The sequence below is a fragment of the Aphelocoma coerulescens genome, chromosome 17, assembly GCF_041296385.1.
Source record: "Aphelocoma coerulescens isolate FSJ_1873_10779 chromosome 17, UR_Acoe_1.0, whole genome shotgun sequence".
In the NCBI taxonomy this organism is placed as follows: domain Eukaryota; kingdom Metazoa; phylum Chordata; class Aves; order Passeriformes; family Corvidae; genus Aphelocoma; species Aphelocoma coerulescens.
Window position 1 is genome coordinate 7406472 of NC_091030.1, and position 282176 is coordinate 7688647.

At 51.1% G+C, this 282176-nt stretch overlaps 6 protein-coding genes and 1 non-coding gene across 13 annotated transcripts; 3 read left to right on the forward strand and 4 right to left on the reverse strand.

The window, feature by feature from the left end:
- Positions 1-9948: 9948 nt before the first annotated feature.
- DBH (dopamine beta-hydroxylase) lies at positions 9949-24716 on the forward strand. 2 transcript variants are annotated; one of them, XM_069031478.1, is made up of 12 exons: positions 9949-10380; positions 12463-12609; positions 13898-14155; positions 15533-15709; positions 16489-16591; positions 17793-17959; positions 18662-18805; positions 18898-18936; positions 19768-19827; positions 20484-20611; positions 21069-21228; positions 23610-24716. In XM_069031478.1, the coding sequence occupies exons 1-12, from the start codon at positions 9949-9951 to the stop codon at positions 23742-23744; spliced, it is 1950 nt and encodes a 649-aa protein (XP_068887579.1). In that variant the 3' UTR covers positions 23745-24716. The 2 variants fall into 2 exon arrangements, with proteins under 2 accessions (XP_068887579.1, XP_068887580.1); XM_069031479.1 differs by lacking the exon at positions 23610-24716 and adding an exon at positions 22720-23058 and having other exon boundaries at positions 10047-10380.
- Positions 24717-24804: 88 nt separating this feature from the next.
- Positions 24805-48835, reverse strand: SARDH (sarcosine dehydrogenase). 2 transcript variants are annotated; one of them, XM_069031477.1, is made up of 22 exons: positions 48561-48835; positions 48373-48485; positions 47385-47706; positions 46649-46827; positions 45982-46161; positions 45515-45638; positions 45227-45327; positions 44005-44109; positions 43497-43626; positions 41382-41468; positions 41176-41266; positions 39304-39445; positions 37015-37098; positions 36336-36449; positions 35695-35833; positions 35036-35149; positions 33021-33168; positions 32406-32499; positions 28072-28234; positions 27631-27799; positions 27070-27205; positions 24805-26205 (listed from the first exon to the last, which is right to left on the reverse strand). In XM_069031477.1, the coding sequence occupies exons 3-22, from the start codon at positions 47698-47700 to the stop codon at positions 26080-26082; spliced, it is 2742 nt and encodes a 913-aa protein (XP_068887578.1). In that variant the 5' UTR covers positions 47701-47706; positions 48373-48485; positions 48561-48835; the 3' UTR covers positions 24805-26079. The 2 variants fall into 2 exon arrangements, with proteins under 2 accessions (XP_068887578.1, XP_068887576.1); XM_069031475.1 differs by having other exon boundaries at positions 48373-48488.
- Positions 48836-51692: 2857 nt separating this feature from the next.
- Positions 51693-176009, reverse strand: VAV2 (vav guanine nucleotide exchange factor 2). Of its 2 annotated transcripts, XM_069031897.1 has the most exons (28): positions 175353-176009; positions 147511-147627; positions 98287-98345; positions 86764-86832; positions 78105-78207; positions 75809-75907; positions 74313-74381; positions 73639-73739; positions 70448-70547; positions 69129-69224; positions 68481-68549; positions 66257-66343; positions 65296-65381; positions 64917-65049; positions 63720-63829; positions 62848-62949; positions 62650-62738; positions 61880-61896; positions 61518-61539; positions 60220-60347; positions 59946-60020; positions 59316-59368; positions 58525-58641; positions 58322-58409; positions 58104-58227; positions 57145-57231; positions 54996-55150; positions 51693-54291 (listed from the first exon to the last, which is right to left on the reverse strand). In XM_069031897.1, the coding sequence occupies exons 1-28, from the start codon at positions 175554-175556 to the stop codon at positions 54244-54246; spliced, it is 2607 nt and encodes an 868-aa protein (XP_068887998.1). In that variant the 5' UTR covers positions 175557-176009; the 3' UTR covers positions 51693-54243. The 2 variants fall into 2 exon arrangements, with proteins under 2 accessions (XP_068887998.1, XP_068887997.1); XM_069031896.1 differs by lacking the exon at positions 57145-57231 and having other exon boundaries at positions 175353-176007.
- A 5040-nt stretch (positions 176010-181049) lies between these two features.
- BRD3OS (BRD3 opposite strand) lies at positions 181050-184696 on the forward strand. Of its 2 annotated transcripts, none has more exons than XM_069031915.1 (2): positions 181050-181118; positions 181366-184696. In XM_069031915.1, the coding sequence occupies exon 2, from the start codon at positions 181942-181944 to the stop codon at positions 182209-182211; it is 270 nt and encodes an 89-aa protein (XP_068888016.1). In that variant the 5' UTR covers positions 181050-181118; positions 181366-181941; the 3' UTR covers positions 182212-184696. The 2 variants fall into 2 exon arrangements, with proteins under 2 accessions (XP_068888016.1, XP_068888018.1); XM_069031917.1 differs by having other exon boundaries at positions 181066-181118; positions 181558-184696.
- Positions 184697-186392: 1696 nt separating this feature from the next.
- Positions 186393-225261, reverse strand: BRD3 (bromodomain containing 3). 3 transcript variants are annotated; one of them, XM_069031608.1, is made up of 14 exons: positions 225063-225261; positions 224852-224892; positions 224559-224649; positions 205744-206070; positions 204973-205110; positions 203907-204054; positions 202188-202402; positions 200304-200675; positions 195817-195945; positions 195249-195440; positions 194678-194913; positions 193875-194167; positions 191965-192093; positions 186393-191398 (listed from the first exon to the last, which is right to left on the reverse strand). In XM_069031608.1, the coding sequence occupies exons 4-14, from the start codon at positions 205942-205944 to the stop codon at positions 191283-191285; spliced, it is 2169 nt and encodes a 722-aa protein (XP_068887709.1). In that variant the 5' UTR covers positions 205945-206070; positions 224559-224649; positions 224852-224892; positions 225063-225261; the 3' UTR covers positions 186393-191282. The 3 variants fall into 3 exon arrangements, with proteins under 3 accessions (XP_068887709.1, XP_068887707.1, XP_068887708.1); XM_069031606.1 differs by lacking the exon at positions 224559-224649; XM_069031607.1 differs by lacking the exons at positions 224559-224649; positions 224852-224892; positions 225063-225261 and adding an exon at positions 222071-222176.
- Positions 225262-230602: 5341 nt separating this feature from the next.
- Positions 230603-242013, forward strand: WDR5 (WD repeat domain 5). The gene is made up of 14 exons (XM_069031872.1): positions 230603-230679; positions 232260-232450; positions 233285-233393; positions 234673-234746; positions 235669-235758; positions 236332-236421; positions 237100-237183; positions 237984-238039; positions 238189-238235; positions 238390-238465; positions 238802-238835; positions 239553-239627; positions 239907-239994; positions 240903-242013. Exons 2-14 carry the CDS (start codon positions 232370-232372, stop codon positions 241001-241003), a joined length of 1005 nt encoding a protein of 334 aa, XP_068887973.1. The 5' UTR covers positions 230603-230679; positions 232260-232369; the 3' UTR covers positions 241004-242013.
- Positions 242014-243384: 1371 nt separating this feature from the next.
- On the reverse strand, positions 243385-243512 carry LOC138119909 (U6atac minor spliceosomal RNA). Its single transcript, XR_011155663.1, has one exon. It is a non-coding gene; the product is annotated as a U6atac minor spliceosomal RNA (small nuclear RNA).
- Between the last annotated feature and the right edge of the window lie 38664 nt (positions 243513-282176).

Below are 282176 nucleotides of genomic sequence, written 5' to 3' on the forward strand. Positions count from 1 at the left end.
CGGGTCACCCCATCTATAGCCCCACCATCTCCCTACAGAGCCGGGTCACCCCTTCTATAGCCCAACCACCGCCCTACAGATCCGGGTCACCCCTTCTATAGCCCAACCACCGCCCTACAGAGCCGGGTCATCCCCGTCTATAGCCCAACCACTGCCCTACAGAGCCGGGTCACCCCTTCTATAGCCCAACCACCGCCCTACAGAGCCGGGTCATCCCCGTCTATAGCCCAACCACCGCCCTACAGAGCCGGGTCACCGCCTCTATACCCAGATCACCCCCCAACAGAGTGGGGTCACCCCCTGTATTGCCACATCACCCCCTTACAGAGCCGTGGCACCCACCACGGAGCCAGGGAATGCTGGTTTGGACAAGAGAGCTTCACCCTCAGTGCTGGTGCAGGAAGAGAACCCCCATCCCCAGTGCAGGGAGAAAGCCAAGGCAAACCCCAGAGCACCCCCTGTTTGATCCCACACGGCCCCCAGGGCATTTTGCAGGTGCCATGAGTTTGTTCCCTGCTCTGTTTTTCAGGAGCCATGCTGGGGTTTCAGCTGGCTGTAGTTTTGCTAACAGAAGAGGGAATGCCTCTCCTCTTCCCAAATCCATTCCTGTTCCAGCACAACCTCAGCTCAGAGCCCTCGTGCACAGCTTTTCCCAAGTGGTGATTTTCACCTGCGCTGATTTACAAGATTTCCTTAATGCTGGGGTAGTGGTGACCCCTCAGAGATGGAAAAAGCAAACCTTGGGACAAACCCTGAATCCTGGAGGAGCATTACCCCTCTGGCAGGTGGGCTACCTGCAGAAGCACCACCACAGGACACGTGGGGGTTGTCCCCCAGCCCCAAGCTGCTGTGACAGGGGAGCGCAGACTGCCCCAGCTCTCCCTGAGCTCTGCAGTCCCTGGTCCCCGGGCTCCCTGCAGAGTTTCCCTGGGCACAGAGGATGCTCAGTGTGCCTCAGGAGGCTCTGCCAGCTCTGCCTCATCCCCTGCCACCATCCTTGGCTCTTGTCACCCAAGCTGTCAGACTCCTCGGGCAGCAGGGACTCTTCTGCAGGCCCCTGTCCATCTGGAAGTGTGACTTTGGTCCTGCAGCGTTCATTTCCCTGGCAGTGAAACTCATTCCCAAGAACTAACTTAATTTTTCTCATCAGCAGTTCCAGCCTACCGATACTTTCCTGTCCCTCTCAACTGATGAGAATAATCAGTGTTTTTATAGCACATCTGCTCTTTTTAAGATGGTATCGCTCGTAGCACTCCTTTAATCTATACAGAGGGAAACAGTTGCATTTAATTAATTGCTCCCCAAATAAACTGATCACCGCCAGCAATTCCAGCACACTTTACACGCAGTTCAAAAGCCTGTGCAGAGATCTGAAAGGAAAAGCACTCACTGTGATGACAAGGAATGAAGGTGAGAGGGAAAAACCATAGTTTATCTTTAGAGAGTCTACTTAAGACTATTATTATTTAATTATTATATCAAATGACTTAATATGGAGCTGTCTGTGTTGTGGTCGCTGTTGAGTTTTTCTTCAAGGTTGCCTGAACCACGTGCAGAAGATATTGAAGGGCTGTGCTTTAAAAAATCCTGACCAATTTTAGCTTTTTATTGCTTGTCCAGGTCAAACATCATCGTCTGGCAATTTGTCACCGTATCCTTGCTCAGAAATATGAACGATGGAGGTTCTCTGCTTGGCCCATTCATTTTGGTTTCAATGCCTGGCCTCTGGTACTGCAACAAACATCCTCCTTGCTGCCCAGGGAGATGTCAAAGCAATTCTCACGGAGCCGAGCCCAGGATAAGATGCAAGGAAAAACAATGTTATAACAAGGACTTAGCAAAGCTTGGGCTGCCTTGTGCAGGTGCAGAGCTTGTTTTTTGGACTTCAACATGAGGTTTGCTTACTCTGAGAGCAATTCTGGGGAGATCAGGATTCTGTGAAGGAGAAAAATGCTTTTATGATGTATTTCTGTATTGCAGTGGTGTGCAAGACCTCCGTGGTGAAAGCGGTCTGGCTGTGCCGGGGGCTGTACAAACACAGATTCCCCAGACTTCGCAACAGCAATTTTTACAGAAGGGAAGTGCTAATTAGCATCCACAGTTTGGGAGCCAGTTGATAGCCTCGAGACCTGGCAGCTGGCCAGCCACAACTTTCATCAACCCCAACATTTGGGAAGTGTCCTGTGCCTGCCAAGTCTGTGGGATAAACAGACCCAGCAGCAGCCAGGAGCCGGATCATCTGTAGGTTTTAAGTGCAGTGCTCAGGTTGTGCTCACCTGCTTCCCTCCTCCACCACCCCTGGGTTATTCCCAGCGTAAACCCTTCGGTGAGTTTGTGCACTCACAGTCCTGCAACCCCAAATTCCTGGTTTCCTCCTTTCACTCAGAACTTGGGATCAAACTGCCCAGGAATGTTCTATGACATTCCCACCACTCAGCATCAGGCCCACTCTAGCAGGTTTTTTTGCCCCACCTTCAGCTTGCTCCATCCTCAAGGTTTCCCTTTGGTTTTCCTGATCCTGGCGGCGTCTTCCATGTGAGGCTGATCCATGAGCACAACCCACAGCCAAACCTGGGCACTGCTGGGAGCAATGGGCTGCTGGAGCAGTGCCCAGCTCCCTGTGTGCATTCCCAGTGGAATACACTGGCCTGGGGGACACTGGTGATGTTTTCATCCTGAAAACTCCTCTGGCAGCTGCAGTTTGGTGGATGTGACACACGCCAAGTGTGTGGCGCCCCAGGGATGCAATAAAATACACACACACCTGGAATAGGGCAGCAAAAGGGCTCTTCTGTTGCTGAAGGATCCCACTGCAGGGCTTTGCTCCAAGAGGGAGTTAGGGCTCTCTAAACCAACTCCTGCACGTGGCAGACCCTGGGAGTGGGTTCAGTGACAACACAACCTTGGCATTGCCTGCCAGATACCCTCTTTTCCCATTCCTAAGGACAGAGCCTTTTCCTCTGCTTCTCTCTGGCATTTGTTTTTACCTTGAGCTCCCTGGCAGTGACAGGGCCCCGTGTGTGCAGCTTTGCAGGAGGGGGCTGCAGCAGGCTCAGCTCACAGTGCCAGCCACCCTCTGGTCCTGAAGGAAGGACCAGGTGCTTTTCTCTGCCTCTTCCCCATGATTATGGAGGTTCCTTCTCTTGGGTGGTCTCCAAGCTGATCCCAAATATTCTCTGCAGCAGCCTGAGAAGTCCCCACTGCCACCTCCTCCTGTCTCTGCAGCACTTCAGTCACCTTCACTGGATTTAAATGCAGAATTTTATATTGCTGAGAACAGCAGCGATTCCCAGATGAGCACAGAGGTTTGTGCTCATCCACAGCTGCCTTTCTCCACCTGCTTCAGCCACCCACGATGGCAGAACCACCTGGCTTTTAACACAGCCCCGACAGCTGCCCCAAACTGGGACCCTGCTTGGTGTCCCCCTTCACCCACTGCCGTGGCTCTAGGCAGGAGCTGGAGGTGCCCTGGGGACACATCTGCCACTTGTTACTCTGAGAGGTTTCTGCCCTTGAATGTGACAACCTCAGGGTGCCAAAGGATGAGTCTGCTTAAGAGTTAACAAAGAAACAGCAGAGAGGAGCTGCTCTTTAAATCAGTGTTTTTAACCCAAACAGGTGAATTACCCAGTGCCCCACCCTGGCCCTGTTAAACATCCCCAGTCTGTGACAGCTCCATATGCCAAGGCTCCTGGGGTGACATCAGCCTCAGAGGTGTTCTGAGGGAACACATACTCCAGGCTGATCCACAGCAGGCCCTGCCTGGCACATCCCATCACATCTCCCCCGTCAGCTCCTGCCTCTGCACTTGGCAGGACGTGCCAGACGTGCTGGAATGTCACCCCGTGCAGCCACTGCTCGTGGAAGGGCTTGGTGAGGTTAAGGGTGCTCACCATGGATTCTCTCACATCCCTTTGAGCAGAGATGTGGATTTCGAGGGGCTGCTGGCACATGGGGGTGCAGGAGGCGCTGGGGGAATAATCCTTCCGTGAGTATCTGGGCAAGGTTGGGAAGAGGGCAGAGCCTTTTGTCACAGCCTTGGAAATTGGAAGGACCCTGGAAACACCTTCCCCTTCAAGCTTCCTGAACTTGTGAAGAGGTTTGTAGGGCAAACCCTCCCTGTGCAGAAGCCATGCTGAGTTTTCTGAAGGAAATCTCATTTATCCACGATTTCTACTCTTAATTAGTCCTTCTCCCAAGCTGTCCATCACAAACCTCAAGCAGCAGGGCCTGCAGCCTTTGCCATCCAATGCTCCAGCCCTTTTGCTAAGGTGATGAAGCTGCATCCACAAACTCCTCAGGCTCTCCCGGCCCTGTGTCCTCTCCTGGATCTCCTCCCACGCTGATCCAGCTTGCTGTGGGTTCCTTGGGAAGCAGCTCAGTGCCAGCAAGCAAGGGTTAGATGAAGAGTGAGAAGAAAGGCTGGCACCACAGAACAGAGCCCCACACAGGAGGGCTCAGCACCAACCCACCCCCCTGGAAATTCATGTGCCAGGCAGCCCTGGAGCGATTCCACAGCAGATTCCAGCTCTTTTTGCTGTTATTTCCAACCAAAGAATTCTCCCCTGCCATTCCAGAGGTGGGAGAGATCACTTCAGGAAAATTAAGATGGGTCCTGCGAAATCAGGGATGGCAGGTAATGCAGGAAGGCAGTGCAGGGTGTCTGGTATCTGAAGAGGGAAAAACTGGATTTGGTGTGTTTCTAAGTGATAAAACAGATCTTTCCTTGTGGAATTTGGGATTCTCCATCACATGTCAGGTGATGAAGCATGGAAAGGTTTCAGCTTGGATTTGCAGGGAGATAGAGGGGAGAGAAAATAAGAGGAGGGATGGATGGATGGATGGATGGATGGATGGATGGATGGATGGATGGATGGATGGATGGATGGATGGAGGGATGGATGCTCATCCCATGGTGGAAGGCATCCGGAAGGCCAGGAGTGAGTTGAAACAGCCATGGGCTTGGAATGTCACCCACAGGCGAGCACGGAGGGTGGGAAAAGGAAGGCGCCGGTGGATACTGGGAGCTTGGGGCTGGTTGAAGAGTCATCTTCACGGGAGGACTGGAGCAAGCTCCCCATGCATCTCCTGCAGAGCAAGGCTGGAGCAGAGTTGATCCTGCCTGGAGCATCTTTTGCGGGGACACGTGAATCTGTGTTCCAAAGCGTGGAGATGGTTATTGCAAAGCCACTTTATTTCTGGTGTTGTTATTGGCAGGGGAGTGGGAGTGCAATACAATTTTAGCCACCCTGATGTCTCTGTGTCCCTTACATCCCACCTCCATTCCAGAGCAGCTTTTTCCTCACATTACATGATTCCTCCGACTGTACAAAAGGGACTTTTTTGCACCTGAAATGGCACAAAATGAGCTGGTCCTGAAGAGCAGGGTCAGGTGTGGGCAGTCCTGGGAGAGCTGATGGCTGTGTGTCCCCACCACCATCACCAGCCCTGGTCCCCACCAGCTGCAGGAAAAAGGATTTCCTTGCATATGGCAGGAGCAGGGGAGGACCAAGCTCTGTGTGAGGCTCAGCCAGGATGAACTTGCACATGGAGAAGGATGCCTGTCACAGCAGGAGCTGCAGGAGCAGGGCAGGAACTGCCCAGCCAGCAGCACCTTTTTTGTTTAAAAACATTTAAAAACATCCCATGGAAGATCAGGGTGAATCTCCAGAGCTCCCGAGTCAGAGACCACCCCTCGGATAAACTCTGCTTCCCAAAGCTCACACAAACCTCTCCCACCTCCCACTGGCACCATCCCCTGGATCGCACAACGCTCTATAAACACACCCAGAGAACGCTTTTGTGTCTTCCTGTCCTTTTCAGATATTTTGGGTATTTGTGGCAATCTCTCCTGTTTATATAACAAAGCCACAGCCCAGTGTTTGTGACACCATATCCATGGAAACCCTAATATAGCATGCACAGGCGAGGAGATCTCATTAGGTGGCTCAGCTGCGGCAGCACTGGGGAGGGAATTTCTCTGGGATGCTCTGCTGGGAAGGGGCCTGGCTGCCCACCCAGCCTGGAGCACCTGGCGGGGCAGTGCCACCTCCCAAAGAGCAAACTGTTTTTCTTTGGCTAATTTTGGCCTTTCTCCCGCTGTCCCATCACCGTGGCACAGCCCAGCCACCCACCTTTGGCTGTGGAGGAGATCTGGGGCTGCATGGCTGGAGCAGGAGGAGAGGCAGAAGAGCTGGAGCTTCTCAGTCAGGGTAGCCCAATCCTCACCTTCAGTGCCAGAGCAGGAGGAGTGAGACTGAGCTGAAAAGAGCAGCTCAGGTCCAGTTCTGTCCCAGATTTGGCTCAGTGGGGAGGTCTGACTGCCCAGCTGGGGCTGGTTCCCCTTTGGATGTGATCCTCGTGGGGAATGAGGCGAAAGTTCTCTTCCACGGTGTAAGATAAAGAAAATCTGGCCCTGAGGAAGGCAAAACAGTTTGGGAGAAAGCAAGAAGCTGGAACAAGCAGAGACTTGGCTTGGGGGATGTTACAGCATTTGGGCTGTATGGCACAAACTCAGCTCAAGGAGGAAGGAATGGCTCTTCCCACCCACCTCTGCTGGATCACAAGTCACCTCCAAATGTCCTGTCCTGGCTGGCACGTGGCACATCTGCGAGTTAAAACAGCCCAGGCTGCTGTCACACGAGGAGGTTCCCAGCAAAACCACACAGCTCGCTGCGGCCCAGGTGACACAGGGATGCCAAAGCCACTTCAGAGAGGGCAGACACTCACCTGGGCCTCTGTTGGGCAATTGAAACTCAGACTGGCAGCCCCAGTGCCCTCCTGGTGCACAGCAGAACCTGTGAGCAGCCTGCAGATCCCTTCTGATCTGTTATGGGGACAGGAGTGGGCAAAGCGATCCTTTGGGAAGGACGATAAACAATCCTTCCCGCCCTGGGGTGTAGCAGAACAGCTCCTGGGAGTCATGGGGCTGTTCCACGGCTCTGATTTGTAGGGTTAAGGGGTGGATCTGGCCGGAGAAATCGCACACATTGATCAGGGCAGGGGTCCCTGTGACCCTGCAGGGTCACCCATCCACGTGCGCGTCCCCCCTGTGTGCCAGCCCCCCTTTCCCCCTTCTCACACCGTGCCGGCTCCAGCCTGAGTCAGGCACTGCCAAACCTCATCAGCACCGAGGCAAATTCGATCCTGGGGCTGGATAGGGCTGTGGATAGCAGAGCCCCCGGGGCATGGAGAGCTGCACCGGCCGCGGCAGCAGACAGAAAGCTTCCCTCCCTTCCCTTGCCTTCCCCTCCCCTCCCCTCGCTGGCCTTGCCCAAATCGAATTTCCATTTCTGTTAGCGAGGCAATGGATTATCGCTCGGAGGGGTGCTGCCTGCTTCAGCCCCTAATTTGGCGCATCAATTCTGTTTAAACTGCTTACCTGTAAGCCAGCTTTTGTTCCGGGCGGGCAGCCCTCGCTCCCGCCGACGGAGGCGGCTGCTCCCCGCTCCCTGCCACCAGTGTCAGGCGCTGCTGCTGCGGGGGCTCTGGAAGCCACCGCTTATCCCCAGCTTTGCATCCACGGTCACGAGTGGCAGCGAAAGGGGAGTCACCGGGAGGGTTTGGATGTGCGGCTCTGCAGAGATGGGGTCAGCAACACCCGCTGGGCCAGCCCAAGCCAGCCCTGCCCCCGGGGCTCACAGCCCGCTCCAGGTATTCCATGGGCATCTTTTCTGCTCGGGGAGAGGGACGTGGGGTGTGCGGGAGCACCCGAGTCCCATCTCCAGCACGGGCTGCTCCGTGCTGGCACCAGCCGGCGTTCCCTTCCCCAGGAGCTCCCACACGGGCACAAAGTGGCTGCTCTGCCTTCGAGGAAAGGGGCAGGACCCACGGCTCCCACCCCACTGCTGCTACCGAATGGTCCGAGTTTCCGAGTCAGGAAACTCTGGCGTTTCTGCATCTCCTTGAAGCCTTAAAATAAACACCCTGAGCAGTGAGTGGAAAGCTGGATCCTCGCTCCTTGCCTGGATTTATGAGCCACGACTCGGGAGAAACTGAAGGGGGGGGGGGTGGAGAGAGATGTACATAATTTTTTTCCTCTCTTCAAATAAATTCTCACCGCTTATCTGCAAAGTTCAGCTGTTTTCAAGCTGACCTGCCCGTGTTCTGCTGTTCCACTGCAAATTCCTCCTGTGCAGGAGAGCTCAGGAGCTGCACTTGCGCACGCCAGCAACCTGGGGTTTCATCTCTGATAGAGGGAGACAGAACTCGTTAGCTGAGGACCCCCTCCTGCCCCCGGTGAGGATCACTTTGCCTTCCTGCCGTGCTTGGCAGCTCAGCTTCTTCTCTTTACAACGAGGAAACGAAGCCAAGAGAGGAGGACAAGTGGGTGAATCTGCTTGGAGGAGATCAGGGATGGGGAAGGACAAAAATCTGTTCTATGGGGCTTTTGTAAGGCAGCCAGGCTTCTGTAATGCTTGAGCACCAGGGCTGGGGGATGAGGGACATCCATCTGATGCCTTCAGTGCTTCCAGGAACGAGCCCAGGAGCCTCAGAAAAAGGGGAAAATGCTGCATCCTCCTTCAGGAAGGTGAACAGAGGCGTGGATGGGGTGAGGTGCAGGTCCAGCTCCTCGGGCAGAGCCCAGGAACAGCTCCAGTGAACACAACCCCAAAGATGCCATGGTGGGAGCATTCCCAGGCAGCTCCAGTGACCTCCTGCTATCCATCCAGTGCTTTTAAGGCTTTTAAGGCTGACACCAGCAGCAGTGGGAGGGCTGGTGTGGGACCGGGCTGTGCACTGGAGTCACTGGGGGCAGGGATGGGGCTGAGGGACGCTCATCTGGGAGAGCTCAGCTCTCCATCCCTCCCTCTGCCTTGGCCTTTTGCCTGGCGGAGCTGAATGAGAGAGCAAACCCTGCGAGCAGCAGGTCACCCGACAAGGAGAGACGGCCGGGATCAATTGACGCATTCCTGAGTAATGGTTGTGTCTTAGGACAGTAAAACCTCCTCGGGTTTAACGTCGAGATGCACACATTGATGATTCATTAGAACGCCGAGCTGAATCCTTTGCCTCTCATTACACAGGGCTGGGAAAGGCGGATCTGCCCCTGTGACATTGCTGCAAGGACCAGGAGTGAAAGCCAAGCCCCGGAGGGGACCCCGCACGGGGGGGGATCCGAGAGCACGGCCCGGCACGTGAGGTGGAATTAATAAAACAAAGCCACCGACTCGGAGACCAAAGCCAGGCAGTGTGTGCGTGCATCAAAGAGCTCCAGGCAGTTCGTTATAATTCCAATTAACGTGGGAGAGTTAATAACCGAAAGAGAATCCATTAGACTTTAAACAAATGGGAAGGGGGAGGGACAGCGACTAAAGGTGTCTTTAAACCGGAGCCAAAGTCCCGGCTGCTACAAGAGCAAAGAAATAACAAATATTGAACACATCCAGAGGTCCGGGCAGGTGGGAGCTTCAGTGGATGTAAAGTGGCGTGGGAGAGGAGCTGGGCTTTGCTGGGTTTGAAAGCGCCAGAATTAAATCCCACAAAGGCCAGAAAGGAGAGGAGAGAGGAGAGGAGACATCTCTTCTTTTGCTGTTTGGGGGAAATCAGCATTTCCTCTGGCACTGAGCTTTGCAGGGAAAATATTTCAAACCCCATCAATGTTATTGAATGCCTGGGAGCTCAGACAAGGCTCAGGGTCCTTTGGTCTCACTGTCTGGTCACCTTTGGGGTGATCCCAGGCTGGGTTATAGGGACAGCCAGGCCAAAGGCACCATGAGCAGGGCAGAGCATGTCCACGAGGGCTCAGCCAGAGCAGCCTGTGAGCAAACAGCCCTTCCCAGCCACTAAGGAAGATTTAAGAGCGAATCACATCAGCCCAGTCAAATCCAATTGCTATTGATAATGTCCATGTGCAATTAGAGCCAATTAAGGGGAGACAGCAAATGACAAGTGTTTGGCCAGGAGCTGACGGGGGTCAATACACCAGCCCAATTTCCCAACAACTAAATGCAATTAAAGAGTATCACTCACCCGGCTTGCCCAGAAGGGCCAGCACATAAATGGGCACGGCCAGGCGCCAGGTGCCGTCCTGGCAGGATGCAGAGCTCCAGGAGCAAGCCCTGCTCCTGCCCCAGCCTCAAGCTGCGGGAGGTGGCATCCATGTACTTCACCATGGTGGCGGCATTCCTGGTCATCCTGGTGGTGGCTCTGCAGGGCTCGGCGCCCCGAGAGAGTGATTTCCCCTACAAGGTGCCTCTGGATCCCCAGGGGCTGCTGGAGCTCTCCTGGAATGTCAGCTATCCCGAGCAAGCCGTGCATTTCCAGCTCCTCGTCAGGGAGCTGCAGTTCGGGATCCTCTTCGGGATGTCGGACAGGGGCGAGTTTGAGAACGCCGACCTGGCCGTGCTCTGGAGCGATGGGCACAACTCCTACTTTGGGGTGAGTCACTTGTGTGCTTGCATGGAGGCTTTTGGGGTTCCCCCCCTGCGGGTGAACCTGGCTCGTGGTTTGGTAGAGTGGGGTACAGGGCACGGCACGCGCTGGACCAGCCTCACTGCTCTGGGTCCAGCAGGTCTTGGGGGTTTCTACCCCAGAGGAACCCACAGATGAAGTGGTTTGACACAGGGATTAACCCAAAAGAGAAAAGAATGAACACAGCAGCACATCAGCAAGGCTGAGGGACCCAGGAGCTGGATGTGTCTGCTGTGTTCAGCTGCAAAGGCACACACAGAGGGTGCACCAACACCCTGCTCCACTCGTGCGCTGCTGTCAGTCACATTAAAAATTAACCACAGCTCCCATTAATGGCTCCGAGACAGGGCAAAAGTCACCAGGCAGGGAGGCTGCTCCTGCCAGCAGGAAGCACCCGGCTGAGAGTTGCCTCCAGAGGGATCAGTGGGATAACAGGGCAGCCTGGGATGCTGTCAGGAAGTAAAGGTGCAAATGTATTTGGGTGAGATGTAAATGGGAGTGGGGGGAAAACTCATTTCCAGTTGTTTGCTATTGCTGCTGCTGCAAACTCCATCCTTCCTGCCACTGGCTGTCTGTTGGGTTCCTCTTTGGGTTGTTTTCCCACCCCTGGGCTCTCCAGCCCTATCCCCAGCCCACCACGTTGGGCTGATTGCACTTGTGCTCGGCTGAAGAAAGCAATTCCCATTTTTCCCCATGTGAGGCTTTCCAGTAAGTTAAATTTTACCTCTCTGCTTACTTCAAATTAGCCATAAAAGACATTCCTTTGCAATCAGCCGCAATGTGATCCGCAGTGTAACGAAAGCATGAAAAGAGAGGTTTATTATCTGTGCTGTTTTCCTGCTAATTACCAGCCTTTCAGGGTCTGTGGTGGCCCAAATGCTCCAGGATTTCACAGCACCCTGTTAAGAAAACATAAAGGATCATTTCTAATCTGCCTTCGTGTGCTCGCCCAAAGACAAACAGCCCTGAATGAAACACCCGGCAGCGCTCGGGTTTTCTCTTTCACCGAACAGCATCCTGCAAGGAGATCTCAATAAATCTTCCCAGCCCTGGTTTTCTCCCTCCCAGCAGCTTTTCTTCTGGAGAAGCGTGTCGGCTGTTAAAAAGATCCAAATTCGCTCAGCCCCCCCATGTACTACGAGATTAACTTGCGCTCCATATTCCTACGAAAACAAATGTCATGCGAGCTCCACGGAGCTGGTTTCCCTCTCCCCCTCTAAGGACAATATGTTCTGGAAATATGACTCTATAGTTCTGGCTGAAATGATGCCAAGTTGCTTTATCCTCTATCTTCTGGCTTTTCCTCTCAAGATAAGAGAACCAGTGCCACTTGTGTACGTACAGCCAGCTACTTCCTGGGTACCTTTTCTGAGTAAGCAAGAGAGACCCACAGGAGAAACAAAAGATCAAAGAAACAACCCTGTTCAAATCCAAATTATCACAGGATTTTATGCTCCAAACCTTCAAATCCTGAGGCACAGGAATAACCTACTGCTTTGCTTCTTGGGGTGGCTTTGTCACCATCCTCTACAATGAGTGGTGCTGGGCTGCCAGAACAATCTCACCACAAAAAATTAAGGATTTTGCAGAGGGGCTGCAATTTCTAGGGCTGACATTATGCCCCAGGAAGGGTCTGATCTTAAATTGTGGGAGGCTGGTTTATGCCAAGGGTTTTGGAGAGCCCATCACCCCCTTCCACAGGGTCCCCCCGAGACAAACACACCCAAAATGCAGCACAATCTGGTGCAACACCTTCATGTGTCCCTGGAGGCTTTCCTCCCTCCCTTCCCGACCCTTCCCCCCTCACATCTCACCTTGTAAAGGTCTTTCTGCAGACTCTTACTGCTGGGTCAGGTATTTCACAGGTCTGCCTGAGCACCAGGGATCCTGTGGCAGAGGCCATTCCAGCATGGATCTGCCCAGGGAATGCATGGAGCAACCAAAGCACAGGCTTCCTCCAGCTCTGGGATGCTGAGGGCGGACAGGAGGAGAACCTGTGGTACCTCTGGAGGTACCTCCTGGCTGAGCAGGCTGCTCTTTCTCTCGCAGGATGCCTGGAGCGATGCCAAGGGGCAGCTCCACATGGATTCCCAGCAGGACTACCAGCTCCTCGGGGCTCGCAGGGCTCCTGAGGGGCTCTACCTCCTCTTCAGAAGAGCCTTCAGCACCTGTGACCCCAAGGACTACCTGATAGAGGTATGGCATTGCCCTCACCCCTCCATGGCACCTCCCAGCCCCATCCCAGCCCTGGGGCACGGCTCCAAACCCATCCCGCAGGGTTGTGCCTGGCTGTGGGCACAGCATCAGGTGTTGGTGCTGTGTGAGGCAGAGAGGAAGTGAGCTGCAGATGTCAGCCCTGGGCCATGAGTAATGTTTGGCACCATCTATTCACAACCCCTCCAAAAGCTCTCTGAAGTGTAGCTTTTAGCTCGTTTGCATCACTGAACATGCGTTGGGTCTATATAAATCCCTCCTGCATCACTCTGCTCGGCAGTCTGGAGCCAACTGTTGGGAGTGTTACGAAGAGGGGTTGGTGTATCAACAGGAGGCAGAGAGGAGGGTTGTGACAGGAGCTGGGACAAAGGGACAGCAAACAGAAGTGCTGCTCCCTGCTCCTGTGTGGCTCGGTGACATCACCCCGGCTCTGCATCCACCACTCCCCTGCGAGCTGGGATTTGGGGGAAACTTTCCCAGTGGGGGATGTCAAACAGCTCAGGGTCTCAGCCACAGGCCCTGGCTGCAGGCAGGAATCTGTGCGAGGCTCATCTCACATGAAAGCCTTTGTGGGCAGGATATTTTAGAGCCAACGTGGGCACAGAGTGTCCTCGAGTTTTTGCTGCTGGTGTTCAAAAGCTTGTCTTGTGGTGAGAAGTGTCTGCCGTCTGCCAAAACACTGAGAGCCCTGGAGGGAAAAATCTCTGTGTGCGAATCAGGAAAACACTCGCTGGTCTTTCTTCTCTGATCCTTTAGGAAGAGATTATTCTCTTTTTCCTTTCTCTCTTATCTCCTGTCCAGAGCTCTCTGCGTTCTTGTTGGCAGTAGACTTTTTCAGCAGAGCTTCTTGTGGGACTTTTCCCCTGAAAAGAACCTGGGAGAAAAGGAAGGATTTTCAGGGAGAAGTTTTGTTTCTGCTGTGGCTCCCCAGGCCATTGCTGGGCTGCAGGGTGGGATGAGCCCTGCACTGATGGGTTTGTACCAGCCTGGAGCTCCTGAGGAGCTCTGAAGGAGCAGAGAGGATGTGTTACCCTCATGGGATTGATGCTACCTGGGGAAAACTTTTCAGACTTTCCCACCTGGTAGGGAATCCTCAGTGACCACATCAGCCGGAGAAATACCTTGGAATCCCCAGTTTTCCTGGGACAGCACAGCAAAGTGAGCTGCTGGAGCAGTCAGGCTGGGGTCACAACACCCATTTCTGGGTTGAGGTCACCAATGGTCCATGCAGCTCCTGAAAACCACCTGACATATTCTGCTCTCGCTTCAGGATGGCACCGTGCACCTGATCTACGGGATCCTGGAGGAGCCAGTGCACTCCCTGCAAGCCATCAACATCTCTGCCCTCCACGGGGGGCTGCAGAGGGTGCAGCTGCTCAAGCCCAACGTCAGCATCCCTGAGCTGCCCAGTGACATGAAGACCATGGAGATAACGGCCCCAAATGTTGTCATTCCCAGCCAGGAGACGACCTACTGGTGTTACATGGCAGAGCTCCCAGCAGGCTTCCCCAAACACCACATTATCATGGTAAGAGGAGAAGGGGGCAGGGCAGTAATTGTGCTCACATCCTGCAAATGCCATGTCACAGGGAGGCTTTCAGACCCAGACAACTTTCCAAACAACATCTTCCAGGCCCACCCCAGCAGTCAGTAGCATCCTCATGTCTCCTAGAGTGTCTCAGCAGGAGTGGCCAGGAGGTCTCTTCCCAGCTGGCACATCCAGCAGGTTCCAGGGCAGGCTCAGAGCTGACTCCCTGCGGAAGGGATGGACCCACAGCAGGATTTTGGCGCACAGAGAGCCATGAGGAGCATACAAACATGGGAAACAAAGGAGCAGGGCTGGTGAGAGCAGGGCAGAGTGAGCCAGGATGGGAACTGGCTCCTAAAAGATGAGGCAATGACCGAAAATAAGAGAGTTACAGACATAAATGCAACTTGTGGGCATTGCCCAGACGCGTTGCTTGGGCCACCTCCTGAAAGGAGAGGCAGAAACCTGCTGGTAACCCTGAGGAAAGGAGGAGCTGCTGGGAGAGCACCCAGCAGGTGTGGGGGTGGCTCAGGAGGTGACCTGGCACATCCAGAGTCAAACCCACGCCGCGGGGAGAAGGAAAACCTTCAGACACTGGAGCTGCAGCGAGCGCTCAGTGGTTTCGAGGGGAGAGACGGCGCTGCAAAGGAAGGCTCAGAAGGAGGATTTTCTCTCTAACAGATGGTGTGAAGTGAATCATCTGTGTGTGAGCACAAAGTGTGTAACTCCTGATACCTTCCCGCTGCTGCAGATCACTTCTACAGCTGGCACTTTTAGCCAGAGCTGTTCCTCAGGCTTGAGTCACTCTCTCTACCCCAAATTCCCCTCCCCGTGCCCCAAGCAGCTGTTGGATAGAAACAAAACCCAAGAGCTGCAGGCAGAGCTACAACAACAACACTGTCAGGACTCTCTTAGGGAAAAGCAACATCCCCAGGGCCACCTCAGCCCTGCAAAACTGGTGAAGGACTCAATCATCACAAAACAGACCAAGATCTTCTGCTGATCCCCGTCTGTTGCTGGGGAAAGGATGAGCTGGTTCTCTGTGGGTTCTGGTGGGCTCTGGGTTGGTCCCTAAGCTAGCCAAGAAACTAAATGTTTCCCCAACTGACCTAATGCTCCTTGGGCACTAATAACATGTGGGTCCCCCTTTGGAGCACCCAGATGCCTAACTCTGGCACAACCTCCTCTTGGGAGCCAAAATATGAGCTGAAAGCTCTTGGCCCTTGGTGCCTCATGTCCAGAGCAACCTTCACTCCCTGTCCTGCATCAGAAGCCGGTGCCAGGTCACAGACATTCCTGCCCTGGCTCCTCACGGAGCCTGCAGGCCCCAGGGATGGGCTCTCAGCGTGTCCTCTCCTTCTGGGACCTGCTTTGCAGTACGAGCCAGTGGTCACGGCGGGCAACGAGGCTCTCGTCCACCACATGGAGGTTTTCCAGTGCGCGGCCGAGTTCGACAGCTTCCCCCACTACAACGGGCCCTGCGATTCCAAGATGAAGCCAGACCGGCTCAACTACTGCAGGCACGTGCTGGCAGCCTGGGCCATGGGGGCACAGGTGGGTGTGACAAGGGACACGTCCCCCTGGGTGACAACTGCCCTTCCCAATCCCATTGCCCTGCAGGGGCTGCCCTCACCCTGTTCTCTGCTGGGGTTTGGCTTCAGCCCCGTCTGACCATCCCAGCCCTGTCTGACCATCCCAGCCCCGTCTGACCTTCCCAGCCCCATCTGACCATCCCAGCCCTGTCTGACCTTCCCAGCCCCATCTGACCATCCCAGCCCCATCTGACCATCCCAGCCCTCTCTGACCATCCCAGCCCCGTCTGACCATCCCAGCCCTCTCTGACCATCCCAGCCCCGTCTGACCATCCCAGCCCCTCCCAGGTGTGTCTGATTTCCCAGCTCACCCCAGCCCTCCTCCTCTTTGGTGCCATAAATCAGTGGGGTGGGACACTGGAACAGCTGCCCAGGGAATGGGCATGGCCCCAAGCCTGAGAGAGCTCAAGGAGGCTTTGGAAAATGCTCTCAGGCACTTGTGGGATTCCCAGGGCTGTCCTGTGCAGCCAGGAGTTGGACTTTGAGGATCCTTGTGGGTTCCTTGCAAGTCAGGGTATTCTGTGCTTCTGTGACGGTACTCAGGTGTTGTGTCACTGCATCTGGAATGAGAGAAGCTTTTGGAAGCAAGAGCAGCTCTCCAAGCACAACCAAGGGCCCAAGTCATGTCCCTCAGCCCATGGTGTGGGGCAGGATTATCCCCACACATTCCCTTGGGCTTTTCAGCCTTGATCCCAGGAAACCACCCCGCTGCTTCCCTAACACCCTCCCTTCTGCTTCCAGGCTTTCTACTACCCTGAAGAAGCAGGTCTTGCCTTTGGTGGCCCAGGCTCCTCCAGATATTTACGCCTGGAGATCCATTACCACAATCCCCTGGTGTTCAAAGGTGAGGGGCTGGGTGGTGCTGCCCACTGCCTTCCCTGTTAGACCATGGCAGGAGAGCTGGGGGAATTCCAGGGAAGGACTGACACCTTCTGGGGAGCCCTCTGGCCTAAGTCGTGGCCCTGTCCTCAACTTTGTGGAGAGCTGACGGTCCAGATCTGTCCCTGCAGGAAGAATACATTGAATTGCCACCTTTTCTGGTCTCAGCAAAGTCATCCTCACTGAAGGCTGACAAGTGCATGCCCAGAGGTGGGGAAGGATGCTTGGGAAAGGAGCCTGCAGGCAGAAAACTGCCCCTGCAGAGTTCCTGCAGGGATGTGATCCAGGGCAACACCAGCATTGAGCTGGGCTGTCTCAGGGGTCCCCCCAGTTTCCACACATGGTGGTGGGGCTGGCTCTGAGCTCAGAGCAAGAGTGACAGCGGTGCCAAGGCACCAGAGAGACCAGGCTGGCTGAGGAGGGGGGGATGTGAATGTTGTTTTCCTGTTCTCCCGCTTCGATAACATTGTCAGGAGACACATTGGAAAAAAAAAGAAGGATTCCAAACAACCCAGTTTCTTCATTACCATAAAAACAAGCAGCTTCTTGACTACCCAAGTATATTTTTAGGAGGCCAGAGCATATGTACTGTGGATCAGTCATAGCATATTCGGCAACTCGAGAAGAAACACGGCTATAAATACGGAGTTCACGTCTTCCATCATTTAGCTGCTTTTTTCTGTTAACCAATAGTGTCTCCCCCGTTATTCTTATCCCTGGGTGGGCTCCAGCCTGGAGACAGGGAGTCCAGAGCTGGCCTGAACCCCTCCTGATCTACTGACCCTGCTCTTTCCCTTTGCCTGCATGGCCTTTTGGGATTTTGGGATGTGCCTGTTAAAGAAGCTGCAATGAGCCTCACCCCTGAGGGAGTTCTCCTAAGCACCCCATGCTCTGTCCTGCTGCTTTGGCCTCCCCAAAGGCAGCCCTTACCTCACTCTCTTGGGACCATTCAGCCTCAGGTCAGTGCCCTCGCCAGGGAACCATCTGGGGCCACTCACGAAGACTCGCACGAAAATCTGTAGGATTTAAAACAGTTTCAAGCAGATGAAGGACGCTGTGAGCGAGACGCTCCCCACAGCAGCACAGCATCGTTTTTCACCTGTCTGTGTTTTTCACCTTTTGACCTTGTCCCTGCAGTGACCTGTCCTTGTCCTCTGGTCCCCCAGGTCGCCGTGACTCCTCGGGGATCCGGCTGTACTACACGGCCACCCTGCGTCCCTACGACGCCGGAATCATGGAGCTGGGCTTGGTGTACACACCAGTGATGGCCATTCCCCCTGGAGAGGATAACTTCATCCTCACAGGGTACTGCACTGATAAATGCACCCAGCTGGTGAGTGCTGTCCCCTCCAACCTGGCTGCACCTCAGAGGAGAAAAGTTGCCCGTGGTTTTTCCCAAGTCCCAGGCAGCACCAATCTCCGGGCTCCCAATTCCAAGTTTTAAACTCACCGTGAGGTAGTGCTGGAAAGAAAAATCTGCTGTGTACAATAAACAGAGAGCAGCTGGTTGGGATGCGCTGAATCCCCCTGGAAGCAGCTCTCCTGGGGAGCCATCTGCTCCAGCTCCCCGGGGTACCATTCCCATAAAACTCACTGCCGAGCTGGCCGTGTCCCAGTGGTGCTTTCCCTCCCAGGGATGGCAAAATTGGCTCCTGCTTCCAGGGAGCTTGCCAAGAGCTCTCTTGAAGATGGTTCCAAAGGGCCCACCTTGCTCTCTCAGGGAAGTTTTGGTGTGTGTTTTTGTAGGGCCTACCCACAAGGAATCATTTGTGCCACCACTAACGAGGGCAGGGAAGGAATCAGGATCTGGCTCAGCTGCTCCTGCTGCCCTGGAGCATTGGTTTGGCAGCAATGAGGCTCTGTCCCGTGGCAAGGAGCTCACTGAGATGCTTTTCCAGGGGTACAGTGATCCCCTAAACCCCATGTGAGAGCCAGAACAGGGACAGCGAGTTCCCAGCACACAGCAAGGGGATGTGAGGGAGGGGAGAAGGACAGGGCTGGGCACCAAGGCTTGAGCTGTCCTTCCTTCCCCCAGGCTCTGCCCGCTGCTGGCATCCGCATCTTCGCCTCCCAGCTCCACACGCACCTGGCAGGGAGGAAAGTGGTGACGGTGCTGTCCCGGGACGGGAGGGAGCGGCAGGTTGTGAACGCTGACGGGCACTACAGCCCTCACTTCCAGGTACAGGGGGCTGCAGGGGCACTGGGGGGGCCCGGCTGGATGGCACAGTGCCACAGCATTGCTCTGATGTGTCCCCTTCCCTCCCCTCCCAGGAGATCCGCATGCTGAAGGAGGTGGTCGCAGTTTTCCCGGTGAGTTGCTCCAAAAACCGTTCTCAAACAGCACATCCTGATCCCATGGCCCTGAGTCCCCTGCCTCCTTCCATCACCCTCTCCCATCTGGGGACTCCCAGGGGGGCTGCGGGACTGAGGGTCCCTGGGTCATATCTGCCATCTCCACGCAGATTCTTTGGGGACACCGGGCCCCCTCTCATATGGCACAGAATTGGTGTGTGGGCAGCCAGGAGCTAAATTAAGCTCCTAATTCAGCTGGGCTTCGTCTGGCAGAGGGAGGCTCCTCAGGGGGTGAGGCTGAACCATGGTGGTGCCCCTTCTCCTTGCTTGATGGAAGGAGAGGAAGAGATTCAGCATCAGAGTGGGAGTGGGTGGGAAAACAGGGGTGGTGCCCCAGGGCTCTTCAGATGGGGAAGGACCTGGCTGCAAAGCTGAAGGCACCTCCTGGAGCTGCCGTGCCTCACGAGGCCGCTCAAAACACTCAGCACCCACTGGAACCATGCCCAGGGCTGTGCCCTGGGGTGTCCCCGTGGTCCCCAGCAGCGACTGTGGCAGGGAGGCTGTTGTGCCATCAAGTCAGCTCCAGATCTGGCACTTCAAACTGTTGCTAAAGTGCAATTTTTAAGGTGTTTTCAACCCTGCAGAAATTCTTAAAAAGCGAGGAAAGCAGGAAACACCATCCCTGGGATGCAGCCCTGGGGAATCTCTGCAGGGGATGCAGGTTTACCAAGGGCTCCTGTGGGGCTGCAGGCGGTGCTGGTGGGCAAACAGGCTCCTGATATGGGGAGCAGGGATTTCTATGTGGCACACTCCCCAATCCCTAAATTTTCCTGTGTTTGAACCCCCCAGGGCGATGAACTCATCACCACGTGCACGTACAACACCGAGGACCGGAGCAGAGCCACCGTGGTGAGTGCAGGGGCAGCTCCCCTGCCTTTGTGGGGCACCCCAGGGTGGGCACCTGCATGAAGCCAGGCTGAAACACAGCCAGAAGCAAAGGGAGGGTGGGAAGAAGGGAACTCACAAGGCTCTGCTGCCTGCAGCGGGGATGTGAAGGTGCTAATTGTGAAGTAGCATGTGTCACTCTAATTCCCATCACAAACTGTTCCACCAGGGATTAATTGTAATTAAAGAGAAGTGGCATTTTTTGACAGTGCATGTTATTTCCTTACATAGGCAGTGAAAAAAAAAATAAAAGAGCCTGTCAGAGGTACCATCAACAGGGACAAGGCTAAATATAGCAGAGGGATTATAGGAAATCTGCATTTTAATGTAAACCACACGGTCTAGCCTGCAAGTCTGTCCTTGCACAGAGGGCAGACACGCAGAGAGCTGCCCGTGCCATGCACCTGAAGGGGTGTGAATACCCTTCTCTATCTCTATCATCTCTATCTCTATCTCTCTAGATATCCAGATACCAAGATATAGAGAATAGATAGAGATTATAGATGTAGATCCGTGTGAGTGTGCACACAGGGGTGTGAGCTCTGTGCCCTGCTGCCCTCCCTGCCCCTGTGCAACCCCAGCCAGACCCCGCTTCCATCACCTTCCTGCCTGTGCCACAGGGAGGGTTTGGCATCCTGGAAGAGATGTGTGTGAACTACGTGCACTACTACCCCCAGACCCAGCTGGAGCTGTGCAAAAGTGCCGTGGATCCGGGCTACCTGCACCGGTACTTCAACCTTGTGAACAGGTAAAGAGCCCCTGCACAGCGGGGCTGGGGGGACAGGGAGCACTGGTAAAAAAGCCAAACCCAGGGTTTTGAGGATGTCTGTGTTGTGAGAGCCACCAGGAAGGGAGAGCAATCCCGGGGAGGGACTTGTCAGCAAGAGTCAGTGTGTGACCAAGTGTGTAAATGCAAAATATTCCTTATAACCCAAGGCAGACACCAAGGATCCACGCCACAGGAGGAGGCTGCAGCCCATCCACCCATGAGGAGAGGGGAGATGCTGACCTTGCACAGGGTGTCCTACCCATGGGCTGGTCCCAAATCCTGCCCTGCAGGTGCTGGCTGCTCCAGGCTCTCCCTGTGCCCAGCGCCGACCTCGGAGCCATTCCAGGTCACTGCTCAGGCAGGGAGGAATTAGTCACACCCAGCGCTGCAAGGGGACAGCACTGCTGGGTTTCAGCGTGGCCTTTCTCCCACCCAGGTTTAACGACGAGGAGATCTGCATGTGCCCACAGGTCTCTGTCCCACAGCAGTTTTACTCCATCCCCTGGAACACGTTCAACAGGGATGTGCTGAAATCCCTCTACGGCTTTGCTCCCATCTCCATGCACTGCAACAAATCCTCCGCCGTCCGGTTCCCGGTAGGTACAGCCTGACTCCCAAAGCTTCCCGACAAAATTCCCAGATGTAGGGTCAGGTCTGCGGTGCTCAGGACACATCCAAAGCCAGCAGGCTCAGGGCAGGGGGCTGGAGCTGCCAGGAAATCGCTGGCATCAGCAGGACACGGAGCCCAGCCCAGCCCTGTGCTCAGACAATACATCTGGAGCCCACCGTGGATGCTTCCAGCCAGATCCAATTAGGAGATGCATTTGCATAAAGTGATTTGGAGGCTGCTTTTGCTGAGTGTTAAAGTAGGGCCAGATCCAAGGAGAAACGTGAGGTGGTTTTTAGGATTTTGGCAAATCACCCCAGGTCCCAGCAGAGCGAGCTCATTACGCACAGCATCTGTGCAGCCCCAAACGTGGTGATCCAGCAAAAGGGGAAGGATAAAGGACGGGGAGGTCTTTAAAATAAAACCAGGCCCAGTGATGAGGGACATGATGATGATGGTGATGAAGATTTAAAACCACTGCTGGCATCAGCTTCCAATGCCATTTATCAGTGTAATAAATTTGGATGGTATCTTGTTCCTGGATCCAGTGCTGTCCACTGCAGCACAGGAGGATGCTGAGCTGGATTGAAGGGATGACCATCAGCTTTCTGCCACAGTAAATTCCCTTTAGCAGAGTTTCACTCTGGAGTGGGCAGAAACCTTTCCAGTTTTCTGGAACTGGAGATCTGGCATCTCTCAGCCATGCAGAGCTTTGCTGCAGGGACAGAAGCAGTGCAGAAGTTTTGTGCAGCAGCAGAATTATGAGTCAAACCTCTTGATTTATGACCCAGACAACTCCCTTGATTTCAGAGAGGTCTGGGGAGCTGTCAGGAAGGGACTCGAGCAGAGCAGAGCTGATGCTGGCATGAAGTGGGTCACGAGCATTGCAGCGAGGGCGAAGGAGCCTCTGCTCCGCTGGTGTTTCAGAGCGAGCCCGACTTGGAGACATCTCATTTATTCCATACTGTTTCTGCCAAGAGAAAAGCACCAGCTTCTAATTAAGCTCAGGTTTTTGCAGTTCAGTGATCCCAAATCTGATGATTTCTGGAAGGAACTGAGTGCTGTTAATTATCGAGCCAAATCTCAAGGTAACACTTGTGAGCGGCAGCGGGGATGGTGCCGTCCCCAAGTCCCCAGCACCCGCAAGGGCTTGCAGTAAACTCTCTCTGTTCAGATTTCCACTCAAAGGCACTGAAAACAACAACTATCAAGACACTCCACATGTCTTTGATCTCTCCAAAAAGCAGGCTCTGGGTTCGGGATGTATCAGCAGGGCAGACGCCGCAGCAGATGGGCTCAGGGCTGGAGCCGAGCCCTGGAGCAGGAGCACCCTAAAGATGCTTAACTGCTCCCCTAAGCCATAAGGGCACAGGAAAGGAGTTGTTTCTCCAGCTGGTGCTCCCCTGCAATGCTGTCCCCTCACTGGTCACTCCCCATGAGCTTTGGAAAGGTCCCTCCATCCCACTCCATCTTTCCCCAGGGTTTTCCTGCTGCTGGTGCGGGCTCTGGCCCTTTTTGCTTGACATACCAGGAAAAACTTCAGCTGAAAACATAAATTCCACTTTCATCTCGCTGATGACTCATGGCTCTACCTCTCCTCTCCAGACCTCCCTCCTCCTGCTCACGCTGAGGCTCAGCCTCTCGCTGACATTTCCGCACGAACACGCAGCCGGCAGCCGAACCGGAGCATCACCGCCCCGCAGCTGAGCCCCCCGTGCCCTCCCAGCTCCTGCCCACGTCTCCACCGGCCACCAGGCCAGGCCAACATCACATCTGAGTTAGATCCTGCTCAGCAGGCTCAGCCCCAGGCACTGCCTGCGCCTGGCAGGTTGCTCTTTGCAGGGAGCATCCCCAAAGACGAGGTGCCTCCACAGATGCACAGAGCTGGGGGGATTTGTCCTGGCCGTGGTCACCACGAGCCCTGATGGCTGTGACAGCCCTTCCCCAGCTCTGCTCCATGGCCCCTCAGCCAGGCTGCTGCATCCTTCCTGCTCCACGGGCACATCCATGCTGGAAATTCCAGCCAGTATCTGGTAGGGAGCATTTTCCAGAGCATGGTGGGCCTGTGGGACTCCCTGGTTTGATCTGTCTCCACCTGATTTGGCAGGTAACAATTTTTGGGGTGGAAACACCCCAGCTGGAATGGGTTTGTGGAACGTGGAGCACCTCAGACGTCTGCACCGCCAAGGGGGTGTGTAGGTGCTTCTGCACTAGGAATAATTAGTGATGCCTCTTGAGAAAACACCCAGATTTGGGCTAAAACCACCTCAAACATTAAAGCTCACGTCATTTCTCCGAGCAGGCAGAAACACCGAGCCTCCAAGCACCTGCAGGCCCGCCGTGGTCTCACAGCGCTGATCTCTCTTGCAGGGCGAGTGGGAGAAGCAGCCGCTCCCCAGCATCACCGGGAGGCTGCCGGAGCCCGTCCCTCACTGCCCGCCCGCCCCGGGGGCTCAGCCTGCTGCCCCCGTGCCCCTGAACCTGGGCCAGCTCCGGAGGGTCTGACACAGTGCTGCCAGCAGGACGGGAAGCGCCTCCAGGCGGGAGCATCCAAGGGGAACATCCCGTTGCGCTGCCCACGCCGCGATGCCAGCCGGTGTCCTGGCCCAGCCTCCGGAGGGGGCTCGGGCTCATGAGCCGGGGTTCAGAAAGTCCTCCGGGGATGGGAAGCGCTATATTTAGTGTGTTATTAGCAATCCTGGCTCTGAGTAATGCTGCTTCCCACCCCCGGAATAATAACAGCGAGGTTTGCTATTGTGCCGAGCCCGGAGCGGGGGAAAGGAGCTTGTTTTCCAGGAGGGAAACTGAGGCACGGAGCAAAGGAATGCGTGGGAGCAGCATAAAAGCCTTGCCGGTGCCCCACGGTCCCGTCTAGCTCAGGATGGCTCCACAGGTGCTCCCCCACACTGGCAGCTGTGGCAGGGATGGATGGATGGGAGGACGGAGGGATGCAGGGGTGCCACAACACCCACCCAGCACTCCCCTCCCTCCCGCGGGGACTGCAGCTCCCCACCACACTCCCTCCCCCACTCCTCCATGCTCGGGATTATTTTCTTCGGATGCCACCAGATGCCAGTGGCTGGGACCAAGTGATGCCTCTAGGATGGGGTTTAGGAAAGGGGAGGGGGGGAGGGGGAATGACAAATCTTTTGTCAGGAAAAATTGCTCCATTAAATAACTAAATGTAAAATAAATTGCTTTTTGCTGTTGAGGTCCAAAGGGAGAACACTCAGGAGGAGCAGAGGAGAGGCTGGAGGTGCTGCAGGAGAACCCATGTCCATCCCAGCTTGGTGCCTGTCCTTGCTGCCCTGGGACAGGTGGGATTGAGGCCAGGTGGCCCCCAAAATCACCTTCCCAGCCACCTCAGGTGTAAGGGAAATCTCAAATCAGAGCACTGCACATCAGAAAGGATTTTTGAAAGCAAAACTTGATGTTCCAGGCACAGAGTGGATGCCTGGCTTGGCAGGGAGGCAGAATGCTCCTTCCCTCAGAACAGGGCCACAGCCACCCCTCCCCTGCCCTCCGCCTGCCAGAGGGAGTGCAGTCACCTCCTATTCAGGAGAAATTCATCTCAATCTTGTTTTTTAATGTTTTCAGTAAAACCAAAGCATTTCAGAGTTCACGCTCTTGCCCGTGGCACGAGGGTAAGGAATTGAAATCAGCTCTAAAGCGGGTATGACCCAGGCAAACCTAGTCAAGGGAAATAAAGGGAAGAGCAGGGAGTGACATTATTTCTTCAGGCGGGTGAAAGCTTCAGCAGAGAGCCCAGCGAGGGGACCAGAGCAAGGGATGGTGATGGACACGGGCTGGGAGTTGCTGATCCTTCCCTTCAGTCCAGGCCATATGCATGTGAGGCCAAACCTTCCCTGCTGCCCCCAAGGCTGGCTCTGAGATGCCAGAGGCTCCAGGGGTTTGAGCTCAGGGCTCAGCCCCTGCCAGCATCCCCCTCTCCATCAGGAATTAAAGGAGCCACCTCCAAGGTGACCTTCGGGAAGGTGCCACAAGGGACCAGGGAGCTGCCAGTGGATGGGGCCAAGGGCAGCTGTGGGGTCAGTGCCCCCGTTGGCCACCTTACACCACAGCCTGTGCCAGGAGCAGCCCAGAAAAATTGTGGCTGCCCCTGGCAGTGTCCAAGGCCAGGTTGGACAAGACTTGGAGCAACGTGGGACAGTGGAAGGTGTCCCTGCCCGTGGAACCCATGGAATGAGATGAGCTTTAAGGTCCCTTCCAACCCAAACAATTCCATGATTCCATGGTTTTATGACACACAAACAGCACTGGCAGAGCAGAACCCACATCGTGAGCCTGGACAATGACCCTGTGCTCCTGCCCCTTCCCTCCACGGCCCCCACCCCAGCACGGAGCCCCAGGGCACAGCCAGGATGAGGTGACACCCATGGGAGTGGGGATGGACGCAGCAAGGGAGCAGAGGGACGGCAGGTTTGGAGGCTCCAGCTGTAATAACAGCAGAGTTGGTTTAAAAAAAATTCATTTCCAGGCAGCCTGAAACTACATTTTGGGGGGGGGAAAAAGAGTTTCCAGCAAAGTCAAAAATTGAAACCACTTAATGTGCAGTGAGACCAAACGCTGTTTGCAGGCCAATTAACCCGGGGAAAACAATTATTGCTGCAGTGGCAGCGCTTCGCTTGGAGAACAGCGCATCAGAGCCTTTGGACTTTTTGGAATCTCTTCCTCCTCTCCCTTCTAATCGGACCCAAATTTACTTGGCGAGTTCCAGGCGGGTGCCCGGCCCTTGCAGCTGACCCCGGAGCCAGCTGGGGCACACGGGGCCGGGAGTTCAGCCGGCAGCTCCTCTTCCCTCTCGGCATCCGCAGCAGCCTCAGTAAAAGCCCTTCACGCGTTTGTTGTCGGGGTCGAACGGGGACTTGGTGTGAGCCTGGGCCGGGAAGGTCACTCCCATCCGCTCCAGCTCGTAGCTGCCACTCTTCACAAAATCCAGGGAAACCTGCGAGGCAGAGCCATGGAAAAACAAACCCCTGTAGGACGCCAGCATCCCATCTCCATCCCTGGGCAAGCTCCCACCCGCCCCACAGATCTGCTCCCTGCACAAAACGCAGCTCTACCATCCCAAGAGGAGGTGCAGAAAGGAGGAAAAGAGCTGTTAAAAGCACTCTGTTAAAAAAAAAAAAAAAAAAAAAAAAAAATCAGTATTTGAAATTTTTTAGGTTTCTTTTTTTTTCCCCCTGTGGAGGTACACGATGGAAAGAAAAAAGGGGAAAGGAAAGGGGAAAAGGGAAAAAGGAGATGAAAATGGAGAGGCAGAGGAGGAACATTCATCACTGGGAGAAAAAGGGGTTCCCAGGGGCAACCGGCCCACAAACCCACTTGCCTTGGGGCTCTTGCAGGGATGCAGGATGAAAAGTCAAGGCAAACAGGAGCAGGAATCACAGCACACACACAGCTCTTAGTCGGCACAGAGACAGACCCTGGAGATGCCACCCCGACCTCTGCCCACAGCACATCGCTTAATGAGGGCGCCTGACTGATTACCCACGAGCCTCCCAGGGTTAATTAAGAGCCTGCCCTGCTCCTATTGGCCACGGCTCCCTACAACGTGAGTTAATCCACTACTGCAATTAAATATTCGGTTGCAATTAACACCCGAGGCAGCACTTGAGCCGTGCTGGGACCTCCCACAGTGACAGTGGGTGACACCAGCTTTGCCAGCGAGCCGTGACACCCCTCACCCTGCGGCCGGCACGGGGGAAGCAGGAGGGAGCTGCTGGTCTGCCCGTCCCCGCAGGTGACAGCAGCGGGTCCGTGCGGCTGCAGGCAGCGAGGCTCGGGCATCCCGGGGCTCCGCACTCACCGGGCCGCCCGCGGGGTCACGGATGTAGCCGTAGGCGATGGTTTTGTCGATGGCAAATCCAAAATCTGCCCGCCGGATGTGGCCGACCACCTTCCCGTCCCTCCAGACCGCCTCCAGGCCGAACATGGGCACCTTCCTGCACGGCACGGGCAGAGCTGCCACAGCACAGCCCCACCACGGGGCGGAGGGGTTTGGGGGGACTCTGGCTCTGCCCCAGGCCAGCCCAAGTGCCAGGGCTCCCACTGCCCACAGGCTCATTCATCTCCCCCTGCTGAACCCGAAGTCCCTCCAGCCCGATTTGCAAAGCCTCCCACTGCTCAGGGCGAAACAAGATCAACCCCATCACACCGCTCACAGCTCCCATTAAACATCCACCAGGGGATTTACGGTGGGATTTAAATTAGAGATGGAATTAGAGCACGGAAAACAGCTGAGCTGGCTCTCAGCCGAGCCCCACGTGTGCCAGGTGTGGCACCTGTGTGTGTGCACACGGGGCTGGGTGGGCTCGGTGCTGCTCCAGGGGTGCTCCTGGGCTGGGAGCAGACCCAGCAGGGTACTCACTCCTCCGTGGTGAAGCACACGAGGCGGCGGAAGATGCCCTTGGCTTTCTGAGCCTCCACAGCCTCCCGGCCCAGGAAGGGGATGCTGGACTTGAGCTTGCAGGTGAAGGCCAAGCCTGCTTCTAGCGGGGTGTCGTCGGGGCGCAGGTCTGCGTGCCAGTGCCTGTACCCTGCAGGGAGCAAGCAGGGTCACCCACTGATCTCTGTCACAGCACCAGGACACCGAGAAATCAGCCCTGCCCCCTGGACACGTGCTGCCCTTCATTCACTTGGCCCTGGATGAAACACCCTCGAGAGGAGCCCACACTGGGGAGGTGTCACCATTCTGAGACTCTGCCGCACCTCCAGCCACACTGACCCACCCTGAAGCTGGGAAAAGCTCCTTGCCCTGGTTCCCCTGCTGGAGGAAAAGCAGAGAGTGCTGCTGGAAGGAGGAAAGGACCTTTCTCAATGCTGAGGCTGTCGATGGCTCTGTAGCCGGCGTTGGCGATGCCGTGCCGGGCTCCTGCCTCCATCACCGCCCGGTAAACCTTCACACAGTCAGCCCTGGGCACGTGCAGCTCCCAGCCCATCTCGCCCACGAACGACAGCCTCATGGCACGGACCTGCAAAGGCAAGAGGTCAAACATCCCTGCAGTGGAGCTGGGCTGGGCAGGGTGGCAGAGGCCACATGCGCCCATATCGGGGAAAAGCCAGCTTTGCCTGGGAGCCCTGTGGTGGAAGGCAGCTCTGTGCTCTCCCTCATGCACGAAGCCAGGGTCAGACTGAAGTTCTCATCTCTGCACAACCTGTGCCTGGCACCTCAAACCCAGCTCCCGTCAGTGCCAGTGGGCAGAGGTGGCTGCTGGCAGCATCCTCTGGCTATGGAATCCAGGGCTGAGGTTAGATGTGATGCTCCAGCTCCAGTCGGGCTTTTGTCTCCCTCTGCTGATCCATTGAGACAGGGAAGCTGGTCCCCAGCAGGACTGTCCTACTTTTGGGGCACTTCATGACTACCGTCCCTCCTCCAGGGGTGTTCCCTTCTTGGACAGTGCTCCCACAGCAGAGGCACCCAAAGGCTCCTGGGCAGGGGCTGAGCCCAGTGTCCTGACCCACATCCCATTCCCACCAGGAATGCTCAGGTTTCCCCACGGAGGTCATGTCCCAAAGCTGTGCTGCCAGGTTGGCTCCTCACCAAATCCATGAAGCCCCAAGGAGGAATGAGCAGATCGGCACGAGGGACTCAGTGCTTCTCCAGGGAAGCCTCGTTCCCAGGGATGGAGCCTGCCTGCAATCCCAGGGAACAGACCATGCTGGCACTGCAGGCCCGTGTTCCCCCAGCTTCTCACCCAGGCAGCCCTGCCTGCACCCTCCTGCTGTCCCTATGAAACCATCTCCATTCCCAAAGCTTTCCAGGCCAGCTGGGACCACCCCAACGCAGCCACCTTCCCTGGAGACAGCCCCTGAGCCTGAGCTGCCTTTCCCTCTGATTCATCCCATCGCATTTCTCCTCTCCCTCCCCCACAAACCCCCTCTGGTTCATCCCTTCAGATACACATCCCCTGCAAAGGCAGAGCTCGCTTTGGGAGAGAGATTAACTCCAGAGTTTCGCTCTGGATTGTGACCTGGCCTTTTAACAAAGCAGTTTTCAGCTCAGAACACACTTCCAGGCTGGTCCTGGTGGCTTTGGGGCTGGCTTGGCCATGGTTGGGGCAGAAGCTGCATTTTTCCATTTGCTGAGCTCTGGTGCCAGCTGTGCTCTCTAATCCCGGGGACAAATGCAAACAGACACCAGCAGCTGCTGCCCAGAGCAGGCAGAAGTGCCCAAGGTCTGCCTGGGTTCTGTGCTGCCAGCATGGCCAGGGGGCACGGCTGGGAACCCAAATCCATTCCTGCTTCCCCAAGCAAAAAAATCAGGTCCTCAAGCAGAATTTAAGGCAGCTTGTAAGAAGCTTTAACCTCTGCAGTAGGAGTGGGGAGGAGGAGGGAACACACAGGATGGGGAATTTATTTTGAGGAGCCATGCCAGGAGCCCCTCCCTGCCCTGGTCCTGGCACAGCCCCACAGCCAGGCACAAAGGCTGGCAATCCCTTGCCCAGGGGCACAGGCAGAGGGGGCTCAGAGGAGGCTTTTCCTCTACACAAAGGTGTCATCTAATTAGGGAACAGCCAGGGATGAGGCTGCTGCAAGCCACCTTCTGTCTTCATTGCGGCAGGAGATGCTCCGGGGATTGACAGGCAACTTCCCGGCTCATTAACCCTGTCTGTGACTGCAGCTAAAGTGCTCTTTACAACCAAGAGCAAGTTACTCCTGGGAGAAGCTTCCTCTCAAACCACTGCTGCTCGGTAAGGATGAGCATCCCAGCAAGAGCAGTGCCCCACAGAAAAGAGGTATCCTTGGAAAACTGGGGTGCCAGTGATCAGCTCGGCACAGGGAGGGATTGGGGTTGCCCCCTCGTGTGTGTACCCCAGGCAGGATTCACATCCCACCACAGAGGGGAATGCCAAGGGTTGGACTCAGCAGTTCTGCTGGATTCCCATAGGAACAGGTTTTTCAGCTGGAGCTGTGAAATAGAATCAGTTCCTGGGTTTTTGTGCAGCGATTCAAAAGCATTCTAAGTATTGTAGAATAGGAAAACCTGAACTTTCCCCTGTCTCCAGCAGTGAGATTCAAAGGGGGACCTTTCTCTGCTGTTTCATACAATGAGAGACTCTATATATAAACTCACAAACCAATCCATAATTTCCAGAGTCATTAACGCTGCTGGAACTCTCCTTTGACTCCAGCTGATTTTGTTCAACTACGAGTTAATGCAGGGAAATCTCAGTGATAACTTTTTTGAGATGCTGGGTTCAGTTTAATCCCCTTGGAAGGCGATAATATCAGCAAGGGCTTCAGCCTGCTGCCCTGAGAAATCCTCCCACTCTGATTCCAGTGTGGGATGGAGTCCCTGGTGTTCATTGTCCAGTGGGACAAAGGAGACCTCCTGAAGGGTGGCCCTGGCAGCAGGCAGGGAATCCCCTCCCAGCCCACACCCCTCAGGCAGGAAAGCTTTTCTCTGTCCATCAGGGAGTTTACACTCCAAAGAACCCGCAAAACTTCTGCCAGCTCTGTCTCCCTTGAGGGACCAGATTATTTTTTACAAACTTGAGGTGAAATGCAAATAAACTCATCACACCTGTGGAGACTGGAGCATTTCTGCACCTTTCCTGGGGGATAAGCAGATTATTACAAGATGATATCGGCCTGCTACAGGCTGACAAGAGAGGGTGTGGGGAGGATTAATGGAGACTAAAATCCAGCAGTTTGGACAACCTGCACCAGTGGATTGGCTTTGAAGTCCCCCAGGCCACGGTTCCCCTCCAAGTGACCCTGGACTTGCTGTGGGTTGAGCTGTTGGGCACCCAAAGCCCAGGGTGCACTCATGGAGATGGTCTGGAGATTAATCTGACTTGGGCAAAGTCTGTGCCTTAGTTAAACCACCTTAAGGCCTGGCCAGGCTCTTGCTCATAAATCAAGACGCCCTAATTTGATTTAGCAGCAATCCCTTCAGCAGGCAGCTGCAGTCGAATTAAAGCCATTTTAATTCTGAATGAAAAGTGGCCGCACGTGGCTTAACCCAATTTCCTCAACATCCAGCCTGCTGCAGCTCCCGGCTCTCCTGCTGCCTTTTATGAGATTTACTGCTTCACCTTCACCTCCTTCATCCCCCACCAGGCACCAGCCCGAGAGCCAGAGCGAGTCCTGGGCACCGTCCCTCCTCCCAGCTGGCTCATCCAGCAGGAGAAGGATACCCTGGGATCAAGGCCTGCCCAGATTTCCCATGGGAAGGATGGGGTACAAACTCCACCCTCTCTTCCAAAGTGTTTTTGCAGCCATAGGAATATTTCATGTGGGATAACCATCACTGAGAAACCAAGGCAGAGTTTCTCGGGGAAACCTTGCAAAAGCTTTTCCCCGATACCCAAAGTTGCCAGGTGCAGGTTTTCCCAGGACGTTTCTCCTTTGAGAAAATAACACTTCATGGTCACCAACTCTTCTATTTAGGGTGTTTCAAGCAGGCTCAATCAGCAGCTTCAGGGCCTATGTGAGCCCTGGAGCCCAAGCAGAAGCAGGATCATCTGTGCCTGTACAGGAAGCTTAGGGCTGTCAGGCTTCTGCTGTGATCAAACACAGCAGCTGCCAGGCTGCCCAGTCCCTACTGCCAGTACCTGACAAGATTTACATTAAGTTGTCCCCATTTTTTTTATGAGGAGGGGGAAATGGAAAGTGTCTGGAGTGTCAGGTAGATCTCATCAGCACTGCTCACCCTAATCCATGGAGACATCTCTCGTTCCTCTGGCATCACTGCAAAGCCATGAGTCACCCCGTCCCTTCCCCAAGCTCAGCCCAGGCTGTGGCACCACTGGGAGGGCTGGGAGAGTGGGGTGGCACCTGGCAGGCAGTCAGGGAGGGAAACACCCCATTCCCACTCTGGGTTTTGACCTTTTCCAACAAAAACCACAACAAAACCTCTGCAATAATGGGGAGACACATTCCTAACAGAGGGAGATGGCACAGGGTGCCCAGAGCAGCTGTGGCTGCCCCATCCCTGGAAGTGTCCAAGGCAAGGTTGGACGGGGCTTGGAGCACCCTGGGACAGTGGGAGGTGTCCCTGACATGGCAGGGGTGGAATGAGATGGGCTTTCAGATCCCTTCCAACCCAAACCAGTCTGGGATTCTACTCTTGGCTGTGCAGGCTGCTGGGTTCTCAGAGCCCAGAGCTCTCTGGGAGCTTGAGGAATGGCCCCTTCCTACCTTGCATCCTGCAGCCGTGGTGATTTTGTGTGTGGAGAAGGGGAAGGCCTCGTTGCTGAGGTCGGTGTCAAGCACTTCTTGGAGGACAACACGGCTGTGGGGAAACAGCAAAGTGGGTGCAGTGAAGGGACTCAGCTCCCAGCCTGCCCTGAGGGTTATCCCTACAACTTTCTCCCTCATCTTTCTGGCAAGACAGACTTCTCACTCCAAAGAGGAGCTGGGGTGGCTGATGTGCAGTGCTGTGGGAGCCTCAAAAGAAATTTCAGTCCCATGGAAAATGGAGTGTTACCCTAGCTGGGTCAGCACTCATTGTCATGGGGCTCACACCTACCCCTGCCCAACGTGGGGACCTGCACCTGAGGCTAACCCCCCTCCATCCCTGAATCCTTCCCTCCATCCCTGAATCCTTCCCTCTATCCCTACATCCCTCCCTGTATCCCTGCATCCCTTCCTGGATCCCTCCCTCCACTCCTGCATCCCTCCCTGCATCCCTGCATTCCTCCCTGCATCCCTCCCTCCACCCCTGCATCCCTCCCTCCACCCCTGCATCCCTCCCTGCATCCCTCCCTCCACCTCCCCACAGTCAGGTTGCAGGGAGGGGGCCACACCGCTCACCTCAGGGGGCCCTGGATGCTCATCATGCCCAGCTCCTCCGAGCAGTCGAGGAGTTTGCACTGGAATTTCATGTCCTGCAGCACGGTGGTGATGTGGGACCAGTTGTGCTGGGCCACGGCCCCGCCAATAGCCAGGTAGTAGCCATCCCCTGGAAAACAGCCCCGGGCAGCCTTTCAGGGCTGAAAGTGCTGGGCTGGGTGGGTTCTGCTCTGCAGAGCCTGAAGTGCAGCCCTGAGTCTCTCCAGCTTGCACAGCCCCGAGTGGGGACTGCCAAAAAAAGGGGGGGTTAAAGAGTAGTGGGATTAGGGAAGGCTTTGGGGCTCTGCTAACTGCTTTTTGTGGGGCTCAGCACAGTGAAAACCAGTAAAAGTGAGAGTTTGTGTGAGCATCACAGGAAAAATCTCCATGAGACCAACAGCACTTTTGTCCCAGTACAGAACAGAGCCTCAAGTGTGGGGGGAGCTGTGAGCTACAGGTGGGAGCAGGGAATGCTGCTGAGGCCTTAAGAGGCCTCCTAGAAACAGAGACTAGACAGGAGTAAGGGAATAAAGGCAGGTATTTATTTGAAAGGCCTTCAAAGGTACCCCTGGGGAGCCTGAGGCTGTTCTCAACATGGACCCCGAGATGGACGGCAGGGCACGAGTTCTTCACACTTTTATAGGTTTGGTTCATTGGCATAGCAGGGTTCATTCTCCAATTAAAGCTTCAGTTAATGAGGTAATTTTCCCTCCGCTTGCCCTCCCTTTAGAAGCTTTTGGTTTATAGTTTTAGGGCCTAGGACGGTCTGGGTGTCCTTGGAGAGCAGGCCTGGAGAGGCTTTGTTATGTCTGCCTGGCACCAGAGAGCAGAAATGAACAGGCTCCAAGGAACTCCAGAGTTACACACCAGGCAGTGCAGGATTTGAAAAATAGAAAAATTAAAACCTAAGGCATCACTGCAGTGACCAGCCCATAACCAGTGTGAGGATTGTACTGTACACAAGGAAGAATTTCATCTCCTCAGTAATCCTGGGCGGAAAAATCCCGAGGGATGGTGTTTGAGAGCTGATTAATATGTAATCAATCTTCCCGCTGTCTTTCCTGCCACTACGAAATTGCTCTCTGGTATTCTGTCATAATGGTAATAAGTGCAGCCACCTACTGTAACTGGAAAAATAGACTTTGCTGTGATTAAACTCCTCCAGTGCCCGACAGAACCTGCAGCTCCGCCAGCCACTTCCCACCCTGCTTCCTGTGCCAGGGTCCCAGACAGGAGGGAAGAAGGATTCTCCCACAAGGAAGGGATGAAGTCACTGGCACCCCACGCTGCTGGGACAAACAGGGTGAGATTGCCCCAGAGCTCACCTGAAGGTGGCACAGCGCGGGGACAGGGCTCTGTGGCACCGGCCACCCAGTGCACACGCTGTGCTTGGCCACAGGCGAGCTCAGCATCCTCCTCCGCAGCTGCCTAATGCCATTTCTGCCCCCAGGGCCGCTCTGCTGCCTTTCAATCCCCCTTAATTGCAGCTGATAAGGACTCGGACAGAGGTCAGAGCCGCCAGCCGGAGCTGGACAAACCCAATAACAGCGATGAGCAGTGCAGGGCCCCGGGGACAGGGGCTGTAATCGGGTTACGGGGACCGGAGGAGAGAGGTGGAAAAAGCCAGGTGGCTGCCATTAGGAAAATGCAATCACCCCCGTGCCTGCAGCCCCTCCAGCGGGGCAGGGATGGAGGAGGTGCTGGAACGAACCTGCCCAGGACTGGAAAGGGTACATTGTGACTTGCACAACGTGGCTCCCTCTCAGAGGGAGAAAAACACCAAAATTCCCTTTCCTGAGGCAGCAGAGCTGAGAGGAGGCAGCTGCACACAGCAAGAGTTACCTTCACCTGTTAAAAACCCCAACATTCTATTGTAGCAAAGGAGTTAAATCCAAAATTTGTGTGCATTGACACAGCTGAAAAGGCTGGGAACTGAATGGAGTCAGCGCCCGCAGGAACGCTCCCCCCTCCAGCATCCTCGGGCTCGGGGCTTTTACCTTCAAAAGCTGGGGCCAGGGGGGACCCCGGCGCCCCGGGGCTGATCCTGCTGACGGTCAGGTCGCTCTCCACGCCGCCCTGCCGGTTCAGCATGCAGGTGTACACGGTGGAGCCTGCCGAGGGCACACGGGCACCGCTGCCCATCAGCCAGCCCCGGCACGGAGCCGTGGGGCAGAGGGAGGTGGGCAGCAGCAAGATGCGTCCCCATCGTTAAATCATCCGCCTGGCTTTGCCCTGACCCAGCCTGGGTGTGCCAGCAGCAGGAAGGGGAAAGGAAGGAGGCTTTTTCCCCTTTCCTGTGTGAAGAGCTGAACTTGCATCCTTGGAAAGGCTGCTTCGGAAAAGGGAACAACGAACCACAGCTGGCGGGGGCTGTGCTTGATTTACTCCAGCACCCATCGCAGCTCCAGATGTGAGCCACAGCTGGAGCCAGAGGGCCAGAACCCCCTCCCTCATCCCCGAGGGAGCATCTCCGAGCACTGAGCCCCTGTGCAAACGAGGCAGGACCCAGACTCTGGTGAGAACAGGGAGAGCAGCCTCTCCCACACCCTTCCCATACCCTCTGCAAAGGCAGCATTTAGAGGAAAAGCCAGTCTGGGTTCCCCTGGGTTGTTCTGGGGTGTGATTTCCCCAGCAAAATGAGGAGCTGAGCCTGTACCTGGAGCTTTGCTCACATCAGCACTGAACAGCCAGTCGGCTGCTTTCGTAGCTTCAGGCCCAACCAGGTAGAATTTCCCAAAATAAGACATGTCAAAGAGAGCCAGGGCGTTCCTGCACGTTAAACATTCATTCTTGATCTGCAATTAAAGCAAACACGGCGCTAAGGCTGAGCCATGCTCTGAGCCCACAAAGGGAAGCACAAATCAAACCATGTACATAACGGGAAATGATACCAGGACACTCGCCCGGTGCCTTTAAAGGCTGCACAGCTTCAAAATGCTCCTGAAAGAATCAGGTATTCGCTGGAGTGAGCCTGACAGGCCATCCTGAGTGCCTGATCCCATTCCTTACCTCACTAACTCAGTGACAGTTATCATTAATAACACCTGAATTTCATCAAATTGAATTTTTTTTCCCCCAAGCTGGTCTCAACGCTTTAGGAGAGCAGCAGCATAATTCCCATGGACTCTCCCCCGAGGTTTCTGAGCACGGGCCACACATTTCTCTTCATACTTTTGGAACATTTTTCCCAGTTTGGGAGCTTCCCCTCCCTCTGAGCATCACCAAATCCACCCAAAGCAGCTCCCCCAGTTCCCTGGCAGCTCTGGCAGGGCAGGAGGGGCTGCCAGCCCCACTCACGATGTCGTGGTGAGGGGGGAAGTCGAAGGTGTACTCGTCCCCCAGCAGGCGGTTGTAGGCGTAGTCCCTGTGGCGCTCCCGGCCGTAGGCGCCGTAGTAGTCGTAGTCCAGGACCTGGGGGAGCGGTGGGAGCACAGGGATGGGGAGGAAGAGGATGTGAGGCCGAAGCCAAAGGACTCCGTGCCATATTCACCCCACTCCAGGAGAGCTGGCTGTGGTGGTGGGTCCCCATCCTGGCAGTGATGGGTTCCCACCCCAACATCCCTGCCCATGGAGATGGATCCTCACTCCAACATCCCTGCCCTCAGTGATGGATCCTCACCCCAACATCCCTGCCCATGGAGATGGATCCTCACCCCAACATCCCTGCCCATGGAGATGGATCCTCACTCCAACATCCCTGCCCTCAGTGATGGATCCTCACCCCAACATCCCTGCCCTCAGTGATGGATCCTCACTCCAACATCCCTCTCCATGGTTATGAGTCCTACCAGAGCATCCCTGCCCATGGGGATGAGTCCTGACCACAAAATCCCTGCCCTCAGTGATGGATCCTCACCCCAACATCCCTGCCAATGGTGAGGGTTCCTACCACAGCATCCCTGCCCTCCCCACCTGGATCCCCACCACAGTTGGTCCCTCCAGGCTGAACACCCCCCACAACCTGTGCTGTTCTTACCGGGGCTGCTCCCCCAGGGCTGAACCAGCCGGGTCTCTCCCAGCCGTGCCTCTCCTGGAAAACACAGCCCTGTCGCAGCAGCTCCTACACAAAAAAAAAAGGGGAGCAAAAAGGTTTTTTAAAAAGCTTTTTGAGCAGCACCCAGGCTGCCCTCCTTGGGTGCAAATGTGGGCTCAAGACCAGACTTGTGACCCCTTGGCTTTGGCTATCAACAGCCAAAATCAGCCCTGCAGTTTGTCTTTTAGAACAGTGTCAAACCTAAGAATTGTCTGATTTTTGTCCCCCTCAGGAAGGATATTTTCCTCAAGGCTGGTCAAGGGGCAAAGATCCACAGCCCAGCTGTGCAGCCCACCAAAACCTGCACTAGGGTGCCCAAATTAGTGACCAGGAGATGCTACGTGCAGACAACAGGATTCCCCACCACGTTTACAGAGTAATTATATAACAACATCTAATATTTACACGACAACCTTCTCATTCCTCCTCTGTGCTCTCAGGAAAATCTCCATGCACGCAATTAATTAGGGATCCATTAAGACATTTCTGTTTGGAGCCTCAGCTCGGAAAAGAGTGGATTTTGTTGAACATCTCAGAAATCATTCAGTGCCTATTTATAAAACACAGCACATGTTCTGGAGCTGCACGGATAAATGCCAGGCTGTCAGTCAAGTGGGCATCGCTTATTAGACATGCTATTAAAAAATAAATTGCATCCTCAGTGACAGAAAACAACTGAGCTGTCAACCAAACACCGGGGGCCGGCGGGCAGGGGTGTCTGTTTTACTGCTTGAGCCTCTGCCCTCCAGTTGGAAGAGGAAGAGGAATGGTGTGATGGCAAACAGAAGCAGGAATGGGCTTGGGAAAGGTGGCTTTGCCAGGGCTGGGATGAGGCTCTGGAGCTGAGTCACCCTGAGCACCTCGAGGGATTTGGGGGGCTCTGAGCTGCTGGTGCAGCAAAATCCTGGGAATTGGGTTTTTCTCTCAACTGCTGCATCTTGAGAGCGTCCAGCTATGGAGATATGTGTGAGGAAGTGGCTGGGAAAGGCAGGAGAAGGAGAAAGCCCTGGGAGCAAAACCACTCAGGGGGTGCTGGCAAAACCATCTCCAGAGGCACATCCCTCTTCCCACATCCCTCCTTGTGTCCCAGCCTCATCCACACTGAGAGACTGTTCTGGGGAGAAGCTGCTGCTGAACCGTGAGCAGGACACGGAGAGCAGGCACAGGAGATTCCTGGGAGCATTCAGCACCCTCAGCCCTCTCAGCTACCCCTGGCACCCACTCAGCCTCGGAGCCCTCCTCTCCCCTCTTCCCTTGCCTCGATCCAGACCTGCTGAGTTCAATATCATGGGAATGCTCAGCATCTCTACCATTAAACTGCCCATGGCCCCAGAACCTTCACAGTGAGCTTTGGGATCCGGCAGGGATCTCCCCGGGATGGATGGATGGAGGGATGGATGGATGGAGGGATGGATGATGGATGGATGGATGGATGGATGGATGGATGGATGGATGGATGGATGGAGGGATGGATGGAGGGAGGGATGGATGGATGGATGGATGGATGGATGGATGGATGGATGGATGGATGGATGGATGGATGGAGGGATGGAGGGATGGATGGAGGGAGGGATGGATGGATGGATGGATGGATGGAGGGAGGGATGGATGGATGGATGGATGGAGGGATGGATGGATGGATGGAGGGATGGATGGATGGATGGATGGATGGATGGATGGATGGATGGAGGGATGGATGGATGGATGGATGGATGGATGGATGGATGGATGGAGGGATGGATGATGGATGGATGGATGGATGGATGGATGGATGGATGGATGGATGGATGGATGGATGGAGGGATGGAGGGAGGGATGGATGGATGGATGGATGGATGGAGGGATGGAGGGATGGATGGATGGATGGATGGATGGATGGATGGATGGATGGATGGATGGATGGATGGATGGATGGATGGAGGGATGGATGGATGGATGGATGGATGGATGGATGGATGGATGGATGGATGGATGGATGGAGGGATGGATGGATGGATGGATGGATGGATGGATGGATGGATGGATGGATGGATGGATGGAGGGATGGATGGAGGGATGGATGGATGGATGGATGGATGGATGGATGGATGGATGGATGGATGGATGGAGGGATGGATGGATGGATGGAAGGATGGATGGGAGCACAGCGGTTTTGGGGAGTGACACAGCTGCAGCCACTCCTTGTGAGCTCCTTTTTGCTGCTGTGAGGGCCAGCCCAGGTCGTGCCCTCACCTCGTGCAGGGGGTCCTTCCTCACGTTGCGTCCTGCCAGCGGCTCGTCGTGGGGGAAGACGACGGAATAGTTCTTGGCGTAGGACTCGTGGCTGCGCTCCCGGATCCAGCGGTTGTTGTCGGTCAGGGAGTGGTGAAACCTCCTGGAAGGCAGGGAGATGGCAACATCTGGATGAGCCCTCCCAGTCATGGCTCTTTTGACCAGACCCAGATGTGAGTGCAGCTGCTGGTGTAAAATTGCTCTTCCTGCTCCAGTTTTGTGGGGAGAGCAAAAGAACCAAGCAGGGCTCAGTGCTGGCCATGCCGTGGTGCTGACCATCGGAGCTGCAGCCCCCACCGAGCTCCCAGCCCCACCCCAGAGCAACTGCGAGTAGAAGACAGCCCTGCTGAGGAGCGGAAATAGAAAAAAAGTGAAACTTGAGGCTAATTCTGCCCCACTTCAACATGGGAACGGCCTCAGGGCACACGCCGGCTTTAAACACAGCCCTGATGAGGGAATAAGTCCTGGACATTCCTTACATTTTTCACCCAGTTCTCCCCAGGCTGAAATATAAATACACCCCAAATCATTTTCAATTCATCTGATGTATTTTCATCTTTCAAACAGAAAAGCTCCTTGAAGGAATGTGCCAGCTCAGCCCATGGTCAGGTTGTTATTCCCAGAGATCTGTAACTCGGGGAGAGCTGCCCTGGGCACAGGTGGCACCTTTCCCAAGGCTGGAGAAAGGGAGCCAGGCAGGGCTTGAAAGACAAGATGTCATTTCTAGGCACTTCTAAAATGATACTTTCAGCTTCCCTCCTTGCTGCCTGGGTGGAGAAAACAGGCAGGGCAGTGGGGCTGAGCCCTGCAAGGGATACAAAGGATGCTCCCCAAGAGTTTTGAGAGTAGCTGCCTCTTCTGCTGGCAGAAGGTGACACATGGCATGTCACCAGCACCCCTGGCTGCCCCATCAGCCTCAGCCCCTTCACCAACGAGCTGAATTCTTGACAGCAGCAAGCGGGCAACAGCTGCCAGATGAAATATTTACAAGCAAATGTTCTGAGAGGATAAATATTGAAATGTGAGGAACAGGGAGTTATTTAAAGAGGAGCTTGGTAATTGTCACCAAAAGGAAGGAATGGGACTGACAGCTTGATGACAGGGCACAGGGGACATGGGAGATGTTTGGGTAATGGAGATGCAAGGGCTGGGAAGCTCCTGGCTGCCCTGAGCAGGGCTGGAGTCCCTCGGTGCAGGTCAGGGGGGCTGTGCTGGTCTGGGATTTCTCCACCTCTCCATCCTCGTCCCGAGCCCAGCTGGTGGAAGGGGGCAGCTGGAGGCATCTCCCCCCAGTCTCTGCAGGCCCCTCAGTCCCCCAGCCCAAGCCAATGTGGCTTTTCCCAGCTTGGCCACTGAAGAAACGAGAGATTTTCAAAGCTTTGTCCCCAACAAGGTGGCTGCTGTCACTGCAGCCCTGTAAGGAAGCCCAAACCCAATCAAAGGTAATCAAGCAAGCCAAAAGCAATTACTGAGCCAACATCTGCACAGTCACAACTCCCAGCCCGGGTGGTGCTGCAGAGGGGGGCCAAGCTGATTGTTGTGCTGTTGAAATCATCCCCCCGATTATTAACTTAGAGGATTAGGCACGGCACTAACTGAACAACAAAACCCAAACGTAATTACCCCGTCCTGCCCCATCAGCGCCATCTCCTCGCGCCTGCTGGAAGTTGTTTGTGTGGGAGAGGAGTGAGGCACACGAGATAAACCCCACGTGGGCACTCGGGACACAGACACTGCCTGGGCATTCCCAATCCAGCATCCAGCCCTGCCTGGAAAGCGTCCCCAGGGAGCACCAGGGATGAGGAGGGAGCTGGGGCAGTGAGGGTGACTTGCCTGATGTCGTAGCCATACATGTCCTTCTCCGGGCGGCCGTGGATGATCCAGTGAGCCAGTTCCCTGCCGCAGCCGCCTCCCAGCATCATCCCTGGGGGAGAGGGGGGCATGCAGATGATGCCAGGAGGCCAAGCACGGCTGTGGAATGCCAGGATTTGCCTGGGATCCGATGCCAGCAGGTGATGATCCCCTCAGGTCTCTCTTACCGGCGCTGTTGAAGCCGCAGCCGAGGAAGAACCCTCGGACCTCCGGAGCTTCTCCCATGAGGGGTTTGTGGTCAGCTGTGAACGATTCTGAAAAACAGAGAGGGGCTGTGCCAGCGAGGCCAGGACAGGGGGGATCACACACCTTGGGGATGTGTCACACACTTTACAAACAGGTTTCCTGCAGCTTCCCATGCTGACCCCGTCCTGCTCCCAGAGAGATCAGTGGGGCCAGAACTGGACCAACACCGAGCACTTCCCAGCACAGGTTTTGGGAGTTAGACTGAAAATTTGGGAAGCAAAATGAATTCCCCTGCACGCAGGGGAAGGTACACGAGGCACTGTGAGGGCTCTTTTTTCCTTCCCAATCCCCCAGTCAAGGGTGCTACACTGATCTGTTTGGTGCTGTGCCAGCCTCTGAGCCCTATTTCCTGGTGGTGACTGTATTCCACCTTCATCAGTTCCTGCTGGGAGATTTCATGACTTTGGTTCAGCTGAGGGACTGCTGGGGATGTCTCTCCTGTGCTCCTAATGTCTCCTGCTGCCAGTGCTTTTCCACAGGGCCATCAGCCCTGGAAATCCCTCTGCAAATCCTCAGCAGGGAGGACAGCAAAGCCCCTGACAGTCGTGTGCAATCCTCCTCCCTGTTTGATGGTGGTCCATCCATCCATCCATCCATCCATCCATCCATCCATCCATCCATCCGGAAGGAGAGAGGGAAGACTGAGTTCAGTGTGGTCTTTCCCCACTCAGCAATGCCCCATCTGTGTCTCCTGATCCCACTGCTCCAGAGAAGGCAGGAGCAGAGCCAGAATATTTCCACTGTCACCAGAGCAGCTCCTCACGTGCCAGCACCCCTGCACACACATTCCAGGCTACAAACTCAGGGAGTTAATGGAGCAACAGCCAGAGCACCTCCCCTGCCAGCACGGCTGACTTTGCCCTGGGATGGGTGGTGAGGGCTCCAGGCACCTTGGCACAGTGACCACAGCAGAGGGGACAAAGCCTTGGCCATTTGCTTCAGCCCAGCGTGACTCAGCTGCCACAGGCTGCTGGTTTCAATCAAGAAGGAGAAGAGGAGGAGAGCTGAGCCTTGGGAAATGACATTATTGTACTACAAAGAGGAGACATTCATCTACCAGCAGCCAGTTCTGCTCTGCTCACACCACAGTGTAATCAAACCACTGGACCCAGGGCCAAGGTCTCCACCTTGTACCAGTCATGTTTGATCTGCTGCAGGGCCAGAGATGTGCCACACTTTCCCCTCATACAACCCAAAGAGCTTCCCTTTAAGTGCCTCAGCAAAAAGGGCTTTATTACAGTTGATTTTTTTAGTGTACAGTGGATTTTAAGGCCGAACCAAGTGTGCAGGGCTCGGGCTCGATGGCTGGCACTGCAAGGATGGCTTTAACTCCACACCAGACTGCCTGGGATGTAAATCTGGATAAATCTCATGTCACTGGACCAGGAGCAAGTAGTAAAAATAATTAGAGAAGATAACACTTGGTAAAATAACAGCCACTGCTTAAAAACATCTGCCCCTTAATTTTCCAGTCCAGCGGCCACAACATCAGCTGGAAATCCATTCACTCCCAGACTGGAACAAGGCAATCAGCTCCCCAGGGAAATGGTTTTAAACTGAAAGAGGGTCAGTTGAGATGATAAGAAATCTATAAGGTCATAGGAAATTATAAGATAGACGTTATTTCCAACAAGGGTGGGGAGGCCCTGGCACAGGGTGCCCAGAGCAGCTGTGGCTGCCCCTGGATCCCTGGCAGTGTCCAAGGCCAGGCTGGACAGGGCTTGGAGGAGCCTGGGACAGTGGAAGGTGTCCCTGCCCATGGCAGGGGGTTGGAATTCGATAATCTTTGAAGATCCCTTCCAAGCCAAAGCATTCTGTGAGTCTCTGGATGTGTGACTCTATTCCTCCACCCAGGCTGGGCCTGGAATGCCACCCCTTGGAAGATGCCACCACTGCAGCCGGACCAGCAGCACTTCCTCTGTGCTCAGGGAGTTCTTCTTCTCCCCAGGTTATAAAGTTGGCCTTTGCCTCCAGCAAGATCCTTGGAGAAACCCAGCCACCACGGTGTCACCACGGTGCCACCACAGCCACGTTACCTGGCCCACAGACGGTGGATTTAATTCCTGTTTTCTCCAGAACTGGCACTCTGTTGACAGCACCTTCAATGTGTTGCATGAAAACATCCCAGTCCAGGTCAAAGAGGCCAAAAGCAAATTTTTCAGATACCTAAAGTTGAGAAACACAAATCAAGACACAGAATAGATGGTGTGAGACCTTCTCACGTCTGGCAGCCTCGGAGAAGATAAGTCGAGGCTGCATTGAATCTCTGCGGGTTTTGGGTTTTCATGAACAATCCAGACAAACCAGAAGTCTGAATTAAGGATAGAGGGATGGGCACAGGGACTTCTGGCTCTCCTGCACTGCATATCTGTGCCACAGACAGCCCCAAAGGGAAGATGCTCCCCCCTGGTTTCCCCACCAGCCACCGGAGGTTGGCACCCGCAGAATGCGGGGGCTGAGCGCTCACGCCTGCGCCCACTCCTCCGAGGTGGCTTCCCTGGAAACCTGCCTCGTTCCCCCAGAAAACCTCCCGGCTCCACTCACCTCCTCCCAGAAGATGGGGTTTGACTCATATCCACCCACGGAAAGGGCATCGCCTTGGAGACGGAGATAGACCGAGGCGTCGTGATCACGAACGTTTGGCATGTTCTGAAAAATGGGGAGGGGGGAGTGCAGGGGTCAGAGGAGGCCAAGAGCTGTGGGGACACCCCTGCAGCACCCAGCGAGGTCCAGGGCACAGGGTGGGCAGCTGCAGCAGTGACGTGCTGAGGATGGGACAAGCAGTGGCTCTGGGTGTTCCCTCAGCGCCGAAATTTGGGCACTTGCGTTGCCCCGAGAGGAAAGCACCCAGCTCAGCTCCAGCAAACCTGGCCAAACCATGCGCAGAGCAGCTTCCACAGACACCTGAGCAGCACCCAGGGGTGCCCTGGGGACGGCGAGCAGCCCCTGTGGTTGATCCTAGCTCAGGAATCATCACTCCTCTGCCACCCGCCTCTGCAGGAGGATGCGGCAGCTCCACGCGCAGGCAGCGGTGCACGAAGAATGAGGGATTTGTTCTCGTGAATAATGGATGGGGAAACATTTAGATAACACTGAAGAATCGGTGTAGGGCCTGCTGCAAGCCGTGTTGACAAGTGGAATTAAGTGGATTGAACGGGAGGCACCGAGGTCTGCGAGCTGCAGCCTCTCCTCTGAAGTCTTCCTGGCTGCGTAGGGCACCGTGGAGTTACTGGGACAGAAATGTAACCGTGGACCATGGCATTTTTACAGCGAGGCACCTCGTGCTGAAAGGTCAGACACAGACCTGGAAACCAATTAATGTGTCACCCTCAGAGTGCTGGGGCCTGAGAGAATGAAGCCTCCTTCAACTCCCGAGCAATTCTCCACAGCCAGATGGCAGGAACAGATTAATCGGGATGGTTTAGGAAAGCTTGGAGAGCTACACCTCTGCCTGCCAGGCCTGGGGCTTGCTCAGAAAGGGTCTGGGATCTTTATGAGGGCTGTTTTCAGACACCAAACACAGAGATCCTGAGGAAAAAAAATTATCCTGCCAGTTGTACCCTCATTAAATATTAAATCTGACTCTGTTCAGGGTGGTCTGCCAGCCCTGCTGAGGGTGTGCACTCCCCCAAGAGCAGAGCCTGGCCTGGCAGGAGGGGAGGGTCCCACAGGTCTGGGGGTCCCTGAAAGGGTCAGGGGTCTTTCTGCCTCTTCAGCCCTGTCCTCCAGGGCAGAGGAGCCGAGCTGCAGCTCGTGCAGGACTGACCTGGATGCCCTCGATGCGCTCGGTCACCACGTAGGCGTGGTGCATCCCCACCAGCGGCACGTGCACGCCCGCCAGCCGGCCCAGGGCCCGTGCCCACACTCCTGGAGAGACAACAACGACCCCAAGCTGAGCCCCTTTCCATCCCCCACACCCCCAGACAGCTGCAGGCGACAGCCACACCGGGGACAAGGACTGGCACAGAGTTTCTGCCTCACGGGAGCAAAGCCACCTGTGAGCTGTGGCCGCTGCCCCTGTCCCACATCTTCCCCCGTGCCCTGCCCCCTGTACCTGCACAGTTCACCACGCAGGGAGTCTGGATGGTCCCGTGGGCTGTCTCCACTGCGTGCACCCTCTTCACCCCAAAATCATCAGTTCTCACCTGGATACCCGTGACCGGGCAGTTCTCGATGATCTGGTGGCAGAGGAAAGGTGGTAGAGTCACAGCAGGGTCACAAGGGTGGGGGGACAACCCACCTCACCTGACATGCAGCCCCCAAATCGGAGAAAAGTGAACCTAAGCAGCCTTCTGAGCACCTTGTCTCGCTCCTAAAAGTCTTTTTTCCACCCTCTCTTTCCCCTGGATCTCACGGTTCCTGCCAGCTTCGTCACTGTGACCCAACCAAGAAGGACAACACCCTCCTCGGGGAAGACCCAAATCTGCAGGAGCAGCTCTGCCCCGGTGGGAAAGGACGAGATGGGGAAGGCAGAGGATGAAACCAACAGGCATTAATGAGTAATTACTAATTAAGAGCTACCGTAGCGCCTCTGGCAGTCGCTGCTCTGGCAAGAGTTGAGCAGGTGCCAGCGGGATCCATGGTGCCATCCTTGGGGACGTACAGGGTGCCATACAGGTCATCGATGTTCATCAGAGGGTACAGGTCCTTGGTCTGTGATGGGGTCAGGACGTGGGACTCCACACCATACACCTTCCCCAGCTGCCAAGGGACAGAAAAACTGGGAGCTCAGGTAAGGAACATTTGCTCATCACTCGCTGCTGAAGGAGGAGGAGGAGAATCCCAGGACAGGTTTATCTCCCATGTGAGGCAAACCCTAAATCCATCATGGGGTGATGCTCAGATTTCAGGGAATATGGCCCCGGATTTGCATTTGAGCTGCCTGTGCAGCTGGAAAAATAAATCTGCACGATGGGGAAAATGATGCTACCGTTGTTTGAACTGTCAAAAATCCATGGTTGGATTTAATTTTGCCGACTTTGGAGCAGTTTGATGGATTTTTGCTGCCTTATGAATCAGGAGGCTGCCCTGGAAGGGCCACTTGCTGCTTTTCAGTGGGAAGCCAGTGAGGGACGGGACATTCAGAGACCTGGGGGCTCCACAGCCCTGGGATCTCCAGCCCTGCTCCCAAAACCCGCCCCCCTCCTGCAGCCCACCCTGCGGGGGACACTCCGGGGCTCCTCCCTACCGACATGAGCCTTTTGTACTCATCCAGGCGCTGCTTGTTGGAGGCGATGAAGAGCCCCCCGTTCTCCACCCAGCCCGTGTGCAGCCCCGTCTCGGCCGGCAGATCCCGGCTGACCACATCCCGCGTGTGCGCCAGCAGCTCCACTTCCACATCGCTGGGACGCAGCTGCCACAGGAGACCTGCGGGGGACACGGCCAGGGTGGCACGGACGCTGTGCCACCTCTCCATCACCCCGAGCGGGGTGCAGAGGGGGTCCCCATGTCCTGCGCGTGTCCTGTGTCACCCTGCGGGGCTCGTGCTCCATCTCGTGGATACGTGGGAAAGCTACAAAGCATCGGTTTCTGTCCTCCTCGGGCGATAAATGAATGGGGGAAAGGGGTTTATGCAGCGGATGGACCCCAAAAGTGACCCCAAAAAAGAGCTTGTATAGCTCTCCCTCCCTGCCAAAGAAAAGTGGCTGAAAGAAGGGGGGAAAATTTGTGGAAATAAAGTGTTTCCTTTTCCTGCAGCCGCATAAGTCTCGGGGCGAAAAAAAAGGAAATTCGGGGGGTGACGTTTAAAAAAAGGTTATGGCAGAAGGAAAACCAGAAATTCTCAACACTTAAAGCCCAAACTCTCCAGCCCATCCAGACGCAGCCCGTGCAATGGATCCACCCCAGGGACAGCGGCTCATCCCAAACCCTGAGCATCCCCGTGCCCACCTCGGGGAGCGCCCGAACCGCGCCCCGCGCCTCACCCGCCGTGTGCCAGGTGGTGCCCGAGGTCAGGCGGTCCCTCTCCAGCAGCACCACGCCGCTGACCCCCATCTTGGCCAGGTGATAGGTGGTCTGGCAGCCCAGGCTGCCCCCGCCGACCACCACCACCTGTGCCGAGGCGGGCGGGGGCCGGCTGGGCTCGCCGCTCCCGGGGCCCTCCTCCTGCAGCGTCTTCTGGTACGGGACGCTCTTCTTGGCCGTGGGGCCCGAGGCGCTGCTGAAGGGCCGGGGGCTTCTCCAGGGGGCTGGCAGGCGGCGGGGGGCGGCTGCCCGCCAGGCACGGCTCATGTAGGACATCTCCACCTGCAAATCCCAAAATCACCTCAGGTGATCCCTGGCCAGCCCCGCTGCTCACCTCACCACCCATCTCTGGATGCTGAGCCCTGGGGCGCGTCCCTGAGTGGGCTGCTGGGATCCCTTTCCAGTGTGCAGCTCCCAAACACCCTCCAGAGGGACCCCCTTAAAGAAGGGGCTTGGGAATTCCCAGGGCACGGCCACCCCGTGCTCGCTCACGCCTCCAGAAACCGCTTTTATTTCCCCACCTGGAGCTCAGGAGCTGTTCGGGCACAGCGAAGGTGCCAGGTTCGCTCCCTGTCAGAGGGAGGTGCAATGGCAGCTGGGGACAAACGGGGACAGATCCAGCCTGCGGACACCGTAACCCCTGCGCGGGCCCTGGCCGAGGGCGCGGCTCGGGATTTGCTCCCGGCACAAGATTTTGGGTGCCCATGAGGGATGCAGTGGGGCCAGCACAGAGCCCCTCCCACACCAGCCACAGGCCATGACCGGAGTCTGCCCTGGGGGTCACCCCACTGAGACCCCCCTCTTGCTGCCACACGGCCCCCAGAGCACCCGCTGTCCCCACGGTGTCCCCACGGTGTCACCCCAAGCTTCAAACTCCCACTTGGAAATCCTGACACCGCAGGAGTTCCCTGGACAGCTCACGGCACATTCCCACCAGGCTCCACTCACCAGCGAGGCTCGCTCTGGGCTGGCTTTCCCTGCCGGGATGTCGTGGGGCCCTTGCCTTCCTCCGATGCTCTCCTCCTCCTCCTTCTCCTCCTCCTCTTCCGTCACCTTGGCCCCTGCTGCAAAAAAATATTAACCAGCACTCGGAGGCGAGCGGAGCCAGCCCGAGCGGACAGAAAAGAGGGACTTACCTCCCTTGTCCCCCTTCTCGTGGCTCTGCTGCTTCCCAAGCGAGACAAAAAGTCCGGCAGAGCAGAGAAATTCAAAACAGGGAGGAAAATGCTGCTTTTCTCCCCGGCTCGGTGCCCAGCAGAGAACAAACAGCCCAGCTGGGGCCAGGGGGACTCGCAGCCTCCCGGGCTGGCTCGGCGCTGGCTGGAGTTGTCAGCTGGATGCCAGAGAGCAAACACGGTGAGGAAAGGCACCATCTGACCCTCCTGCTGCAGTTCCCAGCGGCTGCAGCTGAAGAGCAGAGTTAAAATTGATTTACACCTCTCCTAGGCCAGACCCGAGAGCTCAAAGGGAAGGTGGCAACACCAAAAAAAAAAAAAAAAAAATTTGGAGCTGGGTAGAAAAAGAAGGGTTTGATTTCGATCTGTAAACCTGAAGGTTCGTTGTTCCTTCTGCTCAGGGCTCACCCCTGGAACTCGGGCCTGTCTGGGCAGGATGCACAAGCTCTGCTGAAGGGCCTCATGCCGGTATCTCAGAGAAACAGACGTCAGGGTGGAGTCAGGGTTTGGCTGGTGGTTGGGAGGGATTGGGGTCCCAGCAGCATTATGATCCCCCAGGCATCATCACCAACCCCTGCAGAGCTCTGAGCAGCACAGGGATGGATTTTTGGGGGCTTTAAGCATCCAGCAGTGACCCTGGAAGTGCCTCCTTGCTGCTCCTCAGTCCCTCTGCTCTTGCCGGCTGGACACCCTGTGGTACCCAGTGTGCATCCAGACTCGCCCAGTTTGGGAAGGGTTTGAACAGGACCCGTGGGGTTCACTTATTCCAGCTTTAGCCCCTGTCTCCAGCAGCATTTCCCCTCCTTCTCCCAAAGACAAAACCGGTTTCTCAGTTTTACAGAGCCCCAATTCCCGCAGGCTTCTCCATGGACTGAATTGCTCAGAATAACCACAGAGCTGCAAACAAGTCTAAACTCCTGTTTACAGTGGGGGTTTCTGTTTGACAGGCCAGAACCATTTCATCAGCCTGTCCTAATTATAAATATGACCTTTGGGTTAGACCAGACCTAGAACAATACAAGCCCAAGTCCAGTTCAGCAGCCTGAGCCCTTCACCAAGCTCAGGACGGACAGTGGGGAAAAGTGGCAGCTCCTACAGCGCCCTTGGAGCCCTGATGTGACCCCAGAGCAGGAATGAGGGGGGTTATTTGTTGGGATGGTCAGCCCAGTGTAGAGGGAGCCCACACAGTTCAAGCTGCCCCTATAATTTTTAGGTTCATTCTAAAATAAAGCAGCGCAGTGGTTCTTGCGCCAGCTGGAGTTTTCTAGGTCACAGAAAACGTGGTTAATGGCAGGGATGAGCCAGCCAGGCGTGCTGCAGACTGTCAGCACTGCCTCTGCCACCCCAATCCTCATCCTGATCAGAGCTGTGGGCTCAGCTCTGCCCCACAACCTGAATTTGGGCTTGGGAAACACCACCAGCACATGACCCCGAACCCAAAGCACCCGGATCCCACAGAGTCCTGCTGAGCAGAGCTTTTTGGAGCTCTCCTCTTGGCCACCCCCTGCCTCAGTTTCCCCACCCTGATGGCACAGCAGTTTGGACCCTGTTTTTGGGATGCACTGGGCAGCACGTGAGCTGACCCCCAGCGTGGCAGAGGGAGGTGGCCACGCACTGGCTGGTGGCCACGGGGCTCGAGGGACAACCCCAGGGCCAGGGCAGGTGGCTGTCACACTGTGACAGGAGCTGGAACTGCTGCTGGCAGAGGGCAGCCAGCAAACACAGCCACCCCCACGCCGTGTTTGCTCAGAGCCCGGCTCATGAGGGGCATTTTGGCAGCAGCTGCTCTTGCTGGGGGAAAAAATCAGAATAATAAATAAACTCCCGTGCCTGGTGTGTGCCCCCCCCCACTCCTGGGACGGGCCAGGGGCTGCGCAGGGCTGGAGCCAGCTGTGCTGGCCGTGGCTGGAGATTGATTCTCCTGTTAATGCCCCTGGAATGCTGCTCCTGGTGTGGTTACTGCACCTGGCCGTGGCTGGGCACGGTGGAACAATGCCCCATTTATTCCCGAGCTGTCAGACCCTGCACTGGAGGAACCCCAGGGGAAGATTTTGGCACGAAGCCGAGCAAAGCCTCGGTGGAGGCACCCACCTGCCAGCACCAGCCACTCCCCAAGGGCTCAGTGTCCCCAGCCCCTGGGCTGGCAGGGGTGTCCCCAGAGGCAGGACAGAATGGGAGCAGGGTTTTGCAAAGCCCAGCTCTTGGTTCCAGGCTCCAGTGCTGCATTTGGCAGCCCAGCTGTGCCACGGCCATTCCACCCACCCAGGGCCAGGCTGAGGCTCATCACCAGCAGGGGAGGGCCCAGGCACCAAACCCTGCTATTTCTCACGTGGTGAAAGTTGGAGAGATCCCCTGAGACCAAACAGCCACAAGGAAAGTTTATCCCAGGCAGGATCAGCACCTGGACCAAGCCTAAACACCCGGCTGAGCAGCACCTTCCCAACCCAGCATCCAGAATTTAGGGCCCAGCTCACGTCCCGATTCTCGGAGTAAAACCCCTCTGCTCATGGCTACAGCCCCTTCCAGCTGACCCTGGGAAAAGTGAAGCACTGGGGACTCCAAGGGCAGGAAAAAATTAATGCTCTTAATTAAATGACACGGCAGCTCACGGGGACATCACAGCCCTGCTCGGGGTGAAGCCTCAGGTTTTTATAAGCAACTGTGCAACTTTATTTATTTATTTTATTTACTGCTCTGGAATCTGCTGCTGCCTGCAGGGCCACGTGGGATTCTGGAATGTGGCATTCAGGAGTGATTAAAAGCCATGGAAGATCAGCCTGTCTCGCCCACCCCTGAGCAGGGGCTCAGCTCAGAAAAGGAGTCACAGGAAAGCTCCTGGATGGGACAACTGGAGTGGCAGCTGCTCCAGGAATGAGAAGGAACCTGACAGGCACCACAGGAGGGATCTACTCCGAATTTTGGAGGGGTACAAACACTGTTCATGCCACGAATGGGGAAGGATCCATCCCTGTGAGCACCCATCTCCCAAGCCACCCCAGTGCAGCCAAAGGGGTTTTAGTGACAAGGACCCCGACACGATCCCGAGCCCTCTGGCACAGTAAAAACCATGGCTGGGAAAAAATAAAAAACCTATCAGCAAAATTACACTTTATTTCGTTTTTTTTCCATTGGGGAATTTTCTTTGATGAATTGTAACTTAAAAAGGCCTGGAAAAACCACATGCAAAAGGGTTTCTAAGTAGCAGCTAAAGTTTCTATTCCAGCATTACAAGCTATTCCAAATGATTTTCCAAATTCCCAGCTATGAACTATTCCATAAACAAACAGTTTCATCTTTAAACCCCCTCCACCCTACCCCAGTTAGTGCAGTGCAAAGGAGAAACCCAAGGAATTTACATATTATTTTCCAACGTATCCCATTGCAATTCCGAGTGACCTGCGGTGAACTAAAATAATATTTACAATTTTCTCGCCATCATCATAAAAAAACATTTCCCTTTCTTATTCACAGATATATTTGTGGCAAATGGCTGAATAATTACTTAAAAACAGGACAATCTCTCTTTAACAAGTTTCTTACACCAGTAAACACAAGAGGGAGAGCTCTCTCTGGGGGAAGGGGTTTGGCAGGGCAGGCAGAGGGTGGGGGTCCTTTTGGGGTGGAAGGGACAGAGGTGCCCTGGTCCCTGGCACAGGGCTGTGCTCTCCCAAGGGGTGCCCTTGCCACCTTACAAAGTTGGCCACGTTAAACAGGAGGGGCTGTAAGGCTTTAGGATCTGAGGCATCACATGAGCCATCAGGAGTTTGTGTGCCCCGTCCACCCAAACGCCCCCTCAGCTCCAGCCCAGCCGCTGGAATGGGAATGGGACCCTCTGCTCTGCAAAGGAGCAGGGAATTGCCAGCTCCCCCCCCTGCTGGCTGCTCCCCTCAAACTGAGCATGGAGGGGCTGGCTGGGAGGGGTTAGCACCAAACAGTATCTTGGGAAAGCCCTGAGTCCCCCTGTGTCCCTGTCACCTCCCACCTGCCCCAGCCAGACCCACCCCACACCCCCCCATGAGCGGGGACACTCCCAGAGCTCCGGGAGGAACAGGGAGCAAGCAGGGTGACTGTGGGCTTGCCACTGAGCAGCAGTGTGGAATTCCCAAGTTAGCATCATTCCCTTGTCCTTGAGAGAACCAAACTTTTCCATTTCTTATCCAGAGCACGGCTCTGCTGCTCTGTTTGCAGCAAGGGTGCAGCCAGGGACTGAGGGCAGCAGCACCGCTCACCCGCCCAACGCTGGCATCTCCCAGACTGGCACCAGGATCCCACACCAGGAACACGATGCTGCACAGCAGGACCACCACAAATCCCAGGGGAACGACGTCAGGGCATGGAAGCACCAGCTCAAAATGCCACGTGTTCAGAGAGGCAGCTCCTGGGGCTCAGATACAGGGAAGTTGTTCCCTGTCACGCTCCCAAAGGTGTATTTTGTTTGGATTTGCACTTTGGAAGGGAATTCTGGAGCTGGAGAGTGAAGCCAGGGCCCAGCAAATGATGGCTGGGACTCCCTTCCACTTTGGGAAGGGCAGACTCGGACAGACGGCGCTCAGGACACAGTGGGAATGTCACAACAGACGGACCTTTACTTGACAGCAGCAGCAGGAACAGCCTGTGGGAGGAAGAGAGGGAGGCAACGCTCCCAGCCCCCAAAAGTGCACACAGCTGGGAAGAGGAGGTGCTTTCACAGCTCAGGGACAGCAGTCAGGAGTTGACACTGTAGCCCTTACTCAGGCGGGTTCGCCCTGAGCTCATGAGGTGGGATTTGTCACGGCTGCAAGAAAAATCAGCCTGGCTTGGGGGAATCCTGCTGGGAGCGAGGGGAGGACAGACCCAGGGACGCATCCTCTGCACGTGCCTGGTGCCTTGGTGGCCTTGGAAAACCTTGTGTGGCAAAGCACATCTCCAGTCCTGCAATGCACTGAGACCTCCTGCTCACCAGTGGGAGCAGCCTGCTCCCTGGGCACCCCCCCTGCCCGCAGCAAGGCTGGTGGGACTGAGGTGGCTGTAAAGAAAATGGGCTTGGGGATGCCAAAGCAGCTCTTTTCCCTCGTGTTTTACCCAAAGGTCCACTTCCAGCCTGCACCTGAGGGTCAAAATGGTCACAGCTGTCTCCTCTGGGGCCAGGTGTCCCCACCCTGCCCCTCGCCCTGGCCACAGCACGGTGCTGCCCATGGCTGCCAGGGCCACTGCCAAAATCCTGACCTGGGGAACCACCCGAGTGGTGTGGCAGGGGGTCTGCGTTACCTCCTTGGGGCTCCCCTCTCTGGAAACCCCCAAATTCTCACCCAGGCACAACCCTTCATCCTCACCCTCCCAGGGTGGCTTTTAAAACACCTTGACAAAGACGGGTGCGGCGCCCATCCCCGGTGGGCACCCCAGAGTCTCTCAGCTCTGTCCATGCAGGGGAGCGCGCGGCTCTCCCGGGGCTCTCCCAACGCCATCCCACAGCCCAGCAATCTTCTGTACACGGAACGGGGGCGAGGCCGGGCGGCCCCGAGGCTCGGCTGTACACAGGGGGGTCGTGAGGGGCTGCGGGAGCAGTCCTGGGAGGTGTCCGGCACGGGGACAGCGTGTCACGGTGTGCTCGGGCTGCAGCTGCTGCCTCTGGGCGCTCGACGACTTCCACCGGCCCTGGCCGCAGTCACTGCACCCCCTCCTCCTCCACGTACGTCGAGGGAAACCAGCCCACCTGTGGGGGGACAGGAGAGGTGAGCTGGGGGCTGGGGAGCTCAAGGGACACAGCACAAAGCCTGCTGGAGTTCAAGGATCTGGACGGCACGGGGTGGGATTGTTGGGGTGTCCTGTGCAGGAGTTGGACTCCATGATCGTTGTGGGGCCCTTTGAGCTCTGTGGTTCTGTAAGGGAGCTCCTGTCCTGTCACTGGGGTTATTCCCCTGCCATCGTGTGCTGTTCCCAGTGCTGGATGTGCCACATCCCAATGGTGTCAGCCATCACCCTCACTCGGGATGAGCTAACTCCCCCGCATCGCCTTGGACACACTGCCTGCAATAGAGAAGGGATCAGGGCACGAGGAATCTGTCCCCAGTGCCACACACCCCGTGGGACACCAGGCCATGCCACCAGCCCGCTGGTTTTCCCAGGATGCTGAGCCTTTCCCCTGCACAGCCTGCACACATCCCCCACGGGCAGCTTTAGGGAAGATCAGACCCTCCCACCACAGGCTCCCATCCACCTGTGTGCCCTGGACATTGCTGTCACTGTCACAAAACACCAAATGGCCACGCAGGGGTGGCTCCCATGAGGTGACAGCCCACCCAGAACCCAGGAAAGAGCGAGAGGGAGCGGGACACACCCCCTGCCCTTTGCTGTCCTGACAGCAGGGAGGATTTGGCACTGCATGAACGGGACAGGAATTTCTCTGGACGCACTCACCCTTCCGTTGGTCTCCCCCTTCCACCAGCCCTGGTCCCCTCCAATCCTGCTGTAGATCTTCACCACGTCCCCCTCCCGCAGCGACAGCTCCCGCATGTCCCGCGCCGCAAAGTTGTACCGAGCCACCGCCGTCCCTATGACCCGGGGGGTGAACACTGCCAGGGGACAAAGCACAGAGCATTGGGAGCAGCTCCACACCGGCTGAAGCCTGGGGAAAGCTTGGCGAGGTTCAACCTGGGTTTTCCAGCACGGTACCAAGAGCTGGAGCCGCTGGGACGGAGGGGTGGCATCACCTGAGCTGCTTGGCCCCGCAAGGGTGGAATGGTTGGGGTTAAACTGGATTCCTGCTGGGCTTTGAAGGGCTCTGTGGGTTTGGGAAGCCCCTCTCTGCTGGTGGGGATCACTGGGGTGAAGGGTACTTTTGTGAGGTGGTAAAAGAAAGGATTTGATAGGAATATACAGTCTTCCAACAATGAAATCATGGAAAAATCCTGTTCAGCTCTCAATCTCAGGTCTGGGAGATTGCCTTGTGGAGCTGCCACCCAGCTCCCAGCACCTGATGGAGCCACCTGGTCAAAAGGCTTTGTAAATCAACTTGGACGTAAGGTACCTCAAAAATGGAGTTATTGGAATGGATTCTCCCAGAGGTGTTGAGCAAATCCCGTGTGCTTTGCCATGAGGCGCAACAAGCTCCTAACCTGGAACCTCCCTGCTCCTGCCCCTTCCTGTCTTGGGAACTTCATCCTATTACTGACCAAATGGTGCCAAACCCTACCACTGACCAGCACCTTGTGATGAGGAGATGACCCCAGGAACCATCCTGGGACCCGGCCTCTGCCAGCACCAGCACAGCCCCAGCCCCACAGATCTCCATCACTTCAGGCAGGGGATGCTCAGGGGATGCACAAGGAGGGGGGGAAGGCAGGGGCAGCACTCAGCATTCCTGCTCCAAGGTCTGGGCAGAGGGAAAAAGGCTGGAGAGCAACAGTGGGAGGGATGGGATGGGCAGAGGAGCAGAAAAATGCACTTTCTCTGCAGTTTGCAAAAAAAGAAATAAACACCCTGAGGGGATGCTGTGCTTCACTCCCCTTTTTGCCCCAGGATTTCCAAGGGTTAATTTCAACTCTAAAAGTGTGCAAACCAAGGTTGAACGAAGTTTGAGGGAAAGCTTTGCCCAGGTTTTCAGCTCTTGGGGTGGGAGGAAATGAGGATGGCGATGGAGGCGGTTTGGACACACAATGTGCAATCACTGGAGGGTTCATCCGTCCTGGCCAGGCAGCCAGGCTGGAGAACGCACAAAAACCACGGCAGCTTTGAGCTCTGTCATCAGGAACTTGCTCAGAGCCCCTTGCTACACAGATCACTTCCTGCAATACTTTCTGTGCAGTTAGAGAATCCCAAATTCCCTGATTTATGCTTGAAAAGCCAAGCGTTCTTCCCAAACACAGCACCAAGGAAGGCACACGTGGCTTTGCTGGTGATTTTCTCTGTCCAGCCTAAAGGAGAGACTGAAAGATAAAAACTAAAACAGGAATTAAAACTGGCAGGATTTTGCTCTGATCCCATCAGTGGGGAGGATGACACCAGCCTGGAAGACATTAAATCAACGGGGTCCAAAGGCTGGGGCACCACTGCACTCTCTGCAGGGAGACCGAGCCCCAGAACACAGCTGACAGCACAGATGTGTCCCTGTCCCCTCAGCAAGGGGCTCCTGAGCAGCCTCAGATACCAGAGCTCAAAACCTGCAGGACACTGGGATGTTCTCCTGGAGGACAAGGAGGATCAGACTGGGAGAGGGTGCGATGCTGATGCTCGTTGGGTGAGACACACGGGGTAACCAGGTGGAGCTTGAAGTACATCATGAGATCCCAAAGTGCTACATCCACTTTTTTTGTTAATTTTAGCCCCTTTTCTCAAACAGCAATAAGTCCATCTCCTCCCTGGCTTGATTTTGGGGAGGGGGGGGAGAGCATTTTGCTGCCAGCCAAGCCATGGTTAATTCACTGAATTATTTCCCAGGGCAGCACTGGGGACCCCCTGAACTGCCTGCAGGGATGGAGGGCCAGGGGGGACCCCGCAGGTCCCACTGGTGATGGTTTTCAAGCTGGGGATGGTGGCAGGTCTCTCCAGCAGGGAGAGGCACTGGTACCTGACCAGAAGGGACTGGAGGAGCTCTGAGAAGAAAAGTTGAGGCCCTGAGGACTGAGAAAAGAAAAGTTGTAGGAAGCGCAGGAGGCTGCAAAGAGGTTAGAGAGAAACAGAAAGAGGCAGAACACGCATTAAAAAGGAAATGAAAATAAAATATTATAAGGCACAATGCTTTAAAAGCCAAGGGAGGAATACAGGGCAAAGCATGCAGAGGGTCTTGTGCAGGGGCTCGGAGCTGGGACAGCTGACAGAAGGTCTGGTCACAGCCCCACAGGCACTGTGGGGGCTCAAAATTCATCCTAGGCTTGTATTTAATGCAAAAAGATATTTAATCAACTTTTAAACCCTATCTTCCTTTGGTATTCTTTTTTAAATATAGCACAGAGGAAAATTTTTAATCTGTATTTTTCCCCATAAAGCAGTTAATTCTGCACTCAGGCTTTTGGACAAAACAACCTCTTCCATTATTGCACATTTTGCTTTCCATTTGTTTTGATTTTTTTCCTTCCTTTTTCTTTACAGACTTACCCTTTCACCCATCACCTCCATTAAAGGAGTCCCACTGGGATTCAAACCACCACAAGTCACACTGGAACTGGATCCATTAAAACACAAAAACCTCACGTGGGTGAGAAAGACTGGATAAATCCCACAAAGTGAGCATCACATCCCTGCTCCCAGCCAGAGTGTGGGCAAACCTCAGGGTGCAAAACCCCAGGAGGGGAACCAGCCTGTCCCAGCAAAAACTGTCCCTTCAGAGAGCAGTGCCAGGGAGCCCCAGCTCGGCCAGACCCCCCTGATCCCACCAAGACCCATCCTGAAAACGCCACCAGCCCAGCAGAACTTATCTGCAAACTGAGGAACTCAAGCCCTACAGCAAAGCTGTAAATTCCTTCATCCACTGCTCCTACAGCTGGCTGGAAGGGGCAGGTTTTCCATGACACCCAAGCTGGGCTTTACCTGGGGAGCGGGTGAAGGTCCTGGAGGTAGAGCGCTCCCGGGATTTGTAGGGGTATTTCAGCGTTGTGTCCAGCTGCTTGAAGCTCTCCTTCAGCGAGTGGCTCTGGTAGTACTCGACCAGCTCCTGGCAAGGAGGGAGAGGCACCTGGCTGTCTCTGCCATCTCCTGCATGACTTTCAGGGACAGGGCACGTGCTACGAGGGGGAACCAAAACCCACCAGCAAGCTTTCGAACTTCTTGGCTTCCGTGATGTGAATCCAGTTGTCCTTCTCCACCACCTTGATGTGCTTCACCTCCTCGTTAAACCTGCCAATGACAGCAAAGGCACTCAAGAAAACACAGCCACGTGGTCCAGCCCTGGCTTCTCCTCTGCCAGTGAGAAATATTGAATTATTAAATTCCTAAATGAGGAATCACTCACTTAATACTGATGGCAAAGCGCTCGGCCTCAGCCGGCCGCTCCCGGATCAGGTAGGTGCCGCTGACGTGAGACTTGAGCAGGTTGTCTGTCTGCTGCCTCTCCATGTTCCCTGCAAACCTGAGCCCAGAGGTCAATTAGTTCAATTAATTCATTAAACTGAACTCATATCCTTAAACAGGCATGTTTTGGATGAAAAGATACTTCTTTTTTAAAGGCATGAAGGTTGGAAGGCAGAGAGAAATGTCCTAAATATCCTGAGCAGGAAGGAAAGTGCCCTGGGACACACAAGAAGCTGCTGAGCCACTGAACCACAGAGAGAGCAGCCTCTTCCCTTTGAGGTACCTGACACCTGGAAAATCCCACTAATTGGGAATCAGTCCCTGGGTTAATGAGGCCTCAGCAAGAGCTGGAGAGCAAGGATAATTTATATCCATGAATTCATAAACCTGGCTGGAGTTAGAGAGAACGAGCAGCAGGCAAGCCAAGCACAGCCTCTCATGCCAAGGCAGGAGTTGCCTCCTTCCTCCCATAATCATTTTCTGGGCACAGAAAATGGGAAGAGAAACCAGCATCTCTCTTTTTGCCTCTGACCCTCTCCATCAGTGAAGAAATCCCCACAGCTGCTGCCAGGGCTTTCAACACCCCAACACCACCATGGCAGCTGCTCCACGGCCACAGGGGAGGCAAGATGCAGAGCACTGCTGGTCTGCATTTGGAATTCCTTGCTGGAGCGGATTCCTAAGGAAGTAACAACCGAAAGGCAAGGCTGCTTTGTCTTCCTGCCCACTCACCACGGGTACGCCGTGTAGTCGATCTCCCGCGAGGGCGGTCGGCTGTTGGGGGGCTGCAAATTGAGAATGGCTCGTTAGTGATGAACCAGCAGCTCCTCGGGCTGTGGATCACGTGTGGGATGCTCCTCTCCACGGGAAGCTTCCCTCTGCCAAGCTGTTCCTGGATTCTGGGCTTGGGCGGCGGAGGGCAGTGTTGTAGCTGAGCATTCCCCTCCCAGCTCCCAGCTGGGATGAGCAGGCTGTGTTTGTTCATTTACCTGAGTGGTTTTTAATTGGGAAGCAGCTGACAACATTATAGCAAGCAGCTAAAAGCAATTAAAATAAACCAAATGCAGTTTTCCTGCACTGGGCCTGATCTCGAGCGCTCTGACCCAAGTCAGCCCTGCAGAGAAGGAACAGAGTCTGGACATGATCACACCAACCCCAGCCTTGGGAACAGGGCTGGGACCCCCTGACCTGACCCCTGCACCCATGGGATGAGGGATCCACCTCCCCTATGAGGCAGAGGCCTCACTGAAGGTCCAGGGAAGGACTGAGGTCTCGAGGAGAAGGATGAGGAGAGTGACAGGGACAACCCCAGCACCTGCACCCCCCTGGCACTCCCAGCTCCATCTCCTCTCTGGCACTTACCCTGGCATCCACGGGGCAGGGTTTCACTGAGGAGCTGGGGAAATAACCCGACTTCTTCGTCTGCAGCAGCCTCCCCTGCAAAGCCAAGCTGGGCATCAGCCTGGGGCGGGCACTGGGAGCACTGGTGTCACTGTGCAGGGGTGGGGACAGGCCCCAATCTGCCTCCCAGCCCCCAGCACACCCCTGCACCAGGAAAGCCCACAAATAAAAGGGATAATGCAGAAGTCACTGGTTTAAAACTTTCCAGGAGTTTCCCAAGGGGAATTGCTCTCACCTCCCACCACGGTGAGTCGGGGTCCCCCCTCAGCAGCTCGATCACATCCCCAATTTGAAAGGTCAGCACTGGCTTCCCAGGAGGGGCTGGGTTACCATGGTAATTCTGAACCGCCACCATTTTAGGACCTGGCAGAGAAGCAAAACAGTTTCACAACCTTGTCCCTGCTGAAAAAAAACCCAAACAAAACCACCCCTCCTGAAGCCTGTAACTCCTTATCCTGTGATAAGGCAGGATTTGGGGGCAGGAAACATGAAAGCAGGGAGGAATGGTGTCCACAGTGAATGTTCTTGGCTCCTGCAGTTCCATGGATGATTGAGTTCCCTGAGCAAAAATAAACCCAGGCAGGACCGAGCTGAGCTGAAGCTCCAGCTCCCAGTCCTGCACCTGGATTTGAGCCCCACCGAGGCAGAGGAGCTCTTGCCAGGCAATGCCTGGCCAGCACCAAGCCCTGCCAGGCTCAGCAGTGACACCACGATTGCAAAAGGGACCAGGGAACACTCAGCTACCACTGAGTATCAGCTGGACCTGGGACTCAAAGGCCCCTGAAGCTCCCAGTCAAAGTCCACTTGTCTCGCCAACAACCGCACGTTAAATAAACCTCCCCCACTGCACCAAACCCACAGTGTTTATCCTCAAAATGCCTCCCCACCTCTGCCTCTCCCCGCCCAGCAAGAGCACTCTGTGCTTGTTTTGTTGGTTTTTTTTTTTAACCACAAAATTGATTCAGGTTTCTTTTTGCCAGGCTTGGCTTTCCTTCCATCAGAAACAGCACAAAAACAAACTGTTCTTGTCCTCTGAGCCAGAGCAGGGGCAGGGCAGGCCCAGAGCTCTGTCCAGCCAAGCTTTAAACACAGGAAGGTAAAAAATTATTGCAGTAACCTCTGTGATTGATGGCCAATCAGAGGCCCTGAGCACACTGCACATGCCAGCAGGAAGATGCTCCCCATCAGCAACAAATCTCCCTGCCAGGACATGCCAGGCCTGCTCTGAAGGTTGATTTGGCACAAGGATGTTGTGCCAGGCTCTCCTTGGTCACTGGTGTGGTGGGCAGAAGCTTTACTGGCCCAGCAGGGGTGGCCAGGGGCACGAGGGCACCCAAAGAAATGATGTGGCAGCAGGGACAGGAGAGCCCCCAGTGCCCCATCCCTGGCCATGAGGGTGCACAGGACCCTTCTGCAGGTACTGAAGCTCTTTTCTGGTTTGGGAAGGAGCCTCCCCCTCCCACACACTCAGTGTTGGGGATTCCTGCAGCCACAACCTCTCCCTGCCCTCCTGTCACACAGCAATGCCCTTACCGGGTCCTGCACCCAGTGAATCCTGCAAGGAAAGAGGAAAAAGTCTCAGTGAGGACACATTAGTCTCAGTTCTCTCTACGAGCACCCACCTGATGCCACTGGGATGAGAAAACCTCTCCCCATACTCCCCTGGTACCTCCCAGCCCTTGGTGCTCACCCCAGCTGGGTGCTGGCACCTCCTGAGGGCTCTGGTGCTGCTCAAACTGGGCCAGTTTTAGGCTGGAGAAGAGGCCACTGGTCCCCAGTCCTATCCCACAGTTTGCTGGGACCCCTCTGAGGCCAGTGCTGGCTCTTCTCATGAGCTGCCCACACCCAGAGTGGACAAGGACACGGGGGGTGAGGAGAAGGGCCAAACCACGTACCTGGTCTGCTGAAGAACCTGCAAGAGAAATGGTGGGATAAGGGGTTAATTTAACAGGCAACAAACCCCATTTTCTACTCCTCTTGATGCTCTGAGTATCAACAGACTGGCATCAGGGTGTGAACTCAGTGGAGGAAGCCCAAAGCAAAGCTGGGGTCACCTGAGTCATTTCTCTGCTCCTGGGGAGTGACTGCAGCCAGACAGGGGCATTTCCTCACTGCCACAAAGTTCTGCAGTTTTGTTTCTTTCTCCCTCCACTCCCCACCCAAAACCTCTCCAAAGCCACCCTGTGACACCCCCTGGACTGAGCATCACCAGGGTTCTGCCATGAGTGAGTACAGGTGAGTCACAGCTTCACCCAGTTTAGACCAAGGACACAAATTTTGGCCATATTTTGGGACATCTGGGGTCAAGAGACGAGCTCTCTCCTCATCAGAAATGTTCTCCCTGCTGCAGACCATCCTGCTTTCACTGTTAAATGATGAAGAATTGATCATCTCTCTTAAATGCCCATCCCCAAGAGCTGGAGCATCCCACCCACTGCACAGCGCTGCCGTGATCCGCCCATGGCATGCAGCTCTGCATTTTGGAGGATTTCAGCTGCTTTGTCTGTTTTTTAAACCCCCAGCCAACATGAATTCCAGCCCTGGGAGGTGGGTGGGAGCACACTTGTATTGTTTTATGTATTAACAAACATCAGTGCTTTGTAGAGTGAATCTCTCAGATCGTTCACGTGCAGCAACGAGCTGCTCAGAAAATGAAATAACTCACCCATCTTGCAGGGAGGAATGATCTCCAAGCACTCCTTGTGAGCACCTGCTCCACATTTGGGGCAAAGATAGCCCTGGTAGAAGGTTCCTCTGCACCAAAAAACAACAACAAAAAAGTCGGAAAATCCTAATTCAGCCTCAGCTTTGAGATTTTTCTCTCCATGTTTTACTGCAGAACAGCAGGAAGGTCGTTGCTCACCTCAGGAACATCCTGCAGGCTTTGCAGTTGGTTGTCTTTTCAAATGTGTACATCTGGAAGTTGTGGTGATTTGCATTGGCTTTCTCTGGCTTTATGTTGGACCTGAGGGAAAGGACCTGGGGGTTATCAGCCTGTCCCCACGGGGCTGCTGGCATTTCAGTCTGAGCTTGGACACCACACGGACAGATACGAAATCCAATGTGAAAGGAGATCAGGGCTGGGTTGTGGAGAGAGGATTTTGTCCATCAACCTTCCCCTCGGACAACAGTCATGGATTTGTCCCTTGCCTGAGTCAATCATCAGCCCAGAGCTGTGGCACGGGGCTAAGCCCTGCTCTGCTCAGGACCAGGGCCTGCAGCACCACCCTCCCTCCTCACCCTCCTCCAGCCCCAGCCTGCTGCTTCCCCATGGCCCAGCACCACGGTGAGGTGTCCTTTCAGAGAATCTCAGAAAGGTCTGGGTTGGAAGGGACATTTAAATTCATCCTATTCCACCCCTGCCAGGGGCAGGGACACCTTCCACTATCCCAGGTTGCTCCAAGCCCTGTCCAACCTGGCCTTGGGCAATGCCAGGGATGAGGCATCCACAGCTTCTCTGAACCAGGGCCTCCCCACCCTCACAGGGAAGAATTCCTTCCAAATATCCCATCTCAGTGTCAGAGATAAAATCCAGTTTCAGAGCTGCTTTGGTGGGGATGCTCAGAGAATGGTTCCAAGCTCCCTCTGCACAGGAACCCATCCAGCAAGCCCACATGAGCTCCCTCATCACAGGTTTTGCTAGCAGAGCTGCTCTGCAGTGACCTGATGGCCCAAGACACTTTTCCCCCACGCCTGGGAACTGCACCCAGGGCTAGAGCAGCCACTCATGCTCACATGGCCATTTCAAACTGCTCCATCCACTTCCTCTTCATCTCCTCCGTCTTGCAGAAGAACTGGAAGCCCTGTTTGCCCTGGAGGTGGGTTAGGTAGAAGCCGTACGACCACTGCAAGAGAAAAGAGAGAGCTGGTCTCAGAGCAGAACACACCACACTTCCATCCACACACCTCAGCCACTGCTCTGAGTGCCTGCCCCTGCCCTTGCTGCTGAACTGTGGCCAGGGACCAGCAGGGGAGGAGGAAGGAGAGCTCCCTGTTTCTCTAACACATCGCAGTTAGTGATGCCTGAACCGCCCCGGCGCTGTGCACTTGGGCCAAACAGGATTTCATGGTGGCAGACAAGAGAACCCAGATTCTTCTGCTCCACTGGATCCTGCCCAGCCATTCTGTCTGTGGCTGACAGCAAGTGACAGCCCAGGAGGAACATCTGACCTGCCCACTGCACATATGCTCGGCCTGTCTCATCAGCACACTGCACACAAACACACGACAGCGAGGGGGGTGCTCCGCTTACCATTTTTCCATGAGACTAGAAAGCATAGGAGAGCAAAGTGGAAACAGATCTCATTAAAACACAAAGCCAGCAGCATTCCCTCAGCAGCCAAGTGGCAAAACTGGCTGTTGTCACCCCAGTATCCCTTATCCCATCTGCACCATAGCTCTTCCCATGGCATGGAAGTGGATTAAGCTAACGGGGCTCTGCTAAAGCCAGAGCTGGGAGGTTTTTCCTCCAAGGCTGCAGAGTGAGCATCAAACCACAGGAAAATTATGTTCCTTCAGTGCTTCGAGTGCCAGTTTTGGTGTGCAAAGCTCATGCTGCCTTTCCAGGCTCCTCCACCCCGCAGCTTGTGGGAGCAAGAACATCCTGGACTTCCCCTCCCTCCCTGCCCTCCTCTCCTGCCCATGTGATGTTTGCTCCCCGACACTGGGCCAGAAAGCAGGGAGCAGCTTCCTCCCTCCTAACTCCAACCATCCCAGCCTCCTCAGGGCTGTTCTGCCAGGACAGAGGTCAAGGATCCAGCCCAGCCCCACATTAATAAACAGTTCCCAATGCTCTTTAAGGCTGCCCTGAAAGTTGAGCGTTTATTTTCCAGCTTTTTGCAAGCCCTGTTTCTATTTTAAAAGGCTAATGGGAACATACTACCCTGAAACAGCTCCAAAATACTCTCCAGAGCTAATCCCTGGTCCACCTACCTTCTTAATGTCCTTGTTATTCATGGGGTCATCAGTCATCTTGTGGAAGAGCAGCTCAATAATTTCCTTCAGCTCATAATTGTATCCTTTCCTCTTGCAGACGATCACCACTTTATCAAATAAAAATAAATACCTGCCCAAAGCAAGCACATAAACAAGCAACCCAGTCAAACACCTCATTAAAAAATCCAAGGGGAAGGATTTGGAAAGCTCTGCAGAGCTCCCCAGCCAGCGCTGTTCAGTGCCCGGCCCCTGCTGTGATTTCACAGCGATGCTGGGCTATGTCAGTGAAATTCCAGGCAGTAATTAAATAAATGAGCTCAAGGAGAATTGCTAAATGAGGGCACATTTAGTGTGGGGACATTCTGCTGCCACTCACCTGTCCTGCTTGGTGTGGTTGACTATGGAGCGCACCTTCAGCTCCCCGTCGATCTTCGGCCTCCCAAACTCCTCCAGCTTCACTTGCTGCAGGAAGCAAAGCAGCGCTCAGACCCACAGCCAGGCCTGGAACGATGCTTTTGGGAAACCCAAAGCTTCTTTCATCCAACCCCCTAGCCCTTCATCAGACTGCCAAAGCTCCTGGGAGTGGCATCACCCTCAGCAAGGGAAGGGAGGATGCTCCAAGGGAAGCCTGGGCATGAACACAGGTACAGGACCCCAGGAAATCCCTGGAGCTCCAGCACTGGCACCCCAGGGCAAGGCTCAGCAGTCCAAGCACGTTTGCAATCCCCTCCCCACTTCTAATAAGCTATTTTTCAGAGGTTTCCACAATAATTAAGGATTTTGTCCCTGTTAAATAACCATCAATTAAAAGCTCATCGTTTCCAAATGAAGTCAAGGCTTAAAGTCCCCAACCCCAGCGCCCCTCCAGGTCTGCTGATGCACAGCAATGGGGCTGAGTGTTTGACACCTCTGGAGCTTGGAGGATGAGTTCTCCTTAAAATTCCTGGTTGGGATTTTTGGGGATTAGGTGCCCTTTTACATGAGCCCTTCTCCTCCACTTTCAGTTTACCTCTGTCCTCTTAACAGCAAAAGAAACCCTCTTTTCCAATAGAAGCCAGATAGCCAGCTTGGGGAATTTTTGAGTCCTCCCTACGCCAATAACATGAAAAGTTGGAGAAATATTTTTAGTGTAACACCAACAAGAGAAGTCACCCTCCACCACTGCCAAAGCAGCTTTGTGATGGAGCATCCACCTCTGAACCATCAGCAAAACATGAGAGAGAGAGTCGTGTCTGAACACATGGGGATCTTTCAGCACATCAGAATAAGTAGTAATTGCCCAAAAAAGCAAATATGTTAATAATATACTAAATTGGGTTCAATATTTTCCAGCTTACCAGGTTTTCTATAGAGCTCTGAAATTCACTTATTTTCTTCAAAGTCTCTTTGTCCCTCTTGACTTCATTGATGTACATGGCCAAGTCCTTAAAAAAAAGGGTGAATATTGATTTTTACTTTACCAGTACCTTACCCAGGAGCACAAACACGAGCCTGGCTCCCTGAATCCCTCAGGAACCTGAGCAGGACTCCAGGGCAGCCTGGGACAGGTGAGGCTGTTGGTGCTCCCAGCGCTGAGCCAGGCAGGTGCTGCAATGTTTTCCATTTCCCAGAAGATGGCAATGCATGAATCCATGGCAATGCGTGAATCCAGCGCAGCACAGCCATCCCAAACCTCAAATTTGTATCCATCAAAGAGAAAGAACCATCCCTTCCACTGGAACAACTTCTTGCACCTTTCAGAGTGGATTTGCTGTGCCTGTTTGCTTCTTATCTGCTCCCTCCTTGACCTCAACAACGGCTCTTGTCAACTTGGATTAAATCTGAGCAGGGGATTCTTTAAGACATCCCCCCCCCCGGGGTCAGACCTTGCTCAGCTCCCCAACACAAGAGGGGTTAATCACAGCCCATAATCGCAGATCTACGTGACAATACTCGTAACATCACCGAGCCAGGGATGGCAGGGATGCTGATGAGGAATGACACAACCAAAAGCCTTCTGAAGCAGGGAAACACAATCCCAGGGAAACACAATCCCAGGATCAACCACGACTTCAGACAACAATGTGCTAATGTTGGCTGTGGAATTTCACTGGGAGCTGCCTTTCCCCCACCATCACTGGGGACTTGGTACTGCATTCTCAGGCAGAGGGTTGGTACCTGCACCAAAAAACCCCCACCACAAACGATTGTTTTGGTGCAAATCCTGCCTTTACCTTGCAAAATCAACTATTCAAGCAAAATAAAAGGGAGCTGAATCCCTTTGGGAATGTCACTCCATCCACCCCCCTACACAGCTCTCGCCCAGACAGCAGCAATGTCTGCTGCCTGCCAGCACAGCAGACAGAAAGGCTGGACTTGTGATGAAAGACATCACTTGCGAGTTAAGCCTTGGTTTACAGATCAATTAAAACCAAACTGAATGGCTCCCAAAGCCCCCGAGCCCAGCGTGGCCAGAACTGCTCCCACACTCTCCTGGTGATGGGGAGGAGAAGAGAGAAACCTCCCTGATGGTTATCAGTGTCTTCCTGCAAAAACTGCTGAGTCTGCAGCAGAGCCAGAGCAAATACACATTTCTTTTTCAGCAGTGGTGCTGGGTGATGAGGCCACGAGCGGGGTTTAGCTGCTGTCACCAGGTCCAGCGTTCATCTGAGGCCACAGCAGCAGGCTGGGAATGCAACATCCTTCAAACAACCTCAACTCTACAGCGAGCCACACAGCAGCTCTGGATCCGTGGGCTGGCAGGGGTAATGGCTGGAAAGGTCACCCAACTTATGTAAGTGCCAGGAAATGCAGCGCCGAGGTGGAAAACAAAGTGACCGCGAGCACAGGGATGAATCCCGAGGTGCTCTCCAGTGGAAAAACCTGGAGTTAATGAGCATCCTCCATCCAGTCAGGTTCTGCTGACAAGGGATGTGGTGTGAATGTGTGTGTGGGGAGACACATCCGAGATTTGGATGACTCTACGATCCTAGGATTTTATTTCTTGTTCTCCTGAGATTTTGGGGGCTTCAGCTAAAAGTTGAAAACAAAGCTTTAAACAAAGCGAACTGTGGATGCCAAAAGAAATCAACTGTTGAAAAAACATCTTCCTTTTAATAAAAAAAAAAAAAAAAAGGTGGATTAAAGGATTCCCACCCAGCACCTGGCTAACAGCACACAGGGAACGCTCCACACATGCAGGCTCTCACTGCTGCCATGCTCCCTGACTTGCTGATACCTTCTGGAGCTCCTCCAAATCCCTCCCAGTGAGAACAAGAGCCGGATCTGGCACAGCCTCTGTGCACACAACAGCAATCAGGGAGAAGTCATAACTTGTCAACAAATCCCAGCTTCCCCAGCTGCCAGGGGAGGGGGACAGCAGTGACAACGGATCTGCTGTTGTGAGGCCTCATGGCAATCAATACACACAGGTGTGGCCAAAAGGAGGAGACCTTGCCCTGCCTCGAGCTGTTCCTGGCTGTTTTTTCCATCCAAGTGTTTGTTTCACATAGCAGAGGGATCCTGAGCTCTGCTGCACCCCAAACCCAGCACAGCCCCCTCGCCACTCTCACCCTCCTGTACCTGCATTGCCTCCAGAGCCTCCTTCAGCTGCTGCTTCTCTGGCCGGTCTGAGGAATGGCTGAGCAGCTCCTGAAAAAGTATAAATGAATGAAAATGAAGAGTTTGGATGTGCTAGGAAAGATGCCCAGACCCTGCTTGCATCAGGCAGGGTCTGCCTGAGCGTTGGCAGGATGGTGACAGGGGCGTCAGGGTGGTTGCAGGTATTCCAAGGGTGACTGGAAGGATGCCAGGGAGGTGGCAGGGATGCCTGGGTGACAGCAGGGATACCAGGGAGGTGGCAGGGATGTAGGGATGCCCGGGCAAGCAGCTGTGGCCAGAGAGGACAGGGAATGCACCAAGGGCTGCTGCTTGAGAGATCTGTTACATGGAGTTGACGGGAGGAATTTCACACATAATCAGATTATATGCAAGCTTATTTTATATTCATTAAGTGCCTCTCGTGGCTAACAAGTGCAGAATTACCCTGGGTCACCCTACCTTAGAGACAGCACAAATATTATGTCGTGTTAAGTGGCTCTAGTAATTATTTTATTTGAAGGGGAATATAAACCCCAACCCTTGCTCGGCATTTGGCAAAGATTCACCCTCCACTGACAGAGGTGAAAGATGCTACAGCAGAGAGAGAAGTGCCAGTGCTGAAAACCTTACTTTTAACAGGAGATGATACTTCAAAACTCTTTGCATTGGAACCACCAGCAGATCTTGCAATTTGAATTTCCCATCCTGGACCTTTAGCGTGCATTCCTAGAAGGAGATCAATAAATCAGCAGTGAGAAAACAACAGCTTCCCACCCAAAAAAAGTCTCTAAAGTCTTGAGAATGTTTGTTTGGTTTCTGTAAACTCAGTTTTGGGTTTGTGGTTCTTGCAGCCACCCAGCCAGGGCTGGGGCTCCCACCATGGAGGTTATTGAGGAATTAATCCCAGGGGCTGGACCCTAAATTACAGCCACTGCTGCCATACAAGTGAGCTACTCCAGCCTAACGAGGTGCTGCTCATCAGGGCAGTGCAGGAATGCCCTCAGACCTGGGGAAATGTCAAACGAAACACATTTGCCTCAGCCACCTCCAGGCTGGGCCAAACTAAAAGCAGTTGATTTGTGAGGGGCTGGCACTGAGCAGGCAGGCTGTGGCTCTGACGAGCATTAAGTCACTAAGATGAGCTAATTGTGGTCGCAGGAAGTGTTGCCACCACTACCTTCACCCAGACCCATTTCAGTGACGTGACTCTGCTGGCTGAGTGACCTGCCAGAGCTGCCACGAGGGAGGGACAGACAGGAAAAGCACTGGATGCTCCAGCCTTGATGTGAGACCCAGAGAACACATTTTAAACAATTCCTAAGTGCAGTTTTATCCCTGAATTGGGTTTACACGGGGAAGCAAAGCGTGTTTGCGGAAGGCGAGGTAACGCGGACAGACAGCCCGGCAAATTCCGATTAGCATCAAGAGCAAAGCAGGAATTAGAGCTGGGTAAAAACAGCAGCTCGAACAATGCATCCCTTCTGGGGCTCCTTTGATTCCCTTAATATCTGGATCAGCCCCTATTCACACTGAGGAGGCCAAGGCAGGAATTCTGGCGTTTGCCTGGGGACTTGGGTTCGCCTCTGAGGGTCCCCGATGCTGCTGGTGGCTTTGGGAAACCACGTGGCTCCTGGCTTGGGGATGCTCAGGGCCTGCACGACTCAAAGAACTTGTCCCAGCCAGTCCCACTCAAATAAAGTCACTGGCTTGTTTAAACTCAGAGAAACTTGGGGAGGAAGGACAGAGCGTGGGTCTGGTGAGGAGATGAGAGAAAAACGAGGGGGTCGGGACAGGATAACCCCCAGCTTTGCTCTCTCTGTGCTCACACTCACAGCCCTCTCCTCTTCTGCTAAATCAAACATTCCCCAGACACCATTCTCAGCTCCAGGAAGTCCTTCCAAAACCCCTGATAAGGGGTGGGGGCAGCACTCAGCCCCCTGCCCACTCACCTCCACCTTCTGCCGGACGTCCTCCCGGTTGGCAAGGAGGTGGTTCAGGGTGTTCTGGGCATATTCCATGTGGCTGCAGTACTTGCCATAAATCAGCAGCCTGGAGAGGGGGAAATCACAGATTTAACTGGAAATGCTGGCAGTTATAACCTGTTATAAAAGATATATAAATGTGTGTACAGCAAGAGGACCAGGCAAACAGCTCTTCCCCCATTTAACTGCTTATCAAAGTATAAACACTCTTTTATTGTGTGGCTTTTTGACATTTAAATTTTCAGCACTTGAACATTTGGAAGTTTCCAGAGCCTGTGGAGGTGACTCAGCTCATGATGAGCAGAAAGCCCAGGTGGCCAGAGCAGAGGAGCCTGTTTTGGAGGGTTAGATGAGATAGTGGGATGAAATTCTTCCTTGTGAGCTTGGTGAGGAACTGTCAAATGTTGCCCAGAGAATTTGTGGCTGACCCTGGAAGTGTCCAAGGCCAGGCTGGACGGGGCTTGGAGCAACCTGGGACAGTGGAAGGTGTCCCTGCCCATGGCAGGGGGTGGGATGGGATGAGTTTTAAGGTCCCTTCCAACCCAAACCATTCTATGATGATTCTCTCACACATTTTAGAAACATTCCTTCTTGAAAGAGCCACAGAGACCTAGAGGTCAAGAGCCTGGGTAATTGGGAAAAGAAGGTTGTCACAGCCTTTGGAAACACAGTGAAGCTCTGCATGGACACCCTGGGCTATAAATTTAAACACCTGACAAAAGAGAGCAGTTTTGTGGTGGATTCCCCCTTTTCCCTCACTTCTCTCATTAATCCTGCCTGACAGGTTTGGGTTTTCTCCCCCTTCCTGGCTGTTAACTGCTCTGCTGCTGCTAAGACACATCTTCCATCACACACTGCAACTCATCCATTATTTGGGGCCTTGTCTCTCCATGGAGATGATCTGGGAGCCACCGACCCAGCGTGGCTCCATAAACATGGGACACTCACACCCTGCAGCAAAGCGAATAAAGAGATTTATGGAGCCACAGCCACGGCAGAGCCACGGCCAGTAGAGATTATTCTTCCACCTTTTCCCCCTGACAACTTCTGCACAGGCACAATAATATCCACCTTGTCAGCATGGGGAGAGTTTCAAAGAGGCTTCAGGAGCATAAATTCAAACCTCTGGCTTCCAGAGAAAGAGATTTACAAACTATTTCCTTTAAAAAGCCCCTGCAAAGCCCAGGAGCAATGCATCATTTTGCCAGAATGTCTCCAAGGATGTGGAGGGAAGCAGGAGCTGTTTGTCATGGATAGATTTGATGGAGGAAGGTCTCATATTCAGGGACCAAGTGGGGACTCTGGAGGTCCACATTCCTTCCCTGGAGGGGCAACACAGAAAGCTCACTTTCTCCTCCTCCTAGATTTCCTTGCTGTAAAATGTGGTATTCCTGACTTTCCTGATGTGACTGTTTACATCAGCTTGCTCCAAACTCTTCATCCTCAGGAATCCGGCTTTGGGGACTTCTCCACGGCAAAATCCCCCTCGAGCAGCAGTTTCCCACAGCACTGAGGGCCCCAAAATCCCCATAGACTCAACAGAGCTTCAGACCCACCATCACCACCTCACAGCTGCTGTGGCTCCTTCACTCACATCTTTCCAAGGCTTTCAGGTCCTTCAGGAAGTTGTCTGCAAGCTCCCTTAGGAAGTGGGTCAGTTTGTTCACCCACCTGCATGGAACACTGATTTAAAAGCTCAAAACCAAGCCTCGTGCTCCTGCACAGCCATGGGATCTCCCTGGGCAGCAATGCCACCTCCACAACTCCTCCTGTGTCCCTTCCCTGCTCCCTGTGTCCACAGCTCGGCCCCAGGGATGGCACTGGCATGCATGGAGCTGAGCCAGGAATTAGGAGATCAAAATCACCTAAGTGAGTTTTATGAGTATTTTTTAAATTATTTGCATTCTTCTTTGGAATTTTTTTTTTAATTTAATCCAGAAAAAATGCCCTTTGTAACAAGAGGCCCCAGGGATGATGGAATATGTGACCTCACGGCGTGTTATTAATGCAGATGGTATTTCTGGAGTTATTGACTTCTGAATGGCATTTCTGTGTCTAGACACTGGTTTAATCACAGTGAAATAACAGCCTGGCACCACTCCACAATGAATCACCCTTTGATTAGTATTAAGGATATTAAAGGCTTTTATCAACCTTATCTCCGTGTGCTGGGGTGCTCCTGCTTGCAGCTGCCAGAACTCAGGACCGATTCTGTTTGTGAAAGCAACTTTTACATTTATTCATCGTGCAAAAGGTGCAGGATGAGCTCTGTGCCAAATATGAGATTCTTTAAGAGTGAGGAATCACTTTGATCTCAGCAGGGCTGAGTCTCCCCTGCCCAGGAGTCACCCCACCACATCACAGCCCTCTGCTGCTTGCAGGAGACCACAGGAAACCCTTGAAGGCCAGTGAGGTTTTGCTCCATTCCAGCTCACCACAATCACATCCCATCTTCATCCCCTCTGATGTGTCCCCACAAACACATTGGATATTCAGTCTCCTATGGGATGCTGAGCTCAAGAAGAATCCAGGTGCAGCCAGGGGCTTGCAGGAACAAGGATCCACAGGAGCCACACGGCTGAGCCTGGTTGGTCACAGGGGAGATGTCCCAGCCTCTGCCCTGGGTGACCTGACACAGTTATGGATGGATTTGGCTGCTTAATGTCAGCACTGAGGGATGTTTCAGCTGCCTGAGAGCATTTTGCTGTGGAGGATGCAAACCTGGGCTGCTGTGAAAGGCACTTCTGGAATCATAGAATTATTAAGGTGGAAAAAGACCTCTAAGACCACTGAGTCCAACCATTAACTCAGCACTGCCACATGTCCCTAAGCACCACAGGTACACATTTTTTGGACACTTCCAGGGGTGGTGACCCCACCACTTCCCTGGGCAGCCTGTTTAAGTGCTTGACAACCCTTCCAGTGAAAGAATTTTCACTAATATCCAATCTAAACCTCCCCTGGTGGAACTTGAGGCCGTTTCCTCTTGTCCTGTTGTTACTTGGGAGAAAAGACAAATCCCCAATGGCTCCAACCTCCTTTCAGGCAGTAGGAGAGAGTGAGAAGGCAGAGAGTAACAAGAGATCTGTTTCAATCTCTGAAAATATTAACCCAAATCTGTTAAAACTGGAGCAGCCTGAAGCCAGGAATTCCTTTACCTCTCTTTGAATTCCAGGAACACTTTTGCCAGGCTGCTTCCTCCAGACATCATTGAGACATCGATGGCTCTCAGGAAACTGAAGTGCACTTTAATTAGGTCCTAAAACCAAGCAACAGTCAATACTTTAAACAAATTCAAAGCAAATGGGCAAACAGAGCCTAAAGAAATGCACATCCACTCCTTCATCAGGCAGGGTTTTTCCCTCTTTTAGGTGTTTTTAAAGGAAGTCATTCTAGTGGGATGCAGCCCTGACTGGCCTGGAGGACAGGGGTGTAATTCTTCTGAGGTTACACAGTGAGAAACGCCCCACCATGGGGAGGGAGGAGTGGAGGAGGTGCCAGGTTTTGACCCAGACCCTGTGCAAGCCAGAGTAGAAACAAATCCCTTCATCACCCTGTGCCCAAACCAGCTAAACCCCACAGCCCCAGCCCTGGAACATCCACTGGACAGAACTGTTTCCTTTCCTAGACTTCATATATTCCCCACCTCTAAAACTGAGTGCTAAAGAATATCTCCTGAACCAGTTTAAGCTCCACAGCACATGAAAAGCTGAAGCTCTCCAGGTGAATGCACAAATCTAACAGGAAATCAGAAAACCTCCTCCTAAGCAGGGAGAGGGCTGAGCTGCTGTGAAAAGAACGAAGATTTAAGGCACAATGCCCACGATGTTACCTCCAAATTGATAAAAATAGCTTCCATGTCTTGGGGAGTCAGTACCAGCCTCAGGGGGTTCATATAGTTCTGCAAGAGGGAAATGGAAAAAGGGATTGAGGTACTGGAGAGGAGGCGACAAGGAGGGGTTTGGACAAGGGATTTGTATTTTCTGCTTCACCAGTTGAGTTTACCTGGGCAGGTTTTAATGAGTTTAAGCACTTGCAAAAGCAGAGAACGACCAGGGAGAGAAGTGGGAGGCAGGAATTGCCATGAGTGCATCATCCCCAAGCTCCCCTTGGCTCCCACGGCACTTCCAGGGGTGGGAAGGTGCAAGACTCCGCTGTGGGTGCCCACAGCCCCCTCCCCTGCTAAACCTGCAACAGGGCGGTGCAATGCACTCAGCTCGCTGCAGCCCTTGGCTGCACTGAAGCATCTTCCCAGCTCTTTATCTGCCTGGAATTTTGCCCTTGAGAAGGCACCGATGATGTGATTACACGGGCAATGCCTTTCTGAACAAATCCATATTAATAGGAACATCTACGTGACTTGGGACTGCAAAAAAAACCCAAATACAGCACACCCAAGATGGGAATTTCCACCCATAACACCACCACGACCTGCAAAGCTTTTGCAAGCTTTAATTGACATGAAAGCAATAATTTAACTCTTCCTTTCTACTGAACCAGAGGGCTGTAGCTGTTTCCAAGGAACAAGGGTTCCTTGAAGACATACATGACACATTTATTGGGACATTTTCCTGGAAAAGGGGAACTGTTATTCCATTTTCCCAGTTTTGCTCACAGCTTTTTGGGGGAACTTCCAGCAGACGGAGGGAAAGAATGGCAAAAGGGGAGGAAACAAAAGCATCAAGGTGATTAGAAATGGCAGCTTGATTTTCATTATTGTTCTTCCTTCCTTTCCTCGGAGCAGGAGCCACCTCCAGGCTCCATCCACGACTCCACCACCTCGCTGAGCTGTTCGCTTTTCTTTGTTTTTAAAAGAAAGGCACCACAATAATTCATCAAAACCAATTAAAACCCCGCAAATTTAGCCAGCAGAATGTTACTTTTAACCCAATTAGCTTCAATGGCAAGTCAGCACAGCTTCAGCACTTTCGAAAAGCACACGGAATAAAGGAATTATTCTGTGGCAATCAGAGTGATAAGAGATATCTGCAAACACAGCTCTTATCAGCAAACCCGGCCTGGCTCAGTGAGGAGTGGGAGAGTCTCACCCCAGGGTAGGGGGGACACAGCAGGAGGGTTTTAGGCCTGGTTCTAACCTGCAGCAATCAGAAAAAAGGATGCTGGGTTTGGCTCCTACAGGCTGCACATTTGTGCTTGTCAGCCTGGGTGTTGTGGATCCCCCTCCTCTCCCATTTTCCATGTGGATGCCTCGATCCTGCCTCCTCCTATCTGCCAGCTCTGGGAGCAAGGACCAACCTGGCACAGTTGATGTGGGATCCAGGGCTGGTGGGGAAGGGGAGGCTGTGGAAAAGAGGGCTCAGTTCTTACCTTTTCTATGTCTTCAAGTGTTTTGTAGTATTTGGCCTCAGTTTCTTGGATTTCCAGCAAACAGCAATTCCTTTTGTCATCTTCTGTCATTCCCATTTTCTAGGGAAAGGAAAAGTAAGGCATGGTCAGATACACCTAAGGGTGGTCCAGAAACCTGGTGGGGCTTCACTTCAGCCTCCAGCAACCAAGTTTGGAAAGTCAGGAGAGAACCACTACTGGTTTGTGCTAAAGGGAACTATTTTTACCCAAAAAATATAAGGAGGAATCCTGGCTGTGTTATTAAATATGTTTCAACATGGAAAACACTGTGTTTTTTGCATTTAGTACAGCCACACCACCGAAGACTATCAGCTAAAGAAGAATAATAAGAGATAAAGGCTGTTTTTTCCCTTTTTTATATATTTTTTTTGTTGTTGCTTAAGATGAAGCTCACAACAGATACTAAGTGGGTCATAAATAATACGTTAGACTTATACAAATCCCTGGCCAGGGTTGCCAATTGTCACGATTTTAGGTCAAATCTGATAAAATGTGCTTTTCCCAAAGCCCCAGCTCCTGGAGTCACTTCTGCTCTGTAAAGCTGGGAACATGTGCTGGGAGCTGCTGCAGAATCTGAATTTGGGAGGGGGTTCAGTGGTGGGGTTTTATGGATCATGCACAGGAACAGAGACCCTCTGTCCACCCCTCAGAACTCACAGCTGGGACCTATCAGCTGGATGAAACCCCAGATTTGAATCGATTCATCTTACCTGCATGTATCTAATCTGAAGCATGCAGAAATACAAGAAGCCATTAGCATCACACACTTGCTGTTGCAACAAATCCTACCCCAAAAATTCAATGTTTTGGCAGATATATCAAAAATAGACTCTTCTGCTCAGGGAAGGGGAGGGAAAGGGAGTTACAGCTCTCAACTCCAACACTGCTCAGAAGAAAACATAAAACATTGTGGAGAGACAGTGAAAAACTGCCAATTCCACTGACCTTAATCCTATCCCTACCTGGCTGCTGGAGCTTTCCCCCCTTTTTTGCCATTTATACAAGAAATTTCTACCAAAACTTTCCTGAGGGGCAGCTCTTGGGCCAAGTGCCTTTTGCAACTGGTGGCAAAAAGCACTGGTGGCCAACAAGTCATGCTGACTTCAGATCCAAGCACTTTGGCAGGATCACTGGGAATTTTTTGGCCCCAACTCCTTGATCCAGAGGGGGTTTTGGTGTGCAGGGAGCTCCTCCGGCTGCAGACCAGGTGTGAAGGGATGGAATTAGGGTTTCATTATCTTTGTCCCACTCCCAGCCAAGCTGGGAGAGGGAAGGAATCAGAGCACAGGCATCCATGGATGCAGCCCTGCATTCCCAGGCTCCAGCCCCTCGTGTCTGGCTCAGCCATGTCCTGCTGCAGGGATTTAATTGATCAGTGAACTTGTCCATTGATCCTGCTTTGTTCCAGGGAGGTGTGTACTATGTGAACGTGGGGAGAGTAATTAGAGTCTGAACAAAGCCTGGGGGTGGCAGATATTGGAGGGGGGGAGAAAATTTGGAAGGTCACACTCTGGAGAAGGTCCCTTCCAGCTCTGCAGCGGCGCTGGGGACACAGGTAGAGGGGTGGCTGTGGGCACCTTTGGGGAGGTGCAAAGTCCACCAACACCTCCCTGGCTTGTCCATGACTGTGACATTTGCTCCAGAGCTCTTGGAGATAATCCAAGTCCCTCCATGATGCTGTCCATGCCTCACACTCTGGCTTCCCCATCAGCAAAAGCTTTTTAGAGGTGATAAACAGGGACAGCTGCTTGTCCCTAATGCCACACAGGTCCCTGCTGCCCCAGAAAGCTCCCTGTAAACATCTCCCTGCTCTGAGCCACCCAGGTAGGAAGGAGCAGCAGGCACAGACAGCTGCTGGATCCCTCACACACAGATCTGTCAGAGCTCGCCCCGATCTAAAAATACCGGCGGCACCTCTGCCTGACGGAGCAGGCGGAGCCTCCCTGGAAAGGCTGGAGTGACACAGGCTCAGCAGCAAAGTCCTATTTTTAGCTTATCTTTTAGGGCTTATTAGATCTCCCTTTCCCTTCCTCCTCCCCAGACTCCTTCAGATGACAGGCTGGGCTGGGAAACTCCTCGGAGAACCCCTCTGGGCCGGTGCCATCCCAGCTGCGTTTGTTCTTAGCGCTCGGTTTTAGCGATTCCCTTCCCTGCAGCATCACCTGCCAGTGGCACAGAGTTATTTCCTTAATGGAATCCCCTCCCTCCCCTCCCCTCCCACCGAGGTGCAGCTGTAAAAACGCAGCTGAGTTGTTACCATGGGCTGCTGAACTTCCACTCTGATGATATCCTCGTAGATATCATCGCCCTCATCTTCGCAGGGGACGCAGTCGTAAATGTCCTCCCCCAGATCGTGCTCGCTGCAACGAGAAGGAGAAGGAGTCAGGGATAATAACGAGGGGATGTTCACTGTCACCTCACCAGACACCGAGGAGGGAGGAGAACCACAATAAGAAAACCCTGTGAAAATTCATGTGCTCAGCCCATGCTCTCTGTTTTTCCCGGATCAGTGCCTGCTGCACATTTCTTTCTGCTCACTGGAGGCTGGAAAAGGCGGAATGCTGCTTGACACGAGCAGGGATCACAGCCAAGAATTGTTCCATGCCCTGTGCCAGGCGTGCCCACGATGCCCACACCACCACAGGCTGCCAGCTCTGCCCCTGCAGGGCTTTTGCTCGGCACTAATGGGCCCAGCTGAGATGGATCCGCCAGCCAAGAGTCCAGCGGGACCATCTGAGCCACCAGAGCCACCAGCTCCAGCTCCACCTGCTCCAAAGATGCCCACAATCCCCTCTTCAGCTCCTTTTCAGGACCAGGAGCAGCTCTTGCACCAGTGACTTTATAGCACGCTCAGAGAATTCACTTCAAGGGTTGGATTTTGGTCTGCTTAAGGCACTGTGTTTGCTCTTGATCTAATTTTGCTTTTCCTCGCTGAGAGGTTTCCTTTGTGCCAAAAAATCATCTTCTTCCCCCAGTCAGAGCTCCAAATTGCTGTAGGAGCCCAGATCCACTCAAAACAGGAGCAGATATTAAACATCATCCAACATCTCTGAGCAGTAGGAGAAGAATCCCAGTCCTGATGGACCAACACTGTCTGGGCTGTGCAGGACCCACAGCAAAGCCTGGACCAGGCAGCTGTCCCAGCCCTGGGCATCCCATCCAGGTTTAAAAGCTCTGCATCTGGTTTCTATGAGTGATGCACCAACTCCCACAAAGCCCAATCCCTGCCCTGATGGGCAACTGGGTGAGTTTTAATCCAGCATTTCCCAGAGGAACAGGAGGCTCTCCTGACCACCAAAAGGCAATCTCATCAGACACTCAGCTCGGTGAGCAGAGGCCAATAACAACATTTACATCAGAGAGAAATTAAGCAGCAAAACATCTCATTTTGAGGACCAGCCCCATCACTTTGGAGCTGCCCCTGCACTCCCAGGCTTCAAAGGCATCCCAGAGATGAGGTGCCCAGCTTGTGCTAAAGGTGACGGTGTTCAGTAATTAATTATGATCTGAGCCTTCACACCCCTCCCAGGGGCTCCTCAGCCTAGGAATACTTTTGAAAATTCAGCCCATATTAAATACCAATTAACAATAATAATTCCAGTGCTTAAATCTACAGGTGCTGGCTGCTAACGGCTCCCACTGAAGTCAATCCCACAGGATCAGGACAGCGTGAAACGCTGGAATATCAAACAGCGCTCGCATATTTTACGAGCTGTGTCTTTCAACAGGGGCACTAATTACACACAAATAAATTTAGGTGTAAAGCTGTGCTCCAAGTGTGACACTCAACATCTCTCCATTATATATCAGGGAGCAGCAGAGCACATCTGCCTGCAGAACCGGGCTTTATTTCTCTGCTTAAACACAGCCCTTTCTATTTTTACAAACAGATTTATTTAATAAAAGTTTGGGGATTTTAAATAAATACACTGGCATGATGTATCCATCCCGTTCTTCCCGGGTGATGCATTGCAGCTGCTGCAATAATGCCCACTAATAGCTGGTGATCCATCTTCCCCCTCCCAGGCATCGCCGTCGCCGTTATTATCTGCACCAATATTTATATTCTCGGCTCCGCTCCTCATCCAGAGCCAGTCACTCCCAGTTCCTGATGGATCTCCCTGCCCATACCTCTCGGATTGCTGGCTGGCTCTCCATACATCATTTCCCTGGCTGGAGTTTTGTTGGGAACGTGTGGTTGGGTTAATGTCACAGCAGGAGCCCAGCTGGGTGTGGGATGATCAGGACAGGGCTGGGGTGGTGCCGCTGCTGGAGCAGAGCCTGCTTGGAGTGAGGGATGAACATCCCCATGCTGCTGGAGCAGAACCTGCTTGGAGTGAGGGATGAACATCCCCATCCCTGGGAGAACTTGGAAAGTGCTTTGGGATAGGTGCAGAGGAGAAGATGGCATCCTGAGGTGTCCCTGAGCATCACCTGGAACTCCTCTCCCACACAAGCAGGTGCCACATCCAAGCCTCAGAGGCACTGCCCGTCCCCAGCCTGGTGCTGCTGTTTCCAGCCCAGGCAAACTCTCCTTTTCTCCCTCTCCAAGAAGCCACGAGCTCTGGATCGTGGTGGGCACACACTGGGAGAAACCCAGGTGGCAGCATGTGATGCTGAAAGGGCTTTCACAGAATCATCAGGGATGGGAGAGACCTTCAAGATCATCTGGTTCCACCTGAACCAGCACCACCACAATCACCCCTAAGCCATGTCCCCAAGCGCCACATGGGTTTTGCTCAATCATGGGCTGAGATTGGAGAGGGATGGATGTCCCACTTGGGTCACCAGGAAAGAAACGCCTCCCAAGGGACATCCCAGAGATTTGTCCACAGAACAGCCCTTGGACACAACCACTGCACCCACCACGTGGGGCCACATCCTGCCAGCACCTCACCACTCCCATTCCTCTAGTGAAGGGGCTGAGCTTCCACTCCTTCCTGCTCCTCAACACCAGAACAAGCCCTTCCCATCCCTGATTTCTGGCTTTGGGAAAAAAATAGGAACAACTCCTGCATCCTGGGGACACCCAGAAAGACACCTCCCCTCCAGAGCTTTGGGGAGATGCACTAGAGATGCTCAAACCTGACAGCTGTGGCAGTATTACAACATTGCCATCGTCCAGCAGCCTGTTATTTATTAAAACACATTCTCAGTGCATCTCTGAGAAACACCAGAGGCTGCCAGTTTTTATGGAGAGCAGTAAACCATGAGGATCAGCCTCTCCTGGAGCAGCCCAGGAGCAGCCAAGCTCCTGCGGTGCCGTATGGATGTTGACATCTCTGCTTTGCATATATCGATCCTCACCCGTCCCCACACTGGTGAAAACACACACCCTCCCTGTCCTTAAAACAGGGAGAAGGAATTGGGATGATTTTATCCAGTGGCAAGCTCAGGACACACCAAATTCAGGCAATAAATTCAGCATCCCAAGCATGTCACGGGCAGACAGAACAACTTGAGCAAGGAAAGCCAGATCGCCTCGTTCCTCACAAAGAAAAGCAATTTACTCCTTCAATAAAAGCAGCAGAGTCTGCGAGTCACCTGTGGGTATCAGAGCCTGTGATCTGCTGCCTGGATTAGGAGATTCATTGACAGCTCTAGGGTTAAGAAAGGGATTTTAGCCACCCTTCAGAGTGAACACCAGCATTTGCAATTCCTGTTATTAGGATGGATGTAACCAGCTTTGGGCTGGCAGCTCTTGCCGAGCCAGAAAAGCTGATAATGAATAAAGCTTTTCATAGCTAAGGCAATTTCAGGCAAAAACAATGCTTTTGGCTGAGCTCTGCCTCGCTGGCAATGCCTGCCCTGCACTAACACCCACCCAAGGCAGGCAGCAGCCATGCCAAGGAGCAGCTCCCAGAACAGAGGGACTGGTGCCAGGATGCTGCCTCAGAGTGAGGGAAAGGGAAGGAGCAAGTTCATGGAATCACAGAATGGTTGGGGTTGGAAGGCACCTTAAAGACCATGGGCACAGACAGTCCCTGATGCCCCGGTAAATGACACACAGCACGTCCACCACACTAAAGGAACCCTGCACATCATCTTTGCAGTGACACTGCGGGTAAGTGGGGAAGCTCTGATGGATTTCAGGGCCACTGAAGAGCCTCTCCACCCATAAAAACTGCTGTGGGAAGTTGATGAGTATGTACCAGCCTCAGAAATTCAAGGACAAAGCCACCACACCAAAATTCCATCCAAACCACGCTGAGGAAAGAGCCAGAACCACCAGCAACAGCAAAAGAAAGAGGAGGACGGGACAGAAGGAGCTAAAATAAGACAACCAAGAGACAACCCCAAATTTCCAGTCCTGTGACCAAGGTTAAGAGCCAGAAGATCTCAGAGCCACCACAGGCCCAGGCTGGGAGTGCATTTGCTGGGTCTCTGAGGCAGCTGCCCAGCAGCTGGGAGGCTCCAGTCCATCCCAGTAACCTCTCACTTTCTCACTGTCACTCTGCACTCACAGTTATAAATACACCGGTTCCTCCAGCCAAACCCCTCATTCAGGGGCTCTGTCAGAGAGGACAAGCAGAGCCCTAAATTTGCAGCACATCTGGCAGGCTTGGGTTTCAGGGTGAGGGAGTGCAAGATGGGCAGCTGCTGGACTCGAGATCTTGCAGGGTTTTAATTACCCAGATTGTAGTTGGATGGAGACACTCATCTGGAAATAGCAGGAGAAGCCTTTTCCCACCTATTCTGCTTGGGTCTTACTCCCCATTCCAAGTGGAACATTCTGATCCAGAGAAAGAGCCTTACACAGTTACAGTGACCAATCTGATCCCAGAAGTGGCACAAACAGGATGTAAAAATCAATACAAGTGACAAAAGAAGGACAGACACGTTTACAAGTGCTCTGGCTCAAGTGCCCTGCACCACCGAGCCATTTATTTCAGGGGCTGTTGGGCCTGGTTTGTCCAACACAGCAAAAATAATGAGAAAAGTGGCAGCCAACTTATCATCTCACCTTGGCTCCTGTGCTCGTTACTTTTTTAATGCATTTGAGAAATTCTGCTGATCACAGCACTATTTTGGAAGATGTGAGGGGGGCAGCGCTGGTGACAGTAGTGGGAGAAGCAGGAGAAACTTCAGCAAGAAGCTCTGCCCAGAAGATGCAGCCCTTGAGAAACTGAGGCTGGGAAGATTTTCTTTCCCCCTTCTCTAGGATGAAAAGTTAGGGAATGCACAGTAATCTCAATATTTTTGTTAGGGATAAATTCCCAGTGAGCTGCAGCTCAAAACAAGAGCAGGGGACAGTGGCACTGACCTGTGTGACAAAGCTCTCCAGGGATAGGGTTTGTGGGGACCTGCTTTGCCTAAAACACTTATTTGGTCATTTATGCAACCCTACAACTCCTCTCCTCAAAACACATTATCTTCAGAAGAGAAAAGAAAGGTAAAAGTTATGCAAATTAAATGTTTCACTTCAAACCATTCACAGAACTTCTGCTTGACCCTGAATTCTTCAAACAGCCAACAAATAACCCAAAATCTGCCCTGTGTAATCTACCTGATTGTGCCACTGCAGAAGGACAGTGCCAAGAAGTGGAGAAGGTTCATCATAAGGAAGGTTCTGGGGCTGTAAAGAGGGCCAGGATTAATGGCTCTCATAAATTTAATGAGACAAAATAACTCGGGAGAGTTCAAGTGGCAGCAGAGAAAATTCAGGTGAAATGTTAAGTGTAACTCTGAGGTACTGGGATGGATTGGAGCAGCTGAAAGAGCCATAAAGGGCGATGGAAAAGCAGTTGGCAGGGAGGATGCTCAGCAGTAAGGAGGATAATTGCCTCCTGACATCAGTTCCCAGCAGCCACAGCCATGTGGGAAGCAGCAGCTCCCATCCATATGGATCTGCAGGAGCTTCCTCAGGACTGTGATATCCCTGACACGGGGGCACAGGCTCCAGAGGATGAACCCACACGTTGTTGCTGCAAACCCAGCTCATTTCACGGACAAACTGCCCCCAAACCAGCTGCTGCTGCAGGGTCTGGCATCGGGGCGGGCTGGAATAAATCAGGCAGCAGAGGACAATGTCCCTTTACTGCTCCTCACAGCATCGATCAGGCACCACTTGCAATGCGAGCGGCCCTCGCCATCTGCCCTGGCTGGCTGCAAGCTGCCATCTGGCCCAGGGCACAGCAAAACGAGGGGCCAGAGGGCTGAAAACAGGGAATTTGAGAAGTTCCCAGCTCCCCTGATAGTCTTTTAGCTTCCCTTCCCCTTTCCATCACCAATTGTTCTTTTTTTTTTTTAAACTAAATAGCTGTTTCCAGGCAATTATGTGCCTTGATCTACTGGCTGGGGATCTGTCTGGAGCTGGGATTAATCCCTGCAACGCTCCAAAGGTGAAAGCACAATGGGTTCATCAAGGCTTAAACACCCTTTAAACACACCAGTACCCCATGGCTGCCCCATGATGGCACACGCAGCTTGTTCCTGCAGCCCCATGGTCCAGCCCTGGCACTGGCTTTTGTCCCACAGCTTTTGTCCCACAGTTCCTCCGTGCTGGGAGAATCCTCAGGATAAAGGTCCTCACTCTTTAGAGCATCATGGGGACAACAGGGGCAAAGCCTGGTTCCTTCTGCTCCCCAAATCAGCACCTCCATCACAAATATTTTTGCATTTTAAATGCTTTGCAGCACAGGAATTCAAAAATCCTGGGGACACCAAACCACTCCACTTAAATATGTTGAAACGAAGCATTTTGACATTCTCCATAAAACCTCATTTTACCAGCCCCCAAAATGTCTTGTGAGAACCAACCCAATGTTTATCCTGAGCTTTTTCTCCCAGCAGCACAACACCCAAAGACAGCTCCCTTTGGGAGATTCCTCTCTCCTAGGGTTGTCCCTCCTCACCCACCCCCATCCCTCTGAGGCCTGTGGGGACAGCAGAGTGGCACCATGAGGTGACACATCCCTGCTGGTTTTACAGGCAGGGCTGGAGCAGCTCCTTCCACACATTGGGTCATTTCCCTGCCTGCTGTGGAAATCGCTTCCTCGCCTCCAAAGAAAGCATTCTGGCTGCAGTCAGATCTTCCCAAGGCTGCTGGATCATCAGCAATATTAAAGGCAGAGATGCTGGATGGACTGAATCATCCCCAGCAGTGAATGCTGCCCTTGTTGAGCTGTTTGGAGAGGGCAGGAGCTAAGAAAGAGCTTTCTCATCGGTGCCACGGGCTGCCAGCGCCCAGCAGCGGGGCCCAGGGCACACCACTGACACTGGCACATTCCCAGTCAGAGTTTCTTTGTCCAAGGCAGAAAGGGCACTGTCACTGCTGTGCTGCAGGCAGCAGGAGCAGCAGCACTCCTGCTGAGGGGTTCTCCAGGGCGTTTCTGGGGTTTTTACAGCTACGGGTGAATTCCGACACCGTTTCATAGGCCGTGGTTCCGTGCACGGGGAGGGCAGGCCTGGATGAGGGAATTTGTGCAATCCCTGCTGATTTCAACATGCCTTTCCCCCACTAGTCCTAAATAGGATGGAAAAAAGAGGATTTTGCAGAGAACAGGAAAACAGGGGAAGTTAAAAGTTGGAGATCTGGGACAGAACAGGGCAACCACTTGAAATAAACCTCCACGTTATGTGATGGGCATCACAGCCCCTCTCACCAAGGGACAAGGAACAGTTTGGGAAGCTTCCACCTGGACACCTTGTCCCCAGCAGAGTTGAAGCTGGGAACCCACATCCAGCACCAAAGAACCAAGTGCAGCATCCCAAACCCACCCTTTCAATGCCAGCACTGCCATCCCCACCAGCACTTGTGTTTGAGTCCCCACACAAGCCTCTCCCCAGATAAAAGCACATCTGTGTGTGAGAAACAGGAATTTTAAACCCCAAAATTAAAGGGATTTTGAGAACTTTTGGAGAGGGGGCACAAAAAATGCTCTTCCTGAAGGGATTCCTTTCTAAGTTAAAATTTTATTAAACTGCAGCTGCTGGGAGCCAACAGCAAGCAGGGAATTCCAGGGTACTCTATTCCCTCCACTGGTAATTTATGATTTACTTCTGTAATAACTGAAGCCATAAGGAACTCATTGGATTAAGGAGTCTTATTATTTATGTTGTGGAACAATAATATTTAACTGCATAAAGCCACATATCCACCCACCCAGTCCATCCCTCCAGATGAAGCAGACTGCACTTCATAAGCAAAACCCTGGCTTGATGGGAATGCTGCCATTGAATTCCAATAGTGTCTGCACTTCACCGTGTGTGTTGTAGTTCAAGGTTGATTTTAAAAGCCTGTTACATCATCAGCACGGGCAGAAAAACCAGATAAACACAGACAGAGACAGCAGCAGCATCACCCACATCCCACCAAGGACAGGCAGGATGAGGGGCCTGTGGCTGCCATATCCCTGGAAGTGTTCAAGGACAGCTTGGATGGGGCTTGGAGCACCGTGGGGTAGTGAAAAGTGTCCCTGCCCATTGCAAAGGGGTGGAATGAAATGGTCTTTAAGGTCCTTTTCAACCCAAACTATTCTCTGATTGCCCTGGGGCCAGCTGCTGTGGTCCAAAATCACACATGGGGGAGGCAGATCCATGTGTCAGCACCCAAAAAATGCCATGGAGGAACCAGCACTGTCAGCAATGGGTACCCCACTCCCAGAGGATGAAGTCACCTCAGAATTATGTCCCAGGGCTTTGGGATTTAGGAGGAGGAGGGGATCCCCTGGGCTTGGCCCCTTTCACCCCCCACCAAGCCACTCATCAACTCAACCTGATTAAAAGTGACATCTCCCAGGGCTTTACATGAGAAAAAGATGGACTTTTGTCAGAGCACAAAAATCTGCTGGCAAAAGGATCAAAGCAGCCGTTCTGGCTCTCCCAGCCCTGCTGTCAAACTTTATCTGCCTTTGCTGGAAGCCCACGGCAACTTTTCCCAGTGTCCCCTCCCAGCAGAAGGTGAGGCCACTCACTCTGCCAGCTCCTCCAAGCTCCGGTACACGTCATCGTCATTTTCCGTGGTCTCCTCCGAAGGGAAGGGCCTGGGAAGGAAAGGAATGACAGGGTTATATTGGTGCCTCACCCCTCACAGCAGAGCCCCTGAACTCAGCCCAGCCCTGAGCATCCTGCTGAGCAGAGGCTGTTTTGGAACCAAATATTCATTGCAAATCCATTTTTGTCCCAGAATGACACCATCTCTGCTGCTTCCCGAGGGCAGAGCTGGCAGGGCAGGGCAAGAATCCAGGTGGGGTTCAGGGCTGAGCACACAGGGCAGCACCTGGGCACCAGAATGAGGAGCTGCGTGGTCTGACAGCACCTCAGAGTCCCCGTGGCTGAGCTCTTCCTGCTGAGCTGGTGCTGCACAAAACTCAGGAATCTTAATTCCAGCCTGCTGTTGGATTTTTTGGGATGGAGAAACACCTTCTCCTCCAGTGATGGAGCGTTTCTACCTGTGAGCTCCTTCCCACCGGCACCTCCCAGCAATCCCACTGGAATGGATGAGTCCTTAGGAACCCCGGGCTTCCTCATCTTAACAACTTTGTGACAGCTGAAAAAGGTTCAACCCTCGGAGATGAGGGAAAGGACACCAAAAGGGCAAAACTGAAGGAGGGGAGGAAGCAGATTAAAAGAGCGAGGGAGGGAGGGAGTGGGGGGAAACAAGAATTCCTTGGCTCGTTCTGAAGCAATAACCAAATAATGTATGAAGGAGATGAAAAATACTGTTTTAATTAAACCCCACGTGTTATTGCTGGCACAGGGCCAGGGTGGGCTGTGGCTCTGTTGGGGCTGGATGCACCTTTATGGCTACGGCTGTGCCGGGCTGGGTGTCCCCAGGGGCACAGCCAGCCTTGCTCCAGCCCCAGCACAGGGACACGGACGGGTGGCAGCAGGGCAGCTCTGCCCATCCCTCCTGGGCATCCTGGAGAAGGCAGGGGGAGTCCCCAGGCTGTGAACCACAGTGATGGGACATTGATGCTGTGGAGGAGCAAAGCTGGATACACGTGAACCTCTAACTGCCCTCAAGAGCAATTTCCTCCTCTTCCCTCCCACCCTCCCTGTCCATGATAGATTGCCTCTCCTGAAAGATTTAATACATGGCCTGGTTAGCCCCTGAATTTGCTATTTTTGGATCCTTTCACTGGCATTAATTTGCTTTCTCTCCCCTGCTACACCTCACCCTTCCTTCGGCAAGCAGCTCCAGACCGAGTGTTTTGAAAAAGTGCTGAGACCTGCAGCGAGTTCAATTAAAACCCCGACCAGGTGGTGAGTCCAGGGGGAAAAACAGCTGTGGTGACCCCAGCCATGGAGCAGGACAATTCCATGCTCCACCAGCTATCACAGCTGCCCTGCCTCTGCAACAAGGAGCACCCAAGGTGTGTCCAACCATGTCCTTCCTCCCAACAGGAGAGAGGAAGGCAAAGGATGCAAAGCTCTGGCAGGAAAGCAGAACTCAGAGGTGACCTCTGTTTAAACACCACTTGTTACAACAACAATAAAAAGAAATCCACCACAAGGCATTTTATTTGCATCTTCTGCTCTTAATCCCTGACTATTTCCTTCCCCAGTGCTCACCACGCCAGAGAGAAAGGAGTAAAAGAGCCATAAAGAATATTAAAATCACATGGACACATCTCCAGCTGTAAATCTGGGCTTGAGGTGTAATTTGATACAACCCCCCATGTAAGACAAGGAGGCAGCAAAGGCAGAAAAATAGCTTCTAATGAGAGCTCCACGGGGATGCAGCTCTGCTGGCCCTCCCAGCTTCACCTTGACCGCTGGTGAAGGCCCGCAGTGAAAGTCAGGGCAGGGGAGGAATTAATAACCTGTGTCCCTGCAGAGGCAGCTAATGGCTAAATAAGGACTCACAGAATGCAATTAGAGGGAGAAGTCACACCAGGGTGAGGATTACTAAATGGACCATCCAAAATCTGGAGCTGAAGGGCGGCCTTTTGGACAAAGCCTTGGGTTTTTCCTTTGTTCATCCCTTGCTTTTCCCCAAGAGTTCCAAGTGCAACAACACATTTTAATTAATTTAATTTAGCTCTACCAACAGCCATTATTTAGAATATCTCCCTACTTTTGACTCAAGCTCCCTCATACATCCATTTAGGTTATGTTTTTGTCACTGAACACACCTGAGCTGGCTGCAGGAATGGATTTGATGCAGTGGGGAGGAGAGTTCTGCTCTCAGTCCCACCCCACCAGATCTACATCAAGGCAACGCAAAGAAAATCCAGCTGGGTGATCTTTTAAGCCAGTATTTCCCACAAGCACAGGGGTTTCACTGAGAACCTTCCCACAGATCATCCCCTTGGCCCCAGCCATGCAGGGAGCAGCATCTCCATGCAGGTGGGTGAAGGTGCTGCACCTTCCCCAGCCATGAGCTCCCCAACAGCAAACACCTGGTTTGGGACCAATCTCTGTGCCATTTTTTTTTTTTTTGTAAAATGAGTAAAAATGTTGTGAGTGAAAAGGCCTAAAAGCTCCTGATTCCCTGGGAAATTCTAACAGACCTCCAGGCACGTTGCAATTTCTTATGTAGAAGCACAGTACAGCTGGGAATGCCCAACAGTAACGAGTATTTTGAGTCCACTGAAACCCAACAGGTCTGCAGAGACCCCAGTTTATTAAAATTCATTTGAAAATTAAGATACTTCATATCTTTAGCTAAGCACCAGCTTTTTTTACTCCACCACCGTGCAAAACCACCTGCTGAGCCATTCATCCTCCCAGCCCGTGCCTGGGCTGCTGCGAGCCCCATCCTGCTCAGATGAAAAGCAAAAGCTGCCAGTGCCATCAAACAGAGCTGGAACAGGCTCTTAAGAGATAATAAAGCTCCCAAAGTTGACTCCTTCACAGACAAACCCCACAGCACTCAACAGAACCGCTTCCAGAGATCAAAGGAGGGAAGGGAAGTGGGATCGATCTGATGTGTTTGTTTTAGAGCCGAAAAGGGGAGAAAAGACCAAGCAATTTGTTGTGGAGTTTAGAGTGAGCTGCTCTTCTGGAGGGCAGGACTTACAGCAGGTTCTTGACATGTGATGCAAAGCACCCCCTTGATCTCACAAAACATTCTGGCCACTTTCTGGATCTCACTGCAAATGGAACACAGGCAGAGCCAGCCACAGCCACAGCACATCACCCACGGGGACAATCAATTCATATTTCATGAGGCACTTCATGCAAAAAAAACCCCTCCCTTGCTCTCAGGTCGCCCCATGATCCCTCCCACGCCTCATCCTCACCGTCCACCCCTGCACAGGGAATCTCTCAGCGCTGCCTGGCTGCTCTCTCCTCTGAATTATTTAACGGGAAGAGCCAGGTAGGCTGCAATTCTAACAGCAATAAACAGGGAGGTTTATTTATTTATGAGCATATTTCAGCATCTGAGGTGCCTTGTCCTAGCAACTGAAGGCAGCTCTTCACCTCTGCAGAGAGCTGAGGGTCAGGGATGGGGCAGCTTCAGTCTGGTCATTTTGTACAGCAGCACCTTGGCCTCAAATCCATGTGGGGCAGAGCAAGGAGGACCTGCCATGGTTCATTTACCATTTTTCCAGTCTCCATTCCAATTTCTCAGCAATTTCCAAACACCAGCCCTGGGAACAGCAAGCCTGGTGAGAAGCAGGGAGGGTGGAAATGTCCCACTCAGGGCTCTCCATCCCAAGGAGCTGTTCCCACCTGAGGCTGCTCCCAGTGGAGATCGTTTGTCAGGCAGATCTGCAAGGAAGTTTTCCTGACTTGTATAAACACCCTCAGGAGTCTAAAGGAGGTGCTTTATCCCTTTCTGGAGGGGGATTCCAGCCTCCCAGCACCAGCAGGATAATCTCCCCGTTTTTAAGTCCAGGGATAACACTTGAGTGTTTTAAAAAGCAGGTGGAGTGTGTGACACCCGGGAAACCTGAGCTGCTCCCATCTGCCGTCCCTTCTGCGAGGGATTTCTTCCAGAATGGGAAGGACCAGAGAGCCCCAAGCTGGTGCAAAGGAGCTTCTGCAGCTCTGCTGGGATGGATGGGGCTGTGCTGAATCCTCTTGGCCCAGAATGTGGCAGAAAAACATCTCCATGGGGTGGAATCTACAGCCTGGAATTACACCCTGCAGGACTCCCAGCTCCCCAGGCTGGGTGTACAGGCCCTCCCCACAACCCTGTTTTGAAGGGGCCATCGTGGCAATGCACAGAAAACCCCCAGGACACTGATTTCACCAACATTTTGGGCTTCAGGCTGTGCTTTCCATGCGAGTTTGGGTGTGGGGTTCACAGCCCCACAGCTCCCATGCTTCCAGAAGAGTCCTGCTGAGTTCAATGCTGCTTCAACCCAAAAATTTCAGACTTTGGCTGTTCCCAGCACAGCATTTTGATAGCTCCAACCTTCCCCTTTTCTTTTTTCCTCCTCTTTTTCTGCAGGAGGAAAAGTCACTCTGTGAGCATGGGATCACCCCATCCCTGTGACTGCATCCCCTGTCAGCAATCAGCTCTGGAACCCCGGGCCCACCATCCTGAGCACTCCTGGAGCTGCCCAAAGATAACCAGGTGTTTTTCCAAGATTTTGGCACACCACTGAAAATGCCTCCCTCATCGGCTTCATGGAATTAGGCAGATTAAAGCAGCATTAATTTACCAAGAGGTGGCTGTGAGCTGACCAGGGACCAGCAAAGAGGTGACCTGCAGCTGCTTCTCCAGCCCTGCCCTCAACCCAGGCAGCACCCCCAAGATTTGGTTCCCATCTGTGCACAGGAGCAGCATCAGGGAATGGTTTTGGTCCAATGCTGTGACATAAACCCACACTATTAATGCCCCAAAATCCATTTATATAAAACAGAATAGAATAAATTCTCCCCGTGCAGAACGAGACACATCAGAGCATACCAAAAGCTGCTGAATTTAATTAAAATCACACTATTGTGTTACATTACTCATCTCTGGAAAGAAGCACCTCACGCGGCGCCAAATTTTAGACACGTCCTCTGAAAAATTACGGTTTGCTTTTATTTGTGGTCTGGAGCTCGCAGAAATTCTCACAAGATTAATTCTGATGGCAATTCAGCAGGGAAAGAGCGAGTTACATCACCAGATAACGCAAAGATGATGATGATGCTGATGCTGACGATTTTGCAGGAGAGCACTCGGCGCAGTGTCAGCGCCCAAGGGTGAGCTGCAGGCCCTGCTTTATCCTCAGCTCAAATCTGAACCGAGCATTTCTGGAGATGAGAAGACAAGAAAATAACAGCTCATATAATTTTATGTTTCAACACATTATCGCATTTTTTAAAAGCCCTCGTGTACCAATGCCTTGCTTAAGCAAGAGGGATGATTTTTCTCCTCACTTCAGCTCCACATTGATGAGAACAGATGGATAAAATCAAAAGGGGAATCCAGAAATGTCTTTCTTGAAGAGAAAGGAAAAAAAAAGAACTCAAACCCTGTGGGGTAACAGCACAACCAACCACTAGGGAATGACTGCTGCAGTAAAGACCTGGGATACATCCCACAGCATCCAACAACATCAACAGCCTCACTTTGGAAAACACCTGGTGAAAACACAAATCCTGAAATCCCCATTTTTAACTCGCAGCAGAGCAGCACAAGGTGACTTTTCAGCACTCTTGAGTTTTTCTGCTCTACCTGAGCAGCTGCCATCCTATGAAACGTGTGCCAAGAAAAATAAATAATTACCTAAATGGGTCTTTCTGCCTGATTCCAGGCCAGCCCCAGCACTGCTGTCTGCAGGGAAGCACCACCAGCACATCCCAGCCAAGAGGGGCCCAACTGTGCAGCATAAACCAGCTCCAAACAGTCCATTCCGAGGGCCACCAGGAATCCCTTCCCCAGGGAGGAGCAGAGTTGTCCCAGAGCATCCAAGTATCCCTCTCCAGGCACAGCCCATGGCTCCCAGTGCTGGGAGCCTCCCAAGTCCCGTATTTTGGACCAGCTGAGCCCGGAGTCCTTCTCCATCCTTGGAGCATCCTTGGGGCAAGGGCTGCATTTTGGGGAGACAATGAGAGGTACTGGAAAGGTCTCCCAGGGCGGGCAGTGACACAGGAGGAGCTCTGAGGGAAGCACAACGTGGACAAAGCCGATGAACAGCGACCAAGCAGGTGACCCCAAAGCCCAGCAAGCCCCACCTGATCCCACCGAGCAGAGCTGAGCTCATCAGAGCTGCATCTTCATTAAGCAAAGCTGCTGGTGGGGAGGGGGACAGAAGCTGCCTTTGCTTTGTGAGCAGCTGCTCCCGGCGTGACCTCAGCATCCCCCAGCCTGCAAAGCAGCCGCGCAGGAAAACATGTCAGGGAGATTTTTCAGGCTCCCTGTGAGGATACAAACTTGCCAAAAGAAATGTGTTAAGAATGTTTTTTAGTGGGAAAGGAGCTGCTTTTCAGCCAAGGATTCTGCTTATCAACAAATGGAGGAGCTTTATGGTGACTCCTAAAGGTTTGTTGGTGTCACAAGAAACAACCTCCACCTGACCGCCTGCTGGTGAGGTTTGTGCTGGGCCTCTCTGGGTTTGTGCTGGTGACCAGTTCCAGGACTGGTCCCAGTTCCAGGAGAGCTCTGCACAGCAACGGTATCTATTTCCAGACACGGATCCTCCCACAGCCTCCCCCATCTCCATTTTATAGCAACACTTAAAGTGTGTACAAGGAAAACACAACGGCAGTTAAACAATAATGGGCAGAGTGCAACTCCTGGCGGGGAATAAAACAGTCCTTGTAAAACCAGCCTTCAGGAGAAGAGGTCCCCTAACAACCTCCTCACCAAAAGACACTTGAGAACTTAATTGTCGCCTTTAATTGCCTGCCATTTTCACACCCAGCTGGATCCGCCTCCCATCCCCAGGGGCAGGGGGAGCGGAGACCAAATCTGACCTGCAGGAAGCCTCCAGCCTGCTGGAGAATCCTTGCAAACCCCATAAAAGATTTCCCCCTTCTCCCTTCCCTCCTTCAGGACAGCAAGGGGAACATCCCGATCAGCTCCAGCTTGTGCCACCACATCTTCTGCCAGAAGTGGGGGTTGCTGGTGGGATCACAAAGCCCTCTTTGCAGGGTCACCCCCACACCACAGTGGGGCTCAGTCAGATGGGGAAGTGGATTAAAGTCATGAAGCCTGGACAAAACTCCAGGTTTAATTCCAAACTGGTGGCTGAATCGCTGAGGAATTTCCTGATCACCCAGTGACACACACTGGCATCACAGACACACAAGTTTTGCAGGTCCAGCTCCCTGTGCCCCCCCTGAAGGCAGCATCCTGGGCACCTCCTGCCAGGAATGCTGCTCTGCCTCTCCCTTCCCATCCCTCCTCCCCTTCCCGCCCCCCCCCCATCCTGATATTATTGGCAGCTGTTAAGTACCGAAACTCCACGGCTGACAATGCTGCACTCCTCATTTCGAGCCCTTTCGATGCTTCACCTAGGCAAAGGGGAGCAGTGATGAGCCCTGGCAGCAGGCAGGGGCTGCAGGGAGTCTCCTCTGCATCAATCCTCACTGCTGGCAGGATGCTGGTACTCATTTGGCTGCCCCGAACGTGCCTGGAGGTGGCTCTGACCTGGGCTAATCCCAGTGTTGAGTTTATCTCCTCTCCTCTCACTGTCTGCACTGTGGAGATGGGAAAAATCCCAGAATCCTGGAATGGTTCAGAAGGGACCACAAGGATCATCTCGTTCCAATCTTCCTAACCCAACTTCCACTAAACCAGGTTGTTCAGAGCCCCATCCAGCCTGGCCTGGAATACTTCCAGGGATGGAGCATCCACAGCTTCTCTGTTCCAAAAAAATGGAGACAGGATGCCCTGACACCCACTCCCACTGGATCTGGACTGGTCACTGGTCACTTCCAACTGACCCAAAGGTCCTGCCTTGGCCCCAAGATGGGGAAAACTCATCCTTGTGTCCTTCCCTCCACCACCCAGCCAAAGCATCACCACTGCTCCTGTGAGAGAAAACCTCCTCTGACAACCAGGATTCATCCTCCTGCCCATCTGCAGATGTTTTTAACTCTCATTTATGGACTGTGGTGCCTTCTGAGGAGAGTCACCGAGAGGCTCAGTTCATACAGAAAGGATTTACTCAGATTTACGGTCTCCATAAAGGCCTCTGAACATGGAAACCCCTTCCCGTTCTCAGCTGGGCTTCTCTGTGCACACATTAGAAATGCATGCAGGCAGCACAAGCCAATATTCCTTAACCTCCTGCTTTGCTTGCAGAACTCTGCTTCCAGGAAAAACATAGATCTCAGGGAGATGAATAAACACATGCCCCCTCCTCTGCTCAGAGCTCACTTTCAGCCCTCAGAGGATGAGGTGGATGATGGAGCCCAGAGGACGCCAGGATGTGCCACAGGCAGCAGGGAACACTCGTGGCTGTGGCAGGAAAGTCTTAAGGGAAAGCAAACAAAAAAAAAGACTTTAAGAAAAAAATTCTAATCCTGGTTTCTTGGGATCTGCAACAAGAAGTCTTGCTGTCCTCTAGAGAGCTGAGTTTGCTCAAGAAAACTTGGAATGAAAAGTCAGAAAGGGGATGAAAACTCTTGCTCCAAAGCACAGGAGAAGCTTTGCACGACATCCCTGTGCAAAGACCACACTGCTGCAGGATCCTCCAGGCTGGCTGGGAAGTGCCAGGCAGAGTGGGAATGGGGTAATGGAATTAACGGGCATGGGTTGGGGCTGCAGTGGAAAATCCTGGCTGGATAATAAAGGCTCCTTGTTCAGGGACAGCCAGGGATGGAGCACTTCTCCCTGGAAGTGCTGACAGTCCTCCAAAAAGATGGGGGGAAGGATGAGAACCAATAACAAGCAAATGAATCTCCTCTCCTGGGCAATGCTGCACATGAGGATCTGCTCTTCGTCCCTAGGTACAACCCTTTGGGACAACAGAGGGATGAAAATCCCAGCAAAAAGTTCCCATCCCATCAGCACAGAGCCTGTTTCCTGCAGGATTTGTGGAAGCAGCCCTGGGATGGGGAAGAGGCAGGCAGAGGATGGTCACAGCAGGGCTGTAGCTACAGCTGCTGCACATTAAGCGCATTACAAATAAAACACTGCATTCAGGATCGAGTTTTTGCCCTGTTTTTGCTGCTTGTTTCTTGGAAGAAACACTCTGTCATCTCCACAGAGCTATCCTGATAGCTATCTGGAGTACTCTGGGAAACAGGGCTCCTCTGCCAAGGTTCCTGTAGCCAGAAATTATTAAGACAGAAAGAGTGATTTTTTTTTCACTGAACAGCACACAAGATTGATTTTTATTTTTCTACACGCCATGAAACTTATTTAAGGACAAGTAATAGGCTTTGGGATTTATTTCACTCTTAATTTCCGTGATCCTGATTCTCAGACCCTAAAATAGGGATTGGAGCAGAGCCACATTCGTGCTGTGGGGCTGAAGACCATACAATCCACATAGCATCTGAATTTCACTGTCTTTACCACGGTTTTAAGCACTGTGCCTAAGCCAACAAGATATTTCCCACTTCCAATGGAAGCATCTTCACTGGGAGAGGGAAGAGGATGGACCCCAGTGAGCTGAGGGGCAGTGGTAGCTGATGAGAGCAGTCCCTTCAGGGAGCCAGAGCTGCTGCTGGTTCCCACAGGATTAGATTAATTCAGATTAATTCATCTGAGATTAGTTTCTGTCATTGAGGGGTTTGTGATGGTGCAGCAAGAAATCACCTAATTTAAAGGAAAAAAGATGCCGCAATGGACAAAGCCAGGGCTCTGTGGCTGCAGGGGACAGTGAGGTGGGAGGGGACACTCCCAGGAAGCTATTTTCCTGGAATTACAGAATTCATTTCTAGTCTAGTCTGTTCTATTTTCCAGCTACAGGAGTGACAGCATTTTCTGTTCCTGCAGAGCTGGAGGAGAAACAGGGTTAATACACAGGAAAACAGAGTTAGAAGCAAAGGCTCGCTGAGCTCTGTGCTATTCTTGTGTAATTATGGTGCCAAAGGCTTCCAAGATAAAGGATTTTAGTGGGAACGCCAGTTGTAAAATGAATGAGAAAAAGCCACATAGCCACAAGAATAGCAAAGCCTCCCTTGTCCCTGGATCCCAGCTATGCCCAGCCCTCAACACAACCAACAGGGGCTCAGCCAAAGCCTTCCCAGGAGGGGATGGCAGCTCCCTCATCCTCTGAGCTGGATCCAGGACCTCCCTCCCTGCCTTGGGAAGGGCTTGGCCAGGGATGACACCCTGGAACCCCTCCCAGTGATGCCCCAAGACTCAAACCCAGCCCTTGCCAAGGCACTGCAGTTTGTGTGGTGAATCCCCCACTGCTCCCGGCCTCCAAACCCCTTGGACGTTCTTTCCCCTTAAAATAAAAACCACTGCAGGCTCCTCCAGGACTCAGGACTATCATCATAACAAACAGTCCTTAACTTATAGCACATCTTTATTCCTCAAACCCTCGCCCCCTGCGTCTCCCCCCAGCCCTGCTGGGATCTGTCGGCTCCGTGTTTAACAGATGGGAAGGCTCCGAGCTGGTTTTACACGTGAAAAGCTGTTCCCTTCCAGCAATCTCAGTGCAGACAAGGCAGGGAAAATATGTTCCAACACTGGGAATCGTGGCAGGGGGTGCTGGGGATGGGTGGCAGGGCTGGGAGTGGGGCAGGGACCCCATCCAGCCTGAATCCCTTCCTCCTGGCTGTGCTTGGCTTGGGATGCACCACAGATCCCCACCCAGAACAGCAGCAGGACACATGCTGTGGAGAAAATCAAATGTGTTCTATAGTTGGGGGGTGAAAGCACACACAGTCTCCCCCCAAAACCATGGAAAGGTAATTTAGACTGCAAACTCATCCTTGTTATAGCTGTGGTCCTAATGAGATGTTCCCAGATTAATAATACAAATGCACACTAACAAGGAAAGCAATTGGAAAGCAATTTTGCAGGGAGCTGAACAAAGAGCAGGATAACAGCTCTGCCTAACAGGGGCTGTCTGCTGGTTTTAATTCCTTCTCCACTGCTCCCTCAGTGAGCAGCGCAGGAGCAGCCAGCACACCCTGGGTGCCAGGCACTCCTAACCCCCTCACCAAGGATTTGCCTTTGACAAAGCCAAGGGGACATTTCCCAGTTGTTTAGGCCAGAAAGGTCCCTGGGCTCTCCTGCACAGGGGCAGGGGACAGTGGGGTGATGCCACAGCTCCTGGGCACTGCTGGCTTTCCCGGGATTCCTCGTGAAGCTGAGCAAAACCTCCAGCAAGAGACACCAAAACTCACCCTGCTGCCCTCCCTAGCAGGGACAGTGCACACAGTTCATCATATTTTCACTTATTTCATCTGAAACTATTCCAAAGCAGTCTGGAAGGTGCTTTTACAATGATCCTACCTACATCCCAAAGGCACCCTTGGTGTCTGTTTAACCCCATTATGTGCAGCTTCTGAAGAGTGTGATGTGATCAAACACGAGGAATATGGAGAGAGAGAGAGAGAGAGAGAGAGAGAGAGAGAGAGAGAGAGAGAGAGAGAGAGAGAGAGAGATGTCATTTTAAAGCATCATATTGAAGGGATCTTACCTAATTCCTTTGGTTTGAGCAATACTGTGGAAGGAGAGCCTGGATACTGCAGAGATCACCTGGAAATGAGAGAAAAAGATGCTGCTGTGCTTACTGAGGACACAAGAAGGTTTGGTGGGAGCCCAATGACCCCCAGCCTGGTGCTTGGACCTGAACCCCCACTAGAATGAAAGTGCTCCAGTCCCCCCCTCAGTGTCACAGTGTCACCACCAGGGCTGGGAGGACACTGCCAGTGCAAACCCTGCTTTAGGTTGCACCACTGAGCACAAAGGACATTTAACCCTCAGCTGTAAAGATATTATTGAATAGCTTCATGCAAGGAAACTCCATCCCCACACTCACTTAATGAGCCCAGACCTGCCTTGACAGGTTTTATGCAGCACTAAGAAACATTGAGAAAACCCTCTTACTTTGTATGTTATTACAAAAGGATTACAACTCCTTTCGTGTCTCTCCTCACACAAAATGATCTTATTGAGGCAAACTTGCCAAGACCGAATAGCTCTGACTTCTTGCAATTCAATGAAGATGCATCATCAGTTTGTCAGAGGTGAGGGCAGACCATCGCCCTTTTCTAGCAGAAAACAGCCAGGAGTGATTCAACACCAAAATGTTCTCATCAGCATTGCAATCAGAAGCAATAAAACCACCAGGTTTTTCAGCAAAACTCCCATTTTTGATGGAAGTTTTAATTGCTATGGGGAATTTTCAATGAAGAGGAACAAGAAAATGGGTTTGAATCCCTTCTAGATTTAAACCGTGGTTTTCTCTTGTTCACATTCACCATTTCAAAGCTGGACTGGTAAAAACAAACCGGTTATTTTTGGAGTGGTTCCCAATCCACTGGATGGGACATGGATAAAGGGCTTCTCGAGTGGTTCTTGCTCAAGGAGCCCCAGCTCCAGGTGTACAAACCCAGCCCCATGGGGGCTGCTGCTGCCTGGAGCTGCCCTGCACCCAACCCAGCCACGAGGGACCCCTCTGGTCCCTTTATTTGGGATTTTACTTTGGGATGCTCCCCTGGTTTGCTGAGCCACCTCCACACCACCCACCCAGGGACCATGTGCCTGGATTTTCTCCTGGGATGTGCTCAGAACCTCTCTCCCTCACACATTTTTATCCCAGGACATCAATGAGAGCCTCACCTCAGACCCTCCTCTTCCTCCACACTTCTGCAACCTTCATCCCTCCCATTTTTCATTTGCCATGAATTCCAGTCTGGCTGTCAGCTGCTGGTGCCCCACATATGGACTCAAAGCCAGGGCAGCAACCAAAAAACTGCCACACTTTGGTGCTTAGTGGGTGATTTCCACATAAAAAACAGGGAACAGAACATCCCTGAAAGGCTCCAGGGCTCATCATGGCACAAAACATCACGAGTGGTACCTGAAACACCGAGCCCAGACAGGGCACAGAGACTCCACTGGCACCCCCAGCCCTGCTCCAGGGGGCTTAAAATAGTCCCAGGGAAGTCCTAGACTGACTGACTGAGTCTCTTCCATGCTCTATTTTTAACCTTCTGAAGTAAAAATCCAGTTTATGAATCAGACAGTTCCACCGCGGGGTTTGACTTCCAGGGAAATTGAAGAGAAGAGCTCCCTGTTCTCCTCACCAACAAGTTTCCCTTTGTTCTTTGCTGAACAGCCCCAAGCTCTGCACATCCTGGCACATCAAAGCCTGGGCCCTGGTTCCAGTGAGGATCCCAAATCCACGCTCAGGTGACGAAGCAAAGTGACCCAAGGTGAGGGATCAGGCACAAGAAACCTCCTTGAAGCATCTCCAGAAGGCTGAACAGCAACTGTCCTAATATCAGGGAACATTTTTTCCATCACCAACTCCTACTAAGAGCACAGCAAGCCAAGTGCGAGGTCTGCTCCTCACAGATCCCAGCCCCTCACAGATCCCAGTCCCTCACAGATCCCAGTCCCTCACAGATCCCAGTCCCTCACAGATCCCAGCCCCTTACAGACCCCAGCTCCTCACAGATCCCATCCCCTCACAGATCCCAGTCCCTCACAGATCCCAGTCCTTCACAGATCCCATCCCCTCACAGATCCCAGTCCTTCACAGATCCCATCCCCTCACAGATCCCAGCCCCTCACAGATCCCAGTCCCTCACAGATCCCATCCCCTCACAGATCCCAGTCCCTCACAGATCCCAGTCCCTCACAGATCCCATCCCCTCACAGACCCCAGCCCCTCACAGATCCCAGCCCCCAGCCAGGAAAGTGCTTAAGCACATGTTTAACGATAAGTAATCCTCTCAATTTCAACAGGATTAAACAACATTCTTAAAAGTAAGTCAGCCCTTAAATGTTTGCTAAACTCTGTCTCATTTTCCCCTGTAAAACAGCTTCGTATTTGCAGGCAAACCCAGGCCTAACTTCTGGCTCTCATGTTCGGTCAGGCCAGGCAGGCCGAGGGTCCCTGATCTCAGCTGAGGCTCTTCCCTGCTTCTGGAATACCAGGATATACCTAAAACAGATATTCCAACCTGGTCTTGGACACTTCCAGGGATCCAAGGGCAGCCACAGCTGCTCTGGGCATCCTGTGCCAGGGCCTCCCCACCCTCACAGGGAAGAATTTCTTCCCAATATCCCATCTAACCCTGCCCTCTGGCAGTTTGAAGCCATTTCACCCTGTCCTGTCACTCCATGCCCTTGTCCAAAATCCCTCTCCAAGTCATTTGAAGTTGTTGTTTGGAGAACTATTCTCTTATCTGTGCATTTTTCTTCCAGGAGATGTAGGGCTGTGGGCTTTAACAACAGGGGTTTATGCAGATTATTGCTATTATTATTACTTCTTCACCCATTTCTCAATGCAATTTCCTCCCTGGAAACTGCATTCAGCAGACAAAATTACCATAAAAGCTATATATAACATCCCTCTGACAATAAAATGGCAGGAATATAAATAGGAATAGAAAGGTACAAAATGCAGGTGATGCACAGACACTTTTTTCTACCAGCAAAGGGTTAGTGGGAAATTTCTGGTGGTTTTGCCATGACAAGTGAGGGATGCCCTTCACATTCCTGAAATTCCAGTGTGCCTTGCATTTATGGGCATGAGTTCAATCCAGCCACCCAGCTGATCATTTACTGACCAGAGAGATCATTGCTGCACAACAACAGCACCACAAAGTGAGGCACAAGGGCCCTGCATGTAATTTCAGGTTTAAAAAGGCCCCAAGTTCTGCACTTCATGGGAAAAAGCAAGCAAATAATTTTTTTTTTATTAAAATAATAATAATAAAAAATGAAATGAAATGAAATGAAATGAAATGAAATGAAATGAAATGAAATAAAATAAAATAAAATAAAATAAAATAAAATAAAATAAAATAAAATAAAATAAAATAAAATAAAATAAAATAAAATAAAATAAAATAAAATAAAATATTCAAGACTCAAAGTGGGTTCCTCACACTCCCTGGTCACTTTGAAAAAAAAAAAGGATGAGAAAAGAAGTGGGATTTTTTGAAAAGAAGTAAAAAAACCCACAAAATTCACACCACTGGAGTGAGACATTCACCACTTTTCTTTCTCACTACCAACACTTTCTCTTAGGAATTACGGATTTGAAAATAAACCAAAGCCAAATAGAAAATAAATTATTGTGTTCACTGCTCTTCTACTTCCTCTGGCGTTGTTTATGGCTGATGGTATCTCTGAGCATCTAGAAAACTCTAAAATAAACTTTTTTTGTATTTGAAAAAACAAACTGACCCAGCTGGGCTGGAGAACACTCTGCATAGGAGGAACTTCCCAGTTCTGGGCACTCCAGGAGTGACCCTGAGAGCGAGAATGAGCTGAGGGCTCACAGCCAGCACTGAGCATTCCCAGAACAAACAGAGATTTGCTTCTAAGCAAATCAGGAGCTCTGCCCAACACTGATAACTCTGGGCAGAGACCTCTCTGTGCCACCTCTGCACATCCCCTGCCAGGGGGAGAAGGTTTCACAGCCTGGAATTCCATGGAATCATTTTCTGCTTTGCCCCTAAACTCATGAAGGGCAAAACAAATCCTCAGGCCAAACATCCCCAGCCTCAGGCAGAAAGCTGAGCCCAAAATCAGAGACAAACTGGTGGTATCTCTGAGCAACCAGAAAAACTCTCAAATCTACTCTCTCAGGTTTGAAAAAACAAGCAGAGGCTGCTGGGCTGGAGAACACTTGGCATGGGAGGAACCCAGAGATACCATTTCTGAGCTGGATAATGGCATCCCACAATAAAAACACTGACAGGAACAGTCCCAGGGACAGGAATGCTCCAAGGAAAGCAGTCCTGAGAGCAAGGAGGATTTGATCCAGCTGCCTCCAGCCTGAGGTGCTGGAGAACCCTGTATTTTCTCCCACTGGTGCACGTGGCTGGTCAGCTCCTGTTTGCTCTTTTCCCTGGACACCTGGGCACTTCCCAGCACCTCCCAGCCACCTGCACACCCCCCTGGGCTGGGCACAACCTGGGATTGGCAAACCAAAGTCTCACCAGCAGCTTCCAGCCTCCCATCTCCTCTGTTTGCATATCCCTGTCCCGTGGTTTGCACCTTGGCTGGACCAGCCCTGGAAAACCAGAACAGCCCAGAGTGTGAGGGGAACACAAACCACAACCTGCTCACTCTGGATCAGTTCTTTGTGCTCTTGCCTGGGGCACAAACCTGCAAGACCCTAAGCAGCAAACACTAAACGAGCCCTTTCCCCTGGACACAGCAGCCAGGCCTGCATCCTGGGAATTTGATGGGGAATTCCTTAAATCAACACCTCCTGATACAACCTGGTACCTGAGAGGAGCGTCAGCCCTGGCTGGGCAGGAGGAAATCAGACATCAGGTGTGATGTTTTCCTGGGATGCCAAGGGTGGGCACAGCCCCACAAAGGGATCAAATCAGATGGATTTTCCTACACTCATCCTTTCACCTGGACCACATCCACCCAGCTGCCTGCTGAGGATGAGGCTATTCCATAATAACTGGTTTGGACAACTGGTTTGAGCCTTTCCAGTGCCTACCTGGATGATTTCCCCTGCGGCTCCACTTCGCCTGCCTGGGGATGCCACGGCTTCTCCTCCCATTCCCACTCATGCCAGGTGTGGTGTTTGCTGGCATCTAGCTTCTGGAGAGGTGCCAGCTGAGCAGATTTGGGCTGATACATATTTGATAAGGATTTCAGATCAAAGCCAGGGAAGTTTTGCTGTGATGGTGTGTCCGGGCTTCTGTCCCTGTATTTCACCACAAGGACCATGCCACAGATGGGGCAGTCTGGGCATGGTAAAGCCTCTTTCCTCCTCCGACAAATACCAGGGATCCTTGACTGCCACTTCCATTTGGTCCCAGAGCTCTGGCAGCTCCTCCTCTTCCCCAGCCCCACAGGGTGGTGAAGCCCATGAGCTGTAAAGTGCTGCTTTAAGCTACAGCATGTGTTTGAATGGGCTTTTAAAGGCAATGTTATTAAACCGTCACTGTTTTGCATTAAACCCATGGTATGGGTTACACGTTACATGTTAGGGATGCAAATATTAAATCACTGGGCAAAGCCACTGCTGATTTCCAGTGGGAACAGGCCTTGTGTAGGATTGTAACAGATTTATTTGGGGCTCTTTGGGGCTGGCATCATGTCTGAAATCACAAAGCCTTTCAAGAGTGAGCAGTCACTGTGAGACCAGCACTGTTCCCTTACAAGGAGGAGAGAAGAACGATTCAGGTGGATTTATGGCTACTGCTAGAAAATCTCTGCACTCTGTCACACCACCGTAAGTTACCCAGATGGACACACCCCATCTCCCGTATTTAAGACACCAATTTGTCTTTTCCCATCACAGAACAGCTGAGGAATAAAGGGAACACTGTCCTGAGGAATAAAGGGAGCACTGTCACATGTCTTTAGGGTCCCTAAACCCCGATGTCTGTGCGTCCAGACGTGTGTGTGCATCCAGAGGTGTCTGTGCTCCTCTGTCCCCACCCCACACCTCTGGCCAGGGGCAGGGCAGGGCAGGGCAGGGCAGGGCAGGTCCCTCACTTTCCCAGGACGCAGAGAGGATCCAAAGGCAAGAAGAGAAGAGGCAAAGCAGCCTAACACAGAGAAGCAGCGAAAGCCACAAACCAGCCGGGCCACAGCCACGCTCCCTGTGCCTCCCGCAGCTCCCAAACGCAGGAATTAATGCCCTGAAACTCCAGTGCCTGCTTTATGCTGCCGAGTTCCTCTAATACAACAGCAATAAAGAGTTATTCTGCTCCTTAATGGGCTCTCTCCTCTGCCACGGCTGCTGAGCCGCTGCCTCATTCGGGTTCTTTTATTATCTCGATGTGATAGCGGCGACTGGAGCGAGGAGCTGGCTTTGATGGGACTTTAAAAGCCTCAGGGGGGGAAACCCAGCGGTTTCTCAAGTGAGCCAACACCAAAGCCAAGAGAGATGAGCTGGGAAAGAGCCTCCAGCTGAACACGGCGCAGAGATTCATTTGATGGCCCTGGAATAGTCGGAGCAGTGAGCTCAGCCCTTGGGAAGAGCTCAGCCCATGGGGAGAGCTCAGCAGCACCCACGGGTGCTGGGAGCGTTCAGGGCACTGGGTGCGAGGATTGTGAGGGCCACGCTCAGCAAAGCCATGGGTTTGGGGCAAGCTCAGCAAGCTGGCACAGACACCCTGAGCTCAGGGGATGTGGAGACAAAGCCAAGGCAAGGGCATGACCTGGAAAAGACTCTGGGAGACAAGAAACAACTGTTTTCCTGTAAATAAAGGGGATTCACAGGGCACGATGGGCTGGGCCTGATGCGAGCCCAACCCAGCTGCTTGGGAGCCCCCACGTGCTCCCCTCCTGCCAGGGGACAGACGGCCCCTGCTCTGGGGCAAGGACAAGTCCACCCCACATGAGGTTTTGGAGAGATGCTGCCTCTGCAAACATCTCTGCCAGAGAGAATTCAACAGGAGAGATGGGGAAATGGCATTTTTAGGCACCCAGCATGGGACTGAGCAGGAGAGACCTGGTGCTGTGGCAAAGCTGCTGGGTACGAATGGGTGGCACGATGAGGAGGTGACAAGAAGGTCCCCAGGATCTGCTTCTGAACAGGAAAAAACCCCCAAGTACTCAGCTAGAGGTGCAGGGGTCAGTGGCCATGTCCTCTTCCTCCTCCTTCCTTCCCACACCTCCACTTCCCCTGGCTCAGCTTGGCCCTGTCAATATGCCCAGAACTTGCCAATGCCAGAAAATAAAGCGACTGTTCAGCACTCACACAAGAAAGGAAGGAAAATCAAAAGCCTTGATATCCAAAAACCATTTCTGGGACAAGCTTTGGCAGCACCTCTGAAGTCCAAATTGGAAATGAGTCACCAGGCTGTGCCACCACGCTGGGGTTCAAGGTGACCCCAGCCCACCTCCCATTTCTGCATGCCACAAAACAGCATTAATTAAATATTAAGCGAAACTATTCCAGCAGCAACACGTGGAACTGAAACCAGGGATCAGAGGGGTGTGGGATTGAACCTCCGTGGCACTCCATGAAAGAAAGGAGAAAGCACCTTGGTCTTGTCAGAGATCCCTATGGGACAGAGCCCAGGAGATCCAGCCCGGACTGATTTTAACAGAAGAATTCCTGGACAGAACCCCAGGTTTCTGAAGGTGCAGGGAAGGATGCAATCTTTTGCACGTGTTGATCTTGAGGCTTTAAATTTTACTCACATGTTCCTACCCCTGTGAGTCCCAAGGCCTTCTGGAGAGCTGCCCTTGTGTTTCTCTCCCTCTGCAAATACTTCCCCATTTCTTTCCAGGGCTCTGAGGTGCCACCACTGCCCGAGGGTGCTGTGTCACCTCCCCCAGCTTTGCCCAGCACACTGATCCCTCATTTTTCACACAATCCCAGTGCACCCCAGCACAGGCTGGGAATTGCTGACCTGTGAAGCACAAGTCAGACAAATTTTGCCTTTGCTCAGAGCAATAAGGGAATATATTTGGGCAGAGGGAGCCAGCAGGGAGAAGAAACTAATAAGAGCTTCACTTTTATTGCAGCTGGGATTTCAGCATCCTCCCAGTGGATTCCCAGAGACAAGGAGGATTCCCAGAAACGCCTGAGCACTGGAAGTCTGAGCTGAGGGCTGGCTGCTTCCCTCCAGACTTGAGATATTACAAAATTGCCTCTAAAGAAAAAATCCAGCGTGTAACTGGAGAGGGCTCGTTTGCATGGCTTTGTGATGGTTACAAAAGGAGCGTGTCCTTCGGGAAAGGAGGGTAACGGGGCCAGGGAACTGTGCTTGTCCCTACAAATTAGAGTGGGGAAAACCACAAGCAAACTGGCTCCAGCAGGAGCTTGGCTCCGGTGCCTGGAGCAGACGCTCAGGTGAGCACAGCCCGGGTGGCTGTGGCAGCTCCATCAGGCCGGAGCTCCTCGCTCCACACCCCAACACAGCCCCTCTGCCCTGTCCAGCTCCTTCCCTCTGCCCCTAATTAGCCATTCCCTAATGAACCTGGAAGGATGCCGAGCTCTGAGCAGCAGAGGAGGGAGCTGGAGCGTGGGAAGGTGTGAAACACGTGGGAGGACGTGGGCGCTGACAGCTCTGACCTCGTGGGAGCTGGTGGAGTCCCTGCTGAAAGCCACCAAGCTGTGCTGGGCACTTGGCCCGGAAAGAGGGGCAGGAAGGGAGGAAAAAGGCAAAAAAATCCCTAAAACCACTAATTAACTTCAAATGCTGCTAAATAGGTTTACACAGGTGGTCTGCAAAGCCTTGAGCATGGGACTGAGCTGCCACAAAGTCACCTTGTGCCAAGGTGTGTGGGAAGGAAGCACCAGCAGGATCATTCCCATGGGATGGCAGCCACTCAGAGCAGAATTCACCGTGCCTCTGTGTTTCCTGGTGGTCCAAACCCTGGCCATGATGCTCTGGATGGATCTCTGCAGGCTTTGAAGAGCCTAGAAAAGGCTCAGAGCTCACCCCATGCTAAGCAGGGTGGTTATGATCATTGTATCTGTGATTTTCATGGATATAACGACCAGGAATATGCAGGGGAAAGGGTCCTGCAGACAACTCCTGACCCCACAGCACTGATGCAAAAGGACAGGATGGCCACACCACCCAAAAAACAGCTCCAGTATTTGTCTTACACCACAGGGAACACCAGGACAGGCTAAACTTTGTCCAGAAATCAGCTGCTCCTGCTAAACATGTAACTTCAGTCATATTTAATTAAGTTTCCTCCCCAAATTACGGGTCACCTGCTCCACAACTTCATCCCCTCCTCCTGCTAAAGGGCTCCAGGTCCTTCTCTGACCCCAGCCCGTAACTCAGGGTGCTTAAAGATGAGCAAACCCCCCCATCTTGTGACTCAAGAAGAGCCACCCAAACTTTTCCAGGGAAAAGCCCCTGTCAGAGGCAGCAGCTCCTTAGGGATTATTTGCACACTTAATAAAGAACAGCTCAGCACAGGCAGAGCATGGAAAAGGAGCAGCTCACATTCATTCCTGGTGGGAGAAGATGAGACAGGAGCATGGCTCTGCTCACAGCTGTCACCTGGGCTGTCCCCACACCTGAGATTCTGCACTGCACTGGCACAGGTCACCCAGAAAAGCTGTGCCTGCCCCATCCCTGGAATTGCTGAAGGAAGCTTGGAGCAACCTGGGATAGTGGAAGGTGTCCCATGGCAGGGGATGGGACAAGATGGGCTTTAATGTCCCTTCCAAACCATTGTGTGGTTTTATCACTCCATGACCAGGCTCTAAATTAAAAAGCCGCCACCTCAGCCAGCACACCCCATCCCAGCCCTTTCATCAGCTCTACCTTGAGGTATTCCCAGTGAATTCCAGCCAAGGGGACTGCCAAGGGCTCCTTGCATGCTGCAAGGAGAGGCTCTCCTGCAAAAACATCCCCTCACCCTCCCCCAGTATTGATTGGATTTGTCGAAACAGATGGAAAAAACAGCTAGTCAGATGCAAAACACGGATATCCAAACCTGCTTCCAAGAAACTGGCTTTAATCTGTATTAAGTTTAATCCCTTTCGATCAAGGCCTGGGATGTAAGCAAAAAAAATTACAGATTTTGGGTTCCCATTTCCTCTTGGCTCCGAAAGGGAGTTGGGAGCTCAGAGTAAAACATATGGAGCACCAAAACAAAAGAGGTTTAGGAATATTTTGCATGTGCAGGAGAAATTGAAAGCATCCATATGAAACCAATCCACTTGCACAAAGGGTAATTTACCTATTGGAGAGAGAGAGGCCTTAAAATTCTCCTTGCCTGATTTCCTTCATCATTATCCCAGGTGCTAAAGGAAAAAATCCAGCCGTGTATAAAAACAACATGAAGGAAAATGTTTAAAAGCCATTTTTTCTGCATTTTGCAGAGTCCCCAACTTCTGGCAGGGCCACAACCTCCAGCACAGGTTCCCCCAGTGAAGCTTAAATCCCTTCCAGTCCCAGGCCAGGAGCAGTTCCAGAGCCCATCTGCAGTTGGATAGAGCAAGGACAGGTTTGTCCCTCCCTGCCACATCCAGGGGTTTGGTTTTGGAGCGTCACCATCCCACTGAATGAAAATATCCCACTTCAAGGGAGGCACCTGCAGCTTAACACTTCAGAGACCTCCCTGCTCCCAGCCCTGAAGGCAGACAAAGCTCTTCCATTGATTCCTCAGGCTTTGAGCCCTGGATGTATCCTGCAGCTCAACTTAACTCCCCCCATCCTACCTGCAAAGCATCAGCTCTGCCCCAGGGAGCCTCATGGAAGCAAAGTCTCTCCTAAAGGCCTCCTGCAGCAGCAGCTTAACCATCACGAGCCGTTTGAGACCAGCTTCGTTTTACAAATCAGGAGAAAAACTCGTTTAAGCTCAAAGAAATTCCTGTAATTCCAAGGTACACAAAAGAGGCAGGAAGCAAACAGGAGTTCTTGAAGTGCTCTGTAAAAGGCAGCTTTTAGAATTTGCCTGGGATTTGCTGCTTTGATTTGTTCAAACCCTAGAACTGCTGTGTCTGCAGGGATGGGAGACCTTTCCCCCTGAAGTTTCTCTCCCTGCAGCTACACGGAGTCAGGGCTTGTAGCAGGAATCCCACTTGGCTCCACAGATAGAGGGGCTGCTCCAAGCTTCCTGCACAAGCACAGATCCACCTGGATGAAACGTCTTCACCTCCACAGCTTTAAGTTTAAAATAAGGCGGGGGAAAAAAGCCCAGAAGAGAAGGAAGGTGCAAAAGAACTTGATGTGCTGGGAATTACAGCCCAGGAGCTCTGGGAACACACAACCAGGAGAGGGCTGGGGCTCTCCACTGCCTGCACCCCCCTTCCCAAGCACCTCAAAACACAGTGTGACACTGAGCAGAAACATTCAGGAAGAAGAAAAGCAGGAAGAGAAGCACAGGAAAGCAGGATGAAGTTCATTTCCTTAGCCCTAATCCTCTTCCAGACTCCGGGGAGGAGAAACACCTTGTAAAGTTGTGGGGTTTATTATCATTACAAGTAAAATTCCCCCAAAGCCACCCAGGTCTGAGCTGCCTCCTTGCCCCAGATCAGCACTAACATTTAACTCATATTTAACTCAGCCTGTTAAACACCCATTTTCCAGGCACTGGGAACACCTGAACACACGACCAAAGCCCATCACATCACCAGGGGCTGCTCCAGGACCCTCAAAACTGCTCTTCAAACTGAGACATTTGGTGCTGCTGAGCTCCAGCTTCATCCTGGATCATTTGCAAGTACAAGCTCCTGGTTTCATAAGTAACTAAAAACCCTTGATAAGATCACCTCGAGCAATCCTACAACAGTTCAGGTGTGGGGCACAAGGCAGCAAACTTCTCCTTTCTAAACCCAGGAAACTTGAGTTCAGATTATGACTTAAACTCCCACCCCTTCCTCCCAAGCTGGAAGAGGCTCCCAAATCCCACAAAGCCACGTTCAGACACGTAATCAATCAGGGAATCATTTACCCATTTCCTGCACCACTCTGTGAATGTCTGCAAGCATCCAGCAAGTCTGGAAAATAACTGACATGAACTTCAGCCCTCCAACATTGCCAATTTAGCTGCTGTTATTGCCCCTTCCAAAGTTTCTCTAAGGAAAGGAAGGAGTGATGCAGGCTGCCACTCATGGAGGCAGGCAGGAGAATATTCCCACTGCTCCCTCCTCCTGTCCAGAGGATATGGAAGATTTCACATCAGAAACAAATGTCTAATTTATCCAGGTTCTTGAGAGCCACACAAAGCTATCACAGGAATTCACTGCTCTTGAAATAATTAAAATAAAAAAACATCCAAAGCTGAAAAATGCTCTGGTTGAACCTTTAGCTGCTCCACACCCGATGACAAGGAGAAATTCCTCATGCATTTTCACCACTGTTTCTATCCACTAATTTCCCCTGTCTTGCACACTTAAACCAGAGGGATGTGCCAAGATTCTGCTGCTGGCCCGACCCTTCCATCAGTGTTACCCAGTTGGACACCTCAGTCACTTCTTGTCAGTCTCAAAAGTGTCACCTCTTGGTTTCCTGGAAAACAACCGTATTAAATTCCCAATTCCTAGGAAAACAGGCAGCCAGCAGGAACTAAACCAGGATGTTCAGACCACTGAGGGCAGGAAGGAGCAGTTCAGAGCAGAGAGGAGAAATTCCCAGCTCCTGAGGCAAGGTCAGCTCACCCTTTTCTGGGAGTTTGCATCATTTTGGGAAGGCAAAAAAACCCTACAAATGTTTAAATTCTTATTCTGTAAGAAGAGCTACAATCAGAGCTCCTGAGTTGGGTGTTTTATTCTTCCTCAATGCACAATTCCTGCCCGATTTTCCAAGAACTGTTTCAAAAGGAAGAGAACCTGGGAAAGGATGGCTCTGCCAGGCAAACAAACACTACCAAGAGCTTTTCTCTTTGCAATTATTCCACGTTTGACACAAATGAAGCCTCTCAAGGCTGTGCAGTGCAGCAGCAGAGCCAAGACATCCGTGTGCAGTGAGGGTGCTGCTCCTCCTCTTTCCTGCCCTCCCTGAATGAGATAAAAGGATTGGGTTTTATTTTATTATAGATTCTGCTTCGCTGGTGAAATACCTTCCAGAAATAAATGTTATTTCAGAAATAAAAAAAAAGGGTTTTCCATCAATCATATCCCGAGCATAGAAACAACCCTCGTTTCCTCTCTGATTCAGTTCTCAAAATAGCAAGCCCTGAATTTCCCAAATCTATGATTAACTGGAAGCATCAAGAGACTTCCAGACAAAACTCACTGTCTGGAGCACTCTCCTACCCCTGGGGCAGGCAAATTCTTGGTCTGGGCTTTCCAAAGAGGATGCCACATTGGACAGAGACCTCCGACACAGCCACTTTTTTTCTGTTTATTAATCCTATGATATCAATTAATGCATTTCCACCTGCAGGAAGGCAGGAGCCTGGGGCAGAGGGAGCAGCAACCCACAAGGCATTTTCCAGAGAGGCTCAGAAACCACCTCCCTTCCTCTCATCCTGTAACAGGGGATAAATATACCCACAAAGTGCTTTGATTTGACTGGGGATGTTAAATTTAGTCGCTGCTCTGTCTCTGCAGACAGCACATTTACTGCTCCGGGGGTGACTGAAACGTGCAGCACTCCCAGCACACTGCAAGGGGGGCTAGAAAAGCACTGAAAAGACATCCAAAATATTGGCTGCCCTGACAGGGTGTACACGGGCACAACTCACAAATGACAGGGTGGAAAGGGAAGCTGGATGGATTTCCACGGTCACTACTGAACAGAGGGTGAGACAAGATGATCTAAGGGTCCCTTCAGGCTTAACAAATCCATACAGTTGAAAAAAAAAAAGGGAAAAAAAATATCGTAGATTAGATCTTGGCTGTCTCCAAGAAGAAAAAAAAAAGGAGTCAGGCATGATGTTTTCAGTCAGTGATTTAAGGAATGTAAATAGCTTTGTCAAGGATGCTCAGGCAGATTCCCCAGCTGGATCCTCCAGTGTGAGCTCAGCTCTGCTCAGGACCTGCAGCGAGCCAGGATGGTTTAAAACAGCAGGGAAAGCAAAGAGGCAGCTGGAGAGCTCCATCCTCAGTGGGGAGGGGAGGGAAGCAGCACACAGAGGGTGCTTGCATCCCAAGGGAACACAATCGAGATGCCCCCGGCGCTGTGCCCGCATCCCCCAGCTCGGTGTGCAGCGCTGGGAGCATCACAGCAGCTCCTCAGCGGCTCCAAAAGTGTCACCAGCTGTTTATCTGCCGCTAAAAACGCGTTTAAAAATTAATAGGAACAGATTGAGCAAGTGTGGAACACACAGCGAGCAGGAGCTTTGAGGAATTTCAACGCAAGCCGCTCAAAAGGGGTGGGCTGGGAAGAGCCAGCCTTGGTACAGGAGAGAAAATGCCCAAAATACACTCACACATCATCACAGGGAGAAAGGGAAACGTGGCCTGAACCACGACCCAAGCCTTTAATGAGACTTTAGAGTCAAAGAGCAGCTGGGCCGTGCACTGTGGTCAGCCTGGGGTTGCAGGGGGAGGGGGAAAAAAGGGATTTATCCATGTGTTAATGCAGGCTCCCATCACCACGGCCCCCTGATGGCTTTAAGGGCTCAGGTTTGAACACACGATGTTGATAAAGGTCATCAAGATGGATGAGAGTCCTTGACAACGCCCTGTGCAGGAGGGAATGAGGGTCCCAGCAGGGAAAACAGTAAAAAAAGAACAGGAATTACTGGTGCCAGCAGGGCAGAGCTCTGGGCAGCGTTATCAATAAATGTCAACAGCCAAAACTGCATCCCAAAGGCCACCGATGCAAATCTGAGATCAGAGAAATAACTGCTGTCACCTCAGCTATGAGCAGGTCAGGGAAAACTCCTCCCTGGAGCTCTTGTCCAGAACAAAGAGATTTTGTAGCAAAACAGGTAAAACTGGTTTCTGTCCTATGGAACTCCTGGAAGTGCCTGACAAGTATTTACTTGTGGGAAGAGAACAGGAAACTGGGATTTGTTCTGAGCTGGCTCTCTTGGCATTTTCTGACTGCCAGTAGGAGCACATTAAAGTCTTACTGACTTTGATGCCTTAAGAGTCCTCTTAGAAACAGAGAGGAGACAGGAGTAAGGGAATAAAGGCAGGTATTTATTTGAAAGGCCTTCAAAGGTACCCCTGGGGAGCCTGAGGCTGTTCTCAACATGGACCCCGAGATGGACGGCAGGGCACGAGTTCTTCACACTTTTATAGGTTTGGTTCATTGGCATAGCAGGGTTCATTCTCCAATTAAAGCTTCAGTTAATGAGGTAATTTTCCCTCCACTTGCCCTCCTCTCAGAGGCTTTTGGTTTATAGTTTTAGGGCCTAGGACGGTCTGGGTGTCCTTGGAGAGCAGGCCTGGAGAGGCTTTGTTATGTCTGCCTGGCACCAGAGAGCAGAAATGAACAGGCTCCAAGGAACTCCAGAGTTACACACCAGGCAGTGCAGGATTTGAAAAATAGAAAAGTTAAAACCTAAGGCATCAACTTCACAACCAGCACCACTGAGTTACCACTGAACAGAGCATTTTATGTAGCACAAAATCCCCAAAAATCAGGGTGAGCCTCTGCTCAGGTGCCTCATGTGGGGCATGAAAATCCACACTGCAAATAACCACATGAGCTTGATGGCAGCAATGTCTGGAATGAGGAAAAGCTCAGCCTGGTGTAAAACTCAAAACTGAGGAGTGGAACAGAAATAGGAGAAAGGGCTTTCTGCTCTGATCAATACTGAGGAGCATTTTAGCTTTGTCCAATGAAAAAAGGCAATGTTTCCTTTATATCCACAAACAAACAAAATATTTTCCAGTTCTGGACTTAAAAAAAGCCAAAAAAAGTCCCTGAAAATTGAGTTTTAATGACTTTTTTCCCCATCTGCTATTAAGGCCGCTTTTTGTTCAAAACATCTTTCTTTCATGCCATATTTTGGCCAGATGTAGACGATGTGCTTGGACTGCAGAAAAGAGCATTCGATAGCATTACCAAGAGATAACCAGGCTCAGACCAAGCCTTGCAAAAGAAAAACCTTTTATTTCACATCAAGCCCTCAGCCCCGAGCTCCTCACCAGTATCATCTCATCAGCCCGCGGAGCAAACCAGTCCGCAGGGACAGATCTGAAAGGTTTGAATAATTCCCCATCAAAATCAACCCTGCTCGGATGAGACTTCCACCAAAGCATCAAGACAGTACGAGACAGGCTGTGAAAGAGGGAAAATATATTCTTGTCAAAATGACATCCCCCTCAGGAGTACAATCCCCACAAAAGCGTTTGCCCGCGTGCATCGTGTCGGATTTCGGATCCTGCGCTCCTGAAACGCATTATGCTGGGTACTTGAATAATTATGTTTGACTTATTTAACAATTTAACATTCACACGCTCGGCTTTACAGCTGGAGAAATAAAAATCACATGTTTGAGGGGCTAAAAGGAAAAAAAAATAATAAAAGATGGTTTGACAATGTGTGGATATTTATGTGGAAATTACGTCCGCAAAGAGAACGTTCAGCTGAGCAAACTCCCTCCCCTCTTGCTGGCTGGGAATGGGATTTGGGGTGGTGGGACTGGTCAGTGAGGAGCTACAGTTGTGGATTTGGGGAATTGGGTGCAAACAGGAGGAGCAGCTGCCTGTCCTTGAGCTGTTCCCACCACTCATCCAACCCCACTTCCAGCCACACCTCGAAAGAAGAAGCATCCCAGGGTGATGTGTGCTGACCTGTGAAGTGAACAGGGATCCTGAAAGTCACACAAAAGCCAAGTTTCCTCTCCCAGCAGCAGCCTCCTGGTGGTGCCTCTGGACAGGGAACAAATGGGCTCCAATGGGAATAAAAAGACCCTCCCAAATGTCCGATCAGCACCCAGCAGGGAATTTGCCACCCCAGAACTTCCTAGGACCCTGTCCCTTGTTTTGCTCCTTTCCCACTGTATGCCCAAGGCGTGGAGCCTTTTCCTGACCACACTGCCCAGTCCTGTGCCCCCAGATCCCACTGGGATCCAGCAGCAGCTCAGGGAGCCCAGGATACGAGAGGAGGGAGCTGATGGGTCAAGAGAGAGAGAAAGACAGAACTGTCATCACTGCAGCATCCAGGGAAAACCCAGGGGAATGTCCTTGCTGGTTATCACAGCAGGAATACCGAAGGCAGCCCTCTGCTAACAGAGGTCCCACTGATGCACTTTTCATCAAGTGCTTTATTCTGCTGCAGACATGGAGTATGATCAGCAATAAATGTTTGCAGGGTAGGAAGTGGTGGCTCTGGTATCTGTAAAGCTCTGGGTAAGAGCTGACGGGCCCTGTACCAAAATAACTCAGTGTTTATTAAGACCTCCATTAATCCAAGTTATTTATGTTGCAATGCCTCCATTAAAAAGCACGATCCCAGCTTGCTGCCTCTCACCCTTGTTCCTCACACCTAACACCAGTGGGAGTGGGTCTGAGCCAGGGTTATCCCAGTTTGCCCCCAGTATGGGCAGTTTCTCATCCACCCTGGCATCAGCACGTGCTGTGCATTGCATTCTGCTCCTATAAAATACGGGATCTCTTCATCTGCTCATCCCAGCTCTGGTCAGGGGTCACAGCTCCACCAGAAAATGCTTCCATGGTGGATGAGCCAAGGATGGGACACGTCTAAAGCAATCAGACACACACAGAGCTGGAGATGTTTCCCTGGATCTGCCCAGTGCACTGGGTGATGTCTTCACTCCCTGCAGCTGCTTCCCCACAGATCCCCTGGGATGTTCTGATGGGAATTTCCCCCAGGGGCTGTGTACTGCCTGCTGGGGGTGAGGGCACTGTCACCTCCCCTCCAGTGACTCTAGCAGAGATACTGAGACCAACTTCCCTGCCCCTATGTCAAGCCAATCACTTCATGATATAAATGATCTAAATTAATTAAACATCCATCCCCTCTCTTGCTCCTGACAGCATTCCCAGCAGCTTTTGCACTGCCGAAGGTTCCCAGGGGATGGGCAGGTCCCAGCTCTCCTCCAGCCCCTTGTGAGAAGGGCTCTGAAGTGCCCTTGGCCCCTTCCCTGCCTTTGTTTGCTGCATTCCACACAAGAACCTTTCCCTGCCCATCCTAAGAAACCACAGCACCTTCTGCGTGGGAGAAATGAAGGTGCCAAAACACAAACGCAGGGGCTGTCACATCACCCCACACCCTGGCAAAGGGTCCCAGCTGCTGTCACCCAGAGCAGCACAGGCTCTGCTGTGTTTCATCTCAACCAAATGCACATCCCACAGCTTGGGAGAGGATTTTAAATGAAATATTAGAAGAGGAAGCCCGGCCAGGCCCATCCATGGATCCCACAAAGCAACCTGGCATCCTTTAGTGTCTTTCCAACAGCATCTCCCGAATGATCCCGGAGAGCCCAGTGCTGTTCACCAGCTCCAAGGCAGGATTCAGACCTGTGGAAATCCCCACCTCTCCTCCCTGGCTGCTGGCCCTACAGCACATCTGTGTTCCTGCCTTTGTTTGCCCGGGGCCACATCTGTCCCCGGAGCTGCTCCTGCACTGTGCGGTGCCATCGGGCTGTAACTGATGCCTCACTGCAGGAAAAACTGCAAACAAATACAATTACAAATAAATAAATAAGCCAGTGCAACCGGTTAAGAGAACAGCTTGGGTGCTCCACGCCTGCTGTCACCGGGATTTTAACTTCAGAGCTGTTTCCCCTCCCGGACACGGACGAGTCACCCGTGAATTTGCATTTGGGATGTAAATACAGAGCTCTCCACTGTTCCATGTGCCATTCCCCTTCCCAAACCCCCTCTAAAGCTGCGTGACAGTCAGACAACAGAGTGGAAACGATAAGCTTTGATGGGGAAAAACTATGCAGAAAAAGGGCCAGAACTGTATTAAACTATATTAAAAAGCCAGCACGGAAAGCAGTTCAAACAGCTCCCTGTAAAGCAGCTCAGCTCTCTGGGGCTCTGTTTAACAGACATCCTTTTATTAGAAAAAGTCGCTGAAGATGGCTGTTTAGCACTTCCAATAAAGGATAGGTGGATGGGGAGGGAGGGTTTTTTTTTTCCATTAAGATTACAGAAGGGCCCGAGGCAGAAAGAAAGGGAAAACCTCCAGATGCAGGATTTCGTTTCTGCCCCGTTCATTAAGGCACCCAGCGAGCACCAGGATCTGAACTGGTCACAGACTGGGGTGATTCTCTGACTTGGAGGGTCCACCAGTCATCCAGGGGGCTTAGCTGAAACAAGGAATAGGCACTTGGATGTAGAAATGAAGAAGGAAATGCCAAAAAAATAAAGGGCGATGAAAAGAGAGGCTCCGCAACCAGCGCAGCATCTCCCCTGCTCCACACACCCCTCTGACACAGCTGGACACAGCTGGCTGTGAAGAACGTGACATCTTTCATCCCAAAAACCCCCAAACTGGAATGCAAGAGCCTGGCAGAAGCCTCCAGCTACACCATTTTGTAGAAAAATCTCTTTTATAAGCTCCACAGCCAGTCGAAGCCAGGAATTGCAGCAAGCAAGGAGGGAACATCTTCCCTGGGAGAGCCAGGCAGAGCAGGAGGGTTCCTGTGCTGGCAGCAAGTGCTGGCTGATGCTCCTCATCACCCAAGAGCTGCCAGTAAAAATCCTTCCCTGGTCCTTCCTGCTAAACCTTGGGTCTGCTCCAATTTTCTCACCGTGGCATGTTATTAATGCTCATTATCATCAAGATCTCGGTGTGCAAGCGAGACTGGGTTTGTTTTCCACCCAGGCACGGCCCCTTCCCACATCTCAAATCCCAGCACAGTAAAAGAGAGGGGACAAATGCCTGGAAAGCAGTGAGAAAAATATCTAAAGGATTACAGAAATAATCTCAGAAAGACCATGGGATATCCAGGCCCTGAGTAATGCAACACCAACCTCCACCCCAGTTTTTCCTTAGAAGATAAAAAAATGATGCTAAATTGCCTTTGATACCAGAGGAGGATGACCAGAGAGGCCATCTGGTTTTAGCCAGCTGATGTTTTCTCCACACAGCCCCCATCTCCAGGGCAGGCCTCAGATTTGTTGCATCATCTAATCTCAAACATGGCAAAAAGAGGCTGGAGATTTTAATACCAATCCCACTTTTTTAAATACCAATCCCACTGCCTGGCTTTTCCCACTTTGAGCATGAAGAGAATGGGAGTTGAGACATGTAAAAAACAGCACTGTGAAAAATAACATTAAAAATGCTCCTATTTGGGCCCTCAGGCCTGCAGAAAAAGATGTTTCATTATCCAAGTCTAAGAAATTAATTATGCTTTAATCATTTTTTCACTACAAAAGGCAAGTCTTCTTGGCTTGCTCTGCTCTTGAAGGGAAACCCTGATGCAAGCTCCACTCCCCCTTGTTCATCTCATCCAGGATCCAGCCCAGGGCTCATTGGAGCATCAGGGCTCATGCCCTGGACCAGCCCCCCCAGCTCTGCACCCCTCCATGTCCCACACACATTTATAAACAGAGCATCAGGATTCCCTGTGTGCAGATACAGCCCAAAGCATCTCCTCTCCCCCTCCAGAACAGGCGAGATCCTCGTTTCAGCCAAAAAAATCAACTTATCATCAGTTTTAAGGGGATCAGACAAGTTTGGCATCAGATGAGCAAGTTCAGCATCACATCAACAAGCTGCACCCCCTTCCTTTGGCTTCTCCAGGCACCAGTGGGAGCCCACCCAGGCCTTGGGGTGGGTTTCAGAGCCGCCCTCGCTCCGGCCGGTGCCGAATCCGCTCGCTTGGCACTCCAGTCTGGTTTCCATAGAAACAGGTGGATAGCACACAGGAGCTAAATCTTATTTACTGAGTTAAAGAAAAGGGCTGCACAAGCTGTAATTTAGTCCTAGGGGTAAATACGACGTTATGAGAAATACAAAGATTTCACCGTGGCAAAGAAGGTGGCTTTTCACTGCTGGTTTTTGCTTTAAGATCTATTGTAAGATTAAGATAAATCAATGCACGCCCCCTTTAAAAAGTTCCACTGCCCTAATTTCCTAATAGATATTTACACATAATTTTTAAATTAAATACTAGTGGGTTTGGGAAGATTATTTCCTCTTCCCCAATCAGAAATAACCCCACTAACAAATGAGGAAATCCACACTTAGTAACAGGTTCTACCTTGGCCATAACCATCATTTTAAGCAAGTATCATGACCTCAAGTCCAACAAGATGCTCTCAAACTGCAAGCTCTCACTTTTTTTCCAACAGATATATTTAGACCAGACCAGAATTGATGTAACAAACCACTTATGAACACCTGAGGGAAACGCTGTTTGTGAAACATTTAATTTTGGGTGCATCCCTTCCTCTCTGGTAAGAGGAATGGTTCCTTGTGTGCCCCTCAAAAACACACACATGAAATCTGTCAGTGCTTTAAATATTAAGATTTATAGGTTGGAGATATCCCTCAAATCACTCTGCCTCGCCCTGCACAACGGCAGGGTTGGAATATGTATTATTTGGGATGAATAATACATGATGGTACCGTAAATCCAGTCCCAGCTGAGCACGTGCTCTCCAGCAAGGAGCCAGGAAGGTTTCTGGGACCACACCGAGCTGGCTGCAGGGAGCGTTTATCTCTTTGCTAATGAAGGGAGTTGCTGCTCCAGCCTGGAAAGGGACTGGAAAATCCTAATTAATGAATGGTATTCAAACCCCACGCACGTCACTCTCCGTGACAGCTCCAGTCTCTTCCCACCAGAGACCCTGGGGCTCACTCCAGCCCTGGCTGCTGGGAACCAAGGTCAGTTTAAAATAAATGAAGCACTGGCAAACATTTCCTTACTGGGGGGGACAGGAGGGTGAAGGAGAGGTCATTGAATAAAGGTGATCTGCAAAATTTGGGGAAGGATGGTGTTTAATCCCCTTTTACTGGGCTCTGCCATCCTGCAAAAGGCACTGGTTTTGGAGGACAGTGGAGGTTGCCCCCAGTGCAGCCCCATCCCCAGGAGGTGCCACACTTTCTGTGTCACACCATCCATCTCGTCACCGCCAGGCCAGGAATCAGAGCAGCCCCTTCTCAGCCCAGCATTTCCCTGTGCTGGACGTTCCAAACTGTTCTTTTTGAAATGACCATGGAAGTGGCTTTTCCAGGCAGCCTGACAGCAGCAGCTGATGTTTTCTCATTAGCTGAGCTGGGATGACATTGCTCATGGCTCTGCCAGGGTAATAAAGGAGCCAGCCAGCAAACAAAGCAAAAATCAATATGGATGAGTGTAATATTTTTCATAATGTCTTTATTGTGCACAGCCTTCCTCGTGCAGCTATCCACAGCCACACTTTCTCCTCTTTTTTCCCAGGAAACGAAGTGATGGGAAATGTTCTTATTCCACACCAGAAAATCCCAACCCTGATTTCATCACCCCTTAAGAGTTTATAAATTAAACCCAAACATGAGCAGACTGAATCAAATACCCATCCTCACTGGCAGAGCTGATTTTTCAGACACATCCTGAAGCCCCAGGTCCTGCTGGTGACACTGGGGACATCCCGGGCTGGGAGCAGGAAACGGGCTGAGCCCCTGGATGCTCGTGGAATGAGCAGAGGAAGAGAAACCACACTCAAACAGGAAACTTTGCAAGCAAACACAGCAGAACCACATCCTTTCCAAAGGCATCCTCTCCACGGCAGCCGTGACCCCAAACGACCAGTGCTGATGGGAGGGGGGGAATTGGGAGCTCTGGCTGTGAAGGCTCCAGGCTGGGAGCACAAGGGAATTGCACCATAAACAGGGGCCTCCAACAAGGATCATCCTGCCCCAAAAGAGGAGGAGCAGGGAAAAACTTCCAGGCTTCCAACTCCCACCAGAGGCTCTGATGCATCAGCCAGCACCTCCCTGCAGCCTGGCTTTGCTGCCACACAGGGAGCTGGAGCCCTGGATTTGGGGGCTGTGCACGTTCCCTGCAGCTCTGCCCTGCCCTGGTTGGCACCAGCAGTGGGGCCACTCCAGTTTTCATTTGCAGGTGCTGCAGGATAAGCATGGAAACACCACAATTCCCACAAAAAATGCACTGGGCAGTGAAGCCACGGCCACAGCAGACATGTCCCCATCCCTGCCAGGGACTGCCACCATGCCAAGCAGGATCAAAGTCTCGTGGTATCAATTAGGTACAGCAAAAATGACCTTAATTACCCACACTGAGCAAACACCTTGCCAAGTCTGGAGCCATCTGTGCTTCCAGGCTTGGTGTGTGGAAAACGTCTTGGACACAAAGGTGAAGCCACTGGCAGAGAGCAAAAGCTTTGATGTAAAAGCTTTTTTTCTGATGCTAAGTTACCTGCCAGGCTCGAAAAGTCACTGCCACCCTCTCCTGTCCCCTGTGTCACCTCCTGACAACCCCACTCCAACTGCTTGGACTGTTCAGTAAGAGCAAAGCTTTCGCAGAGTCCTTCAATCCACGAGCTAATCCCACCATCAAAAGGCACCTGGACACTTCCGAGCACCTGGCTGGATGCAGAAAGGGCCCTTCATGTTTTAAAATATCCAGTTCTGCTGCTGCAAGGCTGAGCTCACCTGCAAAGTACCCCAGAGGCTGCAACCCCCAGCCCTGCTCACAGCCAGCACCAGGAACCAGACACACACTTTGCTGCTGCCATTTGATTTTAATTGGTCCCAATAATGGCACAGCTGATTGTCTCCAAAGCATCCATGCAGGAAAATCAGGGCTTTTTTTCCAAGCAGCTGGTTGGTTTTGGTACCTGCAACAGAGTTTCTGAGTTAATAAAGGAGAAAAGGAAAAGAAATGATCCCTCTGTGGCTTTGCTGTTGGTGAGTAAGCAAAAACCATTGATTAAAAATGAGCAATGAGAAGAGGAAGCGCCTCTGTGCTCCATAAACAGCTCGGGACACAATGGTTTATACTGTACATAAATCTAACACAGGGAAAGAAATAACCTCTCCCTAGACACTGCCCTAAGCCAAAGGATGGCAGGATGGAGGCAGCGCTGCAGGAAGGGACCCTCTGAACGAAACATCGATAAGGTATCAATGAGAAGAAGGGAAAAGAAGATTTTACCTGGCTCAGAAGGAGTCAGGCTCCACTGGAGATTCCCAGCCTGGCTCCAGCTGGGACACCCCCAGCCAGGCAGCCTGGCACCAGTGAGACACTGGCAGCTCTGAAAAATTCCTCCCTGTGAGGGAGGCAAGGCCCTGGCACAGGTTGCTCAGAGCAGCCCCATCCCAGGGAGTGTCCAAGGCCAGGATGGACGGGGCTTGGAGCACCCTGGGATAGTGGCAGGTGTGCAGGAGGGGTTGGAACTGGATGAGCTTTAAGATCCCCTCCAACCCAAACTATTCTGTGACCCTGTCCAACAAGAGGTCCCACATGGACCCTGCTCAGCCCTGCACACCTTTAGCACTGATATTCCCACCAATCCTTACAGCCATTAACAAATGCCCAGGAAACCCCTGCAAACAGTGCCATTTTCCAAAAGGAAAACCCAAGATCCAACGACACCTGAGCAATGGGACCAAGAGAAAAAGCAGCAGGATGATGCCTGGGCTGTGCTCTGCACGTGTCATGCTGCAAGGCCCGGAGCAGGGAGGAAGCCAAGCCATGCCTGGAGCAGCCAAGAAAAACTGAGCTGTATTTATATCCAAAGCATTGAACAGCAGGTATAAAAGCAGAGATCCAGTCCAGCTCTGTGCAAAGGGGAAATGGGGCTTATCCACAGCCATACTTTTACGGAATATTTGGTATATTCCGTGCTGTGGGCTTTGCAGTGAGTGGTCCACGGCTTCAGAACGGGCAGCTCTGTGCATCCATGCCAGGCAAAAAAGGGAAATAAAGTTGAAAATGACACACAGACTGTTAAAGGTATTTTCTCCTGCGCCCTCATCCAGATTCCCACTGGGAAAACACAAGTGTGTTCATTTATTGCATCATCAGGTCCGTGGGGGAAGAGAGTCACAGAGGTCAGGGAGCGTTTGCTTTTGGCAATTGAACCTTCACCATCACCCAGCCCCCCGAGCCCAGCACCAGGGCCAGGATCCCAGGGGTGTTATTGCAGGAGAAGGCAGGATAAATCTCCAAGGGCATCTCTGGGGAAAGAGGGTGGGGAGATGAAAAGAGTTTTAACTCCTTGGAGGGGGAACAAGAAATGCAGAAAAAAGCCAGAGTTGAGGATACAGAGCACAGCTCAGCTCCCTCCCCTCGCCTTCCCCAGCAGAATGTGCACAAACACATCCTGTGGCCGGGGCTTTTCATCGGCTGCCAGGGAGATAAAGGGAATTCCTGCCGGCTGGGGAGGGAGCAGCGCCTGGTGCGAGGCAGTGCCAGCACCAGGACAGCAGCAAAAGGGCCACAGGAGCCACTCTGCACAACCAGGGCTGCTGCCACCAGCCCTGGGGGACACAGGTTTGGGGACAACCTCAAACCAGCGCTCCTTTAGATGGGCCATGAGAAAAAGCCATGAAGATCTGAGCCCTGCCTGGAATTCCTGTGCAAATGATGGAAGGAAAACACAGAGACAAGTCAGGGCTGAAGGCAGGGGATCCATCCAAGGGACACAGCAGTGACAGGCAAGGACAGCACAAGCTGGAGCTGTTGGCTCCTTGGTGTGGATACTCCAACTTTTGGAATGGATCCATGAGCAAGTTCCCATGCAAGAATCAAAAATCACATCCTCCACATCGAGGATGGGGTAGGTTTGGGAAGGCTCTGGTCCTGCACCAGCACCAACACCTGAGAGCTCACACCAAGGGAACCACCACCCCACAGAGCTCCCTGCATGGCCTGGCTGCTCATCTCCAGCACAAGGAACAGCTGGAAGCTTATGGGATTTTTGTCTGGAAACAGCAGCTGATGGAAGCAGGCCTGGGGGGAGCAAAGGGGGCACAAGGAGAGGACAAAGCAGACGGACAGCGGGGACAGAAGGGATGGGAAAAGGCTGGAAACTGGGGGTGTTTAAGCATGGAAAGGTTCTCTCCAGGATTTACCCCAAAGTAGCTAATCTGCACTAACAGGAGTAAAACAAAGAGTTATGTCACCAGCTCCATCTGCTTCAAATTTGCTCTAAGCTTTAAATCTCCTAATTAAAATTAAAAAAAAAGAAGAGAGATAAAAAAACCCACCAACATTTGCTAGATGAACCCAAAGCAAAGCAAACATCCCCACACATACACAAAATGCCTTTCTTTCCAACCAGCTCAAAATATTGGCACTGGGAAGCTCAGAGAAGTCCTGGAGGTTATAAAAAAGCCAGTGGGGTGGGATGGCACAGGAAGGGGCACGGTGACAACCTGCTGGGCTGGGAGGTGACTGCCCAGCCCTGGGTGCCACAGCAGAGATCAGGCACAGCACAGCCCCAGCTGCTCTGGGGGCTGATGCTCTCTGCTGCCGTGGCCTTTTCATGGCTGTGCAAATGGAAAAACCGATGAGGGTGACATCACACCACGCTGTCACCTCCTGTGAGGGTTGGTGTTGGGTCAGAAGGATTTTTTCCAGTGAACTCTTGAGCAGAAACGAGACTCGCTCGCAGTCAGGTCGTTATCTGTCACAGCACTGCAGCCAGGGCTGTCAGCTCGTCCAGGAAAAGCTTTGGGGGTCATGGGATTCCCCCAGGAACACCCATGGAAGGAGAATCAGCCCTGCAGGACCTGGCAGAGCACCGGGTGAGGAGCCACCACGGTGTCTGCCCACAGAGTTTTCTCCAGTTTCCCAGCAGGTCAAACCAATCCTGGGAAACACCAGAGAAAAAGTGGATTTCCTCCCTTCCAAGCCTCCCTCCAGCCCTCCTGCCCATCAGCTGCACCCCGAGAGTGCTGCCCTGAATTAGCTGCTCACACACTGTGAACTCTCCCAGTGCTGAGACTTCAAATCCAAACAACCCCAAATTTTCCAAGCCATCAGTGGTTCCACAGCCTGAGGCAAGGCCTTGTAGAGTTCTGCTAGCTCAGAACTGCTGAGGCATTAATATTCTGCAAAAAACTCAGTGTGGGGCTTGTTTTCCTTAAATCACAAGCAATTCCAGGCCCTTATCTTCCTAAAAACTTAGTCCTATACCATTTTTTAACTGATTCATTAAGGATCCACCTGTATTTCAGCAGCTGGTTCTTCTCCCCAGACAAAAGCCCCTTTCCCAAGTTTATCCCACACAAACCTCTGGGCATCAGCAATATTGGGATACAGGGGCTGCTGCTTGGCTGCTTTAGTATCCCAACTCACACAGCTCCTTGGGATCTGATTTATAACTATAGCAGAAAACCTTATTGGAATCAAAACTAATTTATAGACTCAGGAGGGGAAAAAAAAATTGACGTTTTCTAGATCACACACCGTCGCTGTAAATCAATTTCCATTCTGTGCCCCTGGTGCAAGCTGCTTCCAGCCTGGGTGAATAAATGCCAGGAGTAATGAGTTTGGAAACAACCAGTAACAAAGAAATGACAGTCACTGAAAAATCCTTCTCCTGCCAGGAAACCCCAAGTGCGGATTAAAGCAATTACCAAAACCCAAGTGACGAGGCAAAGGAGAGCAGGAGTTTGAACAAGGAGCTGATTTTCTGTCTTTTTTTGTTTGTTTTATCTTCCTCCTCCAAACAAAGCCACGGAAGATGCTCAGTCCTTTCCTCTCCTCAGCAACTGCTCCACGGGAGCTCATCGTTGTTGGAGGGGGATGAGCTGAGCAGCGATTTCGGATGTGGGTAATGAGTGTCCGAGTGATTTCAGGCAGGGAAGGCTCTTGGAAAGCAGGAGGAGGGCAGGAGAGGGTTGAGCAGGGAAGGGTTGGACATGGACAGGAAGAGCAGCTGCAAAGAGCCACCCCTAACGCAGCCATTGCTCCCAAACACGTCATGGGGTCGATCAGCAAACTGCAATTTCCTGCAGGATAACTCTTCCCTCTGCTTCTTTCTGCCCTGTATTGCTGCAGTTTGAGGATTCCCCTCATCAGGGGCACCTCATTTCCCTCAAGGTTTGGGCTGTGCAGGTGGCAAATGCCATTTCACAGCCAAATCCAGCCGGAGAAACAGCACCGTGGGACACTAAATGCACCACAGCCCCCTCCTCACACACAGCACTGGAAATGTCACAAAGAATCTCCTTTTTCAATGCATTAGGTCCAAAAGCAGTGGGCAAATGGTGGATAAGGAGTTTTGCAGTGCTCTGTATCAACAGGAGCACAGCCAGCTGAGAAATACAACTTGCAAACCTTGCCCAAAAACCTGAAAATCATCCACGTGTGGCCTCCTGTGTGCAACCCTGCAAAAGGCCTGGCTGTCAGCAAGAAGATGCTTTCAGTGCCATCTGCTCTTCTTTGGAAGCCTCAGTTCCATGAGCAGAGACAGAACTCTTTGTTCATGGGTTCCTCAAGGTATCTCCTGGTGCTTGGGTTGCTCTTGCTCCTGGTTGTGCCAAGCAGGAGCAGCCCCAGCCTCTCCAATCCCTGGCACTGCCTCCTTCACAGAGATTTCCACTCACACAGAGCTTCGAGGTACTCGAGGATGAAAAGTGAGGGATGTAAAATCATCCACTTTTACTATTGCCAAAGATTAAAAGCCAAACACAAAGTTTGGCAATCAGCTCAGGAACCACCAGACATTGCTTCACCCCAAGCAAACACGGAGATAATAATTGAATAAACTCACAAGAAGGTGAAATTACTGATGAAAGAGGTGCCCAGGTGAGACCTCACACACGTCCCCTCAGCCCACAGCTTCAGAGACACACGTGGGGATCAAACGCCTCCTCCTCTTCCCTGCAGAGCAGGACACGGCCACTTCCAGAGGCACACATCCCATGTGGCATTTGGGGTTATTTCTGTCAGGTTTGTGAAGGAGTTGGCAGCCGCTGAGGCTCAGCAGCCAAGGATCCCAACAGCCCCTGATAAGGAATGATGCTCTGACCACTGGAATCGCTTGATGTATGGCACTAATTTGAATTTCTGTATCAGAAATGCAAATTCAGCCCCTGGGCCATTCTCCTGGATGTGGCTCCCGGCACACACGTGCTCCAGAGGTGAGTTCTGTGGAAAATAAGAGCGAAACTAATTACTGGTCCCAGTGCACTGAAGCTTTTGTTCCAGTTCAGAAGGAAAAGGAACAAAAGACTGGTGTGAAAAACCACCAGGGTGACTCCAATTTGTCTTCCATTAAGAAGAGCCTGGCTAAGACAGATCTCCTGCATTCAGGGGAGTGAAAGGCAGTGCCAGGTCCCATCTGTCCTTGTCTGGCATGGACACACCGTGTCCATGGAGGGGGGGATGCTGGGTGGGAGGAGGTGGGTGCCAGAGCAGGACTCTCCAAACCACCCAGTGATTCCTCACACCACAGCTCTCTCTAGGGCTGGGTGCCCTGGGGTTTATAAAATACTGATGTGTAAAGAATGAGGAGAATTTCTGGGCATGAGCCAGGTTTTCTAAAAGAAGGTGGTGAGTTATCACCAGCACTGGTCCCTGCTCTCTGCTCCAGCACACTCAGCAGCCAGCCCTGATGACTCCACACTCTGAAAATCAACTTTTTTTTAGCAACAGAACAAGGGTAAAACACCTGGAGCTGATGTAAAACCCTGGAGAGCCTCCCAGCAGAGAAAGCCAACAGAGCAGAGCGTGAGCATCACCTCAGGAGGCAGAGCAACACCAGCATGCTGTGTTTTCCCAGAGGATCACAAAATCACCAGGCTGGAAGAGACCTTCAAGATCACCGAGTCCAACCCATGCCCCAACACCACCTCAACTAAACCATGGCACTGAGTGCCACATCCAATCTTCTTTTAAACACATCCAGCGATGGTGACTCCATCACCTCCCCAGGCAGACGACTGCAGAACTTCAGGATGAACTGCATCCCTGGCTCTGGACCCACCAGCTCCATCATCTCCTCCTGTAGGGATGGGGGAGCACCCTGAGCTCTTCTTCTGACAAAAGCACCGACAGCAGCTCCAGCATCCAAAATCAGAGCTGTGGAAACAAAGTTGAGTGCAAGAAGAGTAAAATTTGCAAGTAAACACTCAACAAGGGTGATTCAGCTCCTCTGCTACAGAGAGATGTCCCTATTTAGCACAAATCTCACCCTGGCTTCAAAAGGACCATCAGCCAAAGGCACCACAGTCACACAACGTCCCCATGACAGCCCTGGCACGGAGTGGCAGCAATATTCAGGTGTCCTGCTCACAGAGGGGCCGAGACAATGGAAACTCCATATGGCTGCTTTACAAATGCAGCAGCTTTATACCTTCAGCTGGCTGCAAGGGGAAACAGGAGAACAATGATACCAGTTCCTGACACCGTTCTCTGTGCAGGAAAAAGCCTTTGCCAGCCCAGGAGGAAGGGAGCAGATGGCCCCGAGCCCAGGGCAGGCACCCGCACACCCCCGGCCACGCGGCCGCTGCACAACAACGGCCCCAGCTTTGGCTCAGCCCACTCAGCACAGGTTTAAAGCTCCTGAAATCCTGCTCCTGGCATGAGTGGGGAGACCTCTGCTGCAGCCCCAGGGCCAGGCAGCAATCAGCGATCCTGCACTGCTCCAGAGCTTCTCCCTCCCTTGATTCTGTGATTCTGTGAGTGGCAGTGAGGTGTTGGGAGCTCCAGCAGCGCTGTCAGCACGATGTGACCTCAATTCCCGAGTTTAACTGGGTCCCCAGCTTGAGCAGGAGCATTCCTGTGGCAGGAGGAGAGGCAGCAGCAGGGCAGCATCTCTACAAACCCCAAACCCAGGGATGAGAGGTGTTTGGTACGCAGCTCCCATCGCCCGGGCTGTGCACTGACGGACGGATGGGCTCCTGGAAGTGCATGTATTCCCAGAAAAAACCCAGTCAGAGCCCATCTGAGGAGCAGCACAGGGAAAAACACCACTGTGCAAAAGGGAAAGGAAGTGGAAAGGGAAAGGAAAACGTCTTTCACTCTTGTGAACAAAACAAAAGCCACAAATGATTCAAAACAAGCCACAAAGTTCAGTCTGTGAGCAGAGCCAGGGCGAGTCTTGCTCAAGTGACAGGCCCAGCTTGAGCTGGGCTCTGCAAACACCCTGGAGTGTTACTGGGATCAAACTGCAGCCTCTTCCCTCCTGCCTGAGCCCCCAGGGGTGGAGAAGCAGAGATCTGCCCTCGGACTTGCATTAGCACCTTCTCTCAAGTCTAAATACTGGTAAAACATTCATATTTATTTTTAATGTAATTATTACCTATTTTTTCATTAAAAGCCACTGCACCCAACACTTGCTTGTTCGACTGAAGGAGAAACCCACTCTGTGCAAAGCCTGGCAGAAGTGCAAGGGAAGCATTTTCCAGTGATTGACAAGATAAAGCTTCCCCGTGATTGACAGGACAAAAGACTTTTGTTTTCAGTTGATAGGCAATGCAGTAATTTTCTTTAAACATCATCTTTTCTCCCCAGGTCCTTCTGGAAAAAGCACAAACCACAGGCTGAACCCCATATTGAGCTGTATTGATCCCCTGCCCTGGGGAGGAGGCTGAAAGCCAACGACCACCACGTTTTCCATGGTCCAGAGCCTGAAGAACACAAGAAAATCAAATATTTGAGAGCCAGCGCCACTCCTGTAACAGACACAATCCCTGTGCAAACAGAGACGTCTCACCCCATCACCCTCTGGGTGAGGGGAGCCTTCCCTGAAAGCAAATCCCATCCATCCCTGCCTGTTTTCCTCTTCTTCCTGCCCTCACCAGCTTCCTTTCCCCAGCAGAAATAAAAATCAATTCACGCCCTGTGTGTTATGGTGACAAATTCATGTTGGTACATGTGCAGCACACCCCAAACTCCAGAAACTCCAGAAGCCCTAATCCTGCAAACACTTGCATGGAGAGGTCCTGTGGGGCAAGAAACTCATCCCAAGGCTTAACTGTTCCCCTCAGGAATAACCTTTACAGCTGTGAAGTCAAAGGGCTGGTAAAAAGTGGGTGTCACCTCATTTATGTGACCTTCTCAGATATCCCTGCTGGCTGAATTATTCATTTTGGGGGGATGCTATGGCAGCACAGGGGGAAGGAAGGAGAGAGGGACACGAGCAAGGGTTGCTCCTGCTGTATCTCTGTACAGCTCCCAGCTCACAGAATAAAAAACTCACCAGATTAAATATAATTTCAGTTTTAAATGAAGACAAAACGCACCGTGTGAGAATAGAAAAATATTAATCTCAAATAATTTGCTTTTTAAACAAAACTATCAGCTGCATTTCAGCCAAAATTAGGAGTATTTTTAGTTAAGAGTTTGTCTGGAGAATTAAGTAAGATGAGAAAAGCCCTTGCCCTGCTGTAACCCACTGCTATGACAGTAAGGAAGAAGCTTTGCTGTGTTGTGAGAGTGTGAGGAACAGATCCTGGCACAGGTGATGCACACATCCATGGGTTATAGCAGTATTTAGCAATAACACACACAAAGCCTGCACCCAGAGAAACCCCACCACGTTCACCCGGAGGGACAAAGCCGAGTGACAACATGGGACAAACCCATCCAACTCTCAGAAACCAAACCTGACCAGCACAACAAACAAATATGAGCACGTTTATCACCAAAATCCCAGGATTAAAGCCCATTTTCCTGAGTCACCACCCAGCCTGACCCCGCCAAGCAGCAGAAAACAGCTTCGCTTGCCAGCAGCAAAAACCCCAGCGAGCCAGAGGTAGGAACTGCACCATCAGCTCTCTGTGATCCGTGGCCCAGATCCTGAGAAATAATAATAATCCATAACCAAAGGAACAGAAACACTCTGCTTTGCCTGTGAGTAATGACTTGGGACAGGGGGAAAAGAGACACCCACGCCTGGTTAATGACATGGCTGCGAGACCAGCTCGCATCTGTGATCTGTCTGCGTCGCTCCTCATCTCCCCGAGAAGTTCATACATATTTAAAAAGGCCAAGAGCTCCATTACTCCTCGCTTCTTATAATATCAGAAGATTAGAGTCCATCAGGGAGAGAAAGGGAAAGAAAGCATCACGAGGGAAACGTGGCTCGGTGATTTAAAGGAGTTTATTTTTTAGGCCAGGTGGGATGGGACGTCCGGCTTGGGGTGCGTGAGGAAAAGGGATTCGGAGCAGGCACGGGGCTCAGGCTCTCTCTGTGAGGCCAGCAGGGATCTGCTCTCAATGTCCTCATTGTTCTCCCTGCAGAATCAGCCTGGAAAACTATTAATTATGAACCAGAGCTCCCTCCAACAGGGAGGAAAAGTTCTGCTGGTTTGGGTCTGCCCCAGTAGTGGAGATGGTGGGTGGCACTTTGGGGGTTTTCTGGGGGTTTCTTCCTTTTTGCTTTTGCTGACAACCACATTTTTTGGGGCAGTTTTTCCTTTTTTTTTTCCCTCTTAAGAGCAAAGTGGGGGGTGGAATTGAATTTTCAGTTAATTTGTGACTCAGAAGGGCAGGCACTGAGTTTCGGTAAGTTCCCCTGTGAGGGCAGAGCTGTAATGGCTTTGTGCTCATAGTTACCCTCCAGGAGGGCTGCACTTCCCTCTCTAACCCTGAACCCAGAGCCAGCACAAATCCCACACTCAGACTTTGATCCCACCAGGAATATTTTATCACCATCCCAAAGCCCGCTCAGGCACCCCAAGTCAGCTCCTGGGGGATGGAGCAGCCTCCTGGTGATGTCACAGAGCAGGATGGGCCTCAAGGATCCCTCTGGAATGGAGTCCAGTCCTTGGAAGTGGCTGTGGGGCAGGAGAGACCCACTGGGCACTGGGAATGCAAAACCAGCAGTGCCAAAAATCCTTCCTGAGCAGCAGCACCACGGATTCATGGGGGTTGGGGAAATGAAATTACTGAAACACCCCACAGGTTACCAACCCTGCCAAGGTGAGCATCATTTCTGTGGAGCACAGAACCCCCAAAACCTCATGATTTGCATCTAAATTTGTAAAGGAAAAGCTCTGATCCTGCTGCCCTGGCTCCATCCTCCCCACTGCAAACCACCAGCTCTTTCCCAAGTTTTCACCCCTCATCCCCCCCCAGCCCTCAGCTCCATATCCTTGATTACCAACTCGTTTGCCTCCTATTTATGCAGGAAGCAAAAAGAAACTTCACAGCACAGAGACTAAAACATGAAAGCAATAAATATCTGGCTGTTTATATAAATCATCACATAAATATCTTGGCCGCAAATTGAATTGATTTTTTCCCCCTGCTTTGTGCCTCACTGAGGCAATATTGATGGGGTGATGGCTTTGTGCATTACAGGAGTGGTTTTTCCCTCTCACAAGGAAATGGATGAAGAAAGTCAGCCCCAGCCACACCATGAATACAGAGCTCTTCCAAAGGCTGAAAAATCATGGAATGTTTGGGTTGGAAGGGATCTTAAAGCTCATCTCATTCCAATCCCCTGGGCAGGGATGGTTTCCACTATTCCATGTTGCTCCAAGGCCACTTGTCTGTGCTCAGGTGATGCAAAGGACTCCCACATGACCAGTACCAAAGTCATCAACCCCAGTTCGTGCTGGAAATCTCGTGTATAAACCTTGTTTTTGAGATTTCTGCTAGATGGGTGGATGAAAGGACAAGGCTTGAGGACAATTTGAGGCTCGTGATGCCGAAAACCAGGAAAATTAATGGCACTGTCCTGCAGGTTGGGGAGATCCTCTGTGGAGCTTCATCCTTCCAGGTGGGCACGAGGTAACAAAGGCAGCACTGCCAAAGAGCTCATCATATCCAACTTCTGACAAAAAAGCAGGAATTAAGGCAAAGCACAACCACGGCTCCAGAGGGGCAAGCCCAACCCCAGTGTTTCCACCCCACAGGGGGGCCCAGACATTGAATTTCTCTGTGTCAGCTCTTTTTTTAACCAGGAAAAAGCCAGCTGGAGCAGGAAGGGACAAAACCACTGAGTCTCTGTTCATTTCAAAGCTGTTCAAGAACTTATTGCTCCACACTTGTGCATCCACACGCAGCATGTGCAGCTCTTTTCTCTCTGCCACGCTCCAGCAGCTCCTGTCTCTTTAGGGGCCGGGGTCCCACCACTGCTAACAGGGATTTAATTCGCTCTCGCTAATATTTTATCCGTGGTATTAGGTCATGTTTCCCTTTCCACTTGAAAGGCAACTCCAGCTTATTGGCAGCAGTGAAATTAATAGAGAAATCATTAGAAAGCATAAGGCTGAGGCCGTGCAAATCGCACGCCGCACGAGATTATTTCCAAACAATAAAATTAATTGGTGTCATCAGCCGTGAGCAGCAACGCCGGGAGAGCTCGCATTAAAAAACATGGAAGATTATTGACAGCCCCGTGCCTCCTCATACATAAAACATTTGATGGCATCATTTTATTTGATTATTTCCTATGCATGAAGGCTCTCCCCTGCGCGGGGGATCGGAGCAGACAGGGAGGCGCGTCTGGGACGGCGATGCCGCAGCCAGGAATCGTCTGGAACCCGGGATGTTTGGTCCTGAGGCTCGAGGCAGAATTAACCAGGCTGGTTTTCAGGGAAAGTGGCTTCTTTTGGACACCTGGGCCACAGGGACTTGCCTGTTGCAGGCACTTCCAGGGAGGCAATCCCACAGCGAACTACCCAGTACTGGCACAACTCATGTTCAGCTGAACCCTGAACCAAATATCCCCCCAATCCTCCAAATTTCAGGTTTCCATCTCCCTGGGCTCTCCCATCCCACCCTGGAAACCAGACAACCAAGAGCAGAGGATTTTGAGCCTGAAAGTGGAAGATTTTGTCCCTGGCTACAGTATTTCTCCCCCAATATTCAAAAATTGCTGAAATTTTTTGTAAACCCCACCCACCTGAGAAAGGCAGATGAGGTGTGATCATCCCAGCAAAGCAGAGTGAATACACAGTGGTCAAAAAAATTAAAACAATTAATTCCAAGTCTTGAGAAGGCATGTGTGAATGTGTTTTGTTTGGGGAAGAAAAAGAATAAATAGTTGCCTCAAGTCAGGATAATATTTATCCACACACTTCACTTTGAAGTTGAGCCCTTGCTGACTTCACGTGGTGTGTGCACACACTAAGTCTCCTCGAGAAGAGGCTTTTCCAAAAGCCCAGCCTTGAGCAAGGAGAAGAAAGGAAACTGTTCAAAACCAGGTACTAATGGAGAAAAATAAACCTCATCACCAGGGGAATTACCACTGGCCCTCCAAAATCCAAAAGGGGATTTAAACAGTTTTATCACTGCACCTTCTGCAGATCTGTGGAGCAACCTCTGAGCTCACAGGACTGAATTTCGTGGCAGGAAAAGCAAACTGACAAGAGCAGCACAGTTAATCTCCAAGATAAATCCCCATTCTCTTGGTTGCTGCCATAAAGAGGAATTTCTCTGCCCTGCCTTTTCTTCCTGACATCACTTGGATGCATTTCCACACTTGGCAGGAGTAGCTGGGGAGCTCTGGGCAGGGAAACGGGCAGGAGCAGGGACACTGACAGGCAGCAACGTGCTGGAGCAGAGCAGCAGAGCCCTGGAAAACACCTCCACATCCAACAGCCCTGCAGGAAACTCCTTCCCAGTCCCACGGAGCAGGGAGTTCATCTCCTGTCTCCAACTTATTTCTGTTTTCTGAAGCAACTCCATGTATTTCCCTTCATTATTCCTCCAGCAGAAACCACCAGTGATGTCTGCCCCAGCCTGGGCACCCCAAATCCACATTTCAGCATCCAAACTACACCTTTTTGCAGTTCTCACAGGTTTCAGCCCAGCTTTGCTCAGCACATAGCCAGGGGCAGGAAATCAAACAGCCCTACCCTCCCCCAGACAGGAGCACCACGAGGGCCACGCTGCCATCGCTCAGCTCCTTCCTTTCCCCCCTCAGATGTTTTTCTTCCCCCAAAATTCCAAGATAATCATGCACCACAGATAATCATCAGTATCAAAACCCCTCTTTCACTTCCCCCTCTGCAAACAACGGGAAGGAAAAAAGTTTCCCTCTCCATATCTTGCATCTCTTATCTCTCTCCCCATGGGTCCTCCAGCAGGTTCCCCAATCCTAAAGCAGGATTCGGAATTACAGCCTGGCACCCTTAATGAACACAACTGGGTAATGTCTCTTATCTGACCTTCCTTCCAGCTGGGTCACTCGTATTTATGGTCATGCTCCATTTTTCCTTAAGTGTGCCCTTGTTACCTCATTTACTCATTTATGTTTCAGAGGAGAACAGGGTAAAATATGGATTTAATGGACCTAGAAATAGAATGGAGTAAAACCACAAGAATCTAAAGATCTGCTCGTTCTCCAGACAGCTCCCACCACCAGGAACTTGCTGTCATTCGTTTTCATCGATTCTTCCCACTTTACAAGCCTTGCTGTGGCAAGGCAGAGCTGGAAAAGCATCTGGGAGGAGCCAAGTGCCTGGAGTCAAACGGGTTTTGGGCCATTTTACACCCTTTTAGACCAGGCTGCAAACAGAAGTGTCTGCTGCAGCTCCTGCTGAGCCATCACAGAACCCCACAGCTCCCAGCACAGAGCTCTGCTTCCAGAAACCTTTCTCCAGCATCACCTGCCAGCCCAAGGGGCTTCATCCCATTTCAGCTGCTTCCAGGTTTTCCAGCACTGCCCTTTCCCTGCATTTTGAAGGTCCCTGGCACTGTGGAAACACAAATCCCAAAGATGAGCATCCCACAGACCATCCCTCTCCTGGTCACTCTCTCCTCCTCTCCATCCAACCTTCCCTTGCTTTTTCAGCTCTCCCCCTTACCAAGGTGAAAACTGATGAGCTGCCAGGGCAGGGGGATGAGGTGGTGAAGGTTCAGGCTCTGTTGCTCCTCTGAAGGATAACTGCTCTTCTGTGAGCCATCGAGTGAGGAGAGGCACATTAAAATCACCGACCTGTGGAATCATTTAGCTTGGAAAAGACCTCCAGGATCATCCAGCCCAACCATTAACCCAGCGCTGCCAAGCCCACCACTAAAAGAATAAGGCAGGGGGTGTGCCCAGAGCTCCTGCAAGGGTCAGTGAAACCCCTTTATGTCCCCAAAGCAGCTGTGGAGGTGGGAGAGGTGCCCCCAGCACATTCCCAGTGGGAGACTGTGGCTGGGGCACCCCTCTGCCAGGTCCCACAGTGGATATGGCTGTCACCACACCACAACTGTCCCCTCCCCTGGCCACCCACCCCTGTCCCACACAGGGCAGAGTCGTGGGGATGAATTTTGGCTCCCTCTCAGAGACACTGATCCAGCAAAATCAACTAGGATCCAGCCAAATGCCTCTGTAGTCCATAATCCACCCTTCAAGGAGGGTTCCTGGGGGGTTTTATCCTAAAGGAGGAGACTTCACCGTAGCCAAAGCCACTGTGCTTCAGGCCAGCCCAGTCCTTTGTGCATCCCAAGGGAAAACCACCTCTCCATCCCATCCCTGCTCCCCTGTCCAGCTCCCAGGCTGCAAACTGAGGGGTGAGAGGAACCCAGACAGGAGCAATCTGTAATTTTCCTGCACAAGTCTGCTTAGTGGATCCACCACAAGGGCTCTGGAATCAGGACCTGGTCCAAAGCTCCCCATTCTCCACCATTATGAATAAAACCTCATTTCTGGCATTTTAATCCAAGCCTCAGTCCCGCAAACCTTGCAATTCCTCACTGACTGAGTTTTCAGCATCATTTTTCAAGTTTTTATGCCCTTGGAAATGCAGAAAAAAGCCTGAAGCACTGCACAAGTTACTTGTGCTCCTTACTCACTTGAAAAAAAACCAAACCAACCCTCCAGAAACAGCCCTACAGTAGTGCTGGTTTTAAAATATCTCACTTTGAAAGCACCTAAACCACAGCCCCTGAATCCTCTGCAAGCCCATGCCCCAGCCAGGCAGCAGAAGGTCCAGAAGAGCCAGGGGCTCCCTTCCTTAAGGGACAACCATGGTGAGAAGGCAAAGGATGTGACCCCAAAGAACCACCACAAAAATCCCTGTTCCCTGCAGGGTTCAGGGCTGGACTTCCCCAAAACCCCCAGCCCCACAACTTTCCTGCAAACCTCTCTTTCCTGAGCTACCACCTGAGCTTCTTCTCAGAGCTCTGTACCCACAGCTGTCCCAGCCTGTCCCAGATTACCCCCAAAAAAACCACATCTGGCAGCTCCCCAGGAGAAACAGCCCTGTGAAAACACAGCCCAGCAGGACGCCAGCAAACAAGTGTTAACCCTTTCCCTCCCCCAAATTCCTCCTTTTCTTCTCCCTTTTCCATCTCCCGTTGGCATTTAGGATCCCTAGCCAATGGAACAACCACCGTGTCCCAGTCTGGCCGGGACGGACGGGGAAGTTGTGATCCCAGGACGGGCTGGACATTTCATCAATGCACAAATGGAATTTGCCAAGAGGCGTTTTAAGAGTCAATTCTTCACACTCCAGTAATTAGAACAATATTATGAAAGAAAAGGGTGGAGGGGGAGGGCAGGCAGCAGGGCTCTCACAGGGACTTGGCTGGAGGAGGAACGGGGCTGAGCAAACACCCAAAGTCAAGTGAGGCCCCAAGGCAAGAGTCCTTCACAGGATCCCTGCAGGTTGGACTTCAACCAAAAGCTTCTCCACTTCCCAGCTCTCCATTTTTCTATGCAGGAGTGGTTTTAAATGAAATTTCTTATTTCAAGATCAAATATGGGGCTGATGAGCCAGACCCAGCTGCCTTCTGTACCTCAAACACACCATCAAGGTCAATGGGGCTTTTCTGCTTCCAGGCCAACACATTCAAGATCCTGCTACAGACTCTCCTAGTGAGTAATACATCTCTGAGACATCATCAAAGTCTAATCCCATTGAGCACTTTGTCCCAAACAATCAGGTTCTCACAGAAGAGCTGTCACCTAGGTCTACAAAAATCAGAACCACCTCCCCCAAATTGTTACATCATCTGAATATGCTTAAAATCATCTCTATTGAAACAGGATGGAACATCCCAGCTGAAAAAGGAAACAAAACCAGACAAACCCACATGCTAGTGGATCCCTCTCTAACACCTCCCTGGCCACTGGAGCATCCTCTCCAGGGAACTAGAGGGCTCTGGTTGCCCTCCAGCATCCCACACCGGAGTGCCCAGTGCAGAGCCCGCACAGCCAGCTTCACTGGGGCGTTTCCAGGGGCCAGAAAATTCAGTTTTGAAGAAAAACTCACTTGCTGTGCCAGTCTGGCCTGTGTGAGGACAGCCTGGGAGCAGGGCTGGTGTGTGGGGTTCGGGACACTGCACAATGGTTACACAGAGCTGCTGAAAGTGGGACTCAGTCAGTTCAACTCACATCTGCGGCGAGCTGTGATCTCAGCCCTGCTGCTGGAGCACAGAGGTCCCTTTGATAAATCTCTCTGTACAGGGACTGCAGCACCATTTCCGCATGAAAGAAATATATTCAATTTTTTTCAATAATCTTTGCAGTCCACTGGCTCGGAAGAGCGAGTTGCTCTCTCCCGCCGGAGAGCTGCTGCACTCCATCAGGCTCAGGTAGGGGCAGGGGAGCTGCTGTCTCACACCCTGGCTCTCCAAGCACTCATTTCAATCCTTCCCCCAGCACCATCTCCAGTTGTTTTGTCTCTGGTGCGTGCCCTGAGCCGTCTGTCACACGGACACCCCTGAGATCACACTGCCCTCCAAATCCTCCCACTTTAACTCTCCGTGCGCTCTCAAAGGTCTGTGTAAAGCCTGTGTAAGGGGAAGAAAATATCCTTTTTTTTTTTTTTCTTCCTTGAGAAAACTCCACAAAGCTCCACTTTTGCATCCCTTCTCTGCAGAGATGTGCGTGTTTTAAATCACATGCACGAAATCCAGAGTGGTCACCTGCATGGGAACCACTGCCCCGTGTGGGGGTGACATCCACCCCACCTCCAAGGAATGCACAACACCAGCAGCTCTGGAGCTGCCTCCCTGCTCCCACGAGGTGTGGGATAGCAGCAGGTCTGCCACTGCTTCTCACCACTGGCTGGCATCAAAATTATGCCCAAAAAATGAAGCCTTGCCCCAGGATTAGGAAGGGAAACTCCACGAGGACGCGCACGCTGCTGGCTCCACCTTCCAGCCCGTTTGCACATCGCTCCTTCCCGAGGTACTGAACCCCTTTTTAAGCAAAACTTCAGTCCCAGGCTGTGAAATCCCCGCTGTCTGTCAGCCAGGGAGGTGAAATCCCCACCACAGCTCCCTCAGTCTCTCCCACACAAGCCTCACTCATTACAAGGAACGACTGCAAACATCACTCAAGTCCATGCTGGCTCAGGAATTCCTAAAATTACGAACAGGAGAGGCCTGGAAGGAGAAATAAGAATCCCTGACAAAGGCCACAAAGTGCAATGCCACATCATTAGCTTCACACAGGCTGCATGGTGGCTGCTGTCCTGCTACCATGATTATGCTCTAATCCCTAATTAGCAGGAAGAAAAAGATGTGGAAGAGGGGAACTCTTGCTTCCACACCATTAACACTTGGTGTAAATGAACTTTCTGCAGCAGCACCATCTGAGGCTCATTAAGTGGAGCAGCCAAGCACTGAGGGAGAGCCAGGGATGTTGTCCTGCTCCAGATAGGAAAGGATGTCCAACCATCACCTCCCTGGTTTGGAACCAGGCAAGGAAAAGCTGGAAAACAAGGGGAAATTGATATTGAAGATGTTCTTGCAGGTGTCTTGCTCATTCCAGCCTCCCCTGGGATGTTCAGAGAGAAGCTTTTCACATCAAATTGCTCCTGACCAGCCCTGTGCTATCACCTGGCACCTTGTGTGCTGCACCCAGCACAGAAAGAGCATCCCAATACCCTGCAGCTCCAGGATATTCCTGGAATTTTCCACCCTTTTCACCCTCACCATCCTCTCCGCCCCTCCTGTGAGTGCACCCCAATGTGCACACCCATCCTGCAGCAGACAGGTGGGAGGAATCACAAAACCTACAGGGAGTTCTTGAAGAAATATTTTAATTTCTGAAGGAAAAAGAGGGAGAAAAAAAAAATCCCCTATCTGGAAACCCTCCAAGAACAAACAGGCAGCCCATTCTGACAGCCAGTGGAACAAAACAGTCCAAGATGGTTTTTTGTTTCCCCTTCAGCTTTCTCCCATGAGGAAGCGTGGGAGGGAGATGAGGAGCCTCCCCACCATCCCTGGTTTCTAAAGCTGTCCCTGCCTGGCACAGTCCCCACACCCTGAAGTCTCTCCAAACACAGGAGAATCAAGAGGAGAATGCAGTGAGAAGTCGGGGTGCAAAGAGCAAACGTCGCCAAGCCCACACTCTGCTGACACAGGTTTCAACACATTTGTGTCTGCACTGCTTACTGACTGTGAACCATGAACACCTCCCTTCCAGTGAGGGACTTTCCAAGGCAAAACATGGATCTGGCAGGAGCATGGCAGGGCCCAGCCTCACCAGCCACAGCCCATCTCCATCTCCCTCGGAGCACCCGGTCCTGGGATATCCTGGGGATGGGACACGGGACACCCAGGCTCCTCCTGGCATCAGGATGTTCATGTTCAGGTGTGATATTTCACTGTATTACCTTGCACCAACTCATCTCTGCCCCAAGAAAAATCACAATTTCCTACAGAAGCTTTTCCCCCCTCGTTTTTCTTTGCCCCATTTCACAGGGTGATGCTGTGCTCTGAGCACTGGGGATTGTGGGGTTCAGCCACTCCAGAACTTCCAGACTGACGGCTTCACTTTTTACTAAACTGCATTTAAACCCACATGTTAATCTGTTTCAAGAAATGATTATTATTATTTGCAAATAATAATTATAATGATTTTTAAACAATTATATTAAAATACATTAGGTATAATAATTATATAAAAGAAATAATTCTTTTGTTTACAAAAACCAAAGCATTTGGTATTTGTAACCTTGGGACAGTCTCATCATCGCTGCTGCAAGAGGCTGAAGGTTTTAATGAAGAAACAGAAGAGCTCATTACAGAATAAAAAATTCCTTTTATTCCAAGAGTCCCTGAAGTGACATTAGCTGGGATGCATTTCCTTCCTCTCCCAGAGCACATGATGCTGAACAGTTCAAGTGATGAGAGATGCACTCACAGCACCAAGGCACACAAAGCCTGGCTTTGCCTGTTGGCATCTTGCACCCACAATGATGTTCACTGTATCATTAAGCCTCAAATACCCCATGACGTAATCAAGGAGGTTCAAACGAAACCAGACAATAGCCAGAAATTGTTGCATCACCCAAAAAAAAAAAGCCTGGCATCTCCCCTCCCCACTTTTTGGAGACACACTTGTAGCTGTTTTAACACTCAGTTTTTTTCCAAAGTTAAAAAAAAAAAGTCCTTCTCTCCCTGACATTGTCTAAAAGGAGAACTCAAGACAAATCATGAAGGTACAAGAAAATCAATTTCATACACATTAAGGATATGCATTTATCCATGTCCTGATCAATACTTCGGATTCCTCGCACGTTAAGGCGCTTCCATCACTGCTCGAGGCCCAACAGCAGAATTCTGCTCAAGGCTGTGAGAGTTACAAAAGATCCTGCCCACACTTGTTTGATCTGAAACATAACACCCCTTAGTGTGACCCCTTGGAAAAATACTGGGGAAAGCAGCCAAGAAGGGGGGGGGGGGGGGGAAAGGCAAAACTTCCCAGAATGAACATTTTGAACATTTCTGGCTCTTTCAGTTGCGCTGAGAAGCTGCACATCTATAAACAGTCTGGAGTTTCAAGTAGGGGAGAAAGGGAGAGGGAAAAGCAGAGAATTTGCCACAACTAAAAGTTGCTCCTGCAGGGAATCCCAGAGGGCCACCAGCTGCTGGGATGTGGCATTTCCATCTGCTCCAGCGTGACCACCAGGAGGTGACACCAGGGCCACAGGTTGGTGGCTCAGCTCCCAGCTGCCCCCCTGGGCATAGCCCAGGAGTGTCACAGAGGTTCTGGCCTCGGGGTGCAGTGAAAGATTAACTGGCTTTTATCAGCAGTTTGTTGCCTAAGCAAGGTTTGAGGCTGTGGTGCTGGTTCTGAAGCCCTGAACACCCCAAAACACACCAGACCCAGCCCCTACAACACCAACTGCCCCAAGCAACTGGGAAGATCCAGTCCCTATCACAGCAATGCTGAGAGCAGGGAGAAATTACCAGGATTTGGAGCCTAAAAATGTCCATTACTGGAGGAGTGGCTGCACCACCACATCCCTCACGGCAAACATCACCCTGGGAATGGCTCAGGCTTGACTGGCCCAAGAAATCTGTAATCCTATCCAGCATCAGGATTTCCTGCACACATTTGTGGTGTTCCATCTGGGAACAGCTGCTGGACACACTGCACCTGCCAGCACAGCCCCACTAATGTCCTCAGGGTGACCAGGAGCAGGAGGGTCCCTGCAGCACCCCAATTCCAAACCATGAGCTCCCAAGCCCAAATGAACCCTCAAGCTGGCAAAAAAGAGGGAAGAATAAACCCAACCCGTGCTGCTCCAGTCTGCTTTTGCCATTTGGAGCAATCATCCCAGTGTTCAAATCTCCAGAACAACTCCAGCAAGGTCATCAAAACACAGGTGGCCAAACACCTGATGACGAAACATCACCCCCAGCTCCCGTAATGTGGAGTTAATTATCAACCCTGCACAGTCACAGCCCTGCACAGGCATCCAGGGCTGCCTTCCCCACCCCAGAGCGGGGCATTCTCCCTCAGCCAAGAACTGCAACCCCAAAGGCTCTGGGAAAAACCCTGGCGTGGGCACAGAGTGCACCCATGGCTCCTTCTTCAGTGGGGACAAAGTGACAGCAAGCACTGGGCAGGCAAGGGGTTAAAGTGGGTTTCTTCCAGGCAATGACACACACAAAAATCTCTCTGCAAGTCAGTGACTCTGCTGCTCCCTCGGGAATTTAAAAAAAAAAATACATAAAATATACACGCCCTTCTTTTAGGAGAATTCTCCTCACTTCCCTCCCCACCCGCCGCGGTGACACAGCTATCCGAGATGTTCCCAGCTGCCACAGGATCCCCCTGGGCACACAGCCAATGCCACAGAGCCATCTGAGGAGCTGGCACAGCGGGCCACAACACGGGCAGCCCCAGCCGGCTGCCTGGGCCTCGGGGGATTTGTCAAAATGAGGGACAGGGCTGGGATGGGATGTCCAGTGTGGCTGCCAAGCGCTGCTCGCCGCTCCCAGACACTATAGCTTCATGCACTCTGCGGTTCTTGGCTCCAGGAGGTCAGAAAAAAACCCTGAAAGTCAAAATGGGAGAAGAGGAGCTGCTGCCACCACCAGCAGGTCACAGCTGGCCCTGGGTTTGCTGCATTACAGCAGCCGTTCATCCGAAAGCTCTGCAGTTTTCACCTACCTATATTAATTCATATAAATCTCCCCCTTCTCTCTGCCCAAACTGTGTTAAAAAGGCACCCTTAAAAATACTGCTGCAGGGCTAGTGGCTGGTACATGACGTTAGAGATGCTGGAGGGAGGGGAATTCTCAGCAGAGAAACAGAAACGCCAGCCACCAACTCTCAGTTATGAATCCCCTAAATAATTCTGACAGTGCACCCCACCCTCCTGACTGAAACCGAGCAGAAAACGGAGTTTTCTGTCTCTCTGGCAGCAGGGTGGGGTGTGACAGAAAGGGATGGGGGGGACTGTGGCAGCTGAGCCCCTCCAGAGCTGTCCCAAGCCACCCAAATGGATGGCAAGGTGGGATCCCTCACTTGGAAGATTCTCCAGCCCCGGTGCTGGGGATGGAACTGGGGACAAACAAAGCATCCGGTGAGGACAGGCTGGATCCCCCCAGAGCTCTCCAAGAGGGATCCACACCAGCCCATTAGCAGGAGGAAGGGGACCCCCTTACATTAGAAACCACCCTGAATACAATTTCTTTGAATTTAGAAAGGGCACCCATCACTTCAACTCTGATTTCACTCCCACCTCCAAGGCAGCTCTTGGCACAGCCACCGGAGCGTGCCAGGCTCGCAGCCACCTCCCCACCACCCACATCCCCTCCCTGGCACTTCAGACACACGAGATCAGCCACGCCAAGCCCTGCCCCAGCCACACACCAGCAAAATCTCGGTGGGTTCAGCTGAGAGGGAGGATTGACCCAGACCCCGCTCCAGACCCTGCTCCAGCTGCAAGGTGGGTGCAACGCTCTCTCCCCAACCTCTGGACCAGAACCAGAGTGGAAAGCACAACTTTAATCTCAGTACCAGCATCTCCTCCTCTTTCAGCTGACCTGTGAATCGCTTCCCTTTTTCATTTTTAGAACAGCATCGTTTTGTAGCCGTGGGGCAGGGGAGGGAAGACCCTCATCTTGCAAAAAAAAAAAAAAAAAAGCCTTTTTCAAGCAGAGCAAGAACTTCAAAAGGAATTCGGGAAGATTAAATTCACATCAGGAGGGCAGAGAGGAGCGGGAGACCAATAAATGGCACGCTCCACAGGTTTATGAATATTTGAACTATATTTCTTTAAAAAAAATAGTACATTACTGCAAGTTATTTAAAATGAGTAACTCCTTTTAATGAACCTGGCTACCATCACGCTGACTAATAGAGTAATAAAGAGTTTAATCCATATTTATGTACATTTTATGTCATTACAGCTGGTGCCAATAAATTAGCAAGTCCAATAAGAGTTTGATTTTATACCATCACTGCTACTAAATGTGTAACAACACACAGTACATGAGCACCAGCTTTTTATTTCATTTCTTTTTTTAAGAGCCAGGCTGTACTAACAGAGACTGGGCACAGCAACCCTGCAGAATCAGACCCTAATTAGGGATGAGGAAATACCAACTGGGGTTTTACTCCTGCATCCTGCAGCCACAGAGAAAACACTTCTGCAGATGCCAATGGTGACTTATGGAGAGCTCTGAGCCACTTGAAAGGGATCAAATTTTCAAAAATATTTAAGAGCCAATTGGTAGAAAGCAATACATACACATTTTTTTAAAGGGGCATGGGTAGATATACAGGCATCAGCATCCGGGATCACTTCTGGAAACTTCTGTCATGAAACACAGCACGGCCCCCACCACAACAGGATTGCTTAATAACTGGACATGGGGAAAAAGAGCTGGCTGTGAGCAATTTCAACTGGCCATGAGCAACTGGAAGTGGCCTTTGGGCTCCCCTGGGGAGCTGGGAGACACTGCAGATTGCAGGGAAGGTGACGCATGCATTTGGCAGGAGCCCATTCCCAGTGTCCCATGGAGCCAGAGACGGAGCTTTCACGCTCCAGTGGGATTTGGGCTGGAGAAGCCCACATGGTTCACGACCCCATTTCACCAGCTGTTACCCTGCTGACAGCAAAAAGTAGCTTCCCAAGCTTAAAACTCAAGGAAGAAGCAAATCCCACATGTTCCTGGACTCGAGGAGCCCCCAGGCACAGTCGCTCCAGGGGGAGGGGCTCCATCCATCCCACGGCAGCTCCTCCTTGCAGAAGCCCTGGCTCAGGAGCCAAAAGGAGTGATGGAAACATGGAAACCTCTCTCAGAATAACAGCTGGGCAAGGCAAGACTGAGGCATCTGATTTTTCATCCTCTTTTAAAGCACCAGTGGTTTTCTAACACTAAAAAAACCCCGAAGATCCAAGGCCCTTTACGCAGAGGTTGGCACCACAGAAACGCCAGTCCCCGCCTTTCTCCTCGGTAATTACACTCCAGCCATCCCAAAAGCTGCTGGTAATTGCTGTCCCAGTGGCCTTTTGGTTTGGAGGAGAGGAATAACTATCCCAGTGGCATCCAGAGGGGAAACACCCAACCCCACTCCACCAAAGCCTCCCTGCAATTAATCGCTCGGCCGTTGCTGTGCTCTGCCAGAAACTCCTTCTACATGGTGTAAGTGTCTTGTACCCAAAAAAATACTGTTGATCTGAGGAGTGAATAGCTCCTGGAAGAATTTTTTTGTGTGTGAAGTCTGTGTTTGGCCAGTGGGGACGTGGATTTGAGAATCCTTTTGCTCTCGCCGTGACTCAAAACGGAAAAGGAGCTCTGGTCAACAGCAGATTTTTCCCTGTTTATTTGCTTTGCCACTGCTGAACACAGATCTGAGGATAATGTGGGAATGAAAGGTGGTGAAGACAATGGGAATGTTTTGACAGGCTTCCAGAGGGATTTAGGGTGGTGCAGAGCTGGACAGCTGATACCTTCACCAAGCTGATAAAAAAAAAAAAAGAGCTTTTTGTATAGAGAGTCCGTGCTTCCCACATTTTCTATGGCTGGTTGAGGATGATGACAACATCAAAACAAGCACGATGCAGGCAATAAAGCACATTTGGGTCTCTTGGAAGTTTATGACACATTTCTTTCCCAAGTCTCCAAAAAAACCCAGATTGCCATGAGGAAAGAGGGAGTGGCCAATCACCTCCCCAAGTCACAAAGCTGAATGCACCCCCAAAAAGTGAACAGGGGGAGGGAAGAGCTGTTCCCTAAGCAGACCAGAAAGGAAACCAAACTCTGCTCGTCAGCTGATGTGTTCCAGCAGTGTTTAACACCAGGCCTTATTAACAGGCATCAGAGGCAATCTGAAACTGCACAAAGCAAGAGACAATGTGACGAGAAAGCAGCATTTTAATTAGTAGCAGTTCCTTCCCCAGCCCAAAAGGTTCCTTCTGTGCATTCATATTCCCGGAACAACAACTGCCTCCTTGTATTCCATAAATCAAAAAAAACCTCATAAAACAAGCCACTGCAATTGCACATTCCACATAATGGTCCAGAAATAAATTAGGCAATAAATATCAAATAATATATCCCCATCAGCAGTGAAAATCTACTCCTTGGATAATCAGAAGGGAAGATGCCTTCCAGCAGCTTATGTCTGGCAGCTCAAAACACGTAAAACAATACAGAGCTTTAATAAATCTTTTATCACCTTTTCTGCTGAAGAATATAGCAATTGTCCTGGGTAATGGCTTCCCTGAGCCCTGTATCCATCAGCCCTGATGCAGCTGGTGTCAAAGTCAGGGGATCAGAACAAGAGCCACTGGTCAAAACCAGGCAGAGTTATCCTCGTTCAGTGTTTGGTGCCAACCATCACCTACAGCAACACGTTTTTGGGAAGCTCAGGGCACTCATTCCACGCTGCCCTGAAACTCCCTGACCCCACAGACACTCACTGGCCACGTGACGAAAATCAGAGGTGATTTCAGCAAAGTTATTTTGCTGTGCAGAGGTGGCAGCAGCTGGGGAAGGACTGTGCGAGGTGTGGACCCTGTGCAAGGTTTGATTCCAATCAAAACCACATTGGACACATCCTTTAGAGACTGATCCCGGAGACTTTTCAATCTAAAGCAGAAAGCCTGAAGGCTTGGTCTCCCTCCCCTGAGGACACAGCAGAACCAACCCCCAAATATACCAAATCAACCCCTAAATACACTGAGGACACAGCAGAATCCTAAACACACCACGAGCACAGGGGAACAGGATCCAGGTTAAGGATGCAGAAGCTGCTCAGAAAACCACAAAACCTTTGTATTTTCACCCAAAACCTAGAGCACAAGCCCAGGGAACAGCCCTGGTGCCAGACTCATCCCTTCCCAGGAGCTCCGGAGTTAAGTCTTACCTTTCCGAAATCCCGCACATCGAAGAGGTCGAAGGGATCAAAGAGGTCGCTGTTCCTTAACCCAAACTTGTCGTGACACACTTTTAGGAAGGTTCGGATGTTCTTCAAGCAGAGAAACTGAGGGAGAAAAAAAAAAGAGAAAAGGAGGGGAAAAGTGAGCGAGACAGGCACAAATTGTAACTGAGATTTACCCAGTTAGATGCAAGACAAGTTAGCAGGGACTGAGAAACTCACACTGCAAAGCCAGGCAGGAGTTTATTTGTTATTTCTGAGGATGTCAGGCTGTGGCTGCCCTGCAAGGGCTCCTCTGCTCTCAGCTTCACACCAGGAACACAACGCCCCTTTGACAAACAAGTTTCTCCCAAGGTAACGCCGCAGAAGGGCTGCAAAACTCAAGCCAGGACGTTTCCCTTTCAAGGTCGAAGGTAAAGATAAATTACAGCTGATGTTCCACAGCAGCCCAGTGTGGAACGTTTAACCATTTCCAGCATGATCCCATTTGGTTCCCTACAGAAGGGGCACGTGTTACAGCAACAGGACAAGGGGGAATGGCTTCAAACTGCCAGAGGGAAGGGTTCCATGGGATATTGGGAAGGAATTCCTGGCTGTGAGGGCGGTGAGGCCCTGGCACAGGGTGCCCAGAGCAGCTGTGGCTGCCCCTGGATCCCTGGAATTGTCCAAGGCCAGGCTGGATGGGGCTTGGAGCAACCTGGGACAGTGGAAGGTATCCCTACCCAAACTGGATGATCTGCAATATCCCTTCCAACCCAAACCCTTGGTTATCCAGCGTGGTCGACTGGCAGAGCAACATTAAGTTCCTCTTTTTAAAAATCCTGTCTTTGGCTATAGCAATAAAAGGTTGTTTATCCACATTCATCAGGGATTCTGAAGCCTGAGGACTCCAGAGGATCTCGCTCCAACGGTGCTGCCTGGCAGCACAGGGGCTAAAGAAGAGAGAAATAAAAATCTGCTTCTTTTTTGCAGCTGCATCACCTACATCCCTCATCTGCTGAGCCAGCCAATGAACTTCCCTTCCTTCTGCCTCCTCACTGCAAAATCCCTTCAATTTATCACTGTATCTTTAGGCAACTCTTCACTTTTTCAGCAAATTCCTTACAAATACCTAACAAACATGTCAGAATCCTAAGGAAATCAATCCATTAAAGGGGTGGATCACCCCCATGGGATCAACAGGCAGAGGAGCCAAGCTGCCTTTGGGCGGATTCCCTCGGCCTGGTTTTGTCACAGGGCACAATCTCGGCTCCCTGAGCTGTCATCAAACATACCCCATGTAAAGACACCACTTGCAAACTTCACCTAGGGTTCAAAGCAAAAGAAAATAGCTTAATTTTCTTTTAATTAAAAGCATCAAAGCAGAGTCTTTGGGGCTGTGGTATCTCCGGAGCCGTGGCCCAGGCGCAGCTCGTTATCGCTGCTTTGGGGATTAGGCACGAGGTTTCCAGCCATGGATTAGCAAAACCACCTCATTAACAACTGGCTGCTTCACCTACACAAAGCAAAAAATAACGTTTTACCCTTCTCCCCCACGCCATGGGGCCAGCGAGTGACAGCAGAGCTTCCCCAGCATGGGAGGGTGGCACAGGACAGTCCCATCGCATCAGAGCCTTCTCATGAGACAAGCACGTGCCAGAGGCAGGAATTGCAAACAAATCTGGTCTTCTAGGGCATTCCTCTATCTCACATAAACACTGCAGTAAATGTAAGTGTCTAGACTGTGAGGTTTTGTTGGTTTTTTTTTTTTTTTTTTTTTTGGAATTGCTTTACAACCTCTCTTGCTGACACGGGTTATTTCATAACTTTATCTCCTGGGTCTCTGCAAGAATTTACACCCCGGGCTGTGTGTGTGCTGCTTCACTGCAGTCCCGCTGATCCCAAAGTTCCAGCATGTGCTTATTTTAAATCCTTTTTAAGCCTCCAATTTTGGAAGTTAACGGCACAGGGTACAGCCACAATTACACACAGCAGGATGCAAACTCCCTCTGCAGAGCCGCCCTGCCCGTCTGCAGCATTCCCTCCCCAGCTCCCGCTCATCCCAGCACCGAATCACACACTCAGAACCACAGAATGCTTTGGGCTGGAAGGGACATGCAGGATTATCCAGTCCCACTACTCCAGGTTGCTCCAAGCCCTGTCCGAGCTGGCCCTGGACACTTCCAAGGATGAGGCAGCCACAGCTTCTCTGGGCACCCTGGGCCAGTGAAGGAGCCAAAGCTGGTTTTGCTCATCCAATTCAGATGTGGGAACCACCTCGCCACAGCTGGTGAATGAGTAGGAGGCACCTGCCACAGTGGCAGTGCCCTCCTGCAGCCCCAGGTGACACCAGCAAGGAGCCACCACACCGCCAGCCAGGCCCTGAGCACCAGCAGGTGACAAACACCGAGGAAAAAGCCATATTCTATTTAAAGAGCTGCTGAAAAAGGCCTGATGGAAAACACAACAAACACAACTAACCAGAGTCCTCCTCCACCAGCGAGGAGCTGGCAGCAGAGCAAGGCCACCACGCTGCCCACAAGAAATGCCACCACTCAGGATGACAACTGCAGGGGGGTTTCACCCTCGCTCTTCGAGCACCAAAAGTCCACATGGGGACACCCAGTGTGGGTGTTGGTGGCACAGTTCACCCCTGGCACTGTTTCTGTGGCCAATCTGCAAAGTGTCATCTTGTGCTTTTGATTTTTTCTGGCATTTCGGGGTCGCTGCTGATGGGAGACGATGAATTCTTGGCTCGAGACCGTTACTCAATGGCCACATGTTAACATTAGCTCCAATTTAATATGGGCTGTGCTGAGGCCACTTTACTCACCAGTCAATCACACCTTAGGACAAGCAAACATTTCGCAGGAGAAAAAAGAGAGGGAGAAATCGATGTTCTCCATGGGGCTCATTCAGCACCTGTCAGGCCCAAAATCAATGGTGTCATTTATCTGCTTGGAGCGAGGCTGGCGCTGAGCAGGGCCCTGCAACACCAATTCCAAGTCGTGCCACCACCCTCCTGTGCATCCAAAACAACCTTGGGAGCCACCAGCCGTGGCTTTTGGGCACAGACACCATGCTCAGCTCTGGAAATAGACCTGAGAGCCCAGAAAATTCCATGGATGCCAACATTTCCAGGCTCCAGAACAGCCACGGCATGAGTCCTTGGTGGGGGAGAACATCCTGGGCACTGCAAAGCTCATCAGAGAGGGAAGAGGCGATTGGAACAGGGATGGGATTGTGCCAAACGGAGCGAGAAACTCATCCGGTAAAACCAAACGCCTTGAAGCCTGATAATAGATGAGAAAAGCGTGGTCAGCTCTGCCCCAGCCCTTGGAAGGTTGTGAAGAACCAGCACTAGAAAGAGGCAGCAGAAGGGCCCCATCACCTGCGCTCAGCCGGTTTCACAAGAGCTCCACTTATTTTTAACCACTCTGCAAAGTCATACAGTGAATAAACTGCTCTAACCTCCCACTGGGAGCCCTCGGCCACCCTGCTGGCTGCACAGGGGGTGGCCAACAGCCCCAAAGCCTGGGATGCGCTGGGACCTCCTCAGCAGCTGTTTTTTTAAAGAAAGTTTTCACGGTTTTGTCTCTTTTCCTGGATTCAGTGAGTTTAGAGACTCCTCAGACGATCACGGCGCATACGAAGGGTTGTGCCGCCGAGTTTTTGTGCCACTCAAACTCAGAAACGCGCTGGAGATGCCTTCAGGGGAAGTCCAAAAAGGGATGATTTGGCACTTGGGATAACTCCACGTTGCACAGGGACACTGGGATCCCAGCAGGGCCATGCCCAGCCACCCCACAGCAGGAAGGGCAGGTCAGGTGTTTCTGCAAGTGGAAACTCCAGCTCCGGGGGTGGGAGAGGAGCCTGTGGGAAGGTGTGGGTGACTCAGCCCCTCACCCCTCCTCACACCCCGACTTCAGGCCCCTCCCTGCAGTCCCCGAATGACTGGGCACCCGTGGCACCTGCGCTGACGAGACAGGAGCCATTTCCAATGCAAATTCATCAGAAAAGAGCCAACTACTCGAGCTCCTCGTGGTGGGTTGGAAACACTCCCCAGCCCCACAGGCTTGAAGGCCACACATGCTCCTGACACCCACCAAAACTGCTTTGTTAAAGGAAAAAACACAACCATTTTGGTTGGAAAAGGCCTCTAAGATCGAGTCCAGCACTGCCAAGCCCTTCACTAAGCCACATCCCCAAATGCCACATCCACACCCCACTAAATCCCACCAGGGGTGGGGACTCCATCACTGTCACTGACAAAAAGCTGGAGAGTGCAGCAGCAGTTGCTCAACAACCAAACTGGGATCCCAGGTGGGGTCTGGAGGAGCATCAAAGCAGCCTCTGCTCCTTACACTTGGGATGGCAAAAGGGAGGGACGTGCAAGGCTTGGGAATCTCCAGGAGACTTTTTAAAAAATGCCATAAAGCACAAGAAAAGGAAAGAAACGAGGAGGATGATTTTGCCTGGAAGGGCAGGAACATCCAGCAGCTCACAGCGTTTCGGAAAGGTCGTTTTGGAGAGGGGCTGGGGCTGTGGGGGGAGCACACAGTGGCACACGGGGTGTCTGGGCACGCGGCCACGCGCTGAGCATGGCCAAAGCCGTGGGCTTGGAATGTGTCCTGCAGCGTGCAAGGAATGCTGCAGCTCTGCTGGGGGAGATAACCCCACTGATGAATGACTAAAAGGACTTTCTTTAGCACTTCCTGGCCGTGATGTCAGATTTCCTCTTATCTCACTGCCGGCACCGCTCGAAAGCACCGGGCGAGAAGTGAGTCCTCAACGGGGAGCTGGGAGCAGCTGCTGATCACAGGCTCTGCAAACGGGCAAGGGAGGCTCTCTCCTTGGGAAAACACATCGTTTACAACGGGAAAACAGGTGCCCCATGGCACAAACCTCTGCAGAAAGCCAAAGGATGCACCTGTGAGCCACGGCGGCGAGCCCCCCTGTGCTACTCTGACATTGCAAAGGGGCATCGAAACTCCCTTGGCTTCCTCCAACATCAGGAGTGGGGAGAAAGTCCAAGAGCATCCAGTGGGAGCTGCAGGGCTGCAGCATCATATGGCAGGGGTTGGGATGAGGTGGTCTTTAAAGTCCCTTCAAACCCAAACAACTGAAAATCACGACCTGTATCTGATCTCTCCAAATGACTCTGCCTCATCCAGCTCCCCTCCACATCAAGGGCTCACCAGGACAGTTTTGGGACCAGCAATGAGTCAAAAGCACCAGTGGAGCTCGTATTACCGCCCCCAGCAGCACCAAATCTCCTGTGGCTTTGTTCCTCCCGGCTTTGTTCCTCCCCAGCTTCGCCCCATTGTCTCTGGTGCAGAGACAGCACAAAACCTCTCTGCAGAGAATTCCCCTCCACATTTGGATTCAAGTCGCAGCTCATCAATTACTTCAGATGGACAGATTAAATTTCAGGTTGTTGGACAGCAGATTTATCTATTGAGAAGTGGAGAATGAAATTATTTCTCAAACAGTTTAGCACTATTATTCCCACCCCCCCCCCCCCCCCCCCTTTCCAAAGCCATTCTCATCGCTGAGCACTCCAGGGCTGGGCAAATTCCACTTAGGAAGGCTGATTAATGAGCCTGAAACACTGATGAGGGCTGACCTCTCCACAGCTTCTCCCTCTCACATCCACTCACAAGCACGATTTACCCCTAGGAAAGCACCTGAGGGAAAGCAATCATGTCTTTTAGCAAACACCCACAGCTGGGCACTGGGAAGACTGGAGGAAACAAAACCTACAGCAAGCAAAGGTCCTTCCCAGGGAGGAGAATCAGCCAGAGCTCCAGGGGGATGCAAAACGCCTGCACAAGCTCACCAGGAGCTTCCACCTTGCTCAAGAGAAGCACACAGGCAGCCAGCAGCAGACCAGGACAGGCTGCCAAGCCCTGCTCTGGTCCTGCTCCCCCTCACACCTTCGCTCATCATCGCCCTGGCACGGCTGAAAGGGACAAAGATCCCCCAGTTACCCCATAGGAACTTCCCATCACGGCCTGTGGGCTCTCAAAGGGAAGAGGTCTCTCAGTCAACAGTAGTAAACTCATCAGCTGGAAACCAGAATGTACAAAGAATTGTGAAAATAATTTAAAACTACAAAATAAAATTAAGAAAAACAACAAAGAGAGGCTCTGGAGTAACCTGTTAAATACCCAGAGGTCCCAAACCTCAGCACCAGAGGCAGAGGACACTCAGAGTGGGCTGCTGTCACCCTGCCAAGCCCAGTGCTCCAGGAGCTCATCCTATTTTATCCAAGGGAGGTTTTCCTGACTCCTGAACTCCTCCTGAGGACTGCCAGGTTCATTTCCTCCATTAAATATGGGGAAAAAAATGAAAAAAAAGCACTATAAGTGTGGCTAAACCCCCATCACACAGCTGATGAGTCCAAGATAACTCAGGGCTGGAGGAGGGGTCAAGGATCCGGTGACATCCGTGAGTCTGGAGGAGGGAAAAGACGTCACAGGCAAGCCCAGATGTTTGTGTGCTGTGAGGAGAACTCCCACCAGCAGTGATGACCTCCCCAAAGCCCAAAACCCCTCCCTGGTGGCAGGAGAGGCTCTGAGAGCCCGTGCCAGGAGCCAGCAGATCCCACACTCCCGGGGGAGCGCTGGGCTCCGTCCGTCTGTCCATCCAGGGGTCACCCCACGGCACGCGGGGGCTCTAAATGAGAGGAAGGAAGCTGCAACTTCCCGAAAAAAACGCTGGACCTGCTGCTGCTGACAGTACTTCCCTCCTTTGTGGAGCCCTCCCGGGCCTGCAAACGCTGGGAAAGCCGGAATCGTTGAGGTTTTAAGGCTTTAACTGCAATGCCTGGGAGGGTTTCACCCATGGCACTTCCAAGGGCTGAAATTCCCCCAACCACCCCAAATCCGGTGGGTCCAACAGGTTGAGCACTGCTGCAACCCCCAGCCACAGGTCTGAGGTGTGTGTAACCCAAACCCTTCCCACTGAGGTTTTAGAAAACCCCGGTCAAATCCCTGCACTGCTGATCGTACGCTGAGGTCGATTTTTTAGGGTGTCTCTGGGAGATCTGCAGAGCCAATCCTGGGAACAGCAAGAGCTTCTGGCAAAATCAGGTGGGCACGACCCCTCTCTGACAGCCCTGGTCTGGCAGCAGCTCCTGGGGGATGGATGGCAAGGCAGGGAGCAGAGGCTTTGCATCCCTGAGCGTGGGAGGAGCACCAAGGGTCACCAGCCTGCTCCAGAGGAGAGACCCAGAAACTTCCAAGGTTCATCAGCACCACAGCAAATCTATCCAAGGTGGTTCTTTTGGGCTTTCTCATGGAATCCAGGAATCTCAGACTCCTGCATCCCAGATCTGGGTGTCTCCACAGCACACTGACAAATCCAGGCTGGGCTTTCCTGAGCAATCGGATCCAAGGCTGCAGAAAGCCCGGGAGCAGGAGAACTTGGAGGCATTGCTCAGTCTGCCCACATGTGGCACCCTGAATGGAGATTTCCCTTCCACACTCCTCAAACCCAGCCTTTCTCTGTTCTTGCTGGAAGAAATGCAGCTCCCTCAGGGGAGCTCAGTTAAAAGAGGAGGGGGAAAAAGAAAAAAAATGAAAAAAAGAGATGTCGTAGCTCATACTATTGTTGTGAAGTCCTAACTGAGGATCACGCTTCACTCTGAAAACACGACCACAGATAAGAGATGGGATATGTGAAAAATAAATCCTGATTAGAGGATTTTATTCTTGATCAAGAAATGAGATAACTCCATGCGTGGGAAGGCTCCTGCAAAGAAAACTCAAAACATTTTGGCCAAGCCAAAGCTTTGAGACAGGGCTTGACCTGAACCATGACAATCAAATTATAACAGACCACTCAGCTGCTCTTGAGGAAAAGGAGGAATTGCGTAAGCCCAGATAGAGTTACACTGCAGTGCTGCGCTTCCAGGGAACTTTCCAGGCAGGCATTGTCCTCCTGCTCCTCAGGCTGGCGCAGGGAATGGAACCGTGATGAACTTCTGACAGGGCAGCGATGAGAAAAGCTCTGGTGCAGCTCTGAGATGAGTCAATAGCAGCCAAGTCAGCAAATCGAGCCCTGTCACGTCAGGCATTCAGGGCAGGCAGCAGCCTGCAAGCCTGGGCTCATTCGAGACATTCATACAACTCATTTTTGTCTCCTGAAAACCAAGCTGCCCCGTGAAAGTGCTGAAGAGCCGAGCTCTGAAACGTCTGTGAACCACAGAGTGGGACTGGAGGGTGCCTGCAACAGGAGACCCCACTGTCATTCATGCAAAATTGTCAAAACAGACAAATAATAACCAAACGTGTAAGGTGAATTAAAAACCTTTGTATCAGTTATAGAGGAGCCCCATCTGAGCAGATTTTAAGTACTGGATGTGTTCAAGGCCAGGTTGGATGGGGCTTGGAGCAACCTGGTCTAGAGGAAGGTGTCCCTGCCCATGGCAGGGGCTGGAAACCGATGAGCTTTAAGATCCTTTCCATAAAACCTGTGATTTTATGATCCCCAAACACCCCTGAGCTGGCATTAGACAGAGGCACATCCTCACTGCAGAGCACACTGCAGACTCTGCTTTCTTAAAACATCCCAAAAAATCTGATTTTAGAAATTCTGCCACCAGACCAACAGCGTGGAATCTTCCAGCATCCCAAAGGCTTTTCTGGGAAGAGCTTGTATGGCTGCCATGGCATTATTCATCCGTTGTGGGGAAATGCAATTTTTCTGCACACAGTCACGCTGAGGGGTGACTCCCTTCCAATTAGCCTCGCTTCACTTTCACAAAGCCTCCAAAACTACAAATAGTGTGTTGTTTTCCTCAGTGCAAGCAGTGCCAGGGTACCTGCCAGGAGGCAGAACAAACAAACTCCTGCCACATCCATCCCGCAGAGCCCAAGCAGGGCATCACCCACAGGGAAATCAGCACTGCAAAGCAAACACTCAGCCAGGAAAAACATTCGTAACGCCAAGTTTTTACCTTTTAAATGGGTGGTGGAGGAAATAAAAGCCTGGAAAAACTGCAGATTGTCTGTTGTGGTGAGATTTGCAGGGCCTTGTCCCACCACACAAGACGTGGAGGGAACAGTTCAGCTCCCAGATCACCGGAGCAGCCAAAGCTGGAGCTGGCAGAGGAGTTCTGCAGCCCAGGAGATGGAAACCACCCGCTCCCAGTGACAGGCACCGGGCTGTGTGACGCCTCCTGGACGGCTGCCCAGGCTGCCAGCCACCCCCAGAGCCCTGCTGAAAACCAGGCCAGTGGGTTTGGAGAGGAACAGCCCCGAAATGGCACCCCAGGGGCCGGGATGGCGTTTCCAGAAGCAGACAACAAACACGCAGAACATTCTCTTAATGGCACCAGGTAATGATGCTGAAAGACACCCCCCAGCTCCTGCCTAGAGAAGGAATTAAAACCACAACACTTCTCACATGCTGGAGAACTGCTGCAGACCTGCACACGAAATCAAGCTGCATTTTCATGAGATTGAGCCCAAAATGTGCTTTTTAACAGGTCCCTGGATGCTCGTGGCTCCACACCGGGGCTCTGCGCTGCCATCAGCTCCTCAGGGCAGAGATGGGGCTGGCTTGAACAGCTCAGCACCTTCTTCACCCCAAAAAACAGCAGAAATGGGGTCGTGGGGTGCCCCTGGGCCAACCAAGCTGTGCACTGCTCCCCCAGAATGAAAAACTCTCCTGTATCCCAGCACCCACGAGCCAGACCTCGCTTGGGGAGGGAGCAACCACTGCCCAGCAGCTCCTCTGAGCCTCCTGCGTGATGGGCAAGAGTTGAGCACCAATCTCCAGCTCTGGGCAGTAGCAGGAGCTGAAGCAGAGGCTGGCAGAGCTGGGGAAAGCAGGCAGGGGTGCCTGGAGACCGAGGATGGACAGGCAGCCCCGGGGTCGCTCAGGGCTTCTTCCTCTCCTCAGCTTTAAATAATGAATGTTTTTGTTGCATTTCAGTCTTGGGAAGAACCAGTGCTGGGAACTGGGGAGCTGGGGAACTGGAAGGGTTTTTGGGAATGCCCACAGTTTAACTGAGTTTAACTGGGATGAACCCCCTGCATGGCACCTTCCTGCCAGGAACAGGAAAATGTCAGTTTCACATGATAAACCCACAACTGGGTGCTCAGAACTGCCCTGGCACCAGGAGAAGCCCCCCATGAGTCTCCAGCAGACTCCAGAACGCTTCAGACCATGTCCCAAAATCCCACTTGTCCAAATACATCAACCCCAAATCCATTCCTGTGCACCAGGAAAGGAAAACCTGCCCACAAACCCAGATAGGAACACCCATTTTTCTTCCTCCCTAAAGCACTTGTGCTGCCCTGGGCAATTTGCATTCAGGGTATCAGTTCCTCTCCCTTTCAGCACTGCAAGGAAATTAATTAACTGAAGAGTAACTGTAAGTATCACAAAGCTTGGGAGGCCAAGACAGGAAATCTGAAGGTTAACCATCACATTTAATGTAGGCACGAGATAAAAATCAGACTGAACTTTGATCAGAGGTTGCTTGGTTGGGTTTTTTTTAAAGATTAGAGGCTGTATTTCATCAGTAAGATTTCAATTAAACATTTTCAGCCCTCGTGGAGGAAAGAGAGAGGTTTAATTCCTTACTAGAGAGTATCAAGCATCATTGCAATCACTCTGCCACTTCGGTGAAAGCCAGGTGAAAAGCACAAGAGCCATCACTCCTCGATCCTGGCACGGTATTTTAAAGGAAACCCTAATTCTGGCAAGGATGCTGTGAGCCCCAGCAGGGGCAGGGCTGGCCCAACCAGCTCCACGAGTGGTTCTGCCCATGGAGCCTCCCCCTGCACGTGCCCAGCACAGCTCAATTATCCCAATTCACACCACAGGAAGAAAACAGGCAGCAAAAAGGAAATCACTTCCCATTTCGAGTTATTTTTGCAAGGCGGAATTTAACGAGAGACTCTGGCCAGAACTGAGTCTGGTTCTGTGAAGTTTCCTGAAGCATCGAGAGATTTGTTATCATGATGAATTAAAGATCTTTCTGCAGTGGGCAGTGCTTCAATTTTGGCCACAGACTCCAAGCCTGCCTGGATTTGGGCACAACCCCATCCCTGACCTCCCCTGAATTAAACCAAGGGGAGCTCCATTTCTGACCCAATTTATTTCAATCTCTCCTTGAGGATGTGACTGTTTTACCTTACCTGGAAGATTTTTCCCTCCCTTCCCGAGCTCCACAAGTAGAATTTATTGCCACAGCAATGCAGAACAGTTCCTGCTCTGCGTGATGAAAACAGGCTACAGAAAATTAATCTACTGGCTACTTAATTTGTAAAGCTGCTTAAAAAGGTCAGGTCCCCAGCTCATAAAAACCACCACTGAGAACAGATCCCAGCGATTACAGGAAACAAGGCTCTGGATATTTCTATAAATTAATACTTGGGGAGGATAACAAGATAACAAGACCCTCTAATTTAACACCCACATCCCATTCCTGGCAGCTCCTAGCACTCATTTATTACAGCAACGCATCAGGGGTGCACCCAAAGCTGGCACCTGGGGCTAGAGGGGGTTAGAAATCCTCCCAAAATCTTCTGGATGCTTTGACTGAACCGTTTCCAGATCTGGCTTCAGATTTCTGTAAGGCAAGTCTTCCTTTCTGAGCCAGACTAACAGGGGCTAAACACACACAAGCAGAGAAATATTTTTGTATTTTTTATCCTTTTTTTTTTTTACCTCTACTAAAAATACGGAAGAGCGTTGTTTTGTATTTTGTGAGGGGGTTCTATATTTTTTCAAACAAAAGAAATTTATTAAATTATTTAATGGGAAGTGAATTGTTTAATGGGAAGTTTGGTGTGGGGATACCTTCCACAGGGATTAATCACAAGCATCAACACCCCTGTGGTTCTGCACTGATTTCCACCCACCTAAGCAGGAAAACTCCACTGGAAAGTCTCCCTGAGAGACAGTGGGAATATCCAGGTGTCTCTGGGAGCCAACTCTGCCTCCCTCCATCCCCTGCATCGATTTGGGTCCTGTCAAACACAGCTATTTCCCCAAGACATCATTTCCTCTGGAACAACCTGCTCTGGTGCAAGGTGTCCCTGCCCAGGGCAGGAGGTTGGAACTGGAGGAGCTTTCAGGTCCCTTCCAACCCAAACCAGTCTGGGATCCCATGGAACAGGATTTAATGAGGTATTCACCAGCCAGACAGGAGCAGCTCCACCAGACAGTGCACAAGCAAAGCTGACTGTTAATTGGAATATCACAAATAAACTCTGGTACCAGGGTAATTGCATTTGCAGAGCGTTAGGGAAGGCTGGGTTGCTTTTGCTGTGCCGGGCTAATTAATTTGGTACAATTTGAGGATGCAGATAAGGCCCCAGGGACATGTTGGGCTGGACCATTAATGCTGTATTTCAGCCAGAGGGGTGAAGAGGGGAACTGGCAGCAGCATCTGATTCCTTCTCGGCTGCTCCACTCCATCTCCTTCCAAAGCCACCCACTCCGCTGGAGTGGGCTGAGAACTGTCTGGACAGGAAAGGACAATATTTGGAGCTTAATGGGAGAGGATCAATAAGTCTAAACAGGCAGCAGCCCTAAAGGAGCTCACTGACCCACGAATTAAAGTGACTTTATTGACACAGTTAAGACCGAATCAACACGCAGTCAAACGCAGACTCTTCATTTCCCCTTTTTTTCTGGCAGCATCCCTGCTCTAATTTCCCAAGTACCACCCAACTGAAGTTAATTTTTAGTACAGCTGCATGTATGACTTCCTCCTGCTTTAAATTATCCCTTCTCTTAGCAACTGCCTCCACCAACACATACACAGTGCAGAACTCGGGCAGGGATTTTTTGAGCACAGAATTAAGGTGCGAGAACCAGCACGGAGGTTTTTGTCAGACGTTTGTACACTCAGCCCCAAGCAGGAGTTATTAAAAACCCTGCCTTAGGAGCCAGCACGATGCATTTAAAAAGCCATACAGCAAGCATTAAGGCAGGTCTGGCTCCTGTGGAAATGGCTGTGGCACGCATTAGGCTGAGCTGTTAGGAATAAATTGCTCCTCTGCATAATGCAACGGAGACCACGCAAAGAGGGAGAATGAAGGCTCCACGGTCTTTTACAGGGCTATAAACAGCCAGGGAAATAAAACATCTCTCCTAAGGTGTAGCTTCCAATGCAAAAAGCTCTTATTCAAAGCAGTGCTGCCTCCAGCTCCGTGGGGGAAAGGCTTTCCAGCTGCTGAGTGCCTCGGGGAGGGGAGCAGAAATAACATGTCATGTAAAGTCATCGTGAGCCGTCACTTCTGCTTACGCTCACCGAGCAGACAGAGGCTTTTCCTGGAGCACACTCCACCAGGAACAGCATTGCCTGGCCAGGGCTCCAGCAGTGACCAACATCTGTCTGATGGACCTCTGGCAAAGGGCTCCCATCCCGGGAGAGGGTGAGGGAGCCAAGGCACTGCACAGCCTCTGCTGCCGGGATGGATAATGGAGCCTTCCAGGGAACAGAGCCTTTCCACCTCTGGGTTTGGGACCTGAAGGCACAGGTAGAGCACCTCAGGGCAGCCCGTGGGGGCTCTTCCCAGATCCCACATCACTGGGTGTGTGCTAAGGGGCACAGACAGGCCCCAGGGACAGCTGACCCCGCAGTGAGCCTGGCCCTGCACACCCCAGGATGTGCTCACACTTCTGATCTGTCATTCCCCAGCTTGGCAGAAGGGACCAAAGAGGTTTCATTGAGGTTTTAGTCCTCCTTCACTCCCAAATACCTCCTTCAACCCCAGGAAGCTTTCTTCACATTGCACTGAATAATCCAAGGAACATCCAGTAAAAGTGATGCAACGACCTGCAAAGCAACTGAGGCTCCAGTTTTGGTTTCCGTGTCAGCTCTTCCCTGGTATCAAGGGAAGATACTCAGACACTCAACTTTTGAACTTTTGTCCCTCCTCCAGCACAGGGAATGAGCTCCCAGCTGCTCCGTGCCCAGCCAGAGTCTGGTCAACCACAGATCTGAATCCTCAGGGAAGGACTCCACGGTTACACAATCACCAGGATGGAATCCTCCTTCCCCACCTCCCCAGCCCACGTCAGGCAGATCCCACAACCTGAGAGCAGCACTGCTCCCATTTAGCCCAAGCTCCCAGGAAAGCAGCAGAGGTCCCTCTGGTCAGCATCCAGGCAGGAGGGACAGTCACAGCACCTGCAAATGGCTGGGGTTACCTTGGACCACTTCATTCCTTACCCAGCCCATTTCCTCCATGAGAGAAGCCCCAAGGTCTCACACCAAACCAGCCCCAAATCTGCTCCCAAACCCTTTGGAGGGTTTGGAAATCCAGCTCAGCTCCCTTCCAGAAACCACAACCTCCTCCCCAGCTGCCAGCTCTCTTCAGGCTGGGCTTTGGGAGCGCCTGCTGGGAAGCGTGGAGAAGGGACAGCATCCCTGGAATGGTGTGGAGCAACAGTGGGACTGTCCCACAGCTCTCCCCAAGCTTCCTGGAGCTGGAAGAGGATCCTCAACAGCACCCAGGCCTAGCCCAGGAGGAGGAAGAGGAGGAGGAGAGGAGGAACACACACTTCTGTCCCCTTCCCTTCACGCAGCCACACACAAACTGCACAGCTATAACCCAGCAATAACCCAGCAATTGAGTCCTTTCTGACAAAAACAAATACTTGATTACAAAATCCAGCCCAGCTGCCTCTCCCCTCAGGCCCCAAGAAGGCAGAGGGACAACAAATCACTCTGCCCAGTGGTTCTGCTCAGGCAGAATGAGATCTCGGTGCTCTGCATTCCCAGATTATCTGGATAACCTTTGCCCAGGATCAGGGCCTCTGTTTGCAAAGGGCCTGGTACCAAGTGGAGCTTGGACCTGGGAATCTACAAGTAATGCAAAAATAATCCAAAAAGCAGTGTAAATAACCCAAAACAGTGCAAATAACCCAAAGTAGAGCAAACAGCAACATCTAAGGGGCTTTTTTGAGTATTCACATCCACTGCTAAAGGAGATTCCTAAAGAACCAGGGTGTGGAAGCAGCCCACAGCACCCTCCCCACAGCTGGTTTCTTACAGTTGCCTTAAACCCACTGAACTGTAAAAATCCAGCACTTGTTGGGTTTTTTTTCCCCAGAGAAGTTCTGCAGAAGTTTTTCCCAGAGACAGCAGGAATAACGATGCCAAAACACCCAGGGACAGCGTGTGGAGCCCCAGGCTGGGCACCAGCTCCATCAGCCCCGTTATCCTGGGATCCCAGGGAGCGAAACATGAGGATGTCAGAGCTGAGGAGAGCAAGGTAGGAGGCTGAAGATCCATTTCAGTTGAAATGTCAAACCCCAAAGACCTGAGCCAGCTCCGGGCAGGATGATCAGCCAGTGCCAAGAGGATTTTTGTCCAATTTTTGAACAAAACCCTCAGCGGGTGGAGGAAGGAGAAGCTCCACGTTGATCCTTCAGCGCTCAAAGCCTGGCTGCTGACGTGCCAAAGACAAACCCAAGCAGTTTTAAGGCACCTTGAGCACAGACAGGTTGAACACCTCTTTTTGTGTGCGGGTTCCTGCCGTGCTCGGTGGGAGCAGCTCCTCCTGCCTCAGCAGCACCAGCACCGGGTAATGACAGCCCTGCCCGGCCGAATAATGGGTTTGTACAGAGCCAGATGCCTCATCTGTGCCACACAGGATCCTCACACCATAACACTGCTGTTAGAAGAGCTGTCTCTCAAAAAAAAAACCAAATCAGAGCAGAAAAAAACCTGTTTTTTTTTTTTTTTCAGATTTTCCTGTGAAGAAACCCTGCAAAACCTGGTGGCTACAGGGGGTTATTCCTTCCCTCCCCCCCTGGCTCAGGGGGTTGAAAATCCTCCTCCTCCATGCACACACAGAGCTCCATCTTTGGCAGATTCCTCTCTGCCCCTCTAGATTTATGAGGCTGCTTTCCACCTCTTGAAGTTTTACTCTCACTCCTTTCATTCCCATCCAGTTAAATCGGGTGTTTAAGATCATTTTTCTCCCCACATAAACCAGGTAATTCAGTTCACTCAGTTCTTGCTGGTGGAGCCCAGAGCTCAATGTGGGTTGGTTTCAGTTTAACTTTTTTTTATCATTTTACAAGGAGGGGAATTCAGGATATCACCAGTCATCATTCTGGGTTTATAAATTTTAAAACCTGGGCATTTTAAATTCGCTTTCAAGTCTGCGAGGCTTCAGAGAACGTTTCAATCACGTTCTTCTGCGTCTCCCCAAAGCAATGAAAGCAGCGCCTGTTTGTCTGCCTCCCCTCAAGGAAAAATGAAACTGCCTCGTCACAGGACCCCAAGAAAAACACCAGGGGAGGAAGAGTCACAGAAATATTTAACCTCAGTGCTGGTGGTGCAGAGCTGTGGGTCAGACACGTGGCCAGGGCGAGCAGCATCCTGATCCCTGAGGGTGATGAAGGATGGAGAGGGACCAGAGCACACATCCTGGAAGTGCCAACACAAACCAGCAGCTCCTGGTGACCACAGCAAGAGCCAAAGGGCAAGAAAAAGAGACTTTTATGAGCACAATGTGCAGGGATGCCACCCACTGGATCAGGTCGCCGGGCAAGCAGAGTTATTTCAGGAGATATTAAATATTCCCCCACACACAGCCAGCCCAGCCCCACCCAGGCAGGAGGACTCCTCGGGCAGATTGAACCTTCAAGAAGAGCCTAAAGCCAGCAAAAAGTGCTCTTGGCTTTGGGTGAAATGACAAAACAAAGGACACTCAAATGCACATCAGAGTCCCACATGCCAGCCCCGTCCTTTCCCACTGCAAAGGAACAGATTTTGCCCACGGTGCCAAAATTACCAGGAACTATGAAAACGCAATGAGGCTTCATCTTCCATCAATAAATTCATTTATTTTTCTATAGAGGCTCTCCCCCACCCTGGCAGCTGTATGCTAATTCCCCCTCAGCACTGCTTTATTATCACTTGGAACAGATGTTGCAGCCACTCCAAAATCTGGAGGTTACAAAAACTATTAACCTAAGCTGGGCGCTCGGCTGAGCCTGGGAGGGGGTGAGGAGGAGGGAACAGCTCAGCCCTGTCCTTCTGCCACTGGTTCCAGCCAGGCTTTGCTCTCCCTGCTCCAGCTCAGCATCCACAGCAGCGACGGGATCCAAAACTAATTGACAAAAACACCCCCAAATCTCATAAAACAAATACAGAGAGATCAAGGGAGATGCTGTGATTTGCAGACTTGCTCCAAAATCCTGGGGAAATTAGCTACGAGATCCCCATGGGTTTTCAGCTGGGCACAAATGTGGATGCAATCAGCTATTTGGGAGTTTTTTTGGAGGTGTCTCTGTTGGGGGGGGTGTGTGCAAACAAAGTCATTCCAACCACAGATAAATCCAACTGCGAAAGGTTTAGCATTCCCCATGGAGTTGCTTTCTCCAGAGCAGCCCAGTGTGACTCCTGGAGTAATTAATGCCAGAATCTATTTATGACCTTTGAATAAATTGTTCTTTTCTGAAGGGAAAGCTGTTAAACACGTTAGCAAATATAATTAAGCGGGAAGGGGGGGGGGGGTGATGACAAAAATCTGGAATTAAATCTCTCCTAATTAGAAATGCTTCTTGCAACAACCTGGCTGAAACCCCACTCCCAGGCAGATACTGGAGCTTCATTAAAGCCTCCTCATTACCCTTCCCGAGATAACCAAGCTATCAATACGAGGAAAATTCACTTCTAACCTTTGTCACCTCTAAGAAAAAAATATTTAGGTGTTCTCCATGTGGGGACGTGCAGCTGAGCACGCCGAGGGTGGAAAATGCAGCGAGGGAGAAGCAAAAGGTTTGTCTGGCCTCTCACCCTCTCACCAAAGGAACAGGTTTGGCCACTCAGGATATCTGGCCCCGTTTTCTGCATCTCAGGTGAAGTTCTCACCTGTGAGACACTGATTGCATCACGCTCGAAGTGGCCAAAGCTGCGGGGAGTGGCAGCAATTAAAGCTGGGAAATCCTTTGGAAGTGTCCTCACTCCATCAGTGTGAGCATCCCTGTCCCTGGAGAACCCAAAATCGATGAATGAGGAAGGGTTAAAGCGAGGTAACAAATCTGTGATGCCACCCAGGAGCCTGCCCTCAGCACTGTGACCTGGAAACCCACTCAGGGATGATTCACATCTGGCAGGATTCTAGATTGAACTTTAAATGATTTCAGAAAACCCTTCAGCCATGGGGAGGGATGGGCAGGAGGGGCAGGGATACCTGCCCAGGAATGTCCACTCCCAGCACAGACCAGTGTGGACAGGTCAGCAAACCTCACATTTCATGTCCTGCAACTTCACCCTGAAAAATCCACCTTTTTAGAGGGAGCCCCACACTCCCAGCCTTCCTCCTGGGATGGTTCCTGCTGGGCTGGCTCCACGCTCCCAATCCCTTGGCAATCCTTAGGCCTATTTTGCACCTTGAAAACTTAAAATTTTGCACCAGGAGCAGCCACCCCACTGGTCCTGCAGGCATCACCCCAGAGCTGGAAGCTGCCTCAGCACCACAATAATGTCCTGTCCCCAAAATACAGAGCTCTGCAATCACCTGGGCTCTGCCCAGCACCAGCTCATCCGGTGCCAGGCACCAGAATAAAGCCATTTACACCCTGCAGATGCAGCATCTGCTGCCAGAGGGGCACTGAAGGGAGCCCCAGGGCCAGTTCAGCCACCCAGGGCCACGCTGTGCTGAACAGCTGCTGCTCCAGCAGCAATTCCCAGAAAACAGCCCCAAACCCTTCAGCAGCAGCAGGAAAATAAAGATCTAGAAGCTGGTCTATAAAGAGGAAAAAAAAAAAATCATAAACTCTTCTGCTGGGTTTACTAGGAAAATTCTGGTTTATTTTCTGTTTAAAGCCACAATTCTCCCACAGCTATGGGAGGAAAAGCCTTGTCTCCTTCTTTTTTTGTCTCCTCCCCTCTCCAAGACTCACCAGTGATTTTCTTGGAAGATCACTCACATGAGAAAGTGCTTCCCATAAACACAAAGGCTCTCCATGTGCACACAAGCCTGTCCCAATGCTGTGCACATTTCCTGTCCTGGGGCCATGCCACTCAGCCTGGGATTTCCAGGGCTTAACACACTCCAGCTCTTAAAGAAATACAATTTTATTTATATATAAATACATTCCTATCTTTCACACACCTACGCCCATCCCATATTTTATATATAAAACATATTTACACCATCACAGATCCATCTCCCATTCTCGCTGCTCCTGCCACAAAGCCCAACCTCTCAGGAGCACGGCTCTGCTTTAGGAAAAAGCTGCATCCCCCCACGAACCTGAGAGCTCCAGGAGCATTCCAAGCACCTGACAGACCCAGAGGAGCCAAACAACTCATCCTGGAGAGCAGAACCAGCGGGTGCAGCACATCCCCCTGCGGGGCAGGTGCTCGGCGAGGACACGGTGACAGGTCCTGCCACGGGGTTTTCCCGCAGGGATGGAGGAGCACATCCCTGCTGCCACAGCTCTGCCACGGAGCACAGGGAGCGCCCAGCTCCCAGCCTGGCTGTACATTTGTTTTCCAGGCGCTGAGTGCCCCCGAGTCGCGCGGATTTCACAGCTCATTCTGTGTTCACGGCGCTGAACACAAATCACTCCTCCCCTTCGCCGGCCACAAACCTCCTCTGTTCCCTCCTCGGCCCCCTTCAAATACCAGATGTTCCATTTAGCTGTAAACCACTATAAAGCACAACAAAAGATATGAATGCTGTAAAAGGGCCAATTTACTCCCCCCTCTCCATCAGCATTAAGGCATTGAATGCTGGAAGAGAAAGAGCAAATTTCCTCTATGGGAACCTTTTAACCTTCCCCATCTCCTCATTTACTAAATCCTGGTGGTTTGGGGGCCAAAGCAAGGCCTCAGTGGGGGCAGGCACAGGGAGCTGCTCGTGGAGCACCAAGGGACACCCCAGAGAGGCACAAACCCCTCCCAACCTCCCCACTCCCATCACATCCAAAGGGAGCTGGCAGCATCTCCCTGTGCCAAACCACCTTCATCACCTGGAGCACGGTCTGGGAGAGGGCACTGCACAAGATGGGAGATGCTTCCCAGGTCCAGCAAGCCTGGAAAATCTGATCCTGAGAAGCCAAGAGGGCAACAGAGTGAATAAAATCTGATTTACTGGTGGGTCTGTACCACGGGCAATGCCACGGAGTCCATTGACTGCAGAGTTCACCAGACCCAGGAGGAGCAAGTCAGGATGTGAGTCAGGCTGGTGGCTTTCCAAGGAGGCAAAGGAGGATCTTCCAGCTGAATCCTGGCTATTCAGACAGGGCAGGCCCACGGGTTACAAAACAGGAATCGAGTCCACATCACCTCCTCCAAGCAACGGGTGTTGGGCAGAAGAGGGACGAGGGGCAGGCACATCCTTTGTCCTGTGAGAGGAAGGGCTGGCAGCTCTAACATCAGGGTGAAACAACTGCTTGGGGAACATCAGAAAAGAGATCCAAAAAGTGTCCAAAAAAGATCCAAAGAGGTATCCAAAAACTTGTTCTGCAGGACTTGTGAGACAAGGCTGGGAAATCTGATTGCTCTGCAGTGACCTTCCTGAGGAAGGACTCTGAATTTTTGTTCAGAGTCCCCACAGATGAGTAAATTGATCCATCAGCACCTGAATTTTTACAATTCCTTCTACTTTTGGCAGAGCACAAACACCCTCTGACACAGGAGGAGGGGACTCAGTCCAAACACCCATCACAGATGTAAACCCTAAAAAACCCCTTCAGGTTAGGGCATCTTGGCTAAACCTTACTGTTAACATAGACTGGACTCCAGGGCTGGGCTAGTCCGGAATGGGATCGCAGTCAAACACTCCCAGAAGCACAAAACCCCCATGTATTTGGAATTAGCAGATCATAACCACAGGGCTCAGCAGCTTCAAAGTCACAAACCCCAGGTATGAGACACCTGGAGAGCAGCAGGGATTTGTTCTATACAAAGTTCTGTACCCTGTTTGCAGCCTCCACCTGCCCCAAACAGAGCCCAGCCCTGCCTGTCCATCCCCCGGACACCTGGGAGGCTCCCGAGGGTGGAGGGCAGGGAATGCTTGACCAGAGTTCTATCATGGGGTGAAGCACAGCCCTGAGCTGCAACCAAGGAAAACACAAAGCAGGGAGGAAAAGTCACTTTTATTAGGAACAGACCTTTCTCCAGGGGAGATACAAAAGTAATTTCATCAACACCGAGTTTGAAGTTGTCAAAGGCAGACTTGGATGAAGTTACCCTGAGAAGGAAGGTCCTTCCCCTCCTGTAAAAGGAGCATCGAGGTTCAGAATCAGCAGGACACATGGCAGGGCAGGTGAACCTGGGGGGCCACTGTTGGGTAACACAGGAGTCGCCCTGTGCCCAAATTCCAGCCCTGGAGCTCATCCTGACAGGAGAGCAGGGGGTGACAGTGCAGGCTGGCAGCAGGGACAGTGCCTGGGGCCAGCACTCACCAAGGAGCCCCAGGGGTGTCAGGATGCTGCAGGGACAGCTGGGCAGACAGATGGACTCAGCATTAACAGGACAGGGTCACCCTGATGGGCACTGAGCAAGCCTTGGGGTGGAAGCAGAGCTCTGGGAAGCTGGAGGAGCAGACACAAGATCGTTTTAGGATCACTGGATGCCCAAAGGAGAAAACTGATGTTGAGACTGATGTGAGGAAATAAAATTTTTTTTAAAAAGCTGCTGCACAGCTCAAAGAAGGTGGATCCATGCTTTAAAAATCAAGGAGGATCTTCAGCTCCCAGAGGCGTGGCCAAGCTCAATACATTTACCAAGCTCACTGCATTTCCCAGCCTCCACCATCCCTCCATCACCCCAACACAGGCACCTCATAGCCCTGCACCCAACTCATTCACACTGCACCCTAAATCAATGGCATGCTGATCTCCCAGCCCAGCTCTGCCCCAAAAAGGCCCAGCCCAGGCTGCTGGGATTTTGGGATGAACACATTTGATCCGTTTCTCAATACAGCTTGAGGGGAGTCAAATGGAGAAGGGAAACAGCTCAAACATTGGGAAAAGGCTTTGTCTCTTTAAGAAACGACAAAGAAACAGATCAAAAATTTGCCCTCGGGTCAGTCTGAAGCAACATTTCTGTCCCTGCCAAAAATCAGGTCCCTTCTGGGTCCAGAGGAGCTGAAGAAAAAGTGTCTGGGGCTCCCACACCCACAAGTGGGGGGTGGTGGTGGTGGTGGGTCCCATCCCACCAGGCTGAGGTGGGGATGCTCAGCCCTCCCTCACAACCCACCCCCCATTCCCTAATTCCCTGATTCCCCAACAGCCCCCTCAGACCCAGCCACAGGAGCTGGGCATCGCCAGGGCCACTGCCACAAATCCTCCTGTTCCTGGAGCCTGGAGGGACCCAGCACCGAGGCACCCCCTGTTCCTGGCAGGGCACCCGGATCACCACCGAGCAGGAAGGACCAGCCAAGCATTTTTTACAGCTCATCAACAGGCTGCTGGGACAGGAGGCAGCTTCCAAGCCCGGTCCCAGCTTGAAAACCCACCAAATCACCTTTTTTTTGTTTGTTTGTTTGCTTTGGCTTTGTGCTTTTAAAGGCATCTTTTCACTCAAGAGCCCAGTTGCTGGTAGGTGTTTAATGCAGGTATTTAACTCTCATCAATCATTCAAGGAGTGAGGGGGGGGGAAAAAACCCCAACGTTTTCACTGCTTTTCATGCTGCTTGGCACAGCCCACAGCATCCATCCAACACTTTCCACCTTCTCCTGCCCCACCAGAATACTTATGAGCCTTCAGCTGCACGTTCAGTTGGATCCTGCACCCTCAGCCAGCCACAAAAAGGGACCAACCTCTGGCTAACACAAGGTTTTAGGGTTCTACTTGACATGCAGGAGGCACCCAGTGGGGCTGGGCAGGAAGAGTGGGAGCAGCTCCTGTTTTGCAAGGAGCTCCCGAGCCTGGCTGTGCACACAGAGCACCTTTTTTCCCTTTGTGAGGCTCAGCACATCCAAACGGGAAGTCAGTGAGACACAGTAAACAGGGATATGTAATGAGGCCATTTTTTTACAGCCCTTTTTTTTGGAACAGAACTCAGTTTCAAGAAGCAGAGAGTAAATAAAAAGCTGGAGGACCTGAGCAGGGTAAATCAGAGTGGCTACACAAGACCTTGCTCAAAGAACCCAGGCAGCTCCGATGACACTGAATTAAATTTAACTACTATCGTGACACGTGGAAGCAATTACAAGCACTGGAGCTATAAAGCCTTCAAGTGGCACATTAAAAACCCCAAAGCCTTGTGAATAATTACCTGCACCAAACACTCCAGCGTGCCCTCATCTCCCCCACACCTGGGGGAGGCCCCAAACCACCTGCTCCCAGCTGTCACAGCACCTACATCACCAATAAACAGGGTTTTGATAGCAAATGAATGCCACCTTCGAGGAAAAACAACAGGCACGGAGCCACCTGACAGCTCAGTCAGGCGTGGGGCGGTGCAGCCATCAATCCTGGCAGCTCTTGGTAAGAGCAAAGCAGAGCAGTGGGCAGCCCAGCCATGGCTCCAATTACATCTGCTGCGTCTCATCAGCCTCCAGAGCCCCAGCAGAACCTCCAGGCACCGCAGAGAGGGGTGGATTCCCTCTGGAGAGATGTGGAGATGCTTCAAAATGAGCATCCTTAACGAGCTGCTGACTTGGAGTCTGTGCGCACGCTGACACTTTAAAGCTGTGGGTGCTTCACTTCCAGAATCCAGCGGGTTCTGGAGCAGGGAAAAATAAAGATGTTTAGCAGTGTCCAGACCAGCCTTAGAGGAGGGCTGGAAACAATGTGGTATCCGTGGGAGTCTTGATGTTCAATCACATCTCAACAGCTTTGTGTAGGCACCAATTTCCACCTCTCTTAATACACCGAGGAACGGTGAGATTGCAGCAGGTGCCCAGACAGCCAGGACAGGGCAATGAGGCAGGATTTGGAGGGTTATTGCTTCCTTCTCCCCTTTAATTAACCCATTTTCCTTCAGTTGCAGAGATTGGGAGCAGAAATGCCCTTCACAACATCCCCATGAGGCTGAGCTCAGACACCAGGGGACTGAACCACCAGAGGAAGGACAGGGACCTGGAACTCTGCAAGGAGTTTTCCTAGGTAATTCCTGATCAACCCCACCCACTTGCAAAGGTGTCTGGAAGGATTAATTTTATCTAAGACAAACGCCAAAAAAAAGAAAGGAAAAGGAAAACCTCACAGAACACACACCACCAAACATCAACCTCACCCAAACATGCAGGTGTTTTGTTGCACGTATTTTTTATGCTGAAACACATGTGGAGAGTCATTTAATTTGTATTTGACCAGAGACTTAACAAAATTAAGATTCAAACCTAATTATCAATGAAAATGCAAAGCTCAAAGATCTCCATCTCCCTCAGCAGAGCAGCTGTAGCAAAAAGTGACAGAGGACTGGAATTAGGAAGGGGAATGGGGAGAGGAGTGAGGTTCTGGGGCATGGGGGGGACAGGGAATGCAAACCAGAGGGCTCCTACCTCTGCTCCCACGTGCAAATTCAAATGTCCTTTGCATCAACCTCTCCCAGCTGGCTGGAAAATCACCCTGAATGCCACCCCCAAAAATCCAACCACAATAACACAATAATGATCAATAATCACTGAGGGCAATCACCCTCATGCCACTTCCCAACTCTCCAGAAACAGCCCCAACAGCAAAAGCAAGGAGCAGAACTGAAGTTTTACTCCAGGCTCATTGAAACTGGCCTCACATCCACGCACTCTCAGAAGAGAGCTGGGGTTCAAGATTGTTTTTCCTGTTTATTTTGTTGGCCACTCTGGAAGTTCAGTAGCTTTGGGTCATCCCATCCTCCCAGGCACCACCAAACACCAGATCTGGGTCTCTGGAACTGAACATGAAAACGAAGCAAACATCAGACTGCAACCTAACGGGGTGATTTGCCTCGTTTATTTAATTAAGCATCACGTATTAAACTACTGCTGTGTGGCCAGTCTGGCCTCTCTGCTGAACAACCACAGGGAGGTTTTACGAGGCTGGGGAAGCTTTTAGGAGGACAGGGACATCAGTTCATTTCTCCACAGCAGGAGCACCCGTCCCTGCAGCCTCCCTGCGCTGCCAGCGCTCCCACCTCGCCTCGCAGCACACCTCCAACAGCTGCAAGGAAGAACAAATCAGCACGGAAAGGGATTCAAAAAATAACACACCAGTGTCTGGATCTTAAAGCACTTCTCTGCAGAGATGTGATTTCACCTCTGGCCTTTGAAACGCTGCTCACCTTGGGCAAAAATGTGTTTATTAAAATTACACACCTGCACAGCCCCACTTAATTCGGCGGGAAAGGTGGATGACAGAGTGTTACTGGGTGTTTCAAGTCTAGCTCAAGTGTCTTGTCCCCTGGCATTTCACCTGATTAATAACAAAATAAGCTCCGCAGTGAGGCAGACAGCTGGTTAGCCAGTCCAGCCAGCCAGGCAAAATGTGCATTTATCATCAAAAACAACCTCTGAAGTTCCTCGGCGCGCTCTGTCTCGCGCATCCCTACCCCGTGTCTGAGCACATCACAGCTGGGTGACTGAGATGGATTCCTGCATTTTCCCTCTGAAATCCAGCCCAGAGACACGGAACTGCTCACCCAGAGCCACAGCAGGGCTGGGGCATCCCAAGGGTGTTTGTCCCCTCCGTGGCTGGGCTCAGCCCCTTCCTCCCCTCTCACCTCACCTGGCTGCCCATGCAGCAGAAGGTGCCTTTAACCACCCTGGGGAAGAAGCCAGATTCCCAAATCCAGGAATTGCCAGAGAAGCACCAAACACATCACGTATAAAGGTTCACTCCAGAGTGGTCTGGGTCCCATCCTGGCTGAGGACAAGCATCAGCTGAGCCTCGTCAGAGCATCCACTCCCACACCAGGTGATGCTCTGCATGTCCTTCGGGCTCAGCCTTGTGCTGGTCCCCTCTAATGACCTGGTTTTCAGACAGAGAGCCACCAAACCCATCCCAATCAGTCCCCTCACATACCTCCTAAAGCTGTGAAAGCACCCAGGTGGGGAAAGCAGAAAGCAGTTTTATTAAAGACAGCAGGGCTGTAAACTCTCCCCTCCAACCAGCAACACCTGCCTTGGCAAGGGCAGCAAGAGCCTCCTCTCCAAAACACCCCTGGGATCTTCCCTGATCACAGGTGCGACAGAACCAGAGCTGAGGCTGGAAAAGCCCTCCTAAGATCGAGTCCAACTGAGAACCCAGCACTGCCAAATCTACCTCTAAACCACATCCCCAAGTGCCACATCTTTAAACCCATTCTCAACTCCCCACAGGGCAAATACCCCACCAAAATTAGCTTGGTAAGACTGCAGTATTTCCGTAAAAAAAACCCAACAGAACAACCCCAAAACACAGTGTGCCATTCTCAGCACGTTCTAGGAAAGCTCCAGCCCTCCCCGTGCACAGCTCCTGCACGGCAGTTTATATTTGGAAACGGCAGCGGAAAACAGTTTGATCAGTTCATAGCCTGGAAAGCCAAGAGGAAATCTCGCAGCATTGTTCCACCCTGGGCAGAGGCATCAGGACGTGTTGTTATTTACTCCGGGCCAGCACTCGGCCTGGTTTCACCACGGGGCTGGGGATTCCCATTCCGGTGTTTTGTAGGGTCAAGGACATCCTCACAGCAAAGCGCCCTTTGCTCCCCAAAGAGGAGCTCCACGTTTGGGAGCTCCTGGCTGTCCTCAACCACAGCAGCCACCCCAGCACACCTGGTTGTGTCTCGCTGGGTGACAAACAGCTCGAAAAAGCCATTGCCCTGGAACAAAACTTCGGTGGAAAAAGGGAAAGGGACTTGCAGGATGAGCAGCGTGCTCGCACAGCACAGGAACAGAGCTCATGTGGGCACTGGAGGTTATTTATCTCTGAAGGCTTCAGCGAAGTTAAACAGAGAAAAGTTTCCCTTCAGTTCCACCGCTAGAACCTGTTGTTGTTCAAAAATAAAAGCCCACGCTCTAAAGCGAGCTTGTCAACACAGGGGCTGCCGGCGGGCAGGGCACAAACCCCATTTAGCTTGTTTCTAATCGATTTCACTTCCCGATTCCCATGCAAATACCTTGCAGCTCAGCTTGCAAAAACATCAGCAGCGCATTTAGACCCAAAACAACCTGAGCTGATCTTACTTCTTTTTTTTTTTTTTTTTTTTTTTTTCCGTTTGTCTAAGCCTCCTTCCACCAAACCAACCAGAAACTGGAAACACTTCCAAGGATGGAGCCCTTTTAAAGTACCCAAAGGGGAAAGCCACGATGAGAGCAGGGCACAGGACGGGGCAGAGGGGCCGGGATGCAATTGGGGTCCCTGAGCCGAGCCCCCCATCACCCCCCGCCCCGGAGCAGCTGCGGGGATGCAGCACCAGGGCTCGGGCACGGCATGGCCTCGCTCCCTGCCCAGCCGGGCTTGGGGCAGGCTCGCAGAGCACCAGAGTTCGGGTGTTTTCATAAATTTATTCATTTATTTTGCTTTGAGTCTTCCCAGCCAAAGTTTTGTCCCGGCGCCCGCTCCTCCCGCACATCTCAGACGAACCAGCGCCTCCATAAAACCCCCGAACAATCCCATCTCCTGCTCTCAGCCCTGTGATCTGCTTTTGTTTCGCCATGGCTGTAAACACAAGGGGGATGTTTCGCTCCTTCCTGGGGTGTTCTCTCCCCTCCCAGGAGCTTTTCCCGTGCGGCCGCGGCTCCCCCGGCGCTGGACCGGCGAGAAACCGGGGGATCAAGCCTGGGAGGGGCTGCCGGGCATCCGGGGGGGCTGAAACAGAGCGTCTCCCACTCATCCCATCCCCTCATCGCACCAAGTTTTGCGAGAGCAACAGCCGCATCCAGGCACGGGCGTGCTCCTGGGGGTCCCCACGCAGCCACCCCTCCATCCCTCGCTGCCCTCCTACCTGGGACATCTGCGGCCTGAAGTTGATGTCCTTGAGGTCGATGGAGCCGGGGGAGAGGTTGTGGAGCAGCTGGCACAGCAGCACCCCGTCCCGCAGCGCCTGCGCCAGGTCGAAGACCACCGCCGATGGCCAGACCACCCGGTGGTTCGGGGGCAAAACTTTGCAGTCGATGAGCCAGCGGCCGCACTGCCGCCACTCCTCCATGGCCGCGCTCTGCTCGCTCGCCCGGCCTTCCTCTTCCTCCTCCTCCTCCTGCCGGCGCTCAGGGGCCGCGGGCAGCTGCCCGAGGGGCCGCTCTGCTCGGCGGCTCCGCGCTACCGCCCCGCTCCATCGCCGCCCGCCGCCCCCGAGAGCATCGCTCCGCGCCGGGGCTCCGAGCAGGAGGAGGAGGAGGAAGAGGAGGAGGAGGAGGAAGGAGGGCGGCGCGGAGTTTTCCGGCGGAGGGCTGCCCCTGCCCCCGCTGCGGCCCCACCGCCTCGGCCGGGGTTAGGCGCGCCGCATCCTCCGGGAACAAAGCGGCGGACGGACGGACGGACAGGCGGTCACCGGGCACGGCGGGGCTACCCCTGCGCAACTCCGTCGCCCTACCCCGCGGGAACGTGCGCCGCCGAGGGACCCCACCTGCGCGGCCGAGCCGGGGAGCTGCCGTGGGTGCGAGTTTTCTCCCCGCCCCGGGCAGCGGGAGCAGCCCCCGGCCCGCCCCCGGTCCGCCCCGCCGCCCCTTTGTCTGCGGGAGCCCGGGCTGCGAGCGGGGGCGGGGGGCGCTTTGCGACGCCTTGGCTCGGAGCCCGCTTTTTCCCCCGCCCTCTGTATTTTTCCTTTCCCCCTCCCCATTTTTATTTTTCCTCCTTTTCTTTTCTTTTTTTTTTTTTTTTTTTTTCTTTTCTTTTCTTCCTTTCCCCCCCTCCCTTGTGGTATCCCTCCCTCCCGCCGCTGCCGCTCCTTTCCCTGTTCTGGTAAAGCCGTCCGGAGCCCCGGTGCTGCTTCGCTGTCTCCGCTGGAAGAGCTTCCACCGCACTTTGTGGGGTCCCCCCGCCCCGGGGCTCCCCCTGGCCCCGCTGCCCCCGGCCCCAGCCCTGCGGGCAGCGGCAGGAGCGGGGCCGGGGCTCCTCCGCCTCCCCCCACACACAGACCCCGCTTTGTCTGACCGCTCGCTGCCACTCGTCATCCCGTGTTTGGGTTGCAAATACTGCAGGGGAGATGTTTAACCCAAACAAGCGATCGCGTTCCTTGACTTTCAAACGGGAGGACAACTCCTATAATTAATTACCAGTGTATTTATTAAAAACCTCAACTCTCACGCATTAACTCCTTGGCAGCAAACTCTTGAAAAATCTCTTATTTTCACCGGTGGCTTCCATCCAAATCAGCGCGGCTTAGAACAGCCTCTCTTCAAATCTGTTCTGAGTTTTCTTCCGAGATCCTCTCCCCAGAGTTTGCCGATTAATTTCCAGCCCGCCTTTCCAGATAGCCAAAACCGGAAGCCGGGACTGGGACGAAGGGAAGCTATTAACCTGGATGTCAAACAAATGCAACACTAATCTCTTCCAAATGGAGCCGAGCGGAGATAAAGGAGAAGGAGCAACTCTACAGCCATGAGCCTTCATTTTCAATCTAGGAAGGAGGATCTCTCCGAAGAACAGAAAATAATTGTTTAATACTCCAAGGAAGTTTGGGTTTTTTTTTTTAAAGAAGAGATGCTTTCATGCCGAGGTGCTGGCTGTCCACAGCTCAGCCCGGCTGTGCCCCTGGGCCAGGGCAGGGTACGAGCAGTGCGATCCAAGAGGGAGCAGCATCCACACGCTCCTGTCTCACCATCAGAGCTACGCCCTGCCCCGGGTGTATCCAGATCTCAGCCCACACTCCCCATACCCCGAGGAGGTGCTTTCTCAGAATGATTTTCTCGATCTTTCAGTTCTTCACGAAGCGTTTCTGCCCTCCAACAGCACCCATAGGCAGGAATCACGAGGCTACTGAAGGTGGTGGAGTCGTGCCAGGGATAATTTTGGTTGACTTAGTACCAGCCTGCCGTGTGAGGTCAGGTCTGTAGGTAGACGACAACAGAGGAGTTTATTATATGCGCATAATTAAAGCTGCGAGCCACAGCCTGGCTTTTTTACTGAGTAATAAAAAGCGTTCTTGGCCCCTGGACACTTGGGAACAATCCCTGCAGCTGCAGAGCCAGGCTCTGCGTGGGAGGTGTTGGAGCAAGTACGCTCCTCGCCTACCTCTGCAGCAACCCAAAGGGCTGATGGCAGAGGTATTTCTGAGAGCAGGAAAAATCAAAACAACCAAAACCTGTGCAGCCAGGCTCGGGAAGAGCTGGACTCCAGCACATGCTGGTGAGCTGTGAGCTCCAGATTGTACAAACTGTCCTGCAAGAGGATGGAGGGGTGTGGAGAGGACCCAGATGCCGTTTTCAGGATGGACCTAAAGCTAAAAGGGACCTTGAATACATTAAAGAGGTTGGATTTTATGCTGGAGCTGGTGCTCCCCTCTCCTGCCTCTTGGCACTGCTGGGAATGGCAGCCAGGGAATGACGGGCACCCAGGGAATGACAGCCAGCCAGGGAATGACCGGGAATGACAGCCGGGCAGGGCAGGGGCTGACACCACCCTCTGCTGGGGAGCCAGCGTGGAGCTTCTCTCCGCTCGCAGACTTTGCTCCGTGCGCTTTTGTTTGAGTTCCTTGCAGGAGAGAAGCCCGAGAGGTGGCTGCATGCACCGAGAAGATGCTGCCAGAGGGAACATTGCGCTTTTTCAGCCCCAAATGTCTCAGTGTGTACAGACGAGGAGCCTGGCAGGCAGCGGGTCCCAATGCAGAGGGGGTGTGAGGGGGACCTGGCTGGTGAAGTGGTGGCAGTTTGGGAAGGTAACAGAGCAGGCTGGGGACATCCCAGTCCAGCGTGGGATAGGGAAAACTAGTGGAAGGAGGGGAGGAGGGAAAGAGAGAATGAAGGAAGGTTGAGAAGGAAGAAAATGAAATGCACTAACGTGTGAGGACACCATACCTTACACATCAACCCAAACATACCTGGGACGTGGCCACGTTTCCCAGTAATGTGCATTTTCTGCAATGCTTGGTGTCACTCCTGGGAGAAGAGCTGACCCTCCGCGTGCACAGAAGCGGCCACGGTGCAGCCCCTCTGAAAATATCCCTTAAACAGCAGAGCCGCACCGCCAGGAAATCCTCTTTTCCCAGCCAGCCAGTGTCTGTGGATTGCCATTGCCACCTTCTGGATTAGTCCAAGCGTGCACCAGCCTGTCCCGGAGCCGTGCTGGCTGCCAGGGGACGGAGACGCGTCTCCAGCCGGAGCCAGGGTCCCCAGGGCAGGAGCCGGCCCGGCTGCTGGCACGGCAGCTGTCACACAGCCTACGTGCCATTTGCAGCACACCCTTGGATTTTGTGATCTCCTTTCACCAACTATTTTAGGAAAGCCGCGCGAGCCCCAGCTCGGCAAACCCGCTGCTCGATTATCAGCGAGGGGGAAATCACAGGGCCACCAAAGTGTTCAGCTACAGGCTACAGACAAGAATCCTCTGTCTGGCTCATCACACACCTGCTCCACCTGCACCCTGCCACACTCCCTGCAATTGTCCTCCTGCTCAGGGCCCTGCAGTGCTGCCAGCACAGCTCGTGTCCCTGCCCTTCCCGCAGGAGCCACCTCCCGGAGCTGCCCACGGAGGTGACTGCCTGTCACCATGGGAAGGAGCAGGAAAATTAACCTGGCACAGCTCAGTGCAAGGCAGAAGGGATGAACTGGATTCTCCTCTTGTGCTGGAGCAACGGGAGCGTTCAGCCACGGGTGCTCTTTGTTTAGCCTGAGAGTGCAACTCCACTGGAAAAGGACTCTGACCCCAGGCACTTCCCTGGGCGTTTCTCTGTGGAACGGCCTCATTTTGGGATGCCCCAGCTGTGGTGAATACCAGCAACCACCAGTTAACAGCTCCCAATGCCATCACTGAGCTGCTGGGACACTCTCACTAATTAATGATCCTCCACCGGGCTCCATCCCAACCGGTTTCCCATCAAAATCAGACAGACACAGCGTTCACAGCCCCAGGAGCTGGGCAAGGGGAAAAGCGCCCAGCCCCTCACTGCAGCCATGGCACAGCAAAGGGAACGGCCCGAGGCAGCTCAGGGACAGCAAAGCAGAGATTTCCTCGGAGGAAGGAGGAGAGGAACAAACCATTGACTGAGTAGCACCTGGATTTCACCTGATCCATTCCACTGCTGCTGCCTCCATGGTTTATTTGGGAAGGGTCCTGTTGGCAGGTAACTCAGGGACTCACAGCGAAGGGTCGAGTGGAGGGGTCAGAGCAGTTGGAGCTCGGCAGGTTCCAACCCTTCTCCTTGCCCCACCTCGGCAGTGCACCCACCCCCTTCCCAGCTTCTGTTAGTTTGGTGATAACAGAGCCAGTAATTTTACAGAGAATACCAAGACAACCTTAAAAAAACCCTAAATCTTGTCCATTGAAGGATTTTGCACTTTGTTCCATGACTGGGTCAGGGCTGGCTTCTCTGCACTAGCAGGAAGCAGATTAAGCAGCAGAGTCAGGATATTTCTGACAATAAACATTTTAATAGTGTGGTCATTCCTCTTTTTTTTTTTCCTTTTTTTTTTTTTTTTTTTTTTTTGCTTCCCTCTTCTTTGTGTTTGGCCTAAATCTCATGGGAACAGGGAATTGCGGCATGCCTTCCCTCTGACGAAGTAAACCACAGCCTCTTGTTTGTGTCCGTGAGGGCCGAGCGGAACAACGGGAGCAGCGCCTGGGGCAGCTCTGCTCGGATAAGTGCATCGGGTCCTTCGCGGGAGATTAGATGGCGCTGCCTTCACAGGAGATAAGAAGATTGAGAGCTTAAATTTAGCATCATCAGGAAAAGAATAAGCCCTGCAGCTCTCTTCAAAACATATTTCGTACTGTGCTGGCCGGAGGACAGGCGGGATAAGGAGAGGCGCCGGGGCAGACAGAGATGGCGAGCGGAGGTCAAGGAGGGGCTGCTCGGTCACGCTCCTGTCCCACGCAGAGCACGGTGACGGTGGCATGAGGCTGGCAGCACACAGGGGTGTCCCCTGCCTGTCCTCACCCCATGGATGGGCGGTCACTGGGGAGCCCGAAGGGGCACAAAGGGTCCCTGCACCCCCCCATCACACACGGCTGCCCCACAGTCGCCCACCAAAAAGGAGAGTGGGCTGTAAATCCCAGGGCTGGGACCCCGCCAGCACCTCTGGCAGCAAGGACAGACCCTCTCCCAAGGACAGCACTTGGGGGCACTCCCCCAGTTCAGCCCCAGTGCTCCCAGTACGGGCTCCCGGTATGGGCTCCTTTAAAACACTCCGCATATCCAGTGCTGGGGGACACCCGTGGGACCCTCCTACCCACTGGGGGGGCTTCACCGCCATAGTCCGGACCCATAAATCCACCTTGAGGAGCCCCACTGCCATACCCGGACCCACTCACCCCACTCGGGGCGACCCCACTGCCATAGCCCAGACCTGCGCATCCGAAGTGGGGAGCCCAGTACCGTGCCCCATATCCACGCACCCACTCGGGGAGCCCCACTGCCATACCCGGACCCACGCACCCACTCGAGCTCCCCCCCCCGCCGTGTCCCATCCCCTCGGCCCCGCCGCTGCCGCCCTCCCCCGGTGCCCCCGCCCCGGCTGTGGCTCCTCCCGAGCGCATCACGGCGGGCGGAGCCTCCGCGGCCGCTCCGCCGAGCCCAGCGGCGCCGGGGCCGGGCCGGGCCGGGCAGCGCAGCACGGTGGGGCCTGGGCAGCGGGCGGGGGGCGCGGGGGACCCTCGGGGGGCGGCGTGGGGAGGGCGGTGTGGGACCCCCGAGCGGGGCGCGCAGGGCCGGGGGGTGCGGGACAGCCGCGGGGGCCGCGGACGGGGCGCGGTGCCGCTGGAAGGGCTCTGGGGACGGGCGGGAGGGGAGGCACGGAAAGGGGGGCTGGCAGGGCGGGGACCCCCGCTGCCAGCCCGTGGGGTGACCCCGCTGTGTCCCGCAGGTGCCGTCGGGAGGTGCCGGGGGCCCCCCAGCTCGGGTACCACGGCAGGGCCGAGCAGCATCTTCTCCTGCATCCCTGAGCACGTGACGTGCCGGGCTCCCGGCCATCAGCGGGGGAGAGGCCATGCACGGGCCTGGGCACCGCTGACCTCTGGGCTCTGACCTCCCCGCGGCTTCGGGATCCGTTCTGCAGGGAATAGGGCTCATCCCGACCCGCTCAGCCTGTCCTGCCTGGCTGCAGAGCCGCCGCCGCTCGAACCTCTGGAGATGCTTCATGGACTGTCAACAAACAGCACGTGTGGGCCCTTCCCAGCATGAAACACGCTGCGGTGTCACCGCTGGATAAGCTCTCAGAAGTCCTGGTGTGGTTTTTAAGCAAGGCCAGGCTGCCTGCTGTTATTTTGGGGCCTTGCTCCCTCTCCTGAGCGGTGCCAGCAGCTCGTGGATCCCAAGAGCCATCCCCTGGGATGTTCTGCCTTGAGCTCCAAGCAGCAGCCATCGACCTGGACCCAGCCAGCGGGGTTCATTTTGGAGCTGTTGGGAAGGAGCTCCTGTTTGTGGAGCTCTCCTCGGGCAGATGAGTGACACGGTGATGAACGGGAGGGTGCCCCTGCCCGAGAAAGCCTTGTCCGAGGGCTATGCCCGGCTGAGGTACAGGGACACCTCCCTGCTCATCTGGCAGCAGCAGCAGCAGAAACTGGAGTCAGCTCCCCCCAACACCTACCTGAGCCGCAGCAGGAGCATGTGGTACTCGCAGTACGGCAACGAAGCCATCCTGGTGCGGGACAAAAACAAGCTGGATGTCTCCAGGGACACGGGGCAGTCCAAGTTTTGTGCTATTATGTAATTTCCCATAGGAACCCACACGGGGAGAGGAAGCATCGAGCTGGGGGAGGTGGGTGTGCACCATCCTCTCACAGCCCTGCGGAGGAAGCAGCGTTTCCAGGAGAGGCCGGGAAGGCTGAAGTTTGATTGTTTCTATTTGAGTTTGCTGTTTATAGACTCACATTCTGCATGTCACTGAGTGTGTACAACAAACCCAGTCTCGCTGGGGAGCTCCCAAGCCTGTTGCTGCCCAGCATCTTGGCAGGGGCCGTGCTGGGCCATGTGTTGCTGTTAAGTGGCTCGTGTGCCCTGAGAAACACCCGCTGGCACTTGGGCACCATCCCCAGCCACCCTTACTGGCCAGTCCTGGTGCTTTTCCAGAGCTCTGGGAATGCTGGTGGGACAGAGGCGAGCACAGATCCATTCCCATCGAGGCTGTGGTTTTAGGAAGTTCATCTCTAAACCCACCTGGCCATTACTTGTTCTGTTTGCTCTGTCTCCCTTTGGTCTCTTCCAGCCCAGGAATGGAGTGGTTTATTGTGGGAATAGGGAGAGAATGGTGTTCAGGATTTAATCAGAGCCTTCCAAACACCTGGTAGGAAAGGTGTGCTGGAGTTTCATGCAAAGCAAAGGGCGCTCTCTGACCCCACAGTGTGGGATCATGGAAATAACAGGAGTTCTGGAGTCAGGGGAGCTGACTCTTTTCATGCAGATCCCTGGCCCAGCTTCAGGAACAGATCCCCCAGGGAACAACCAGAAAGGGAGGGACAGGCCCAGGAAAGCAAGGAAGAAACTCCTGTAAATACTCACGATGTCCTAAGGGACATGAGGAAACTCCTACGCAGCACAGACCCACTCCAGAGGTGGGTTACAGAAGGAGAGAGGCCACTGGAGTTTGCTTTGCACTCAAGTTTTAATGCATGCAGTAGCTTGGAAGGGTTTAACTTCTAGTTCAGGTTGGATTGTAGGTTTGGTGCATGTATTTTAAAAGTTGTGTCTGGGGTTGTTTCGATGAACTGAAGGGTTTTAGGAGGGAGAAGCATGGCCCTGCTTGGGCACAGAGGCTGCTGCTTTCAGGTTTAAGTTTCTGCTGAATCCTGACTTGCTCAAGGCAAGATCACACTGAGAAACTCAGCCCAGCAAGCACCTGAATTTTGTTAAAAACAAAATTTCCACTTCCAGGGGTGTGAATTACGTGCCCAGGGTTCAGCATGAAAGTTCTTCTTCAGGGTTCTGCCCTTTCTGTCCTGCCTAGGACATGTGCCCAACCCAGCAGTGCCTGGGCACAGCTTAACTCCAGGCAAATCATTATTTGATGTCAGCTTCAGGATGGATTATTTACCTGCCTATTATCAGGCACAGTCATTACTTCTGTTCTATTTACCTAAAACCTCCTTTGCATTTTTCAAGCACTTTATTTATTTATTTTTTTGTTTTTTGTTTTTAAATACAGTGAAGAATCTTTTCCACCTCTCCCGTGCGGGTGAAACACTACAACAAACACACAGACACTCAACCTTGCTGAATGCATGCACTGAGCAGAACACACCTGTTCTAGAGTGAAATCATAGAGGTTTGGTGTACTCAGCCCTGCTCTGTAGCCCTGCAAACAGTAGGCAGCTCGTTGTTTTTTAAAAGCACTATTTCTGCATGTGTTGGTGTTTGATACCTTCTGTGTGTGTGCCCATAGATTTAAACCTACTGCTGGACCTCGCTGCTTTGCAGACCCGTGCATTGCTCTGCACACAAATAACCCTCTTGGTTTTGTCAGGACTAGCTCTGGAAGAGAAATATTCCAGTGAATAAATGTTTTTCAACCGGGTGCAAGCGTTCAATGAGATTCACAAACCCAGCGAGGCTCGGCGAGGTGCCGGGGGAGCAGTGCCAGGGATGTGTGACCCACCTGCGCCTCCAGTTCTTGGCTGAGTGAACAGGAGATTATTTGCTCAAACAGGCAGGAGGCTGGGGCCAGAGCTCCCCTGGGAACTGCAGGTGGAGTCACCTGGAGAAGCAGGAGAGGTGGGTTCCAGGCCAGCCCTGGGGAGCATGTGAACTCTGGGAGTTTAAGGAACAGCACATCCCCCAAACCAGCTGTTCGTTTTCTTTTCTTATAGAAAAAGAAATGCAACACTTTCTTTTTAATTTCAGTGAGGAAGATGCTTATTTTGGGTATAATCAGTCTCTTTTTGTTAACGTGGCTGGTAAACCAAAACTGAGTTATTTTGCAGAGTGTTAATTGGACTATACAAGACTAAACCCGTAAGAATGTGCATAAATTCTTCCAGGATGGAGGCTGGATGTGACAGTACAGGAAGAAGAGGATGAGTTGTCCTTCCATCTCTGTGAATGTGACTGTAGTTTTCCATTTCTGTGTGTCACTGGTCACAGCAGGGCTGGGGAGTGGCTGCTGTGGCCGTTTCTGTGAGCCAGTTGTGTGGTGGTGATGCACTTGTTTCAAACACTGTTGTAGCCTCTTTGATAAAGTGCATTAAAATGATTTGAATGCAGCTTTGTGAGCGGCTGGTTTTCCCCTGCATGCCCACGGCTCTGGCACAGGTGACAGCTTTTGGCATTCCCCACCTGCGAGGGAGGAATTCCCTCAGTTACTGGTGGGGCTCCCAAGCCACACCATTGGACTGGGAGCTGCGGGGGAGGCTCCTCCAGCTCCCCAAGGCCAGCAGCTCTGAAGTCTCAGCAGTGCATTCAGGATGAGGAAAGCCTCTGGATGTCACACTGAAGCAGGGAATCAAGGCTGGAAAAGACCTTGGAGATTGTCACATCCAGCCTTTGACCAATCCTCCCACCTTGGCACCAGCCCAGAGCTCTGAGTGCCACCTCCGGGCCTTCCTTGGACACCTCCAGGGATGGGGACTCCAAACCTCCCTGGGCAGCCCCTGCCAAGGCCTGACAACCCTTTCCTTGAAGGAATTTCTCCTGCTGTCCAACCTGAACCTCACCTGGTGCAGGTTGAGGCTGTTCCCTCTTGTCCTGTCACTGGCTGCCCAGGAGAGGCCAAACCCCACCTCACATCCTCGTTTTAGGCAGCTGTAGAGACCCTGAGCCTCCTTTTCCTCCAGGCTGAGCCCCCTCAGCTGCTCCTCATAAAAAAGGCTCTCCAGCCCCTTTTCTTCCCTTCTCTGGACTCATTCCAGCCCCTCACTGTCCATCTTGCAGTGAGGGGCCCAGACTTGGCCCCAGGATTCAAGGCATGACCAGTGAGAGCTGAACCTCAATCCTGTCCTGCCTGTCCTCAACCCCTTCCCAGCCTGCAGGGAACAGCTCTGCTTGCCACCCCTAGAAATAACTCACCTGTAAATGCTACAGAAACATCCTCAGCTGCCTCACACGAGGTTGTTCAGAGGACAGGTTGAACAAACAGCCCCTGTGGGAATGTCCCTGATACAAGAGCAGAGTGAAACAGGTTTGCTGAAACCTTGGAGATGCTGGCTTGGAAAGGCAGTGAGCAGGAACAGGGTTAGAGAAAGATTAACCACCCTGGGGCAGCCTGGCTGTGGTAACCCCACCTTGCACACAAACCAAACAGCAAAACCAACCCCAAGCCTCTCCAGTGACCAAAATAGATCCTGGCCCCACACAGCAATGCTGGGACTCTGCTGGGACTGGGACCAGCTGCTCCAGCCCCCCCTTTTCAAGCTGTGCCTTCCAGGTCACCCTGAGCTCACAGAGCCAGCCCTGGCTGCTGCAGCAGGTGACAAAGTCCCTCTGCTTCCTGCAGCTCCTGGTGGCTTCAGAGAAGCCAGCGGCAAACCTGGGGGAAATCTGATCTCCTTTCAGCCCAACTTACCTCAGTCAGGAGCAATTCTCACAGAATTTAAGACCCTGCAGACTGTAGGATCCTGGGCAGAGTCCAAGCGCTTCCTTGGCTGCCCTGGGATACGGGCGCAGCTGAATTCCCCTCACCAAAAAAAAGGGGGATTTAAAGCAGTTTTATCCCAGGTACTCAGCTGTGATTCAGACACCCCAGCGCTGCCCCCACTCTGAGGGCACTGAGCCCCTGAGTGTGACACTCCACAAAACATACAGAATGACCTCCAAATTATCCCACAGGACTCGTGGCACCAGGACTCAATAGATTTTTGTTTGGCTCCTGGCACTGCTCAGTGCAGGTTTGGGCTGGGACGAGTGCCACACCTGGAAAAGATGAGGAGAGGGGAAAATACGGGATCAAACTGCACACACAAAACAATTTTTCTTTTTATTATGAAAACAAAACGAATGCCCCAGGACCAGGGTCCGTGTTTACCAGTAACATCAAAGATTACTTTCTAACTCTTTTTTTTTTTTTTTTTTTTTAAGTCTGTTTTGTTTGAGGCCAGCAATTTGCAATAAACAAGCTAAACTACTTACATTGACTCTTTTGAATAACTGACATTTACAGGAATATACTAGAAATGGCACTAAAAAGTTTTAAGAAAAAGAGTTACGGTAAATTTGCATGCACATCATACAGAAAAGTAACAATTTCTTTTTTTTTCTTTAAATATTTAAAAAAAACCCAAAATAACAAAACAAAAATACAACAACAAATCTTTCTGGATTGGTTATGCCAGTATCAGGGCTGTGTTCTAAGTGGCCTGTGTCAAATCCTAGCTGGTGGTTTAATTTATTTTTTAAAAATGACATTTTAAAAAGATATGTAAATACCATTTTCTTTACAAAATGCAGCTCGAGCAAGATAATGCTGCTGTGTAAGGAATCCTAAATTTCTCTTTAATGATGCAGAGCCTGCCCACAGTTAGCCCTAGTGGTAACTGCTCAGGGTTGAGAAGAGACTGAGAATTTAAAATTCAGTACTAAAAAGGTTGTGGTTTGTCTTTATCATGCCCCGACCCCTGCCCCCTCAGCTTCAACCCCAGCTTTAAAAAAAAAAAACCCAATCATTCCTTTCAAAACAAGGAAAAAAAAATTAAAAACTGGTCTAAAAGTCCCCAAAGCAGAGAAAGAACTAGATCAGGTAACTGCAGTCTGCTTCTACCACATGGAGAGCAGGGAAGAGACCTCAGGGGGAACTCGGCTGTGCATTTCCACACACACAAGTGCTGGGTGTGTTTGGGGGGGGTCACCACCCTCCCAGCAGTGCCACAGTCCTGAAACATCACTCCTACAGTTCCAAACCCTGGGGGTAGGCAAGGTTCAAACCACATCAGTACAAAAATTGCAGTGATTTTTGTGTGTAGACGACACATTTGGTGTGCAGAGAGCTGTTGGAGCCGAGAGATTCCTTCGGTCGATGGGTCAGGGCCTGAGTCCCCGGGCTGGGGATCTCCCTCTGGTCCCACTGAGCCACGAGACAGGCTGAGTTTACAATCAGAGAAAAGGTTCACAAAGTTTTTAAAAGGTGCAGTAATGCTGGTTGATTGAGAAAGGTCTGGTCAGATATTTTGTTAAAACAGGAATTCGTCCGAAAAAGCAGTTTCAATAAAACTCTGTGTGTATGCATACATATGAAATCATACTGATTTCAGTGAAGTTTCCCCTGGAAAACAAAGTTAAACTTTGTTCATTCAAGAAAAATTCTACCATAAAAATTTTTTTTTCCTTTTTTTTTTTTTTTTTTTTTTTTAATTCTTAAGTTTAAAAATGTTCTTTCAAACGTTGTATGTTTGATCATTTCAAAGTTATTTCGTGACATCTGGACTGACGTGTCATGCAATAAAACCCAGTTAAATAAATGCTCTGTTGGTTCAGTTCCCAACTCATTTAGGGCTCCTGCTACTTACTCTGGACAGGAAACATCTCTCCTGGAGAAACCTGGGTTGTACAAGAGGAACCCCCATGGACACGGTGGGGATAAGGAGCACTACGAATGATCTGAGAATGGAAAAGTGTAAGGACAACATTTGGAAGTGAAGAGTCATCCATGTATTCCCTGGGTCATGCCAAAATGGATTTCTCCTCGCTCCATTTTGTTGGGAACACCTCACTTCCCATGAAAAGTTTCCCAATAAGTGGAAGCCCAAGTTGCAGCTGGTGGATCAAGGCTGTGCAGGTGGTTCTTCCCATTCCATGGTGGCCTTGGCAGGTTGTTTTCCTTGAAAATCCCCAAGCTGGGATGGTTTTCCAGCTCCAACAGGGATCCTCCTCCAGCGCTGAGCCAGTCTCAGGCCAGGCCTTTTCCCATCACTTCCCACGTGGTTCTCAACCCCTCTGGCTCCAACTGATTTTGGTGGGACAGCCCCGTGGCTCCTCGAGGGATGTCTGTGTGTTCCAGGGCTTGTTCCTGATACCAGAGGATGGTGACAGAGCAGCATTCCCAGGTTTTTTGTGGCAGTGATGCTGCTGCCTCCGACGCCAGCTCCGGTTTGTCCTCGCCACGGAAGCCACCACCACAGCTCAGGGTTGAGCACGCAGGAAAAGGTCCCAGGAAGGGAAAACTGGGAGTTTGTTTATCCAAATGCCGTGGCAGTGAATTGGTTGCAATTATTCATTAAAATATTCCTTGGTTTTGACCGTTTTGAGTCGCAGGCAACAGGAGAAACACAGGTGAAACCCAACCCCGTTAAAAAGAAACCCAAGCTCTTAATTAGGTGAATATTACATTTCCTCAAAGTAAATTCTGAAAATATATTACCAGGGATCTGTCTGGGGGAAGGATTTATAAGGGCAGAACTTAAAAAAAAAAATATCAGAACTGAACTCCATTGTTAATGGGAAAGAAAAATCATGAATTTCAGTAAAAACCAGAACATTTTTCTTTCAAATGCTCTGGGAAACAATCTCTGGTCACCAGCAGATTTTGAGAGGCAGATGCTCAAGTATCCAGCAAATCACCCTTGGCTGCTGGGCAGTGGGTGACTGGCACTGAGCATGGATGCAGCTGGAAGTGCAAACCTTGGAATGCTAAAACAGGCAGTGATTCCCAGATTCCCAGCACATGGACATCCACCAGAGCCCACAGCCCAGCACAGCATCTCCTGTCCCAGCTCCTGGAGGCTGAGTGTGCAAAGGAAATCTTGTGCTGGCCTTGAGGGTGCTCCAGGGCCACTCACCCGTGGGGAAAATAAAATCTGGAGCAATTTGCACTGCTGGGAGAGCACAGGAAGGTGAATTTTAGGGCTACCCCACAGGAGAGAGGCAGCCTTAGGGGCTGGTGCTGGAGAAGGAAAGGCAGAATTTTCTGTCAAACTCTGTATATTTTGTTTCTTTACAATAAAAAGAATTTACAATAAAACTTCTGCCCCTCTGATTACACATTTTATATCATTATAGAACTGGTGTTTTCCTAAAATTGGATTAGAAAAGGATAAAACCCCCCCTTGTTCCACCAAAACAAAAAAAAAGGGGGGGGGGGGGAAGACCACCGAGAAAATAAAATTATATCAAATTGTACGTCTCCAAAATCTGTACAAAATGGGGAAAAAGGGGGACTGGGGTGAAAAAAAGAGGGAAAAAGTATCTAAAAATGAACAGACCAAACATGTCAGAGCACCAGACACACAAGAGACTGGACTGTAGCACCTGTAGGTATAAAGTCCAAGGTATATAAATAAATTCATGGATTTTTATTTGCTTTGTTGTTGTTTGTTTGTTTTAAATCTGGTTCAAACCTCATTAAAAGTCTGCCTGTCTGCTGGCCTGCAGAACCCCAACTTGGCTTTTGTTAGGTTTTATTACCTTTTAAATGACTGATGGTGTTTAATAAATAAAGTCATGGTATATACATGAAATTAGGGACACTGAAACCAGGGTGTATTGCAGCAGTGCAGGTCAAAAAAATAGCAAGCTTTAAAAAATTAGCTTTTTTTTTTTTTTTCTTCTCCCTCCCCTCTTTTTCCTTTTTCATTGAGGTAAAACATTTCAGTGCCTGGAATCTGCACCCTGCCTGACACAGGAGGAGCATCCCCTGTCGAGGAGCTCGCTACCAGAACGATGAGGGGAAGGGAGAAAAACAAAGCAAACTCAAAAGCAAGAAGCCCAAACGCACACAAAATCCCTCTCTCCACTTCCCCTGCCAGCTCAGCCTCAGCTGGAGCTCAAGTGCTGCTTTATTTTAAGCCCAGACTGAGGTGTTTGTCATGAAGAAAATCCCGAAGATGTGCCCAGTAATGGGCACATGACTTGTCCTGGTCACTGCAGGGATCACTCCAGGCTCCAGCTGACAACTTCCAGCCAAAAAACTCCTCTCAATTCCATGAAAACTTTCATAGAGAGCGTCCATTTCCTGGAAATTATCTATTTAATGTTAAAAATACCATTCCCAAGAAACTTGAGTGTGTCCCTTGCTCCCTTCTTCCCAATGAATCCCCGGGAAAAGTGAAGCTTTTGAGTGGAAAACCAAGAAATGCAACCACTATTGCTCGTGTGCTTAAAAGTTAAATTCATGCTTCAAGACCTTCCTGAACAGGTGCCTATGCCTCTACCAAGATTTTTTAAAAAAAAAAAAAAAAAGCATGTTAGCAATCCACAGTACATGAGAATTTTTTTGGATTTTTTTGTTGTTGTTTTTATGTAAAAAGATGATAGCATCTGACATTTTCATCACACTGTAGACTTGGAGATTAAGAATACTAGTGCTAATAACAAATACACCAACTAGTTCAAAAGCTAACATCTTTCAGATACAGTACCATTTTACAGAGATTTCTTTAAAAAAAGATGGTTTTTACCTTGTGTGAGCCAGGCAGGCTTATTAAAAGAGAATATTCTGGGGAGAGGGAAAGGGCTGGGAGGGAAATGTACTACAAACCTTGCAGAATTTTCTATTTATCTCCTGCTAAGAGCTCAAAGTTCTTCCATTTTCGACCAATTTTCTCCAAATAAAATGTAAATTTTAGAGACTTTATGCAAAGGGAACTATTTGTCATAAAGTCTAGTCACACACACACACTCAAAGATCTTTGACCTATTAAAAGAGAGCCCCCTCCCCCCCCACCAAAAAAAAAAAAAAAATGGAAGATACCTTTTGTAACACTGAGTTAAAAAATAAAATAAAAAACAAGTCAGAGAAAGAGAGAGGGGATAAAACCTGACCACCGTGGCCCGAGAGCAGGGGTTTAAGGAGGGGAAGGGACACTGCAGAGCATGGGGAGGGAGGGGGTGTCCCTTTGGGGTTTGTGTCCGAGTGTCCCCAGCTCATTCCGAGTCGCTGCTGTCCGAGCTGGAGCCGCTGGAGCTGCTGCTCCCGGACTCGGAGGAGCTGCTGCTGCTGAGCCGGGAAGGGCCTCCAGAGGGAGTGGAGCCGGATTTCTCTGCAGGGGAACAAGGCAGGGATGTGGTTAATTGCAAGGAATTAAAACACAGAAGGGTTGCCCACAGCCTTCCTTCCCAATTTGACCCGCAGGGTGACAGGGCTCCTTCGACTGCCAGTGACCATGGAAGTGTGGGATCCACACAGGAGCTCTGCTGTGGGGCAGTGTCCATCTCTGAGCACAGCAAAACCCCCTTGGGAAAGCTGGCAGCAGCTTTGTTTGCTCTGGGGGAACCTTCTGGAGCATCCTGAGCTACGTGGGGGTTTGGGATTTTTGTGACCCCGCGTGTGTTAGATGCTCTGTGGTGTGGGCTGTGCACACCAGGCTAACACAGGGAAGATCCTCCTCCCTCTGAAGGAGGAATTGCCTCCAAGACAGCTCCCATTTGCCACCCAGCAGTTTCCACCTGGCCATGGACCAAAGCAGTCCCACACAGTAGCTCAGTGCCCAGCAGGAACTCTCTGAGGGTTTCTGTCACAGAACCAAACCCAAGGCAGAGGTTTTGACCCTATGACAAAGTCTGCCCACTTTTGGATGCTGTTTTCACATAAAACCAGAGCCATTACCTTTCTTTGCAGGCTTCTTGTTGTTGTTTAGCTGCCCACTGACATCCTGTAACCGTTTTTCTAGTTCTTTCTTCTTTTCCTGAGCTAACTCTTCTTTTGACTTTGCTGCTTGCTTTTTGCCACTGGCAGCTGTGGAGGAGGAAGGCAGAGTTTCTGAAAGTGCAGGGATGCTGGGGAAAAGAGTGGACATCACTATTTTACAGGGCATGTACATCTGTGTGCACACTCTGCAGTGACACTGCCAAGATCCAGTGCTCACACAGCAACTACACATCCCAGAGAGAAGGCAACACCTGAAGTTGCCTTGCTCATCAAATCACCACCATCCTGTAACATGCAATTTTTTTTAAAGAGAGATCTTCTGGAAAGTATTTTAGAAGATAGAAATATCCATGTAATAACCTTGTCATTACAGGTTACTTACCAGCCAGTTATATGGTCAATAATTACAGATTTGCAATTACAGAATTGTTACATGGGTTTTCTGCCCTGTAAAATAAAGTGTCCCATTAAAGGTTGTCAGGAGTAAAGCATCTGCCATTAAAACTTCTGATCCCCTCACACAAGAATCTACTGTGGTTTATGTTGCTCTAAAGAGAAAACAAAACAGAGGCAAATTAAAACCCAACTGAAGCAAAGGCTGGCAGACAACAGGAATGTAACTGCACCAGGATGGAAAGGGTGAGAAGTACCAGCAACACTCCTACTGCCAAGGAAAGGAAATATTCCTCCAAAGGAGGAGTAATTGAACACAGGTGTTGGCCAGGATTGGAAGCACAAGACAGGAGCCAGATATTTTGCCTGATCCAGCAAGGAAATACCTACATTTCTGTGAGCTGTTTTAAAGCAATGATTTAAAAAAAAATAAAACCAAAAAAAGAAAAGTAAAGTGCAGTCCTAAGAGGGAACACCCAGCACAAGAGCCCAGCCTGGCTCAGGCATGCCAGGCTCACAGGGTGGATATCTGAGGTTATCTGTGTTACTCTACACTTTGGTTCCAAAATTAAAGGATGCTTTCTGTTCCTAAGCACTCTGGAAAGTCCTTTCCTGAGATATTCCAACAGTGAAGGATTCAGGGAGGGGAAAAAAAATAAAGCAAAAAGAAAGGTGAAAGTCTGTATTTTGCTTAGGCCTTCCTGAAAATCCTGGGGGGAAGGAACGGAGGTGACATACAAAAGCAGGGAGTAGCTTTTGTGTCAATCTTAAAAGCAAAACTCCCTTAACCAAGAGAGCCAGGAGCATTTCAGGTAGGTGATCCTCTTGCTGTCCAGATGGAGCTAAACTCCCAAGGAGCTGCAAGAATTTGCTTTGTGGACAAGGCACAAAGTGTGTCCCACACCGAACCACACACTCAGCAGCAGACTGACATTCATCCTCTGATCTGATAGAGGGTGAGGGCAACGTGGTGATCAGGCCATGCAGGATGAACAGTTTTGGGGTGAATAAACAGCTCAGACACACCCAGAATCCACAGGTAACCTTGTGCAAATCATTTATTGCCTTGGTGGTTTGGATCCCAACCACGTTTTTTTGTTTCCTTCCTAATTAGATGCTAAACTATTCAGGATAAGAAACTGATCCTTCCAGATGTGGGCACATAACACCTGACACAGTGAGACTGAAACCTTTACAGGGCCTTCCAGAGCCTGGGTAAGTAATAAAGGCAACCCAAAGGTCTTGCAGAGGAGCACATTGACTCTCCAGGTCTCTGCAGCAGGACACCACGGGAAGAAAGAACAGAGAAAAAATAGAAAGTTTCTGTACATTTCCTTGGGAGAAAAGAATCTCTAAAAATTCCTGTCATCACATAGCCAACAGGTGGGTAAGAGAACCTCAGTACACATGCCCTGACTCCACAGCTGAGCCCCAGAGCTGCTGGGGGGAACACGTGCCCCGGGAGGGTAACTTACAAAATGGTTTCCTTTGTTTTTTCTGTAAACAAGATTTCACGTATCTCTCCAGTTCTCGTAACGTTGTGGGCTTCAAGGTTTCAAAATCTATTTCAATCTCGTCGGGATTGGAGTCTCTGAGGGAAGGTTCCCGGGACTGGATGATGTGAACCACCCTGCCCAGCTTCTCCCCGGGCAGGCGGTTGATGTCCAGGCTGAGCTGTCGTTTCTCATCATAAGTCATGGGCAGCCCTTCCTCCTCCTCATCCGAGTCGTAGGTTGCAGATGCCTGCTTGCCTCCTTTCTTGGGCTGCCTGGGGAGGTTGTCAAGCATGAAAACATTCATGGGGACACAGCAATGAATTATTTTTTTTCCCCCCAACTCCCTTGTAACAAACATCCCCATGCTCTTGGCTTTGAAGCTCTCGTCAGATGGCTGGAACAGCACCACAAGTGCTGAAAAAGTTCAGCAGCCTGAGATCAGCTGTTGTGTTCCTGTTATATTTTAGCCCTGTGAAGTGTGACAACAAGCCCAAGAAGCAGCAGGGGGGCAGCTATGAAATGGCACATTCTTGGTGGCTGCACAAAAGGCAGCCCCCAAAACCTTATCTGAGAGCAATCAGGCAGGGATTCAAAGAGCTGGACACTGAAAACATGATGGTTGCACTGCCAGCTCCAAGTTGAAGACTCCCTGGAGCTGTCTGGGAATGGGAACAGTATTCAGCAGCAAATTAACTACTACTGAGCTTCCCCAGGAATTAAGGACAAGGCTGGAAGCTCCTGGCTGTCCCCTCAAGGTACCTTGTTGGAAGGCTGGCTCTCACCTGTTAGCTGTGGTTGTGCTGTTTGCTTTCTTAGCTGGGGCTTTCTTCTGTTGGGTTTGTTTTGGTGGTTGAGCCACCTTGGGTTTCTTCTCCTCCTCGGCTTTTACTTTGTGCTTTTCCTTTTCCTTCTCTTTATCTTTCTTTTTCTTCTCTTTCTCCTTCTTCTCTTTTTTTTTCTTTGGTTTGTTCACTGGCGCTTGGGACAGTGCAGCCAGCTGCTCGTGGACGGCTTTCAGCTGGGGGGAAATGGGGGAAAATCCATCAAGGCAAGGTAACTGATGCCTCCACAAATCCTTCCCTCTACATCCCAAGGTGTAAGTATATCCTAAAGTCAAAAATCAACCATATTTTGGGATCCCAGAAGGAAGTAGAGAGCATTAGCACTGAGAAAAACAATCTTGAGGGAAATTACCATTAGATTAAACACACACTGATCGCACAGCTGAATTGCTTTTCCCCTTTAGCAGGGAGTGTTTCCCTGCATCCCAGCCTAGGTGGGATTTTTCAGGACACAATTCCTGCCGCTGTGCTCTGTCTAATGCACGGACACACAGCTGGGATGGGGCAGTACCTGCTCCTGGAGCTCGGCCAGCCGAGTCGCCCGCTCCTCCTCGGAGTCGGAGCTGTCGGAGTCGGAGGAGCTCTCCTCGCTGCTGTGGCTGCTCTCTGTGCTTTTGCTCACCACTGGGGCTGTTGGGGGAGGTGGAGGGGGGGCCTCTGCAGGCTCATCAGGCATTTTTGCAAACCTCATCTCAAAGACATCCTGCAAAAAAGGAGGAAAATGGGTGACCAAAGGAGCCTCGGCCGCAAACAGCTCACTCTGGTCTCTTAAATACATCAGGGGCAGGGTCTTTGTGCACTACAAGTAAATAATAATATACAGAATATGGCTGCCCATCTGGAAAGCCCGAGAAAATCCTCCCTTGACTTTAACAGCAAGGATTATAATATTTTAGGAGCTGAACGTGGCATTGGGCCCACACCATGTGAAGAGCACGACAGTCCTGCAGAGAGCACGAGGCTCCTGCCAAGGGCTGGAGGAGTCTCCCTTGTTGGTGCCAAGAGCAGATCCACACCTGGACCTCACCTTGTACCTGAACTAAACACACTCTGGAAGATGCATTTGCCAACACCTTTACCTGGAGCTTCCTGGCCATGGCCACCACCTCGTGGTCTGGAGGATTGTACTTGTAACAATTAGAGAACATTAACCGAATATCTGCTGCAAAACCTTGTGCATCCTGGTATTCCCGACTGTCCATTTTTTTCTGCAAACAAACAAGCCAAAGGGAAAGGGGGAAAAAAAAAAAGCCATAAGCAAAAGGCATTTGTAGCAACTGCATGGAGGGCATGTGAACCTCAGAGACAGGACAGCCTCAAAAATCCCATCTAGGAGAATGGAAGTTTGATTTGGGTTATTGGTTCCTAAATAACATTCAGAGTTCCTACTTTGTAAAACAGGCAAATAAACACCAGGCAACCAAAGAAGTTGATATTTCATAGCAGTTTAAACACTAAGATTCTAAACTGAACTTGTTTTCTAAGTAGTAAAATATAAATCTGTCAGGGTCCACATTCTACCAGAAAACATTTAAAAATCATCAGAAAAATCATTTAGAAAAATGGATCAGGAGCTAATAGAAACAAGTCATGGATGGAAAGGGCAAGACTCAACAAGCAAGTTACAATTACAGCAGTACCTTAAGTGTGTATTTCTACAAATGCTTGGATATATTTGCCTTGTAAATCTGAAAGGGCAGAAAAGATCATGAAAATCTGACTTGCTGCTAGCAGGGGGCAGGAGGTTTGCTCAGCAATTCCTACAGCAAAATAGGCATTTACAGTTAAACTACAACTCCCACTCTCAATTTAAAAGTCCAACTGATAGAAATGGATACAGAATTCACCCTTTATGAACCTACTCATAATTTTATTTCCTAGAGTAGTGAGAATAAATATCAAATATTTGTACCTTGTTCCTTTCTCTTATTTTTCAGCTCTCACTTCCATCCATTTCTTTTGCTGTTTGGGACTGAATGATTTGGGTTTAGAGAGCAGTTTATAGCATTCCCAGCACTTAATTGATTTTATGCATATATTACTACTATGTATAAAACCTTAGCTCCAATTACTCCTGCTGAAAGGAAAGAGAAGCTAACACTAGATTTCATTTGCATTTAAAAGACCTGGGTTTAAAGAAATTCTCTATTTGCCAAGTGCTTACAGGCCTCCCTTTTGTGTGTCTTGGGCACCTGTATCCCCAGAGAAGGGAAGGGTTGACTGGCAGACAGGCAGGGGACATGATGGGGACAGACATCCCCCATCCCAGCAGCAGTCAGGGATGCTCAGGGTCCATCACCCACCCCTAACACCAGCAAAATTCCCATTTGTTCATGGAACTACAGAAATTCCACAGCTGGGATAGACCTTGGAACTGTCTTGAAACACTACAATGACTCCTGGAGCTGTTTTTGTTGTGAAAAGGGCAGAATTTCACCTCCAGGGACACAGCTTCTGAGGGACCTGATGCAGGGTGGTGACATCCCTGCAGCTTTGCTCCCTGCTGTGCTGCAGCCAGACATCTGTCAAACTTTTTGTCAGGAGACCTCATTTTCCTGGTGAATAAACCAGGAGACAGTCTGGGAGCCACAGCACAAAGGCAGAAAGGGAAATAGGTTTTGGTGCTCCTGTCTGAAAAGCCTCTCAGGCCAATGCCAAAGCAAAACATATGTTGAAACCAAAGGGCCCGTTTATTTTAAAATACATCTTACTGCATGAAAGGCCTTTTTATATTTGTTTGGCATACTCAGGGCCTGATTACTGCCTATGAAATACATTCCAATGTCTGAGGCTTTGCTTTTCATCCAAACTCAACAGTTTTCTAGCCCAACAGTTTTAATCCATGGATTTTTGTTTTGTTTTCTTATAAAGAATAATTAGCTTAACAAAAGAAAGAAAAGCACTTTAAATCGGTGGGCTGGAATATCTTTGGTTACAAATACACTTAGACATATCCAGCTGCTTTACAAAAAAAAAAAAAGTGATTACATTTACAACTGCAAATCAGGAGTCAGACAGGCGGGGCTGGCAGAGGTGCAGGCAGGCCAGCTCGCCCATCCTCTGTCCCACACACAGCATTTACCCACAGCAATCTCATTTTCCCCCTCAATCAATTGTTCAATCATCTTTAATGTTCAGAAATTCGTTTCCTCATGTCTAACGTGCCTCCAGCTCTAAGGTGAGTCTTTTCTTTGCCTCCTCTCTGGGCAGGACACAAAGAATGTCTCCTCACTTTTAAGACCCTGGACTCAGCTGCACTGAAACTACAGCAGTTCACTGCAGGAAAATTGAGGGGTGAGCACAGTTACATCCCTGGAGGAAGTGCTTTATTCCAAAAGCAACCACCTTGTGGAAATCCTTTTGTACAGCAAGGCCTGTTGCTTGTTCACCACAGAGTAAAACAAAGGCAGAGACATCCATGTCACTGCTGGGACCTGGCAGCCAGAGGATGGAGCAGGAGAAGAGGTGCTCCAGGTTCCCCCAACTCCTGCCTCCCCAGCACCACAGAGTGGGACAGGGATGTTCTGCACGTGGTCCCTGCCTGCCTGGGGACAGGGCAGCAGCAGCTCCAGCCTCAGTGCATCCCACTCCTCACAGGGAATTAGAGCTGCTGCCTCCCTCTCTCCTCACACTTCCATCCTTTCCTACTCCAAGCAGTTCTACTCTTTCCCTCTCTGAGGTGGAGATGAACTCACAGATCCTGTCCCTTCAGCTGTTCCCACTCTCAGTCCTAGCTCCAGCACAAAATTCCAGCACATCCTTTTGCTCCTGGCTGCAACAAGCTCAGCTACAGCCCCTCCATCTCACCTGCCCCAGGCACAGTTGCAACAGCCAACCTCCACCTCAGGTGGAGGTGCTTCCTCCACCACACGCAGAGAAAACAACCTCCACATCCTCCTGGAGACACCTCTGCCAGGGAAAAAATGCTCCTGGATGTGAAGGATATTCTCAGAGGAAACTAAAACCTAACATAGTGACAGAAGCAAAGAGACAGGATGTGTTACAGCTGCAGCAGTGCCTGTGTTTTACTTTCTCACATAATCCCTCCCTGGTTAGTTTGGAGGCCATTAGTTGTGCTGCTTTATCATGGCCATTGTCACTTGGGCAGAATTAAATCTAAAAACCTTTCAGAGCCACAGAGGAAGTCCCTGACACTGGAAAATGACACTGCCTGCAAATGGCAGGTTTCTGTTCCACGCAGTGAACGTATTATGGGCTGCATCTCTGAGAAGTCACACTATGATCTACAGGCCAAGAGCAATGACAATAAAACACTTCATAAAAAACCAATACCAGACAGCACTTCAAACAGCTTTATTAAGAAAAATACTACCATGTGGAATGAGAAACCCAGAGCCTTTAGGTGTAAAAGACTCCACTGGGTTTGCCATCAACCTGTCTCCAATTTTCTGCCCTACACTAGTCAGGTGAAGAGGGAGGCTATCACCTGCACTTGCCTGAAAAGGGCAGAGGTGTACAATTTTAAAAGAATGAAGTGAGGACTATAAAGAGATTTAAGTATGAAGGAGTCACCAACCCAAGAAATCACAGCTTTGCACTTAGATTTTTCAGAACACAGCACAAGGATCTCTTGCAATAAGAAATCACCTAAGCACAGATGAAAATACCAGCCTTGAGAGGGGCAGGATTTCACTCTCTCCATCTCTAATCTTCCTGCAGTCACCTGGGACTTCATCTAGCCGGCTGCAGATATCTCTGGAGACCCACAGCATCCCTGGGATGGATGCATGGCACATCAGAGTGCAACATGCTGCTCCCAGGTACCACATAGGATCTGCCAAGGAATGCGACAGGAATCACAACCACAGCTGCCCTTTTGTCACCTGGGCATTCAGACAACCCCAGGCACTGGCTCAGCTGGCAGTAAAACCCTTCTGGCAATGCCAGTGAAAGCCAGCAACATCTTCACCTCCTGCACATCACGTCTCCCCCTCCACCAACACAGATTCTAGTGCCTGGCTCACAAGCAGAAGATGGGAACTACAAAGACATGGCTTTGCTTCATGGAGGGATTCAGCAAATCTCCAAACCAACTGGGAAAAACAAGAATACTGGACCATACAAAGCTAAACTCTTGAGAAGCCAAGCATGAACCACAAAACCATCATACATCTCCCTGAGTACCATCACATTCCAGCTGGAATTGCTCAGTGTAAGCCTATCTGCCACCACCACCAAGTAGGTAGGCAGCAGCTTCTAGAAATGGGATGTTATCAACTGAATCCTGTGAAATAAAGCACCTCTCCAGAGTGCAACAGAGTGCCAAGAACACCAGTTAAACAGCTGGACTACCCACAGAGAGGAGAGGATGCCATTGTACTTTGCTTTGTGTACATCATCTGCTTTGCAGGGCAGAAAAAAAAAGGTTATGCCCCAGGTTATGGCAAAAAAAGGAAGAGGAGATGGAAACAAAACATAAAAACATCCACTTGCTATCCAAATAGGTTCAGTTTCCACCCTTTCCCCTTCCCCCTCCCCCAGAAGGAGCCAGTCCTCTGCAACCAGAGGGACCCCCAGCAAAAAGAGGTGGTAAATGAGGACGTACTTTCACAGTACTGAGATCCATGGGGTGCTTGATAATATCATGATAGTCATGTAATTCCAAGGCCTCAGCATCCACGGGCTTGTAAAAGGGCCATGCATAGGCTGCGTGCTTCTTGGAGAGCATCTCCTTGAGGATGCTGTCACAGTACTTGAGGTGCTCAGAGAGTTTGCCCTTCTTCCCTGCGTGCTGTGGGACCTCTCCATCTTCCAGGTCTTTCTTTGGTGGTTTGATGGGGCGGCCGCCGCTCTCCCTGCGCGCGATGATTTTGGCCTGTTTGGGGTCCGAGAGGGGCGTGGGGGACTCGCTCCTGCTGGCAGTGATGGCAGAGGTGGTGGGGGTGGTGGTGTCTGCTTTCCTCTTCACTCCCTTTTTCTGAAACAGCAGAGGGACAGGCTCCGTGAGTGCGTGCCCAGTTCTCAGCCAGCAGAAAGCCTAGCACAGCTCATCCTTAGTTTTGCCTGACCTCTGACAGAAAAAAACCCCACTTATTTCACCAGGATAAATGGGATTTGTGACTAGAGGCTCCAACACACAATGGCTACAACGCTGCACGTCACCTGAGCCACAGTAAGCAACCATTTGCACGTCTCCAACCCATGCCCAACCATGCTGCAAAACGTGTTATTTCCCTGAGAGGGAAGCCAGGACTCTTACCTCGTGTTTGCCAAGGGAAAGGAGGGCGCCCAGTCGATTACTGCAGCTCAGCTGATGCATCGGGACTGAGCAAGTGTCAGTAACTTAACCACATGGCTGAGTCCCCAGTGGCAGGATCAGGCTATAAGTTCTGAACCAAAGCATATTAATCACCAAAGACCCGTGAGCCCTCACTCCCCTGTATTTAGTGGGTGTGCAAAGGTAGATTTTGCCTTAAGCAAACAAACCCTCTCACATAAATTCTAGCTGTGACTGTCCAGTCAGCTCTCTCGTGCTCCTTATTTCTCTGGAGACGGAGATAGGGGGAAAAGTTCCTTAGAGAAATCTAAGGGAAATCTTAAGTAAATGCCAAGCAGAATTAATTTTGCACTGTGTATTTGGCAAACTCACTTCTGGGTTCATCCTTGAGTTTTAAAATGAAATTGATTCTCAGAAGCAAGTTATTTGGACAGAAACTGAAACATGAGACAGGTTTCTGAGCCTCGAGGACAGCTTAGCTGCAAGATCTGACTCACGATTTCTCTAGCAATTCTCAAACAATTGGGTTAAAAAGCAAAACAATTCTGTGCCTCTGCTGGTCCAAGCAAACTCACAACCAATACTGTTGTAGTTAATTCCACGGTTTAGATTTTTAAAAAAACCCCAGCTTTCTCTGAGCTATGCTTTCATCATTTTTAAAGCAATACACAGCTTGCTAAGAAAATTTCAATTATTTAGGTAACATTTCCATTTACCCATAAACTAACATAATAAACAGCAAAACACCAGTGACAACTCCCAGAAGATTACTCAGTAAGGAAGACAGAACTAATGCACCCAAAACCTGCAGGCAACATCAGTCTCCTCCAACTGGAGTGACAGGCTTGTCTTGAACTGGTTTAAAGCAGAGAGGAACATTCCTAATGCTGGAGCCTGCAAACCTTAAAGGAGCAGCCCCAGTAAAATCAGCTCAGTCAGAGAGAGGGAAGAGATGCTTTGAGCTATTTGGTGTAAAATGGGGGGAAATTCCAACAGCCCCGGAGCAGCAGCACAGGGGAACGCTACAAAAGGAGAGGTCGGAACCGAGCTGAAGCAAACGCAGGTGACATCACCTCATCTGGAGCGTGTGAAAACCGGCAAAATCGTTCTCAACCCTCTCCAACTCACCAGCCAACGATGAAAGCAGGAACGCGCGGAGCCAGCAGCGAGGGCTGGCAGCCCAGCCCTGCTCAGCAGAGGAAGGGGATTTACCTTGACGACCGGGGGCGTGGGAGGCACCACGGGCATGATCGGAGCGGCGGGCGGGGGCGGGGCGGCGGCGGCGGGGGCGGCGACGGGCGGGACGGTGGCGGTGATGGTTGGCACGGGGGTGGCAGCGATGACGGGCGTCTGAGACACGGCTGGAGGGACGTTCTGGAACGGGGCCGGCGGGGACACGGAAGACACGGCCACGGCTTGCTGCGCTCCTTTCAAACGAGAGGGGAAAGGCGCTGGTGGTTAGAGCGGGGAGCGTACTGCGAGCAAACTGATGCTGAAGGGCTCTCCCAGGCCAGGGCCACGGGGGAGAGCACAAAGGACACGGTGTGACTTGCTCGGTGCTGTTACCCAGGGTACAGCAAAAACGAGGAATCTCTGATCTAAGTCCTTGCACCACGAGTTGAGGTCAGCCGCGTGTAAAATAATTCCAGCTTTTCACGTGGAGTGTGTGTTGCTCTGGGACAGTCTTCACCCCTCTGATGCTCCCAGAGCTGCGCTGAGCTCAGCAAAAGAGCAGGAGCTCAAGGAGATGGGACAGTGGAAGGTGTTCATACCATGCAAATGGCAACAACCACTGCCCTAAGGCACCTGAACACGCAGGAGCCCAAAGCACTCCAGATTTGCCACAAGTGCAAAGGGGGGATTCTTGGGGTTGTCCTGTTCAGGGACAGGAGTTGGGCTCAATGATTCCTGTGGGTCCCTTCCAACTCCGTATTTTATGGTTCTGTGATTCTCAGTAGAGCTTAAGTCTCCTGATGGCCTCAATGTCTGTGATGCTACACCTGCACTGCTAGAAACCTGCCTACTGATGTAACATTAAAGGGAGACAAATCTACTACCCAATAACAGCAGCAGTCCTTTTTCTATGTTTTATCAAAGGATGTTGAAAAGATACATCATTATTAATTTCTCTGAGCTTGGATAGAGTTATAGCCCCATTTAGCACCTGAAATGTGGGAAAACAGAGGAACAATTGACTTTCCCAGAGCAACAATCAGACCTTGTTTAGAGAAAAAAAAAACAACCCTGCAATCATTTAACTCAGCCCACACAAGCTCCTTTATGAACTGTTTTAGCATGCTTGGACATTTTAGTCCTAAATCCATTTACAATCAGTTCTAGGTAAGCTGAACTAAACTTAGTTTCCACTGATATGCAATGGTCTACATAGCCTTTTGCAATGGCTTAATAAATCCTTTAATTCTATGATGTTGTAACCATGTGTGCAAAAGAAAAGTATACAGGGTTTAGGGGATTAGCAAAATTTGAGTCCAAGTCTCTGCTGTGTCAGATTTCTGCCAGGACCCAGGGTGAGCTGTATAAACCCGAATCTGTAAAGACTTTCCATGCCATGGTCTGGCACTGGCAGCAAACTGGCATTTCTGACTACCTTGTCTTTTCTTGCCTTGGTTTCTTCTTTGCATAGAGAAGCAACAGCACTGCCCTCCCTCACTGAAGTGCTGCATGGATGGGCAAGTCACAGATGGCAAGATTTGTGTGGCAAATGCACAGTGGCCTTGAGACAGATGAGCCCTGAAACCCTGAGTGAACATCACCCAGGCATCTCACACCTTCCTCCTCACTGCTTTAACTGTGAGACCACCGCTCTCCCTTCCCAGCCTCATCACCATCTGAAAAGCCCAGCAGCTTGGGAGGTGGGTCAGGCCTCAGGAACAGCTCCCAACATTCCCTGTCCCTGGATGGGGTCCGTACCTGCGCTCTGTGTGCCCGCTGAGGGTTTGCGACCTTTGCCTTTAGGAACTGGGGGTAGCAATTCCACCTCCTCCTGAGGCATCTGGGCGACCTTCTGCAGAAATATCTTCTCCAGGGCTTGGGCCATGAGGACAATGTCATCTGTGGGCTGCACAAAGAAGAATATGAGCCTTTGTTGTATCATTCACGTATCTGAAGCAGCGAGGCTGAAGATCAGGCTTAGAAAACACTGATGCCCTTCAAATAAATTATGATATTCAAACGCTGACAATAAACAGATTAGCTCTTCTCCCTCCTTGCTTGCCACTCTCCTGCTCTAGCATGCAATTATTACAGCTCCTAAGTGTGCTGCATCCAGAGAATTATCAGGACTTTGGTAGGAGCCTGATAAACCAGCATCCTGTGCAGCAGCGTGGAAGCAGCAAACTGCAACGCATGAGCTGTCCTTCCCTGCTTGCCAGCAGGTCTAAGGGAAGAGTCTAAACACACATTCTGTGGCTCAAACTAATTAATTAGTTTATTTCAGCTGTTCTCCAGTCAGGGTCAGTGATGACAAACAACCTAACAAAACAGCAAACAAGCCAAACCCAAAATACTAATAGTAGTAATAATAAGCATTCTAAATGTGTGTAAGCATGAACATATTTATGGACACAGAGTCAAAGAACAAAGTTATGATTCCTGAACTCCTTTCTGCTGCTAACAGATACTATTTAGTGCCAGACAGTAACACAGAGCACCAAAGCACCTCCAAACACCTGCAGAGCGCTGCATAAAGTACGGCTCGTCCCAGAGAACTCCTAACTGAAAATAAAAGGAGTAAAAACTTGCTGCAAAACCCCAGAACAGAAATCTACCTATAATTAAAAGGCCTATTTGCCATTTTAACTAGTCTGGGGGAAGAAAGAGCCAGCACAAAGACAGCTTTGTGCATTTCAAGTAACATGGCTGCAATTAGTGGCATTTCAAATCCTTGCAAGAAGGGCCCGGAGCCGACCCTGTTCAAAACCTGCACAGTAACAGGGGTAGGTGGGTCTTTTCTAAAGCCTTTTCTGGTCTTTTTTACCTTGTTATAAATGTAACAGTTTGTAAACATGGTGTTGAAATCCTGCATACATTCACTGGCACTCCAGTAATAGTTGTGTTCCAGGCGCTTCTTGATCGTCCCCATGTCCATGGGGTTTTTTATTATTTTGTGATAATCCTGTTGGAAAAAAAGGAAAGATGTTACATCTCCTGAGTCACATCTCCCTCTAATGTGATTTTGTTCACATCTCCCTCTAATCCCTGCTTTCTCCTCATCCCCCCTCCTAAAAAACACCACCGAAATTTTGGGGAAATTGTAAATGTAAAAATATATATTAATTTGTTTTCTAATTTGTATCTTTTTAGTCTTACCATTATTATGAACCTGACTCCAAAGCACACAACCTCCACACTGGGAATCAGCATTTCTGCCTCCCTTTTTAAAAAGCTGCCTCTGGCACTTACAGAAGTTTACCAGAGCCAGCTAAAACTGTGCTCAAAGTTTCAGTCTCTTATTTTAAGAGCATTTAGGCCTTTAAAAGGTTTCCACCTGTTAACCCAGTTTCTCCCTGGGCTGGTCTGGAGCACCTGCAGAGGCTGTGATTAGTCTGGGGATGCTGCAGGGCTGTGCAGTGTCATTTTCTTGTTCTGGCTTAGAGAACTAAAGCTTCTCTTGCTGCACATGAAGCCACTGGCTGAGCCCAACACCATCCCAAGCACCGATATTTCTACTCTAAGCAATCCCAAAAACTGATCCCAAAACCACAAAGCTTCGTAGGAAGGCACCACTGAGAAGGTGACAGGTACGTACCGGCAAATTCAGTTTAATTGCATCAACAGGCTGGTAGAAAGGCCAAGCAAACTGATGCTTCCACAAGGTCTTCACCACAACATTTTGCATATATTGCAGTTGGTTGGTCTTCCGGCCAGGTTTATTGGGATTAGTCACCTCCGGAGGCGGCGGATTCACAGGGCCCTGAGGAGCCTGGATCGCTGACGTGACCGTCGACATCTTCCTGCTCGGGCTCTCACTCGCTGTCACTGCAGCAGACACGGGGAGGTGTTCTCTCTTCCTTTATGCTCCCTGAATGGGACTGACATCCCATTTCCAGGGTGCAACCATACAACCTAGAGCAAACTGGGGGGAGAGAGAGAGAGAGAGAAAGGGAGAGAATAGGGTGTAAATACGGATTCTTGAAGCAGGCAGATTGAGACACTTCTTCTGTGGACAGTATTTAAACTCAGGCTCTTTACCCCACAGGCTGCATGCCTGTAACACAGTTTATCTCGATGGGCACAGTTCAAGACCTGAGAGACAGTGGAACAGCAATTCCCAAATTCAAAGCCTGCAGAGAGATAGCAAACTTCATGGGACTAGTTCTTGCCTTAGCTGGCTCAGAGAGCATCTTCATATCAAGAAAACACTCGGGGCAACCTAAGAATATGGTCAGGGAACACAGTTAAGAAGTAATGCAGACTTCCATGAATGCACTGATGCAAGCTGCTAAATCCATAGCTTCCAGCTCCATGTAAACTGAACTGCATTGTCTCGAGACCCATGCTGCCTGGCACTGAGTCAGCTCACAAGGCTCTGCTCTGGTGCAGTGGGTAGTCTGAAATCCCATAACGAAGAGCAGACGACAGCTGCCAGAGGCCCTCGATCCAGGGAAATGCAAGAAGGGGCAGAGGGGGATGCTGTGAACTGCTGTGAGTGAAAGGTGTCACCACAAACAGCCCAACTTGAAGTGATCTGCGCTTTGAATCTCATAAATGTCTTATTCTGCCTCTTACTGCATGCACCTGAGTGGTTTTGACCCCAGTTTTGTACCACAGTTTTGAGATCCAGGCTCAAATAATAACTGGTGTTATACCCATGACCTGGTTCAGAGAGTGCTGTCATGTTCTCTTTCAAAGGCACATTTGAAACAGAGGAGAATACATAAATTGCATTATTGTATTCTGGTTTTCCCCTGCAAACTGCAGAGGTAAAAATAGCCCAGTATCACTGTGCCTTGTGTAGCATATGGTAAACAGCTTTGCTATGTCATCTTCCATAAACATTGGATATTTCAACTCACATCAGGACTGCAGCTACTCTTCTCACGGCAAACCGACCACAATCACTTTCTAGAGGCAAATTATTTCAAATACGTTTAGAAAGCCATACAAATACTCTGACATATGCTTCTTGGTTGAACAGAGAAACATGAGCAAGGACAGAAGCTGCAGCAACACAGGAAGGAAAAAGCAGGGAGACATCCTAGGAAAAACTCAAAAACCTCTGCTTTGATACAGCCCTAATCATCTCTACTGAATATCTGGACTAAATATAGAACGTCAACTTACCCTGTGAGCTGCTGATTAGATGAAGGCAAAAAGTAAACACATACCTAACTTGGGGAAATTTTACCAAAATAGCTATGCACAAACAAACAGATCTGCAGTGGAGAGGGAGGGAACTGTTATAAACCTAACCCAGACCCCTGTGTGAATACATGTGATTATTTGTGCATGTCCAGTTATGATGGTGCCACCATTTGTTCACAACACCCACTACACTCCAAGGATGTAGAAAAATGACTGCAGGACTCTCTTGTGCCATGGATTTAAGTATAGATCCAGAACCAGGCTTCTGGTCCCTGTTCTTTGATAACTCAGGAGCCCAGCTTAGTTCAAAAAGGATGGTCTCTCTGCTGCTGATCATGCTGCTGGTGACAGGCAGGGTGATCACCAAGCAGACAAAAGAGCTGCTGGCATCCTCTGGACAAGGGATTTCGAAACTAGAATGTTACTTGGGATTTCAGATTTGGAAGACACGGGGGAAGCATTTTCTCCTGGTGTTCCATCAAGTCAAAGCAGAAATATTGCAAAATTCAATCTTCAGATCAAGGGGGATAAATAGACAAAGAATTAAAAACAACAAAAAAAAGATAATTAGGAAGTTTCACTCAGTCTCCTTCTGGGGAGCTCCCTGCATGGATTCAGGTTTCTGAGCAACATCCATCATCCCAGAGTATGCAATGCTGGCTGCAGGCCCCCAGTGACCACCACTGAAGCATTTTGTTTGTTGTCTTCTTGATTAACAAACTGAATCCAGTGCAAGGATTGAGGGGAAATAAAACACCCACAGAGAACAATTCCTACTGCTAGAGAGCATTTGGGTCACAAGTTTGAAACTATGCAGTATAACTTAAGTCTTCCCTTTAAATAACCTGAGGCTAAATATGATTCTCTTTTCATTGAATTTCCTGATGTCCTACCTCTCAAACTCCAATTTGATAAGGATTTTTAATTAATTTGTATTAAATCCCAGAACTGTAATTCAACAAACCACAGATCCATAGCTCCTACCTCTCTCAGACTTTCTCCCTGACCTTAGCCAAGGCTTCCAGAATCGTCACCCCACAGCTCCTCATCTGTGCCATGGAGATAGTGGGAGCTCTTTTCTGTCCACACCCAGCAGAGAAAACTCTCTGGGACAGGCACTGCCTCTCCACAAGGCCATTCCGATCCTTAAGCTTAAACAAGGCTTGTACAGTCCACATAAATGATGGAACAGTCATCAGTGACACAACTCAGAAAGGATTTTAATTAAGAACATTACCAAAAGAAGGAGGGGCAGAACCATGACAGCCAACTTGGTCAGTTCCTTGCTCCTCTTTAATTTCCATGCTCCACCTCACTGGTTTTTACACCCAAAAGTGGCTACAAACCTCCCAGCAGCACTGGCATTGAACTGCTGGATCCTGCAGAAGACAGAAATAGCTACCTGGACTGTCTGGCAGCACTGGAAGTACTGTCCTGCCATAAATAAAGCTTTAATGTGCCTGTGCCTCATTGCACCTTTAACCCTTGGTCCAGCAGCTTCCTCACCCTTTGCTGGGGAAGCTGCTTTGATACTGGATCACTTTGTAATCTTTGAAACTAAAAATTTGTTCCTACAGCCATTCCTTTACCTTTAAAGATTCAAAATGGTATCATTTTTAAGAATGTAAAAAGCAGGATTATGAGGAATCTGGAAGATGAGGGTGAAAATGCTTTGAAAATGTCCAAAAGGCAATGACTTTGAATCAAAGATAAATTAATGCCTGAGAAATCTATTCCATGTGAGACATCATTTATTAAGTGAGGCAAGTGAGGGCCCTGACCATCTGACATCCCAAATTACCAGACAAATCATCCAAGAGGACACTTTAGTAGATCCACAGACAAAAAAAACAAGCAAGCTTCTACAAATTGTCCCGTAAGTACAGGCAGAACTGAACTACACAGCTCTTGTCTAAGCTCTCCAGCACCTACCAAAACTGCACTGGTATCAATAAATATTTCAACTATTAAGGACAGTGACCCAGCACATCATTGTTCAAGGTACTGTACAAGCCTGGAGCAAAGACTAGCAAAACCAGACATCATGTGCACCTTCCAGTGAGGGGCTAAGGTGAGACTTCTCTTAGCCCTGCAGTAGTAACTTCTTAAATTTTAATTTTTAAATCACTACTTATCCTGTTCCTCAGGCCTATAATGTTCAAGTAGCAGGAGCTGTTCTTGATTTCTCTGCCTGCACAAGTAGTTTTGATACTGCAAATTTAAAATACACCCTTAAGTGCTGTCATACATGAAGAGCGAACACCACTTCTCGTTCTTATTCAGTCTGAGACAGTAATTAAAAGCAAAACCCAAAACCTCAAAGAAACCTTGCTTCTCTGGAGTTTAAGCCCTTTTGTGCTAGGTTGCGACCTCAGTGTGGCAAACCAGGCATCGAAAAACCCAGCTAGGTTGGATGAATTCTTTTTTTAAAAACTTTTCTTCCACTGAGTCTCTCACATGGGGTCAGTCAGTGGAGAGAGTTGGCACGGAGAAAACATGTAAATAATTCCCTGAACTAGCAGGATAACATTTTACTGTCTGCAGTGGTAGGGACTATTCTAAAAGCAGCTCTGAAGCCCCATGAGGCGTGCAGAGTGCCAGCACTCCTGCCAACGGCTCTGCCACTTCCTTTGGCAGTGCCCAACATTTAACGGATGCTTTGCTCCCGTGCAGGACCCGATGGTGTTTGTTTTGATTGCGAAGTTACAGCGAGCTTCATGTGAGCCTGGCAGTCCAACAACTCCTCGGTTTCCCCCCCCCCCCCCTTGGTGGAGTATTTCTGCGTGGTTACTTGGACACTGATCAAAATCTGGCACAATTCCAGCCCGGCCAGAAACAGCCACATAAATCTTCCCATCAGGGAAAATTATCAAGTCTGAGGGATGTTCCTTGACCTCGCTGTTATCTGCACGTTATTATTTACATTACAGTAGCACACAGAGGCTGGGCACAGACCAAGGTCCCTTGGTACTTCACACTCTGCACACACAAAGCCCTGTTCCTTCCTCAAAGGGCTGCTGCTCACAACTCACACTTTACACCACGGTGAGGTGACTTGCCCAGAGCCACCCAGTCAGCAGCCAGACCCAAAATTTGACAGCTGGGCAGTCAGAGCAGTGTCCTCTAAGCTGCTGCTCCAAGCATTGCTTCCCCACATCGGCTCCTTGCAGCCTCCAAAGCAGATTCTCAGTCTGTATTTTCCCAACAGTTGGAATTTTGGTCAGAGGAGCAGCCCAACCTTGGCTGTCTTGCCCAGACTCTCTCTGCAGGAGAGGTTCAGCACTACTAAACCTCAATACAACCTCCAAGTCAGATAAGGTTATTAATGAGAGTTGTACCCATTTCATTCTATGGCTGTGGAAACTAAGGGCTACAAAGGGCTACACCAGCACTCCTTCAGTCTCCTCAGAAGGAAATAAACCTGGTGGATGCCTCCTTTTCCTCCCTTTCCCTTCCCAGCCCCACATAGAAACAATTTCAGGCAGCTCCCAGTACCTAGTAACATGTCAGCAGGGATGCTGTCTTCAAACTCAGGGGATGTGCAATTTGAGGGCAAGACTTGAGGCAGACGAGTTGCTTTATCAGCCAGCCCTGGCCTGACAGACAGACACACTACACACAATATGCCACCCCCTCAAGACACTGGGATGAGGCATTTACACTCAGCTTCACTGCAGGAGCTGGGAATTTGGCTTGTGGTGCCCCTATGGCACACTGCAGCACTCAAAGTCCATTCAGCCATCCTTGCTGTCTCCCAAATCATTAATTCCATACATCAGAGATTTGCTTTTCGTGCATATTATTTTGAGCACCGCCCTAGTAACATCCTGAGACTGGGAGATGCAACTGTGTCCTGAGCTCACCTCTGCATGAGGGAGGGGAAAAGATCACAGCAGATTAAGTCAGTTCCTTGGCTTTTGACTTGGTTGGTTTAATGCTCATCAGATTATGCAGATGACTTTCCCACCCTTGGTCTCTCCTTGGCTATTATAAGAGCAGGTGTTTCCTCAATAAGGAGCCTGTGGGTTCCTAACCAGTAGGTAGGAATCAGCCAGGAGTAACTGGTAATTTCAAGGGTCTCCAGTTTTGATGCCTACTCAGTGCTCCCTGCAAATCACGCTGCTGTAAGATCTCTGACAAGCTGACTTCAAACCCAGAAGTACCCGAAAGTCACTTTAATAAAAGCATTGGAGACTTATGAACACTTAGGCACCTCAAATAAAGTGATGGACTTTCTGATAATCAGAAGCCAGAGTATTTCTCTCCTCCAAGTCACCAATGCCACAGGAAGCACCTTCTGATCAAGTCTGAGCAGGAATTTAGCTGCATGTCACACACAAATCAAATGGGGCTCGACTGCTTTCTAAAGGCTGCAGTTTCAAGTGCAGGGAGTGATGTTTCTCACTAAACCAAGTTCATTTTCATAGCTTTGAATTTGGTTTTAAAAACAGTTTTAAGAATCTCAGTAATGAATTAGGCATGGTTGACCTTTCTTTGCATTGGGGAGGACAGAATGACCTCTGGACATCTCTTCCAGCCTTGCTTTTTGTGGTCCCCTGGAAACACGGAGGCAGCAAATTTCAACTCAGACTATGTTGGTTTTGTACAAGCTCCTGAGTTACAGAGTTTTGTTAAAAAGGCTACAGGAGGAAGGGGAAGTGAGTGGGTACAGAGCTTGCTCTGTGTTGGATTCCTGACTGAAGGAATTTATCCAGCTTTGAGACCTGACTCTGCAGTAAGGTCTGGACTGAGATAAGCTGAACTGCACTTGCAAAAAATAAGCCAGGAGGTACTTCAGCAAATTAACTGAGTGGCCTATCATGAAAAAGTTAACAAATGCTTAGCTGTAATAAATAAGATCTATGAACAGGTTCCAGAGTACTTGGAGCAGCTTGTGGCTTGCACATCCAAATCAACAGGATGGGAATGAGTAGGTGCTTTACAGGAAAATGCTCGTGGTTGTGCCTCTCACAAGATACACAAATTACACCTGTATGGCAATAGAAAAAAAAAAGTGTTGGGCTTTTACATAAGAAAGATTTGGCATAGCAAGTGAAGTGTTTGGGATAACCACATGTCTGGGCAGACTCTGCTCATGCCATTTTTCCCCAGAGGGGCAAGGTGGAGGAGATGCAATGGAATTACCTTGTGTGACCCACAGGGCTGAACCCACAACACCTAATGGCGGGCAGAGCCAGGGAGAAACCAGACACCCAAAATTTACACGGAAAAGATCCTGCTTCAGAGCAGATTTCCCCTCTTATCCAGTGCACTGCACACTTATTTGGCAACTTCTACCATTTGTAGGGGTGGCTGCAGTCCCCCCAAAGCCCACGTGCAGCAGCAGCCCTGCAGCCTGGGACATCAGGCAAAAAGGAAGTGCTGGGAAGGTGCTGGCACATGGCCACATACCATCCACACTCTCGACATGTCAGGAGTAGGATGGGGGGGCAGGAGAGCTCGGGGAGGAAGGAACGTGGCTGAGGGCACTCTGGAAGTACAGAACAAACCACAACACAGCCAGCAGCCCAGTCCTCTGGGATTCAGGAACCACTTCAAGCCTGATCCTGCAAAGTGCTCAGCAACTTTCCCCTCTCCATAAGCTGCAAGGTCTCTGTGGCTCAGCACCTCACCACAGAGGGTTTTGCAAACTTATCACCTGCAAGGTACAACTAATTGGTCAATCAAGATAAACCTCTTTCTAAGGAAGATTTAAGCACAGAGAGGAACAAACTCAAGCTCGCCACACTTTGTGGTTTCTCTGAGTCAATTCCTTTTCCAGCTGCCTGTTACAGAGAGGTAAAATGACAATGGAGGTTCAGTGCTGCATATCTGGGGATGGAGATTCTTGTCAGACTGATCAGACATGTGGGTGCTGACACTGTCTCAGTTACAACAGCTGTGAGAGCTGGGGGAGGTCAGTGCCACCCAGCCCTGGAGAAGCATCCTCTCCCTGCAGCAATGCTGCAGAATGGGATCCTAGCCAGAGAAATCCCACTGCACAAGGGCAAGGGGTGCAGGAGCATGGAGATCCTGTTCTCTTCCATCACGTTTCCTAAAACAGCACAAAAAGAAATTGCAGCCTAATCAAGAAGAGGAATCTCCATGTTAACATGAAAGTTGGCCAAGGAGGGGAAAAAAAGTTTGGTGATCCCAAATTCAAGTCTTGCTGATGGACATGGCAAAAGACTCCACAGACTCGGCCACAACTTCTGTAGGCTGGGCAATTCTGCAAATTCAGAACTGGCACAAATGCTGTCTGCTGGATGCCTTCTTTGTTATTCCACCTCTCTGTGTTTCTGGAATTACTATTGCTTTAAGCTTCAGAGAAGGACCAAATCTACTGCTCCACCTCTACTCACCCCTGTTTTCGCATTCAAATCCATACTTCAAGAACAACCAGAACTACAAATCCATTTCTTTGCTTTGGTTTGAACCACTGTCACCCTTTCTAAGCATCCTTCATGTCAGCATCACCAACTGCTCTGAAAGTGGGAGACAAACTGTGTGACAAGCTGATGTTCCTTCAGCCTGAACTTGCTTGTAACAGATCTCAGGGGCAGGGAATCTCAGAATTCCTGCTTGCCCAGCCATCACACAATGGAGCTGCCACAGCACATGGAGCAAAAGAGGAAAATCTCACTTGCTGAGAGCTGTTGAGGAGAAACCACCCAGCTAAAAGTGCAGGAGCAACAGGTCCATCCTGGACACTCCACCCCAGTGACAAGCAGCAGGCTGAGGCTGTTAATCATTTTAGAACTGGATGATAATGCTGAATAGTCTTAACCTGATACCCAGTGGCTTCAGCAGAAGTCAGCCTGGGGCTGGTTCTGCTTGTATTCCTTCAGGAAACAAAATTGGTGGATAGAAACAGATATAAACACTACTGAGCAGATAAACTGCAAGAGGAAACAGGCAGCTAACCTACACCCTCTGGGAGAAAGCAAAACAGAAAGAAAGTCAGGAAAAGAAAGGAGGGATGAAGAGAGTGAGGAGACAGAAGTAAAAGCTCCCTATTTTGTGCAGTTTGAAAATGTGATTGACCACAGGCTGCTGTTAAATGCTGCATCACACCCAGTCTGCTTTTCTGAACTACAGCCTAAAGCACCATAACCCATCTCCTTTGAGGCTCTGTCTCCTGATTTCCCACGTTTCTCCTATTCCTTCTCCAAAGCATGACTTGTCCAACAAGTGACACTCCTGACAATTCATCCTGTGACTCCAGCAAACACTTTTGCCAATTTCAGGTCAACACACCGTATTTCAGTTAAATTATTAAAAAACAACCAAACTAACTGAAATAAGAACAAAACCCCCCCCACACTCTGGCCCTAACCCAAGTTTCAGCCAATACGTGCACAGCAGCAGCATTTAGGTACACCCAGTAATGCAGAACGTGGCAACACCCACACAGGGTCCAGAACTCCTAATGGGATTATTGTACATCTACACCCTCATTTTCTGCTTTTTAAAGGATGTGATCTGCACAGTTAAACATTTGTGTCCTGAAAAAGTCAGCCCTTCCCCTTTTTAATCAGCATACAGTGCTCTGTGTACTTTTACAGCATAAGGAAAACCCTCAAACTCGCTCTGTTTGATTCAGCATACAGTGAATAAATAGCACAGAGCCTTTCCACAACAGGTTTTGTCACGATTGTTTCTTTTTCTGCACTTTGATTTCCAAAAAGAGAGATTATTGGACACAAAGCTTTTTGAAGAAAAGGCTAAAAAAAGGAAAAAAAAACCACAAGAGCTCAAACTACTTCCCTGCTGGGCAGAGCATCTCCGAGAGTCTGCTGTACCTGCACAGAATTACAAAAACCCCCGCTACAAACCACCCTGCTGACAGTTCTCACACCCCAGGCTGCAGGCTTGTTATGCCCCACTTGGAAAATGGGGATATTGGTATTTCCACTGCCATCTGCAATTGAAGTCATTAGCCTTTTCCCACACATTTATAGATTAACTCCTTCTCAGTGCTACAGGGGCCCCAAATTTTAAAAAAAGAAAAAAAAAAGAAGCAAGAGCACAAAGGAACCTGTATTTACAGGACGTTCAAATACCAACACCAGGGTTTCCAGAAACAACTTCTTTACTAAGCACAACACTCCTTGTCATTGGAAGAAAGTGCAAAGCTAAAACTGCCATCTGCTTTATCCCTCTGCCCACACTGCAGCGCTCTTTAAACATATTTCTAAAAGATAAACCACAACACCCAAAAAGTCCTAACACCTGTTAGGGAGGAGGGTTTAGATACAGTCAAATTCCACTTCCAGCTGAGTTTAAGAGGCTACATGAACAGGAAGATTACCTCCTCTTAATGAAACTAAGTACAGAAAGTACTCTGAGCAAAGTATAAAACACAGAGCCCTTGCAGATAGCACTTAATTCCTCTGTATTACCTATTTAAAGGGTTGTTTCCTGCTCTGTGTAGCTAATAACCTACACTGCAATTCTCCCTTACACCACCAGTTCTGCAAGGCCATATATCAGCATTATTAATATGATTTACAAGTGCTACAGATGTTCTCCTCAGGGGCAGCTCCATGCAAACATTGACAGACTTCTAATAAACAGACCCGGATCCGTCTGTTAACTTGTTTGAAGCATTTCACTGTACAGAGCAGAACCAAAGCGATTCATTAGAGAAAATATCTTCATCAGCAACCTACCTTGCACAGTTCTTGTGCTCCAACGCTTTCTCCTACTTAACTTTTAGATTTGTTTTTATGTATTTAAATGACTAAAGTTACTATTTTGAAAACTGATTAATTTCAGGACAAAAAGCATTACAAGGGTAGTAAAAATGGATAAGCTGCCACTGGTTGAAATCATGCTCTGGGTTTACAACTTCAGCACTGCACCTTTCCCATGCAAAGTCCATCCAAAATCGATACATGACAATCAAGTCAGTTTAAGGGGATGAAGGATGAAATGAAAGGGATTGAATTACCATGACATAAATATACTTACTGCTTGTTAGCTGAGCCACAGTAACATTAGACCTGCTAATGGGGCAGAGTAAGAGCCCCCACACACCAAGGGAATTATTGCAGCTTTGCAGGCAGAGCAGTCACTTGTTACACCAGTCACCCTCCCATTTAAGACCACCACTCATCCCCTGTGCATGCTCCCACCAGCTCGGCTTTATCTGTTTCCAAACCAATTGAAGTGCCCTGTGTTTGAACAAGCACATTGTCCCAGAACAACTCCGTGTGTTAACTGAAAGCAAACACAGCCACACAAGTACAAAAGGCTCTATGGGGTCTACTACTTCCGATGAAAAGTGATTTTGCTAAGGTTGGGTAGATCCATAAACTTGCTCAGCTTTGCAAGGAAGTTCCAGGTCAGCTGAGGTGTGAACAAACTGTGATAGTTAAGCTGCTGTTGCTCCCTCAGACAACATCAAAGCAGTTTCCACTCTTCGAGTTTGTGCATTTGAATATTAAATCCCCGAATGGTCTTCGAGAAAGGGGAAAAATTTGGATCTTAAAGTCTATCACCCCTCCCTATGCAGGGAGGGGAGGCTGCTGATTCAGGAGAAGGGGGAAAGTGCTCCCTACTGCCTCAGACACCCAGGGACCAGTGCTGAGGGCAGATGGACAGGCTCCTGACAGGAGGAGCTCAGCCTCCCCAGCACAGCTCCTGCTGAGAGCACCCACGGCTTAGAGCACACAAGCCCTAAGCCGCTCAGAGCTCCTGCATATGGATGAAGTTCAAGTCAAAGGAAATATGACCATGACAGTGTGGACACAAGTATCCCAACTGATTCCCATGTGGCTTGTTCCAGCCCAGGAAAGGAACACACTTTCAGCACACTGGCTGATCCATAACACTCCCACTCAGGCAAGCGCTTGCTCCAGGGAAAAGTGGGAGGAAAATTCCCTCTTTCTTCACTGAAGAGCTGCACTTCAACATTATGTCACAGACCCTGAAGAGAACTGTAGCAGCAACAGAAAAGCTGCAAAAAGCAATGCTCTCCAGGAAGGAACAGCAAAAAGCAATGCTCTCCAGGAAGGAACAGCATTCTCCACTAAACGCAGACAATTCTTACACACACACGTGCTCAGGTGATCACTTTCCCCACAGCTCACAGCACAACGCGGTTCCTAAACCAGCCTTGGTAAGCAAAAAGGCAGCTACATCCTACAGCCCCTCCCAGCAAAAAGCTCTGGACTGCAAACTCTGCACTTGCTTATAGCCAAACCAATGGACCAGGACAGTTTTAGAAAATAGATTTATCTCAGCATGGCCATATTGATGGGTTCTGAGAAAGGGAGATCCCCAAAGAGGCACCCTCTGTAATGTTACACAAGGATAAGCCGAGCAGTTGAAAAGACAAAATACCAGAAGGAAAAATGTACATTTTCTTCAATACAAGTGGGGTTTGGTTACAACAGGAGAGTCAGCCACAATAAAGAATGTCTCTGCCTGTACACCTGTGTCAGTGCATGCTCTGCATGGATGGCAGTGCCGCTGTGTCAGGAAAGTTCTCCAAGTGTAAACTTCAAGAGTGGAGCAGCAATCCTTTCCTGTCCCTGCCTCTCTCTCTTTAAAGGAAAGACAGGAGCAAACAGGATCATTCCCAAAGCAGACCGGTGTCAAACACATCTGAGTCTAAATCTCACAGTTTGACAGTAAATGGGATCAGCACAGACTGGGAAATTTGTTCCAGATTGGTCCCTCAAGCACAGAAATTTCACCTCAGATTGTCTTTGGTGGTAGAAAGGAGAAAGCCCTGCTCCCAGGAAAGAAGAAAAAAGACCTCCTCTAAGCAGGTTATCCATGCTGCTGAGCTACTTGCAAATATGACAACATCTGCTGAAAAGAGACCAAGGCCTGAAAAAGTACATAAGGAATCCAAACCAGAGGTGAGTAGTTTCTTCAGTCAGTATCTTACCAAGAATGGGAAAAGGACTACTAGCAAACACAGCACATTACAGAGAATTTCTGAACTGCTCTCCAGAAGAATTTACATCCTTCCAACACTGGCTTTAGCAACAAGTGGGTTAAGGAGTTAGGCTGCCCCACACAAAGTTGTTCACCTCCAACAAGCACTAATGACTGATAAAACAACCCCGATGTCACAGCAAGATTGCATGGAATGGAAAAGCTCGAGATGCACAGATCCTTCCAAAATGTCCTGACAGCTCACTGAGCAGCACAGCATACAATGCCTCCCTCCCAGCTCCCAGAACTCTGCTGCTCACAACGGTGTTCTGGGCTATTACGGAAGAATAATGTAGCAAATTGAAATGAAACAAAACAAAACCCAAAAAAACCAACACCACATCCAACAAAACAAAACATATGGCTCATGGTAATGATTGGGAAACCCACTGTGGATTAATGAATTTTGCAAATTAGCAAAGAAGGAGCAACCAGGATTAAAGAGAAACAATCAACAACGCTGAGATGCAAAACACTCTTTGTTCATTTATTTAGCAAAGTGTAGTTCTGCCTGTGCTGAAAGCACCTGATAGCTTACCAAAGGAGACACAGTAATATATTTTGTAAAAGTAATTAAGCCTTTGAAATATGAGACCTCAGTACATCACTCAGCTGCTGCCGAGGAGAGGGATTTGACTCCCGAGTTGTTTGTGCTGTCAACAAGAGCGATCAGGCTCCCAGATTACTCCCGGGAGGAGGAGTGAGATTCTAGGAGTGCAGCAGGGCTTGGCTGGAAACCCACACCCCACTGCACAAGTGCCTCCCCTCGAAGTGAAAAGGTAAACATTAAACAGCATCGTTCAGAACTTGCACCAAGTAAAAGACATTCCTGGGAAAACTCTGGGAAGCCCCAGCCTTCCCCAGGGGAAACTGCTCCGTGTGTGTGCACTGCCTTCAGCCTCACAGGGGAGACCCTCAGGTCAGGCAGGCTGGACCCCTGGCCTGCAGGTGAGGTTTGAGGATACCAAAAACCCCACTAGACTCGCTCCATTTTAAGAGATGACTTTTAAACACACAGTTCTTAACTCAGCAAAGAGGCCTTTTGCAAGATTATTAAGAACTGTGATTTAAGTCATTGTACCCAGCAGAGCAAAGAAACAACCAGCTACCAAGCCCACAGAAACACTTGCATTTGCAGACACTGACTAATAACAAAATGAGCCTTCTTTAAAGACAGATAGTGCAAGGACAAGGCTGCCCAGCACGCTTGCTGAGCTGGAACATCAGACTTCAACATGCTTTTCCTCTAAATACTTTTTAATGACAAGAACCAAAGTTTCTGTAAGCACTTTGGTGCTTAAATGCCACCAGTTTTACTTCCAGAAGCCTAGCTTTTATTTGAAGATAACAGACCTAACGCTCCAGAGACAGTTTTGAAAACAACCCTCAGACACTTCACATTGCACGTGCATTCTTTCTCAATTTAAACTCTGCATGCACAGGTCACTACAGCTGAAAAGTCTTTCACTGGAATAGCTACCGTCTCAGCACTGAAGAGACAATATTGCAATCAAGCTTATGCAGAACACTGTATAAGACTGTTACCCCCTGCCCAAACCCTTTATTAAACATCGTCTCAAAACACTAAATAAGCACGAGTGAGTATTTTTATCCAGTGCAGACTAAAGGGAAAGAAATACACAAACTTAGCATTTATTCTTTCCAAAAAGGAAGGCTTTGAGGTCTGGAGTTACTCTGTTTCACCAGGAGCCTCCCAGGGCATTATTAAAAAACTCCCCAAACTTCAGTCCTAAAAAAATGAGACACCCAGCAGTCTGCCAGTGCTGTGATCTGCAGATCAGGAGGCAGGACCTGCATTCACAGAACACTCAAGCAGTTGGGGAGTTGTAAGCAATACAGATCATGGCTTTTTTTTGCTTGTAAAGCAACCAAACTGCTTTGGGGACTTCTTGTTTGTTTTGATCGATGCATATTTATTCTGCACTTGTCACCCAGATCCTGCAGCACATATGGTAGTCACCAAGTCCCCTCTAATACCTTGGCTTAGCACTGTGTGAATTAAACACATCAGTTTCAGCTTTAAAACTAAACTTCCAGTTTTATGTAGACACCCCCCCCAGCACACTCACGTACACTGTACACGTTAAAAATATTAACAAGCATATTAAAAACATGCTTCTCTATTCCCAGCAAGGAACAGCAGGTGTGCTTTGCTAATTATGTCAACTCCTAACCTGCTATTATTTACCAGTGTCAGGGAACTTAAGATGTAAAAAAAAAAAAAAAAAAAAAAAAACCAAACCAAAACAAAAAGCCCAAAACCTACATATAAAAGCTGGAAATATTAGTGAAGCCATCGTATTTGCTCATCCAAACAAGTTTATTTTAGCAACTTTGGACTCCTGAAGAAATCAACAGAAAGGAACATCCATGCTCTGGGACTGTCACAGAATATTTATCCCGAACCTTACAGAACGCATTCTCCACGTTGTCAAAAGTCAATTCCGGAGGAAAACACGTTCTGAATTAACGCCCTGCAAGACCCAACCATGTAAAGACGCACACAGACCCGCGACCAGAACACTACAGCTTTGTTTGAAAGTGAAACCAAGCAGGCTACAAATAATGCTCTATCCCCAGCGCCCAGGGAGGTGCCAAACCCAAACAAGAAGTATAAACGGAGGAGAAGGACGGCTGAGTTTTGAAGTTTTACATTTTATTATCGGTAGCATTATTTATAGCGTGACATTTCTATATATAAATCTGCGATCTGCGTTTCTTTTTACGCCTAGAAAGCATATCAAGTTTAGGCAGCGAACCCTTGGGTTTCCATTTATTTGCAAAAGTTTGGTAAACACCGGATATTTACACGAGCGGAGCAGCTGGGTACACACACACACACACATACACAAATAAATGCATGCGGACACGGACAACACGCGAAACGCGCACTTTCCAGCCCATCATCCGCTGCCTGCTCAGACCTTTTTCCAGCTCCCAAGCCAGCGGCGGGGCCGGGGAAATGGCCGGAGCAGGCGGGCGCTGGCCCAGGGCTGGGGCCGCCGCCGGGCTCCGCTCCGCGCCCCGCACCCGAGCGCGGCCGCGACAAACGCGGAGCCGGGGACCCGCGCACCGCCGGGGCTGGAGGCTGCCTAGTCCCCCCGCTTCCTCCGCGCTATTTTTTTTTAATTTTCTTTTTTTTTTTTTTTTCCCCTCTTGCCTCCCTCTTTTTTTTCTTTCTTTTTTCCTTGTTTTCAAGAGCGCCTGCAGCCCTCCTTTTCCTCGCCCCTAATTTTCCCCTTCAAAAGATGGCGGGCAGAGAGAGCGAGGGAAAGCGAGCGAGAGAGGGGGAAGCAGAAGAAAAACAAAAAAAAAAAAAAAAAAAAAAGAAGAGAAGAGAAAGAAAGCAAGCCCGTCCTGCGTTGGGGCGCGGGGCTCGGCGGGGCCGCGGCTGCGCCCGGCCGGGGCGTCTTCGGGCGCTCGGCGAGAAGGGGAGGGGGGAGCAGAAGATGGAGAAGAAGCGGCAGAAGAAGAAGAAAAGGGTGGGCAGGAGCGGCGGGGCCGGGAGGAAATCAATGGCCAGGCTGCAGCCAGCCCCGCCGCGCTTTGTTACAATTGTGGCGGCGCACAAAGGCTGCGGGGCCGCGGGGAGCGACGCGGGGCTCTCGCAACAAGAAGGAGCAGAAGAAGAGAGGAGGGGAAAAAAAAAATAAAAAAAAAATCAGCATTGGCCTTTCCCAAGTGGGTTTTGCTTTCCTCCCCCTTCTTCCCCGGCCCCCCTCCCTCCAGAAACCATGGCCCAGTGCTAGCAATGCACACCCAAGCATCTAACAAATAAAGGGAAAGATTAAATAGATTACTTTGCCCCGGCAGCTCCAGCAACGTTTGCCTTATAGTCCCTCCAGTTGCTCTTCTTTTTATCCTCGGCAAGGCAGTATAATAGATGCGCTACAGCGCCCGAGCGCTCATGCGCCGGGGCGCAAGGCCATGTGGGCAGCGTAGTCCCGGGCCGAGCCGGGGGAGAAGCGGCGGCCGCAGCCCGCACTACAAGTCCCAGAAGCCGGCGGGTCCCCCCCGGCCCCCCGCGCCCTCCCCGGAGCGGCGGGCAGGGGACGGGAACGGCAGGGGTGATGCCCCGGTCAGCGGGCGGCGGGGCCGCCCAACGCGGTGTCCCCGGCGGGGGAAACGCCCGGCGGGGCTCGGGGCGGGGGACCCGCGACAAGGAGCCGCGCGGAGGTGGCGGCTGGCGGGTGTCCCCCGGGCAGACATGGCCGGGGAAAATCCCGGCTTCCCCCTTCCGTCCGCGTCGCGCCTCCGCGGCTCCCAAGGTACGACCAGAGCCTGAAAAGTGCGGCTGGAAACGCGCGTGGGAGCCACGCGGGGACACGCGTGCTGCGGGAGGCCGAGCTGGAAATCACAACTGCTCTCGCCCCCTTTTTTTTTGTGTGTGTGTTTTTTTTAAAATCGCGGTTTGCATTGGGTAATGCGCTCTCGCATTTATTACGCAACAACTAATACGAGCTGCAATAAAAATAGCCCGCCGCCGATGCACGCTGGAGTAGTGAGCGGCCAAAAAAAGTCCATCAAGAAAACCCACAGCCCGATGTAGTTTGCACTGGTTGGTGCATTTCATAACATTGTCAACTGCTGAAAACAACAGAAATTAATCTAATGTACACAATAGAAACAATGTGAATTTTACCAGCACACCACCATAAAAGCATCAACAAGCATCAGCACTGTTACAAACACTTCCAAGTAACAGACCCACACAGCCCATGCCCTGAAGCAAATCCACAGCTGCAAACAGAAGTTAAAACAAAAAATTGTTATAAGCCAAAGAATGATTGAATTGCTGCAGAAAAAAAAAAAAATAGAACTGTTGGAAAATAAATGAGGGGAACATTTGAGTGCCAATATGGAATAAAGCAGAATGAGGGGATTTCTCTGTGGACATGTGTGCCAGCAGAGGCTGCCATGCTGCTGGTTCAGACAGCCACATGCTGATGCCAATTAATAAGTCAGTTTATTATAACCATAAGGTGAAAGCAATTTTACTAAAAGACCTTATTTCCAGAAGATTAGCTTCAGAAAAACACGACCAGTGGGACTGAAATTTCTCCAGAGGTATGATATAATCAGAAAGATTGTACAGGCTTAAAAGAATTCCACTTAGCCATGCTTGCAGCTGCCTCAGGATGGAACCAAAGTTGTGCACGTGCCTTAACCAAACCCTCCCAAAAAAATTGCTTTTTGGCACTCAACTTCAAGGCTTGTTGCAAATTCAGGAACCAGAAACTCGCTCACAACCACTCTTGGATACGTTTGCTAAGGCAGCATTTGATGTATCTGCATCAACACCCAAACCCCACTCTAGGTCACAGTGTACGAGACTTGGGCTTCCCTCCTGCAAGCTGACCCTTTTGACTTGACCATCAGGTAGCCCAAAGTCACCTCCCCACCCTCCACACGGTCTCTGCAGGAGCACAAAACAGGTAAGAGGTAAGAAAAAAGTAAGTTCTAGGAATTCTTGAGAACCACCACACTTCATGAGCTGGTGCTCACCAATCTGATTGCCACACAGAGAGGAAATCCTTTTGAAAAAACCACCTGAACTCTGCCCTGCCCACAAGCGGCCTGAACACCAGATACCAGGGAGTAGGGGGAAAGGACTGGATTTTGAGCACTTTTTACCATTGTTCTGCTCTAAGCCCATTTTCAAGGCAATCTACAAGACCACACGTGTATCAAAGCATTCAAGAGCTGAAGAGAACCAGGGCAGTTCTTCTGACTGAACTGCTCTGCTCCAGGATGTGCCTGATCCACACGGATAACCAGAGTAGGAATTCCTAAATGCCATAACATACACAGACACCAAATCATGAGCATGACCAAAGAGCCCCTAAATGAAAACTGCTGCAGCTCTAGGCATGGGGGCTGGGAAAAGCTGGCAGCTGAAGCTTTCCAAGGGAGGGGGCAGGGAGAAATGGGCTGAGTATTCATTGTGAGTACTTGGAGAAATGGACTCCATGCACTCTAAAGACTCCTTTTCAGCTAAATCATAATCTGAAGGCTCAGGTTTTAAAAGCATTTATATTTTAGTTTAAGACAAGCTCCTGCAACAACAAAAAAAAATGTTGGCTGCAATGTGAGACTTGGCAGAGCCACAAGGAACTGAACAGGGGTCTCCTAATGCAAAGTGTTCAGCAACCCCAGCAACAGGCACAGAGCACAACAGCAGAGCAGAGAGAAATTAGGGAGTGCAGGCAAAAAGGCAGAGACAAGAGAAGCCAGAGAGCAGAAACTCTGTAAGAGCAAAAAAATTCTCCAAGCTAGCAGGGCACTCACCTCACAGTGAACGTGCAACAGTTCAATATTGGAGCTTGAGCCTCACTGCAAATCCACTTTCAGGAGCACCATGATGAAGGGTACATCAAAACTGCAACCCAAAAGCCGTCTCCAATTACACCTTACCCTGCTGTATCTCACCCAGGGTGGGTGTAAGAGAGTTTCATCCCAAATTGTCACATTCATTATGCAGCAGGCTGAGCAGGCATAACAATTCACGTGGGAAACTGTCCCCAGAAATTTCACCACTATCAGCTTTCAACCTGGAATGCACCAGTCACTCACACACCTACCTGGAGGTCTGCAGATTATGCTTGAAGAACCCCACTGCATCCTTCAAGGGATTAAGAAAGAAAACATATTTTGGGATCCCTAAAGCCTTCTTTATGCAAGGCAGTGAGTTTAGATAATGGTTTAGCCAAACAGGCAGAGGCTGACTCAGTTTGAATAAGCCCCTTAGGAGGTACAGTGAAATCAAATCAGAACAATTTAAGCTCAAGTTACCAAAGCCAAAGTAAAAGCACTTCAACCGAGGAAAAGAGAGTCATAATCTTTAAATTAAATTCTGAACTGATTTTGTCACATGGTTTCATATACAAGATGTAACAGGCTGCCTCTTCTGAGACACCTTAACATCAGCTTTTCTATAAAATGCAAAACTACAGCAGTAGTTACTTCCTCCTGCTCCCCAAGCTCAGAAGAGCATTTGAGATTCACCCAAAGCCTCTCAATTGGCCTCTGTGGTCTTTTATGCTGCACCTCCAGTTACCCAATTAGTGCCTTGTTAACGAACACCTGCCATGTATTTATTCCTGGCTGTTGCAGTACTTTTAACCTGTAATGCCCAGTGGTACCTACAACCTTCTCGGAAGCTTTGTGCTTAGGCTTCAACAAGAAAAATGTTATTTGTGCAAAACCAGAGTGGTTTTCAGGGCTGTTAAACACTGGCACTTTTTGCCTCTCTGCTCTTGGAGTGTTGATTGTTTTGAAAACAAGAGGAGATGGAAGCACAAATGGGGATATTTGTCTGTGTGGGACAGATGAGTTTTGGAAGGATGGGCCACACTCAGTGCCTTGTGTGACTGCACCCAGCAGTATTTGGCAGGAATCAGGGACTGCTGGGAGCACCAATTTTTCTGATCTTTGCAATAGGTTCTTCCTGCAAGCTTCTGATTTTCACCTGTGCCTATTCCACCATCAAAACCACAGTTCCCCACTGCAAGGGGAGATTATGTGACTTGGATCACTCCAGTGTCAGGCAGAAGGGTGTTGAACAAAAGGGGATAAATGCTCTTATTACAACAGAGAGTCATCTTTTCCAATGATCTTCTTCAGTGTAGTGGCAGGATTTCCTCGACTAAGTGTTATTCAGTAAGTTAAGGATGACAGGATTAGGGCAGAGGTTTGAAACAATAATTGCAGTTTGTTTTTCTGTAGTACCTTTCATCTGTGGAATTCACAACAATTCAATAATCCTCCTAACAGCTTTTGTAGGTAAGGAAATATTATGACTCCTGTTTTTCAGCTGAGGAAGCTGAGAGGGAATATGATGATGCAGAGAATCGTGGGCAGAGGGAGAATTGGGACTCAGCTCTTCTGATTCATTCTTTGTAGTTCTGAGAGCCTGGACACACCAGTTGGTGAGGCTGCCCTGGCTCCACGCTCCCGGGAATCTGTCAGTGGCTGCAGGGCTTTTGGATCTTCAGTGTTCACTCTTCATCTGGAAAAGGGTGAGCAGAGCCCTCAGACTGGGAAGGCAGGGGCCAGGATGTCTACAAGCCCCAAAAGGCACAGCACTGTGCTGTTTGAAGGGAAGACGGGAAAGAATTGAGCAACCCAAGACCTAAAGGATCTTGTAAGTGTTCATCTGCAAAGAGGAGTTTTCATTATGATCTGAATGGTGGTCTGGAGACAGCCAACATCCAGTGGAGGGTCCAGGGTGGATTTAAATAAAAGTTCTTCCAGACTGGAAGTTCTCCAACCAGTGAAGCAGAGATGAAGAACTTCTACTGCAATGGACAGGAAGGGCATGAAGAGCCCACAAAATATTCTGTCTGACCATTGTGTGTCTTACTGGGAGGGAGCAAGAAGCTTTACTTGGAGGAGCTGGAGACTGGGATACAGCGGGCTAAGATTTATATGTATGGAAAGAAGCAGAGCAAAGGCCTAAACTGTTGTGAGAGAGAAGAAAAGGACACGACCACAGAATTTGGGAACCTGCCCAAACACAAAAAGAAACTGCCCAGCCAACACAGCTACGTATCATTGGCCATAGATAAAAATGTTCCTTTGGAAATTACCTGTGTGTGAATGGTTTTGTTGGACATTCAGTTATTGTGGAGACCCAGCACCTGCTGTGAACACAGTGGTTTGCACAGGTAAGCAAGGCAGTGAATAGTGTGTGCTACTGAGCTAGCAGTTTAAACCAACAGACACTGGAACGTGCCAGACCTCAGCTGGCCAAAGGCCGAAAGGATTCCTCTGTGTTTCCTTACTTTTCCTCCTGCCCCCTCACAAAGACTGCAGAGAATGGCATAGAGATCCTCTAACCAAATAGTAACACTTTCAAACATCTTGATCTGTAAATGACAATGAGTAATAAATAGATTTCCCTAAAACTATTTCAGGGGTGTGAGTGAATTGTATTAAATTGTCCATTCACTGTGGTTGCAGCCAAAGAACAAAGCTCCTGATTCACAGAAGTGCTGAGAACCTGCTGCTCCAGTTGAAGTGGCTGGGAGAGGCAGGCTGTCATCACGTCTGGCAGTCAGAGCGTGTGTGACTCAGGCTGGGGCTCTCAAATCAGCAGCCTCTACGCATTAACTTGGCTGGGACTGGCATTGGGGGGGAATTTGTGCTGAATGATGCCTTATAGCACACTGCAGGACTCCAGCCCTGTGAGAAGTCTGACCTGCTCTTCAAAATCATCTTTCTTAACAGATCTTTACTAAAAGGGGTTTGATACATGCAGTGTTCAATGATCTTACATTGAAATGAGTTCTTCATCTTCCATAGGCTCCTCTTGCCTAGACTAAGTGTTTGTACAGATCCCTCCCAGGGCAGGATGATTCCAATCCTACCTGCTCTCCACTGGGCTAAGATTTCCTAGCTTTAAATGAACAAATGTTGGCAATGATGCAAGCAAGGCTCAGAGTGTAGTGGGGGAGGTAGAAATATCATCCTGGAAAAGGTTCAGTGTTTGTTTTTAAATCCCAGAAGAAACATATGAATGGGATGTATCTGGGATTTAGAGAAAAAAACCCACAACAGCATGTTAGGAACCACCCAGAAACAGCTCTGTGTCAGGGATCAGCTGCTCTTTAGAAGCCTAAAAGATGCAGCAGGTCTCTCCCGAGTTCTTCCTCCCTGTCTCTGGAGCAGAGTGTAACACACAGCAAGTCTGTTCTGCACTTCCTCTGTCTGCTGAGGGGCCCAAGCAAATAAAAATGTGAGCTGAGATTGCAAATTGTGCCAAAACATAAACATGGGCTCACACAGCTTGTAAGCTCCGTGTCTGATTACTCACCACTACAAACGTAAGCACGAGCTGGTTTGCAGCAGGCAGGTCTAAAGAGCAGGTCCAGGGTGTAGTGAAGTTCCTGGGAGCTTTTCCACAAACAATGATGTCCTTTGGAGCAGCTCTGCAGCACTGGGTTAGCTCTGGCCTCGGTGCAACCTGTGACAAAATCACACGTGGTGGTCGCAGCAGGAGCCACGGTCTCAGCTCCTGACACCCTGAAAGGCACCCAAAGGGACCCCAGTAGCACTGAGAGCAGCCACTTCCTTCCAATCTGAGCCACACAGGGGCTTTCCTTTCCCTTTCATCATCATGGGCAGCTGCTCTCCCACAAACACCTCAGACAGGTGTCTTTTCCAGTGCACTTGGCACGTCCCCAAGTTCAGGCTGTTTGGAACCAAAGGGAATGAAAGATTCTGGGAGGGAGAAGCCTGCCAAGCCCCACGCTTTTCCAGAGAGGCAGTTTGGACAGATGTCACATCCTGCTGATCCCAGCTGTGGAAGCCTGGCCGGGGGAGCAAGAAAGACCCTCACAGATGATTCGTAACCATCAAGTGAAATTTTATCCAAATTTTTCTCTGGGGATGTTCTGCAGTCCCAAAGAAATCCCCCTGCTTGTGCTGTCTCTGAAAGCTCCATGCTGTCAAAAACCCAGCCTGGCACGGAATCAGGTACTTGGCCAAAAGGAGTTTATCATACTTTAAACTAGTTTAAAAAAAATCCAGGACACTTAGAAGCTAAGGGGTTGTTTAGGATTACACTTAATTTGTAGTCAAGGCTACATTTTTCAGGTTCCAGAATTCAGATTAGATAAGCATTTTGATACATGCACATATATGTATTTTCTACATAGATAAATAAATGTATATGTATTTTCTACATATATAGAAAAGTATCAGGCAAAAATTTCCAAAGCAGACACTGAGAGGCAAAATATCAACTTATCTCCGTCATGAAAGAAACAAAAACACCCTGCCACGAGAAAGTTCTATAAATAGCATTAAACTGCTGATTTGTGTTCTCCCATTTTACTTCATATTCATTTTTTAAAAGACTGAAAACTTTCGCCCAAAACCGTTTGGAAGAATCAGCACCAGAGACTTAACTGGATTTGTTTCCTAATATTGCTCTGGTGACTGTGCAGCTCTTCTAACTGTGTTTTACCTCCCTTAGTTTAGAAGGCAGGGCTAATTCTCCAGATTTCTGCTGCAGGATTCCAGGCTGGAGGAGAAGGGCCTTGGCTTTACTATACCACAGGTTTTTTTCATCTTTTCCTTTCTCAACTGCCACTAGAATTTTTGGAAGTGAAACATCTTCCTGTGTTAAAGGGCCAGTAAATGACACACGTCTCCTTTTCTTCCGTCTTAACTGAAAGCAGACTGCAACGTGTGGGTTCAGAAATAACCCACTGCTCTCCAGAAAAGCGCTTAAACACATGTTTAACTGTAACTGGGCTGTTTGGCCTTAATGAATTAAACACTTTCCTGAGTCAGGGCTTTTTGTGTGACAATACACTGAGAAATCCACCTCGCCTCAGATACCCTCTCACCCAGGCGAGGACTACGGTGTTAAATGGCCCAAACAAAAGCATTCGAGAGTCACAGAATCACTTAAGTTGGAAAAGACCTCCAGGATCCTCGAGTCCAACCTTTGACTGATCATCACTTTGTCAATTAAATCATGGCACCGAGTGCCACATGCAGTCGCTCCTTGGACACCCCCAGGGATGGGGACTCTGCCACCTCCCTGGACAGCTCCAATGTTTAGCGTTTCCTCCTGTTCTGACGTTTATCACCACTTTCCATGAAGAAACTCCCCCTGATGTCCAGCCCGAACCTCCCCTGGCACAGCTTGAGGATGACTCCTCGTGCCCTGTCACTACCTGCCTGGGAGAAGAGCCTGACCCCCCCACCTTATCGGCATTAATATGGATATTACAGACATTATTATAGACATTATTATAGCGATTACTGCCTTGTGAATTGGCCTGCTCTCCTCACAGCCGCTTTTATCGGTGTGCATCCAAGGGGGTCAGCTGCAGACGCACCCCAACGACACCTAACCCCCTCCAACCGGGCTCAACGGCCCCCGAACGACGGGAGCAGCGCCGTGGCCACCCGATCCCGGTCTGTATGTGCCCGCTTCCACACGGGAATGTCCCACCGCCACGGATGCGGCCCGCACCCCCGCACGGGCAGGGCGCTCCCGGCAGCGAGCGGGCAACAGCAGCGGGCGCTGGGAGGGAAGCAGAGAAAGCACAGGAAGGAGGGAAAAGAGAGAAGAAAAGGAAAAGAAGGAAGGGAGGGAAAAGAGGGAGGGAAGGGAAGGGAAGGGGCGGGCAGGACGCCACGGAGACGGGCTCCGCCCGTGCGCGCACTCGCGCCGCTCTTTTGGCTCTCGGGCCGCGCCGTAGCGCTCCCGGGAGAGAGCGGCATTGTGCGGCCTCCGGCCCGCTCCGCGCAGGCGCCGTCCCGCATTCCCCGCCTGGCGGACCCGGACCCGCCGCCGCCGCCGCGTCCCCCCCCTCCCCTCCCGCGGCCGCGCTCCTCCCTCGCCGCGGAGGAGGCGGCGGCCGCCGCCCCCCTTCCCCATCCCCATCCCCCGGTAAGTCACCGAGAGCGAGGCGGCGGCTCCTCTTCCGTCTCCTCCTCGTCTCCCGCACCGCCCGGGGCTCTCCCGCAGCGCCGTTGCCCGCGCGCGGCGCCGCCGCCTCCCCTCAGGCAGCGCGCGCGGAGCCCGCCCGCTCCCCCTCAGCCCCCGGCCCCTCCGCGCGCGCCCAGCGCGGCCCCCGCCCTCCCCCCCCCCCCCAACCCCCCCCAACCGCGTGGGGACCCCTCACTTCACGCCCCCCACTCCCCAAATTCGGGGTTCGCACGGGGAGCTCCCCCCCACCCGCACGTTCCAGAGGGAGGGAAGGGCCGGGAGGGCCGGGGGGCTGTTATCGGTACCGCGTGCGTGGAGGCGGGGGATGCGCTGGGAGCCCCCCGGGCATGGAGGCCCTCCCCCCCAAGCCCTGGCCCCGGGAGCGATGCTGCGGTGGTTTGGCAGCGCGCTGCGTGCTCGCCCGAGTTCCCAGATGAGTTCCAGATGAAAAGGAGCAGGATCGGCGTTAGGAAAGTTTATTTTCTTATTGTGGCCCCCAGGTTGCCCGGGGAGGGCGTGGAGTGTCCCTGTGTGGAGATAGTCCGGAACAGTCTGGATGCAATCCTGTGCCATGTGCTCTGGGATGAGCCTGCTGGAGCAGATGAGCCGCTGTGCTCCCTTCCAGCCTGGCCCATCCTGAGATCTCCCCACACCGAGCACAGCCGGCAGGCAACTGGTAGCGCCCTGCTCTGCACCCTCTCGGAAGGAGATGCTTGGAATGCCAGTGGATCCTGAGAGCGATCGCTCTCGTTCCCGAATGTGCTGCCACCAGCAAAAGGAGCTGCGATGTGGCAAATGCACTTAGAAGGCAAATCCTGACATTGTGAGCTGGGGGTGATTCTGTTCCTGAGCTGAAGTGTGGCTGAGCTGCAGTGGAGATTCGTTCCCTCTGCAGCATCAGCCCCGATTACAGAATCCTGGCACTGCACTCCATCAGGTCTTGTTACGGAAAGCGAGTCTGATCCAAGAGAGAGGCTGATCCAAGGCTGCTGCCAGTCAGGGGGAAGTCTCGGGTGGAGTAGGGTATGGTTTGATGCTCAGACCTTTCAGCAGGGAAATATGATACCAAAATATTTCCATTCTGAGGTGAAAGGAATCTAGTCAGGTCTTAAGCTTTGCAAATTCCGGTTATTTTTTGCGTTCCTTATGATATTGTATTCTCTACCTTAGTAAATGAAAATAGAAAGGCCTTGGACTGTTCCTTCCATCTTCCATACAAACTGCTGCATTTACCCTGTACTGAGTACTTGTTAGAAGTGTTTTGGGGTCTGTGATATGAAAACCCTGCCACACCTCAAAGCTATTGTGCTGTATTTCTGTTTGGAAAAAGCTTTCCAAGAAGTGATCAAAGGCCGTGGCTTGAGTTCTTGGTCTTGTACATAAGTAGGTCTGAAGGCCTAAAATACTGCTGTGTTGCTCAACAGATAATAAATAGGGGTTTTCATGCTGGTTTCTGGCAACCTGCACTTCGACCAATCTCACTTTTGTGCATGCTGAGAATCTTTTTGACAGCTAATGAGAATATTTTGTTTTTCTTCCAGGTTTTCCTTTCAGCGCCGTTCTCCTCTCGGTGGCAAGAGCTGCCTTTTGAAGCAGCACATTCATTCTCCCCTTCAAGCACCCATAAGTCTCATTTGCCAGCTCCAGAACCATGGCAACAGAAGAAAAGAAGCCAGATGCAGAATCCACCAAAACACAATCTACTCCTTCCTCCTCGACCAATCAGAGCAAGGTGTGTGTGGGGCTCCAAAAAATATCCCTGTAAAAACACCTGGAACTACCTCAACACTCAGCAGCCAGGCCAGAATCAGGGATTTGGATTCTCCTGCAGATTAAGATCTTTTCCATGTGTCTGCTTCTGCTGGTGTCTTATGCTGAGGGTTTTATGGGGAAAGTGGATGGAGTGCAGGCTCTGCTGTAGTGCTAAGAGTTCCTTTTTGGTTTTGGGGAAGTTCTCACTAGTGAAATACTTCTTGTCATTTTGAGCATGACAAAGGCTGGCTGTTTGTATCCTTGGAATGCCTGGAGGTGGCTGGAGAATTGCTGAATCTGTAGTTGTGGAGTGGGGAAACAATTATTCAGGTTCTTTAAAGCCTGAAGATGTTCAAAGGAGGTGTTATTATCTAACCATGAAGCTTTTTCAAAGAGTGGAAAAGGGCAGAAGTGGGATTTTAGGGGCATGGAGGAATTGGCCCGTGGTTTAAGTCATGATCAGGGCGAAAATACAAACACTTAAAAGCACTGCACAGATCAATATTGAGAGTGTTACTTGGAAGTGCCAGGCACTTTGTGGCTGGGCTGTTGGATTATTCTCACCTGTTTGTTACTGCCTTGGATGAAATTCATCTCAAGGGTGACTTGGTGTTGTGCTTGAAACAGTCAGGCCCCAGACTGAAAGGGTGTTTGGTTGGTTTGGGTGGTTTTTTGGAGGGGAATGGGAATGTGAATGCTGGAATCTTTGTTAGGGTGAACATCCATGTGGTCCATTCCTCTGTACTGATCAGAGCTGGCCACTGAGGTGCTAAATTTGGAATTTAACTCATTTATACGTATTTTTTTCTTACAGCCTGCCCCAGTAAAGCCAAACTATGCTCTCAAGTTCACGTTAGCAGGACACACAAAGGCAGTGTCATCAGTCAAGTTTAGTCCTAACGGAGAGTGGCTTGCCAGCTCCTGTAAGTATTGCTTGCTTTTATCTCATTTCAAACACAAATGTGGGCCTTGCAGAAGGGCCTGCCTGCAGTGCTGCCTCCATCAGGGACTGGAGGGGTGTCATGTCACAGTTTTTCTTAAAAGAGTGATACCAAAGCTGTCACTGTTTGAGATAATTTAATTTCTGTTACTTTGAGTGCTGAGTCTACATTGCCAGGAGAACCCTTACCTGTTCAGCTTTCTTTACTGAGCAAATGGGCAAAAACCAATGCAGGGTTTTTTCCTTGTGCTTTTCTGTACCACTAGCAGCTTAAGCTCGTAAATTAAACTTTGTGTACAGTATCTGCAGGCCAAACTTTCCTCTGGGAAATGTGGAAAGTGCTCCTGGGCTGCAGAGTTGGACACACAGGGCTGGCCAGTGCTGTGTGCTGTGTGCCTGTGGTGGTTGGCAGTCAGATGCTTTGATTACTCCAGTGAAGTGCAGAAGATTGTTATAAATAATGTTTCACTTCTTGCTCTCTTAAGTGATAGAACAAGTCCCCTTCCTGCCAGCTTTGGTATTTCATAAGAGTTTTTTTGGTCTTCAGCACTTCCTGACAGCTTTGCCTTGAAAATGTGTTTCTGTGACTGTCGGTGATCTAGGGAGGATCAATGTGTAAGGAGAGGGCACTTGGAAATTGTTGAATGTGATGGTGAGGGCCACTGGAACATCTTCCAGACGTGGGAATTAACTTGGGGCTTAACTGCAAACAGCCTCAATAGGATCAGTGTGCTGTGCCATATAAATCGTTACAGTGTCCCCATCAGAGTCCCCCTCCCCTCTCCCCTGAACATGTTTTCCAAACTCTGTATCTGGCAAACACCAACTTTTTTCTCTGGCTTGTTTTGCAAGTTACCATGGATAATATGTTTGGGTTTCTGCAGGCATTCATTCAGTCCAGCTTGTGGTGTAATTATTGTTCTTTTTGGGGCAAAAGCCTTTCAAGCATTCCCGTGGACCAGCACTACTTTTACAACTAGCAATCTAAAACAAAAGTAGAAACCCAAGTTGTCATGAGAGAAACTAAAGCTGCTGGAGTCTCTCTGCATTCCAGGCAGCTTATGTAACCTCAGCTGCTGCAGAGTGCTGTGTAGGAAGCTGTTCTTCACCAATTCCATATCACCTTCTTCCCTGAGGTCTGCCTGGGGAGGGAGAACTGCCCAGGCTCTGCAGAGACCCAGTGAACTTATTTCCTTCCACCTGGAAGGGACAGCTCTGCTAGTGCTGTTAATTAATCTCTGAACTGGCACATTCTTTTCCAGCTGCTGACAAACTCATTAAAATTTGGGGAGCGTATGATGGCAAGTTTGAAAAAACAATATCTGGTCATAAGCTGGTAAGTACGAGGTGATCACTGTGGGAATTTACCTGGGAAGAATTTTGCTTTCTTTTCCTAATTCAGAAATTTCCATTCTTGGATAGTTTTACTTGTGCAGAAGGTTTGTTCTTCAGTCTTAGTTTGTAGTTTTTTGTTTATACAGCCCAGTGCAACAGCCTGGAATTGCTGGAGTAATATTGGGGCAGGCTGGGAATATGGGTGGAGTGCAGGTTGATGATGGAACACCTGCATTCCCACTGCTCAGCCAGCTTGTGTCCCTGCATTTCAGGAGAACCCACCTCAGACACAGGGCAGAACATTCTTGGGTGAAAATCCCTGTGAATTCTGACACTGTATCCTGTTCCATCTTTCCTTTGTATAAGGAACAAAACACTTGCCTTTTAAGGAAATTAAATTTTTCTTGTGGGTTTGCCTACATAAACACAACACTTACTCATTCTGCAAAGTTCTAAAGAAAACACAAGACTCCCAAGCCCTTTGGTTTTGTTTTTTTTTAAAGTTTCTTCTGTGCTGAAGTTTCATGAGCAAAAACGAAGATTTATCAAAAGAAAAGCCACTGGAATCTTCTCCAGCCTCTGGGGACTTGGACTGTAAAGAGCAGCCATTTGTCATGAAGAAAAGCCACTTACTCAGATTAATTTATTAGCATTCTATTTAGGAATTCCAACAGAGGGGTTTGGTGGCCACAGTAAGAACTGTGTGAACAAGCTGCTGATGTTCTCAGAGTCTGTGGCTCAGCTTAAAATGAACACGTGCCAGATGAGCTCTTAGCCCAGCGAAATCATTGAATTCCTGACTCTCAGTGCTGAATTTTCATTCAAGCTTCAGCTGGGAATGTGATCTGCAGTCTGGGTTTTCCACTTTTCTGTGTGGCTGAACAAACAGAGCTGAGAAGAGAATTGTTTTCCTTTTGTTTTAGGGGATCTCTGATGTTGCTTGGTCATCAGATTCCAACCTCCTTGTCTCTGCCTCCGATGATAAAACTCTCAAAATATGGGATGTAAGCTCGGTAAGGGCAGGAATTATTATTTATTTACCTTCATTTTCTCCTGTATTGGCTTCTTGTTCCTGCTTTGTGTTCCTGCTTATAACAAGCTGGTGAATGGGCTGTGAGGATGAATGAATTGTGCTGTCTGCTCTTGGAAAGAGTGGAATGCTTGTGGGTACCACGAGGAGCCTGTTATCCTCTGAGAGAGCACTAAAACCTGATGATGGAGATAGAACCACAGCAAAAAGCCTCTCACATGAAACCTTTTTGTATCACAGCCACACTTACTTCTGCTTTTTCCCCCCTTTCTCTGATGACAGAGAGAACTGGATAATTTTGGTTGAGTTTTGATTAGGGATATTAAATTGTTTGGATCCTCCTGAGCTGCCCAAAGGGTTTGAACCTTGTCTGCAATCATTAAAAATGTTTCTTCCTTTCCTGTTTTGTTGCAGCTGGCCCTCTGCCCATCTAAATCTGGGGTTAGAGATGGTTTCTTTCTGTGTTGCACAGTGATTAACCTTAATGTGGTCTCTCTGGATGCTTTTATGGTGCTGGGTGATGCTGTGTATTTAACTCTGCTGAATTTTATTTCAGGGTAAGTGCTTAAAGACATTGAAAGGGCACAGTAACTACGTTTTCTGCTGCAATTTCAACCCTCAGTCAAACCTCATCGTTTCTGGCTCAGTGAGTGATTTTATGTTTTTTTTTCCTTTGTGGGAAGCAAGCACTGCACACTCTGTCACTCGTCACTAAAGGGACAGACAGGTTCTTTAGGGATCCTTGGCAGAATGATGATGGCATTAAATCATGGTTACAATTACAGCTTTATTTTCTTAACAGATTATTATGATTAGTGTAGCACGCTAATTTATGATTAGAGTGACACGGGATTTCTGCAAGCAGGATTGATGTAGTACAATTTATAAGTAGTGAATACAGAATTCATAATACAACTTATGGTTTCTAATCACCTGGATTCTGACTTATCTAAAGGATGACTTCTAATCACCTCTCCCTCTGCAGATTGGGTCAGATCATGGTTTGAAAACAGTATTAAATGAAAGAACATGAATCACACAGTCCATTGCAATTGTGTTTTCCCTCACAAACACAGCCTGTAGTCAGGTGAGCTGTGCATCACCCCTGCTGTGTTTGCTTGGGGAAAAGCCCTTAATCCATCCTGGACATGCAGGTGTCCTACATGGAGACAAGGAATTCAGGGAGGTGTTCCCAGACTGCTGGTTGTGTCCTGGCCTTTCTGACCCAGCTGGGACAAGGCTCATGCTGTAGCCAAGCTATACCACCCTGAATGCCTCAAACAGGTCTTCACCAAACCCCCTTGTGCCTCTTTTCCCTCTCCAGTTTGACGAAAGCGTGAGGATATGGGATGTGAAAACAGGGAAGTGCCTCAAGACGTTGCCTGCTCACTCTGACCCAGTTTCAGCTGTAAGTCCCTCCTGATCAGTGAACACTAAAAGGCTTGTTTTGTTTAGCAGAGCTCCTCTCCTGTCCCTGTAGAGGAGAGGGTTTGTCTCTGTTACCAAACCAGCCTTACACAGCGTCCAGGCTGCGCTGTGGTTGTTGCTGGTTTGCTCAGTGGGAATGAAATGAGTGGTGCTTTCTCTAGGATCAGTGTGGGTTTTGGTCCTGGGTGTAGGTGTGAATAGAGCAGAGGTGTGCCAGTCATGCCTGAGTGTCATTCTGGGACACAGATTTGTGGCACTTGATGCTCAGAGAACAATCTGTGTTTCTCTTGTTTTAAATCTCAGTCATTTAATAGGAGAAATGAGCTTGGAATACAGCAATATCCATTGGGATTAAGGAAAACCAGAAGGTGTTTAACTCTTAATGTCTTTAAAATAAAGAACACTGAGAAGAATCTGAGCCTCATGAGCTGTGGCTGTTCTAACATGGTTGTTCTGCCATGTGTAATAGATATTTCACACTTAATGTCTCTTAATAGTAATCATTCTTTAAAATAGCAGAAAAATTATCTTAAAACATATAAGGGGCTATATAAGAGGTTCTATTCCATGCCATTAAAATAATAAGGTTCTGTCCCAGGTTTGATACTGCCAATGCTGTCTGAACAGTGTCTGTGTGGTGATGTGTCCTTGGCTTCTGAAGAAACTTGTATTCCACATCAGAAGTGGAAAATAAGGACTTTCAGTGGAACTTAAACATTTGAACTTTATGAGCATCTGTAAAGTTATTAGTTTTAATAATTAATATCAATATTATTACAGGTGCATTTTAATCGTGATGGATCCCTGATAGTGTCAAGTAGCTATGATGGACTCTGGTAAGTGGTTATTTCTTGTCTGCATCACTCTTCACACCTTTTGCATTCTAAAAATACTTTTTTAAAAAAAACAACCTTGTATTTGTAATGTTAAAATGGTAACAAACACTTCAAACCCAATCATAATGATTTTTGTGTGCTTTTAACAGTCGAATCTGGGATACAGCATCAGGCCAGTGCTTGAAAACACTGATTGGTAAGCAGAAACATTTCTTGTCTGGGCTTTATTTTTCGAACAGATATTTTGTGTTCCAGTGAAACTGTTAAAAACAAATGAATGTGAAAAGAAATCCTGTCAGTGAGACAACAGAGCTGTGCACTTTGTAACACTGCTTTTAATTTTGCTGTAGATGATGATAACCCTCCTGTGTCTTTTGTGAAGTTCTCACCAAATGGCAAATACATATTAGCTGCAACTTTGGACAAGTAAGTATTAAAAAAAAAAGGAGAAAGCCACACAGAATTTAAATTTGGAGTATCAGATGATGCTTTATTTTGCTTTTTGGCTGCCATAGTAATGATAATACATGACTTCATATATAGTGTATTTTATGAAGGAGAATATGAATGGCATGGCAGTAAAATTGATACTTTGGGGTTAACTAACCCTGCATTCCAAAGCCAGGCTAAAATGATCCATGTAGATTTTTGGAACTCTGGTATAGAGAAATATTTTCTGCTGCTAGGAACTTTTCAGATGGAAAAAAAACCCCAAAACACCCACCCAAGAACTAAAATCTTTGTTTTTCTTTTGTTTTCCAGCACTCTTAAACTTTGGGACTACAGCAAAGGAAAAGTAATTAATTCTCTCTCTCTCTATGTAGACTTAACTAAGCTTTAAGAAAACTTAGATTTTACATGTGATTTTTCAACTTAACATATGAGTACTACAGAAAAAAAAAAGTGTAATAGCCCTTTAGTGGAGAGGACAAACTTAGCAGGGCCTGTTGAAACAGGACAAGGGGTAATGGTTTTAAAATAAAAGAGGGTGGATTCAGATTAGAGAAAGTTTCCTGTGAGGGTGGGCAGGCCCTGGCACAGGGTGCCCAGAGCAGCTGGGGCTGCCCCTGGATCCCTGGAAGTGTCCAAGGCCAGGTTGGATGGGGCTTGGAGCAGCCTGGGACAGTGGAAGGTGTCCCTGCCCATGGCAGACCTTTAAAGGTTCCTTCAAACTCAAACCATTGTGTGATTCTCTGACTAAAAATCTCTTTGAAAAGAAAAAAAAAATGAGAATACTTGCCTTCTGCATAGCCCTGAGACATCAAGCACAGCAATATTTCTGCATTTTTCTCTTCATGAGCAATAAATTGCCTTTGCTCTCTTTCACTGTTGTAATGGGACAAATGCAGGGCTTTGTTTTGTGTTCTAGGGCAGAGCTGCCCTCTGCATGCTCCAGATCAGTTGGCAGGGTGGGAAACACAGGCAGATATGTTTAGTCTTTTCTTCCCAGAGAGTTTGTCCTTGGCTGAGAAAACTCCCTCCCAGCTGCATTCATGTGGCTCTTCCCTTGCAGTGCCTGAAGACGTACACAGGACACAAAAATGAGAAATACTGCATATTTGCCAATTTCTCTGTCACTGGTGGAAAGGTTGGTGTTGATTTGATTATTTCTTTTTACTAATGTGCAGTTTTTACTGCTTCTCTCTGTAAATAAAAAGAAGATTTTGGGGCTGGAAACTTCCTTTGGTGGGTGCTGGTTCACAGGTTTCTCTGTCTCTAGGTGGGCCCACTGTCCCATTGCAGATTTCCTGGCTTTTCCTCCTTCTCCCTCCTTTCCCATGATAACAATGAAATGTTTATTGAGAAATAGCACGTGGATATGGCTCAGAAAGATTCAGGTAACTGTGTTTTCTCTCTGCCCCTCCAGTGGATCGTGTCTGGTTCAGAAGACAACCTGGTTTATATTTGGAACCTTCAGACAAAAGAGATTGTACAGAAACTACAAGGACACACAGGTGAGGGAAGGATCTTGTTTTTATTGAAGTAATATCCCTTATATCAGGCTAAGTGAGGGCTTAGCCTGAGTATTTTCTCTCTGATACTCAGTTTTGACTGTCAGACCCATAAATCCTTGACTGGCTGAAGCTTAATTGAACCCTGGGAGTTTGCTCCTTTTCACGAAGGGTGTTTATGGGCACTGAAAATGTTTTATTCTCCAGCAGTGAGAACTTTGACATCAGCTTACAAAGGAGATTTGCCTGAGCACAGAACTGGTCAAGATATTTAAGTGTCTCATAACATCAGTGACTTTGAATGGTCTGTTAACACCTTCCAGAGCTCAGCTCCAAAGGATAAGCATTGATGTGGGCTGGAAACGTCTGTACATGTGCCTGGCCTTGAGCCATGAGCTGTCACCTGATGGGTACTTCAGTCTGAGTCCTGTAAAAGAGCAGAGTTTTAGCTGAAATCTCAGCGTGCTCAGTCCTTTGCATTGGGCTGCATCCAGTGATTTGGGCTGGATTCCAATGATTTGGAGTGTAAGGAGGGCAGTGGCAGCAGGGTTTCATTTTCAAGCTCTGAAGATGAAACGTTACCTAAGAATTGTTGGAAGCATGACAAAAAAACTGACCTGGGGTTTGATTCAGCCATGTCTGACATGATCTGATAAAAGTAAGAACTTGAATCTGGAGAATTCCCACATTTTGGAACTTGTCAAGCACTTTCCCTCAATTCTTTCCTGCTTGTATTTCCTCTCACAGAGGAGCAACAGTTGTAAGATATTTACAAATAACACATTTAATTCTGCTGCAGGGAAATAATAACTCGGCTTTGCTGGTTTAAAACACAATTGCTAATTTTCAGGAATGCCTGCTATGAACCAGATTTAAATAATTCTATTTTTCTATCCTTTCTTTTTGCTCAGATGTTGTCATCTCCACAGCCTGTCACCCAACAGAAAACATCATCGCGTCAGCGGCACTAGAAAACGACAAAACAATTAAACTGTGGAAGAGTGACTGTTAAATGTTCAAGGATTGCTTTAGAGACTGTCAGGAAAAACAAAATAAAATGTTTTTTAAAAAATTATTAAAAAAAAAAAACACCCATAAATCCAGTTTGGCAGGAAACCTGAAGAATATTTGATGAAGTGGTTTCTGTTAGTCGTGGCCCAAAGAAAACGTCTTAGCTCTGCTAGAGCCGGGCAACGTGGTGGGGAAAAAAAAAAAGATGCAGTGTCTCCTTTTCTTGCCTAATGTTTTGGCAGACAAATGGATGATTCTGACGTCGGGTCAGAAGTCTTGGACACCCCAAAGATACTGTATTTTCTGATGGCATTGCTTCTGGGCACTGTTGCTGCTTAAGGAAGAGCTGCCACTCTACTTTGTACCAGTAAGTTAAGTCACAAGCCTAGAGATGTGTGGAATTTTTTTTTAAATATGTCTAATTTTTTTTTAATTTTTTAATTTTTTTTTCCAGAATGTAGGTTCTAGTCTCTTGGGAAATTTCTGTATTGTTTTAAATAGGAGTACTGCATCTTTAAGGGTGCTTCATTTTAAACACTCAGCTCAAACTTTGTGACCAAATAAAAACCATGCAGTTCCAGATTTCCCTCTTCCTGCCCCTGACTTGACTCCTGTGGTGGAATCTCTTTACCTTCTGTATAGTTGCTTACCTCTTGTTACGTGTGTTTAATAGATGCTGTTCTAGAGCAAAGTTACAGTTCTTCTGTTAACCATTAAAATGAATCCTGCTTGTAGTTGTTCTCAGCATATTTTAATTTTTTTTTTCTTTTTGCCTCTTCTGGTTCTAAAGCCAACTCACAGAACACTGTAAAGTTATTTCAATGTAAAAAGAAACGAACCCAGACTTTTTGTATCTTGGCAATCCATGGTATGAAGCTGTATTGCAAATGGCATGACTCTGTATCTATCTCAGCATTGGTATTTCTTTCCCTTTTTGTCATATTCATGTGGTATTTACACATCCAGAAAAAATACCATGTGCCATAATAAAAAGGTGGGATTTTATGTGTATGTTCGTGCTTACGAGTGTGCTCATGTGAAGTGTCTGTGTCCATGGAAGCTTCCCTTAAAAATATTTTTAGGGGGAAATGTTTTCTGTAGCAGCTCCAGTGAGGGAGGATGAGGAGCAGCAGTGTGGAGAAAAAGAGGAACACGAGTCCACATTTATTTCATGAAGGTAAAAGGATGGAGCTGAAGGTGTCCTCAGCAGAGACAACATTGCTACAACCCCTCCCAGAGAGCTTTAGCCAAGGGAGAGGATTCCTGCTGCCCTCTCCTTGCAGGATGGGCAGGGGTCCAGGATTTACCTTGTGCCAGTTAAGAAATGCAGGGAGGCACAAGTTTTATTGCACCCACAGGGTTCTGCTGCAAGGGGATATTTTGCTCCTGGTGAAGCAAAACCCATTTGTTTGATATTGACCTCGTGTGCTTGGTAATAACAGAAAAATCAATTACAGTCCATACCTCTGGAGTGCTGCTCTGAGGCTGCCTTGCTTTGAAACCCTTGGAGAAAAAGAGCTGCAAGATATGAGGCATAGGTTTTCTTTTTAAAATATAAAAATAGAGTTCATGTTGAGCTGCTAAAACGGCTATTAATAATATCACTGCCTTTGGAGGTTTTTCATTACCCCCAGGAAGGGACACTGCGTCTAGACTTGGTGTCACTGCTAAAATGATCAACTCATGATTTTTTGCAGTCTTATTCTTGAAGGCCAGTGAAACTCTTCAATGCAAGATGGGGCTGTGCTGCTTTACAGCATGGAGAAGCTGGAATTCTATTCCAGCAATGCATTTTAATATTGATTCAGAAATATTTCCTGGCATAGTGCTTCTCATGTCCCTGCGTGTGAGTGGCTTTGCTTGCCCAGCTGTGCTGTCTCTCCCTGCCCTCTGAGCCACAGAGCTGTGGAGAAGGGAGATCAATTTTCTGCTATCACGAGGAAATCTCTTGAACGCAGACAGAAAACCCCTAATGTAAAGGATCTGCTGTAAGCTGCTCTTCATAAAGGTTGTGTTTAAATCCTTAATATCCCACCTGGGATTAATGCTGTGGCCTATTGGCATGAGCTCTACTTAGCTCTAATTCTGTGCAGCCTGGCATGGCTGTGCTGGTTTCAGGGCCAGGATTAACTCAAGCACAGGTCTGAAAACGAGGATTGTGGACGGGCTGGAGTAGGGGAGGTGTAACTTTATGTTAGGTGTGGGCTGAGAGGGGCTGGGGCGCGTTACAGCGTTCTGAGGGATGCCGAGTTATTGCTCTGGGGCTCTGGTGCACCGCCAACTTTAAGGCTGAGGCAAAAGGCGAGCTGGGTGACTAAAAAAGAGGGTGCTGCTTTTTTTGTTAGGGATGTCCCCCCAAAGAAAACGAGAGGGGAATAAAGGGAAAAAACATGGTTAGATGCCACGAAGTAGGTGGCAGTGCCTTAACCGTATGTGTGTTGTACAGGCCACTGGGGCCTCTTCCATCCTTATCAAGGGGAGTGCTAACCTTCTCTCCTTTCATACAACACAAACGCAGCACCGCGGTCGAGGCTATTTAAACCTCCCCTAACCTATATCTTTCCGGATAGCGTGAGGCAACTTTTCTTCCTATTTTTCTCTTTAATTTGACAATTCTTTCTAATCCCCACAGAATAACTTTTACTCTAAATCTAGATTCCCCTAGAACCCCTAAAAATCCCGGTAAAATATCATAAACGCGCGCTTTCCACTACCCTTTTAATGTATTCATCGCTCTCAGCCAATCAGCGCTCAGAAGGCGGAGCTTCTTCCTCTGCCCCGTGACGAGCGGGGTACGGTTTTACTCTGGCCTCGCTGATGGCGGCGGGCGCGCAGGGGTTCCCCGGTTCGAGTCCCGCTCCCGGCGGGGCGGCGCCGCTGGGATGCGCTCACCGCGGGATGCGCGGCGGACCCGCGGGATGTGCGCAGGGTCTGAGCCGTCCCGCCGGGTATCCCGCGGGATTGAGGAGTCCCGCCGGTATCCCGCGGGGTTTGGGGAGTTCTGCCGGTATCCCGCGGGATTGAGGAGTCCCGCCGGTATCCCGCGGGATTGAGGAGTTCCGACGGGTATCCCGCGGGATTGAGGAGTTCCGCAGGTATCCCGCGGGGTTTGAGCCGTCCCGCCGGTATCCCGCGGGATTGAGGAGTTCCGCCGGGTATCCCGCGGGGTTTGAGCTGTCCCGCCGGGTATCCCGCGGGGTTTGGGGAGTCCCGCCGGGTATCCCGCGGGGTTTGAGGAGTCCCGCCGGTATCCCGCGGGGTTTGGGGAGTTCTGCGGGTATCCCGCGGGGTTTGGGGAGTTCCGACGGGTATCCCGCGGGATTGAGGAGTTCCGCAGGTATCCCGCGGGGTTTGAGCCGTCCCGCCGGTATCCCGCGGGATTGAGGAGTTCCGCCGGGTATCCCGCGGGGTTTGAGCTGTCCCGCCGGGTATCCCGCGGGGTTTGGGGAGTCCCGCCGGGTATCCCGCGGGGTTTGAGGAGTCCCGCCGGTATCCCGCGGGGTTTGGGGAGTTCTGCGGGTATCCCGCGGGGTTTGGGGAGTTCCGCCGGGTATCCCGCGGGGTTTGAGGAGTCCCGCCGGGTATCCCGCGGGGTTTGAGGAGTCCCGCCGGTATCCCGCGGGGTTTGAGCTGTCCCGCCGGTATCCCGCGGGATTGAGGAGTCCCGCCGGTATCCCGCGGGGTTTGGGGAGTTCTGCGGGTATCCCGCGGGGTTTGGGGAGTTCCGCCGGTATCCCGCGGGATTGAGGAGTCCCGCCGGGTATCCCGCGGGATTGAGGAGTCCCGCCGGGTATCCCGCGGGATTTGAGCTGTCCCGCCGGGTATCCCGCGGGGTTTGAGGCGTTCCACCGGTATCCCGCGGGTTTCAGCGGGAGCGAGAGTGCACCGCGGGATGTGCTGGTGGAATCTCCCGCAGGCGGAGCAGCAGGGGAGGAGGGAGCCCATTCCCGACGCGTTCCTGCTACCCCGGAGCTCGCAAATCGCTCCGAGTTTCATCAGAGCTAATGACGAGTTACGAGATGTGGGAACAGTGGAAGAGGTTGGGTGGGTTTTCTCCCCTTTTCTTAAAGCCTTTCTCTTCGGCATCCCAAGGGGGTAAAACCAAACATCTCGCTAAATCAGCACTGCAACGCCCCAAACCTGCCGGGGGAGCTGATGTTCCCACCGGGATTACCCCTCCCAGCATCCCGCTGCAGGTCCCACCGATGCCACCATAAGGCATCGCTCCATCCCTCGACCCCTGCGACTCTCCCAGACCTTCCCGCTGGATTCCCGGCGGGAAGGACCAGGCGGTGCCGCGTGTGGCTGGCGGAGGAGCAGCTTTTCCGGATGAGGCTGCGGATCCAGGTGCAGCGCCCAGGGAGTTGTGTGGCCCCGGCCCCGCCAGATGTGCGCATCTGCTTCACCACAGACTCACAGAACAGCTTGGGGTGGAAGGGACCTTACAGCTCATCCCATTCCAACCCCCTGCCATGGGCAGGGACACCTTCCACGATCCCAGGTTGCTCCAAGCCCTGTCCAACCTGGCCTTGGACACTGCCAGGGATGCTGCATCACTGCCACAGAGCCCAGGCTGCTCCTGGCTGCCCCTTCCAGATAACTGATGAGTTTATTAAGGGATTAAAAGTTAGTTTCCCCTCCTTATTGAATGCTCTGATTTATGCATGCGTTTAAATCAATCCCATTTCCTGCCTTTTATCCCTTCTCCCCCAGGCTTTCAGGCTTTACTGTGTCAGACATTTGTTACAATCACATTGTTTCGAGGCAAGCGAGACGCCATGGGTGGTTTAAGGGATTTGAATCCTTGAGCTGCATTACTTGGGCACTTCTCCCAGGTGCCAACTGCCCCTCCTGAGCTGTAGCTGCCCCTCCTTCGACCAGCTTGTGCTGCCTCCCGGTGAAATATGAACCAGCATCCCTGCTAATGAAGATGCTGTTGGAGATCAGGTCCAAACGTGCCTGGCTGGGAGCTCTGTCTGGCACAGAAGGTGCCTGGTGGGCTGGGGTGCCCAGGGTGGAGGATTTCAGGTGCTGCTAGCAGGCAGTTGCTGGATGAGCCACATAAGCAGCTTATTTTGTCATTTTAATTTTTTAATCCTGTGCATTCGGTTGCGCTCTCTTATTAGTAAGCATTAGCTCTCCGAGTCCCATTAGCTGCACTGAGAGCTGGGGCTTTGCTTGTGGGGACAGCACTGGAGGAGCCAACAGGGGGTGGGGAGGCCTCATCCTGCAGCTGGTGACATCTGTGGTGTCCCATGTGGCTGTGGGTCTGACCCTGGCCCTGTAGAGCCATCACTGCTCAGTCCTTTCCTCTGCTGTCCCCCTGTCCCCTTCCCAACCTCCTGGCAGCCCCAGCTCCCTCCAGAGCTGATCCAAGCCCGGGGCTGGCTCTGTTTGGTCTCTCCCTGCTTTATTAAGGCAACTATTTTCTCATGTGTAAATACACAGATTACATTCAAACCCTCTTCCCTCTCCTTCAGGTTTCCCCCTTAACCCCAGGGCCATCCCCAGAGCTGTACTTTGTTAGAGGATCTCAAGTCTCGGATTTAAAATTAGTTGACTGCTTCTCTTTAATAAAATTATTCCTGCCCTCTTTAAATAGCACAATATGTCACAGAAAGCCGGTGGGTCCGTTCATGAAGATGAGGCAGCTCAGAGAGGAAAAAGAGACGGGGGGAAAAAAAAAACGTAAAACCATACATCTCCCCAAACCCCTTCTGCCTAATCCAACTGAATTAGAGGATTTCGAAGTGGATTTAAAACTAAATCTTGATTAGGGAGAATTTCTCTCCAAGAGCTGCTGCACGGTGGTATTAATGGGAAGTGATCGTGGACAGAGGAAATAGGACAGAAATAACTGAGGGTAGCACATACGCACTCAGGTCTGTGCATGAACTGAAAGAGTCGGGGAATTTCTCCAGAGGAAAAGGGAGAAATTAAGCATTGACATAAGGAGCCTGGGTGCCAGGGGCTGGCTGGGCAAGCGGGGAGCAGCCAGATCCCTGCTGCACCGACGGCACCTCCCTGAATCTCGCTGGAAGGGCTTCCAGGTGAGAAGGACGCGCCGAGGACAAGGACGGCCGGGGTGAAGAGCCGGGAGGAGAAGAGGTCCCAGCCCGCTCCCCCAGAGCCCCGTGTCCACCCTGTGAGCTCTGAGTGACCCCAGGAGCTGCCCCCCATGCTCTGCGGACACATGCCCGGAGGTGCCCATGGGATCCTGTCTCTGCTGACCGTGGTGTTCGTCCTGCCAGAGGGTAAGTGCTGCTCTCGCCGGGGTGCGGGTGTGCCTTGGAGTCGCAGTTTGCATCCTCCCTAAAGCCGGGTTGATCAGGTGTGGTTTAGCCTCGGGATGAATTTGGGGGCTCTCCTGCCCCAAGCCATGCATGCAGCTGTGTGCTGGTGGTTTTAGGATGGAGGTAATGGCACCGTGGTTTGTACAAAAGGGCAGTGTGCCAGGATTTGGCATCCCCTGGGCTCCTCTTCCCTGATTTGGCCGGGGCAGGGACTCCCATCGCTGTGCCTGGCTGTGTGGGGGTGCTCATCGCCCCCAAAAACCCCATGAGAGCACAGGAGGGCTTGGGAAGGGCTCTGGGTTGGTGTTCAGATGTGAGGAAAGGTAATGGCAGCAACCTGGTTAATCAACAGAGGTTGCCTTAACCTCCACAACAGAGGTGGATGCTGTAAATTAATATCCTTTGAAGGCTTTTTTAAGGTTTTTTAAGAAACCTGAGAAATGGCTTAATTCCCATTGTGGCAATTTTCAGACACAGTCTCCCGCAGGGAGAGGCTGAGCTGCCGCCAGTGCAAAGCCCTGGGGACGCACTGAGGCCACTGGCCTGGGGTCACAGGCACGGTGGCTCTCAGTGCTCTGAAGGAGGATTTCCCTTCTGTTTCTATGCTGGTTTGCCTTCCTGATAGACCCTGTGATAACATCAGGACTGTGTCCAGGGGAGAAAACCAAACCACGCTGATAAATCCCTCAGGAGCAAATACAGACACAGCTAAACTGGAGAAATTTGGTGAAAAAAGGAAAAGCTGTTGCTGAGCGTGACCGAGAGCCCTGACTCGGTGGTGTCTGTGGTTGTGAGGTTTCACCTACTCTTTACACCCCCTGTTTCAAAGCTCCCTTGTTCCCACTGTTTGATCCCAGCTCAAATCTCCGGCTAATCTCTGATTTCGCACTGACCTCTAGCGGGAGATGAGTCTGTATTTTTGGGCCCACTGGGTAAACAAGTGACGGGCAGCTCCGGGCTCTGGCTTAATGCGACTTGGCAAGGCAGGGAGCGCTGCGAAGCCGTCGGTAGAGAGTAGCTCGGAACGAGCTGAAGTCTTTTACCCCCTGGAAAAATCCAGCCGTATTTCTCCTCGTTCTTGTTTAGTGTCTGGACTCCAGTGCTACGGCTGCAACATCGTGGTTGGCACCAAAAACGTGGACATGGGGTGCTCCAACCCCGAGGTGATCACCTGCTCCCAGTCCCACCAGGGCTTCAAGCACCGGTTCTGCATTAAAACAGAGAGCGGTGAGTCCGCCCCTGGGCCCGGGGCTGCAGGGGCTGCTCGAGCCTCTGTTCACCCCCAAACCCAACCTTGCAGCCCCCGAGCAGGGCCTGTCCCCTGTGCCGGGCTGTCACAGCACCCCCTCCACCCTGCCCGTCCCCCTGACATCCCGCCCTGTGCTTGCTTTGCAGTGGTCCTGGGCATCCTGCTGACCAGCGGCTGTGCCACCTCCCGCCACTGCCAGCAGCAGGAGCTGCCGGGGGTCCGCATCCACTGCTGCGATACCGACCTGTGCAACAACTCCCCCAGAGCCCCCCGGCCGCCCCCCGGCCACCTCCTGCTGCCCTGCGTCCTCGCCGCCCTGCTCCTCTCCTGAGCCCCGCGGGCCGGGGGGATGCGGGATCCTCGTGGGATGGGTGCTGGCAGCAGGGGTGCCCCCATCGCTGCTCTTGCGGGTGGGCAGGACGCGCTGCTCTCCCCCCTCCTCAATAAAAGGTGCCCAACGCTGTGCCCTGGGGAGGTCTCGGTGATGCCCGGCGGCAGCGCTGCAGCCCGGGGAGGACGGGGATGCTCCGCGGGGCTGGGGGTACCCGCAGCAGCCCTGGGCGGGTGGAACACAGAGCCGGCGGTTCTGCCCACGTCCCCGCGGGGATCGGGAGCGCGGCCGAGCCCCGCTCTTCCCACGAGAGGGCATCCGCGACCCTCGCTCCGCATCGCGGCCGCTGCGGGGGCTTCGCGGTTCAGGGATGGAGCACCCGCGCAGGGCAGCATCCCCGGCGCTGGGATGGGCGCTGGGCTGGGGGACAGAGGCCCGCGTGAAACCAGCGGGGTTTTCCGACATTTTCCCCAGCAGAAGAGGCCGAACGGGAGCTTTAACAGGAAAAATCCCATCCCGTGCGGATCGGAGCCTCAGTGGCTGCTCCAAGGTCATCGCGGGGGTTTGCGGCAGAGCTGGGAATTAAACGCATCTGTCTCAAGAGCCAGCCCTGTGCTTTTATCACCAGGGAAACAGCATAAACCTCGCTGTGAGAAAGGGATGAAATATTTTTATTCCATTCTTTTTTTTCTTCAGATGAAAAAAAAATAATAATGCAAAAGACCTTTTCCATGCAAAACATCAGCTTTTGATGACATTTCTCAGATGTGTGTCAGAAAACAAGCCAAAACTCTACTAAAAATATTATCTGAGGCACCTTCCCAACAGAAGCATCTTGGGACTGATACAAAACAAGTTCAGATGCTGAAGATTCAAAATAAAAGGAAATCAGAAAACAAATCCTGTAAGAAAAAACGACAAGAGCAGCAACACTACCCAATCCCCCCTCTTTCCCCTTAAAATGTTCCCTATGACTTTGGGGGGAGCAGGAAACGCTTCCTTGGCAGCTGGAGTTATTCTGGCTACTGGTTATTTATCTGCCTGCGCTGAGCTCTTGCAAAACCTCCCCACATCAGCCCTCTCCAGTGTAAATTCCCATTGATCCGCCGAGGATCGGGATGGGGCAGAGCTGGTGGCTGGAGGATGGGGATGGGGCAGAGCTGATGGCCGGGGGTGCTGCTGTGGCACCTTTGCCACCCAGCAGCGTTTTTGGGGAGAAGCGAGGGGCGAGGAGCTGCCGCGGTGCCTCCATCGCTCCATCCCGGTCCCCTCCCCTCGGTTCCCGGGGCGGGTGATGCTGCTGGCCCCGCTCTGCCCCCCTCGCCCGGCCCGAGCCATCCATCTTACACCGTGTAAGAGGCCTGTTGCAATTAAGTAGGCTGAAGTGCTCCTGAACTCTTTAACCTTTGCCCTGGGATTGCTCCTTTTGCCCCGGGGCTGTGGATCAGCTCCATTGCACTCTCCAAACAGCGCCTGCTACTTAGCTGACATTTCTTTCTCCTGCTGGATCCTATTAGCACCCTGAGGTTGAAAATGCTACTTTGGAGTGTTGTAAGGAATGTGATTTATACTGGAAAGTAGCGGCAATCTATCTTTCCCTATACACACAGCGCACATGAGGCTGGAGAGCTAAATCCACATCGCCTGAGCAAACAGCGCCCGGGATAATTGGGGAGGAGGCTTCAGCCAGGGAGAGGAGCCTGGGAGGGATGGCACTGGGGCCAGGGGATCTGGAGCTTAGGGCAGGCGATGGGGCTGTGCAGGAAACCTGCTGCCCAGTGGGATCCCAGCCCCGCACCAGTGCAAACTGGTGCCGAACCCTCCTGGTTTCCAAGCAAGGACTGGGAGCTGCCTGTGCTGTTTTCAAAGGTTCTGGTTGGGGGATCCATCGTGTCCTTCCTCACCATCGATCCTGTGATTCCTGAGCAGAACTCGCACTGGTTTGCCTGCCTGTGAGTCCAACACAATCTGCATTGGAAGCAGATGGAAATAAGAATTGAATGGAGCCTGAAGAAGGGCTGATTAGCCTTTATCAGATATGACACGGTAAGCACCGAGGCTCCTCGCTGGAACACCGGGTTAAAATCTCCTCAGTGTCAAATTTCATCCTCCCCAAGCAAAGAGACACTTTCCATAGTGTTTGTGTGAATCTTCTGGATAAGCCCTGGAGACTGAAACCGTCTCAGCTTCATCTGGGCATTAAAAGTCCCACCCACATGTTTAAAAAAAGCCCCAAACCCAGAAACGCAAAAGCTGACATTTACTCTAAAATGTCTTTTTCTTCCTGCATGGCTGCGTGGATCCCGTGTGAGCCGCTGCCTCCTCCTCACCAGAGCGGGGCCGGAGGCATCTCCTGGGCATTCCCACCTTCAGCCCTGCTGGAAGCTGAGGGATTATTTTGCACACTCAAAAGTGTGTGCACGAGCACGCACACAGACACCAGCACAGTATTTTCTGGGAGGAAAACCGACTAAAGAAAAAGAAAAAAAAACCCCAGCCCTAAGCAGCCTCTGTGTCAAAAGCCCTTTTATAAAAGCCTCAGTAGCTGAAGAATTGCCATTGTTTCAGTCTCCAGTGAGTGCTAGTCTTAAAATATTTCCAGCTCAGAGCAGGCTTTGACATTCTGCCCAGACCCAGGAGAGGGAACAAACATGAGTTCAGAAATGTTTCTACAAGGCACAGATCCTTCTTCTTTTGGGAGAGTCACGTTCAACATCTCGCATCCTGTGGCATCTCGCATCCCCCAAAGTGGGGGAGACACCACAAACCACCCCTGGAAGCAGGGAGGGGGGAACTTCTCGGGGGCTCGCTGGTTTTCACACCACTTTTACTCAGCCTTTCCCTCCTGAGCAGCAAAACCCATTTTTTCCCCCCAGAACTACGACATTCCAGGCAGCTCTTCCTGCCTGGATGCTGATGGCTGTGCAGACCTAACTCCCCATCCCGCTGGATGCCAGCAGATGGTCCAAAAGCACGGGCTGTGGAGACTCTGGAAATCAAAGCAGCCAGAAAGTTTGCAGTGATATTCATCCCCCTTTAGCCTTTTTTTGTTCACCAGTGATGCTGCGAGTGACAGAGTGAGGATTAGGATGGAGGAAGCTCTCAAAGCTTCACTATTTCCATCTCTGTGGAAGGGCAGGAAAAGGATGGACTGTGGCAAAAGGAACCATGGAATAGTGTAGGTTGGAAGGGACCTTAAAGATCACCTCAGTCCTACCCCCCTGCCATGGGCACTTGCTCCATGTGGTGGCAGTGGGGACAAGGACTTGTTGGGGGGTCACAGCACAGCCCCTGGGCCAGTTTATCCCCAGTTTTTCATGGTTTATCCCCAGTTTTTCATGGTTTATCCCCCTTGCCCTTTCCATCACGTAAAATAAGGAGAGGAACTGAGACAAACGTTGCTACACTTCTCACAAAAAACTTCTTGGCATAAAAATGCTGAAAGCTGCCAGAGGTTTGGAGGCAATTGGGAATTATGTGGATGCCCTGGGGTCTGCATGAAGCTGGTTCCAAGAGGCTGAATGCTCCAGAGAGCAGGAGTCAACCCGAGCTTATCTCGGCTCCGAGCACTCCTGACGTTGGATAAAGGGCAGTGTTTACCCAAGAACAATGTGGGGTTAAAATTTAGTAAGTCCTTGTGCAACTCTTCATGGAGAGGCAGCAAGGACAAATAAACATCTCTCAAACACAGTCAGTACTCAGGCTCAGTGTTTAATTCATCCTCCGGAAATGCATCTTGTTTATAGCCATTCATTGCAGGGGCTTGCAACAGCAGGGGTCTGATCCACTCCAAATTTCAGGCGAAATAATATGATCCTCGTTTTGCTCTTGTTTGTTCCTAGGAGAGAACACAAGGTCAAATCTTCAACTCATACAAAGTTTGCTCTGAACCACTTGAGTGTTTTTTTTTTTTTTTTATTTCAGAAAGTTTTTCCTCTGCTCTCTCTCCCTTTCCATGCCTCCCTCTCCTTCCAGCTCGCCAGCCCAGGAGGAGCCCAAGGTTCCCGAGGATTTGGGTTTCCTCCTTGGGTGATAAAGGCTTCTAGAAGGAATTAAGGCTGGGTAGCCAAAAACCAGCAGCTCCCAAGGCTGAAGGCTGGGATGTCTTTTATCTACTCCACCCCCACGGAGACAAGCAGGGGAGCAACCTCACGTGGGAAACCCACCTCCCTCCTCCCAGGGGATGCTGCACTGAGAAATCCCCTTCTCTGGGAGCTGGTCCAGGCCCATGCATTTCACAAGGCTGAGAGGGAGCAGTGCCAGCTTTATTGACAGAAACCCGTGAATTGGGTCATGTTGCCCGTTCCCCCTCCCAGCACGGAGCTCTCCTCGTGCACACACACCCAGGGAGCGCTGTGCTCCAGGGGATGTTCCGGTGCAGGAGCTGGACACAGGCTGGCTGTGCTCAAAATGAGCCCTGAGCCCCAGGGCACTGCTCTTCTCCTCTAGGATGCGAGCCAAAGCTGCCCTGTGCCAAGGGCTGGGCATGGAGGGAGTGGGATGGAGGGAGAAGGGGGGATCCTCACTCAATTTAATAACTCCGTGGCGGTGTCAGAGCCAGCGATGTGCCTGACCTACATAGAGCCCCGAGCCCTCCGAGCGTGATCGATCCATTGGCAGCAGAGAAACCACAGTGTGGGGGAGGCTCTGCCTCCCTGCATCCAGCCAGGATCTGCCCTGGGACAGCACCAGGGCTGCGTTGGGTGAAGCCACACGGCAGCAGCTTCCCCTCTGATGCTGGGCACCACGTGCATCTCACAGCATCCCTCCCTGGTACCCTCCACGCTCAACAGCCCTGGCACAGAGCAACCTGCCCCTTGGACACCTATTTTGGGATGTTCTCCTTCTTTTGTGCAACTGGCTGCTGGGAAGGAGAGGTGTTGTGTTGTGCGTGCCCCTGGGACACCTCTGAGTGATGCGCACAAGGCTTTGGCTGCTAAGAAGTCACAAGGTGCCCTCCTTGGCTCAGCAGCTGCATTCACATCTCCTGATGGAGCCTGCTAATGGATCACCAGAGGATTTGAGTGTCCTCCTCCCTCCCAGGTGTCTGGTTTCTCCAGCCTGGAATCACATCCTGAAGCCTTTTCCTTCGGCTCGGTGGTTTGAGCATCTCACACCCCGGGGCCGCTCTCGCTGACCTCCCAGCTTCTGCTGCCAAGGATGGATGTTCCTGGCGTAATTTGCTCTTTGATATCCTTCAGAGGGGCGATTGGGAGGATGGCAGGAATACAATGGCAAAAAAAAAAAAAAAAAGAGGAAAGGGAAGACACTGTGGTGCCAGGTGATATTTCCCCCCTGCAAATCCCGAAATTCTCATTAAGAAACAGCCAGGCGGGGCATAAAAATACCATCTTAGGACACAGTGGGCCTAATCCTGCAGCCTGCCTCTCCCCAGGCACCCCTCCCCTGCCTGCTGGTGGCTTTAGCCAGCGAGTCTTGCTCTGGGGGAGGATGGATGAACAGCCAGAGTGAGAGACTGCGGCGTGGGCAGCAGCGTGGAGGAGGATGGAGAGAGGTGTGTGACGGGCAGGACAGCGTGTCCTCGCAGTGGGTAACTCTTCTGGGGACAAAAGCCGGGTCTTCTGGGTGTCAGTGTCACGTCCCTCCCCTCAGGTTGTGTCTTTGTTAGCGCTGCCTCCGCGGAGCAGCGGAGCCGCTCTGCCACAGCAATTACCGAGCTCGTTAAACGCAGCAAACCAAACTCTGCGCGGAACGAGGGAAAAGAAAGCGAGTTAAAAGGTGGGCAGAGCCTGGCATCGCCTCCTCCCGGCGGCGGAGCGGTGCCCCGGGGAAAGCACCGAGCCAAGTTTCGGTTTTACACGGCAGGAATGAATCACGGAGCCGGCGAACACCAACTGCTCGGGGAGAAAGGGAGCGCTCCCCGGCCGGGCACCGGGCTGCTAATTAGCAAATAAAGGCTAATCCAATCAATTAAGTGCTCAGCCTGGAGAGGAGGGCACGCCTTTGCTGGAATGGGGACAGAGTGGGGCTGGGGCAGCTCTGGCTGTCGGGGTCTCTGCCACAGGATGCTCCTGGGAAAACCCAGCTCTCCCAGGGAGCAATCCTCCCCCTCTGGTTAATTGGGATGCAGGGAGTTAGGAGAGGGATGGATGCTCAGCATGTCCCGTGTCCCCGAGGTGTGCTGGGCTCTCTGGGGGGATGCTGGGGGTCGTTCTGTGAGGCAGAGAGGTTTCTGTGCCCTGAGTGCGTGGGCAGGCTCCATCCCTTCTCCAGCCATCCCTTCAGGGATGGAGGAGCTGCAGCCCATCCAGGCTGGGCCCTATCCTCAGCCCAGGCCACCCTCCGAGGCACCCCAGTGTCACCACAGCGGGTGAACAGTGGCCACAGCACCCTGGGGACAGTCAGTGAGCGAGGCAGAGGCAGAGGCAAACTGCAGGAATCACTGACTCCTTCCAGCCTGGCAAACTCAGCCTCGGGAGAGCAGCAAAAGGAAATTAAAAGCTGACTCGACGATGGCAAGCAGGGATCTCCCAGGGCTTATCAGCAGCCAGGGTGGCTCCTCAGTAGAGCCCAGGGCTGGGGGACCTGGTTGAGGGTCCTAAACCTGTGCTGACCCCAAGCCAGCCCTGCTTTGTCTGCACAGCTCGGTCCTGTCCCGGCAGACCCCTCGCACGAGGCTTTTCCTGAACATTCCCTCCTGCCTCCCCTCTGATTTCAGCACCATTAAAATGTTTTCCACCACCACCACCTCTCTCAATTACATGTTTTTAAAAAGTCATTAAAGAGAATTCCCCATGAAATTATTTTGATTTCCCGCCCCTCTGCCTCTTTCCAAACTAATGAGATTAATTGAAAACTACAAACATTTTCCAAGGGCCCAAGGCAAACGCGATGGCAAGCACATGTAACTCTTCCCAAGGATTGCATCCACCCTCCCTCCTGCTTTCCAGCTCAGAGCATCCCTCCCGACACGGGGCTGCATTTTGCAGTCTCAGAAGGTGCTCAGGTTTGGAAACCTTTGATATTTTTGCCCCCCTCCTTTGAGGAAGGAAAAAGAAAGTGCCTGAGGAATGAGAGCTGTCAGAGGCAATAATGTGAGATCTCACTCGTGGCTGGCAGGCACGGGGGGGGGTTCTAAGGGGGGTTTTTCCTCTCTGGCATGTGGTGTTAACTGGGGAACTTCAAACAGGGACATGGGGAGGAATTTAGGAAAGTTTTACTGCTTTCTCTTAGCCTCCAGGTAGGAAAAGAAAAATGAATTCTTCCAAACCCAATAACGTGCAAAGCAAACCTGACAATTGCCCTGTTCTCCTCCCAGGTGTTTGTCTGCTCACGGTGTTTGATTCCTCCCATCCCGGGTTAATCAATAGGACAAATCTCTGGTGTCGCTCCTCTCCTGGCCCCCACGGGCTCCTCCAGGACTGATGACAGCAAACAGCCCTTCAGAGGGGGCTGAAACTCTCTGAATAAGGATGAATAAAGGGAACAACACGGGAGATTTGTTACTGTGGGGTGGAGCAACCTCTCAGCATCACCTCCCCTGAGGTGCTGCTTTAAACAGGGTGAAAGAAAACCTTAAAAAAAACACCACTAAAGCCCCAAACCCTGCAGAATTCCATGGGATCACACACCTCAACACACACGGCAGTGAGGGAGATGGTGACAATGGTTTTGGAATTGGAGCAAACATTTATTAGCACGGAACTCCCCCATCCCCAAGGCCCAGTTTGTGCAAAAACAGGGCACTGAGGGAGGGCAGGGTAATTAAGGCGAAAATTGGGTTTGCTACTATGCCATGAGGATTTTAGCCTCACTCACCATGGAATCATGGAATTTGGGGTGGAAGGGACCTTAAAGGTGGGCAGGGACACCTTCTGCTAGATCAGGTTTCTCCAAGCCCCATCCAGCCTGGCCTTGGACACTTCCAGGGGCTCAGAGGTGCTTCCAACCCCTCTCCTCTCAGGACAAGGCTGGATTTCCACGGCACCACAGGGAAGATGCTGTGAGATGCCCATGGAGGTGAATCACCCCCTTGGAAGGGGGACTGGAGGGTGCCCAGGAGAGCAAAGAGCCTCACAGCAGCGCGGCGCCGGCACCAGCGGGGGTCCAGGGCGGCCGAGGGACAACCAGCACAAGAGCCTGGCCAAAAATGACTGCGGTGGATCCCATCCCCAGCACCCTCTGACAAGTCAGAAACCTCCAGTTTATTAAAGATACATTCCTGCCCTAATAAAAGACGCGTTGTCTGGTGGCGGGGAGGCTGCAGGATGTTATGGTTGGAATGTTCCTCGGCCTTTGTGTAATTAAGAGCCCCACCAGCTGTGGATCTGCAAGGAGCTGGTTTTTCCCCCTGCCCTAGACAGGCAGAGTTGATGTTTTCTGTGATCTCCATGATGTCACCAGCTCCCCTTTGATGTGTGCAAGCGAGGGACCTCCGAGGCTCATATTTGTCTGAGCGCTGCTTGTGAGATGACCCAGTAGGACGGAGGCAAGATTAATTGCTGGAGGGAAGAGGCTGATCCCTGTGTCCCTGTATCCATATTCATTAGTGCATTAGGGCTGTGGTGAGCCAAAGGCACAAATAATAATAGCAGGATGAAGTCAGTTCCATGAAGTTTTCAATAATGGGGCAAAAGGATGGAATTTTTTCCCTGGTTCACGTGGGGAGAATGGAGACACAGAGCAGTGAAAGGTTTGCCTTAACAGAACAGCACAGGATGTCCCACGAGGGGCGTGTGGGGAGCTGGACCCTGAGCAGGTCCCTGCTGATCCCTCCTCTGTGCTCTGCCACCCGAGTTACACAACCAAGCCACGGATTTGCAGCGGTTTCCTCATGCAAATCCTTCTCTTGGACTGGCTGGGGACAAATGACACTGCAGGGGTGGCCAGGGGCAGCAGTGGAGCAGCCCTTGGGGTTTGTGGGACATGGATGAACTGGGATCTGCTGAGTCTTTGGCCTTCACAGCACAAACCAACCTCCCAAAACCACTGGAAAACATTTTGTTCCTATTTTTTTTCTGACAGCCTCGCTCCCACCACCACCACATTCCATGCTCGACACTAAAGGTTCTCCCATGGCACAGCTCAGGTGCTCCCTGGGGTCTCCTGGTCCCTCTCTAATGATCTGGATTTTCCAGGGACAGAAAGAACCGGAGGCCGAATCCGGATTGAATGCCCATTATAATGAAAGAAATGGATATATTTTAATGCAACCCCTCAGCTGTGTCACCTTGGGGGTCCATGGGGGCAGCTGGAGCCCATCCTTCCACCCAGGCTTGGAAAATCATTCCACTGGTGGCTCCTGAGGTGTTATCCTGGGTTAGATAAAAAACAGCCCCGTGACATCAGAGAGGGCCCAGCACAGGCTGTAGGAACAGTGTGTCCCCACCACTCCCACCCTGGCTGCTTGCTGGGGCAAATACGTGTCCCAAACCTCCCCAGGAATGGGTATTTCTGCAGGTATATATCCTGCAAGCAGCCCAGAACTGGATTGAGATAAGGTGGCTGCTGGGAGGATGTGGAAATGCCTGTCAGGCCTACAAACCTGCAGGGCAAATTAAGCAATCGTGTTCCCAGGACATACATAAAAATAAGTAAAAAACACTATTAATCCATAGCAACAAAAGGAGATGGCATGGCAACAGCAGCAACTGCTGCAAAACAAAACAGCAACGAGAGGAGGGGAGAGGAGGGGAGAGAGAAAATCAAGCCCTGCTCTGGATTCTGGGGGTTTTTAAGGTCAGGGGAGATGTTGCATCCCGGGTGGGGGAGTCAGAGCACGGTCTGGGTGCTGGTGCCAGGCTGGCTGCGTGGTCCTGCCCCCATCCCTGCACAGCTCTGCTCCAGTCCCAGGGTGCTGGAGCATCCAGGGGTGCCTGCTGTGCCCACCAGAGCTGGGAAGGGGCTGCAGGGAGGCGGTGCCATGAGGAGGTGGTGGCTGTGCTTAGGGCAGGGGGGCTCTCTGGGGGTCCCTGAGCCTCTGCTCAGGCTGAGAAAGGTCCCAGATCCGGAGGGTTGGCAGCAGAGCAGGGCAGGGAGCTGAAGATACCAAATCCAATTTGTTGTGTTTTTTGGTTTTTTTTTTTTTTTCTTTCTGAATTAAACCAAAGCATCAACAGCAGCTCTTAATTACCTCACCAAGATGAGCTGCTCATGGCACTGCAGAGGAAAAAGAGCCTTTTACTCCTTAGCACTGAAGTTCTGTGGACTTGCTGCCCCTCAGGGGCAGCTGCTGTGCTCCCACCCCTCAAAATGAAGCTTTCAGCTCTCTTGAGGGCAACATCCCTCCAGGAAACAAAACTGGGCTAAACTCAGCATCAAAACACGGCTCCATCCCTGTTTTGAACCCAGGCAGAGCTCTGCTGTGGCTGCGTGGGAAGAGCGTGATGGAAATAAGCCCTAATGGGTGTTAATTTGGAGTGGGAAGTTTGTGAGTCAGGCGGGGGTGCAGGGGAGGAGTGGGCAGGAGCCACGATGCCGAGCAGTGCTGAGCTCCTGCTGCCTGCTGAGAGAGGTTTTTTTGTGCTCCTGGCAGGGCTGGGCAGGCTGGGAGCACCCCGGTGGGGCGAGGAGGGTTTGGAAGGAGAAAGGGAGCTGCTGGGAGAAGGGATTGCATCCAGGCAGCTTGGCTTGATCAGAACCCACGCTCAGGGGATGGTTGTTAAAGGAGATTTTCCATGCTGTGAGAGCCAAAGCAAACACGGTGAAACTTAATTAAATGCCTGCCTGCTAAAATAATAATTTTCTTATGAATTGAGGAAGGTAAAATACAATGAGAGATGGACCTGATAAAGGAACCACGATTCTCCAGCATGCCTGGCAGAAGCACAGGGGTAAAGAGCACAATAAAGCAGGTTTGTTGGTGGGGAAGGTCCTCCACTTTTCCCTCATGTGTGGGATGCTCTCCAGGGCTGTGCCAGCTGCTGAAGCCCTCACAGACTGCCTGTCTCCATCCCAAACCATGGACACCCAATCCAGCACTGCCTGACAGCTCCAGGAACGGTGGTGTCCGAATTGCCGAAATATTAATGCTTGTCTAGAGGAAGGAGAAGGAAGAAGGGGGGGAAAAAAAATCTCTGAATGGCTGGAATTTTCATTCTGTTCTTGCTGGTGCTGGGGAAAGGGGAAGCACCTCCTGTGGGGGGGCCCAGGGCCACTTCTGCACGCTGAGAACTTGCTCGGTGTGGCTTTGGGCAGGAAAAAAATGTCAGCTGGAAGAAAGCCCTTCCAAGTAAGTAGGGACTGGTAATATCATCATCATCCAGACAGCCCAGGAGAATCATTTCAGGAGGCAAAGCTGGGGTAAAAAAAAAATAAAAAAGAGGTCTTGAACCATGCACCTGCAGGATGGGCTGCCCCCAAGCAGGAGGAGTGAGTGCAGAGTGTGCTCCTGCTCCCAGGTCTGCAAGCTGCAGACACAGAGGCCAGACTGAGATTCCTTCTGAAAGTGTCTCTCTGAATGTTATTTCCATTTAGAAAGGAAAAAAAACCCTTGGGATGGAGGGATGGATTTAATCTTTAAAGGGCTGCAGGTCTGCTGCCTCTGCTCCTCTGAGCCCAGGGTGTTCAGCATCTCCAGGACCTCAGAAAGAGAAGCTTTCCAGCTCTCCCTGGTCGGTGATAGGACTAATAAAATGTAGCAAAATGGGGAGGATAAGAAGAAATTTTGAGTTTTTCCTCCATTTTTTGGTGGTTGGCTTCAACGCAGCACTGCTGGCTCCAGCCAGTGCATTTGGCTTCTTGGGTTTGACTCAGGGTTTGTGGGCTCAGTACTTTTATATACCTCAAACCCATAGGGGAAGGGTTAGGCCAAAGCCCTGTTTTTTCATGATTTCAATAAATGTGATTGTCTCCAAAAAGTTCCGTTTTCCTGCCTACTCCAAATTCAGATATTCCTTCTCTCTCCATAAAAAAAGCCAAACCCAGGGACTGAAAGACTGGATTTGGACCCTACTTCATCTGGCATTGACTCCTGTGGATATGCTGAGCATTACTTCACAGCTGAAATTAAAGAAATAAACCCACTAATAAAATAAACTAATAACTTTCCCCCTCTTTGTCTTTCTCTGGGAATCAGGAATGGCTCAGCTTGTACAATAATTATACTGTAAGCATTGCAAAAAAAAAGTTCTTGACTCCTGCCATTCCCAGCTCTTCCCACCAAAGTGCAGTGGGGGGGGGGAACCTTGGCAATAAATTAAAAACAGTTTTATTTACCTTGAACTACTCAGCCAAGAATGCACATTATTTAGGGACTGGAATAAAAAGCCATTCACTCTAGTTCAATTGGCCATTTAGTTCAATTTGTGTGTGTTACTGCAGGTAATTACTATGGTAATAATGTACTGTAATCTGTGCTGATTTGGAACTTGTCCTGTTTCTGTATTAATAATAAGTGCCATATATGTACTAATTACCAGTTTGTTACCATGGTTATTTGCGTAGATGCCATGTTAATGATACCCTGGAAACATAAAGCAATCACATTTTTGAATTAAATCTTTGTGGTCTCTTTAGTGCTAAAAGCCCAATTCACATAAAATAATGATGAAGAAAATGAGCTCATCGGGGCTGCCTCGCCAGCGAGCTGATTAGCCGAGCTGCATAAATATATGGCTTTGCCATACTGAAAAATTAGAGCCTCCAAAACATTTTCCACGGTTGCTAAGTAACTCCCCAAAGATGACATCACTTACAGGAACATGCGGTGCCAGATCTGTCATGCACACGTATTTATAGAGCACTCGGAGCGCGCCCGGCCCCGGCGCTGCCAGAGGTGTCAGGGGCTGGCTCCCAGCCAGGGGCAGGGGGCAAAGAAATGGGCATCTCCCTCCTTTCCCCCCCAGACTCACCCACACGCAGCCCTGGCTCCGTGGAGGCAATCCAGAGGCATCTGTTTTTCGGGATTATTTAAAGCCAGAAGGGACCCGTGCGATCCCTGCTCGACAATAATTTCACACTGCGAGGCCTGCGCTGGCTCGTGTCTCTTCTCCTCTCCAAATTGAGCTGAGCAGCACATTTAGGGGGATGATTTGTTGGGAATGTGGACTGGGAGGGACAGGCTACTGCTGCTTCCCAGGCTGAGGGAACCTACTGCGTGTCGCTGGGTGCTGGGCAGACATCTCGAGGTTTTCCGTGGGATGATGACCAGCAGTTATCCCTGCAGCCTCCCATCCCACTCTTCCTGCCAATGGCCTGCTATTCCCACACAGCAGCCACCTCGCTGGCCGTGCTGGATCCACATCACAATTAAAAATAGTTCCCTGGCAACAAAACCATTCCCTTTTCCCCGAGCGTAGAGTAAACAATGGGTCCTTCCTACCCTGGAATTGATGGCGATCCTTTAACCAGATGACACTGGGAAAAGGGCTGGGGAAAGCTGGAGCAGGGCAGCTGGGGGGCTCTGCAGACAGCAAGGAATAAGGCAGGGAAATCTATAGGTCCCAACCCTGTAGTAAAGCCTGATCCCTGCTGCTGTGGGTGAAGCCTGGTGGATCTGGAGCTGTTGCGGATCCATTGGGAGCAGCAAGACCCAGAGCTGCAGGAGAGAGTGGGGTTTGGGCACCTCGGATCAGCCACAGGATGGGGTTGGGGGTCTCCTCTCTCACTGGAAGGGCCCGTCCAGGAGAAGAGCAAGGAGGTGGGAAAGAGCATCCTGGTGAGTCTGCCTGAGGGCAGCCCCTGTTCTGTACCGTGTGCGCCTGGGAGGACAAACAACCTCTGGAATCCTGGCCAAAAGCCCTGGGAAAATCACAATATCCATTTGTGAAATTTCCTGCCCCTCAGCAGGTCAGGGATGGGCTGGCTGAGGCATCCACTGGAGGGTGCCCAGAGCTTTCACCCATCAAGGAACCACTGGCTCAGAGCTGTTGTCCTCCCGTTATCCTCTGTTTTCCTCCCTCTGCTTTGGCCCGAGGCCATCCCAGCGTTTCCCTCCCTGCTCCTGCAGAACCCAGTCCCACAGCGGATGCCATGTCACTTGAAAAGCTACTTAGTGCTCTTTATTATCTGGTCATTATTTTTCCACTGAAGTCTGAGATAAGCAAAGCATAAATCAAACCAGAACAGGAGCCACTTGGAGCAGGTAAAGCATGGAAAAGATTTTAATCAGCGATTCTGGGCAAGAAAAGCAAAAAGAGGGAGAGGGAGGGAGGAAAGGGGAGGGGGGAGAAATAAAGAAAGGGAAAGAAACACCACTTGTTGTTTGTGGGATGAAGACAAATGTTTCCAAAGCCACATTTTCCACATGACGCCCAGTAAAAGCTCTCGGTTTGATTATTAATCACAGGGCAGCCTCCATCCATCACTCCATCCCTCCGTGCCTCCCGAGCTGTTTGATGTGCCACCCTCCGCCCTCCCCTCCCACAGCCCCCGCACTGGGCAGCTGTGGCAGGGGACAGCAAAGCCCGGGAAGTTGTTCCAATAAAGAAAATGCCATCAAATAAATAGAGGAGGAAATAAATAAGAGACTATCAGGGAAGCTGCTGCCGTGCCGGTTGGATCCCTCTGCCTCTCGAGACTTCTGGAGAGCTGCTGACACTGGGAGCGTCTTCTGAAATGGATGGACTTTGCCTCTTGCCTCATACATCTGTTTAATGACCTCTCCTCGCAGGCACTTGACATGTGATTTATGGGATATAAATTTTACCTCTTTGCTCGGGTGTCGCAATCCCCGCGTTCCGCAAGGTGAGAGCACCTCGCCCCGCCGGGATGCCGGGCTGGCTCCCTCGGCTTCCTGCTCGCCGAACTTTCTTCCTCGGACCCTTCCTTTAAAAAGCAAAATAAAAAAAGCCCAAACAACACCCCCCCCCAAAAAAAAAAAAAAAAAAAAAAAAATCCAACCCCTCTAACAGACCTTAAAAAATGTGTTTTTTCCTCTCTGAAAGAAAACTGCTGCTGACACAGCGTTCAAGGCTGGCAGTGCTTTTCAAAAATAAGCAAGCAGCAGCATCCCAGCTGATTTCCTGCAAATAGTAATAATAAATACATATATAAATAAATAAGTCCTTAATTCTTTTACTGGCATCTGTAGCCTCTAATTCATAAATTCATCAGGACTTTCCCAGGATGTCAGTTTTGGCAAATGAGCCCTGAGTTGCTTCATGCTAATGGAGCGGTGGGCTGCCTGACCTCAGGAAACAGAGAGGCCAAACATGAAAAAACAGAGCCGGGTTCAAGGCTGGGGCTGTGAACCCCAGATTTGAGGGTGAGGTCGGCAAAGGGTCAGGGAAGCATTGTGTGCAGCGCGAGGGAGAAACGCTGGTTTCTATTTAAAGCCTTTCATGCCGCTGCCAGAGCCCTCTCGGCATTGTGTGCGGGAGCAGCCCGGCGATTGAGAAATGCGCCTTGGAGATCCTGACTGCAGGAATGGGGAAAGATTGGAAACAGCCACACTCACGTGCTGCGAGCCAAACCCTCCCCTACCTTGGGAAGAAAGGGAGGGCGAGATCTGCCTGGCTCTTTTCAGCGGCTAACGCAGATGGATTTGCTTTGGCATTTAGGGGTGATGGATGTGCCAGGTACTATTCATTAGGAATGATTTGTTGGGGCCAGCGCAGCTCGCCTGCCCATTAGGACGCATTTACTTCGCAGGTTAGTAATGATGGGTGCTCTTAATAGTTCCTAAGTATCGGAGGGCATTAAAAAGCCCTGGAAGAGAAGGCTATCAATATTTACAGCTTCAATTTCTTGGGGGAGGAAACCAGAGCGTGTGCCTGGAAGGGGTGTCCACCCCAGTCCCTGCTCCCAGAGGTGTGTATTGGTACGGAGAAGGCTGAGGCAAGCTCTGAATCTGGTTGTGCTTTGCCCCCAGTGCATCCAAGTGATGTGGCAGCGGCAGCTTGTTTGGCTCCTTCTGGGGGAAACTGAGGCCCAACTCCAAATTTGGGTGCACAGACCCAGCGGCAGAGCCCGGCAGCCCCAGGTGGGCCACAGTCCTGTTGGGTTTGCCTCTCCACCAGCACCACGGGCCATGGTCAGAGCAGGCAGAAGGTCGTTCGCTGAGGGATGATTACGGCTAATACATCCCAATTCCCTCCCCTTGCCCTCCCCCCCGGCACGGCGCGGGCTTGGCTCGGAGCGAGATCCCGTTAACAGCCCTCAGCCGATGGGCAGCCATTTACTTAAGCCCCGATTTTTCATTAAAATAGCACATATGGCTATCAAGCATCGCAAGGTCACGGGACTGCATTGTCTCAGCTTAATATGATGCCATTAAGGCTGGACCATAACGTCCCCGATACAGCAGGTTCAGCAGCGCAAGATCAAGCATTGGGCAAGACTGCAATTTCCTCCTGTCCTCCTGCTATGATCTTATCAAAGCCTGACTGATCTCCACGTACCAAATCGTGCTGGAGAGCATTAAATATCGTGAAAGGCTCCGTTTCCAGCAGCCCGTGGGGAGGGTGGGTCACAGTCCGGCTCCCTTTGTGTTACACCATCCCTCTTCTGCAGGGGAGTCAGGATGGGGTGGCTCAAGCATCCAGGCTGAGAAATCAGTGTGAGTTCATATTTTATCTTTACCATTGGTGTTGGGTTTTATTTTGAAGCCTGACCTCTTAATCAAGTCCATGTGAGTCTGAGTCTAATTTTTCTGCCCTCACGACCACAGTGCTGGCCTGGGACCCTTGGCACGGCGGCCATTCCTGCTCTGTGTAACCTTCAGCAGCCCTCTTATTTCTCTCTCAGATAACTAGACAAGAATAATTCCTTTCTTCCAGCTTTTATCTTCCTGTCTGAGCTACAGGTGCCTGCATGAAGTCCCTTTATTTTACCGCGCAGAGTTTCTGCCCCAGCAAGGCCCTGCTCTCCGTAATGGACTGGATGCAGGAAGGCTGGACAACAATTATGGAAGAGAAGCAGAGGTAGGAAAAGGCAGACTGGAAGCTGTCTGGTGGCTTTATTAAGCCATGCAAAGAGGTGGCACTCAGTGCCTCCCTGGCACTGGCACGAGGTGTGTACGTGTGCCCGGGTGGGAGGTTTCGTGCTGAGATGAAAGCGTGTAAATAAAGGCAGGTTTGCGTGAGCAGCAGCCCTGCCAAAGAGGAAAATCTCTCACAAGATCTCCACCAGAAGGGTTTGCAGAGCAAACAGAAGTGTTGTTTCATCTCAAAGGATGCCAAGCCCCACCGAGATGTGAGGAAGGAATGGCAAGGACCCCATGGAAGGAACACGGTGGCTTTTTCCAGCACACGCTGAGCACACGCAGCCGTGCTGGGTCAGTGAGGCTGGGCAGGGACCAGAGGGCCCCACTGGGAAGGGGTTTCTTTGCAAAGCAGACTCACCAACTCCCCAAAAATGAACAGAGATACAAAAGCCAAGCTCCTCTGCCATCATTTGAGCCAGAACAGCTTGAAAGATAATGAGCTAATTGAGCAGTGGAGGCCATCTCCCCACAGCTATGTGTCAGCTCCTGTTATCCGCTCCGGAACGCTCGCTGAGAATACACAGACCCTCTCTGGAGGTATTGATCATTTATTTTCCAGGCCCTGTGCTGCCCCTTCCCCTGGGCAGGCAGGGATGGAGGCTGAGGGTGGCCGTGCCGGGCTCCCCCCGCAGACAGCCCGTCAGCTGCAATTGTTTTCTAGTGAAAATAGATGTTCGCTATCGATCCCTCTCCTCCCGTGGAGTCCGGGGGCCTTCTCCTTAGTTACTCTAATAAAACACAACTAATTAAATTTGTGCCTTGCTTTTTCAATATTGCATTATCCTAATTACTAATTAAGGGGGACCACGTGTAAGGGGTAGGCATTATTCCCTGCAAAAGATCCCCCTAATGGCCTAAATGACATCTCGGGGAAGGAGGAAATCTTTTAGCAAAGGCCAAGACTGAGGCTTGGGAAGGGATCCCTGGGGGCAACTTAACGAGAGGCTCTTTAACCCTTCAGTTGCTGCCCTGGAATGTGCTGAATCATGGATTAGCTGGGAAAACGCCAGTGCAAAGCTGTCCTGCACGTGGCAGGCAGTGAAAAGGGAAAATTGGGGTGGAATTGAAAGGAATGGGGGCATCTCTGCACGGAAAGCACGTCAGGGGAGAGCTGAGGAAGCGGCTTTTCAAGAGCAGTGCGTTGCCCACTCCCACACATCCTCCCACGCAGCCTGGCGTGGACACTCCGGCCGTCCGGCCCGTCCGGGGACATACCAGAGCTGGGGCTTGGCAGGGAGGAACGAGGCCTTTCAAGCCTGTACTCGACATCCTGCTCTTGTCAGGGCTGTGCCAGAAGGGCTTTGTTATGTTCCAAGTGGCAATCAAACACACAAAATCACAGACAGCGTTCTTTGGGGGACTGCTGCCAGTGGGGAAACCTCACTGCTCTGCACTTCAGGAGCCCCCAGTGGCTCCAGGTAATGGAGCACTGGGACTTGTGACACCAAATTAAAGACAGGCTTAAACCAGACTGCTGGCAGAGCAGACTAAGCCGGCCTCTACACAAAGATCTTTGAATAAATCCCAAACTTCCTTTAACACGCCCCAGGGACTGAAGCCTGTGGCGGGCTCGCTGACCCCCTCCCTGCTGGAGCACCCTCGGTTGGAGTTCACCAACATTTTCATTTCGTTTTCCGTGTGAGTCGCCGCTCACGCTCCGGCTGTTCTGGCTCCGTAAGTCACCGGCTCATTTCTCACACGGCTCTTTTTAGAAACATATTCCCCCCCCCCCTTAAATACACGGCTTGGAAGTGTGAGCTGAGATTCATGCTGAAAGGAATTGGGGAAGAATAGCAAATAGGTACTTGTTGGAGGGGAAAAAAAATCGTACTTTGGGCATTGTAGAGAATTCCACAATGCTGGGACTCAGGAAGAGCAGCTCTGCCACAGATTTTGGCATTCACTGGAGCTTCCCAGGGCAGCAATGATCCTTCACCTTTGGGATGAAGCTTTCAGGTCTTCACTCAGGAGGAGTCACCAGCATTTGACATCTGGAGAAGCTGAGGCACCAAAAGAGGGACTGTTCCAGGTCAAGCACCTTCCAAATCCTCCCCATCTCCCTTTCCATGGTGGTTTGCATGCTGCTTTTTGTAGCACTGCTACAGACAAAAATTGGCCAAGGAATCATTAATGGAAATTTCAGAAGACTCCAAACAATATCAATGTCTATGATTTGGCATCCTGTTGGTTTCCATTCTGCCCACAAGTTAAACTGATCACGGCTCTGTTTTGGCTTATTTTATCTCTCCCTTCTGCGGAGTGATTGAAATCTTAATAATCAAGGATAATACCGACGCCAAAGTTTTAAGCAATAAACATATAAACAGAATGAAGAGAAGCAGAATGCTCACGTCTCTCAACAGTGCAAATGGTTCCGTTTTATTTTGCTGTAGCAGATGTTAAGTTTCCAATAATAAAATAAAATAAAAAATCTAAGGGAGACATTTAGCAAAGTATAGCTTTACACTCCAGAGTTATCACTCCAATTTCAACTGGGACCATAAAGTTTTATGAGCTATTAAATTGCCCTAAACCTCCTTTAACACACCAGCTCTAATGTTGGAGATTAACCATTTAGAAAAAGGAGGTTACCTTGGCTGAGATCGGGCCATTTTCCTGCACTCTGCTTCAGTCAATAACACTTTGCTGTGGCAGAGCCATTTGCTGGGTGTGTGGTTGGTAATTAGCCCGCATGCCCTGCAGGTAATGCAGCTGCAGGAGCTCCCGTCCCTCCCACGGCGCCAGGAGCATCCTCAGGACCGGGATGGATGCTCAGGGGGGCAGAGGGAACATCTCAGCTCCTTGGCTGGCAGCAGGATTGCTTCCCCCATCCCCTCACCCGTTCAATAGGGATGCTCATGGGTTCTTCTTCCTCCATTTCACAGAATCTCAGACTGGTTTGGGTTGGAAGGAGTTTAAACCTCATCCAGTCCCACCCCCTGCCATGGGCAGGGACACCTTCCACTATTCCAGGTTGCTCCAAGCCCTGTCCAATCTGGCCTGGAACACTTCCAGGGACAGGACAGCCACAGCTTCTCTGGGCACCCTGTGCCAGGGCCTCCGTACCCTCAAAGGGAATAATTTCTTCCTAATGTCCCATTTAACCCTGCCCTCCTTGTCAAAAGTCTCTCTCCAGGCTTCTTGTAAGCCCCCTCTAGGTACTGCAAGGTGCTTATGAAGCCTTCTCTTCTCCAGGCCGAACAATCTCCAGTTTCCTTTTTGTTTGGGTGACAAATCCGTCTGAACATGGCCTTTGACTGTGTTTTATTACTTTGCAGAGGAGACCTTTGATCCTGGCTTGAATGCCCTGGATGCTGGAGTGAAACTTCCTGACCCAGGAAAAGGTTAACAGCAACTTCCATTTGCACTTGCAGAGCTCTTTCCAGAGAGGGGACTTAAAAACCCTCCAGCCACATCCACAGTATCTCAACGCCTTCCAGAAGCCCAGGCTTGTTTGATTGATTTTTAAACAGGCACAAACGCAGGAGCAGAGGTGGCCTGGATCCATGGGATGATCCTCAGCCTGTCGAAGGAGACCTGTGGGGCTCTGCCACCTCCAATCTGCCAAATCACCACCCTTCACCCCCTGCTGAACTCAGGGCACCAAACCTCTGGCCAGGTCATCATTTTGCGTGTAAGGTAGTCCAGCTGCCTGGCCACATCTGGAAACATCTGTCTTGAGAGACCTGAGCAGTGTGGGGCTGTCTCACGCTGATGACTTGCAGGGATCTGGCGTTTCTCCTAAAATTCCTGCTCCTCTTCTGCCATAAGCTCTGGAAAGTGTCTCCTGCTTGGCTGCCTTGGAGCTCTGCTGAGGGCTGGGGTGCAGGGGAGGGCCCTGACATTAAATCAGAGAATCACAGAAATCACAGAAATCACAGAAATCACAGAAATCACAGAAATCACAGAATGCTTTGGGTTGGGAGGGACCTTCAAGATCAAGTTCCAGCACATTTCCACCTTTCCCTGGTGTTCCCTTGAACCTTTTTGGGACCACGTGGGAAGCCCTCAGCAGGAGAAGTGGGAGCTGCTCCCCAGGAATGAACAGTGACCACAGAGCCCAGGGAAGAGCCAGGCTGGACCCTCACGGCTTGGGGTTAACGTGCACAGAGCCAGGGGACAGAGAGGCGCTGGGAGAGGGTGGCTCCTTCCCGGGAGGAGTTTGGAAAGAAAGGGTAACCCCTGCTCTATTTTTGAAAGAAATGTCTCAGAGGCCTTCTCCTGCATCCTGCAAAGGCCACTGCCAGCGATCTGCAGCAGCACGGGGGGGCTTGGCAGCCCGCAGGGGTGGGAAATGCCTCCTCCCAAAAGCCTGATTCCCATTTCCCCCGAGATAAGATCTGCCAAGACTCGTTTTTCCCCCTAAATTTTTTTGAAGGCATTTCCTAATTGTAGCCTTTATGGGTGGTTTCCCCTGGCTGAGGGCTGAGCAGTCACCTCCCCAAGCCAGGCAGGGTGGCTTCCCCACGCACACGCTGCCCTAAAGAACCTTGGGGAGATGCTTCAAAGCCTCTGGGACCTGTGAGAAGAGAGAGCCAGACCCCACCATCAGCCTCCTACATTACAGCACAGCCCACATTCCAGGTGTGGCTCCTCTGGAGAGCCTTTGCTTTCTTCCCAACCATCTGCTGTGGTTAAAGTCCTACCTGGGACTTAAATTCATGTACAAGTTGGTGCAACAACCCAGCGTGTTCTGGGGGGTGGGAGGAGGTTGTCCAACTTTGATCGTTCCTGGCACTTTGAGGACATGGTTCACCAGGTCTGTGCTCACTGCAGCCTTTTTCTTCTTGATTAAAAAGATGCATTTTGCTGTCTGAGGTGCCTCAGACATCAGCAGAAACTGCATTAAGAACAGCAGAATTTTCCCTTTGAGTTCTCTTTAACTGCATTATAGTGCCATGAAGTTAAACATTACATAGGTACATAAATAGGGTTGGGCTCGATGATCTTAAAGGTCTTTTCCAAACGAAATGATTCTGTGATTCAATCTAGCAAGCCCCAGGCTTCAGAAAGGGTCTGACTAAGCCAATCTTCAGCGCTACAGCTGTGTCCCATGTCCTGTGTGACAGAAAAACAAGGTTTAACTGATGTCAGCTTGGAGAATAATAGGGCAGTCCATCTAAAATTAGCTGGAGGTCAAAACTCTTCAAGCCATCCCTTCTTCTGCAACTGGGGAAGAAATCCCTCAGCTGCAGCACCCTGCTTTGCTGTGGATATTTCAGTTGAGCAACTTTGAAGGCTGAGTCAGAGAGATTTCCTAACACCTCTTCCCTGCCCGCATTCCCCAGATAGCAAACACCAGCTCTGGGAGACAGAAAAACACTGTTCTCACTCATCCCAACTGGAGCTGGCCAGCCTGGAGTCACATGGATATTCAGTGGTTCCCTTCCCAAGGGCTGTGATTTTTCTCTCTGCAATTTTAATTACCCTCAACTATCACTGCGATGAGGGACAGACTAAAAATGCTGCATATCCTAATAGTGCTCGAGCTCTCCGTTTTCTTCTTGGGTTGAAGCAGCCCTGGAAGAGCAGCCTCACTCTTTACTGGTCCCTACAAGAGCATCTTCCTGGGAAGTAAGGCCCAGCAGGAGCAGGGAGTGGTCTCACATGGCAGCCACAACGTCCCAGCTTGCTCTGCTGGGGGCTCCTGTCCCCACACTCTGTGTTGTCCTCACTCTTGGTCAGAGGGAGTAGCAGACCCAACACCCCACGAGGTGCTTTGTTATGAAACCTTCACAGTTAAATGAATGAAAGGAAATGCAAAGTCCTCTCCAAACCAGAGGCTGGGCAGCATTTCCAGCCCATTCATCTGCCTGCTCCAGCTCCTCTGCTTCCCTCCTGCTGTACGTAGATGGAGAATGCAAATAGCATGGTGAGAGATGTGACCTTTTGGCTGAATGTCACCAAGTCCTGCAGCTCTGGGAGTGTTTGCACTCAGTCGTTAGCTTTAGCCTCTCCAGTTATTTATACATATCCCCGTAAAACTCCATGGGATGACTCAAGGATGGCTTTGACCTTGGTTGTGCTGGTGGTTTGATGGGCTGCAGTCCCTAAAGGTTGTGTTTCTAACAGCAGTGTTGGCCTTTTAGTTTAGTAACCCCCAGCATGGACCTGGGTCTGCCACGGCCCTGGAAATGCCATCGTGCAAGGGTTGGGAAAACCAGCCCCAGGCTGAGATTAGACCTCCAGCAATGGAGTCCTCTAAACTCCTGGTATGATATTTGGTGTTGGAAACCTAAAATCTAAGGGATTGAGCTTGAAATTCTTGAGGAATGTTTTAAATAATTGTGGAATTATAGAATCACAGAACGGTTTGGTTTGGGAGGGACTTTAATATTTATCCAGTTCTAACATCCTGGGCAGGGACACCTTCCACTGTCCCAGGCTGCTCCAAGCCCCACCCAACCTGGCTTCAGACAATTCCAGGGATCCAAGGGCAGCCACAGCTGCTCTGGGCACCCTGTGCCAGGGCCTGCCCACCCTCCCAGGGAACAATTTCTTCCCAATATCCCATCGAACCCTGCTCTCTTTCAATTTAAAGGCATTATTTTCCAGTTTAATCCCATTAATTGATGAACCAACTTCAAAAGCACCCCACAGCATCCCTCTGAGTCCGTGATGAACTGGGAATGACCACACCACATGCTGCCAGTGTTGCTCCAGAGTGACAAACATCAGAAACTAAGCCCAAAATGCATCTTTGATGGTGCTGCAGGAAACCTTGTCCACACTGCCCATACCTGCAGGAACCTCGGTGCTCCCTCAGCCCTCGCCTCGCTGGGAGGGGGTTCCCAGGCTGAGTTGGTCTCAAACTATTCTCTCTGTGAGGATTTCATGCTGTTTGAGTTAAAAACTGCTCTCTGGAGCTCCCTCCAGGCGGGCAGCCTGCCTGGCTCCCAATACCAATGCGTGGCTTTTCTGCTGCTCTCCTCTCGCTGGAGCTCTGTTGAGTCTCATCCCAGCAGACAGGCTGACATTGCACACTGCCTTGAGACGAGGCTCAAATCCATCTCTGCCATTCTGGAAGCAGTCAGCTGGGCCATGAGCATGGAGAGTGACTTCCAGCCCTGGGAGTGGGTCTGGGATGAGATTTGGAAGGCCAGAGATGGAGCAGGGAGGGATCCGAGTGGGGTTCCAGCAGCTCAGCCATGCCGGGTCTCTCCGTCCATCCTGTCAGACTCCATCCTGCCACCACCATCACTTTGACATCCAAACCCTTTCCTCCTCCTTTTCATCCCTTACTTTACATGCCACAGCCATCCTGTCGCCTGCCTCTCAGCGACGTTGCTCAGAGAAATTAGGGCAACTGCTGCACAGGGTTTTTATTAGTATTGCCAAACTCTTTCAGCATTTTTAGAAAGGGCTTGAAAAGGAGCCAAGTCGTTTCTCCTTCTTCTGTTTCTTCTCCTCCACCTCCTCCCTCACCACCACCCCCCTCCCCTTTGCTGTCTGCAGATGCTTTGGGATGAATTAATTCAGACGTGCGGTTTTGAATGTTTTTGGCTCCTGGTTATCGAGCCATTCAGCAGTTCTGGGAGCCTCCCCCATCGGCTGTTATTGAACCAGACAGAGAGGGGCGGAGGAGATGGCAGCGGCCTGATTTGTTGGCTTGTTAGTTCTGCTCCTGCGAGCCGTCCATCGGCTCAGGTTTCCCCATCCCGGCTGACACGGACAGGCGGCAGCCAAAACGCTCCTCCCGGAGCCAGACCCTGCCCAGGATCGCTGCTGGTGTCACCTCGGAGCAGCCTGGTGGAGAGGAAGGTGTCCCATGCTGGAGAGGTTGGGATGAGATGATCTTTAAGGTCCCATCCAACCCAAAGCATTGTGTGATCTCGGTGGGAACAAAAATGGGTTGTTTCTCCCTGTTTTCCCCTCGCCTGCCCCAGTCCCCTGTCCCCAGACCAGGCTGTCACCCCAGCTCTGCTCTGGCATCACTGTCAAGTGGCTCAGCAAGGTATTTTTAGCCCCAAGGGGAGGCAGAGCTAACTCAGCACCAGCAGTGTGCACGTGGAGAACACCTTCTGTGCGATCCTTCCTCACATCCTGGGCTGGATTTGATTTCTCCTCCTTGGAGAAGGGCATGGGCCCCAAAACCCTGGTCCAAGGGCAGCCCTGCTGTTCCCCCAGCCCCATAGTGACCCCATGCCAGGGCAGGGCCTGGTAGGCACTGATGCCATGGGCACAGCCCAGCTCACCTCTGCTAAAGGATAGGTGAGCTCTGGATCTCCTGGAGCCTCCCATAATACAGAAAGAAGCAGAAATAGCCACGAAATCCTTCTGAAAAGCACTTCCTACCCGTGCTGCTCCAGGGGGTAGCGCTGAGACTCTTTAATCATAGGGAAGATGTTAGAATTCATTATTTTCTCAGCTTTCTAGTAAAATTCTAAGAACCCACCTGAAAATCTCATTATTCCCCGTCAAGGCTTTCTTTGAGTGTTCTTCTGCTCTGATTTCATACTGGGCTAATATCTAAGAAAAATATTATCTCTCTGCTTGGCTTCCCGCCACCCCAGCCGCGTTTGTGTTTCAGTGGTGGACAAACCCACTCCAGTTTATTTATGTAGCTGGTGAAGCCACCCCTCCAGGACTCCCTTTGCTCTGAACTCGAGGCCCAAGTACAGTAGGGCCTGCTGGAAATCCCATATGGCTTTAAAGCATCCCCATGTGCAAGCCATGGCTGTGCACCAGGCAGGGCTCTCTTCCTGGAGCTCTGCTCAGACATCTGTGCTTTCAACAGCAGGGGAGAATGCAAAACCCTGATTCATGCCGTTCACAGGGTGGTATTGGGAATTGGTAGCGAGTCTTTGGGTGCAGAAATTCCAGTTTCTCACCTGTTTCATCTGTTGATGAAACCAGGTTGAAATGCCAGAGGTGCAAAGAGACACTTTGAGGGGGTTTTGGGACCTTTGCTTTTTTAGAATCACCAAATAGTTTGGGTGGGAAGTGACCTCAAAGCTCATCTTGTTCCCACTGTCCCAGGCTGCTCCAAGCCCCATCCAGCCTGGCCTTGGACACTGCCAGGGATCCAGGGGCAGCCACAGCTGCTCTGGGCACCCTGTGCCAGGGCCTCCCCACCCTCACAGGGAAGGATTTCTTCCCACTATCCCATCTAACCCTGCCCTCTGGCAGTTTGAAGCCATTCCCCCTTGTCCTGTCGCTCCAGACTCCTGTCCAAAGGGACTCCAGCTCTGCTGGTGCCCCTTTAGACACTGGAAGGGGCTCTAAAGTCTCCCCAGAGCCTTGTCTTCTCCAGGCTGTTTTAGCAATTTAAGCTCAGATGCAGAGAGGTTTTGAAGACCTCACTCCCACAGTTATAATTAAAAGTCCTCCTGAGATTTGCCACCAGAGCCCTGCTGGGAAGCAGCTGGTGCTGGGGCTGGACTGGGAGCTTGCCACACCAACAAACCCTGCAAGGACTTTTATTCAGTTGATCTCTTTGAGAGACAGTTAACTCCCCCCAAAATAGAGACTTTTAGCCTCAATCTGTACTGGCTGGACTTGATGACCTTAGAGATCTTTACCAACCTTATGGATTCTATGGTCCTGAAACTCGCCCTGTGTGGGACACACATGTCCCCATCCCCGCCCTCTGATGCACACAGGGGGTCTTCACCACTGTACCTGCAGCTGGAATCACTCCGGGCCATGGGTAAGAGATCAGCATCACTCTATTTTGGGCTTCCTTTTGCTGAGGTTGCTGCCTGGGCTGTCCAGAGCCGAGCTGAGACTGGCACTGCCACGCTGTTCTCGCAGAGCTCTGGCTGCTGGCCCAGGAGAAGGTACAGCCAGATGAGAAAGTTAACACGAGGTAACCGAGGCTGTGAATTTACGGCGCAGCAGCTGCTCCCTGCCCCTGACTTGGGCACACATTTACCCCGTGGAGGATGCCAAGAGCTCCCTGATCCATCCTGTGGGGATGGGAATGAGCTGCCCACGGGAAGGAGCAGGGACACAGGCGCTGCTGAAGGAATCTCCCCAACCCCACACAACAGGGAGGGCTTGCACAGGGAATTATCCCGAAATGCTGCACAGAGAGCTCTGCTGGCAAATTCCCTCGGCTCTCAGGGCTGCAGTAGCTGGGCTGGAGGATGCTTTAATGCACTCGTCTCACACAGAGCACTTGATGCCTCTTCTCCATTCGAAAGGGGAAGAATAGAGAGGAATGTGGGAGGGCAGCGGAGAGTGGTGCTGCTGCATTGAGTGTCTGAGGTGGGCAGCGAGGCACTCTGCGAGCGGCCTTCCTCCAGCTGGGCTCCTCTTTTGCAATTCCAGAGTCTTGTTTGTCAGTAATTTATATTGACAGAGTCTTTCAAAACACTTTAGGCTTGTTTACAACATCGAGCAAGAACATTTTGTCTCATGTCCTTTCCATTCTTGAAGACGATCCTCTCCTCCGTCCATTCCCCCGCTCCCCTGTGCTGCTCCAGAAGCTGCTCCCTTGCTCTCTGCAGACCTGGTGGGCTGGAAAAGGACTTGCAAATCTCCTCGATGGGATGCTCCTTCCTCTCTAATTGCTAATTAGATTTTCCAATCAGGGGCAAAGCACCTTTTCCATGGCACAAACCTCTCCATGCCAGATGCACTCGATCTCCTGTGCCATTGTTGCACGTGAAGTATTGGCTGTGAAATGCTGGGAGCACACGTGACACAAACCTGCAAGGAGAAATGGGCACATTTGGGACCTGCTCCAGCATCCAGTGGCATCATCTGGGCTGGAAGTACAGGATACCTCCTGTCATGTTGGCTCTGATGTTTTCTCTTCAAGCACTGAGCACAAGGAGCAAGTTCACCCCTCTCCTCTCCATCCCTCCCGATTTCTGCAGCTTTTTGCAATGGTGTGGCTCATCTGGATGCCGTGGTTGTCCCTTCTCCCCTGCACATCATCCTAAAAACATTGGGAAGACAATGCTCTTGTGGAGCCTGTGTCCAATCCTGTCCCCATCCCACCAGCAAGGACCAGTTCAAAACCTTTTAAAAGTCTCCTTCAGCCTTGCAGCCAGAGGCTTTTGAAACGCTTGAGGGAAGTGAAGTAAAAGACTTGGACTCTCCAGGCAGACAAATCCCCTCTTCAAAAGCAGCTGCTCCTGGGGCTGGCAAGGCAAGTGCTGGCCAAGCCTGGCAGCCCTGCCCCAGACAGCTTTAATGCAGCCAGCTCGGGGGGAGAGCAGGGAACAGCACGATCCTGGGAGCAGAGAGACCATTGGATTGTCTGGCAAGGCCTGTGTGGGATGTGCTCAGCCTGCACTGCCCTGCTCCTCTGCCTGTGCCCTGTTGCAGTCAGGATAAAGCCTGCACACGTTTGACTGCCCAAGCCACAATAATCCCCTCTTTTTGCACTTACCTAAGAAGGCCAGAGTGCCCAATTATTTCAGAATCTGCTGTTTAATGTGCTCTCGGCCTTGATTAAGACTTTTCATCTTTCAGGCAGACATCAAAGTGAAACCTTGAGTTCTCCATGGGTTGGGGCTGGTCTTGCTGCTTCCTTGTGATTATCGAGCTGTCCGGATGGCAGAGCAGCGGGGAGGGAGCGCCGTGTCCCAGCGGGCAGAGGAGCAGGATTAAGGACATTTCACCAGCCTCCATCCTCCTTTTTTCTGTCCTTCCTACCTCCTTCCTTCCTACCCCGCTCTGAGAGGTTGCCCAGATGGATGAACAGACCCACTAATCCTGTTAACATCGAGCAGCATTTCCAGGAGGGAATACATTTATTGAGCTCAGGAATAAAGCACTGAACAGTGCTTTGGCTTTCTAATCCCGGCCTTTGGCATGGCTTTTAGCCACTTGGTGCAGTCAGTAGCCTTATACCAAAACCAGTAAAGCAATGGAGGTCCCGGCAAGTTGAAGTTCTGGCCTTGGTCTGGTTTTCCCCATCTGTGAAGGTCCCGTGCTCCTCCTTCCCCTCCCTGGCCCTTAGGAGAGCAATCACAGCAGCATTCTCCCAAACATATCCCTTTCCTCCCTCCTCCCAGAGATGGACCCACCTGGAGGGACAGCCAAGAACCATTTCCAGGACTATTTATGGCCGTGTCCCCATAAATCGCTCTGCAGGGCTAATCAACCATAACGCTGCTGGGAGACTCATTTAAATACAATAAGAGGGGAAAACGGGGTGTGAGACTTGAGGAGGCTCCCCCACACACGGCATCTGGCTGATGAGAGAGCCTGTCAGGAGCTGCCTGCGTGCTGGATGCTCCCTGCCACGATAACTGCTCGGAGTGGATGAGCTTTCTGTCAACAACTTAATAATCCTCGTCTGCCGCGCCGCCGTGTCAGCCAACACTCCTGTAACGAAGGGCTGATAACGAGGGGGTTAGGCTGGGGAAAATGGGCTGTTTTGTCAGCACAACGCTCCTGTCACCAAAAAGACTCTGCAAAAGCTTGCTGGCTCCTTCAGAACTCGCCCAGGATGATTCGCCAACCCCTCAGCCACGTTTGTCCCACGGCCTTTCTGCACTAACAGCAGCGGCAGCAGGAGTGACAGGAGCCCCTGCAGTAAGCAGATGTGGATGAGCCTCCTCCAAACTCAAGGAATTTGCCTGGTTTTCATCCAGAAGCTTTTCTATCTCTTCCCCGCATGTCTGTTTTTTAAACTATCGCTCTTGTGTATGTACAACTTCAAATTATTCCTTGTGAGCGCAGTCCAGGAGGGAATTCTGCTGCAGCTTCACCCTGCGGTGGAGTCCTGCAGCTGAGTGGAGAAGCCTCCTCTTTTGTCCTCAGAATCAGTGGGAATAATAGGAGTGAGGATCCAGGACGTGGTGCATCTCCCCCAGACCAGGTCCCAGTTCTGCCTCTGGATGTGTTGATGCAAACCTGGGTACCCATGGAAAGGAAGGGGTGGAGGAGGCTGCTGCCCTTCAGCAATGCCCAGTCCTGCAGCCTTTCTTCACCCTGGGTTTGTCCCACTCCCACCATGGCTGGATCATGATGGTCTCATCACCCAGTTCACGTGCCAGAGCTGGATGAGGTGACCAAACCCAGATCCGGGGTCTGGCAGGACACCAGCCCACCCTCATCGCACAACAGGAGCCATCCCAGGGGATCCTTCTGGGGAAGAAGAAGGCATTAATGCTTGGGGAGCAAATTCCTCTGGCTGCTTGAGGCCGGGACTCAGCACTCTGGAATTCCAGAGCGATAACACGGCACGAGAATGTTTAAAGAGGCTGCGGATGCAAACAGCAACCCCAGGGCCCGTCCCAGGCTGCAGCCCAAAACTCACAGCTTGGAGCTGCTGTTGCAACCGAGCGAGGAAGGACTGACTGCCAGGGCTCATCCCATCCCATGGTGTTCCCTGTGCTTTGCAGGAGCCGAGGATCCGGCCCACTGTGTGCAAAATTAGCCCCTCGTTAGCGGTGCCTGCAATCCCTCACCGCAGGGGGAAATGGAAGCAGATGCCAAATTGCCACCTGGAGCAAATTTTTTTTTTTACAATTGAATTACAATCGGCTGGAGACAGCGGGAGCTTTTCCTTCATATTAGCTGGGTATGGAAGCACTGGGAGGCTGCTGCTGCACTGATCCCAAACCCTGGTCCAGCACAACTCCCTGCAGAGAGCAGCTCCTTCAAACTTCATCAGCACCGGGAGCCTCCAGCTGCCAGAATGGCTCCTGCCTTTCATGTCATCACAGAATGCAAATAAATGTAAAATTGAAACGTCCCTTAAAACAAAATGCAATTTAAAGCTCTTATTTTAAATATAGGAAAACACTCCAGATTTAACTTTGAATTTTTTTTTTCCACTCTTGCAAAGGAATTTGGAATATTTTCCCAACTCATATTTTAACGTTTGGGGACCTCGAAGAATTTTCCCTGGAGTACATGGAAATGTTCAAAGTGGCATCAACATGGCCTTCCAGGGAACTCCAGCCCCTCTGGCATGGATTCATAATAAATAATAAAATGATTTGGGCTGGAAGGGACCTAAAAGATCATCTTATTCTAACCCCCATGGACCTCCTGATCATGGAACTTGCCCTGGGTCTCCTACAGCTTTGCTCAAGCAGTGCTGCTGTTTGGATCAGAGCTAATTAGCTGAAAACCAGCCTGATTGTGTCTGTGTATGATGCAATCCCATTTCTGACTGCAGAGAGATACATTCTGTCACTTTTCGCTGGGAAGTTTTTGAGGTGTTTTAGACAGAAAACATTTGTGGGCAGATTCTGAAATGTACGCCCACCAACTCCAAACTCTGTGAAACTTTCTATTTGTGGGAAACACTGTGATGTTAATTTTTCTTTTTGCTTGTGTAAATTCTTGGTTTTATGAAGAAAAGTCCTGGGATATTGATTTAAAACAGACTTTTAATATATTTATATATATATGTATACATATATATATATATATATATATATATACATATATATATGACTCTACAGCTCCCAACTGGATGGGTAAATTCCCCATAAATCCATATCCACTTGTGCACTCAGTCAGAACAGTCTGCTAGAGCAGCATGGAAAACCAAAGTCACTTTTGCCTGGCTCAGGAAGAGAAGCCTTGAGAGCTGCCAACATCTGCTTTCATCTTGCTGGTTTGTCTGGAAGTGCCGAGGAGAGTGGGAAAAAGGCAGGGAGGATGAGGGTGTGATGTGGGAGCAATCACAGCCATGGACCCCGTGAAAAAACATGATCATCTCTCAAAGTAATTCAAGTTTATCCTCGGTGAGACTGAGTCATCCTCCCGGTGCAATATCCATGGTCACCCCATGGATCAGGGCTGTCAGACCAGGGGCAGGGTCAGGCAGTGACAAGAAATGGCACCAGCAGGTTTTTAGAAGCTCCTGCCCCATTTCCTAGGACAAATGGGTGAAGGATGGCAGCAATAAGAAGCAAACAATCCCAATTTCCTGATCTCGTCTGGTTTTACCCCGAGCACGCTCCAGCTCTGTGTCACAGCTGGGTTTCTCGGCGTGGTGGTTTCTGTACCGAGTCCATGCCCTCCTTTCTTCCCTTCTGTCTCCCCATCACAACGTCTTGCCTGGCTGATTTTGTGCTCAGCAGCAGCACTGCTGGTTTAAATGCTGGCAGCTGGCAACATTTTCCCTTGGAGCCAAACAACAAAGCGTCTGCTCTCCCAAGCCAGCCTGGGAAGGTTGGCTTTGCTGGTCCAAGCACAGATATTTCTGGCAGGGCAAGCTCGCTGCGCGTTTGGAGTTGATCTCAGTCGTTTCCTCAGCACTAAGGAAATGCAAAGGGATTTGCAGTGAGTTCTCCATAGCCTCATTTTTAAGGTGAGGATTGTTTAAGCAGAAGAAAACTTGAGTTCTCAAAAGCTCTGCAAAATCACGAGGCACTTCTGATGCCACCGTGGGATCAGGAGCTGTTCCATCATTGTAAGGGATGAGCCACTGACACAAAAGTAGTGGCACTGTTGGGCACTGTCCTTGCTTGCATGGCTTCAACATTTGTGCAGGCTTGGAGCCACTCATTTCCTGAATGGCTCCCTTTAATGGAAAGCATGATGTTTTGGGAGAGACAAGCTGGGCATAAAACCCTTCAAGTCTTTATCCAGCTGAAGCAAAGTTATCTTCACATCTTGTTTTTAGAAAAGGTGTAGGGATTCAGGCATATCCTGGGAATTGAATGTTTAACTCAATTAGACTCCACTGGAAATCCTGATTTAGCTCCACACCTCGCTTTGATGTGTCCTTCGGCCTCATGGGAGCCAGTGGGATCTCTGGACGTTGCTTAAACTTTAACTGATTGTTGTATGAGTGGCCAAATCAAAATCCAAATATTCAGCTGCAGGCTTTTGGGCCAAACTGATCCCAAGCCCTGCTTTCAACAACATCTGCCTTTGCACCAGCACTGTGCAGTTTGTGGCGCTCCAAGCACTTTGCAAAGACTTAAGCATTGATGCTGACATCTCGTGGGTGGGAAAAATGAGCTGCAAAAGGTCACCTGGAACGGTCTTGGCAGGAGTGGGGCAGAAAAGAAGGTTCAGCAGGTTTCAGAGTGAAGCTGGTTCTTGGCATTGCTGCAGTGGGGTCTTGCTTGTTACCCAAATATCTTTAAGGCCTTCATGGCCACTTAGGTCAACAAGGGATTGAAGAGGCACAAAACCCTTGGGAACCAGTGGTGGATCTGATGCCATGAGCAAAAGCTGATCCCATTTCTGGGCTGTGAGTGGGTTATTAACAGCAAGCAGAATCCCAATCCTCTGGTTTACTCCCAAGGTCATGCCAGTCGCAGGTACAGCAGGTGGGAAGGGAACTTGGGAATGTGTTTCACAGTTGTGGGTGGTTGAATGACCAAAATTTGGGGACTGATGCTGAAACAGGCGGGTGTGTTCTGGAAATACTCTGCTCTGGATTCCCATGAAGAGATGCCACGCTTTGGAGCGTGTTCCTGCAGGCTGGCACCGACCTGAGCCAGCCTTGGATGTGGCTGTGCAGCTCCTCCTGCTCTGTGCAGGCAG

Coding starts and splice junctions, on each gene's coding strand:
- BRD3OS (XM_069031915.1), top strand. CDS start 181,942: ATGAGTGACACGGTGATGAACGGGAGGGTGCCCCTGCCCGAGAAAGCC.
- WDR5 (XM_069031872.1), top strand. CDS start 232,370: ATGGCAACAGAAGAAAAGAAGCCAGATGCAGAATCCACCAAAACACAA. Junction 236,422..237,099: donor ACCTCATCGTTTCTGGCTCA/GTGAGTGATTTT, acceptor TTCCCTCTCCAG/TTTGACGAAAGCGTGAGGAT. Junction 238,836..239,552: donor GGGACTACAGCAAAGGAAAA/GTAATTAATTCT, acceptor CTTCCCTTGCAG/TGCCTGAAGACGTACACAGG.
- VAV2 (XM_069031897.1), bottom strand. CDS start 175,556: ATGGAGGAGTGGCGGCAGTGCGGCCGCTGGCTCATCGACTGCAAAGTT. Junction 69,225..70,447: donor ACGTCCGGCAGAAGGTGGAG/GTGAGTGGGCAG, acceptor ATCTCCTTCTAG/GAATGCACGCTAAAGGTCCA. Junction 65,050..65,295: donor AACCACACCAAGCAGGACAG/GTGAGTGGCAGC, acceptor TGCTTTGGGCAG/GTATTTATTTTTATTTGATA.
- DBH (XM_069031478.1), top strand. CDS start 9,949: ATGCAATTAAAGAGTATCACTCACCCGGCTTGCCCAGAAGGGCCAGCA. Junction 19,828..20,483: donor ACCGGAGCAGAGCCACCGTG/GTGAGTGCAGGG, acceptor CCTGTGCCACAG/GGAGGGTTTGGCATCCTGGA. Junction 21,229..23,609: donor CCTCCGCCGTCCGGTTCCCG/GTAGGTACAGCC, acceptor TCTCTCTTGCAG/GGCGAGTGGGAGAAGCAGCC.
- BRD3 (XM_069031606.1), bottom strand. CDS start 205,944: ATGTCGACGGTCACGTCAGCGATCCAGGCTCCTCAGGGCCCTGTGAAT. Junction 202,403..203,906: donor AGCGGGCACACAGAGCGCAG/GTACGGACCCCA, acceptor CTCGTTTGAAAG/GAGCGCAGCAAGCCGTGGCC. Junction 194,168..194,677: donor AGCACAACCACAGCTAACAG/GTGAGAGCCAGC, acceptor CAACCTCCCCAG/GCAGCCCAAGAAAGGAGGCA.
- SARDH (XM_069031477.1), bottom strand. CDS start 47,700: ATGTCCTACATGAGCCGTGCCTGGCGGGCAGCCGCCCCCCGCCGCCTG. Junction 46,162..46,648: donor AGTACAAAAGGCTCATGTCG/GTAGGGAGGAGC, acceptor GTCCCTTGGCAG/CTGGGGAAGGTGTATGGTGT. Junction 33,169..35,035: donor CCTGGCCCCAGCTTTTGAAG/GTAAAAGCCCCG, acceptor GCTGTTTTCCAG/GGGATGGCTACTACCTGGCT.